At 48.2% G+C, this 231,608-nt stretch overlaps 2 protein-coding genes across 2 annotated transcripts; one reads left to right on the plus strand and one right to left on the minus strand.

Moving 5' to 3' along the window:
• Positions 1-385: 385 nt before the first annotated feature.
• Positions 386-121,634, plus strand: TMEM134 (transmembrane protein 134). Its single transcript, XM_085651649.1, has 7 exons — positions 386-2,207; positions 72,930-72,988; positions 85,645-85,734; positions 87,701-87,777; positions 93,730-93,774; positions 119,923-119,976; positions 120,994-121,634. Exons 1-7 carry the CDS (start codon positions 2,025-2,027, stop codon positions 121,074-121,076), a joined length of 591 nt encoding a protein of 196 aa, XP_085507775.1. The 5' UTR covers positions 386-2,024; the 3' UTR covers positions 121,077-121,634.
• Positions 121,635-176,625: 54,991 nt separating this feature from the next.
• On the minus strand, positions 176,626-202,035 carry LOC146839581 (solute carrier family 35 member E4-like). The gene is made up of 2 exons (XM_085651650.1): positions 199,491-202,035; positions 176,626-178,386 (listed from the first exon to the last, which is right to left on the minus strand). The coding sequence occupies exons 1-2, from the start codon at positions 200,053-200,055 to the stop codon at positions 177,968-177,970; spliced, it is 984 nt and encodes a 327-aa protein (XP_085507776.1). The 5' UTR covers positions 200,056-202,035; the 3' UTR covers positions 176,626-177,967.
• Positions 202,036-231,608: the final 29,573 nt, after the last annotated feature.

Consider the following 231,608-nt stretch of genomic DNA (forward strand, 5'->3'; position numbering starts at 1 on the left):
CCTGGATACACTACACTATTACCATGAGGAACAAGTTCAATGGGGATTTGCAGAAGGCGGGCCCCTGTCTAAGTTACAGATAAAAAACAAAAAGGATAACAAGTTAAAACCTTTTAGTCAAACTAGGACCAACAAAAGCATGGGAGACCGGACTCAGGGCTCCCAGATCCAACTCTCAAGCCAAGAATACGTTTATTTGGAGCGGTGTCACACCCCAGACAGCCTCCGATTTTGGCACGTTGAAACGCTGTAAATAGCTATTATTTCCAAGTTAATTGCCACTTTATCGACATTGGGCACATGAAAGTCTGGCTGGCCCTAGATGTCAGCAATCAGCGCCATCTTGGTAGTTCCGGTAACTTTTTATTCACTTAGAGGAGCTTCTATCCGCAGTGCGCGCTGATTGAGTACACTAACCGGGGCGTGTGTCTGTGGGGCTGGGGAGCCGATGGGACAGATGTGGCGCTGCTTCCGCCTGACCCGGGGCACTGCCTGACACACCCACCTACCCCCAGGCTCGGGGCTTCTTTTGACAAGCTGTTGTGCTTGTTCCCTGGAGAAGGCGACGAAGAGGAGGAGGAGTGAGGAGGAAGTGGACTCGCTGCCGATGACAGCACAGGGGCAACAAAGTTACAAGAGGAGGAACAATAAACAAGGAAACAGGAGGGACGGGGGGAAGCGGCTACCCCAGCTGACCCTCACACCCTCCCCGACAACAGGCCCTGAGGGGGGGCCGGCGAAGAAGGGGCGCTTGAAAGAAGAACAAACTCAACCCAAACTTCAACCCTGCCTCCCTCCCCAGCCCGACGCGCCTTGGCCGCTTCTGATTGGTTGCTCCAGAGCCTCCAGACTCTCTCTCGGCCGGGGTGGGTGGAAGGTGCCGCCTCTGCTCAGCTGTTGTCACCCCCCGCTTCCCAGGCTAGAGATGGGGCTCCCTCTTGGCTGAGGAGGGGGGAGGTGGGCAGAGGTCCTTCTTTTCCGGGGGATCTCCTCGGGAGAACTCTACCCGTGGGGACAGCATCCGGAGTGACCCCAGTGGGTTACCCAGGGAGACTGGCTTCCACTGAGATCCCTCGGGGATCCTTTTTCTGGGGGGAGATTATTCAGGGAGCTTTTTTCTGTTGGTAGATTCCTTGGAAGGTAGATCTCTCAGTAGCCTTATTTGCGTGTTAAATTCCTCAGGGACCCTTTCCTCTAGGTAGATTCTTTAAGGACTCATTCCTCTGGGTAGATTCTTTGGGGTCCCTTTTCTCTGTAGGTAGATTCCTCAGGCAGCTTTCTTCTCTAGGTAGATTCTTCAGGGAGCCCCTTTTCTCCTCTGGGTAGGGGGAAGGGGAAGGCTTCCCTGGACAGAAACCACAGTTGGGGTCTCCAGACTAGTCTTTTTTCTGCAGTGGGATTTCTCAGGGGGTCTCTCACTCTTCCTATGGGATTCCTCCATGGAGTAGTTCCTTTGAGGTGTCTTTATTATATGGGAGATTCCTCATTGGAGTCTTTCTTCTTTGGGTATATATCCTCAGGGAGTCTCTCATTGTGTCCTCCAGGAGAGTCTTTCTTCTCTAGTGAGATTTTGCGAGAAAGTCTGATTTCTTATAATTTCAAGGAGTACACTCGCCAAGCAGGGTAGTTTGAAAGGGTGTCTTTGTTCCAATAGTAGGGTGCCCAGGTTACTGTTTCTCCTGTGGTGGGGTTCTTCAGGTAGTTAATTCTCTGGGTTGATTCATCAGGAGGGTTTCATCCAGGTTGACACCTCTGTTTAGTCTTTCTTCTGCAGCGAGGTTCCCCAGTGGAGTCTTTCTTCTCTAATGGGATTCCTCAGGATGATATGAGTTATTTTGGTAGATTCATCCGTGAGTCTGCTCCGAGTAGATTTATCCAGTGTAGTCTTTCTTTTCTAGTTACATTGTCCAGTGTAGTCTTTCTTCTTTAGTTAGGTTGCTCAAAGACTAGTAGGGTCGTGCCTGGAGATTTAGGGGTGATCCTTCCTTCCTCACACCCTAACAGTGTCCCCCACACTCCCACTGATGTCTGTGAAAGGAAGACCAGAGTTCAGCATCGACGATGCCTTTGAGCTGTCTGTGGAGGAAAGGAATGAGTCGGGGGGCATTGGCACCCCACGCTTTGGCAGCCTGCACTTCGACCGGAAAGCGAACCTTGGCAAGGAGGAGTCTGAGGAGAGCGAGAAGCAGAGTCGGCTCAAGTACCAGGTACAGTTCCACCGGTGCACTCAACTCAGACACAACTCCTCAAGTTTACATCTGCAATGAGGGACGTCTAGCCTGACGCAGCATCCCTAGTTTTACATCTACAGTTTGGGCACCTGAAACCATCACTGTGCCCCAAGTTCACATGGGCCATAAGGGTGGCTCGACACATCACCCCCACTTTAAATCTGCAATAAGGAACTTCTACCTGGACACAGCACCCCCAGTTTATTTCTGACATTAAGGCAGCTCTACTCAGACATAGTACCCCTAGTTTACATCTATAGTGAGGACACTTGGACCCAATGCCGCACCCCAAATTCACATGTGCCATAGGGGCACCTTCAACCAGAAACAGCACCCCTAGTTTACATCTGCCATTAGGGCACCTCTACTCAGACATAGTACCCCTAGTTCACATCTATAGTGAGGACACTTGGACCCAATGCCGCACCCCAAGTTCACATCTGCCATTAGGGCACGCCTGCCTAGACCTAGTACCCCCAGTTTACATCGTCATTGGACCCAACACAGCACACCCGGTTAACATAAGCCATAAGGGCACCTCTATCCAGACACAGCACCTCCACTTTGTGTGCAATAAGCAACCTTTATCCAGATAGAGCACCCCTCATTTACATCGACAGGGCACCTGGACCCAACACAGCACCCCCCCAGTTTGTATCTGCCACGAGGGCACCTCTACCCAGGCACAGCACTGCCATTTTAAATCTGCAAATAAGAACCTCTACCCAGACACAGCACCCCTCATTTACAACGACAGGGCACCTGGACCCAACACAGCACCCCTAGTTTACATGAGCCATAAGGGCACCTCTAACCAGAAACAGTACCCCAAGTTTACATCCACAGTGAGGCGTCTGGACCCAACACAGCTCCCTGCCCCCTTTGCTGCACGGTGGTGGCTGCTGATAGCTCACTGACTGTGCACTGGGGCAGTTTCTAGCGTTCAGCGCCTTGTGGGGCATGCAACCTGCAGCATAGGGTCTGTCATAGTGTGTCAAGCTCTAATGCACCCACGACCAAAAGTACATTGTTACAACTCAAACATTTTCCTGTGGCTCGCTCTCTGAGCAGTATTTTACTCCAACTTCTGACATACATACACAATAATGATTACTTTATGGACAGATCTTTATATTAATGTAACTATAGGACACTTGGAGATTAGGAAAAGCGCCCCAACAATTTTGTGTATGGGTTTTACTCCAGCGTCAGGCGAAGGGCCGAGCTAGGGCCGAAACACGTCACTGTTTGCTGGAGGATGCCTGTTATTTCCCAAATTTGATCAAATCAAAGTACCGACTGTGGACCAAAACACATTTCTAGAGTGGTGATTATATTGGGACCTAAAAAACATGGTTCCAAACAGAATATGAAAAATATATATATATATATATATAATTTCTGGAAAATATGTGTCCATGATTGCAGCTCTTTGTACATATTTGACTGAATGCCATTGAGCAATATTGAATTGGATAAGTTTTTAGTCATGCTAAGATGGCCGACATGTAAATAATACTCGTATTAGTGATGTTTGGTCTTTTTATTGTTTCCATTAATGGGCGCGAACCAATGAATGCAATTTTTGTTAAGAAGCCTGGAGTTGCGGGCTATCACTGACACAGACGAAGGCCAGGTGGCTGAAACGGGTTTGTCAGTGCTTCTTCATTTTTTGAGTGGCATGGAAAAATAAATTTCTAAAAAACTACTTAGCCTGAGTGCGCAATATTGTTTTTGGACTGCTGGTGCGAGATATATATATATATATATATATATATATATATATTGGCCTAATGCCATGTAACCTAGAGCAGCCGTACTAATAAATGCATATTCACACATTGAGTACTGCAGTGTAAAGGTCAAATTTCAGTTTATTACCTTTGAAGAGGAAAACTTTCATGAGAAGCACACCATTTACTGCCTCACAGGTTGCATATTACAACTGTTTAGTACAAGGAAGGCAGCTCGTGCCTTAAGGTAACTTTAATTGGCGACCCCGCCATGCATAGTTTTCTCATCAATAAATAATTTTACAGCAAATGTTGCAGTGATATTATCAATGATGTCATAGAAGATGTCATGAGTGCTGTAATATGTGGCATATTAGCAGTGCATGGCGAGGGCATGAGTTGTTGATGCCTTAGGACATGAGTTATGGTTATTTTAGATAACTATAACTGCTGAATTTCTATGGTTTTGTGTGTGTAAAATCTGAACCGAACTATTACGACCGTGTAGCCTTTGTTTTTTTTAGTGAATTTCTAGGGTTTTTTAAAAATGTAAAGTAATATTTAATTGCTATACATAAATCAAACCGCTGCCGCTCACAGCCAACCCCCCAAATACAGTCAACCTAGGAGGTAAAACAAATTAAAATAAATCTTTTTGGGAGACCACCACCAGGCCTAGGGAGTCAGGGCATTGCTACCTTGCCGCCTTATGGGGTATATTTCTCATTTTTGTCTAGGGCCTCGGGCCAAGTTCGAGTTCCAAGATGGTTGCCAACAGTTTCTGGTTGAAGTGTTGGCAGCCAATCAGATCTCACCAAGGGATCTGTTGCATTAGCGGAGGATTCGCATCCTTCGATATCTATAAATCGTTTTTCTTTAATAACTGCAAAACTACTGAACAGATTTACACCAAATTACAAAAAGAGCTCTTTCTGGACCAAGAGTTAGCTTTTTGCCAAATTTGGTGAAATTCCGTGCAGCTGTTCGGGCTGTGTTCGTGTTCAAAATCCCTATGGGAAATTGCTTGGGGAAAACATGTTTTGGAACCCCCCCCCCCCCACCTTTTTCTCTGCCACCGCTTGACGAATCACCCTGAAACTTTTCAGACAGCATCTGAAGTGAGTTGTACACTAGTTTTGGAATTTTTGTGAAGAATCTGCAAATGGCGCCAAAGTTATAAGCACAACAAAAAATGCTATTCCTGTGGAAACTAGGTCCTAACTATAGCTAGCTACTGGCGGCCGCCAGTAGGATATATATATATTTTCAAAACACTGGTCTCTCACATGAAGACGCACCACCCCAAGATGCCAAGGGGGCCCTGCGGAGCGGATTCACCGTCCCTTAACAGGGGGCTTGTACGCAGTATTGAGGACACATGAGTATGTGGAGGTTCACTATGGACTTAAAACCGCAGTTATAAGTGCACTCGAACTTTGAATTATATCAGGGCACTACAACTCCCACAAGTCTCCACAATGCCATATTTAGGGAGGAGCCTTGAAAGCATTATGGGAGCTAGCCCGCTACAGCACGAACTTTCCCCGCAGCCCATGAAGAAGAGGACACTCGAAACGCGTCGGCGAAAGCGGAAAGCTGCATTAATTACCTGCATGCAATAACGTGTCCGTATCTGATTTGATTAAAGGCTGGTAACCTTATACGAGTTCGCGTGCGTCTTCATGTGAGCGACCAGTGTTTTGAAAAAAAATTATATATATTTATTTGCCCCCAGGTGAGCCGCACTCACAGCAGTTAAGTGAAGATTAGAGAGAGGCAGGCCGTGCTGACAGCGTCTTCAAGCAGTCCTGACGCGTTTCGAGCATGCGCTCTTTTTCAAAGGTGCCCCGCACATAACCACCAGCATTCAGGATTTCCAGATTCTTCCCGCTTTATTAACACAAACACCTGCATTCTGGCAGCAACCCACTGGGGTTTTAAATGTTAATGGACTTCCAGTCCCATAATACCTTTCATGGATGTGCTCACCTGAGCATGTTTGTGTTGTTAATAAAGCGGGAAGAATCTGGAAATCCTGAATGCTGGTGGTTATGTGCGGGGCACCTTTGAAAAAGAGCGCATGCTCGAAACGCGTCAGGACTGCTTGAAGACGCTGTCAGCACGGCCTGCCTCTCTCTAATCTTCACTTACCTGCTGTGAGTGCGGCTCACCTGGGGGCAACCTTTTCTTTCTATATATATATATATATATATATATGTCCAATAGACTACTCCCACCAGCCTTGAAGGTTCTTCAACTGCCAAAGAAGTAAGTACACAAGCCTGGAAATAGTGCAATTTTCATTTAATGCCCAGAGCGACGGCCATAACGTTTCGGCTCCGTGGAGCCTTGATCACATGACAGCGTTTAGCTCGTGATGTCACATATTTAAAGTGATATTGCAGGTCACATGGGGGAATCACATGGGTACAAGGACATGGATGGCTAGAAAAATACAATTAGCCGCTGGCAAAGGATCCGGAGTATCAAGTCACAGGCTAACAGGTTATCCATATAAGACATGTAGATGAATACTTGAGTAAGTCGTGTGTTGCAATGACGGCATAAATGCCCATACAGCCTGAAAAGATACATAATAAACATATGTAAACTCCAAGGAATTACAATTGAATTGACCAGTTAATCATAAATAACCAAGTTGCCACAAGCGGAATCAATCTGTTACAGCCAGTCCTCAAAACATAACATAACATTCCATATATAAATATATAAATATTATGATAAAAACATATTGTGTTTAAAAAGATCCAGGTTATCCCACTGACCAATGCTATCAGAAAAAGTGAATAGTGCAGTGAATATAAAAAAGTGAAAAATAAAGTAAGAAATACAATTACGGTGCCTGCGCTTAAATGTTCAGAAAAAAATATATTTCCTAAACAATGTATGTGGAGAAATGAAACTCACCCCAATGTAACACAGGGACATAGTATTCTATTTATGAAACTCATATTAGGGTAATATGGGACATAAAAGGCATAAGCACGGATTAAATAAATCCGACAAAATTAGTGTATGATCAACAAGGAAGCTTCCTCAGAGTAGGGTGTGGAGGGTTAGTAGGTGGAGGTTTTAGAGTTGAATCTCAAGAGATAAAAAGAGATAATACTAGGGGATTCATGGAGGGATTGGGATGTGCAAATACGCAAAAATCACATATATAAGTACAAATTGTCAATAATAAATAGTAACATACCAAATAAATAACCTAAAAATTTGCAAATTTCTTGAGGTTAAGACAAATGACTTAAAATGTAGAATACTGCTATGTACACATCAGGTAAAAAGTTTTCCATGGTAAAATTCCCAAGTAGACACAACCACAAGAAAAAACATTTTGTTCAAGGGGGGAAGACTAACACAGTGTGCCATCTGAGTAATGTTGACCTCAACAGGGGGTTGTAAATATAATATTTGGCTGATAGTCAAAAATATATTAAGTAACCCTGTTTGATCAAGCCAAACATGTGTGCAAGTCCTCAGTCATGTTCAATCCTGAAGGAACCTTGGTGTTAAGTTGCAGAATATATCGTGTTTCCAATTTGCGGAGATTGGACTCGCGATCACCACCCCTCCTGCTGGGCTCAATGGAATCAATGACATAGTTGCTTAACCCCTTGTTGTCACTACTATGTGTTTCTCTAAAATGGCGAGCTACGGGGTAGGTGTTGTCTTGGTTAGCGATCGCACGCAGGTGTTGTAAGATGCGTTTATGTACCGCTAGTTTCGTGCTACCCACGTACTTAAGGTTGCACGGACAGGTGAGGACATAAATGGCAAACTCAGTCTTACAAGTCAACAGTTTATTGATCCTGTGATGCCTGTTACTAAACGGATCAATAAATGTTTTAGTATTGACACCATGGGTGCAGGCTTTGCAAGTTTTACACTTGTAAAAACCACTGTTGAGTTGTAGCCATGATGTTTTGTCTATGGTTTCTGGATTGGTATTGACCAATGCTTGTCTCATAGTGGGAGCTCTGCTATGTGTAATGGTAACCTGCTGTGGGAGTAGAGGACCAATGACAGGATCGCTACGCACAATGGGCCAGTTCTTGTTAATGATTCTGCGTAGGTCTGCTTGCTGTTTGCTGAAGCCCATGATGATTCTGAAAGTATTGGGTGAATTCTTGTTGGTCACTTCTTGATTGTGTGGCAAAATGATGCTGCTAGTAACTCCACTGATGGGTTTTAACAGATCATTGCGACTATGTGCATTGGATTTAACTATAGCACTTTCAATAATACTCTCCGAGTAACCTCTCGCCCTAAATCTTAGTTTGCTAAGACCTTGTGCTGTCTTGAGGTCAGTGTCATTGCTACAGATTGTCCTCGGCCGCAACATCTCCCCATAGGGTATGCTATTGATGAGATGGGGTGGGTGTGCACTCGTAGCATGTAGGGTGGTGTTACCTGCAGTGGGTTTGCGATATAACCTAGTTTCTAGTTTACCAGCATTGATGTAGATCTCCGTATCAAGGAAGGTGACACTGGTTTGGCTACATGTAGCAGTGAATTGGAGATTGAGATTGTTCACATTCAGACTCCCAATGAACCCCTGGGCCTCTTCTAATGAACCATTCCACACTACAAATAAATCATCAATAAATCGTAGCCAAACAACTACTTTGTCATTAAGGCACTGGGCATATTCTTTCCGAAGGATCATCTCCTCCCAGTAACCCATATGGAGGCAGGCGTAGCTTGGGGAAAAACTAGCCCCCATGGCTACGCCCCTCAGTTGCCGGTACAGCAAACTATTGAACATAAAATTGTTGTTAAGGAGGCAGAATTCTAGCATCACAATCAGCATTTCATTGTGACTTACAAATTGTGATGGTTTGCGTGATAGAAAGTATTTGGTGGCTTGGATGCCATCATTATGACCAATACTAGTGTACAGAGATGTTACATCTAGGGCTATCATCCAATAGTCATCTCTCCACTGGATTCCATTGATCTTACGTAGAAAATCCCCTGTGTCCTTTACATATGAATCTAATGATCTCATGAAGTCCTGTAAAAAATAGTCAATATATTGAGACGCTTTCTCATACATGCCATCACGCGCTGAAATAATAGGTCTGCCCGGGGGTCTGACCGGATCCTTGTGTATTTTAGGAATAAAATACAACGTGGGGATGACTGGATTATCCTTTTTCAGGAAATTAAATTCAGCTTCAGTAATGAGTTTGAGTCTCTTCCAATTTGCCAATTTATTCCGGAATTCGTTATTTGAAATCTGGATGGCTGCTGCAGTGGTGCGAATGTAACAATTCCTGTCGTTTAGTTGATTGAAAGCTTCGTGGTCCTATAATTCCTTAGTTAGTAAGACGATATTGCCACCCTTGTCGCTTTGTCGTATGATGATCTTTTTGTTACTTTTAAGTTTGACGATAAGCTGATTGTATTGTTGAGTCTGCCGATTGTATCGTTGTTTCTTTGCTTGGATTTTAGTGTGTAATGTTTTGATTTCGGCTGTCACATTGTCATTAAAGATATCCAAGGCATCATGGGGCATAACCGGGTTGTAGGTAGACTTCGGTCTAAAAGATGTGATAGGCCCTTATGGGCTGGTCCCATCAAAGCAATTGGGATTAGCTTTGCCGCCTATACCCTCAGTGTCCCATAGATCCTGGATGGCATCCTGCAAAGAGATCTCATTGGCACAGTCAAGGGTATTGCGTCGATTGCTACGCATAGCAAATGATTTCTTGAGCTTAAGCTTGCGGACAGCTTTGTAGATATCAAAACGCACAGAGGCATAGTCAAAGTTGTTTTGTGGTGCAAAGGACAAGCCTAATGCAAGTATTCTCTTGTCGTCATCAGTAAGCTCTAAGGGCGTCAGATTGATGATGGTTTTGGCGTCATCACATGCTATTGGTTTTTCGCCCAATAACCCCTTCCTCTTCTCCTGTTTGGATTTGAGGTGTTTCTTCCTTGCCCTCTGCCTCTGCCGGGATTTGTAGTTAGAACGTTTCCGGTTTGATTCACCATTGCCGGCCTTGGGCGTAAGGTCTGCCTTCTCTCCTCGCATAAAAAATTCATCTCTTGTGCTGGAGTGGGTCTAGGCATCGTGCCAGCTGCCGAATTGTCTCGTAGTTCCGATTCCGAGTCACTGCCTCCCATTGAGCTGAGGTCGGACTGAGTTGTATCATTGGCACAGGTCTCTTTGTTGGGGCCCCTATTGCCAGGAACTGCCTTAGATTTTGAGATTCGCAAGGAGTCATATTTTTTCGAAAACGTGAATATCTGACCCAATTGGTAATCATTACGATCACGTTGAAATGTAAACGTTTTTCTATCCATGATTATTTTTTCCTCCTTCTTGAGTCTCTCAGTCATGTCCTTTCTTAGTTTGGTTTTTTCATCAGAATCCTCGATCTTATCAAGATCCTCATTTAAAGCATCAATCTCTTTGAGTAGTATGGCTCTATCGATATCAGCATATTTTATTAATATTAGGACCATCCTGCGTGAGGATTCCAAGTTTGTTTCTGCCCATTCACGCATGAGTTCGGGGTTGGGGCTTTCGTAGCTAGGTGCCGTCAGAATACGTAACCCACGAGGGATGCGATTTACATCAATGTAGCTCTGCAACGATTTGGACTCCCACCATTTGCTCTGTTCGCTTCTTAGTTTTTTCTCTAATGCTCTAAACTTATCCTTTAATGTACTTCCCTGTGTGGCCACATCCGTAGTAAGTCCATTACGGCTAGTTACAGGCATAGGGAGGCTGTCAGAAAACATTGATAGTGCCGCAGCCTCCCGTTCACGAACGCTGTCGGTCGTCATGCTCTAATCAGTATGTATATATATTGAGGACTTCTAATCTGTAAATTGGTCTGATTTTATTCTTTCAACTATTTAAAGAGCTCATGTGACTTCTCGGCATAACGCATGTTTCATCGTTGTTTCTAAATAATCTACATTGTTTCCTGTTCAATCGATACATTGTATCCACTCATTACTGCCTCCGATGCCAAGCACTCTGACTTCGTCTTGGCGTGGTCTGGGTAGAGAAATCTTGCTATAAATAAATGAACTAACCCCTGGGCAGGGGGCAGACCTCCTGCTCAAGCTAACGCCGAAACATGTCTTTCCTCGGTGTCGCTAGTAAGGATCAGTGTGATCACAGGCTGCGAAGGTGCCTTGAACCAGGAGGAGCAGTGTTCAAACCATGAGCTCTGGAGGGTTGAATTATCACCAGCGGTTGTGTTTACACCTCTGATTCCCGTGGTAAATTCGCCATTCTGGGCAGTTTTCCCTTAGATGCTTGAATCTGAGTGTCACGCATAATGAGATTCACAGAGGGGAGGAATCGCCTTGGTGATGTCATCGATGACATCACTAAACCAGCATTTTGTACCCAGCAAACAGCAGGTTTTGTTGCTGGGCCCTCGAAGCGCACACCATTAAAATGGCACCCGACGGTTTATTACTGTGACCGGCCGAATTGTTCTGAAAGGCCCCGGGCATGACGGGCTCCGCTTAGCCCAGCCTCCTGCTCCAAGAGCTGCACAGAACAGAAGAGAAGGGTCCAGACATGATGCCGTGCACCTTCAGTCACCGTGTGTGACACGTCCGCATAGTACCCCCAGGGGCACCCCGCTTACCCCCCTCCCCCAAATTAGGTTACCCAAAGAAGACACAAGAAACAGTTGTAGATGGGTAACAAATGCTGCAGGATTTATTACATAATTCCAGGATATGTAATAGGTGGGTTATCTTACGGGCGATCCAAGGGCAGGCGGCCATCTACTTCACCTGCCCCGCCTGATGAGCCGGGCAGCACGGGAACGACCCGCAAGTGCTGCCCCCCAAGTGATTCTTTTTTCGATCACGTGCCGTTGACATTCTACTCACGCCCCCCCTCTCGGGGCGGAGCGTCGCATAGCAAGCCCCCGGTTGTTCAGGCCCACAACCGCCCGCAGGCCTAGCGGGGCGCCGACCGGCTTCCGGGACCTCTCTGGAGGCTCCTCGTTTTGGCTCAGGCACCACGTGGTGCCGCGCAGAGGTACCCTTTGTACCGGCCTGCTTCCAGATCGCCCTGTAACTCCGCCTGCAACGAAAAGAAAACATTAAAACGTTCAGCCAAAAACCCCACCCCACCACACCACGCCGGGTAAGCGGTAGGGAGGGAAAAGGCGAGGTGGGCGACAAAGAGGTCGCCAGTGAGGGTGGGGGAAGGCTAAATAGCCTTCCCCTCACACCTGGGCCCGGAAGTGACGCGCCTTTCGCGTCACTTCCGGCCCCAGACACGGAGGGGGGCACAAACAGGATCCCTGCCCCCGCCCCCCCCCCGAAGTAGGGAGTGGGGAGGGGTGACCGGGGCCCCGGGGCCACTAAGGCGCCGACCGCCGAGTGGCCCCCTGCGGGGGCCGCGGTCAGCGGCATAGTACCCCCAGGGGCACCCCGCTTACCCCCCTCCCCCAAATTAGGTTACCCAAAGAAGACACAAGAAACAGTTGTAGATGGGTAACAAATGCTGCAGGATTTATTACATAATTCCAGGATATGTAATAGGTGGGTTATCTTACGGGCGATCCAAGGGCAGGCGGCCATCTACTTCACCTGCCCCGCCTGATGAGCCGGGCAGCACGGGAACGACCCGCAAGTGCTGCCCCCCAAGTGATTCTTTTTTCGATCACGTGCCGTTGACATTCTACTCACGCCCCCCCTCTCGGGGCGGAGCGTCGCATAGCAAGCCCCCGGTTGTTCAGGCCCACAACCGCCCGCAGGCCTAGCGGGGCGCCGACCGGCTTCCGGGACCTCTCTGGAGGCTCCTCGTTTTGGCTCAGGCACCACGTGGTGCCGCGCAGAGGTACCCTTTGTACCGGCCTGCTTCCAGATCGCCCTGTAACTCCGCCACAGCCCTGGAGGCGGCTAACCGTCGCAACCAGGGCCCCCCACCAACCTAGCTCTTTACCTGCACCCGCTATTGACCAATGCTTCGCTTAAATCCAATAAAAACAGGTCCATGCCTATTTGGGAGAGGTGTACTCCATCCAAGTCGAAGTACCCCTTTACATTCCCCCGAATCATTTCATGGCGAATAAAGCCCAAACCCCTTTGGGCTGTGAACTTACGCATTGCTCCATTAATGCGCCTCCTGGAGTGCTCTACCGCTTCTAAGGATTTAGCTCCCCGCCAGGACCTGCGGGGGATGATCTCTGACCACACGATCTCACACCCGCCCAGACGTTTGCAGATTTCCCCTAAGTCTCTTTTCATGGCTAATAACAGCAATCGTCTCCCCAGGGTAACAAGGTCGTTACCGCCCAGGTGTATCACCAACAGGTGGGGCAAGGTGGACCCGTGTGCTCTTAGTCTCTGCTCGATCTTATTCCTGAGTTCGAACCATCTCATCCCCGGCACCCCCATCCATTCCACTTTGGTCTGAGGGAAGTGTCGCATCCACTTTCGGTGCAATGCCCATTGGGCCGCCCGGGCGACAAATGAATGCCCGATCACCCACACCACTCGTCCTAATAAAAGAGGAGACATGGTGTACACACAAGTTATTTAATCAGAAAGGGTGATTTCAACGATACACACCATAAATCACAAACACTTTACTAAAAGCTGCCTCACGGGCGAACATATACCTTATAGCAATCAGATTCCCAACGCCCCGGTTTCTTCACCTGAGCAGCCTCCAATCCCGCCAGGTGAGCGGCGGTGGCAGCGCCAATGCGGAAGGAGTGGCTGGAATACCTTCTGTCCGGCCGTGCTAGCCCCGCCCTGGCTAAACTAGCCCTGATTACCTGCTCGAACTGGTATCTAGTTACAGGGGTACCATTTGAATGCAACAGGAGATAACCAGGGCCAGGCGGTCTGTGCTCCAAAAATGCCTTTACCCATTGTACTGGGCAGAACCTGGGGTCACCTAGAGGCTGGAGAACCACCCTGATCCCCCGCCCCGCCTGATCAGTCTTGGACTTGCGTAAAAGAATGGTCAGAGACCCGGAGATAGACACATCTGAAATTCCCAGCGCATCCCCTGAACAGTCGACCTTGGACCTAGCCACCAACTCACTGACTCGGAAAGCCCCGAAGAACGCTAAGCAGAATGTGGCTGAAAACAGCGTGGCTTCGTAATGAGAGTAGGTGACTGACTCGAGAGCCCCTAGCATGCCTTTCAGGATTTCAAAATCAATGGGCGCTCGATTATCAGGGGCCCTGGGCTCCTCCCTAGCCCAACCCTTCAAGGCGGCCCGGATGGGATAGGAGTTAGTAGGATCCGCCCCGCCAGACAACCTAGTGTCGTGGCTTACGGCTGCCAAGTGACTGCCCACCCATGAACGGCTCTTCCCTTGTCCCCTAGCCCACACCAGAAATGCTCGGACCTGGGACACCATCGCAGCCCCTGAAGTACCCAGTGCTACAGAAGTTGCTCTGAATGTTGCCATGTGGGCGCTGTAACGCCTCCTGGTACCTGGGGCCAGAGCTCTTTCTCCCATCGCTTTCAGGCTCAGTCCCACTGCAGGATCCTCCATAGATGGTCCGGGAATGGGGTCATCTGCGCTCTCGCCCGCGGCCAGGCCTCCCTGAATCGGAGCCACTGAAAACGAGAAAGAGCGTCAGCTGCCACATTTTGAATCCCCTCAATGTGCCTGGCTTTAAACTCCACATTGATGCGCAGGCAAGCCCGGACCAACTCCCTTAATAAGCACAGCACCAGCCGGCACCTGGCGGACTGGTTGTTAATTGCCTGAACGACCGCCATGTTGTCAGACCAGAACACCACCTTTCTGTCTGACAGTGCCGCCGGCCAGAGGTGTAATGCAACAACAATCGGGAAAAGCTCCAACACAGTAATATTTTTGGTGATCCTACGCCTGCGCCAAACATTGGGCCATCCCTGCGCGCACCATTCTTCGCCCAGGATAGCCCCAAAACCTTCCCTGCCTGAGGCATCTGTGAAAAGACACAGTTCCTGACTATCAATCCAGGGCTGCTTCCAAATAACTGTCCCGTTAAAGCAGGCGAGGAATTCGCTCCATACCACCAGATCCTGCTTCAGCCCTGTCCCCAGCTTGACCCAGTGATGTTTCTTTTTTACACCAGCAGTCGCCCTAGCTAGCCTGCGTGCAAAGACCCTCCCCATGGGTATGACCTTTAGCGCAAAATTCAGGGTCCCTAGCAGGCATTGGATTTCACCTAGAGTAGCCTTGTCCCTACCCAGTAGATCGCAGATCTCCTGACGCAGGGCCTGTACCTTATCCGCAGGGAGTCGGGACACGCCGTTTACCGTGTCCAACTCGATGCCCAAGAATACCAAAACCTGCGCCGGACCCTCGGTCTTACCAGGAGCTAAAGGTACGCCCAAGTGTCCTGCCAATTCCCTGAAACATTGCAGCGCCCGTGCACAATCTTGCGAGTCAGCTCCCCCGATGAAAAGGAAATCATCCAGGTAGTGGGTCACTCCCTCAATGCCATACCTGTTTGTTAAGGCCCACTGTAGGAAGGAGCTGAACGCCTCAAAGTACGCACAAGACACCGAGCATCCCATGGGCATACACCTATCATAAAAGACCTGGTCCCCCCACTTGAAGCCCAGAAGGTGTTGGCTGTCCGGGTGTACTGGCAGGAGCCTGAAGGCTGATTCGATATCAGACTTAGCCAACCAGGCCCCCTTCCCTGCCCTCCTGATCATGTCGACTGCCAGGTCTAGGGAGCAGTAAGACACTGAGCATTTACTTTCGTCCAACCAGGAATTCACGGAGTCCCCTTCTGGGTGTGATAGGTTGTGGATAAGTCGGAAAGCCCCCGGCTCCTTTTTTGGTACCACCCCCAGGGGAGAAATCACAAAGTGGGGCATAGGGGGTGAGGAAAATGGGCCCGCCACCCTGCCCAGAGACACCTCCTTTGCTATTTTATCCCGCACTACCTCCGGGTGTTCCCTAGCTGATTTCTGATTTTCCGCATCCCTGCTCACTAAGGGGCCTTGATAAGGAATGCGGAAACCGTCTAAGAAACCCTCGGAAATGAGGGACCCTTCCTTGCTAGTGTAACCGCGGAGTGCGCTGAGGAGGTTCTTTACGCAGATGGGAGAGGGCCCTTTCACATGATCGTGAGGGGCTAGGTCATGCGCGCTGGCAGCTGTGTACGCAGGGGGCCAAAGCGCAGAAGGGGGGGGGGAAACCCCCGGGCTACTTGCTCGATGAAGGCTTGTCGGGGGTGTCGCGCTTGGAGCATGCGGTAGCGGCATGGGGTGCCCCGCACACGCTGCAGTTGTGGGCGAAACGGCATGATTTGTCCCAGGAGCAGAACCCTGCATTGAAGAGCCTGCAAGTTCCAGAAGACCGTGCCCGAAAGCCAGGCCTGCGACCCCCCCCCACGCCCGCCCCGAAAGGACTTCCTGCTCTCCCATTTCTTTTCTTTTTTATCCTCTTTCTCCTTGCTCTTTACACCGCTCTCTGTACCTGACTTCGTCGTAGACCCCTCAGTATGCTTGCCCATGTGTTTTACCCATAAACGGACCTCCAACTGGTCCCATTCAAGATCTGGGCAGATTGCTCGCTGTCTGCGGAAGTCACAATCGTAGTGGTACCATCCCATGCCCCCACCCTTAGCAGCCTCTTCAGTAATCACGCTTGCATAGTGGAAAAGGCCAGGCCCTTCATCTGGGAATTTCTCTACTATCACCGCTGCACAAATGGCAAAGGCCTGACCCCAAGTCACAATATTTTTGGTGGGATATACATGGTACCGCACCCGCTTGTCCTCTTCCTTGTTGCCCATCCTCCTGGTATCTACCCCCTCCGCCCCATGCATCAGAAGGGTGAAGATATCAATAAATTCCCTGCGCCAAATCCCTTCTTTGGCCACTAGGGGGACCATCCAAGCGAGAGAACAGCGGCCCGAAACTAGCGGGGCCGTGGTAACTAGAGGCTTAGGTGCAACCGCTGGCGTTGGTGCCGGCGTCGGTACCACTGGGGGAACCACTACTGTAGTGTCGACCGCACTCGCCGCGCTCTCGGCCACAGCAGCAGCTGGGGGTGTGGGCCGCGGAGGAGGTTCCAACGCAGCCTGCGGCTGACACCACACCTGCGTGAAGCCCCCCGGCGCCGGGAGGACAGTCGGCGGCGGTGGGGCGGGCGGGCCAACCCCTAGGGGTGACCTGGCAAGCAGCAGACCGGATCTGACCTCAGCCATGAAGTCTTTTAGAGTGTCTGAAAGCTTACCCAAATCCTCTGCCGAGGCAAATGTCGCCTAGGGCGGGCCAGGCAGTCCGTTGTGCGCCCCCGTCCCCAAGCTAACCGTCGCCTGGGGGGGGGGCTGAGGCCCTGTGAGGAGGGGGCGCTCTATTCCGAGCCGGTGGTTGTTCGACCGGAAAGTCTTTGCTCGTGGGGCGGCGGATTCTTTTTGACCGTGACGGGCCCGCAACCTCCCCTACATCCTTATCCGTAGCCGGACCGTCCATCGCTATCCCAGAATCTGGGGGGGTACTGGCTTTCAATAGTTCCGTCGCCCAAGCTAAGCCCTTGGACCTCGTCAGTTCCAAGAAAGCGGCAATCCGAGATTCCTCCGAAGTGTCCGGCACGGACTCCTCAACCTGTGTCCCTGGTGTGAAAAGGGGGGGGGATAATCCTTGGCTGTCCATCACTTAGCAGTTGTTCTCTCTTATCTGCAATTGGGAAAGAGAGAAAGTTAACCGCCTATTCACCCCCTTTGTGTTTAGTTCTTCGCTCCTGAGTGGCACATGCTACTCCGAGAGGTACCCCCATCCCCCAACCGCCCGTACTTACTCCCGTCTGAGCCCCGAATGCGGATGATGTTTGTCTCGCGTCTCTCTGTCGCTGATTAACAAGCCTCCGGTCAGTGAAAGCAGACGAATGTACTGCAAGAGAAACCAGCATAAGCGCAAGAGAAGCATACACGAAAAAGGCGCGGCTGTACCGCCAGAAAAAAGGGGGGGGGGGGGGAGAGGACACAGGTGCTCATACACATCACGTTTAACCATGTAAAACCTGTTCGCGTCTGCCCTCATCCCCACCTTGAACCTGGCAAGCATCCCACCCCCATACTACCTTCCTTGGGGCCATTTGCCCCAACATCACAGTCTCGCGTGAACGAACCCAACCAACTCTCCGTTCATTTGGCTTTATTGTAGCGTGCCCGCAAGATTACTGACACCCTTTACATTACATATTCAGGCACGGGGCCACCACACTGTCCTCACACTAAAATTGTACAGTACCCGCGCTGCCCAAAAAAGGGGGGGGGGGGCGCGACCACAAAGCGCCGGCCACCTCCCCGGCCCAGGGTGACCATTACAAATTCCGGGGCACTACACGCAACTCCGCGATCCCCCTTCGCTGCTCAAGGGCACTCTCGGACGCCATGCATTGGCCCCCCCGGATCGGGCCCTTGCTACCAACTACCTGCCCACTCGCGGGCCAAGCGGAGGGAGGGCGGCTACCCGCTCCCTGCTGGGACACCCGAAACGGCCTACTGTGGGACCGGACCTTCGCTATGCTTGCTGGTGCCGTCCCCCCACCGCGGCCCCACCAAACAAATCAAACAGGGCAGAGCCAGGCCACAAAAGAAACACATTGCCCATTTTATGTGGCGCGAATTCGCCCCTTGTATATTCGGTGCTTACATGTGGGCACCGTATTTACATAGCACAATCAGGCACGGGGGGGTAGTCGGTGACACCCTGCACAGTCATGTCCGGGGAGATAAATAATCCAGCCCGATACCCCCGGAGCGGGCGCAACACCTTGTACGTTCTGGCCCCGCTAAATAATCCTCGTTTAGCCCCAAATTCACCGCGGCCGGCGCGACACCTCGCACATTCAAGCCCCGGGAGATAAGCCGTTGGCCCAGAGTCGCCGGTGCAGACGCGACCCAGAGGATCAAAGGTAATGATGTCCTGCCCCTAGACGGCAAACCTGCCTGTACAAAAACCCCCACCTCTCCCCTGACTCACCGCGTTACGACGCCCGCTGATCCGCGATCGGAGCGGCGACGGGCCGGGGGTCATTGACGGCTTCTACTCCTGAAAACCATGGACGGATCTCAAGCCCGGCCCCCCTGCCTAAACCCGGGGAGGAGCGCAAGCCCCTGTGACCCGTTAACACGCTGCAAGGCCGCAGTAAAGGCTTACACATATTAACTGCGGATTTGTCTATCGAAGCTATTAGAGCGCTCTAAATTCGTACCGGTGACATGTGTTCCATATTTATAAGGCGCAAGGAGCGCATAGCACCGCATTTACCTACATACATCGGCCCGGGGAGATTAAGTGATTTACCACGGATGCGCACCGCCTTTACATACCGATAGGCACTGGGGGATTAAGTGCTATACCCCGCGACACAAAAGCGACCGCGGCCCCGAGACTCGCTGACGGACCACCCATGAGACACCAAAACCCCTTTGGGGGGGAGGACCTGAGCCTCGATCCATATACTTTGCTCCTACGCATAATCCTTTCTCTAGCGCGAGGCTCGCCCCGAAGGTATCAGATTGCATCACACCGTATTCATAAACCTATAAGCACGGGGAGATTCAGTGAACAGGACGGGGCCGGACAGGGGCTCTCACTGACCCCTGCGCCGAAGGAGAAACGCTAAGCCCCACACCCAAGATGGCGGCCAGTATGCCGATGGACGCCGGGTAGCCGGCGCGGTTGCGTCCCCCTCCTGCACTAGCAAACAGTGGCAGCGGATAACGCGCCAAATACAGCATTCCTCAACGATCGCACGCGCATTAAATCGAAATCAACACGAGTTGCGTCCCGCAATCGACTCCTCGCGCCCACCCGCGCTAGCCATCGTGGCCGGGAAACAAACAAAACACAGCTTCCCCAATGATCGCACGCCCCGTTAAGCGTAAATAAACACGAGCCTTGCTCCGAGCACGGTCCCCCCCCGCCCGTGGCACTCCGACCACAGGGCCCCGTCTCCTGGTACTGCCCAGGGACAGGGCCGGGGCGAGGGGGCAATCCGGCAACTCACCGCTAATATTCGGAGTTCCCCAGCAAGGCAACGACGACGACCCCCGCGAAACGACGCTGCGTCCGATTCGTCGTCACAAAAGGCGAGGTGGGCGACAAAGAGGTCGCCAGTGAGGGTGGGGGAAGGCTAAATAGCCTTCCCCTCACACCTGGGCCCGGAAGTGACGCGCCTTTCGCGTCACTTCCGGCCCCTGACACGGAGGGGGGCACAAACAGGATCCCTGCCCCCGCCCCCCCCCCGAAGTAGGGAGTGGGGAGGGGTGACCGGGGCCCCGGGGCCACTAAGGCGCCGACCGCCGAGTGGCCCCCTGCGGGGGCCGCGGTCAGCGGCATAGATTCAGTGTTTCATTCCTTATCAGTCTTTTCCTCACGCGAAGGCTTTGGTTGAGAAGCCCTTGTGGTCACTTCACCCCTCCTTTGTCTACCCTCCGTGGAGCGGCACCTTTCCCCGGGTCTGCAGCATTAGTCCATAAACGGGGCGCTGGGGGGCAGGGCTGCCCTCGAGGGATGCCTTCAGGCTCCGAAGGGAAGGCGGCAAAATGAATCGAGAGGTTTCTTCTTTTCAGATATTACTAGGTCCCTGAGGAGAGCTTCCAAGGTGCTCTAATCTTCAAAACGCCCAGCACCCTTCCTTTCTATGAACCCAGCTCCTGTACAGAGCGCTGCAGTCTCGTTGCGTGGTTCACGCTTCCTGCGTAGCCTCAGGGCCGTCGCCGTCCTCGTCGTCTCTACAGGATCTGGCCAGGCCGTTGTCTTCCGGGGTGCTGTGATCTTCCAAACACTCAACCCCTGCCTCTCTATGAACCCAGCTCTTGTGCAGAGCTCTGCAGTCTCGTTGCGTGGTTCACGCTTCCTGCGTGGATTCCGAGCCGTCGTCGTCTCTCCAGGCTCTGGCCAGGCCGTCAGCCTCAAAGCGCATCTATTCGACCTCTAGAGGTCGCTCCTCTCACGGGGGCAGTGGTACTGGTTTTGTTTCGGGATTTGGGTCCAAAATGTAGAGCCGCGCATTTCCTTTTCTCTTCCTCCTACTGGCTTCCTCCAAATGGAAGATCCGCGCGTGCTGTGGGAGCAGACCTTGAAATATGAGATTCCAGGAGTAATCTGGGGGGTGTTTGTGAACCCCAACAGGTGTGAAACCGGCTCCATGTGGAGGGGGAAGCCCCAGAGAGTGGATTCTGTCTTTTTAAAGCAGGGCTAGGAAGTAGACATGGAAAGGCGACACTACGCCTCGTGTATGGCGGGCGCTACATTTCTTCAAACTCTTTTCAAGAGCCCGTATCACGTGTCCAAGCACAGCAGCCCCACCTTGGAATGCGCACCTTTTCCAAGACCCATGCGCTGATTCAACTGTGAGGGACGCCCAAAGCCCGTCTGCCCCCCACGCCCCCTCCAAGCCGGCCATCCTGTCTCAGGCTGGCATTGTTCAAACGTCACCCTCATCTACATCTCTCCTATTCACCCTAATAAATCACCTCTGTTCCCATCACCCTACAGCACCACAGCTGTCCTATTCACCTTGCATCACCCCTGTCCTCATCACCCTACATCCCCTCTGTCCTCACCACCCTACAGCATCACCTCTATCCACATCACCCTACAGCATTCCCCCTGTCCTCACCACCCTACCGCATCCCCTCTGTCCACATCACCCTACCGCATCCCCTCTGTCCTCACCACCCTACAGCATCCCCTCTGTCCACATCACCCCTGTTCTATTCACCCTACAACACCACAGCTGTCCTATTCACCTTGCATCACCCCTGTCCTTATCACCCTACATCCCCTCTGTCCTCACCACCCTACAGCATCCCCTCTGTCCACATCACCCTACCGCATCCCCTCTGTCCTCACCACCCTACAGCATCCCCTCTGTCCACATCACCCCTGTTCTATTCACCCTACAACACCACAGCTGTCCTATTCACCTTGCATCACCCCTGTCCTTATCACCCTACATCCCCTCTGTCCTCATCACCCTACAGCATCCCCTCTGTCCACATCACCCTACCGCATCCCCTCTGTCCTCACCACCCTACAGCATCCCCTCTGTCCTCACCACCCTACAGCATCCCCTCTGTCCACATCACCCCTGTTCTATTCACCCTACAACACCACAGCTGTCCTATTCACCTTGCATCACCCCTGTCCACATCACCCTACCGCATCCCCTCTGTCCTCACCACCCTACCGCATCCCCTCTGTCCTCACCACCCTACAGCATCCCCTCTGTCCACATCACCCTACAGCATTCCCTCTGTCCACATCACCCTACAGCATCCCCTCTGTCCACATCACCCCTGTTCTATTCACCCTACAACACCACAGCTGTCCTATTCACCTTGCATCACCCCTGTCCTCACCACCCTACAGCATCACCTCTGTCCTCATCTCTCCTGCTCCCACTACCCTACAACATCACCCATATCCTCATCACCCAACAACATCGTCTGTCCTGATCACCCTACAACCTCACATCTGTCCTGATCACCCTACAACACCACACCTGTTCTATTCACCTTACAACATCACCCCTGTTCTCATCACCCCACAGTCACTATCTAGCGACCATAAGTGCATTCACAAACCATCCTACGTGCTTTACAGAATCCTGCCCACAGACCCACCCACTCGCCCTTGAGCAGCTCAGGGGTTGAGGTTTTGGGGGTCTTGGGTCATTGTACAGCTCTGAGTCCCTGCTGGGTGCAGTGGGGTTTAAGCAGCTCTGCCCCCTGGCACCTTCTCATGCCATGCCCAGGGATGTGACGCTCCCCCGCCCTGAGCACTGCGTGTTCACTTCCTGTGTGTATATGTGTATATCTCTTGTATTGCCTCGTACCGCTTTGCCCAGTTTTGGCGGGGAGGGGGGGGGGGGGTTGCCTCCTGTCTAGCGTTGCAGAGCTGCCGTTCTGCTCTGTCATGTGCTGTGTTTTTGTCTCTTCTTAACATGTACCCTCCTTCTTTAGCATGTAAATAGGAGAAAATGTTGTCTACCCCTGTTTGCTGTTGTATTTACCCTTGCATTGCCTCTGAAGCCCCCTGCACAGGGGTCCTGCAAAGCCCTAAGTGAAATTCAAAAGCAAGGATACCTCCCAACAGGGCGTTTTACTATCATGATGTCAGCACCAGCTCTCCTGCACAGGGTGCGGGACCTTTAACGGGGCAGCACCTCTGGAGGGCGTGTATAACTGGAGCGGGTCTGCACGTCTAAGCAGGACTTGGATACTTTTAATGGGACTGTAGCAGCACGTCACGCGGCTGCTGTGCTTTTAATGCAAAAAGAGCAGATGATGGACGGAAGGCGGAACAAATCAAACATCCACCCCCTGTCCTAGGGAGCAGGGTCAAGACCGATTTGCATATGGCTGGGTCTAAACTGGAATGGTGCTTTGAGCAAAAAAACGATGGATTTAACCAGATCTCTGGCTGGCGGTGAGTGTTTGACTCATTCTGCATTCCGTCCATCACCTGTTCTTTAAGCATTTGTCGTATTAAGTGGCAAGGGCATGCCCAGGGTAGGTCCCGTGCTCTCTATGTTACCAGATTTAAGCTAGCCTGGCTGATAAGGGGTGATACCCCAAAACCGGTCCCAGGATGCTTGTATCTGGTCCAGGGAGGGCATGGTTTGGCAGTTCAGGCTGGACTGGTCCCACGGGGAGCAGGGTCGAGACTTATTTGCATATGGCTGGGTCCAAACTGGAATGGCGCATTGAGCAAAAAACCCGATGGATTTAGGCTCAGATCTGTGACTAGGGGTGAGTGTTTGACTCATTCTGCATTCCGTCCATCATCTCTTCTTTGTGCTTTTAATGGCCCTCACCAGCAGGGCTTGTATATCATTTATTGTACTGCGCCAGCACATCTCAGCAGGACGGGACGCCTTTAGTGGGAGTGTACCAGCACTTGTTCATGCAGCTGCTAATCTTTTAATGGGGCGGCAGCGGCACCTTTTGAGAGCTTATATAATATTAATTGCAGTGTGCCATCACTTCTAAGCAGGACTTGAATACTTTTAATGGGAGTTTACCTGCACTTGTTCATGTGGCGGCTGTGCTTCTAATGGTCATCAGCAGCACCTCTTGAGGACTTATACACTATAATTGGAGTGGATCAGCATGTCTCAGCAGGCCTCAGATACAATTAATGGGAGATACCAGCCATCCCAGTAGGATTTGGATACTATTAATGGGAGAGTACCAGCATCTTTCAGCAGGATTTGGATACTATTAATGGGAGAGTACCAGCATCTTTCAGCAGGATTTGGATACTATTAATGGGAGAGTACCAGCATCTCTCAGCAGGCCTTGGATGCTATTAATGGGAGAGTACCAGCATCTCTCAGTAGGCCTTGGATGCTATTAATGGGAGAGTACCAGCACGTCTCAGTAGGATTTGGATACTATTAATGGGAGAGTACCAGCATCTCTCAGCAGGCCTTGGATACTATTAATGGCAGAGTATCAGCATCTCTCAGTAGGATTTGGATACTATTAATGGGAGAGTATCAGCATCTCTCAGTAGGATTTGGATACTATTAATGGCAGAGGACCAGCATCTCTCAGTAGGATTTGGATAGTATTAATGGGAGAGTACCAGCACGTTTCAGTAGGATTTGGATAGTATTAATGGGAGAGTACCAGCATCTCTCAGTAGGATTTGGATGCTATTAATGGGAGAGTACCAGCATCTCTCAGAAGGATTTGGATACTATTAATGGGAGAGTACCATCACGTCTCAGTAGGATTTGGATAGTATTAATGGGAGAGTACCAGCACGTCTCAGTAGGATTTGGATAGTATTAATGGGAGAGTACCAGCATCTCTCAGTAGGATTTGGATGCTATTAATGGGAGAGTAACAGCATCTCTCAGCAGGATTTGGATGCTATTAATGGGAGAGTACCAGCACCTTTCAGCAGGATTTGGATACTATTAATGGGAGAGTAGCAGCATCTCTCAGTAGGCCTTGGATGCTATTAATGGGAGAGTGCTAGCATATCTCAGTAGGCCTTGGATGCTATTAATGGGAGAGTACCAGCACCTTTCAGCAGGATTTGGATACTATTAATGGGAGAGTAGCAGCATCTCTCAGTAGGCCTTGGATGCTATTAATGGGAGAGTACTAGCATCTTTTGGTAGGATTTGGATACTTGTAATGGGAGAGTACCAGCTTGTCCCAGTAGGATTTGCATACTATTAATGGGAGAGTACCCGCATCTTTCAGCAGGATTTGGATACTATTAATGGGAGAGTACCAGCATCTTTCAGCAGGATTTGGATACTAATAATGGGAGAGTACCAGCATCTCTCAGAAGGCCTTGGATACTATTAATGGGAGAGTACCAGTATCTCTCAGTAGACTTTGGATACTTTTAATGGGAGAGTACCTGCATCTCTCAGTAGGATTTGGATGCTATTAATGGGAGAGTACCAGCATCTCTCAGCAGGCCTTGGATACTATTAATGGCAGAGTATCAGCATCTCTCAGTAGGATTTGGATGATATTAATGGGAGAATACCAGCGTGTCTCAGTAGGATTTGCAAACTTTTAATGGGAGAGTACCAGCATCTCTCAGTAGGCCTTGGATGCTATTAATGGGAGAGTACCAGCATCTCTCAGTAGGCCTTGGATGCTATTAATGGGAGAGTACCAGCACCTTTCAGCAGGATTTGGATACTATTAATGGGAGAGTAGCAGCATCTCTCAGTAGGCCTTGGATGCTATTAATGGGAGAGTACTAGCATCTTTTGGTAGGATTTGGATACTTGTAATGGGAGAGTACCAGCTTGTCCCAGTAGGATTTGCATACTATTAATGGGAGAGTACCCGCATCTTTCAGCAGGATTTGGATACTATTAATGGGAGAGTACCAGCATCTTTCAGCAGGATTTGGATACTAATAATGGGAGAGTACCAGCATCTCTCAGCAGGCCTTGGATACTATTAATGGGAGAGTACCAGTATCTCTCAGTAGACTTTGGATACTTTTAATGGGAGAGTACCTGCATCTCTCAGTAGGATTTGGATACTATTAATGGGAGAGTACCAGCATCTCTCAGCAGGCCTTGGATACTATTAATGGCAGAGTATCAGCATCTCTCAGTAGGATTTGGATACTATTAATGGGAGAGTACCAACACGTCTCAGTAGGATTTGGATACTATTAATGGGAGAGTATCAGCATCTCTCAGTAGGATTTGGATACTATTAATGGGAGAGTATCAGCATCTCTCAGTAGGATTTGGATAACTATTAATGGGAGAGTACCAGCACGTCTCAGTAGGATTTGGATACTATTAATGGCAGAGTATCAGCATCTCTCAGTTGGATTTGGATGCTATTAATGGGAGAGTACCAGCACGTCTCAGTAGGATTTGGATACTATTAATGGCAGAGGACCAGCATCTCTCAGTAGGATTTGGATACTATTAATGGGAGAGTACCAGCACGTCTCAGTAGGATTTGGATAGTATTAATGGGAGAGTACCAGCACGTCTCAGTAGGATTTGGATAGTATTAATGGGAGAGTACCAGCATCTCTCAGTAGGATTTGGATGCTATTAATGGGAGAGTACCAGCATCTCTCAGTAGGATTTGGATACTATTAATGGGAGAGTACCAGCACGTTTCAGTAGCACTGCTTTTGCTTTTAATGTGACAAAGGCTGCATTAACCAGATCTGGCTTACTTTGAATGAGACTGTACCAGCTTGTCTCAGCAGGACGGCTTTGCTTTTGATAGGACATCATGTTTAATCCGACCTGGCTTGCTTTAAATAAGACTGTTGTAGCAGGTCTCAGCAGGACTGCTGTATCTTCAATGCGGCCTCATTAATACTTCCCAACAGGACTGGTATGAGAACTTCTCAGCAGGACTCCTGCATCTTCAGTGGGGCGGCACCAGTTCTTCTCTGCGGACTCCTGCATCTTCAGTGGGGCGGCACCAGTTCTTCTCGGCTGGACTCCTGCATCTTCAGTGGGGCGGCACCAGTTCTTCTCTGCTGGACTCCTGCATCTTCAGTGGGGCGGCACCAGTTCTTCTCTGCTGGACTCCTGCCTCTTCAGTGGGGCAGCACCAGTTCTTCTCTGCGGACTCCTGCATCTTCAGTGGGGCGGCACCAGTTCTTCTCTGCGGACTCCTGCATCTTCAGTGGGGCGGCACAAGTTCTTCTCGGCTGGACTCCTGCATCTTCATTGGGGCAGCACTAGTTCTTCTCTGCTGGACTCCTGCATCTTCAGTGGGGCAGCACCAGTTCTTCTCAGCAGGACTCCTGCATCTTCAGTGGGGCGGCACCAGTTCTTCTCTGCGGACTCCTGCATCTTCAGTGGGGCGGCACCAGTTCTTCTCGGCTGGACTCCTGCATCTTCAGTGGGGCGGCACCAGTTCTTCTCTGCTGGACTCCTGCATCTTCATTGGGGCAGCACTAGTTCTTCTCTGCTGGACTCCTGCATCTTCAGTGGGGCAGCACCAGTTCTTCTCAGCAGGACTCCTGCATCTTCAGAGGGACAGCACCAGTTCTTCTCTGCTGGACTCCTGCATCTTCAGTGGGGCAGCACCAGTTCTTCTCAGCAGGACTCCTGCATCTTCAGTGGGGCAGCACCAGTTCTTCTCAGCAGGACTCCTGCATCGTCAGTGGGGCAGCACCAGTTCTTATCTGCTGGACTCCTGCATCGTCAGTGGGGCAGCACCAGTTCTTCTCGGCAGGACTCCTGCATCGTCAGTGAGGCAGCACCAGTTCTTCTCAGCAGGACTCCTGCATTTCCAGTGGATGAGTCCCAGTTCTTCTCAGCAGGACTCCTGCATCTTCAGTGGGGCAGCACCAGTTCTTCTCTGCTGGACTCCTGCATCTTCAGTGGGGCAGCACCAGTTCTTCTCAGCAGGACTCCTGCATCTTCAGTGGGGCAGCACCAGTTCTTCTCTGCTGGACTCCTGCATCTTCAGTGGGGCAGCACCAGTTCTTCTCTGCTGGACTCCTGCATCTTCAGTGGGGCAGCACCAGTTCTTCTCTGCTGGACTCCTGCATCTTCAGTGGGGCAACACCAGTTCTTCTCTGCTGGACTCCTGCATCTTCAGTGGGGCAGCACCAGTTCTTCTCTGCTGGACTCCTGCATCTTCAAGGGGGAGTTAACAGCACTTCCCAGCAAGACTCTCAGTAGGACTCCTACAAGTTCAGTGGATGAGTCCCAGAGCTTCTCAGCAGGACTGCAGTGTCTTAAGTGGGGCCGTACCTGCACTTCATAACAGGGCTTCATACAGTCCGAGCCCATCTCAACCGGGCTTTTATGGTACAGGACTTCTATACTTCTAATGGGGCAGCACCGGTATTTCCCAGCAGAGTTTCCGTACTATTAGTGGGGGGCACCAGCACTTCTCTAGAGGATGGTAGACCAAAGACACAAACAGTGATGGATGGATGCTTGTAATAAGTCTAACCAGCGGCAATCGCAAGGGTAGCACCCCAACCCATTGTGCTTTTGCCCATCATGCCACCTCAAATCAGACCCTCCTCCAATCGGAGCAGCCCAACCTGCCTCGCCAAGCTTTCTCTGAACTGGAACACAAGCTCCCCAGGACCGGTTTCGCCGTGATTGGGGCTCTTTGGTTGGGTGTAGCTGGGTTCCAGTGCCCCAGTGAGCACTGGACTCATGTCTGGGAACCCCCTTGGCCACTTAAGGCTGGTTCATCAAACACACAAAACGTGATGGGAGGAATGCCCGCAGTTTGCATATCCACAGGTAGCAGCACGGGGTAACATTTCAACCCATCCTTCTTTTGGCCACCATGCACCACCAATTGGACCGCCACAGCCCAGCTCCCATTCAGGTACCTCTTTACCGGTGGTATAATAGGTCGCCATCGATGCACGCGAAAGGGAAACTTACCCGGATGGTCGACACCGGTACTGCCGATCCTCGTACAGAGAGGGTTGCGAGTTTGGGATACGGATAATACGTGCCCAATTATTATTTCTACTTTTGACATCTGTCATCTCACGATTAGGGATTATAGGGTTTCCTCCCTGAGCGCCTGTTCTTATTAATAAAGGTCCTGATGAAGCGCTATGGGATCCACTAGGGACCACGGGAAGCGCGAAACATGTTGACCACCCACCACCCACTCACCACTTTTCTTTAGTGACCCACACGGGTTGAGAGCAACAGGAGAACAATTTGCATCTCCCTACTGACACGAGCGCATGTTGCGCCCTTGTTTCCCCGTTATTTTTAACTGACCCTTAGGACCCACGAATAAATTTACCAGGATACCTACGGGCCATTTTAACCTCACTATTCACTACCCTACCCACACACCCACATGCACAACTACGGCGACTCCTTGAAAAGATCTCCGATAGAGCGTCCTTACGAGCGCCCGTGAGGGACTGCAGCGCCTCCTCCACGAGGAGCATTGCCCTATGAGGATGCTTTGCACCCGCAAGGGTGTGTGAGGGCACAACTAGCATTCGCACAAGGAGTACCATTACCTCTTTTTCATGCACACTCCTTCGCCTGGTTCTAGGGATACCTTCCCCCGGAAGCATAACCGACCCAGATTGCAACATTGGGGACCCCTTCTATCCCCGCCCCTTTCTTTAGGAACTGATACCATCCTTTTTGTTGACCTCTTTAAAGAACTCTACATCCCACCCAGAACCAGTCCACATTCAGCCTCGGAGCGCGGCCTCCCCTCCACTCACACACTGGCTGTGTCTTTGCTTTTGACCCTGCACAGCTCTTAGCTGCCTTCCGGCTAGGTTTACGCTATGTAAATAATGCACTTATGCATATTTACATGTATGCGTACAGCACTTCTCAGCATGATTGGTATTCTTTTACGGGGGTATTGTCACTGCTCACTCTACGGCTTCTGTACATATGTAGTCTGCATGTCCAGCAGTGGTCCAGGGCGATGGATCCCTGCCAGACTTTCAGGATAGCCACAGGCCAGGTAAAGATCCTCCTTTTAAATCCACTCTGCGTGAATAGATCTCACCTGGAGATCCTGAAACCCTGACCTGAATTGGGCTCTCGTGGGCCTTCCTTGGATCCCCCAGATATACAGGGGCAGTGCGGGCACTTCGGAGGCCTTGGGTACCTCAAGGAGCCGCCAGGGAGGCAGAAGATCGCTGGCGGCCATCTTCAGTACGCATCCCTCTGTCGGGGGGAGCAGAAATGTGAGCGGTGCTGCAAGGAGTCCGCAGCAGGGCAGTCTGTCCTACGGGTACCCCTCTGGGCAGATACACAGAGCCTATCACCGAGGGGGGCCTAAACTTAGTGCCCAAGTCTACAGCATCTCTACCTTCGCCTCACATCCCCTGTCCCTCCTCCATCTCAGTCACTCTCTCCCCCTGCAGGCGGCAGTGAACGGCTATCTGTTGAACTGTGCCCAGCTCATTAGCATGCGCCTAGAAGCCCGAAGAAGTCGCCTCCGTTATTAAGTGCTGCATGTTAGCAGGAGTTGGCTCCCATAAATGCAACGGGTGCAGTGGGCGTCACTATGGGAGTGCGGGGGGTGCGGACCGCACCGGGTGACACCCTCACATGGGGAGACACCCAGCAGGACGCAGGGGGAGGGCGAAGGCAGTGCGGAGCGAGGTTGCCTGCCTCAGATCACCGAGTTGTGGGCCCATCTTTTGAGCTGTCGGGAGGCCTGCGAAGACGACTTTCAGGCTGAGGCCTCTCGCCTGCTAGCCCGGCAGTTCTTCTCTTACTGAAGACAGTGGCTGCAAGACGGGGTTCTCACCAGGGCCGGACTGGGAACCAAAATCGGCCCTGGCAAAGTGCTCGGCCGGCCCCCCGGGGCTTGGGGGTGCCGCCGAGCTCTTTGCCAGGGACGGTTTTCGGCCGATTTTGTTACCGGGCCGATTTTGCAGCTATGCTGCAAAAACGGCCCTGTAACAAAAACGGCCCCCAGGAGCCCAAAACCGGCCCCCACCCGTGCGGCGCACCGGGGGATTGCCCGGTGCCCGCTACGGCCAGTCCAGGCCTGGTTCTCACTCTCTTTCCTCTCCTTTCTTTTATTAGCTTCCCTGTGAAATGGATCCTAAAAAGAAAATCACTTTTGCTGGAAAATCGATGTCGTATTTTTCTGACATTTAATTCCAAAGTGCAGCATCGGGAATAAAAGTTTAAAAATATGCAAAATAAATAACTAAATAAAGTAAGACAGAGTGGTAGCAAACTGGCGAGATTGATTTTATTCACACCCAAACACATTAGCGCCACTTTTGCAGAGTTTGCCAGTGAAGCGCTATTTTTGTTGTCTTGGCTTTGTTTGCCCTGGGCTTGGAACTAGTGCACCAGTCCTGGAGGTACTGCAATGTGTGGATTGAAGAAAAAAAATGTGTACTGCGGCTCTGCGTCCAGGGATGTGGTCTTTTTAACATACTGCTTACGTTTTGTAAGGATATAAGCAATGGTCATTGAAATGGGTCCATTCAGGGCCCTGTTGTCATGTCCTTAACTTTTCAGGCAAAAGCACTCACTGATTTCAGAACAGTGAGTGTAAAAGTGTTAAGGTGACCATGTTGTTCCTGCTTACATTTCACATGGTTTGCAAAATGTTGCATTCCCTATGAGGGTTTGCTTTTTCCAGGATGCTGTCACTTTTTTTGTAGGCCACATATTGCTCTTGCCCAGTGCGTAATTTAAATTGAGTCGCATCCAGGTGTTTATAGCTGGCAGCAATTGGGTTGTAGTTGAAGGCAGTCTGAGATTTTCTCAGTGGGGCAGTATGGTGTTCAGTGGGGGAGAGGATGTGGCACTATGGCTTCGTAAGACCTTAGAAGCCCCGGTGTCATAACACAAGCAGGTGGACCCTAGCATGACAAGTGTAGGTTAACCTTCAAGGCTTGTCCACCACTATTCATACTGAAGTTCACCTCCAGTCTTGCGGGCAGGCCTATGAAGCAGCACAGCCTAGAGCAACAGTGACCCTGTCACTGAGATCACAGGACCCTTGAGAAGACCCAGCTCTAGGGTGGTGCAACTGGTGTGACTGCACCAGGTGCTCACTTTAGGTGGAGGCATCATTTTTGCAAGTCTATTATGGTTTTAAAAGCGCTTGCTGCCTCCTTCCTGGCCTCCAGCAATTTTCGGTAACAATAAAAATGTCATGATGACTCTGGTGATTAATGTTCTTCCTAGAGAGAGATCGGCATTTTGTCTAATGGAAGATTTGACTCATGGAAAGGTAGCTCAGAGGGTTAATGTCCCTGCTGCAAAGAACATGTACCATGCAGATCACAAAGTGCACATAATGTAAATAGGCCAGTGGGCTACTGCTTTTGTGAGAGAGATCCTTTTGTTACTTGCAGTTTATAAGTTAAAATCCTAACATAGAACAGTGAGCTATTAACTGTCATCTACTCCGCAGCAACACAAGTCACATTTTTTATTAACTTTTGATACGTTTGAGCTACAATTTATTAGTTGAAATGGTCAGATCATGCTGCAGATCTTGCATTATGAGGCAAATATGGCAGAGCCATTATTATTTAGAAAACATTTGCAAACTAGGATTTTTAGCCATTCATGTTTGAACTGCTGTTGTGGAAAAGGGAGAAGTGTTGATGACAGAAACTCCATGGCTTGGAGACAAATGGCTTGTGCTTTTTATCGCATTTGGGGACATTCTGTGATTAGAAGTATATCCCACTTTGTGAATACATTTTACTGTCAATAACTCATTATAACCTTAAATAATTATGTGTATCCATTGGTTGATAAAACTGGGCAGTGAAACCAAACCAATACAAAAAATTGGGATGTTTGCGCATTCTGGCCACACCTCTGGCTCCGCCCACTGAACCAATCCTTGGGTTATTCCCGCCCTCTGATTCTCCGCCCACAGTTCCCCTACTTTTTTCCCCCCACTTCGACCACTGATATATCGTGTTGCTGGATAGTGGGAACACCACACCAGTACAAAGTACCATACCTATGATATTATAAATTTCAATAAACTGTTGACTAGCAGGTAGCCCACTGTACAACCTGATGAATAAGTCATTATCACACCGTTGTTAACAGGCACATTTTGTAAATATAGGACCTACATTTACAAACGTTACTAAGGATTCTGTATGGATGTATGACGTTACAACGCACACTTTTACAACGCATGCACTTACAACGCATTTTTTACAACGCATAATCCATTACAACGCATGACATTACAACGCATGACACTACAACGCATTTTTAAAAACTACCTTTACAACGCATTTCCATTACAACGCATACTACCTTTACAACGCATACCATTACAATGCATAATATTAAATTGCATTTAAGGTAAGTATTAGATAGTATAGGGGTAAAAGTTACTTTTCTAACTCCAGGGGGTGCAACAGTAGGGTAAGTGTTGGATAGTATAGGGGTAAAAATTACTATTCTAACTCCAGGGGGTGCAACAGTAGGGTAAGTGTTGGATAGTATAGGGGTAAAAATTACTATTCTAACTCCAGGGGGTGCAACAGTGGGGTAAGTGTTGGATAGTATAGGGGTAAAAATTACTATTCTAACTCCAGGGGGTGCATCAGTAGGGTAAGTGTTGGATAGTATAGGGGTAAAAATTACTATTCTAACTCCAGGGGGTGCAACGGTAGGGTAAGTGTTGGATAGTATAGGGGTAAAAATTACTATTCTAACTCCAGGGGGTGCAACATTAGGGTAAGTGTTGGATAGAATAGGGGTAAAAATTACTATTCTAACTCCAGGGGGTGCAACAGTAGGGTAAGTGTTGGATAGTATAGGGGTAAAAATTACTATTCTAACTCCAGGGGGTGCAACAGTAGGGTAAGTGTTGGATAGTGTAGTGTAATATTATGCGTTGTAATGGTATGCGTTGTAATGGTAGTATGCGTTGTAATGGAATGCGTTGTAAAGGTAGTTTTTAAAAATGCGTTGTAGTGTCATGCGTTGTAATGTCATGCGTTGTAATGGATTATGCGTTGTAAAAAATGCGTTGTAAAGGTAGTGCGTTGTAAAAGTTGCGTTGTAAAGGTTGTTCCCCATTCTGTATGGTCCCGTTATTTGCCAACTGTGTCCACTGGCGGACTCGGAGCGGAGGAAGTCCATGCGGTAAGTCGTGAGGGGGTGACACCATGAGTTACCCGCACCGGGTGACACCAACCCTAGTGACGCCACTGCGGCCCAGCGGTGTGAGGGACTCTGCGAACACCCTTTATTTACTGCATCTTTCCATGTCAGTCCACTCACGCCATGTCCTGTGCTGTCCTATGTCCTGTGCTGTTCTATGTCCTGTGCTGTTGTATGTCCTGTGCTGTGCCACGTCCTGTGCTGTGCCATGTCACGCCACGTCCTGTGCTGTCCCACGTCCTCTGCCATGTCACGCCATGTCCTGTGCTGTTCTATGTCCTGTGCTGTGCCACATCCCGTGCTGTCCCATGTCACGCCACGTCCTATGCTGTGCCATGTCCTATGTTGTGCCATATCTTGTGCCATGTCCTGTGCTGTACCATGTCCTGTCCCATGTCCAAGCTGTGCTCACCCTCGTCCTGTGCTGTGCCACGTCCTGTGCTGTGCCACGTCCTGTGCTGTGCCACGTCCTGTGCTGTGCCACGTCCTGTGCTGTGCCACGTCCTATGCTGTGCCACGCCCTGTGCCACGCCACGTCCTGTGTCACGTTCTGTGCTGTGCCCCGCCCTGTGCTGTGCCCCGCCCTGTGCTGTGCCCCGCCCTGTGCTGTGCCATGCCCTGTGCTGTGCCATGCCCTGTGCTGTGCCATGCCCTGTGCTGTGCCATGCCCTGTGCTGTCCCATGTGCACTTGACCTGTGTGTAGGATCGCGTACACTGCACAGTGCTCCAGACGCGCGCCCCTACTCCTAGTTTCAAAGCTCGGCTCTGTAACCCTACAAGGAGACTTTTCAGTCTGCGGATTAGGGTATCGGTGCGCCCTTTATAATCAGCCCTGATAGCGCGGCGCCGCCTGTTTGCAAAGCATGCCGGCCAGCCTCACATGTGACACAAATCCGTGACCCAGCCGCGCCGAGGGCTCGAAAACAAAGCTTGTCCCTGTGCAACCAAGGAAATAAATCTGGGACAGAAAGTCCCGCATGAATGACCTCTGACCTTGTAAGAGGACCGTAGACGTGCACTGTGGGCCTGATGTGCCTCGCATCGGAACAGCGACTTCTAAATTGCAATTTTTTGTGAATCAAAATTTGTGAATCGCTTTCTGGTATGTGCAACAGTACTCTCGTGGTTTTTGTGAATCATGAATTATTCACTCTGCTGTTTAGGTAAACACATTTTGTGATTTTCGAGTTTGGCATAGACTGGTGACCTCTCGACCAGGAAGTGTTGTTCAGTTGAAAACTGGCGAGAGCTCGCGCTGGAGACTGAGCTCCGTGCCCGACTGAAATCTTCCGAAGTTGTGCCAACCACCCTTAAAAAGTAAAAGAATGTCAAGAAAAGACACCAAAAAGGAGGCCGTCGCCAGAAAAAAGAAAGCATACATTTTCTGAAAGAGAGATGGAAATCTTGACAGAGGCGTCTGTTGGGCTCCACGGCGAGCCGTTGGCAAATCCCCCCCCCCTTACCCTGCCCGGATCCCAAGAGAAACACTTGGGCAAGCAATGCAGGCGAGAATGGACCCTCTTGGAGTGACCGAGACTCCTCGAGGAAATACAGAAGGGATGTTGTGAACTCGGGTGCAGGACAAAAGAGAAGGGGAGGCGAGGGACCCGGGAGGAGGGTTCTACTGACACCCCACCTGCAACTGAAGCACTGGTTCCAACCACTGTGGAACCTGAAGGCTTTGTGGGTTCATTCAGTTGACACCTCTGATATTCCAAGACCCTCTCAAAGTGAAGTGTACTCTTGCATCGCTATCCAAAACAATGCGCTGGTCTGGCGAGACATTTTGTGAGGGCTCCAAAAAGTGCTACCAGGCCAGCCTAGAGCTACAGTGCATGTGCGCGGGCGCGCGCGCCGCGCTTGACCCCGATTACTTTCACTTTTGCGGCCGCACGGCCGCTTTGATGTTTGATCGAGATCACTTTCGCGGCCGCAGGGCCGCTTGGCATAGCCAATAGGTCTCGCTTTTGGGACCTTATAAGTATTTAGTTATGCAACTGTTGCATGGCTAAACACTTATAAGGTCCCAAAGGCGAGACCTATTGGCTATGCCAATGCTTGTTAGGTACTGTAATCACCCATATACTTTTAAGGGTCTTGCGTCTCTAAAGAGCTTCTGTATTCAGTATAGTAGTATACCTTATCAATTTAGTGTACTTGCATAGTGCATTATGGTAGATGTAGTTTACAAAAATGAGCATTAGGTTAAGTAGAAAGAACGTATTTGTGTCAACAAAGCAAAACATTTGAGCCCATAGTTGCATACGTATAAAAAAAAAGTAATTGGTCATCCATTGTCAAACAGATATCCCTGCTCAAGGATGTGATGTTTCCGAAGGCGATGCGCACGATGAATCTCAAATGCACCTCGATGACCAGGTTGATATTGGCAGATACAACACTACACCCCAGGATGCAACTCTGAGTCTCTGAGTTACACAGCGGTCACAACACAGTCCCTTAAAGAAGGTGTCAGAGGCACACAGAGAGTTAAGCAGGAACCTACAGTGAGGCCAAGACCACTGCGGGGAAGATTCTGAGGTCGCCCTCGCGGTGTTATCAACACACAATCCAACAAACTTTGGGTAATGTGTATAGTGCAGAAAATGTGCGACTCCTTGCTGGATCGGAGGCACCAATTCTGAAGATTCAGCGCCTGCAACAAAAATAACTGGTCGATCAGAAACTGACAATCGTGGCGAAAAGCATTACATCCGGTTAAAAAAAGCTGCAAATGCTCTTGCTGAAAACCAGATATCCATGAATGACAAACTTGATAGTTTCATCGATTCAATGAAGAGATAATGCATGGAATTACATCAGGATAACATGAGTCAAAGACATAGGCAGCGGCATTACTCAGCACGTCCCGATGACTTAAGTCGGTCAGTAAATCGCTCTACACGTCGCGTCCACATTGTCACTCCGCACGGTGAGCCTACAAGTTGAAATGGGGCCTACAGTGGAGAATTAGCTCGAGGCCGCCTTCAAATGCCAAATGCTGTGGAAAGAAATCGAACATCACAAGTTGCAAGTGGCGCACAAGTAGGAGCGACTAAAGTGAGGGTCCGTCCGGTGTCCGCAGTATTTCTGCAACAGATAATGAGTCTTTGTAGAAGCAGGAGTCGCGGTGGAGTTGGGAAGAATGTAGGAGCTACAACATCTGCCGGAGGCAAACGCGAGCCTTAAGCAGCTGCGTTAAAGAAGAAATTAGTTTTTTGTTCCTGTACAAAACAAATGATACACCTTTTTACAATTGAAACCTTACGAAATGTTAAGAACTATTTACCTTTGATACATGCCCTGATTGTTGCGGATTCCTGCCTCCACGCCATTTTTTAACTTACTGCTTTCACGGGAGGGCGGGACTGCGAGGACCAGCTTCACCCGCGACCGGAGCAACATCGCCGCAGCTGGGTCCTCTTCTCGGCCCTTCCCCCTGACCGACGCAGCGACTCGCGGCCCCCGCTGCGCGGGGGCCGCTCGGAGTATAAAACTCCCACTGAAGAAGCAACTTGTGTGCCCTGATTGTTGCGGATTCCTGCCTCCACGCCATTTTTTAACTTACTGCTTTCACGGGAGGGCGGGACTGCGAGGACCAGCTTCACCCGCGGCCGGAGCAACATCGCCGCAGCTGGGTCCTCTTCTCGGCCCTTCCCCCTGACCGACGCAGCGACTCGCGGCCCCCGCTGCGCGGGCGCCGCTCGGAGTATAAAACTCCCACTGAAGAAGCAACTTGTGTGCCCTGATTGTTGCGGATTCCTGCCTCCACGCCATTTTTTAACTTACTGCTTTCACGGGAGAGCGGGACTGCGAGGACCAGCTTCACCCGCGGCCGGAGCAACATCGCCGCAGCTGGGTCCTCTTCTCGGCCACTCCCCCCGTAGTCCTTTTTCTTTTTTTCATTCATATTCCGCCTACTTCAATCGCGCTAGCGGAACGCGCGCGGAACGAAGCACGGGGTGAAGACCGGGCAAAGAGCGGGCCGTTTGAGGCCGTTCGAGGACAGGAGAGGCCGGGCCCGGGCCCTCCCCCCTGGAACTTCCGGAAATTGTGACAAATTGTGGCGAAGTGCGAGGGCTACCACTCGTGCTCACTTCCAGAAATGTCATCAAGAGAAACAAGGAGCAAAAGTGCTATGGCTCGTGAACCTACACCAAAGGGAACACTTGACAACTATTTCGTGAAAGCTGGGTCTCTGCTAATCGAGGATATAACGCTCCTTGAGAAACGAATATCCAAAGAACTGGACTGGGTGCGGAGATCGTCCATGGGCCCTCTGGCTCTGGCAAAGTCACCCGTGGTAAGCACAGAGTTCCCTATGTTGGACACAGGGGTGGATGGCTCAAAAAATCCTTCTGAGGCAACGGACATATCAATCTGCATTTCCCAGTCAAATAGGAAGGATTCTAACGATCTTGTTGATTTTAGTATGCTAACTCTCCCCCCTGCACAACCCCACCCCATGCCTATTTTAAATCCTACGCCAGATCCTGATAATGATAACTCCACAAGCCCAAAAACGACACATCGAAAGGAGATTAGAGAAGGAGCTTTGCCGAAAAAGAGAGGAGGGAACAAGAACAGGAATGCGCGAGAGTTAAATCACTCAAATCCCTCCCTGAATCCTCTGCAAAAGACTTCATGCCCAAATGCTAGGGAAACGACGCAAAAAGGCAGAGCCAAGACCCCGCGCCTTAATCTACCGGGGGGGGTAAGTAATCAAACTGATGCAAACCTCCCCGAGACTAATGAGGAGGATGCTACCCTGGCAGACATAGGCGCCCTTATAAGTAAGCTCTTAAGTCCACTGGAAGAAAGGCTTATAAAAATAGAAGCTAGGCTTGTGGTCATAGAAAAATCGTCAGTCCAACTAGCTGATAGCCTGAAAATAATGAATAATGGTGGGACTGAGGCTCCAGATAGGGCAACAAAAAGGGGACCCTCTCAGCCCGCAAATGGTACTAAAAATGCTACACATATAGTGCACCAGGTATCATCTACCCCACCCCCAAGTACTAACACTCACCCGAAGGTAAATGCCCCACAAAATCATGTAGCTCAGTTTAACCACTCCTCTCCCCCTCAAAACAGGGTAAATCAAGCGGGGCTGAGTGATTGTGCTTCAACCAATGCACTAAATAAGGGGGAGCTCTCGACGGGGGGTGTGAGCAAGAGATTAGACCCCGGACCAATACACCTTCCACCAGAAGCAGATCCTTACACTGTTATTCTGGCGGGGGTACCAGAACTGAATTCTGTTCCCAAAGAATCTACTGCTTCTCTTAAAAACAAGGTCATAAACTGGCTTTGTACACACAGACCACTTCCTGAAGGTGTATTGAGCCCTGTTCTTATGGTACGAAGGGTCTCATGGCTGGGTAACACAATTAAATCCATAAACGGTGACTATATTATAGTCAATTTTAAGGACCGCAGGACTGTCCAGCATATATGTGGATGGATCCCAGAGGAAGAAGGGACCTCTGTTCAATCTCTACCCCTCTCTTTCTTTTACCCTCCTATAGTACATGGCAGAGAGGATGAGATTTGGGAGGACCGGATACCAAGACCGCTCGGGTGGGGAGACCCCAAAAGAAGGGAAAATCACCATCACCCTCGATCCCTACAACGAGGGCACCCGGAAACCCAAGAACAATATACATATTTCGATAGATCGGATGGAGGGCTGTCAAGAGGATGGAGAGAACCACCCATGCCTCAAAGACAGGAGTTAGCCCACTATACCTCCAACCTGGATGATGAAGGATGGGAAATTTGCCGTAGGAAAGGTGGCAAGTGGGGTGCAGGTGGGCAAAACTATTATCCCCGGAGACCCCTTCAGCAATGCCAGCAATTTTATTTTCCAACCCACAATAGGTATAGCCAACTAGATATGGTAGATTGACTACCTATACCCATGGGCAGGAAGTCCAACCCTCTAGCATGGGAGGTTGTGGACGAAACTAGCTTAGAAGCAAACTCGTCCAACACCCCCAAATACCAAGAGGGCTGGAGTAATTCCATTGGTAAACTAGGATACAATCTAGCATGGGAGGCTGCGAATCGAACTAGTCTTGGAATGAAGTTCCCTGATAGTCTAGAACATCATGGGTCCTTGACCAACCCCACTGGTAGAGCAGGTCAGATTGTGGGGGACGAAATAAGCACCCCCCCCAACATGCTTAGAGATCGTGACCAGCAACAAAGAGAATGCCCACACAAATACCACCATTCTGAATGATAGGCCCCCCCATGCTAAAAATATTGTCATGGAATGTGGCGGGTTTGGGAAATAAATCTGAACACCAGGAATAGATTGAATACACCGACTCCAAAGACCTATGTATGTTCCAGGAGACCTGGGAGAGAGAGGAACATGCTAGGCAGGGATTCGCTGTATTCTCCATCCCCGCGAAATGGCGAGGAAGGGGACGCCCATCCGGTGGACTTGAAACCTGGGTTGCAGTCCACTTGGGATGTAAAGCTACGCGCTTTCCAGTGGCATCAGAAGATATACTCGTGGTTCTACTGGAATGGTCTCACAGCTGTAGACTAGCGGTGGTAAATGTATATTTGAGACCGGTTACCATCTCACAGGAGTCATCCACCATCGATGAATTAGCGGATCTTTTGTCCGAACTTCCCAAGGGCTTCCCTTTTTTAGTGGGTGGGGACTTGAATTCTCATTATGAGCCCCTGCCAGGTCTCCTAGACGGGGATCTTTTAGAGGAAGAGATAAGATGGCGAGTATCACCGTTAGTATCTATCCCGCCCAAAGCTTGGACCCCACTGGCAGTACAGATTACAGCCTTAACTCTGAGACATGGGGTTAGGGCTTGTAATGGGCGAGCCAAATCTGATACTCCGAGCAAACCCACATTCAACCGCAAATGCAGTGAATCCAGATTAGATTATATTTTAGTGCAATTATCATCATGGTCACATGTCATAGATTTCAGGGTCACCGACAGAGAAGACAGTGACCACAATGCCCTGGAATTGGATTTTCTCCTTCCTGGACTAGACCCTGGGGAAGTAGAACCACCCAAGACCAATCCCGATCTAGTCCTTGAAAGCAACAGGAGAAGAATCAAGTGGGAAAAAATTGCAGCAAGTACAACTAAGCTCCCGCAGTTTTATAAAAATTGTATTCCTATTTTAGAGAACATGGTGTTTTTAAATGATGAACCAATCAGAGGGGACACCTATAAACAAATCTGGTTGAACCACGAGGAAGTCGTAAAGACTCTGTCTATAGACCTATTTATTAATGGCTCACGGAGGGGGGGTGGAAGGAATCAGTGCACATGGTATAATGCGGCGTGCCGCAAAGCCAGGAGTGAACTATTGTTGAGCATCAAGAACCGCAAAAATAGGCTGGAAATCCGAGCTAGGAGACGCGAATATAAAAAGCTGATTGTTAATGCAAAAATAGATTGGGACCAGAATAAATGGGAAGAACTTGCCAGCTCCCTAGCGTCTATGGATTCACGGAAGTTCTGGCGAACTGTCAATTTAGGTTCCGGGGAACTTGCCCCGGCAATAGAGCCAAATATTTCTTCAAAGTCTTGGCAGGAACATTTTCAGTCTCTGTACACAGAGGAGCCAGGCCACGGGAGTTTTGAAACTATTCCGTCGCCTTACTTCGTGGAAGGGGACCCTTTCTCACTTAGAGAAGTCCGGGTTGCCATAACAGGCTTGTCAACGGGAAAGGCGCCCGGTGTGGACGGTCTTCCTGGCGATCTTTACAAACAGGAGCCGGACATATGGGCCCCTTACCTCCTGATGCTATTTAATGCGATCCTAGGGGGCATGGAGGTCCCCTGCACTTGGCTGGGCGCAGAGGTGGTTCCGATCTTTAAAAAAGGCTCGCCCCTGCTCCCATCCAACTACAGGCCCATCAGCCTAATAGACGTGTCGCAGAAACTCTTCGGGAGGCTCATTTTAGATCGCTTACAGAATTGGATAGACGAAGCTGCGGTCATGAGTCCTTATCAGGCAGGTTTCAGGAAAGGTGTTTCCACCATGGATCAAATCTTTCGCCTCAATCTTATTTATTGGAGGACAGCACTTGTCAAGGGCGGCAGCTTGTACACGGTATTCGTGGACCTGCGGGCCGCCTTCGACTTGGTGCCCAGATCCAAGCTCTGGAGTGTCCTGTGTGAGCTGGGTGTCCCACCAGATATCCTGGCTATTCTGATCAAACTGCACCAGGATAACTTTGCGAGGGTCAGATGTGGCAGGGTGGGGGGTTTAACTGAAAGATTCCCCGTTGACAGGGGGGTGAGGCAGGGATGTGTGCTTGCACCCACCCTGTTCTGCCTCTTTGTCAACGGGGTAGTCGCTCATCTGTCTAAGCTCAAAGACATTGATGCCCCCAAATTGAATGGCAGCAGGGTGCCCGCCATAATGTTTGCAGATGACACCCTGCTGCTGTCCAAATCCCCCATGGGTATCCAACGGATAGTGGACGGGTTCTTGGAATTTTGTACTGAGAGGCGCCTAGAAATCAACGCCTCCAAGACAAAGTTTATGATCTTAAACCCCACCCCCTCATCACGCCCAAACCCTCTGTTGGGTACGGTGCGATTGGAGAGGGTCTCCACATTTGAATATCTTGGGGTAACCCTGAACGAGAAGATGACATGGAGTACACACACGACTAAGGCAAACCTGAAATTAACACAGAAAGCGGGAGGCATTTCAAGAATGATGGGCAAATCTATATATCGCCCACTCGGCCCAATAATACAGATTTACAAATCTCAGGCCCGGGGTTCAGTTGTTTATGGGGCGGAACTTTGGGGCCATGTTCCTGTAAAAAATCTAACAACAGAGAATAAATTTCTCAGGCAACTAGTGGCCCTCCCCTCTAGCACCCCACTGTTTCCCCTGAGACTAGATCTAGGTTTAAGGCCAATCGCCGAGGTGTTAAGTTTGAAGCCCCTAGCTTTCTGGCGATGAATATGGAGTAGCCAGGACCTCAGCGACTATAGATGCGAGCTCCAGGAGTTCCTGGCTTTACCAAACGCCAATAACATTCCTTGGTTAAAATATATAAGGAGCACCTGTGAAGGTTTAGGCCTCCCGGAACTATGGACTGACCCTGCCAATTTCAGTAGGAAGATCTCTCGAAAGGCACTCACACAACTCTACTTTCAATTAAAGTTGACCACTGATATAGCAAATACACGTGCGGGATCTTTGACCCACACATTTATTCAACTGAAAGATTCTTATCATTTGGAAATTGTATTAGATGGTATGGGTCCTGTGTTGACAAGAAAACTTTACTTACAGTGGAGGTATGGCTCCCTACCTTTGAGGGCCTTTACTAGTTCCTGGTCCCGCATTTCAACAACAGACCAGTGCCCTGCCTGTACATATTCCCAGGAGAGTGACCTGCATGTGGTCCTTTTCTGTAAAGCCTATCGAAGAGCAAGGAGGTATTGGCTCTTACCTATCCTTAAGAACATGGGCTTTAGGAACTACCGCCCTGCATTTAGAATCCTTAAAACTGATCTGTCACCCCCGATTGTTTTTGCTGTGGCAAAGTATCTAACGGCCATGTGGCACGTTCGGTCCCGCATTCTGAAAGTGGGGGGTATTGTATGACCCTTAAGATATTGGTTTATTGATTCATGTCTTCTTTAATGTTTCACTCATGGGCTTTTTTTTGTCCAAAATTCAACTGCAAATGAAATTGTTTAGTGTATTGAAAAATTTACTTTTTAATAATTGTTATGTATTTGTATCTTTGATCGAGATGATCGAGAATAAAGATTATTGATACATTACCATACCTGAAAATAAATAAATATTATGGTTTACAAACTAGAAACCTAATTATTTCTTATTAAATGTTTCTAGCCAGAAAAATAGTGCATGGTTATGTTGGTACATCTTACTCGCCCTTGACTCATGGTGTGGTGACGGTGGTGGTGGTGGGAACTCTTCGTCCTCGTCATCAAACTGACTCTTGCATCCTTAGCTCTCATCCTTTTCTTGTCGCCATATTGCGTAGAACTGCATACGCTGCTATAACTCTGCGACAAGCTTCGGGCTGATACTGCCGGGCACCACCACTGTTATGGAAACACCTAAGTATACTTCTTAGCAGTCCAAAGATGCGTTCAATTACGCCTCTTGATCTTCTGTCGGGAAAGTTGTAACGCCGCTCACCTGGTGTAGAAGGGAACAGATATGCAGTCATTATCCATGGGGCATAGGCACTGTGACCTACAACATCAACATAGCATATTAACAAACGATGCTCAAATAACATGTTGAAAAGAGATACAATTACCTAAACAAAAAATACCCAATAAATATCCGTCCTCAAAATCGCCTCTTTGTAGTCTTGTGCAAATGCCGCTATCTCTTAAAATTAAAGAATCTTGAGCACTCCCTGGAAACCGTGAAACAATATCAGTAAATACACTTTTTAAATCATACACCACTTGCATGTTTACCAATTGAGTATTTTTACAGTTGCAAAATTAATACTCAGTGGCAGATAGGCACCGATACCATCCATACAACCAATCAGATCTGGGAAATTGGTACCTTCTGGAAGTCTAATTTAGTATTCTGTAATTCCTGTGCATTGCCAGGGACATAAATATGAATATTTATTCGCATTATCATTTCATTGAGGAATTCCTGAAAACTTTAAGACGTGGCCCTCTGTAAAACCGCACCAGCGGCAGCCATGACACCTTAGAAACCACAGAGGCCAAGAGATGCAAAGAACGTAAAACCTGCACATGGGTGGGGACTGAATTACTACGCAGAGTATTGCTCTCAAGCTGTGGACCTGAATCAGCTATCGGCTCCAAAATGACAGCACTACTTAGCCTGCACTGTACATAGATTTCTTCCTCAGTGTGTAGAAACACAGCTACTCTGTGTCTGAGAATCCTCTCCTGTCTCCTCCTCTGCAAACCTGCCAGTGTACGCATACATCTTGCCATCGCCTATAAAGCCGCCATTGAATCCAATTGGTCACACACTGCTCGACCTACCAGCGTGTTACCCCAAAGTATTGTGGTCCATGAAGTCGGCATCAGCGAGTGCGCCTCTGCCAGGGTATTGAGCAAGAATCAGTCACGTTGGCCATCCCTGGACACGTGTTTCGAGGTCATTACCTCTCGTCAGCAGGGAATAGGCATGTGTGTAGGGTTGCTGCGTAGGCTGCCAAAAATTGTTCTCAGGTCCGGTACCGCTCGTGGCACGCAGGTGCGTAACCATGAGCTCGTCATCCCCACCGGCTCAAGGGAGCCTGAATATAAACATGAATCCAATTGGTCGCACACTGCTCGTCCTACCAGCGTGTTACCCCAAAGTATTGTGGTCCATGAATTCAGCATCAGCGAGTGCGCCTCTGCCAGGGTATTGAGCAAGAATCAAAGTCGCGTTGGCCATCCCTGGACACGTGTTTCGAGGTCATTACCTCTCGTCAGCAGGGAATAGGCATGTGTGTAGGGTTGCTGCGTAGGCTGCCAAAAATTGTTCTCAGGTCCGGTACCGCTCGTGGCACGCAGGTGCGTAACCATGAGCTCGTCAGCCCCAGCGGCTCAAGGGAGCCTGAATATAAACATGAATCCAATTGGTCGCACACTGCTCGTCCTACCAGCGTGTTACCCCAAAGTATTGTGGTCCATGAAGTCCGCATCAGCGAGTGTGCCTCTGCCAGGGTATTGAGCAAGAATCAAAGTTGCGTTGGCCATCCCTGGACACGTGTTTCGAGGTCATTACCTCTCGTCAGCAGGGAATAGGCATGTGTGTAGGGTTGCTGCGTAGGCTGCCAAAAATTGTTCTCAGGTCCGGTACGCATTTGTTGGAGCTGGAGATGCATTCTGGGGCTGTTTTTATAGTTTGCACATAGTTACCATCTGCATAGAGTTGGTGGTAAATTGCATGTGTAAATGGCCATTTTGCGACAAATCACAATTTCCAACTGGCTTGATCATAAGGATAGCGAATAACACAGAATTGCTGAAAGTGAGTCGCAAAAATATAAAATCTAAAAAAAAAAATTGCATTGCACATAAAACAAGCATTTGCAATGCAATAGGTCTCGCATTACTAAAAGTTTGAGTTATTGGTGTTGCATAATTATTTGCAAATCCAATAGCTCAAACTTTCAGTAAAGTGAGACTTATTGCATTGCAAATGCTTTACCTTTGGTATAATCGCGGCACCCGCGCTTTACTTTTAATGTTCTAAGTAAAGCGCAGGCGCCGCACTTATACCAAAAGTTAAGAAAAACAAGTGGCGCGCGCGTCACGCCTGTGGCTGGGCACGATCATAGCTCCTCCCACAGCCTATTGGTGTCTATTACGCGCTTTGTGCGCGTAATAGACACCAATAGGCCATGGGAGGAGCTATGCGCGCGCCTCGGGCCAATTGCGTGCAGTCTTTTATAATAAGACGCACGCAAAGGCCAATGGGGGAGCTGAAAAGCAAACTAACACGCACGAGCGTGTGCGATTCCTAGGTCAACTTGATTTCCCCGTTTTTCACCTACTAAAGGTCTCGCGACCTGCGCGAGCACTGCTGCGGAGTGCAACGCAGGTCGCGAGACCTAAAAATTGTGTTTTTGCGAATGATAACCAGTTTGTGACTGATTATTGATTTGCAAACGCTTTGTACATCTGGCCCTTAGTACCTGAAAACTGCCATTTATATTTACATAAAAAACCCAAATGTGTCCAAATGCTTACACTGTATAGAGGGAGCCACTGGATATGTGCAATTTTGCGCCCACTGCGTTATCCACACTATGGGCAGCAAATCCTTCATGTGATGCATAATTTGCAGATAATAATAAAAAATAAAAAAATAAACATATCAAATCTTACTAAAAACACGATGACACATTGCAGTGTTGCTGCACAGGGGGAAGCCCTTCGCAAAGGTTGACTTGTTACCTTTTATTTACTTATTGCTGCATTTAAGGGTTTAACTGGTACTAACGAGGTAAAACCTTTCTCCAAAAAGTGCTAACGTGCAAAAATGCCAAAATAATGAAGCAGTACTACTATAAAATATACTGTATTATGCCACTTAATTTCCTTTAATTTCCACATAATTCAGTCATCCCTGCTGCATAAGTTGCTCTTCCTTTGCCACCTATTTCCAGTGGCCCTGTAATAAGAACAGTAACTGTACTTCATGAAAGGCTCAGGGTGTCAGAGTTAGATGGGTGGAGGTTTGATTTTTGTTTTTTTTGTTTTTTGTAATGGCGTTGTGCTGGTCTTTTGAGGTTGTTGTGGTGTATTTTTCTGTTTTGCTATTTGTGAAGAGTTGTGTGTTTGTGGTGTGATATTGTTTGTATGTTATGTTTGCGTTCTCTTTTGTGTGTATCATGTTGTTTTATTGTTTTGTGGTGTTGTTTTGCTATTGTGTTTTGGTGTTTATGCTGTTTTATATTAAGTTGGTATGTTGTTTATATTTTTGCGATGGTCTTTTGAGTGGTTTTGTCCTTTGATTTAATGTGTTGTTGAGCTGTTGGATGTTTTGTTGTGCTATTGTGCTCCTTGCTTTTGTTTTTCTGTGGCTCTACCTGAGTGTTTGATGTTAGTATTAGTTCACATTTTCCAAAGAGTGTCAATGCCACCAGGTATATAGTACAGGACTACCGACTGACACGTCAACATGAATGGACCAATCAGGAGCCAGAAACCTAAATGAGGATCTTATTCCTATCTAGTTTTGCAATGCCAATGGTAATAAACTAGATGACTCGCTTACGTCGTCACCCTTCATGAGTCCTGACCCTCCTGTCGTTCGAGATTGGTGATAAGGAGTTTATACTCTGCTCATATCTCTATCCATCGATATACATACATACACGACTCCACCAAGCTGCGCCAAACTGAACGGTGAATGCTGCAAATGGGAGGGAAGCACTCATGAAAATATTCAAAACACAAACGGCACAGAGTACTCGCGGGGACGGAACTCCTTACTTTTAAACATCAGACGCTTTTCGGCACTTACTACCTTTCTCAATGCCGGATATATTTATATGTAGCATTTCTACATCTATATGGAGAAAATTATGTAGGTCTGCTGTGACAGGGAAATAGACTATTCCATTTGAGTAAAGGTGGGTCATAGAGTTGTGATATCACTTCCTGTGATGTCAGTGCATGTCACCACTGCTTGTTTAGCCCCCTTCCTTGATTTGTTTTAGACTTGGTGTTGCTTGGGTCTTTTTCCATGTGATACCACATTAGGTGAAAGAAAGATGAGGGAGATGGAAGGAGGTACAGAGTGATGAAGATGGGGAGAGGGAAGAAGGAAATGAAAAACAAGCATTGAAAATGCAATAGGTCGCGCCTTTGATTAAGTTAAAGCCATTTGCTTTGCTAATGGTATTGTGTAGCAAAGCAAATGGTTTTAACTTAATGAAAGGCAAGACCTATTGCATTTTTAATGCTTGTTTCTTACTTCAGGTAGTCCTCTGTCTGTGTTTACCGAATTGCTCGTGTTTTGACAAATTGCTCGAAGGGTAACTGGGAATTGGTAAGAAAGAAATCAGTGGAATGATCAAAGTTTGAGCCTGACACCGAGTAATGGCTTTATTGGCATTATTTAATCAACTAAGGATGCATCTACGAAGGCTCCGCCCCTCGTTAATTTCTGTATGTGCATTATTATTATTAATACAGAAAAGCATGACCTGAACGAGTCAGCAAGACGGTAAAAATTGGGAATCACTCATGAGAACACACGTTCTACTTAGAGAGTTATTTATAATGCGATGTGGCCAGCCATGAAGCGAGGACGGAGCATATTTGAACAACCTCTTTAAACAAGTCACAATGTTACAAGCACGGCCGAAACGGACAGCGCTTGTGCAATTAAGTAAATAACATAGATCTGTTTTGCATTTTTGCCCCTCTATTCTCCTGGCTCGGCGGGGCGCCGTGCCTGGACGGCCCGTAGTTTTCGCTTCGAAACGCTGTGCCCTGACATTGCAGTGACGTCTTATAGTGCAGCCGATATTCTGTTTAAAGGCAGCTGCAGTCTCCTGACCCGCTCCCAACTTTCATTTTCTTGGTATCAATCAATCCATGTGAAGCGAGTTAAGTTGTTCTGTGCGCTGAGGAGGCGCACAGAACAACTTACCTCGCTTTATATTGATTGATACCAGGAAAATAAAAGTTGCGCCGCCGGCCCCACAGTATCCCCCACCACTACAATTTTCAGAGACACAGAAAGGGGACCGCACACAAAAGCTGACAAGCCTCTTTAACAAAACAAGCATTTGCAATGCGAGAGCTAGCGCATTGCAATTGGATCGCGGCACTCACGCTTTTGCTTTACACATCTTAAGCTAGAGCGCGGGGGCCGCCATTGGTTCAAAAGTAAAGATTTGTTTTCCTATTTCTTTACTTTTGAAGCCATTGCAGCACCCGCGCTTAACTTTAAGATGTTTAAAGCTAAATCGCGGGTGACGCCGGCATTGTGTGGCATGGGAAGGGGGTGGGCAAAGAGCATAATTAAAAAGTAATAGCGGTTTAAGTGAAAGCTTGGGGCTGCTTTATAAAAAAAAATACTTTACAATAAATACAACGAACCTGTTACACTGTAATGAAAGCGCTGCGGCCAGCCGTGGAGCGAGGAAGGAGCATATTTGAACAAGCTCTTTAAACAAGTCACAATGTTACAAGCGTGGCCGAAACGGACCGTTCTTGTGCAATTGAAGCTGACCGCGATGACAATGAAAAACAAAGAGTGGTTCTAGGCTTTTCAAGAAGACCGTGTAACTCCGCCAGTAAACCATCCAGTCCCTGCGGGCAGGGCTAAAAGTGGACAGGGTGGTAACCCGTATGGGCTAAAAAGCCTCACTTACAATCATCACACTCAGTTTAGTATACGTCATGACGCGAACCAACCAGAATAACGGGCGGAGCTGAAAGCACACTTCGGAAACTGTATCGATTCCAAGAGGCCCTCGCATGACGAGGTCAGCGCATGCGCGCTGCTAACGCCAGGCGAGTCCTAAAAACAAGGTGAGGGGAGGCTGAAAGAAAATACATTGGAGATGAGAATGACTATGAAGAAGCAAGAGAGAGAGGGGAAGAGAAGTAAGACATTAGTATACTGCAGGCAGATTTTGCTCTTAGGTGTGGGGCAATTAGGAATTTAGGTTGGAAGCACCCCCCCCCTCGATCTGCACTGGATATAAATGACCAGTAATGCCATAAGACCATCCTGAAAGCTAATGGTGTTACTGAGCATTCGTTACAGTTTCGCTACAAGGACTGCACATCACCTAATTTAATTTCCATATCCCAGTTGAATAAAGAGGAATTTGGGGATGTTTCCCTCCTGCGGGTTTTTATAGTGTACAATTGAATGCAAAGTGTAAGTGGAATCTTAATTGTGATTAGGGCTCCCGGTTGAGGGGTACTTTTGTTTATATTTCTTTCTGTAATTATCCTTATTTATTTTTTGGTCTATGAAAAAGGAAGTTGCAGCTCGTACAATGCCACATTTATTTAACGCACAACTGGTGCAATACTACTTTGGTTTTATTTAGCATGCACTAACTAGTCGTGTACAATGACAGCACACTGGCAACTACTGTGCAAGTAAGGCGCTGCTTGTTTATACGCTTCGCGGTTGCTAGCGCCACAATCCTTTTAATCTTTGAGTTGTAAGCACTGACAGACTCTATTTTAAAGTTGACGCAATAGATATTTGTTTTAATTGCTATTTTACCTCTCCGGTCTGCCGCAGGTGATCACCTGATTGTGCGGAGAGAGCGTTTCACTTCCTGTTATTCCTGCCGCACGCCACTCTTAGGCAGTTCAGCGCTCCAGCCACTGTTCTCTCTACACTTCCCGGGCAATCGTTTTAAAATGATGGAAACACCGGCGCGCAGCGGACGCGCCGAAGACAAGCCCGTCTGTGCCCGTCCACGCCTGGTCCGAGCCCAGGGCCTGAAAGCCTGGTCATTTTTCCCCAGGTTATCTCCCGAGAGAAGACATATTGGTACTGAATAAAGATAAAAGGAAACACTGCAGTATTCTAGATTGCTCTTTTTAAAAAACTAACTCAATTAGACATTGCCCTTCATGTGATCTAAGAGTAACGGCCGAACCCAGCATGCTCCAGACTGAGATCAATTTCCATCTAAACAAACGAGTAGCTACCGATGCTAGAAAAAAAAAAAGGAGCAAAATGCAGGAAAAACAGGGGAATAAAACATCAAACAAGACTGTCGATGATATAACAAACATGTTATCCTGTGTATTGTTAAATGCTAGATCCCTAATAAAACATAGCTGTGAATTCCATTTATTTATGGAAACTCACAGACCAGCGCTGGTTTTTCTGACGGAAACTTGGGGTGACGTTGCCTGTGATACAGATATACAGGGGGCGTTACCACAGGGTTTCAATATCCACAGAAGTGACAGGCGATATAAGCGTGGAGGCGGAGTTGCAGTTATTACTAGAGAAGATCTTATATCAAGCTTCAAACCCTCTTTAGCCTCCTTCGGCGAAAAGATATATTTTTCCATAGAAATTAAGAGGCGACAAGCTTTCAAGGGCATAGTGCTATATACACCTCCTAGCCCAAAAAAAGACTTTCCACAGGAAATAGCGTGTATTTTGGAAAATTTCATCTCAAAATCAAATTATACAGTTATGGGAGACTTAAATTACCATTTAGAGCTGAGCACTGCCCCAGAAAATGCCACACTTTTGCAGACTTTCACGGCGCTGGGCCTAGAATAAATGGTTCAAGAACCAACACACTTGGCAGGTCATACCTTAGACGGGATTTTCACCAATAATCCTAACCTAATTAATATAAAAACCTCTCCGATACCATGGTATGATCATAAAGCAGTCTTTTTTTTTATCCGCTTCTTCAGCCACCTAAACTCATTAGGGAAAAGCCACCATCTGAAACACTCACAAGAAACTGGCGGAATGTGCAATCGTAACATACTTGAGAATATTCCTCTAGTAGTAAGTAAAGATGTGGAGATCGCAGCAAAACAATATAACACCTGGTTGGAAACTGCATCTAATCAAGTAGCCCCTGTTAAAACTGTTAGAATAAAAAGACAAAATCCGTCTGCCCCTTGGTTCTCATTAGAACTTAGGAAATGCAAGCAAAATTGTAGGAAGCAGGAAAGAATATGGAGAATAGCCTATAAAGACGAAGAGAAAGAAAGATATAAACAGTTGCTGGCTATCTATAAAGAACTTATCTTAAAAACCAAAGCAGAATACTACACGGAGAAGATTGAGGAAGCTAATGATTCTACAAAAGAGGTATTTTGAACAATTACAGAGTTAACAAACACCTGTAGTAGAAAATCCCTGATAGCAAACCAAGCCTTCTGTGACTCATTAGCAGATTTCTTTTTAGATAAAGTAGAGTCAATCTTCAATAAATTTTCCAACTCCAATTTATCGTCCTTTATAGGATCCACCAATATAAGGAAACGGCCATTAGGGGGAAATAAATGAGTGACTGAATTTGCTGCCCCATCAGTCCAAGATATTAGGAAGCTGCTAGAAACTACTACTTTGGGCTCCCCATATGACCCATGTCCGCCAAACATAACTAAGTTAGCATCAGAAATCATTGCATCCAAATTAACATCAATCTATAAACAGAAACTGACATTTCCCCTAACATCTGGAAAAAAGCAGCACTGATACCACTTCTAAAAAAAAAAAAAGGCCTCTCTGGATGAGAATGATCCCAGTAACTATCGTCCAATCTCTCGTCTCCCACTACCAGCTAAAATAGCTGAGAAATTCTTGAATGAACAATTGATGTCCCTCATCGAAACCAATACACTACTTGACACTACACAGTTTGGTTTTCGAAAGGGGCTTAGTACAGAGCCAGCTTTGCTCAAGGCAACCGAGGAGATCCGGGAGGCTTTGGATAATGAAAAAGGGTCTGCCCTTATCTTGCAAGATCTCTCGGCAGCGTTTGACACTGTAAATCATTAATTATTGCTAAGCCGTTTAACAACTTGTGGGGTTACAGATCTGGCACGGAACTTGCTAAATCCTATTTAAAGAATAGAGAGCAGATAGTAAAGTTAGATAACTTTACTTCACACTAATTTTCCCTTCCCTGTGGAGTTCTGCAGGGCTCCTCGCTGAGTCCCACCCTTTTTAACATTTATGCCTCCCCATTGTCAGATTTGATAAGAAGCTTTGGTTTTTCACTTACCTCCTATGCCGGTGATACTCAGATTGTCGTCTCCATAGGAAAAAATGACACTGACACAGGAAGCAGGCTCCATGATTACATGATGGCAGTCCATGGCTGGATGAACAACAACCGTCTTAAATTAAATGCAGATAAGACTGAAGTCTTACTTTTCGGACCACAAGAATCTTTTTGGGGTCCATCAGTTTCTCCAGCAACTCTGGGCCCTATTCTTCTTCCAGTGGAAAAGGCCCGAAAATTCGAAGTTATTATTGACACTAAAATTAATTTTTCTTAGCATGTAAACAAACTTACTTCCTCTACATTTAATACCCTCAGAATCATTTAAAAAGTTATGCCGTTCATACCTGAAAATCTGCAAAAGACATTAGTTACTTCCCTAATCATGTCCAAGATAGATTACTGCAATAGCTTGCTGTTGACTACTCCTAAGTATAATGTCAATAAACTTCAGGTCCTACAAAACACTGCGGCCAGAACTTTGTTGAAAATTCCCAAATTTTGCTCAGTATCGAATGAGCTAAAAAATCTACACTGGCTCCCCATCAAACAAAGAATTACCTTTTTAGGCATTATGTTTAGCCTATAAGGCAGTCCATGGTGTTTGTCCGGATTTCTTGAAGCAGAGTTTTAAACAATATCTCCCTGCCAGAAATCTTCGGTCAGCAAAGGCACAATTATTAGCAGTGCCTCGATTCAAACAAGCAGAATATGGAACCTACTTCCTCTCGGTATAAAAACAGCGCCCAGCCCCCTTGCTTTTAGGAAAGCGGTAAAACCTGGTTGTTCAGGACTTAGCACATCTTTTACCCTCCTCTGATACTTGCATCAATTCTGTTATAGCGCTTAGATTCCTCAGGGTAGTAATGCGCTTTATAAGTTTAAATAACATAACACTGGCCTGTTGCATGGGAACCGGTGCTCCTGCTCAAACTTGATATGAGAGTTGTGATCCTTTATAAACTCCTCTTGCAGTCAGTGGCCACTGATACTGAACTGCTGGTCATAGCTGATAACATGGAGAGGCGCTCAAAAGAAGACCGTGTTTCTGTTTCTTATCGTTATCATCTGGGCAACAGGCAGTATTCTTTCTGTATTTAACAGTGAAAATCAGCAAAAACTGAGAACCATAATTCTAACAACCTCAAACCACCCCGTGCAATTCTTCGTGGTACGAAAGAAGCAACAGATCATTCCTCAAAAGACTTCCTCCTCCCACCAGGAAAAATGGTCAAAAAACTCTTTTTTTATTAATGCTTTTGCAAATAAAAATCTATTTTTCATCACATTGCTAAAACATGATCTAATTACTTTAAAGAGAAATGTTCAGTTTGACAGTAGGCTGCTGTTCCCTTTCCTGACGCTACCGGTCTTTCAGTGCCCTGCGCCCTCTGTGAGCATGAAGACACTCTGCACACTTGTAAAAAGCCCTTTTAACTTAACTTGATGGGAACTGATTTTGTCAATATTTTTTTTTAACACAATTACAAGAAGGAATAAGGTAAAAGATATAAGGTACCTATGCTTCAGCAGTCAATATTGTCCTGCTTATAAGCCCATAGTTTCTCTCGCTGCTCGTAGACTCCCCAAAATATACCCTTCCTGCAAATATAACATAACCTGTGTTTGTAAAGTGCACGTTCACCACGAAAGGTATCTTGGTGCTGAATAACAGATGTTTATTGTTGCCCCACTCAATGGTACGCATATCCATAATATAGGAAAACTGAGGTTAGAACAGTAACATACCTCCCCCAATCCTGAGGAGAAGAGATACTGCTACTTCCGGAAGCTACAAACGTACAGGTGAATTCATGGTTAGATCACCGGTAGGCCTCTGTGGCTTGTACTTATGCTTTTCCAGTTACAAGGGTGGGCTTCCAGGCTGTGTATGTTGATGCGTGGGGAGAGCAACCCCCCCCCCCCCCCCTCCCCAGCAGCATTTCAAACCTGTTCAGCAAAACGGAAGTCTTGATCTTCGGCAACAATACCTCCCTGTGGAACGACTCCTGGTGGACTTCCAAACTAGGACCCACACCCACTCCGACAGACCATGCCCGCAACCTTGGCATCATCCTGGACAGCACGCTCTCCATGAGACGCCATAGCAGTGCCGCCTCCTCCACCTGCTTCCTCACTCTTCGCATGCTCTGCAAGATCTTCAACTTGCTCCCAGTCAACACCAGACGAACCATCACTCTAGCCCTAGTCAACAGCCGGCTGGACTACAGCAGCACACTCTAGGTAGGAATCGCCAACCAACTCCTGAAGAGACTGCAGACCATACAGAATTCACCGGGCAGACTCATCCTTGACCTCCCCAAGCGGACCCACATCACTACCCCGCTCAAGAAGCTCCACTGGTTACCCATCCAGAAGAGATGTCAATTCAAGATGCTGATCCACACCTACAACACCCTACACAACCAAGGACCGGCAAACATCAACCACCTCCTGAACTTCCACCAGTCCTCCAGACACCTGCGTTCCGCCTCCCTCTCCCTCGCTCACAGCCCTGCATCTGCTGAAGCAACCGTGGAGGCCGCTCCTCTTCCAACCTTGCTGCAAAGTCCTAGAACGACCTCCCCCTTCACCCCTGGACCTCATCATCTCAGCTGGAATTCCGTAAAGGACTCAAGACCTGGGTATTCAAGTGACGCCCCCCGAGCAGCCTGGCTCTCAGCGCCTGGATACCCACACGGGTGATTAGCTGATTGATTGCTTTTGTAGCCGCAGTTTTCTTTGACTCCCCGTCCCGCCTGCTCTTATGTAACAACCAACTTATTTATTAATTTCAAAGTTTTATAAAGCACAAACAAGCCCCGGGGGTATCAGAGTTCTGTAGAGTACAACTTTCACATGAACAGAAGAAGAACAAGCGAATAAACACAAAGATGAAGGACAAGCTGGGTAATTGCCTGTATGAACACAGAGCAACAATGGTTGCTAGGGCGTTACAAAGGATTACATGTGGTTGTCAGCAGGTACAAGGACAAGCTAGGAATCTCCTATGAGGTTACACTTGACATTTCCTAAAACCCAGGGGAGGGGAGTTCCATGTCTTCTTCAGTCCGGCGGGGGAGATGGGGAAACGCAGTGATGGTCGAAAGCGGTGATGGGGGACAGTGGTGATGGGGGAGAGCGGTGATGGGGGACAGTGGTGATGGGGGAGAGTGATAATGGGGAGAGCGGTGATGGGGGACAGTGGTGATGGGGGAGAGCGGTGATGGGAGAGTGCAGTAGCTTATTTGCAGTTTCTCAGTAAGAAGGATTTGACTTTCCTCTTGAAGGCAGGTGGAGATGGCACTGTCCTTATCTCCACCATTAGTGAGTTCTATATTTTGGGAGCGCTGCCCGAGAAGGAGCAGCAAGGGGTTGTGTGTGTCTTCATTTTTTGAGGTTCCAGGAGTAGTGGCTGCTTCCAGTTAGTGGGCCAGGTATTCTGGGGTGCCAAAGTGAAGGGCTTTGATTATTGGGGGCTACCTAGCCTCTATCGAGAGCCACTTGAGTGAGAAGAACAGGGCTGATGTGGTCGAACCACCCTGCACCGGATGCTAGCCTAGATACTAGTCTTGCATGAACTTTGCTAAGTGGCTACTGTAGCAGGTGAGAGGGTTTGCCACCAGGAGACCGCCCATTAGGCCTGTGTGAGTTGTCAGTGGCTGTATTTTAGTTAGTTTAATTATATATATATATATATCAGTTGGGATGAACTTTAAAACATTCCCTCCCTTTCGAAGGAACCTGTAGGGTGAAATTGATGTTCTCGCCATAAAGGGTCTAAAAGACACATCGTCCTTAATGCTACCCTCACCCCTTCCCCACGTGTGTTACAGCCGCAGCTGATGCTTACTTGCTATAGCTTTGCATTCTGGGACTTGTGGTTCTTTCTTTTCCCATTCCAGGTCTGACCCCCAGGTCCCGACACCTGGAGTGGCCTGTTGACTGAAAGGAGCAATGGTTCGTTTTGGAGCGTCAAACTCTCTTATAACATGAATTCCTATTTTGGAACCTATGTCTGGAGGTGCACACACACAAGGACCTTTGAATGCCCCTTTCACGGATTACAATAATTCCCTGTATAAGCCCATTAAGAGTTTGCATTTAAATAATCCTGAATGAGCCTTCTTGGTGCTGTTTATCATCGAAAGCTGTTCCCTGAGTTTAAGATGTGTCCCCCAGTTTACTCTCCACACACCGTGCTGGCAGCGATTCCCGAAAAGCACAAAGGTGCCCCTTTTGTGGCATGCTTCATCATAGGCAACCTCACCCCACCCTGTTAAAATGGTACTACCCTGGTAACATGCCACAAAAGTGTGGGTGAGGCCCATCCATTTTATAATGCATACAGCAGGTCACCAGGGTGTCACGGCATCATTGACTAACCCTATGCACCATCCCATCCCTGTGCTTTTGAGTTATGGTTTTGCAGGATGTGAGATGGTTGAAGCTCTATCCCTCCTATGGTGATAGGAATTCATTTCACGCTTGCTGAATCCTTTAAACCCTCATTTAGAGAGAAATGCCCTCAAACTCCACATCGCCTCTATTTGCAGCAAAGTATCTGCATTAGGTGGTCCTGCTGTTTGTGTCCCCTCCCAGGTATCCCCAGATGAAGGACCCCAATAAACCTTCTAGGGGTCTCGTGATGCGATGGGGGCAGAGAGAGAGGGGGTGAGAGCTTGAAATGTAGTGAGAGACGGGTTAGGAGGGAAGGTGGACAGATGTTGAGAGGTTGGAACATGTGTGCCAGGAGAGAAGGCGAGGTGGCTTCTCTGCTCCTGTCTGGCCAAGAAAGCAGCGAAACAACCTATCTGGAATCTCAGTGGCTCTTTTCAGGCCCTTTCTCCGACCCCACCCAGTGAATGCACCTGTAATCATGTGAACCGGATGTTGTGTGATGCCCCTCTGAGCAGCTCACAATCACCGATCAATGTCCTGTGATGAGCGCACAGCTGGCTGGAACAAAAGCACATCCGGGTGTCTCTTTAGAAATCTGATTCTGCGCCGCTGTCCATCGCTGTGCACCTGTCGCTGAGCTGTAAGTGGGTTTTATAATCGCCCAGTCACCCTGGCTACCCCAGGCACTGTTTACTCAGTTGATGTGTGCAGCAAAGAATAAGTAACTTATTACCTGAGGCGAAGAGAAAGTAGAGAAAGGACAAGTGGTCATTTTGTTTACGTTTAGTGGTGGCATGTTTTCCATTTTTAGGTCTCGGCTAGCGAAGGCTGCGCTTGCGCAGTCTCGCTCGCGAGAATTAATGACTTTGAGAAGAGGGGCTTGCACCCGCCCCTCTTCTCCCCTGTTCTCCATTGGCTGGCCTCTTGAATGCTGGCCAGCCACTGGAGAAGAGGTCAGTCACTCCATTTAGGCCCCGTCCTTTTCGGATCGGGGGGCGTGTTTTTTGCGAAAAGTCTCAAGGAGGAGACAACAGCAAAACACGCCCCCGAATCCGAAAACGACGCTGCCTTTCTCCGAGGCATTTCTGTTTTGCCTCGGAGAAAGGCGGTGGTGTCTTCCGGTGCGCTAGCTTGTAAACAGACTCTGTGTCACTGAAAGCCTGTAGTGTTCTGTCCTTTTTTTAAAGATTCTACATTATACATATCCCCCATTTGAGCATTTAAAGCGTTTGGAGCTTTGGCGCCATTACATACTTCAAGGGGATTGAGGGATTCAGATGTAGCCGTCCCTCCTGCGGCATTCGATACACTGTTGCTAACAATGTTGCTAGCCATATCTGTAACTCTCTCCCCCGTTGAAGATTTACTTGGAATCTTGTCTTAACAGGCTAAACCCCTGTCTTCCGCTTACCCTTTTCACCGAAAACATCCCGGGCACCGTCTGTGTCCTAGACTTCGTAGCACCATCCGCAAGACGCCATTCGCCGCTGGTAGTTCCATTTTTACTCTCCGCCCTCTCCTGGGTAGGTGTGCGAGCAGCTTCTGATTCCTTAGGGGTAGCCTGCTTCTTAGGCGCTGTTAAGGTCTTAGCGCCGGTCGCTCCTTCCTTCAGAGCGAGTCTCCGTGGTTTCTCAGGTGCAGAGCGCCGATAACAAACACCTCCGATGCGCGTTGTAATAGTTTGTATAAATATTGCTGAAAAATCATCCGGGCTCAGGTTCAGATTTTTTTCACCACCGTGCCTCAGCTGGGCATTGGATTTCACCAAAAATTACCATAAAGCAGAGCAGCGGTCAGGGAGTGACTCTCGCACGGGTCACGCAGCCGCCGTCTTGCCGCCAGATTTTAGTTTTCAATGTTGTTTGTCCTGACTTCAGGGAGGCAGGGGAGAGGACTCCTTGATTAATTTACATAATTGGTTCATTTTAGCAAGTACGAGCATTTCTCCCCTTCATATTGACTGTTTGCATTTCGGAGAAACGTAGGATACGTTTAAGGGAAGGGAGATCGTGGATACAATTTTACTACTTCTAGAAGAAGAACTCGTGAGTTTGATGTCCAATCGAGAAACGTCCTACTTTTTCAGGGAGCTACCTGTTGCGTTTGTTTTTAAAATGTTTATTCCTCAACGCACAGCTCCTTTTGGGCGTTCATAAATTCTTCAATACCTTTATTCGTTTGGGGGAGACACCATCTTTTATAACCAAAATAATGTAAATTATTTTTGTGCGTGAGGTGCTTTGCGAAATACTCCCGTTCTGGAATTTTACAATCTGAGAGCAAACTGAAATGGCACCAGTCGACACATAGGAGCGCCAGTCCGGACAAGAGGAGTGCGGTGAATCACGCGGAGTAAACGATATCTGTTTTATCAAACACATTTGCAAGTGTTAAATACTACCTCACATTTTATTCCACGGGTTGTTTGAGATATTGAAAGCTGACAAGAAAGCATGTTACAAACTTCGAAGGGCACAAAACAGAGCCAACCTCCCTCCGCAAGGATTTAAACACGTTATGCTGGAGCAAGCACATTATCCCACCGAACTACCTTTGGCTAGAGTTATGTCGGCAAGTCTCGCAGCCGGATACGACCAACTCCGAATTCCACGCGCTGCGTCCTCTTCCAGCTTTTCCTCTCAGCCCAGCCTCTAGACTGCTGGCTTAGATCACCTGTGGAACAGCCCCCTCGCCCCCCTCCCCTGATCTACACAACTAAAGAGGAACCTCATTTTATCAGCTAATTGGCCACTTGGCTGGTGTTAAGAGGTCAACTGCTCCCCCAGGACTCTCCGCTGTGCTGAATGCACATTTCGGCCTTGCACGCTGTGTGAGAGAAAAGGAATGCAGATTTCAACGGCCACCTTCCCACAGACTGGATGTGCGGGCATTGTGGGCTGATTGGCAGCCTGCAGGGGGAGGAAATGAGAGCTCGAAGCCCCCCCTCCTCGGGCATACTCATAGCTCGAGCCAGGGAACACTGGGCCTGCCCTGGGGCATGCATCCTGGTTGCTTAGGGGTATGTTTGTTACCAATATTCTTTTAAAATAAAATGAAGCGAGTTACTAACTCGGAGGCATCGGAGCGCTGTGCTTCTTTCATTGGGAGACCAGCTAAAATCGTTTTAATCTACAGGGGAATTCACCCCATTCAGTTGCATTTCACACATTAACAATTGCATTGCCGCAAAGGGAGAATACATGATCTGCCTACGATCACACGTTTTCAGGCATGTCCTCTGACCTGGCACGCGTGTTCTCTAAATACAGCTGACTGGCTCTCACGCATGCCTTTATATAGCACCTAAGCCTTTCAGAATAAAAGCGATGTAAATGCAGGTTTATTATTCATGCAATATAATTAGTGCTAATTCTGCCCATTTCGGAGGATTACATACTTTGAACTCATAAAAATTCAGAGCCGCAGCTTGTAAATTACACACGGATCTGAACAGCCGATGGTGCTTAACCCCAAGAGCTATCCTACTCATCTTCCATATTCCCGCGCGGAGTGATCTTTGATGGTTTGGTGTGGGTTGCATCTTTGAATACTTCTACGCTGTAAAACTAACTCGGAAGCATCGGAGCGCTGTGCTTCTTTCATTGGGAGACAAGAGACCAGCTAAAATCGTTTAAATCTACAGGGGAATTCACCCCATTCAGTTGCATTTCACACATTAACAATTGCATTGACAAACAGGGAGAATACATGATCTGCCTACGATCACACGTTTTCAGGCAGTGGAGGAGCCAGGGTGCGAATCCTGGTCCTCGGGTTGTATAAGTCCGCATGTGAGCCCCTGGACCGCATGTCCTCTGACAGCCGACGCTGCACCCTGTCTTTTCACCAAAGGAAACTTACATGGAGAAGAGCGGGTTTACTCTCAGAATATCTCAATTTTAATGTCCTGTTGCCTAATCACGGCCACAGCATTGCTTCCATAATCCTGTGCAGGTTCGTACATGGAGGTGCGTATAGCTTTACCAGTCTTCACTCCACAGAGAAGTACCCTGACCATGTGTGTCAAAAGAGCCTGTGCTCCTTCGTTCAGATCATCCTTTCAAGCCCTGAGCCTCAAAGGGCTGATTCCTTGCAACGTCTGCAAATGCTATAGGCCATGTTCCACTGTATAAGACTTGTGTATATACCAAAGATTTTCCATTCCTGTTGCGTCACTGAGGGGCCATTTCTGTTTTACATTTACAAAAAAGCCCAAACTTCAACACACGGTTGATTACAGATGTACAAGGAGCAGAGTCTCCTGGTGAGAGGAGGCCACAGCAAGGATCCCAGGCATGGCCGTCCCTACGACGTTCCTACCAATGCTGCTGCTGCTGAGTGAGGTGGCTGCCGGTGAGTTAAACCATACAGTGCCGATCGCACCCTACCCGCCTGCTCTGTGTTCATATGTCACCATCCCTGCTCTGTATGCCGTTCTTATATATCGATGTACCTGTTCCTCGCTTGTCTTCTGTGTTATCTACGTTAAATCCTGCCGGCCCTCCTTGTCTCCCTTATTTTCCCGTATCTTACTTGCTAGAAGCCCTCCCTGCCTGTTCTGTGTCTGCTCCGTCTTACTCTTTTAAGTGTGCTTCTGGCCATCTCACTCGGTTTCCTTATATCTGGTTCATTTTATGTAATTATGCCCTTTCCTGCTTGCTTTATGTGCCTGCCCCCCGCCTGCTCTCTGGTCAGCTGCCATCACTGTCTAGTCACTCGATAACTCCATACCCCCGAACTTTAATTTAACACTCTATAAATAAAGACCTAGGTCCGTTCCTTTGAATCAATGGGCTTAACACAATGGAAACAATGTTTTGTTAAAGTCGATCCCAGGCTGGAGAAGTTTCGTCCAAGTGACTTGAAGCTATGACCCTAGTCCTTGTGGACTCATGCCATACCTTCCCCTCAGAGTCTGTGTCCACTGCACGCTGGAACCCTGGCTGTCTGATGTCCCTCTACCCAACTTGTCCCCTGCCAGCCATTTGAACCTTTGACCTGCCCGTCTTATATTCCAATGCACCGCCTACTGTGTTTTGTGTTATGCCTACTCTGCCCTGGCTTTCCATTGTGCATGTGCGCAACCTGCCCTGTTGGCTTCGCCCTTGTCTTGCTAGGTTCACTTGTTTTGAAGGATCCGCTGGGCCCCGCGCAGGGCATGTTGGGGGCTCCAGTTGCAGCTCAGATTCAGGGTGGTCCGGATTGACTTGTCCTTCAGATAAAGCTAAGAATGCTGCGTGTCCACGGCGAGATAACAGCCAATAAAAGCATCTAGACCGGTTTAGGAGGGAAACCCGGCTTCTGTAGCTAAACACTGAAAACGACAAGCACTAGCAACAAGCATTTACAATGCAACGGTCTCGCCATTGGTAAAGTTAGAGCTATTGGCATTGCTCATGACAATGCCGTTTCTTTAAATGTTTTAAAAACAAAAACATAAACAAAAATAATGTCATGAGCAATGCCAATAGCTCCAACTTTACCAATGCCGAGACCATTGCATTGTAAATGCTTGTTCTTTCTAGGCATATGCTTGCAGTACAGAATAAACATGTAACCCAAGGCCAGACCTATTGACTTTGCCAGTGATTGTTTGACATGCTAGCACACTCAAATGTAATGATGCTAGAAAACGTAGTGGCTCCACTGCCCTAAATGGCAAAACCTTAAGGCTTCATAATGCTCTGATGCAATATAGGGGTAATGTAAGGTTCAGACCCCATAACACCCCCAGCGTACTCCTGTCTCACACACCTCAGGCAGCAGCTGTGTTGTTAACTGTTGGGAAGGGAAACCCCCCTGCATGGCTCTGGAGGGCACGCACCCCTGCATCGAGTTAGTCGCAGCAAGCGGTAGCTTTTTAACCCCTGCCCTCCGATTGGAGCTGCGGTCCGGTTGAAGCTGACCCCAGACAGTGGCGTGACGAAACTTGAGGGAGCCCCCCTGCAAAGTACATGGAGGGGGCCTCCCCACGCCAGACCCAGTCAGAACTGAGAGGCCAGGCACCAGTGCACAGTGCCAGAGGGGGCCCACTGGAGATCAGGGCCTACCCCCGCACCCTATGAGGTGTGTGGGCTATTGTTAGTGCCAGGGCCGGACTTGGAACCAAAACCGGCCGGGCAAACTGCTCGGCCGGGCCTCCCTGGAGGTGAGGGGGGCACAGCTGAGTGGTTTGCTAGGGCCGGTTTCGGATGATTTTGTTACAGGGTGCCGATTTTTCTGACCCCCGTAACAAAAACAGCCCACAGGCCCCCACCCTGGCAGCCCATCGGGGAAACGCCCGCTGCAGCCAGTCCGGCGCTGGTTAGCGCTGCCTCCTAGATCAGAACTCCCCCAGAATGGAGCTGCCCTCCAACTGGAGCTACAAGCTGGGCTGGACTGGGAACCCAAAGCAGTCCTGTGCTTTTCTTGGACAAGTCCCTGGGGAAGCGCCGCCTGGCCCTGGTGGTGGGGGGGGGGGGGGGGGGGAGAGACGCTTGCTGTTTTTGTTACTGGGGGCCAATATTGAAACACTGCTGCAAAACCGTCCCAACTGCTGCAAAACCAGCCCCCTCTGCTGCAAAACTGGCCCCCACCCTTCCAGCCTCCCGGGGCAATGCCCGATGCCCGGTCCGGCCGGTCCGGCCCTGACTGCGAATGATGATCGTGCGTGTGCGGTGGAGGTATTTTTGTGCTGCAGATTGAGGCCCAGAGTGTGGCTTTGTGGTTTGGAGTGGCACGTCATGTGTCCTTCCTTCTACAGAGTGACTGCCTTCAGCTTGGGGGCTGTGCAGAACTGACCATGGTGGCTGGTATATTGTGTATATTTGAAAGACCGGCCTTTCTACCTGCATGTGCTTGGGAGACTCACCTGCTGGCCTCCACCACATTTATGTAAATTGTGTTTCCAACCTCTAACAACTTGGTCGTTCGACCATGTTCATACTTGGGAAATCCAGGAAGGGGGAGGGGAAGATCTCCAGCAACGGGTGAGAGTATCATGGGAGGACACACATTAGGATGTCCTGTCTCACAACCTGGTCAGTACTCTCCAGAGACCCTCCGGACAATAGACTCTTCCACTGGGGCCCAGGGACTTGAACCATTGCACCCAGAGTACCCTAGGAGGCGTAACACGAAAGCAGAAAAGGCCGCCTCCACCGTAGTTACGTAAGGGTATTAGTACTACAGGATTGTGTTGTGTGATGTGAGTAAAATACTTCATTGTTAAAGGAAGGAGCATTGCCTGGAGAGAACATTGAGTTGGTGGTTCATGGAGTTTTGACTCTGAGCCCACATCACCGCCCTGAGTACGCCTTGGCTTGCTCGATTCACTGCCCCGAGTTTCCAGTCCTGAAGGGGTTAAACTGGGGCCCCGTCTTGGGCTCAGTAGTTCGGTTAATCCCCAGAACACCAGCGGTTTGTGGTTCTAATTGACACAATCTGAGCCCAGTAACCCCTGACTGCCCCCCTCGGACCCTTGACAATGTTTGAAAGTGCTGCCCGTATAAAGTGCTTCCCGTGAGTCACAGAGTGCCCGAGCTGCGAGGGCAGTGATCTCGGTCACCAACAGTTTAATTGCACTAACCAGCACTAAATCTTCATAAATCACTTACATTTTATATTGAAATATTCTTTGGAGATGCAATCTTTTGTTCCAATATCAAATATTCATTTTCTGAACCTACATTAATTTTGCCTTAAAATGACATTTGTTTATTCTCGATAAATTAACATACTTCCCACCCCACTCAAAAGCGGATAATTTTCTGAAAATGCAGTTTTTGTCTCACACCTTCCCGACGCGCGCTCACTTGTCCCTTGGACCGTGAGCTACCCGTGTCCTTGTTGCTAATGCTAACTCCCCCTGCTACCCTCATGCTGGTCACCTCTTGTGGCTGCTGTAACTCCGTGGCCCAGTAATTACCCGTGTGTGAACCATTCACTTTACTACGGTGGTCGAAATGCGTGAAAAAGTATTGGAACTATGGTCTTGAGTACAATGGGGCAGCGGGGGGTCAGTGAGCGTGGGGGCGGGGCCAGTTAGCGTGGGGGCGGGGTGAGTCAGCGTCGGGGCGGGGTCAGTGAGCAGAATGGGGGCGTGGCCAGTGAGCGTGGGGGCGTGGTCAGTAGGCGTTGGGCGTGGTCAGTGGGCGTGGGGTGGAGATCAAATGGTGGCTTCAAATGTGTGGCTGATTCTGTGCCTATTTTGGTGGTCTTTCACCTCCAGGTAACTGCATGTAAAGTAACTTGCATCGTAAATGAAAAATAAATACAAGTTGGACTAATCAGAAGGAAATAATGTCACACACAGTGTAAGATAGGCTGCCACTGCCACAACATGCGCAAATGGATTTAGGTTTAAGATTAAAAAAAAAATGTTCCTAAATATACATTTTAATAATACACAGACTGTACCTAATACATACATTATTATAACTGTCCTTTAAAAGCGCAAAATCCACAGTTTAGCTGGTAGCCCCCTAACAATACCCTTCAAAAAGAATAAATCCGTGTCATCAGTGTGACGGTCGGCGCACTAGTGGTTATTGTGGCATGCACCGGAAAGCCCCTGCGTTCACGCCAGACGGCATGAGCGCGAGTATAAATAAATATAGGCGGAGCTGCGCAGGCAGTCTGCGCCTAACGGAGACACAGTGTGTGCATGTTTCTTGCCGCAGGATCAGACACAGGCGGGTGCCCACCCATGAATGAACACTGGTGACGAGGACGGAGCAACGCACACCTGCTTGTGCTCCCTGCTGTGCAGCGCCGCAGCATCTCATCGACCCAAGACGTCTACGCACATTAGAAGCCACGCCACAGGTGGCTGAGGCCTTCACCAGCTGTGCGTGCAGCGCCAAGGGAAAAGCAGGACACGGCAGTCCATCCCGCCCCAACTTCAGCTCGTCAGGGCGACCAGCACCGCACCGACTCGGGTGAGTCACACCCGCCGCAGATGAGGGCCGCACAAGTGCACCTTGTCCCAGGCCGACCCGCCCACGTGCTACACGGTCGTGCCACACGTGGACTGCGCAGTGCCCAGCGTCCTCCGCACCACTACCTAGCACGCCAAGACCCACCACTGGGGAGAAGCACTCTCGCTGTGGCGCCCAGTGGCACCCACTACTGCCACCATGGGAGATCAGGATAATGGCGCACAAGCCCCAGCACCTGCTACCACGCACCACCCTCCTTCAGGAGTCCTGCCTCCGTTCAGCGAGTCAGCGGAGCCCGCCACAGCAGCATGGGAGTCCTGCCTCCGTTCAGCGAGTCAGCGGAGCCCGCCACAGCAGCATGAGGTGGCAGACATGGCTTAGCCGCCTGGACAACTATTTCATTGCCTCCAGGGAGAAAGACTGGGCAGTGAAACGCTCACTACTTCTACATTATGCACGGGAGGAAATCTACCTGCTTTTCAAGCATCTCCCCAACACAGGACCCCCTGAGGACTACGCGGCGGCAGTCGCGGCCCTAAACGCACACTTTGACCCCCAGCTGAACTCCGACTTTGAACATTTCAAGCTGCGGCAAGCGAAGCAAAGAGAGGGTGAATCGGATGCTTTTCATGCACGGCTACGAGAACGTGCCGGTACTCACCTCGTGGGAGACAGAGCCGTGGAGGAGATCAGAGCCCAACTGATTCTGGCAATACGCAGCAAAGTCCTGCGTGGCCTCATACTCAGGCAGCCAAACATGCCCATGAACGACATCTTGGTACTGGCAGGTTCTCATGACTTCTCAGCGGCACGGGCAGAGGACATGGACCTTGCGCTAGTGCGGGGAGCAGAGAAAGGCGCCGTCATCAAGACAGAACAAGCTGATGCAGTCAGAACAAAAGATGAGGCCAACAGGCCATGGGATCGCCAGCCGCAAACACCGAAGAATCAATGTGGGTATTGCGGGTATGGGGAACACCCCCAACAGTCATGCCCGGCGCAAGGGAAAACGTGCACTAACTGTGGTATTGCGAACCACTTCGCCTCAGCATGCCGTAAGAAAACGCAGCGTAAGGAAGCAAACAGACCAAAACAACAGATGCGGAGGATGGTCCGCCAGCTGTCGTGTGTCTTGCTAGCGTCCCCACCAGTAGGAAAGAAGAGGGAACACACAGATTACCAGGAAAATGACTCTACATCAGAGGATGAGGAAGAGACATACCTAATCTCGTTCACCCAAGCCCTGAAGAGTCGGCGACGGCCCCAGCCCCGATGTACGATACAGATTGCAGGGTCAGAAGTCCACACGGTAATCGACACTGGCGCATCAGTGACAGTCATGGGAATCCAGCAATATAACAAGTTGAGATCAAGACCCGAGCTCAGACCGTCAAAGACAAAGATCTTCGCATACGGATGCAGCTCACCACTACCCCTCCAAGGCATAATGACCGTGCCAGTTAGGTCCAAAAACACTGAAATTACGATCAATATTCATGTTATCAACCAGGAGGCAGACACACTGCTAAGCAGCCACGCCGCGGAAGACCTGGGGCAAGTGACATTCGCCAGGAGCATACAGGATGACCAGACAAAGGAACTGCTCAGCCAGTTTGAAGACCTGTTCAAGGGACTAGGATGAATAAAGAGGGCCCCCATCAAATTACACATAGACCCGACCATCACGCTTACAGCGCTAAGACACAGGAGGATCCCTTTTCACCTCCGACCGCTAGTGGAAGCGGAGCTGCAGAAGCTCGAAGATCAAGGGGTCATAGAGAAAGCGTACGGGCCCACACCATGGGTGTCACCCATGGTGATCGCCGAGAAGCCCCGCTAACCAGGGAAGATCAGACTCTGCATCGACATGCACCTCCCCAACAAGGCCATTCGACATGAACGCCACATAACTCTGACCATGGATGATATTGTGGCCGACTTGAACGGGTCCAGGTGGTTTTCGAAGCTGGACCTGAATGCAGGTTATCATCAGCTAGTCCTTGCCAAAGACCGTTGCTACATAACCACATTCAGCACACACTTGGGACTCCGAAGGTATAAACGGCTGAATTTCGGCATATCCTCTGCCGCTGAAATATTCTAAAACACAGTCAAGGAGATCCTAGTTGGGCTACCGGGCGTGATGAACGTGAGTGACGATATCCTCATCCACTCGCAGACAGCTGAAGAACACTATCTGCACATGAGAGCCACGCTGAAAAGACTCCTGGACCATGGGGTCACCCTACATAAGGAGAAGTGCCAGCTGTTCCAGCAATGGATAGAGTTCTTTGGCTACAAGTTCACACAGGAAGGCATACAAGTAGACCCTCGGAAGTCCCAAGACATCAAGAACGCATCAGCCCCTCTCACCGTAGCTGAGGTACGCAGTTTCTTAGGGATGGCTTCATCCTAGATCTAGCCACCATCGCAGAGCCACTTTGAAACCTCACACGAGCAGATGCCATGTGGCAATGGGGTCCAGCAGAAGAGACGGCGTTTCAAGCTGTCAAGGACCCTCTCCTTGACCACACCACGCTGGTGTACTTCAACCCCGCCCGGCGGGCAGAAATACTTGTGGACGCCAGCCCCGTGGGCCTAGTAGCTGTCCTCACTCCGAACCAAGAGCCCGGACCATGGGCCGCTCTAGCATAGCAAAATCAAAGGGGATGATGGACGGAGTGTTGAACATTGCAAGCACTCCCCCCCCCCCCCCCCCCTCCCAGTCAACTGATCTGGGTTTAATCTATCATCGTTCGTTTGCTCACTCCGCCACCCCAGTTCAGACATGGCCATATGCAAATCAGCCTGACCCTGTGCCTCATGGGAACAGTCCAGCCCGAACTGCCAAGCCATATCTTCCCTGGACCGGAAACAAGCATCCTGGGACCGGTTTCTGGCTAATCAGCCGTCGTCAGCCAGGCTAGCTTGAATCCAGTGGCAAAGTGAGCAAGGGACCCACGTCTGGGCATACCCTGCCAACTTGGGGGGAACAAAGCAAAACCAAAGGGGATGATGGACGGAGTGTTAAACATTGCACACACTCACCCCCAGTCAACTGATCTGGGTTTAATCCATCATCATTCTTTAGCTCACTCCGCCACCCCGCCATCCCCTTTGGTTTTGCTGTATACCTGGGCCATCTTGTGGGTGGAGGTCAGGTTCCACCATTGCAGAGCAAAATCCAGACCATCATGGACTGGGTTGCTCCAACTACCCAGACTCAGGTAAGAGCTTTCTTGGGCCTGACTGGGTACTATAGGATGTTGGTCAAAGGTTATGGATCCATAGTGACCCCTTTGAATGACTTAACTTCCAAGTTAGCTGTCAAAAGGCATTTGATGACCTGAAGCATGCCGTGTGCACTATCCCTGACCGAGAAGCGATACGCTCATATCGAAAGGGAAACCCTGGCAATCCGCTGGGCCTGTAAATACTTCCATTTGTACATTTGTGGACACCCATTCACTGTCATCATGGATCACCAACCCTTGGTGCCGCTGTTCAAAGGATCAGCACCTCACCCACCGCCTTGTATCGAACGATGGGTCATCGGGCTCCAGCATTACTAAATGAATGTAGCCTACCGGCCCAGCGCCAATAACCCGGCTGACTTCCTTTCAAGACACCCAGACATGATGGAGGTGGGAGGTGAAGAACCAGACGCCAACACCACCGAAGCCCACCTGAACATGCTCTCTGCTCTCACATGCCCTCGAGCATTGACCCTTGAAGAGGTGGCGACAGCAGCTGAAGGAGACGCAGTAATAGCCAAAGTCCGAGACACTGTCCAAGGAAGACAGTGGTGTCAATTCTTTCACTCCGCAAATTCATGGTCGAGCCCGGAAAAGGAACGCTTGATGCACATGTGGAGTGTCAGAAACAAGCTGAGCCTCAACGAAGGAGGCTTCTTACTCAGGGGACTGCGCATCATCATCCCTGCATCCCTTCAACTACGGGCAACCCAACTTGCCCATGGAGGGTACCAAGGTGTGGAGAAAATGAAAGCCCGCATGCGAGAAAAGGTCTAGTTCCCGGGGATGGATGCATGTGTGAAAGAGACAGTCCGGAGGTGCCCATCCTGTCAGGTGACGAGTGGACCCAAGAGGCCCGCGCCCATTCACACTGAGGAACACGGGCAAAGCCCCTGGGAGAAGTTGAGCGTGGATTTCGGGAGCTTCACTGACGGTCGGGTCACACTAGCCTTAATCGACAGTTATTCAAAATACCCAGTGGTGGAAGTAGTGAACTCAACAGCTTTCCTGCATGTTGGCCCAGTTCTAGAGAAGATATTCGCCATGTTCGGATGTCCGGAGGAACTCCGAAGTGACAACGCACCCCAGTTCTAGGGGCACGAATTCCGGGAGTTCCTACAACATCACGGCATCCGGCATAGGCGCATCATCCCAGAATGGCCCCAAGCCAATGAGGAGATTGAACGTTTTATGCAGACGATCAACAAGACTCTTCGCATAGCAGTAGCGGAACAAAGTGACCTGGAACAGCAACAGCAGAAGTTCCTGCGGCACCCCTCCCTTCGATGAAGAAGGCACCCTCAGGCGAAGAGAATAGCGCAACAACACCGACAGCCAGGCCCGAAGAGTGGTATCCCATCAGATACGACAAGGAGATGCGGTCATCATGAAAATTCCGGACTTGATATGAGCATGGTTACTGGACAGTAGTCGACGCAACATCTCGTGGTTCAAACAAGTGGACAGACCCACCTTTCCCACTGACATCGCTGGCCATCCCAAAGGGCCCAATGCCAGCCAGGAAGAACCCCGAGGGGCAGAACACCACCATCCGGGGCCAGCTCCATCACCCGCAGATCCAGAGGCAACCCCTGAAGCTCCAAGTCCACCCCCTGGTACCCTGCATCCCGGTCCCTGCACCAAGCCCCCGCCGGGGCCCATCCAGGTATGTCCTGAGGGAGAACCCGCGACCGAGCGTTCGCCTGAGAGACTTTGCCTGTCAAGTAAGTGAACTGTGAGATATTTGAGATCCAGTCAAGGACTAAGTTGAGATGAGATGTGACGGTAGGCGCACTAGTGGTTATTGCCGGCACGCGGCAGAAAGTCCCTGCCCTTGCGTTCACGCCAGACGGTGTGAGCGTAAATAAATATGGGCGGAGCTGCGCAGGCAGTCCGCGCCTAACGGAGACAGTGTGTGCGTGTTTCTTGCCTCGCGCAACAAGGTCTGCTACACGCATCGGACACTGGCGGGTGGCCCCCTCCCCATGAGTGTAACAATTAGGAAGCTTCAAGTGACTGCATCAATTAAAGACAATACCGGGTTCAAGGTGCCATTTACATTTGCATATTAAGCAGTTGCACACATTTACATTTCTTTCAAGGACCAGGCACCATGGCCAGAAAGCTGGTTTCTTGTTTAGCCGTCTGCCCCTTCCTCGGCCACACAGCACTTTATTTGAGGTTTCTCAGCTGACGGAATTGCGCGTCCTGTACGGTTTTCTTTCAACAATAAGTAAAAGCTGTTTTTGTTACCTTAAAAAAACGTATGGGCACGTCATGCCCCATCATATCCCACCCACTGCGACCACTATACTCCATACTATATACCTGGCCTGTGCCCCCTTCTACTCTCTGCCTTACCCCAGCCGCAATGCTGTTAATTGCCTCCACTGCCTCCCCCCCCCCACTGGAGCCACCTCCCCCCTCCGACTAGAGCTGCCACCCCCCAGACTGGAGCTGCCTCCCCCAAGACTGGCACTACGACCCCCCCAAAACTGGTATTGCCCCCCCCCCCGCCTCCAGATTGGCGCTGCCTCCCCACCCCCTGACTGGTGCTGCCTCCCTCCAGACTAGCACTGCCTCCCCCCAGACTGGAGTTGCTTCCCCTCCAAACAAGTAACCCCAATGAGTGGTGACTTCGGTCCTGGTTAATACTAAGGAACGTTCTGATGAAGGCGTTGTGAACCATTCTGATCTGCACCGAAACGACGCATTGACAGACCTTTTATTATATTTTATATACAGTATTGTAACAAAATGAAATTATGTATTTAAATATTGTGTTAATGTATGCGATGGTTTATGAATTTGTTTTTAACATTAATAAGTGGGCTACTCTGCCTCACATCCTTCTGAGGGAAGTAAATTGAGTACCATTAAATTGGGTAATAGTAACACCTGTCATATAAAGCGCCTCGAAACAGCAGAGGCGAGGCATGAAGTGCTGCATGGCTCCGGGGTTATCATGTCCATGTCTTTAGAGCTGGGTTCGCATTTTGTAACGCCTACCCAGCCCCAGCCCCACCCCCACCCCCCACAATGTGTTGTTAATTTTGCTCTCCTTTGAATTGTAGAATCTGGAAAATGACGAAGATGGAACCCACTCTCCAAATGGGACAAACATCGACTTTAGGTGAGAATTCAGCAGGCGCGGAGGGCGAGTTAGAAACAGTTGTGGGGGGAAGGCCAGTGGGCACAGGTGTGTCAAGCCAGGGAGGGCAGGAACTGCAGAGGGAGGGACAGAAGGGCAGGGGAGGGGCAGGTTGGCATGGACCAAACCTGGACAGGAGGAACTGCTGAGGAAGGGAATAAGGGGGGGCAGATCGTCATGAACCAAACCGGGACAGCGGGAAATGGTGTAGGAAGGAAGGAGGGGCAGATAGGCATGGACCACCTTACCTGGGCTGCCAATTGTACTCCATGTGTTATTACACTAATAGTGAGTAATACACTGTTATTCACTATTATTGTCATAAAACAGTTGCCAAAAAACAAGGAGTTTGAAGCCCCAAACGATGTCCATTAGTAGGAGCTTTCCCGTGTTCCTGTTGACACCTTTGATGCCAGGGGGTGGCAAATGCAGTGCCGGGGTTGCAACGGGCAAGCTAGGAATGGCGTCCCTGTTGAAATACAAAATGATGGTTCACTAAAGCAACATTTGGTGCAGCCCCTAAACCACCACTGAATCGGGCCACTTCACAGTGGGCGGGGGCAGGGTGGTGATGTAGGCCCCCCCTGCAGAGACTGCACAGGTTCTCTTGTAGGTGACTGCAGGAAGGCGCTCAAACACCTGGAAGTCCAGTGGCCCCTCCAGGGGAGCCAGAAGAAGATGACGCTCCAAAGACCCAGGTGTTATTACAAAGGGCAGGAGGTCTCTGACAGGTCCCCTTTCTTGAGCTTAGCTGCCAAGGTTTCAGATTGCTTGTGTGTGACATTTATAGAATTTCAGTGTAATTATGAGTGGCAGTCAACGACTATGAGTGACACTTTCTCACGAACACAGTCAAGCAATGAAGACAGGAGAAACATATAAACATCAGAAATGACCCCCATTTGAGCAATGGGAAACTTTAAGATCTTAAAACTGCTGCAAAGCACCAGAAATGGAAGGGCACTTTGGGACCCGACTGTACCAAGCAGGATGTGAGAGGCCCCAGGGCGGATGATCTCAGCTGCCTGCTAATACATTTTCATAATTATTCAGAGTCACTACAGTCAGCTTGCTCGGTGACTCGGAGCGCTGCCCAACCTGCTACAGCAAGCCTCGGGAGGGTGAGAGGTTGAGGCACACAGGCTGTAATCTTTTCAAGACTTTAGCTCACCTGCTAGGTCTCTAAAATAATTGAAATCAGTTTACCGAGCTGAGCAGCCTGCCCCAGAGCATGTCACTGCCCAGCCCTGCAGCCACGTCACTAGCCGCAGCATGAGAGCACTCAGCCGTCTGCCCCAGAGCATGTCACTGCCCAGCCCTGCAGCCACGTCACTAGCCGCAGCATGAGAGCACTCAGCCGTCTGCCCCAGAGCATGTCACTGCCCAGCCCTGCAGCCACGTCACTAGCCGCAGCATGAGAGCACTCAGCCGTCTGCCCCAGAGCATGTCACTGCCCAGCCCTGCAGCCACGTCACTAGCCGCAGCATGAGAGCACTCAGCCGTCTGCCCCAGAGCATGTCACTGCCCAGCCCTGCAGCCACGTCACTAGCCGCAGCATGAGAGCAATCAGCCGTCTGCCCCAGAGCATGTCACTGCCCAGCCCTGCAGCCACGTCACTAGCCGCAGCATGAGAGCAATCAGCCGTCTGCCCCAGAGCATGTCACTGCCCAGCCCTGCAGCCACGTCACTAGCCGCAGCATGAGAGCACTCAGCCGTCTGCCCCAGAGCATGTCACTGCCCAGCCCTGCAGCCACGTCACTAGCCGCAGCATGAGAGCAATCAGCCGTCTGCCCCAGAGCATGTCACTGCCCAGCCCTGCAGCCACGTCACTAGCCGCAGCATGAGAGCACTCAGCCGTCTGCCCCAGAGCATGTCACTGCCCAGCCCTGCAGCCACGTCACTAGCCGCAGCATGAGAGCACTCAGCCGTCTGCCCCAGAGCATGTCACTGCCCAGCCCTGCAGCCACGTCACTAGCCGCAGCATGAGAGCACTCAGCCGTCTGCCCCAGAGCATGTCACTGCCCAGCCCTGCAGCCACGTCACTAGCCGCAGCATGAGAGCACTCAGCCGTCTGCCCCAGAGCATGTCACTGCCCAGCCCTGCAGCCACGTCACTAGCCGCAGCATGAGAGCACTCAGCCGTCTGCCCCAGAGCATGTCACTGCCCAGCCCTGCAGCCACGTCACTAGCCGCAGCATGAGAGCACTCAGCAGCCTGCCCCAGAGCATGTCACTGCCCAGCCCTGCAGCCACGTCACTAGCCGCAGCATGAGAGCACTCAGCCGTCTGCCCCAGAGCATGTCACTGCCCAGCCCTGCAGCCACGTCATTAGCCGTAGCATGAGAGCACTCAGCAGCCTGCCCCAGAGCATGTCACTGCCCAGCCCTGCAGCCACGTCACTAGCCGCAGCATGAGAGCACTCAGCAGCCTGCCCCAGAGCATGTCACTGCCCAGCCCTGCAGCCACGTCACTAGCCGCAGCATGAGAGCACTCAGCCGCCTGCCCCAGAGCATGTCACTGCCCAGCCCTGCAGCCACGTCACTAGCCGCAGCATGAGAGCACTCAGCAGCCTGCCCCAGAGCATGTCACTGCCCAGCCCTGCAGCCACGTCACTAGCCGCAGCATAAGAGCACTCAGCCGTCTGCCCCAGAGCATGTCACTGCCCAGCCCTGCAGCCACGTCACTAGCCGCAGCATGAGAGCACTCAGCAGCCTGCCCCAGAGCATGTCACTGCCCAGCCTGCAGCCACGTCACTAGCCGCAGCATGAGAGCACTCAGCCGTCTGCCCCAGAGCATGTCACTGCCCAGCCCTGCAGCCACGTCACTAGCCGCAGCATGAGAGCACTCAGCAGCCTGCCCCAGAGCATGTCACTGCCCAGCCCTGCAGCCACGTCACTAGCCGCAGCATGAGAGCACTCAGCCGTCTGCCCCAGAGCATGTCACTGCCCAGCCCTGCAGCCACGTCACTAGCCGCAGCATAAGAGCACTCAGCAGCCTGCCCCAGAGCATGTCACTGCCCAGCCCTGCAGCCACGTCACTAGCCGCAGCATGAGAGCACTCAGCAGCCTGCCCCAGAGCATGTCACTGCCCAGCCTGCAGCCACGTCACTAGCCGCAGCATGAGAGCACTCAGCAGCCTGCCCCAGAGCATGTCACTGCCCAGCCCTGCAGCCACGTCACTAGCCGCAGCATGAGAGCACTCAGCAGCCTGCCCCAGAGCATGTCACTGCCCAGCCCTGCAGCCACGTCACTAGCCGCAGCATGAGAGCACTCAGCAGCCAGTCACAGAGCATGTCACTGCCCAGCCCTGCAGCCACGTCACTAGCCGCAGCATGAGAGCACTCAGCAGCCTGCCCCAGAGCATGTCACTGCCCAGCCCTGCAGCCACGTCACTAGCCGCAGCATGAGAGCACTCAGCCGTCTGCCCCAGAGCATGTCACTGCCCAGCCTGCAGCCACGTCACTAGCCGCAGCATGAGAGCACTCAGCCGTCTGCCCCAGAGCATGTCACTGCCCAGCCTGCAGCCACGTCACTAGCCGCAGCATGAGAGCACTCAGCCGTCTGCCCCAGAGCATGTCACTGCCCAGCCTGCAGCCACGTCACTAGCCGCAGCATGAGAGCACTCAGCAGCCTGCCCCAGAGCATGTCACTGCCCAGCCCTGCAGCCACGTCACTAGCCGCAGCATGAGAGCACTCAGCAGCCTGCCCCAGAGCATGTCACTGCCCAGCCCTGCAGCCACGTCACTAGCCGCAGCATGAGAGCACTCAGCAGCCAGTCACAGAGCATGTCACTGCCCAGCCTGCAGCCACGTCACTAGCCGCAGCATGAGAGCACTCAGCCGTCTGCCCCAGAGCATGTCACTGCCCAGCCCTGCAGCCACGTCACTAGCCGCAGCATGAGAGCACTCAGCAGCCTGCCCCAGAGCATGTCACTGCCCAGCCTGCAGCCACGTCACTAGCCGCAGCATGAGAGCACTCAGCAGCCTGCCCCAGAGCATGTCACTGCCCAGCCCTGCAGCCACGTCACTAGCCGCAGCATGAGAGCACTCAGCCGTCTGCCCCAGAGCATGTCACTGCCCAGCCCTGCAGCCACGTCACTAGCCGCAGCATAAGAGCACTCAGCAGCCTGCCCCAGAGCATGTCACTGCCCAGCCCTGCAGCCACGTCACTAGCCGCAGCATAAGAGCACTCAGCAGCCAGTCACAGAGCATGTCACTGCCCAGCCCTGCAGCCACGTCACTAGCCGCAGCATGAGAGCACTCAGCAGCCAGTCACAGAGCATGTCACTGCCCAGCCCTGCAGCCACGTCACTAGCCGCAGCATAAGAGCACTCAGCCGTCTGCCCCAGAGCATGTCACTGCCCAGCCCTGCAGCCACGTCACTAGCCGCAGCATGAGAGCACTCAGCCGTCTGCCCCAGAGCATGTCACTGCCCAGCCCTGCAGCCACGTCACTAGCCGCAGCATGAGAGCACTCAGCCGTCTGCCCCAGAGCATGTCACTGCCCAGCCCTGCAGCCACGTCACTAGCCGCAGCATGAGAGCACTCAGCAGCCTGCCCCAGAGCATGTCACTGCCCAGCCCTGCAGCCACGTCACTAGCCGCAGCATGAGAGCACTCAGCAGCCTGCCCCAGAGCATGTCACTGCCCAGCCTGCAGCCACGTCACTAGCCGCAGCATGAGAGCACTCAGCAGCCTGCCCCAGAGCATGTCACTGCCCAGCCCTGCAGCCACGTCACTAGCCGCAGCATGAGAGCACTCAGCAGCCAGTCAGAGAAGCTTCAGGATCTGAGGCCTCCGCTGTAACTTTACTTAGGCTCATGGTGACTCACTCTAAAAGTAAATTAAATTGGGAAGGAGAAAACCAGTAGTTACACTTACTAGTCTGCGTCTAGCAGGCAAAGTCATGATGTTACGGGCCAGACTGCCACAACGATGGCTATAAGTAGCGGACGCTGACTGGTCCAGTACTTTACGACTCGCGCCACAGCATTCTTCATCATGGCTGCTGAGGCACCACAACTCTAGTCGCGGTCTCGGGTCGGGTTGCGGTTCAGTATACATCACAACGGTCACGCAGCACAACAATGCACGGTGCTAGCATCGGCGGGCTGCGCTGCCAAACTTAAACTGGTGCGCCTGGAAACAACGTCCGGAAATGAAAGATTTCCTAGCTAACGAGAAGGATAGTTTCAATTCTATTAAGGACTAGGAGACGAGGATTATGCATATATTTCTTCACTTTATTTGCATAGCAGATTAAAAGAACATTACAGACTACACACTTCAAGTGAGATTAATATCCGACTCATAAGTCGCCATAAGGGCACCCATTAAATTAATGTGTTATGTTCATTTAAAACACCGTATTTTATGGCAAAAACCACACTTCCCATGATTCCGGGGTCAGCCGTGACGACGTCTTTACGTCAACCATCACGTGCCGGATAGGACCAATCCCATCACGACCACACAAACACGGAAGTACAAAGTTACCGATGCACGATTCAACGGTACAAAACGCCGGGGATCGGGACCTACTAGGTGGACAGGCGGGGCAGAACTCTTGACGAAGTAAGTCGGGAGGGTATCTTGAACGGCTGTGAACACGGGCGCACTCCTTCCTGACGGAAATGAGAATTTTTAATACCCATGACACGATGTTCCTCACGCCGTCTTTTCCAATTTTTCCCTTTCCTTTTCTCCTTACCATTATGGGGTTCCAATGATAGGGTTTGACTATAGAGCAACCCCTGTTAGCCCTGCAATCCCCTGAGATACGGGATTCATCCGAAGTTCGGGTAAGAATGGTTGCGTGCATGTGTGTAATTTTGACATTCTTATGCACATATGTCTTCTTACAATCGCACATGGTTTCAGTTACTATGTTGATTCACAGATACGGTATGAATGTTGTATGAGAGCGAGTACTGGAGAGTTTTTTACATGGATAGTATTCACTAGCTGACATGAAGCATCAGTTAGTATGCGAGCAAAATCGCCACCGCACTATAGATCTGTCACGTTGATTAATTGTGTACAGATACAGTTATGAGTGGCACATGTTTGAATAGAGCTGTACACCACGATGTCATAGAAACACTTGGCATATGCAGGTGTCGTTCTTTGTCCTAAGCACGATTATGGGACACATCACGTTGGAACTACCACGGTAAAAACCTACAAGTATAAGTTGTTTGTTTTGTTTTCTATGTTCTCTTTTACAGATGGAATACGACGCATGACAGATTAATTGAACAGTCGCTCACACGAGGAGCAGCTATTCTGCCCTCACCCCACAAACAGGATAGGGAATTCCCTCACCTGCTATCCAGGGTGGCCTCTTTTGCCCTGAAGAAAGTCCTGGACCTTTACGGCCTTACACGGACTGAAACATGTTGGCACTAGGGTCCTAGGACCATAACACTCCTTTGAAGACCCCTTTTTTAGTAATTTTATTAACCCAGACAGACCCAAAAATAAAAGGAAACTGGGTATCTGCCTGAGGTTTTTTTATCTTTTAGCCCCCCCTGGTCTATAATATCTCCAAAGAGCTCCCAACACTGTGGTTGAACCCACCCCGACTTTTAGGCGTCGGGGTTACCCGATGATGAAGCATGACACCACTAGGGTGTGTGAGGGTACCTAAACCAAAAGGAAGTGCTTCCTTGCTCACCTATTGGTGAAGTTTAGATTTCCCCTTACCAGTTTCTTCACATCTTTCCATCTACGTGCACCGATACCGACCACTGGATGGTCTGTTAGAGTAATTTGTTGTGTAATTGATTATATTGGGACGTGTTACTCTGACTTAGAATCCTCTCCACCCTCCAGGCAATGAAATAATTTTTCAATAGCCTTTTGTGTATATACACATCCCATGAACCATAGAGGATCAGTCTCTATGGCAACCATAGTCCAATCCCGTAACAGTCCATAATATATAATCCTATGACGTCCCTTCCGCTTCCTCTTCTTCACTGGAGGATGTTAAACTGGGATTACTGCTTCATTCGAACTTTTGATAATTCCCTGCAACACAGAGATAATCCCATTATCCCATTCCTCAGTATACTGAGATTCTCACAATGTTCATGAAAAACAGGAAACTTATGCAGAAAGCAACTTTCAACAGTTCAATGACATTAATATTTCATCAACGACAATCACCTGGAAGTAAATTACTTACGTATAACGAAAAATTCCCAGGGCGGGCAGAGATTAAAAATTGATCTCGGGGTGGGATAATCCTTGCCTCCTAGTCCTTAATAGAATTGAAACTTTCCTTCTCGTAAGCTAGGAAATTTTTCATTCTATGTCAGGACGGAGGCGAGGATTATGTATGTTCAAAGCTTACTTGCGACCAGAGATGCCGCTTCCCAAATAGGTTTAAAATGAAACCTCTTAAAGGTAGATTCAGACGACCAATCAGCCGCATGCATAATATCTTCCAGTCTACCACCTACCTGAATAGCTTTTGATGCCATAGCCCCTCTTGTGGAATGTGCACCAAACTTACTCACATCCACACCTGCCTCAGACATGATCCATCATACCCACCTGGCAATGGAAGGAGAGGAAACCGCCTTGAAAGGTTTCTGCATGGTGATAAGTAATTGCCTCTCTCCGGGGGGGGGGGGGGGGGGGGCTTCCGAGATCATCTCCGCGTATGCCTTAATGCACTTCCCCACACAATACTTAGGGTGCTCTGGAAAGGAAGGATAAGATACTGACCTGGTATTGGTCTTCGTTCTGCGAGATATGGTAAAGGTGACCCCTTGCGGGGTAAAAACCCTTGCTGTGATGTCCAGAGCTCTGACATCCGAAACTCTCTTACATGAGATGAGACCCAGGAGAATGGCTATCTTAGCCTACAGCTCCTTTTGAGACAGATATTGGTTATCCTGCCAACCCAAAAGAAGTCTCAATACCTGATTGACGTCCCACAGGCCCGAATACCTGGGTTCAGGAGGATGCCTCGCATCAGCTTACAAACCCAGGGATGTTCCCCTGCCGGTCTGCCATCAATCTCACAGTGCCCTGCAGAAATGGCCGAACGAAATGAGTTAACTGTACGATAGGCCAGACCCACTTGGGATAATTCCACCAGAAAATTAAGAATGTGAGGAACCTTTGCCCCCATGGTATCCACATGTCTCTCCAGACACCAACGGTACCAGTGTCTCCAAGCCGAGCGATACCTCTTGACTGTACCTGATGTCCATGCTTGCTAGATGAGGTTTGCAGCGTCTGATGAAAGCTGTTAGTCTTTCCAGCGTCCCCTGAAATTCTCCACGCCATGAGCTGCAAATGCCCCTGAAGCACCGGAGAATGAAGGCTCCCTTGGCGGTCCTTGAGAATTGAAGGGAATGAGGGCAGCTGTATCGGACAATCCCACGACAGCTCCATCAGCGTTGGGAACCAGACTTGTGCCCTCCAGATCAGCGTGATCAACACTATGGACGCTGCTTTCCGTTGAACTTGGGATGCTACCCTGCGAATCATCATGAAAGGGGGAAACCCATAAGGTTACTCCTTCGACCAGTCTTGTAGAAAGGCGTCCACCACCGTGGCCTCCGGGTCCAGTCTCCTGCTCACAAACCGCGGAAGCTGATAGTTCAACCGAGAGGCAAAGAGTTCCAGACTGCAGGGTCCCCATCTGTCCATCAAAGCCAGGAAGAGTGCACGATCTAGTTGCCAATCACTGTAGTCGAAGAAGTTCCTGGAGTTCCAATCCACCACGTTTTTCTGTAGACCTGGAAGGTATTTCGCTGTCACTGAGATCTGTTTCTGCAGGCAATAGTGCCAAGGGCCTTTGCCAGGTTGGATAAGACCCGCGATCGTGGGCCTCCCAGGCGATTGATGTACTGTACCACCGAGATGTTGTCCATCCTCAACAGAATGCAACAAGAGACACTGTACTTGGTAAGGGATTTCACCGCAAAGGATCCCGCCAGCAACCTTAGACAGTTGATGTGATAATGTAACTCCTCTTCCGACCATCTGCCTCCCATCGAGACTTCTCCACATCGGGCTCCCCAGCCCAATCTGTTGGCGTCCCATTCTATCACCAAATCTGGGGTCGATCCAAAGATCGCCCGTCCATTCCAGGCTGCCATGTGATCGATCCATCACTGGAGTTCCGTCCTGGCTTCCTCTGTCAATAAGATGATCTCCGAGTAGGTAAGACCTCTCCGACGATGCTGAGCCTTCAATCTCTGAAGGGCCCTGTAGTGTAACGGGCCCGGGAATATGGCCTGGATCGAAGAGGAGAGAAAGCCCATTATCCTGGCCAGTTTGCGCAGCCAGATCCTGTCCCTCCTGAGAACCTGCGAGGGCTCCTTCTGTACCTTGTTCACCTTTGACACTGCCAAGCTCAGGGACGCTGGGACGGAATCTATGAGAAATCCCAGGAAGAACATCTGTTGCGCTGGGCGCAATTCTGACTTCTGTGCATTGATGACAAAACCCAGGTCCTGGAGTAATGCAATAGTCATGCTCCCGTTGCGGGAGAGATGCACCAAAGACTGATCCATAATAAGGATATCGTCCAGGTAGATAATCATTCTCACCCCCGCTCGCGGAGTATCTCCACCACCGGGCGCAACAGCTACGTGAAGCACCATGGGGCTGAAGAGAGGCCGAAGGGCAGAGCTCGAAACTCAAAAACCTGGTCCTTCCAAGTGAACTGGAGGAATCTCCTGAAAGGGGGAAAATGGGAACTATCAGGTAAGCGTCCTTCAGGTCGAGTCTGGATGGTGTATCCCCTCCATCTTGAAGTGGCGATAGACCAGCCACTCGTTGAACTCTTTTACATTGATAACGGGCCTGAAACCCTTGTCCTTTTTTTGTACTAGGAAGTGGTTGCTGAGAAAACCGTTTGGATGAAGTACCGACCTGCAAATAGCTCCTTTCCTTAGGAGTTCCGAAATTTCCGAGTCTATCAGACTTTCCTCTGGTGAAAAAACTGAGGGTCCTAGGCGTCCCACCTGAATGGGGACACCGTGGAACTCTATGTGGAAGCCCCTTACAGTCTGCAACACCCACGGGTCTGATATCTTTCCCCAATTGTGTGAGAAGAGCAGGAGCCTCACCCCTAGATCTTGAGGGAAAGAAAGGGTAATCCTTACCAGAGGGTCCTCCAGGAGCGTTGGCGCCTCCTCTGTTGTTCCATCCTTTCCCTCTTCCGGAACCTCTACTGAGATAAAAGGTTCCCTGACGGCCGTCATTCTAGCCATTATTTCGTCGTCGTTGACCTCTGTTGGAGGGGCCTTGTTGTTGAATGCGGCCGGAGGAGCGAACCCTGACTCTTCCGGCCCGCCAAAAACCCGCCCTGGAAAAATCTTTTTTATGGAGGCCTGAGCCTTATGCAGGGCTGAAAAGGTGGTAACAAATTTGTTAAGCTCCTTGACAAAAGGTTCACCAAAGAGTTTACCTTGCGCTACGGGGCCCGCTTCAGAGGTAGCTGGGTCCCCTAATTTGGGGTTGATCTTTATAAGGAGAGACCTTCTTCTCTCTGCAGCCAGGGCACAATTCGCATTGCCGAGAAGGCATATTGCCAGCTGTGCTTACCCAGCGACTATCTCCGTAGACAAAGGTGATCCAGACTCTTTTGAACATTCCGCCAGTTGGATGATTTGGGTCAAAGGACCTACCACATCCAGGAGTTTGTCCTGGCAGTTTCTCCAGGATCTGTCTATCCCTTTTTTGGGATCCCTCATATATTTTGAGAAAAAAGTACAGAGCTCCTCATCAATCTCTGGTGTGTGTGCCACTTTTCCTTTGAGCGACTGCCTGGGGCATTCTCCCCTCATCCTAGTCCTGACTTCCCTCTCTAGAGATTGACGGATTTTCGCTGCCACATATTCTGCCACTTTTGCATCATGGATCCACTCTGCCGACCTAGGGTGATAAATCTGAGTAGGCTCGAACATGTCCGAATGTCCCCCGTCCCCCTCCGGGGACTCAGAGGAGTGGGAACCTGGGCGCCAGGGGCGACCCGAGTTTTTATCCTCGTTGGAGGAGAGATCTCCCTCCGATACACCCTCCCACTCAAAGGGAAGACCGCCATCCGGGTCCGAATTAGGGACTACTGTGTCGCAATTTTCTCCGGGCTCCTCCTCCTCCCGGCAGGGTGCGTGTTTGAGCATTTGCGCACTCTTAAGGAAGGTTTCTCTGAGCTTGTCAAACCCTTCCAAGTGCCCCGCGTGACGCTTCATGGCCCTTCTATTCCCCACCTAGGAGCCACTGGGACCCGCCTCTTTGAAATCGGGATCGCTGTACAGCCCTGGGATGCTTTTTGCCAACTTATCCACCTGATCCCTAAGGGGGGCCAGCGCCCTAGAAACAGCCTGCGAGAAGGCCTGGTCCACTGAGGGTGGAAGCTGCTGGGGGAAGCCATTCCTCCTCCACCTCCTGGAAAGAGGAATAAAAGTGATCCTCTGATGAAGACATATTAATAGAGGGCAGCCCCCTCTCCGGTGCTCAACAGCTGGGCTTGCCCGAAGCTGTCAAATTCGATCTTGTGAAGGAGATATAACAGTCACCACCAGGTGGTGCTGCAATCACCAGATTGTGTGTGGGGATTCACCGCGTAGCGGTGTCAAAACGGAGAGAGTTGGTCAGGAATCGGACATGCTCAAAGCTCAGCGTCTGAATTCCTAAACGCGCATCCAAGCCGGCAGGAGCGCTCGATGGAGCTGTTGCTCTCGGCCCAGGCGCGTCTGACAGAAACCCTGCAGCTCGCGAAGCGCACACTGGGAGGTCCGTGTGTACGAGGGGAGAACGCGCTCTGGCAAAGTCTACTGCGCAAGGATTACAAACAACCAGAAGCCAAACTAGCCACAAAACGCTTACAGGAACCACTATACAACAGTAATAAATGTAAGGTAAGCGAAGTAGTGTAAAGAATGTCACTTAACTGACGAGTAGTGAAGAAAGAGGAAGCCGAAGGGACATCATAGGATTATATATTATGGACTGTTACGGGATTGGACTATGGTTGCCATGGAAACTGCTCCCCTATGGTTCATGGTACGTGTAGTCTGTAATATTTACTAATGTTTTGTTTAATGTTCTTTTAATCTGCTATGCAAATAAAGTGATGAAAGATATGTATAATCCTCGCCTCTGTCCTGACATAGAATCCGAATGCCGCGGTGCCAGTGAATGTTATGTTGTAGCCTAAGCCAGCCCAGAGCGAACTGAGCCAGCCCCCAAGCCTGCCGCAAGCAGTACCGAGCGCGCGCTGTCAGCTTTCTTAGTCAAAGGTGCCAATTGGCAGCGCTCCAGCTTGACCGCTGAGGATGCACTATAAATGCGTCACTTTGCATTTCAGTGAGGAGATGTGGATCGCCAAACTGAAATGCGTTAGTCTAAAGCATGATTCGTGGTACTTGGCAGGGCTGCTTGGGAGTTTAGAGGTCCTGAGAATGATGCTCTGTTTCTATCTCCAGTGGAAGTATTGGGTAGACCTCCATTGGTCCCCTTTCAGTGATGGTGTGTGCAGTTGGGGGTTCCCAGAACTGTGTTTGGCGGTAGGTAGTTTTTGGGTCCTGGGAGTGTACCTCTGTCTCTGGTGGTGTGTGTGTGATGGGGGGGCATTATCCAATATTGTGTGTAACATTGCCTTGTCTCCCCCACAGAGACGTGAGCCGACTCTCTACCCGCAGCTCGCAGTGGTCCTTCAGCACAATGAGCAACACCACTCAGCGCTCCTACAGGGAGTGCTTCAGGTGAGTCGCTGAGGGCAGTCTCTGGGGCACTATCAAGTGGGGATTAGGCTAGGATTCAGTGAAAGCCTCCGCGAGTGTGGAAAGACTTGGAGCGCCACTGGGAGGCAGGGCTGGGTTTAATCGGAGAGCTCACTGCAAAACAAATCCTTCCTTGAAAACTGCCTTCAAAGACCCTCCACCAAAACTAGGCTCTCTTTCATTTTCCTGCCCAGCCCTGGTTTCCTCTCTGCTACATTACAGCCCCTCTACCATCAGGGGGCGCCAACCAAACTGTGGGACTATTTGTTTCTAACCTCTACAAGAGTGGACACAGTTCAAGACCACGTAGATATACTATAGGGACACAACTCTACGTGAATGAGCATTGCGTGTCCAACCTGAGTGTGAGCTTCGAAAGCCCGTGTATCTTTCCAGTAAGAAAACTGATAAACAAAGCTGGCCGAGTGCGAGACTTAGAAGTACTATTTACCAGCTACCGAGGCAGCGGGGGAAGGTACCTGTAAAACTAGTTGGACACAGGGCGTGGAATGAGTAGAAGAATTTCGGTGGTATTGTCATTTAGTAAAAGAAATTCTTCTGACCAGAGATAGTGAATAATGTTGTTGAAGGTTCATGATATCAGTACTCTTGGTAAATAAAAACTCATATTGAACCCCAAGATGATTGCCACTGTCGTTTTGAGTTTTACACCCACATATTTGACATTAATTTTGAGTTGTGCAGTCTGGTTGGGTCCAGCTAATAAACAAGTTTTTTCTGTGTTTTACCTGTAACCTTAGAGTTGACCAAAGTATGCGTTATCAGGGGCTGGTGTTTAGACAACCACATCCCCTGCACCAAGACACCTCTTCACTTTGGCCTCCTTAAATCTACTGGAGACCTTTTTTAACTTTTGTGAACCTTCTCATATAAGCTCCTTGTATATTGAAGTTCCTGTTGGGAACCCCACTCCGCGGTCTGACCATGCTCCTCTTTCCAGAAGATTTTGTCTCTGACGTTTTCCTCCATAAATATTTAGATCTGGCGTGACATCTGTGGCTTTTCCTGTTTGGGGAAAAAATACAGAGTTGGGTTTTGGGTCTGCCCTTTCAGTCATTGCTTCATTGAAGTGGCAGGTACATTTTGGATCGGTTCATAGTACAGCATACATAGAGTGGGGCACTGGACCTGCCCCCACGAGCCATTGCTTCGTTGGGCTGCCAGTAATATTTTGGTTCAGTCCAGTTCGCAGCCCCTCGGCTATTGAAGTATCAGTCATCTTGAGTGATGCATTTGCCTCTTTACTTCTGAATCCACATTGGGGAGGGGTAAACACGGAGGCAAAAAGGAATCTGTATTTGGCTACCACCACACAGTACACCGGCCCTCTTGAGAGCGGTTGTGTGCAGCACAGTGGAGACAGCAGAGCTGCCCTGCATATGTAGGTGTCTGCAGCAGCCCTCGGCACTGAGGGTTATCTTAAGGTGCTCAGTTGTACTGAGCACCACCTGGACTGTACTTGTGTCACCGCCTGCATTAAATTCAGATGTTGTTGATTCTTCTTCCTCAGAAAACTGATGCCACCCATTTCCTGTTTGGTCATTTGACCAGCAGCGAGTCACATCTGAGCTCTGAGGGGATTTAGGGAAGAGGATTTGGAAAGATTCCCGGATGGGGTGTGGAATGGAGGAGGGAATGCTGGCAGGTTGCTTGCTGAGGCTCCTGCTGGAAATGGAGGTGCTTGACAGCTCTGGATGCACCCAAATGACTCCTCTCTCCCTTTTCTCTGAGCTGCTCCTCTTCCATGAGGGTCCTCTGGCCATCCCCAGATGGCACACGCTTGTTTGAGCCTCACCTGCAAGTCCTTCCAGTGGTATTTGTGAAGTTCCTGTCCATTGTTATCCCTCCCTTGCACCTTCTTCCCTTCTTGGACATGTTCCTTTTTAGTTGTTCTCTCCTGGGCCCTAACCCTCCTTCTTTCTTCTAGTTGGACCCGACACCCTCTGATCCAGAAGAACCGGAAAGTGGTGATTGCCTCCTTCACCTTGGTGCTGCTGGGGATCGGTGAGTGAGAATAACCCTGTCCCTGACGTCAACCCTGTCTGGTGACTGCCCCAGCCACAGGACTGTGCTGCATACTGGACCCTGACCTCAATCCTGTCCCCTGCCCTGGATGCTATCACTACCCTCAGTCCTGTTGTGGTCCCTATGTCTGCCTCCAGCCCTGTCCTGGACCCTCTCCTCACCCCCTCCAGCCCTATCCTGGACCCTCCCCTTACCCTCTCCAGGCCTGTCATGGACCCTCTCCTTACCCCCTTCAGCCCTGTCCTGGACACTCTCCTTACCCCCTTCAGCCCTGTCCTGGACACTCTCCTTACCCCCTCCTGGACGCTCTCCTTACCCCTCCAGCCTTGTCCTGGACCCTCTCCTTTCCCCCTTCAGTCCTGTCCTGGACCCTCTCCTTACCCCCTTCAGCCCTGCCCTTGACCCTCTCCTTACCCCGTACAGCCCTGTCCTAGACCCTCTCCAGGTCTGTCCCGGATCCTCTCCTTACCCGCTCCTGCCTCACCTGGAACCTATCATTACCCCCTCCAGCCCTGTCCTGGACCCTCTCCTTACCCCCTTCAGCTCTGGCATGGACATCCTCCTTACCCTCTCCAGGCCTGTCCCAGATCCTCTCTTTACCCGCTCCTGCCCTCCCCTGGACCTTATCCTTACCCCCTCCAGCCTTGTCCCGGATCCTCGCCTTACCCCCTTCAGCTCTGTCATGGACCCTCTCCTTACCCCTTCAGCCCTGTCCTGGACACTCTCATTACCCCTTCAGCCCTCCCCTGGACCCTCTCTTTATTCCCTTCCGCCCTCCCCTGGGCCGTCTCCTTACCCCCTCCAGCCTTGTCCTGGACCATTTTCTTACCCCCTTCAGCCCTGTTTTGGACCCTCTCCTTACCCCTTGAGCCTTGTCTTGGACACTCTCATTACCTCTTCAGCCCTGTCCTGAACACTCTCCTCACCCCTTCAGCCCTGTCCTGGACTCTCTCCTTACCCCCTTTAGCTCTGTCCTGGATCCTCTCCTTACCTTCTCCAGCTCTGTCCTGCACCTTCTCCTTACCCCCATCAACCCTGGTCTGGACCCTATCCTTTCCCCCTCCAGCCCTGTCCTGCACCCTATCCGTACCCCCTCCAACCCAGTACTAGACCCTATCCTTACCCCCTCCAGCCCTTTCCTGGACCCTCGTCTTACCCCCTCCAGCCCTGTCCTGGACATTCTCCTTACCCTCTCCAGGCCTGTCCTAGACGCTCTCCTTACCCCCTCCAGCCCTGTCCTGGACCCTCTTCTTACCCTCTCCAGGCCTGTCCCAGATCCTCTCTTTACCCGCTCCTGCCCTCCCCTGGACCTTATCCTTACCCCCTCCAGCCTTGTCCCGGATCCTCGCCTTACCCCCTTCAGCTCTGTCATGGACCCTCTCCTTACCCCTTCAGCCCTGTCCTGGACACTCTCATTACCCCTTCAGCCCTCCCCTGGACCCTCTCTTTATTCCCTTCCGCCCTCCCCTGGGCCGTCTCCTTACCCCCTCCAGCCTTGTCCTGGACCATTTTCTTACCCCCTTCAGCCCTGTTTTGGACCCTCTCCTTACCCCTTGAGCCTTGTCTTGGACACTCTCATTACCTCTTCAGCCCTGTCCTGAACACTCTCCTCACCCCTTCAGCCCTGTCCTGGACTCTCTCCTTACCCCCTTTAGCTCTGTCCTGGATCCTCTCCTTACCTTCTGCAGCTCTGTCCTGCACCTTCTCCTTACCCCCATCAACCCTGGTCTGGACCCTATCCTTTCCCCCTCCAGCCCTGTCCTGCACCCTATCCGTACCCCCTCCAACCCAGTACTAGACCCTATCCTTACCCCCTCCAGCCCTTTCCTGGACCCTCTCCTTACCCCCTCCAGCCCTGTCCTGGACCCTCTCCTTACCCCTCCAGCCCTGTCCTGGACCCTCTCCCTACCCTCTCTAGGCCTGTCCCGGATCCTCTCCTTACCCACTCCTGCCCTCCCCTGGACCCTATCCTTACCCCCTCAAGCCTTGTCCTGAACCCTCTCCTTACCCCCTCCAGCCGTGTCTGTACACCCTCCTTACCCTCTCCAGCCTTGTCCTGTGCACTCTCCTCACCCCCTCCAGCCATGTCCTGTATACTCTCCGTACCCCCTCCAGCCCTGTCCTGGATACTCTCCTTACCCCCTCCAACCCTCTCCTGGACCCTCTCCTAACCCCCTCCAGCCCAGTCCTTGACCCTCCCCTTACCCCCTCCAACCCTGTCTTGGACCCTCTCCTTACCCCCTTCAGCCCTGTCCTGGACACTCTCCTTACCCCCTCCAGACCCCTCCTGGACCCTCCTCCCCTTACCCCTCCAGCCTTGTCTTGGACCCTCTCCTTTCCCCCTTCAGTCCTGTCCTGGACCCTCTCCTTACCCCCTTCAGCCCTGCCCTTGACCCTCTCCTTACCCCGTTCAGCCCTGTCCTAGACCCTCTCCTTGCACCCTCCAGCCCTGTCCTGGACCCTCTCCTTGCCCTCTCCAGGTGTGTCCCGGATCCTCTCCTTACCCGCTCCTGCCTCACCTGGAACCTATCATTACCCCCTTCAGCCCTGCCCTTGACCCTCTCCTTACCCCCTTCAGCCCTGCCATTGACCCTCTCCTTACCCCCTTCAGCCCTGTCCTAGACCCTCTCCTTACCCTCTCCAGGTCTGTCCCGGATCCTCTCCTTACCCGCTCCTGCCTTCCCTGGAACCTATCATCACCTCCTCCAGCCCTGTCCTGGACCCTCTCCTTACCCCCTTCAGCTCTGGCATGGACACCCTCCTTACCCTCTCCAGGCCTGTCCTGAACCCTCTCCTTACCCCCTCCAGCCCTCCCCTTGAGCCTCTCCTTACCCCCTTCAGCCCTCCTCTGGACCCTCTCCTTACGCCCTTCAGCCCTCCCCTGGGCCGTCTCCTTACTCCCTCCAGCCTTGTCCTGGACCCTTTCCTTACCCCCTTCAGCCCTGCCTTGGACCCTCTCCTTACACCTTCCAGCCCTGTCTTGAACACTCTCCTTACCCTCTCCAGGCCTGTCCTGGACCCTCTCCTTACCCCCTCCAGCTCTGTCCTGGACCCTCTCCTTACCCCCATAAGCCCTGTTCTGGGCCCTCTCCTTACCCCCATAAGCCCTGTTCTGGACCCTCTTCTTACCCCCTCCAGCCCTGTCCTGGACACTCTCCTTACCCCCTCTAGCCTTGTCCTGGACCCTCTCCTTATCCCCTCCAGCCCTGTCGTGGACCCTCTTCTTACCCACTCCAGGCCTGTACCGGATCCTCTCCTTACCCGCTCCTGCCCTCCCCTGGACCCTCTCCTTACCCCCTCCAGCCTTGTCCTGGACCCTCTCCTTACCCCCTTCAGCTCTGTCATAGACCCTCTCCTTACCCCTTCAGCCCTGTCCTGGACACTCTCATTACCCCTTCAGCCCTCCCCTAGACCCTCTCTTTATTCCCTTCAGCCCTCCCCTGGGCCGTCTCCATACCCCCTCCAGCCTTGTCCTGGACCATTTCCTTACACCCTTCAGCCCTGTTTGGACCCTCTCCTTACCCCTTCAGCCCTGTCCTGGACACTCTCATTACCCCTTCAGCCCTGTCCTGAACACTCTCCTTACCCCCATCAACCCTGTCCTGGACCCTATCCTTACCCCCTCCAGACCTTTCCTGGACCCTCTCCTTACCCCCTTCTGCCCTGCCCTTGACCCTCTCCTTACCCCCTCCAGCCATGTCCTGGACACTCTCCTTACGTCCTCTAGCCTAGTCCTGGACCCTCTCCTTACCCCCTCCAGGTCTGTCCTGGACCCTCTCCTTACCCCTCCAGCCCTGTCCTGGACCCTCTCCCTACCCTCTGCAGGCCTGTCCCGGATCCTCTCCTTACCCACTCCTGCCCTCCCCTGGACCCTATCCTTACCCTCTTCAGCCTTGTCCTGGACCCTACCTTCCCCCTTCATCCCTGTCCTGGACCCTATCCTTACCCCCTCCAGCCCTGTCCTGGACCCTAGCCTTACCCCCTTCAGCCTTGTCCTGGACCCTATCCTTTCCCCCTTCAACCCTGCACTGGTCCCTATCCTTACCCCCCCCAGCCCTGTCCTGGACCCTCTCCTTACCTCCTGCAGCTCTGTCCACACTCTCAACCATTCCTTGTGCCCTGCATCCCATCACTGCCCTCTGAACAGTACCCATGTCCCTGCCCCAGACCAAGAGGGGCCTCCCAGGGACCATCACCCCCACATCTCAGTACTCCGTATACTCAGCAGTCACCTATCATATGTTGAGGTGACCACTGGTGCTGTCGATGACTGGTAGCTGGTATCCCGCATTCCACTGATGCAGTCCTTTAGGGCGCACTAAAGGCATTCGCTCCTCCCTGCCTTGTCTCTTGGCATTAAAGTGCATCCTATCCAAGAGCATGGGCTCCTTTGCCATTATCTAAGGCACTCTTTAATTGGTCTCAAAATATGCTTCCTCATAGGCGATGGGTCTACAAGAGGAGAGGGCTGTGGCTCTTGGCGGTTGAAAAGGGGAGGAATATGTGAATAGTAGGTGAAATCTGAAACACTCTAAAAATTATCTCATTTGTGAGGACTGGTAGGGAAGAGTGGGAATATTGATTCACTGGGTGATTTCGGGTTCAGAGCATGGCCAGCTGGGCCGTTCTCCCATTCTGCTTCTTTCCAGGTGGGCTTTCAGAGCCGGATGGGCTTCAGGATCCATCCATCACCCATGACCACAACCTAGTCATCACCTCCTGCAGTTAGGCTTGTTTGAACATTTTTGCAACGCCTGATTTTGGTTTCTAGGCTGAACCTGGTCCAGAGATGCTGATTGGAGAGTCTGCCTGTGGTCTGGGTTTGTTGTAAACCTGTTCTCACGGTGGAATTAGTGGGATGACCAGTGCCTTCAAACTTCAAGCGATGCCCATGCCCACCACTGAAGCCAGTGAATTGACACCTATGAATCTAAAGTCAATCAGGATTGTTGTTTCCCCTTCTGCCCCATGTGACGCCTAGGGGTGCTGGTTCAGCTGCAGACTGTCTTCTGCTATCTGCTGAGCATGACACTGATGAGAATGTTGAGCACAGCAAAAGTCCTGGAGGTGCTGGGAACACCCACGCGCTCTACCTGAGACATAGGCACAAGACACACCATAAAAGCCTCAGCATCGCCACGGAGGTCTCTTCTTGGCAGGGCAACATACGTGGCCTGGAAGAGGCTGAAAATACAGATCTTCAGTGATTTTCTGAGATCCATCTCTGATCTGGGAGCTTCCATGCGCACCCCAAAGGCACAGGTATCTGGACACACACAAAGTGAGACTGAGTGGCAGAAGGAGTATATATACAGGATAGAAACATGCCATTATCACTAACACTGATCTGTCTCCTGGTAGCCAGCTTAATTCCCTCCTTCTAGGTTCATCCAAGATATCAGAGGACGGAGACAGCAACTACTTTGTTTTTTTCTTTTTAAGGAAAAAGACTTATTTATTATTCAATCTCCTTATCTCTTCTCCCTTTATTTATCTCATATTCCTCTCTTCTGCTCTTCCTCTTTTTGAAAATTCTCTTTATATTTTAATATGTCATTTCATTTTTTTCATTATCTCTACACCTTTCATCGATCCTCTCATTTATCCCCCTTCCTCTCCAACCTAATTGTTTTTCTTTTTCCATGCCTAGCACGTCTCATTTTCTTTCTTCTCCTGTTTCTTCACATCTTTTCCCCTACTTGTTTTTTTCTCACTAACTCAATTTTTGTTGTTGCTGTTTAAGCATTATTTTGTTTCTGATTACTTTTCCCCTCCCTCTGTCCCCTTTCCCTCCTTTTACATCCCCTTTCCTCAATACCAGTTTTTCTCTAAACTATTTTCTCTGTCCCTCGTATCATTTTCATACATTCATCCCCCAAAACCTCCTTTTCGGTATCTCTCATTTCCTTAACACTCTCTTGCTTTTCACAGTTCTCGTCTTGACTGGCGTGGGACTGCAGGTGAATCCCTCACAAGGTGAGTTTCTGCTATGGATATGAAAATTCAAGTGGACTATAACACCCAGTCTCAGAATGTTTTGTTCTAACACCATAACTAGAAACTCTTGGGGACTGAGCCTAGTTTCATAAAAACCTATTAAGGTTTGCAAGTAGAGAGCAAGATAATTAGACCAACATCATAATTACTAATATACAAGTTAATGAAAATGTGTAGAATAAAAAGAGTTTCCCTAATAATGTTTAAAATATCTCAACATCATATGTTCAGGAAATAACCATCTCCAGGGGATTTGAGATGCTCTTCAACAGCTGGATGATGTAGGCTACAACATTTAGATGATGCTTTAAAAAAACAGTTACAGGTGACCAAAATTGTTCTAGGTTGATAGGATTTACAAATGCTCTATCAAGCCTATGATTTAAACATACACCATACCGCCATGCTTAAATGAAATGTTTGAGTTCTTTCAATTTTTAGTTACTCATTAGAAAGCAACTGCAAGAATGACATCTATAACATTAACATTTAAAGGACAACATTTCCAGGAATCAGGCTTCTAAGAACAAGTTAGCATAACCAAGTGGATATTTGCACCAAATTTAGAGATGTTCTGCTTCCACATTTATAACAGAAATCACAAGTGTGTTGACAAGTAAATATCAGAGTAATTAAGAGTACATGACCCACATAAAGGATGTAAAGTACGATTTGTTTTATTTAAGGTTGTTGTAGTTATTACACGTCTGTTAAAAAAAAAAAAGGGTTATTTTAGAACAGAAGTCTTTCTAAATTTTAATCAGACTTTTATTAAATGCATTGATTGTCCAAGAAACATTTAGGTCCTTTTCCCACTGTAGTTCAATGTCTGTTTTTGTCTTCTAATAAGAGAAGCATGAATGACTTATAACTCATAGATGTGTTTGAAGATCAATATAATAGTTGCAGTAGAGGAGTATTTTCTGTCATTTGAGCAGTTTTATTGTAACTTGTCATGTTATTGAGACCATTCAAAGTACAGATTTCACCTTCTTAGCTTGGGAAGATGGTAGATTGAAAAGGCGTTGGGTTTCTTGGAACAACATTGTAATGTTATTTAGAAACAGTTGATTTACTCATGAAAGCCCTTTTTCTTCTAAGACTCACAATAAATGTTCTTTTTTTAATTGGATTAGATTATTTTGCCATAATGATGAGTTGGAAAATTGTTACTTCTTTCTAAAGTGAGAAAAAATAATGGGTTTAGTAATCTACAGGTATTTTAAAAAATAGGAATAAGACATAGAAATCCGTTTTTGTGTGAAGGATAACAATTCTGTAAAGGAAAAGGGAAAATAATGTTTTTCTACTTCAACCCTGAGGGGACAACGGGCTTCATCTTCTTCTAATAACCACTGTGAGACTTGTCTTATGAAGCAAGCACTGGGATATGATTGAGCATCATGAAAATTGGTTTATTTAGTTTTAGTTTCAGAATGAACAAACACAATTTTTTTTAATCATCAGGATAGACTGAAATCTTGGTTTGTTTATCACCATATTGAAATCCTTGTATAATATTGATTAAAAGATAAAAAGCAGAAGGGATTATGGGTAACCCTGTTTAACTCCTCTATGCAGTTTAAAGGGCGAGGAAACAAGTTGTCAACAAAAATGCAAGATTTAGGGAATTAATATATTAATATAATTAAATTCATAATTTTTTTACCCACACCCTACCATTTAAAAGTCTGATAAGTTGCAGTTCATGTGATGAAAAGCTTACTTAGCATCAATATTTATAGCTGCTAATGGATGTTTATAACTTTTAGATTTGCTTAGAAAGTTTAAGAAAATTCTTGTATTATGCAAAATGAGTCTACCTAAAAGAATAGATTCTGTCTCAACCAAGAAACATGACCTTTGCTTTTAGCTGCCTTAATGACTTTTATCAAGTCTGTGTATTCCAAGAAGTGAATGATAAGAGCTCTGGATTTTGGTTGTGTAATATAAAGATGCCACCTGTGACCAATTCTATGGGATCTCTGAATGTTCAATGAGACTAACTGTGGCATTTCCAGAACTTTAGGGTTGAAAGTTTGAAAGAAGGAGATACAGTCAGATCCTTCCAACTCTCTACTGCAAGCCATAAATTCAGAGGTTGTTCCTTCTGATTCGACTTTTGAAGTCTTCCATCTACTTTTGCAATAAGTAGACCTCTGTTTAGAGCTGAGTAATCTTGTGAAAAGAATCGTGACAACCACAAACAAGTTGCTGCTCCTTGGTAACTCTATTGTCCAATAAAGTCAATTTTCCATCCCGATTCCAAAGCGTTTTATTTGTTTCCTCCATGTAGCTTCTAACTGCCCTTACTTCTTCGAATATTAATTCAATTGAGATAGGGGAGGAAACTTTTACCAGAGAAGGAGGGTCTTTTTTTAGCTCTCTTATTTGTTAAATTGTTAGAAGTGTTAATGGTTATGGTAATAACTTTGGAAGTCCCCATAGAGGATGAAAGTGGTAATAATGGTGATGTTGGTTAAGGGGGATCCTGTTGAGCAAAGGTTGACTTATCCGTATTGCTCGATGTTGGTGATCTATGAGGAGAATGAAAATTTGTTCTTTTACTTGGAAAAAGACAATGAGGAGGTTGTGCCTAGTTTTTAGGTCTCGGGACCATCCGGTCTGCCGAAGGCAGAACCGGAAGTCGAGAGATTTAATGACTTGGAGAAGAGGGGCTTGATCCCACCCCTCTTCTCCCCTGTTCTCCATTGGCTGGCCTCTTCGACTCCTGGCGATGGATGCCCTACGACGTCAAGGCGAACTCAGCGCTATGCCGTAACAGGACGAACCATTTTAAATCAAATGTGCATCTTGAAGAATGATAGATAGGAGGACCGCTTACATTGCTGCTTGAACGTGAAACCCTTTGGGAATAGGAAACCGTATATGAGAATTTCAGGTACCGTTCCCTTGACAATTACCGGCAGCTGTACAGATATACTATAGTGTGAGAACATATGCTCACATCCAGACCTTTTAAGAAATACCAAGTACCGCTCGCTCCAAGAAATAGTAGATTTGCAAGGCCATATACCTACATCTCAGGAGATGAATTCATAGACACCCTGACATCCTTTTTTAACATTCCTACTTGCTAATTCCGGCAGTTGGTCCTGAAGAAGGTGGTTCATCCACTGAAACGCGCGTTGACCGCAAAAAATTGCCAATATCGAAGATATTGAAAACCAGCATCTTCCCAATTTTCAGCCAACTGGAAAAATCTGACCAATTCAAAGTTTTAGCCTTCTATCTTTAGACTAATTTTCTTCACTGTTTTCTGTTTGAATGCAAGCATGATGTATGAATGGATAGTAAATGCTTTTTTATATTGTAGATGTCTAGGATGTCTTTTTTCACAATTATGCTTTCTGTAAAAATGTCTGTATTCTAAATTATGAGTGTAAAAACCGATAAGCTTCACTTTCTAAATTATGTATAAATTGTCTTGAGATGAAAAAAGAGTAAAAACAAATAAAAATTCATTTTTGTCTAAAATACTGTAGTTTAGTGGACTCTATAAAAATAATGTGGCAATACAAACCTTTAAATAGTTAGATTGGGAAATACAGAATCTATATAGATCTGCTGAAGAATCATACAGGCCGGTTTAGAGGTTCATACTAGATTTTTGGCCTCTTCAATGCTGGCCAGCCACTGGAGAAGAGGTCCCGTCACTCCGATCAGGCCCCGTCCTTTTCGGATCGGGGGGCGTGTTTTTTGCAGAAAGTCTCATTCTCTCCTCCAGCCAATGGCTGGAGGAGAGAAAAGACAAACACGCCCCCGAATCCGAAAAGGACGCTGCGTTTCTCCGAGGCATTTCTGCTCTGCCTCGGAGAAAGGCGGTGGTGTGCTTGTTCCCTCTTGTCTCTTCTCATGTTCACTCTCCTTCTTATGTCACACTCTCCTCTTCTCCTCCCTCTTGCCTTTCCACTGCCCCTGTTCTCTTCCTCCGTTGTCCCGCTGCTGATTTTCCTACCATTAGTAATCTCAGCGTCCCCTCTTGTCATCCTTCCTTCCTTTGTTTCCTTCCTTCCGCCTTTCCTCTCTCTCATCCTTCTCCTCTCTTTGCGCTCTTTCCTCCGCTGGCCCCACATCCCTTCCTCCCGCTTCCCCTTTCCTCTCCCCCTCTCCTCTTCCTCTCTCCCTCCCTCCCTCCCCGCTCGAGCGGTGACGCGCCCCCTCAGCCTGGCTGGCTCTGCCTGCTCTGTCCCTCCTCCTGCTCCAGCTCAGTGTGCTCGGCTTGGTGTTTGGGCCTCTCCCTGCTCTGTCGGGATCTCCGCTCCGAGCGTGCCTCCTCCCCAGAGCCTGGAGAGATGCGGCGCTGGAAGCCCCGTGCAGCAGGCGGAGGCAGTCCGAGCCTTGCCCCCTCCGATGGGTTTTTGGGTGGGTGGGGCCTCCCACGCTCTGCCCCAGGACGGATCCCGGTGAGAGAAAAATGAGCGAGGAGACGGCGGCTTCTACCAACGAGTGAGTGCCACATTCAGCAGGGTGTTTTGGGGGGCGGGGGTTCAGGTGGGGGCGGCGGTACATGTGGGGTGTGGGTGTAGCTCGCTGCCGCCTCCTGCCCGGGAAGCATTTTATAGCCAGAGCGTTATTTTAAGGAAGCATCAATAGTGGTGGGTTTGTTTTCTGACAGCGCCGCATGTGTGGGGTACATCCTGCCCGGAGGGCGCATGCACTGGGGCATAGAAGGGGTTAACGTTCATTCCAGAAGTCCGCATGCATGTGCTGATAACATGCTGAACTGTAGGAGACGTGCAGCGGCTGCATTCCGGGCTTTGAAGACTGCATGCATGTGCTGGTAACATCCTGCGCCGAGGCTGCCATGCAGCGCCGCATTCCTAGCTTGGAAGAATGCATACGTCCGCGGGGGCGCTAGAGGGCGCCGAACCAAGATGGCCGCACAAGAGTGAGGCTCCCGCCAGACCGGGCGCCTTCAAGATCCTTTCTGCCATCCTGACCAGGCTATCCTCTGCCTCACCTCCACGGCTGTATCCGCAGTGACCTGCGCTGCTCCCCGATACCCTCCACGTCTCTGGAGCCTGCCGGAGTGCAGAAATACTCGCTGGAGTTCCCGCGGCCGAGGGTGAGGGCTAGTCTGCGGCCGGCGCGCTGCGGGGGGCGCGCTCCACGAGAGCCCGGGGCTCCGGGGCCTTCGCGACGCTGGACGGCTCCGATTGGTGCGGCTGCAAAAGACGCCGGAGGATCGGCGGCAATCCCTACCTGGGACAGTTGCTCCGCGGCAGGCGGGCGGCGACATCTCCGAGGCTGGGCCGAACCGGGGGGCCCTTCGCCCGCTTGTCTTCCGCTGGCTGAGGCCTACACCCGAGGCTTGCGCTCGCAGGCTGCCGCTGACCCCGCTTGGATATCCGAGCACTGGCTTGGGGGCTATCCTGTCCCTCCCCCACACGCATCTTCGTGAGGAGAGACACCTACCCGGGGCCTAGCTGCCGGATCGCGCCGAGGGAGGCTTCGGAGCGTGGCCCCGATGGCGCGCGCTGTCCTGCATTGACCGGCTGCGCGGTCTGAGAGGCCGCGACGACTGCTGCCCCACTCCTCGGCGACTGTGGCTGCGGGCGTTGGGGCTTTGCGGCTCCGAGGACGGGTGCTGCTTGGAGCCCTTGACCCGCCATATACTACATACCCGCGGATTGTGGCCCACTATCTGCTATCCTGTGAGTGTGGGTCGAGGCCTGCGGGGCCCGGAGACTGCTGCCACCACCCCCCCCCGTGATTACCGGCCTCCCTGGTCGCTCGCTCGCTTGGGGGCTGCCCCTGGACTGGCCGCCTCCCTCACTTCAGCGATCCTCGTGGCGGGCTTGAGGAGCCGCACCACCCCTATCCACTCGCGGGGTTGCGGCCTGGCTTGGACAGAGCCCCCTGCCTCGCCTGGACTGCTGGCGGGGTGACCTGGGCGGGTTCGTCCGCCATGGAGCGCAACGACGCGCGACAGTCCAAGCTACCGTTTGACGCCAAGAAGGCCCCCGCGCCGGCGTCCGAGCCTGGCCCACCCGCCGCTGTCCCTCCTGACGAAGACTGGAAATCTCTCCTGCTGGGATTAAAACAAAGCCTAACAACCATAGACTCTAAAATTGACACCATCACTACCAGGCTGGATGGCGTAGTGGCCAAACTGGAGCGGCACGATACCCGCATCAAAGAGACGGAGGACAGGATCTCCACACTGGAAGACGGCGCCGCCTCTTCAGGCCGACATGTTACCCAAATGGATCGTCTCCTTAAGATAATTGCGGATAAGAATGAGGACCTAGAAGCGAGGTCTCGTCGCAACAACGTCTGCATCCTGGGCCTTGCGGAGACCACCAACACCGGGAAAATGGAGGTCTTCGTCGAGAACCTGTTGGCCGACCTGTTCGGGCGGGAATCCTTCTCCCCTCACTTCATTGTGGAGAGAGCCCACAGGTCCCTTGCTGCCCGCCCCCCCCCCTGGCGGCCAGCCCCGGCCCATAATTGCACGCTTCCTTAACTATCGAGACCGGGATGTGGTGCTCAGACGTGCGCGAGAGATGGGAACAGTGCTCTACTGCAACACTACGCTGTCCTTCTTCCCCGATTTCACTGCATCGGTGCAGGAGGCCCGTCGGAAATTTGCTGGGGTAAAAAAGAAACTGCAGGCCCGGGAGATTCCGTATGCAATGCTATACCCTGCTAAACTGAAGGTCTCACACCAGGGCAAACAATTGTTTTTTCAGCAGCCGCAGCAGGTGGAGGACTTCCTCAGGCGGCAACGTGGAGATTCGGCTGGGGGGGCTACTGGGCCGCTGCCCTCTCGGTCACCCTCGCCGATGGAGCAGCAGGACTGAACATATCGGGAGGGCTGTTCCCCCCTCTAACTCACACTGCTGTTGGGACAGCACTTGCCCGACTGGATCAACGTCACTCCTGGTGAGGTACCTCTCTTTGTTTCATGACAATATCACTTGGCTTGGTCGTTGTTATATTTTGTGCCCGGTCGCCCACCTCCGTCCCACTTTGAGGGCCTAGTGTGACTCTGGGTCCCGGTGGGTGCAAGTAGGGAGGTGGTTGGCAGGTCTGGCGCCCCTAGAGTACGATCCCCCAATGGGCGCACCCCAAAGTACCCCTTTCCTCATCAAGGCAGGGGTAGTTGCTGTATTTTTTCTGTTTGTTGGGTTGGGTTTGATAGGAGGGGGAGGGGATGGGTGGGTAATGTTTACCCGGCCAGTTGGGGTAGCCAGCGTGGGTGGTCGAATACTTCGATCCGCATCTGGGTTAGCTGTCTCCTCAGTACAAGATGCGGTAGGACGGGTGGGGGGGTAGTTCAATGGGGTTTTGTTATGGAGTTCGTTACTAAGTGCTACGAGCAATTGCAAGCTGTGATAACATGCCACTTATGCCTTTACACGGGGGAATGGGGGACTTAACTGATAAGCGCCCTGCGCAGAACTTTCAGTTGCTTTCATGGAATGTGCGCGGGTTAAACAACCCGAGGAAGAAGAGGCAAGTCCTTAGCTACCTGACTCGGCAGGGAGTATCCGTTGCCATGCTCCAGGAAACGCACGAGTTACGCGCGAGGGGTGACCATTCTAGTGAGACGGGGGATGGGGTTTACACTGGCGGGTACTGAGGTGGACTCTGGGGGTCGGTACTGCATGGCTTGGGGGACACTACACTCGCATACGATATTGTTTGCCTGTTACTACAGCCCCAACACGGATGACCCTTCTGCACTCCTCACTATGTGGGGTAAGATTCAGTCCCTAGGTATTTCCCACATTATATTGGGGGGTGACTTCAACACTGCACTCAGGCCTGGGATGGACAGGTCACACCCGCAGGCGTCGCACTACACGCACACACAGCGCGCGTTGTTGAACATAGTGGACGAGCACCGCTTAATTGATGCTTGGAGGCACTTTCACTCCACGCTCCGGCAGGGCACCCACCACTCCGCAGTACATTCCACCTGGGCGCGTATTGACTACGTATTCCTTTCATCTGGCCTCTCCCCTTGGTTGAGTGGAGCGCTCCATCTGGCTCGCACATTCTCTGACCACTCTCCGGTCCTTCTGTCCCTGCGTATTCCCCTCACGGTCTCCCCATACCTGAGTTGGCGACTGAATCCTGCACACCTCACAGACTCGGTGTTTCAAGCGGAACTTGAGCAAGACATAAAGGACTTTTTTGAGCGAAATATAGATTCCGTTTCCAGCCTTACTACAGTCTGGGAGGCGTTCAAAGTTACCGTGAGAGGTTGGTGCATAGCTAAGGGAGGTGGGGTCCTTAAGTTTCTACGCGGAGATTTATGCAGACTCGAGGCTGAACTCCGTCAGTTGGAGAACGAAATGGAGCGAAATGGGCGAGAGCCCGGCACAGCGGCGCAGATGCGAGAGAAGCTAAATGAGTACACGGAAGCCGCAGCCAAGGAGAGTAAGTTTCTGGGGAGACCCTATGTCTCCCGAGTGTATGGCGAGGGCGACAGACCTGGCAGGGCATTAGCCACCGCGACTCGTCCCCCTAGGTATAGCAACTATGTTGCTACCTTGCTGGATGAGCATGGCACCCCGCAGCGGGATCTTGCTGACCAACTCAAGGTCCTCACGGATCACTACACTAGGCTATACTCCTCCCACAGGACCGCACCGATAGTGTTGCATGATTACCTTGATGACACCGCGCTTGCATGGCTGGGCCCCACACAGCAGCAGTTCCTCCATCATACCCTGGAACTAGATGAGATAACGGACGCAATTATGTCCATGAAGTCGGGAAAGGCGCCAGGGTCGGACGGGTTACCGATCGACTTCTACAAAGCCTTCAAGCATGTGCTAGCCCCCATTCTACAGCAGGTGTACTACTCTTCATTAGAGGAGGGATCCCTGCCTGCCATGATGCGAGAGGCCCTCATAACGTCTTTGTTAAAACCTGGTAAGGCGCCGGAATATTGCGACTCCTACAGGCCCCTCTCGCTGTTAAATACAGACGTTAAAATATTAGCGAAGGTCCTGGCTACGCGCCTTAATCTCCTGATGAAGCGCCTCGTGCTCCCAGACCAAGCCGGGTTTGTTCCCAACCGTGCAACTTCTCATAATTTGCGCACTCTTCAGGCGGTGATACAGGATATTGACCCGAAGAGCGAGGCAGCCGCGGTCTTTCTCGACGCCACTAAGGCGTTCGATTCCCTTGAGTGGGATTACCTCCTGGCCTTGCTGGAACGGATGGGCATGCCCTTCAATTTCCTGGACTGGATCCGACTGTTGTACTACCGGCCTCAAGCAATGGTGCTGCTTAATGGTGCCCGCTCCCCCCCCTTCGCGATTCACAGGGGGACCCGACAGGGTTGTCCCCTCTCCCCGGTGCTGTTCGCACTTGCCATAGAGCCCTTAGCAGCCAAGCTTCGGCAGCATCATAATCACCGATCTCTTATCTACCCTGAGCGCCAACTGCTCATTGCACTATATGCCGACGACATGACTCTTTATGTGCATAAGCCGCGTGAAAACTTGAACCCTTTGCTGCGGGAAGTCACTAAATTCGGGGCCATCTCGGGGATTCAGATAAACTGGACGAAGTCTGCCTTGTTCCCCTTGACTGACAACACTACACGGTTCCCCCTGGATTATCCCCTGGTGTGGGAGCAAGAGGAGATCAAATACCTGGGCATCCAGGTGACTAGAAATCGGGAAGCCCTGATTAGAGCCAACTACGGGACTGTTGTGGATAAAATCACGGACAAAGTTTCCCAATGGATCCGTCTCCAACTGTCAATGGTGGGACGGATCTCACTGATTAAAATGGTTGTCCTCCCCAAGCTGCTGTATCTCTTTACAAACATACCATACAGTCCTGGCGCCTATTTCTTCCGCGCCCTCAACTCCCAGCTATCTCGACTTATCTGGGGAGGCAAGCAGGCCCGACTCGGGCTGCGAACCCTTATGCTACCTTACCACCAAGGGGGGTTTGATGTCCCCAATTTCCAGCGATATTATGATTGCGCACAAGGTCACTTTGCCGCTTATTGGCTTCACCCCCCCCCCCCTTTATGGCTCACTTGGCAGTCGAAGATGGGTATATGAGGCCGGAACAACCTTCTGGATATTTGTACACGTCAGCCCGAATAGAACATAGAGACCCCACCACGGTCGACTGCACTGTCAGTGCCTGGAAACGACTGGCGGACCACATGGAAGTGAAATTCCTATACTCCCCACGTATGGCCTTGGCCCACGATCCAAGGGTGAGTGTGGCCCGTGAGGAAATTGGCCGTAGAATGCTCGCAAAGCTAGCGGTTCACACCTGGGGAGATCTGTACCACCAGGGGAGTTTCCGCACGGCTACACACTTCTTCAGGGACACCACTCCTTCCGTTATGGATACCTTTCTCTACGTTCGGCTCCGGCAAAATATCAAGGCGGTCACCCCCGACTTTCCGAGCGAGCCTGATACCATGGCGCCCCTACATGCCCTGCTGCAGAAGGGGACTCCGACACATGTGGTCTCCATGTTATATACCCACGCGCAGGCTGCCCCGTCCCCCCCCACTCTCCGAGCGCGTAATGACTGGGATTGCGATCTGGGGGAACCACTGTCGGACGCCCAGTGGGAGGAGAGCTGCTCCCATACCAGCGCGGTGACCGGAAATGCCCGCCTCCGCCTGGTTCACTTTAAATTTCTGCATCGCCTCTACTTTACACCCGCTAAATTACACCGCTTCGGACTCCGGGACAACGATTGCTGCCTACGCTGCAGAAGGCCAGGGGCGGACTTCATGCATCTGGCGTGGTCCTGCCAGGCCGTTGCCGCCTATTGGGGGGGAAGTGTTTGCAGCTCTAACTGAAATGATTGGGGTAAGCATTGCTCCTTGTCCTAAGATTGCCCTGCTGGGCCACTCCAACCACGCTGTTAAGGCGCACCGGAAATTCTTCGCGATGGGCCTTCTGTTGGCAAAACGCCATGTCGCGTGCAGGTGGGGGCGAGGACGAGCGCCTAAATTCAAAACTTGGCTGGATACGATGACAACTTGGCAGGAACAACTGCACAACTATTCGGACCTTCTACCTCACAAATCACGCCCCAAGGACCTTTGGGGTCCTCTCACTGCGTATCTTCTAAAAATACAGTTCCCAGACGAGCCCACGTCAGGCGCGAGTGGGGATGTGCCAGTGGAGGGTCGGTCTACCTCGCCGGCTCCAGCACCTAATCCACTACCAGCTGACACCGATTTAGCCCCCTCCCCTCCCGCACCCCTTTAGTTCCCCATACATGCTACGCCAGCGCTCTCGCTACACCCGGCTGGGCTTCACGTGTCCCGTGGAATCGCCTAACACTCACGGGATAAGCGGGCGGAGGGAGCTGCGAGCTTATTGTGTCCCACCCCCCCCCCACTCCCCCCACCCCACTACGGCATAGCATGCACGACCTTACAGGAAGCAGCATCATGTCATGCTCTCTACTAGGGCCATTGCCATGCCCTCCCAGCTCACTAGACAGTGCCTTGGGGCGCGGGACGCCGGCACCCTGGTTGATGCCTGCGCGCCATGGCATGATACGCGACCCGCACAGCCAAGCGTCACACTGCCATGAATGCCTCGGGCTGGGTGTGCTGGATCTCTGCTGGAAGGGCACAGTTTATGTAGCACTTGTTTGGTTCCGTTATTAAAGTTGAATGAAACCTCATGTTCCTCATGCTGGATCACTTCATGCAGCTCTGATTGTCCACTACTACATGCCTACACAGTTCTAGTTCCTATGCTACGCGGCCGGCCCGTTTGGGTTGTAGGCGACATGCTGTGTAAACCAGAGATTGCTTTTCAAAATGTGTTCATCGATGCCCCCACTGCATGTTGTCGCTGCCGGCCTGATCATTCAGGATGTAGGCGTACAGCTGTGTACTGTTTCTTCATGCTCAATAAAGGTTTTTAAAAAAAAAAAAAAAGAATGCATACGTCCGCGTCTCTTTCCAGCCATAGGGCCGCTTTGATTGCCCGTATGTTTTGAATACCAGCAGTTCCAGCTGCTGCTTGCTTGGGTCTCTTAGCACTGACACTTGCATGCATTAGGCAGGGGGTTGGTTGCACACATAGGCGACTATGCTAAGCTTTCTTCTCCCAGGAAGCTCGGCCGGTTTCAACCAGTAACTCGGATAACTTGACTTGTGCAATGGGATGCAACTATCTACCCTATAAATCCCATCCGAGGAATGCATTCCTCTTATCGCCCGTGAATATGGTCGCTGCTTCGGAGCTGTGCTGTTTGCGGTCACTCGCCCTTCAAACTCTTGTGTTGACACGTTTTCTGAATTTGAGCCGGGTTTTACTGGTTAGTGTGCGACAAGCTTTGAGGGAAGAATGCCCAACCGAGCATCACTCGCACCAGCCAGTCTGTAACATGCGCCATGCATTGGACTAGGGGCGTCTGGGAAGTACACTGGACCCCAGAGATGTTCTCACGATCCCTAGTATTTAAACTCATATTTCTAAAAGTAACCACACTGGGCTCCGTACTTTTGATCAGATATGTGTCACACCTGCCCATGCATAGGAACAGGCGTGTTGAGCCAGCTGCGTGTGTTATTGGGCTGCTTAGGTGTAATGCAGATGTTGAGCCATGCACTTGTGATGTTAGATTGTTCAGAAGCACCATCTACGCAAGCGTACCCTTCTGATGGCGTGCTGCATGCAATGGGCCGAGATGTCCAGCCATGCACTCATAGCATCAGCCTTTTGTGCTCGATGGAGGAAGGATGACAAGCCAGGCATCAGTTGATGCTCTGCATACCTTGGAGCAAATGTCTGTGGAGCCACACTTGTAAACAAGCAACCTCGACACAGATTGTTAATGTGCTCCCGGTATTCAGTGTTGGTGTCCTGGAAAGCTTGTCTGCTGCCATTCAGTGAACAAACTTGAAACACTGCAGTGCCGGTGTCTACCCAAGTGTCCCGGATCCCATGCCAGGGGGCTCATGTTAAGGTAGAAGCAGATATTCAATGGCCTCTGCATCCAGTGTGTTGATGTCTCACTTAGCATTCTTGCAGCCAGTCTGTTTACAAATGTAAATACACTGCTGCTGTGCCACCCAGCTGGGATACTGTTCGGATAAAATGGTGCATGCCAGGGGGTAGTGGTATCCGGTCTATAATCTGTGAACACGGTCTGGTCATTTGGAGACTCAAGCCAAGCTCTGTGAATATTCAGTGAACACATGCATCCTTTGTCTGGGTATTCAGAATTCTAATCTAGAAGCATGCAGCTTTAATGGTGAAAGCAACCCCATCACCACTGGTTAGTTGCTGGGGAAGCTTCACCTACACATCCCTGTAAGGCCTTGCATGAACCAAGGCAGAAGCAGATTGAAATCTGCATCAGTGATCACGCAGGCCTGTGTAGCCATGCATCGGGCACGTAGCTGCACGAGTTTATTAGTTAAGAGCTGCATTAGTTACATGCGGTAGAGGGGGGATCTGGGCAGGGTCTAATGAATGAGGGGGTGCCGCAAACTTGGTGGATTTCCTTCATCGGAGTCAGCCGGCCATTTTTCTGGCACTGGAACGGAGATGGTCAACCAATGCCACCAGGCTTGCAGAGGGATTCTCCTTTACCTCTGATGAGAATCAGAGGGTAGCCGAAGTCTTTTTTGTTGGTGCTGCGACTGTGGGTTGGTTGGGCGATCATGTCCTTGCCTACCGATGCCTACTGCACACCCAGTAACTCCCCAAACACACATGCCCTTGTCAGTCAGCTAAATGCATGCAGGGAGTTCAGATTGGTTGCCCTTGGTGATTTGCATCCATGCCCAGGTTTGCATCCATGGTGTCGTCAAGAATAGGGCTGCGCAGCCATGCTGTTCCTTCTGCCAAGCGATGCATGCCTGACTATCTTTTTGTGTATGTGTATGGCAGTTGGTAGATGGGTGGTGGTCAGTTTGTGTCAGGATCCATGCAATGGCTTGCTGCACGGAATGGCATGTGCAGCTCGCAAAAGAATAGGTCTTCTTCAGACGGTGGTTAACATTTTCAAGTAGGCCTGCATTCCAGTGGCTTGTTGAACCGCTGCTGTGGCTGCACCGGACATGTTTCAATGTGACGACATTGGACGAGGTCATGCTGCGTTTGTGCTGTATTTTGAGACCGTCTCATATCATGAGCCCGGTGCGTGTTCTCGTTTAAATGTGACGTCCAGAGATGATTTCTTGAAGCAGAAGAGCGTGTTCGGAGGTCGCAACATCTCCACAAAATGCCTATTTTTTGTGCGGCTCTGTTCAAAGGTCCTTTTGAGTCTCTTATGGGTGAAATCCCACGTATCCTGCCAGGCAGCGCATGAATGTCAGTGGGCACTGTGATGTCTGTGATCTTTGGGATTTGGCGGGCTGGAAAAGCAGGCAAGGAGGCCGTATATAGTGTGCAATAGTCTACTTTATTGAGTCCAAGGTACGGTGCGCAACAGGATAGAATGCGGGTCTTCTGCAGGAGGGGGTGGAAGCGATGTGGGATCCCGTCGGTTGAGGTCGTCGTCACCGAAGGTCTTCTGCTGTCCAAGTCGCCGACGTTGGTCCCAGGAAGGGGGAAGGACGGACACCTCGGAGGGCAGTGAGACAAAACACAGAAGGAGCCGTTAGACCTGTGGACAGTCTATGTCGCCGCCGTAACCTTCACCGGGGAGTGATAAAGAGGAGGGGGTGTGAGGAGAAGGGACAAGGAGAAAGAGGGACAAGTCGAGGAAAGATGGGTGTTCGGAAAGGGGGTTGAGTGGGATACTATGTACAAAGCGTGAGGTGCTGTGCAATGGATACTGAGAGATCCTACTAGTGTGCAGGGGTGCTAACAGGAGAGAGACTATATACATCTATGTACAAAGAACCCAAGATACACACGGGTGCTTTAGAGTGCTATACTGGAGGAAAACTGGTACTCACGGGCTCCGCCGTAACTCTCATCCGAGTTACGGCCGCTCTTCAGCCTCCTCCGGGGGACTCCACCAGTCTTCCGACCACTCTTCTGGTTCGCCGCTCTCGTCCTCTCCTTTCGTCGTATCTCCTGCCGGACTCTCCTTCCACGATCCTTCGACCACCTCTGCTTCCTGTCTTCCGGCTTTTCTGTCCCCGGCGGGGAACGGGTAGGAGGGACTTCCGGCAATCAGGGGTTGTCCTTCCTGTGGGTCGCTGTTCGGGATTGGCTCCTGTAAGAGAAAGAGGGGCGGGGTTCCTGGGGTCACCGAGGCTGTGGATGAAAGCTTGGATGGACTGTCCGAACAGGGAGGATTGAGCGGAAAGGATTCTCTGGACAGGGTCAGGAAGGGGGGGCCGCCCCGAGGTAGGGGTTCTCCGTTACAATGTCCTTCTCCTGTTCCATGAGTTCTGGGTTCTATAGAACATGGAACCTAGAACTCAACTTGTACCTGTCGGGCAGTTACCCTTATGGAGCTGATGGATGGGGTGTTATAAATAAACCTCTACTGAAACCTAAACGTGTGTTCGGAAGTTGAGCGTGAGGTCAGAGAATGTCTACAATGCAAAGTTAGTGATAAGGTTCTTACTCCTCACACTGTGCCCATGATTTGTAGAAGGCTTCCCAATGGTCCTTGGGAGGACATTGCCAGTCCTCTTAATGGAGAACATCGTACTCCATATTTAATTGTTTTGATTGATCTTTATTCTAGATGGGTTGAGGTTATATGTGTTTCAGAGATCACCTCAACTTGTGTTATTTCATTTTTACAAGATGTGTTCATGAGAGAGGGTTTCCCAAAAACTCTTTTATCGGATAATGGCCCCCAGTTTTGCTCAGGACAAATGAATGATTATCTTTCATCATGTGGTATTATTCATAAGAGATGTTCGGTATATCATCTAGAAGGAAATGGGACAGTAGAAAGATTTAATAGAGTTATAAAAGAGAATATACAACTTTCTAGAAGTAATTGTTTGAATTGGAAAGATGAATTACAAAAATGTATTTTGGCACATCGTTTCACTCCTCATACCTCTACAGGTAAATCGCCTTTTGAATTATTTAAAGGCAGGGCTCCAAACACGATATTGTGTCCTGGTTGGATGTCTTGGGGTAAAGGGGTGAAAGACAATAGCATTGGTCTTTGGAGGAAAAGAGAGGAGAATCTACAGCTAAAAAATAAAATTCACTTTGATATGAGAAAAAGAGTTAAACAAGTAAAGGTAAATGTAGGCGATTGGGTACGTGTGAAGGCTCCAATTGGAACATCATCTTGGTCTAAGTTTACTCCTCCCATGAGGGTGGTAATGTGTTTAAGAAATGCTGTCAAACTTGAAAATGGGAAAATTTGGAATCTAAATCGAGTTGTAATTATAAAGCATAATTCTGAGTTGGATATGTTATGTAAAAATTCGTCCAATGGTACAGATGAGTTGTTGAAAAATGATTTGAGACGTAGTGGTCGAAAGACCTCAGTACCTGTTCACATGAAAGACTATGTTACTTAATTGTCATGATGTTTCTTGATTTTAAGTGATAATACTGTGTCTGTATTTCTCAATACATTTATTATTTATCTTGTTATTGGAAGGGAGATGTGTGATGTCCTTCTCCTGTTCCATGAGTTCTGGGTTCTATAGAACATAGAACCTAGAACTCAACTTGTACCTGTCGGGCAGTTACCCTTATGGAGCTGATGGATGGGGTGTTATAAATAAACCTCTACTGAAACCTAAACGTGTGTTCCTGGGTAAATTCATAGAACATTACAGGCACGAATGCTGCAATCGAGCGTCTGGTGGTCATTTTGTATTTGTTTTTTAAAATACATACATTTTTGTGCCCAAGCAGGTAGGGCCCATGTTTGTTTTTTTTGTGCTAAAAATGCAAATCTCGCCGTTGAGTGTCTGCTTTTGAAAAGTTGCAGGTCTATTTTTTGTGCGACCCTTTTGTGAAGTGTAACTTTTGGTAACGTCGTCTAATACCTTTTACAGCCTTTCAAGGCAAGGAAGCCATTGTTGTAAACAAACCCTGGATTTAGTAAAAGCTAAGGAGAGTGTTATACATTATGTTTGTGTACACGTGTGTTTATTAACCACAGAGTTGATGGTATTACGTTATCTGGCCATGTCTTAAAATACACACTTTCCATTTACCTCATCGTTGATTTTTTTTTGTATCATGCTTTCCAGAGAAAACAGATTTTAATTCGGCCATGTGAAAAAGTGCTTAAACTGTGTAGAATCGGTACCAAACGGGAGGCGCGAGGATATTTTATAGTTCAGGTTTATGCAGTCTCTTCTGAAATGAATGGATTTGTTGCATTATCGATTTATCCCTTTTATTTGTTTACATTTCACATAACTACCGAAGGGACGGGGTTATATAATTTTAAACAATCACCAAAGGGGAAGAAGCTATGTGTATTGATTGGTGTATCTGCATACAGATACTGAGAGGAACAAGCGACTGCAGACAGATCCGCCATGTTCTTTTTTGTGAATCGCTGCAATTTGCATGCCACAGCGTTCATTCATGAAAACACCCATAACCGAGCACACGAAAGCGGCCGGCAGACCTGGAGGGGGTAGCTTGGGAGGGTCAGCTCGCCACCGCTGGCAGTGGGCCTGGGGACCGAGCAGGCTGCAGGGAGGGGAAGGGCCGCCGCCGCCTTGTTGACACCGTTCATGTGGGAAAGGAGTACAGCAGCTCAGGGAGGCTGTGGGCGTCACGTGACCCCCCCCTCCCTCCATTCAGAAAATACCTGCCGTGTCCATTCACAACACAGTACAGTGTGTGCTCTGCAGACAAGCATTCACAACAAGCATTTACAATGGAACGGTCTCGGCATTGTTACAGTTAGAGCTATTGGCATTGCCCATGACATTATTTTAGTTTATGTTTTTGTTTTTAAAACCTGTAGAGAAACGGCATTGTTATTTACAATGTCAATAGCTTAATCAGTGTGTGTGTAGGTGGCTCTGTGTGTGGGTGCAAATGCAATAGGTCTCGCATTTGAGAGTGATGAAGCTATTGACATTGTAAATAACAATACCGTTTCTTTAAATGTTTTAAAAACAAAAACATAAACAAAAATAATGTCGTGAGCAATGCCAATAGCTCTAACTTTACCAATGCCGAGACCATTGCATTGTAAATGCTTGTTAGTGGTTGGTTCTGCCCACAAATAAAAATAAGGCAACAGTAGTAAAGCTTATCTTAATATTTATTAGCTCCATTACCATTCCAGCAATTATCAAAAAGTATTTGCCAGAAATATCAATGTAAGGATCTTGCAGCCCAAGAATTGAGATATATGCCAGAGAAGTATGAATTTATATGGAAAGTGCAAAGCACTCAGACAGGGTAAAGTTCAAAACATATTAACAGAAAATCTCTTCATAAATGTAAATCTAGGCCTACGTTGGTGTATAAAAAATATAGCTCTTCTTGTCAGCAAGTAATCTTTTAGCATAAAGCAGTTGGCGTTTTAGGTCCTGCTGTAGAGGTCTCAGTTAAATACAATTAGTGCTTCTCAAACAAATTGTGAAACGGTAAAAGCAACTTCTTAATTCAGCGTGCACTATGAAGCCACTATCCAGTTAATTGCTGTTATCACCGGAGAACGTCTTTTAGTTTACCAGGCTACAGTGTTCAGGCAGTTTGAAGTTCAAAAACACAAATGAAGGAGAATGCTTTGCACTAAGAATGAAAAGGAAGGCTTTGCCTAATGTGGAGACATGAAAATGTTCTTGTAGTTCAAAGCTCTCTGCATAGAAGAGCTGATAATTTAATATCCTCTGATGAGGACCGATATGGAATTGGGAGCACCCATCAGAGAGGTCATAAAATGATGGGCGAGAGTTCTCAGCTTAGCGCATACTTCATGGCATTCCATTACCCTTTTTTTGCCCCCAAAAATCATCCTTCAGCTTCATGTCACCAGGAGAAATCCTTCTCAAACGCATGTCTTTGTTGAGAGCTTTTTCTACCCATAGCCATCATGGAGCCAGATCAAAGGGCGGCCATCTTGTCCCGGCGTCGATCCGCGCCCCACTGGTGATTGATTGTACTCCAGGCCATTCCTGAACCGCGTGTCCTGTGTTCACTGGCATTCTATACTCGCCCATGGTATCTGAAGTGTCTTTCCATGACTTTGTAGAACCGCCACCACCAGCACACCGTAGATCCCATTCCTAAATATAAAACAAAACTACCATCTTTGTAAAACAATCTGAATATGTTCAAATAGAACATTCTTCAATAAACTTTTTTCTCCTTTATGTCGACCGGGTTCCTCTGGCACAAAGGCTGTCAGAGGTTACGGGCTCCAGTTGCATCAATTGGAGCTGTTCACCACTGGTGTACTGAGGCCGCAGTACTGCTGTACACCAAACTGGATAACCAAGTGCTCCTCTCCAGCACTTGGCTCTCTCAGGGTAGCGAGATAGAGCAGTCCAAGGCTTACTCAAGGAGCTGAGGTGGGTTAGACATTCGGAATACAGTTTACCCCGTAATGCCAGCGAATAATCTCAATGTCCGGTCAGTGCGTTACTTTATGAAAGGAAAGTACTTTAATGCATAAAACTAAGATAAACTATGAAAACCAGGAGTCTGTAAAACTCTTTGGGCCAGAGTTCTGACCCCCACCAGCATTATAGCGCCTAGATGGTAAGCGCTATAAAACAGTTAACTTTGCATTAAACAGATCACGTTGAACAGGGTTGCTCTTCAAAGCTTGATTGATGGTACCAATACTTGTAATACAATGTTAGGATTTCAGAATTTGATATGAATTCAGATGTTCCTGGTCCACCCACTGTCCCACCACCCAAAGCAGCAGGAGTGTCCACCCTTCCTTGGCCAGGACACCGCTCTGTTGGTGCCAGGGGCCTGGATAGGGGGCCTGGTGTCTTGGCACAGTATCCAGAGTCCCACTAGTCGGGTAGCCACTGGGCTAGCTGTAGGAGGGCAGAGGCTAGCCAGGGTGCCAGTCTATTCTGATACCCTCAGATGACACAATAGAGTTGGAGCCTGTACCTCAGAGCTCACTGGTCACAGTCTAGATTTTCTTAACACAGGGCACCCATAGGAATGGTGCTCTGTGCTACCAGTGCAGGGCAAGCAAGGACAAAGCTGGAGACTGTGCAGGTCCTGGGGCAGAGGGCAAGGGTTCAAGTGGTAAGTTATTCAACAGGGCACTCTTCCACCAGCTACAGATGGTAACTGGAAGCACCCACAGGATGCCACAGCTTAGGAGAGGAGTCTGGGGCGAAGCAGTCTCGCCTTCAGTGACAACATTGCTTTCCCTGTCTCCCTCGATGTTGATGTGCAGCAAGTTTTCTTAACTTGAGCAGTTGTCATAAGTCTCCTTGTTTTTGAACGATAAAAGCCCCCACAAGCCTCAGACAGACTGTCAGAAAGGCAAATTCTTTTTGCCAGTAATCCGTCAAAGAGACACCTTCTGAAGTTCAAACCCTATCCCCAGGTCTGAAAAGATGACAATACGACCCCCGGACTCCAGTCCTGGATCTCGTCATTCCCTTGGGGGTTCCTTGTTAGAAAAAAGGGAACAGCCTTTAACAACTAATTGGCTGATGAGGCCAGAATTGTATCATTCCCTTAGTGACAGGCTGATCCTATGCATCCTGAATGCCCCTACCATCATGGGGCATATTTCCTGCATGCTCACTGCGTGATCAGTCCATGTGAGGAGGGCTCTCTCAGACTCTTAGGTCCTGTCCGTCCCATCCCTCAGAGACTAATTTTACTCAACTCCAGACCAGGAGGCCCTGACCATCACCCAGCAGAAAGGGAGTGGGTTGTCCCAGCAGAAGGAGTCCTAGCTAAATATAGGTAAGAGTTAGTGCCTACCCCAACCCTCTCAGCTTCCACTAAGACTAGTGAGCGGCACAGGAGAGCTGAAATGTCCAGCAGAACAGATACCAGCTCAGCTGACATTAAGCACAATGACTCGCAATCCTCACCCAGTGAACCCACCTGCTCTCAATGCACACATCCCACACACCACAGACGAAGAAAAGCGAAGAACCCGGGTGAGGGAGACTGCACAGACGTTATCAGGAGAGAGCTGGTAGGCGGCCCCTCCTTAAGGGTACAGGTACTCTTGAGTATAGATTAATGCTACCTCCGCTTGCAATCTACCACAGCCTGGTAGAGATGGCGGTAGCCACTCTCTGTAAAAGGGGGTGAACGGTATATGTCCCTTGACCTCAGAGCCAAGCCCTAAGATTTCAATCCATTTAAATAGAAAGACCCCGAGTGGATGTGCGATTGTCTCGTTCACTGTGATAGGGATCAAGAAAGCCCACAGTGATGTGCCGGCAGATCAACAAAAGGCAGGGAAGCACGCGCTCCAGAGTCATGCAGAAGACTTCTCGTGCCAACATCGACTGTCCGTAGCAACCTCCAAGGCTCACTGGCCCTTGCTTATAGAAAACACTTCAGTGCACACTCTTCCACCCCCAAGCTTCTCCCTAAAACTCCCATTTGATACCTATGCGCTACCTTCTGCAACATGCTTCTTTTAGCATTAACTTGTTATCCCCCCCCCGCCCCCCCATCCTTATAAGTCTACACTAAGGTGTTCGTTGGACACTACTGGGGCAACTTTATAGTTATCGTGGAGTCCATTTTTATAAGACAGTTCTGACCTCTCCTCTCAAAGAGGTCTAACCTCACTTGGTATTACACATTTGCTTGGCCTTCAATTTCTAATATAGTTTAAAAAAGCTTTGCAGTGCTCTGCCATCAGTGTTACGCGGCATTTGTTCTCTTCAGCATCTGCTGTGCACCTTGAGGCACAACTGACACCGTGCACTTGTCATACTCTCCTGTGTCCTGGAGAACTGACCGGTGAAACGAGTCTGCCACAACAGTTTGTGCACCCAGAGTAGGTTGGCATTCCATCTGCATTCTTGTAATCGCTGGGGCAGCCTCACTATGATGACAAAAGCCCCTGACACTACTTCCGTTGTCAATCAAAGTTGTCACTAGGTTGGGGGTCGCTTCTAATTGTTGTTATACCATACGGACTTTCTAAAATAGTTCACTTGGCACACATAACCCAACGTCTACCTTTCAGACACAGAGTATGTTTGTATTGCAGAGGTGGGTGACCTAGAGCTAAATCTGACCCCTCCCTTTTTTAAGTATAACTCCTAATCAAGTGCATGAGATTCTGCTAGCCTTAAAAGCAGACTTGAACCATCCTTGTTCCTGAAGCAGGCTCATTCCACATTTTATCACTTGACATCCACCTACCTAGATCTTGCCTTAACATCGCTACAGCAGATACATTTGTAAATTCCAGTGTTATCGCTTTTCCTGAATCTTCTAATTCTTGTCTTTTATCTTTGACTGTAATTTACACCCATAATTCAGTCCAGTCATCTTATATAGTGTTAGCATATATCAAATGCACTTCCCCAGCCCTTGTGAGGCCAAAAGAGCCTTTGAATGGTCAAGAAAGTTCTACTCTGTTTGTTGCACCTGGTTGATGGAGAGTCAGTGGGTGCACGTAGTCTGTGTAAGAGGAATGCTTTGTCCTGCTTTAGGTTTGGCGAGAACATCGTGTTACAGCAAACTCTTAGCATCACTTATGCATGGCATGTGGCTAACATATGGACCAATAGGAGCTAAGCAAAAGTGTCTTACCATAAAAAAGGGCTGTGAGGTCCAGCCAAAGGCAATACAGAAGAGCGGAACCCCAAGGATCATCCCAGTCGCAGAGGGTTCTATAGTGTACTGCTCAGAAACGAAGGAGGCTGATCCCTAAGACACCTCAGTTAAGGGTTTGTGAGGCCCACCCACACGCAGTCAAGAAAATATAGGCACCTTAGTCGAGGATCTCTAGTGTACCTCCCAGACGCGGAAGAGGAGCAACCCACTGATACCTTAATAAAAGGTCTTGGGTGTACCACAATGGTAGGACGACCCACCGGTGTAGATAGAGAAGTCTTCTGCTTTCCATAACCAAAAGCTGGCATCCTTTAATTGTTGTTGCTCAAATCAAAATGTATTTTATAAAGTGGGAGTAACCAAATGGCATGATGAATGCTGTCAGGTGCTTGGACTCACTGTGCTAAAGTATTTTGTGTTAGGCTGGAAACAGCAGGGCACCTCTAATGTAAGATTCTGCCCTATGTTTGGTAATTGAAAGCGGTCAATCCTGGTATTTTCTTTCAGTTCTCTTAGGCCCACACATACGTGTGTCCATTGGACTGTTTTGCCAAAGCAAAGCCAACCACAGAGTAGTCTGCACTGGTTCAATAGTACTAGTAAATCCTATTCAGTCTCTTGTCTCCAGGAATATATATATCTTGTCTTCGTCAAATACGGGAAGGCATTTAAATTCTCCCATGAGGGTCTCATGTGAACAACTGACATTTTCTGGCACAAATAGGTAACCTTTTTTGCCCTTCACTCTGCCCAGCCTCTAGCACTTAATTCCTTTCTAGATGGCAATGAAAGGTTCTCAATTTCCTAGTTCTCCAATGTAAGATAACCTGCAGTTCTCCTACGACGTTCCCTTAAAGCCCTTTCCCACCTTATTTCAGGCCAATAATTTCATTCACACAATAAGCTACGACTTTTAAAAGTGGGGGATTTGAACTATTTATGCCAAAAATGAATGCTTAAGATTTTTGTAATACAGGTCCATGATTTGAAATTGGCTTCCATCCTCATAACTTGGACCATTGCACATTTAGAGAGGCTTAGGAGTTTTTGAAGACAACATCCTTCTGTCTTCTACCAATCGGTATTTGTACCTAGGCACAATACTTCTGCGCCTTACAGCTTCTGAGGAGGAACCATCACATTGTGTGCTGTCAACACTGGTTTTAAGACGTCAATCAAAGTCTCTTTAAATGTCAATAAACCTCCTAACATGGCTGACGCATGACTTTCTAAAGTGTCTGATCTAAGTGTAATTTCCATGATGGTTTACTGTCAAAGGTATCCATAAGATGTAACTTCCTCAACCACCTGCATGCCAACAGACCATGTAAAGGGTTTATTGTTTTGCACAAACACTATAAATTTTGGGGCATATGCATCAACATTGGCATTTGCGATTCCTTATTAGCGAAAAATAAGGATTCGCTAATAAGGAATAGCAAAAGGCTATGCATGTAGGAATCGCTATTCAAATAGCGATTCCTTAACTTTCCTTAATTGCTACTAGCAAATTGCGAGTAGCAATTAAGGAATGCCATCCCAATCATTCCTATGTGCCTCCAGGCCCATAGGAATGAATTGGAGATTGCATGAGCAAATAGCGAGTACCAGTAGGTTCTCGCAAATAGCTCATGCAATTTCAAGGGTGCAAGGGTGTCAAAATGACACCCTATTGCACCCCTGAAATTGATATGTGCACATATGTTGCACACACACATGCTCTAAGGGCATGTGTGTGCGCAACATGAAACTTTGAAAAATGCACAAAAGTGCATTTTTCAAACTTTTAGCAAATTACCATGCAGTTCATCTTCATGGTAATTTGCTCCCCCTATTAGCGATTTCGCTAATTTTTTAACTTTCATGCATTGCATTTAAGGAATCCCAAATTGAGATTCCTTAAATTAAGGAATCTCAATTTGGGATTCCTTAAATGCTATCGCTATTTAAGGAATCGCTATTTAAGGATTCCTTAAATAGCGATTTTTGCTTTTGGTGGATGCATTGGGATTGGGTATTTTTAACTCAATACCGGGAGCTATTAGCGATTCGGTATTTTACCGACTGGATTTTGGCTTGATGCATGAGGCTGTAAGTTTTTTCCATATTAATTACAAGAGGATTGGCCCTGCAGTAATCCCTAAATGCTTTTGGTTTCCTTTGGAGGCCTCCTTGTGTCATGTCCAATAGAACAAGTTAATCTGCATACAATAAACAGGGGGCATGCGTATCCCTCATTATCGGTGAAAAAGCCGGACCCTTCTGTAGGGTAACTGGCAGGTTCGCAAGGTGAAAGAGCGGATGTGCTAACCTGTTAATTTCAGCTTCCTTCTCAGCTCCATCACCTAAGTCCAAAACCTGCACCTTGCTGTTGAGATCTTATTATATTGTTAAATTACCATGCTCGCTCCATCTCAGTATCCATAGTCCCTTTTTTTGTTACACAGAACATACCTTTGCTTTTCCACCCTTGAACACAAGTGTAAGAGCCAGTAAATTAGGACATTAATGGATGATGCCTTATATGCTACTGGGCTGTACATAAGTCTGGTCAGCTCACAAGCCAGAACTTATACAAATTCTTCCTTTTGCAGTCTAAGTAATTGGGGCAACCCCATACTACCTACAATTTGTATCTTTACATTCCCTGTTTATACACAGAATTCATAGGATTTCTTTCTTCATCCTTTTCATCCAAAATTAAATTCCTCTGATCTCCCGCTTCTGAAGTTATTTACGCCCATTTCCATTCCTCTCTTCTTTTCCTTTCCACGTGTGTGCAAAAGCCCCACACTTACTGAGGTGTTTCACAGTGAATCAATTATGGCCTCTTCTTTATAACATCCATTTTCTTACCATTCTCCATTTTTTGTTAATCGTATTTTTCCAGTTTCCTCCCTTTGCCACAACCTCTGACATTGCTAGAGTTTCTTCTTTCCTGCCGGTTCAGCCTGACCTAGGACTGCTCGCCTCTTGAAGGGCAGGTCCATGTGTAACTCTTGGCTCTTCCTGCACTGTCTTGTCCTTAGCATGGACCTCTGCCTGATCTCAGGCAAGTGTGTCTTAAAACTCCAAATCTGCAATTGAAAGCCTGAGATTTTACTCACTCTTTTCCTCTCCGTCTTTAAAAAAATCTATGCTTTTCTGTTGACATGAATGCTTGGGGCCCATCGTGAGGGTTTAAAGCTGCTGTAGTGTCATCAGGCTCACTTGTTTCAAGAGCTCCCTCAGATTTTGGAGATTGCCGTAATATATGTCTTATCAGACCCAAAGCATGCAACTCGATAACTTGTATCCGTTGTAGGTCCTTCATTTGTGTGTGTCTGTCTGAGGGAAGCTTGCACAGCTTCTCCCTGAACGGTACCAGTTGTGTGTGAGAAGCTTGCACTTGTGCTGCCCTTGCTGTCCCATGTGTGTGTGAGCCCAAGATGCTCATTCAATACAATAATGTGATGTTCCTCTACATGCCTATATGTTCATGTGTTTTTTTCTGCTCTAGGTATCTCCAGCGCGATCTTCTTCGTACCTGGATTTTTACTTCTTATACCAGGAGGTGAGCTCATGAGATGGAATATGACTCTGCAACTCTTGAAAATAAGTGATTAGCTAAAGAAAGCCTGGAGTGGATCCCACGAGTGTAGAAGAGGGTGCGATGCAGGCGTGCATTGATCATACCGTTGCTAAATCAGTGTGTATGCATCTGTGTGAGGGAAGTATATCTGGGACTCGGTGGATATCACATCAGGGGTAAGTGGGAAGAGGGGTATTCCCCACAGGGCTGGAAACTTTTTTGGGGAAGGTGAGATTAAAGACGAGTCGTGTTTGTGAGCAGGGGTCTTTCCAGGAGTTTGAGGGCTGCATTGGTGGAGCTGGTGGGCATGGTTGTTCCTGTGTCTCTTGAATGGTAGTACATCTAGGAGAAGGCTCAGCCCTAGTTCAGGAGCTTGCTAGGGTTACATTGCTGCAACAGCCATTGGGCACGGTAGTAATCTACTCACAACATTGGGCAGGAATTCAGTAGACACAGGATACCTTTAGCTCAGTTGTTAGGCATGATTGTAACTCATTCATGGTACAGCCATTGGGCGTGGCTGTACTCCATTGATGCTGTTGCCATTGGGCAGGACTGGTGTCCATTCACCACACAATCAGTAGAGACCAGCCCTGCCCAATGGCAATACCATTTAAAGAGTCCAGATATGCCTTCAGGCAATATCACAGATGGAGTCTGGTCCTGCCCATTGACTACACTCCAATAATGATGTTGATTCTGGGCAGGGCTGGTCTCCGTGGATGGTGTAGTCATTGGGTGGGGCTGGTTTCTATTGATGTTGTAGTCATTGGGCGGGGCTGGTCTCTATTAATGGTGTAGTCATTGGCAAGGCTGGTTTCTAATGATGGTGTAGTTCTTGGGGGGCTGGTCTCCATTGATGGCACAGCCATTGAACAGAAATCGACTCAGTTGAACGGGTCGCCAAGAGACAGGCTGGATTCCATTGGCAGAGCAGTCATTTGGGGGAGCTTTACTCCTTTAATGGATGCCTCAACCCTGTCTTTGCTTTCTCCACAGTGTACCACGTAATCTTCATCTACTGTGCAGTGCGTGGTCGGAAGGGTTTCCAGTTCTTTTACTTGCCATACTTTGAGAAGTGATCTCCAGTGACCTCCACTTGATGAAGATTGCTCTACTTTCATCAATCGCCAGGCTAGGATCACATTCTACATTGCCACTGGACCACGAGAGCCTGAAAGGCAGAGAGTGGTCTCCCAACTCTCTAGAATCCTGGCCTGCACAAATGTGTGTGGGGGGGGTTCTCTCCTCTCATTGTGTTCCATCATACCCCCATGGGATATTCCACTCCATCTTGCAGTTACTCAGTGTGCCCTTGAGTGATTAAGGGAGCATGCTGCAGTCACTCCAGAGCCACTTTTGGAGGTAGTGTGCCAGTATTGCTTGTAAAACAATGCCATAAGTCGCGAGCCGTACTGGTGTTTTTGAGGACTCTTGCAGAAGTGCTCTACCTCAGACTGTGAATTTACCTGTGAATCTCTTGCCCTTCTTGCCTTTACAACACTACGAGAAAGAAACTGTGCCAAGATCTCCTCCTGTGAACAGAGACTTGTAAATTAATTTAAAACACTGACCCGGGCAGATGAATGTTTAATGTATGTCACGTTTTTAAGCCCGGAAATAAATTTGCTGACCTGAAATGATTGTAGACGAGTTGAACGTGTGTTTTGTAACTTGAGAACTGCTCTCGCCCTTTAGAGGGAAAGTTTAATTTCTGGTATATCCGTTTTAGACTTTACCAGAATTTTCACTGCAAACAAACTTTGGTGTTTCTTCTGCAGCGTCGTAAAGCAGGAAATTCAGTAAACAAAGAGGAGAAATTAGAGGAATTTAGCCTAAAAGAGGTAAATTGAATGTCTTCCTTAAATACATGTTAAAAACGTCCGTCCACCTGTATGTGATGTAGCTTCTGAGTAATCATTTATGTGTGGAAACCAGCCCTGATGAAAGCAGCATAGATAAGGTGTTGAAACGTGTCGAGCAGTGAGACATGCAGGGCTGACATACAGACCCACTTGTTTTTCTAACTTTTTGGGTAGGGAGCTATGAATAGAACTCTTACCACGGAGTATCCAACCTTTACACAGTTTGAACTATTTATGGTTTTCTTAGAACATAATTACCCCCTCACCATACAGCGTATTCACCTTACTCGACAACTTGGCTCGACTCGGGATGTTTCCCGGTCCTTGATGGGATACACGATGATGAAGCATGCAAAACTACATGGTTGAGGGTACCTCATCCCTGATTACTCATGAGATAGTGGCTTACACGTCACTGATCAGTGGACTTCATCATTTGTGCTTAAATAAAGCCCAAAGCTCCTGTGAAGTAGAAACCACTTTATATTTAGTTCACATTTAAATGAATCAAGAGCTTTTCAAACAAATTCTTTTATTTGGGTATCACGAGTACAGTATTTAAGTCCAAGCTAACGTTCATGGTAGAGATACGTAGACCCTAGTTTTGGAAAATTGTTGTGAGAATTACAGGGACAGGAATGAAGAGATAAAACTGCAACCGCTCCCAGCAGTTATGACACTTAAATTAAGGAAGTTTGAATGGAAAAGTGAGTCTGTCATGTGCATGTGTCCTAAGGACTCCAGAACAAAGAGATGGATATTAGAAAAGTCTTCATTTCTGTCAAAGAGACACTGCACCTTTGGATCCAGAGGACGTCTGCTCTAGCCAGGTATATGGGCTGGGAGCGAGAGTGACTGAGCTCAGTGCAGTTTAGACTCTGCAGGAAGGTGAACACAACACAGGACCTAAGATGGGGTGTATCTATGTAGGATCTCACCCAGGGAGGAGACAAACTGATTAGCTTTGAGGACCTTGGTGAGATGTGAGAAGCCTCTAGCCCATGGGTATGGCCCCTTTGTCCACATGTTTTTTTAATGTTTTAGTGTTGGAAATGACAGGACCCAAAAATGTGTATCGCATGATGTATATATTAAGAAGCAGATACAAGCGACGCCCCCAGCATCGTCGCAGCACTGAAACTTAATGAAACCTGGTGTGTGAGAACGGAGGCTCATCAAGTGTGAAGACCCACGAGAATTAGACAATCTCCCACGGGGACGCCTTTTGGATTAACGTTGAATTGATCTATTATTTAAGTGGTAGGAGTGAAGGATACTAAGTTATTGTGAGCAGGAGAAACACTGAGGCATGTTTAGTGAGGCAGCGCAACGAGATGCGGCTGCGGGGATCTTCTTAAAAGGGATGCTACCGGGGAACGCTGAAACAGGTTCCAGTACAAATAAACCGAAGGGCAACCTATGGAACAAGTTAAAACATTTAGAGAGACTCCATGAACGTGAAATTCGAAAGTAGTGGGAAGCCACTTTTCTACAGAGCTATTTAAATTTAAATAGTCCTGTGTGGGCTGAGAATTTACACAGTGCCCACATTTGAAAACTGTCAGGAATCCCCTCCCGCACATGGATTCCCTCCCACGATGCCACTGCCGTGAACCTGGTGCGCTTGGAGGAGAGCAGACTACAACTCCCAGAATGCCCTCCGGCAACAGTGCCTTATGCAACTCAAGAGTTCTGGTTACATAACACCAAGGGTAACGCCTAGTTTTCGTGTTATGGAACTCTAGAGTCATGGTTATACAACGCCGAGAGTACTACTTAAGGAGAAGATCACTGGGACTCGGCGTCGGATATTCTGATCTTTACCGGAGTACCTGGTTGAGGTACACGGACCCGTTGGAGAGTTGAGCGGCGGAAGGAACATTCTAAGGAGCGGAGGAGAGGTGCTGCGTGTGCTTCCTGCCCGTGTCCTGTCCCGTTCTGAGAGCCGTATTCAACGTCCTTGGGCACAGGTACCGTTGGTAGAGCCGAAGCTCCCAACGGCCTGACAATTGGAGAAAACGAGGTGGGTGCGAGCCGAAGCTCCCCACCCTCGTTACTTGGGTAAACACACGCCTAGAGCTAAGACGCTATCCAGGAGGTGTTTCCGCGTCTTAGCCATCGACACTCGTAGGAGAACTGGGATAGGTAGAGCGGCTGCTCCCATCCATTCTCTGCACCACCTTGGGTATCATCACTTAAACCCGGATACAAGACACGCACACTAGGAAGTGTTCCCAGCGTCTTTGTGTTGTGGCAGTACTCTGGGGGGTACTGGTAGAGCGGCTGTTACCAGGTGGTAGAGAGCCCGGCCGGGTGACTCCCACATGTCGCCCCCCCCCCCCCCCGAAGATTCCACAACCTTGGAACTACCCTTCACAGCGGTCGAGTGGCATTGTCGGCCACTGCTTAGCACTGTGCCCTCCGTTGGAGCATACCGGGTCCGGTGTGCATGCGGAGGACGGTTAGAAGAGCTGTGAATGGGTATCGTACTTTAACTGGTGATTCCAGTACCGGTGTTCTTTGTTGTCTGTAGTTGTTTATCTGTTTATTAAATCATCCTTAAACTCCATTTCTCTGGTCCGTCGTCTGTTGGTCCCAACCCCGAGAAAGCCAGGACGTTACATAATATCCGACTTCTTCCATAACAATCTCCTGGTTGGGCGAACAACATGGCCACGATTGAGGATGTGTTGGCCGTCTTAGCCGCGATGCAAATCGAGCTCACCGCTTCCAGACCGGAAACAGCAGACGTTAAGGCTAGACTGGACGCTCTGTAGAACGATCCGCTACAGGCAGGTGCCTCTCACACGGCCACGGCCCCTGCGGTTGTGGTAGAGATGCCCGTAGCCGTTCCTTTGGCGACACCAGAGAGGTACAGCGGAGACCCCAACACAGTGCAGGTATTCCTCACTCAAGTAGCACTGCATCTGTCCTGCAAACCAAAGGCCTTTCCTACCAGCCAAGCCAGAGTGGCCTTTCTGATCTCGTATCTTGCTGGGAACGCGGCGCAATGGGCAGTCCCACTGGTGAGCAGGGACGACCCTATCCTATGTGATTGGGGAGCCTTCCGCGAGGAATTCTTGAAGGTGTTTGATCGAAGGTCGGACTCGTATACTGCCGATCGAGAGATGTTGGAGCTGAGGCAAGGCAACCATGATCTGGTGCAGTACCTTAATGCTTTTCGAAGGTTAGTGGCCGAAACCAAGTGGCCCATAGCCAAACAAACCGCGCTGTTTCACCAGGGCTTGAGCGAAGAGCTCAAAGATGTGGTAGCACAAATCAACCCCCAACCCAAGACATGTGAGGGCTTGATCAACCTGGTGCTACGGCTGGACCATAGATTGAACGAAAGAAAGGGCGATCACAAGAGGAAAGGGAAAGCGCTGCCATCATATGTTTCGATGGGTGGCCCTGAGACCAATTCCTCCACCAGGACGGAACCCATGGACATAGGAGCTATAAGGGCGAGCCTTACAGCCACTGAAAAAGAATCACGCCGCAAGCAAGGCCTTTGCCTTTACTGCTGAAAAAGGGGGCACTATGTACGCGAGTGTCCAGCCAAGTCAAAAACCTCACGATACTGAGCGAACAAAACGGTGACAGCAGTGGTGGACGCACCGGCGGAAAACTGAGGGACTCCGTGTCTAGGCAAGGGGCATCTTGGAGTCACACCCACATCCCTTCCATGTTGAGCCCGAATCAAGGAGGGCGAAGACATTTGTTTATTACCTTACACGTAGGAGTGCAGGACCAGTGGATACCTGTGGTAGCCATGATTGATTCAGGAGCCACGGGCATGTTCATGGACTACAATGAAGCACGGAGACTGGGTCTCACTCTCCTTCCCAAACAGATACCAGAGGAGATGTATGCCGTGGATGGGAGAAGTCTGGTGACCGGACCTATCGGACAGCACACAGGAGAAGTACCGGTGAGGTTCGGCATAACGAACGTATCGATTTTAGCATTATCAGAGCCCCACAGTACGGGGTCATATTGGGCCTACCCTGGATCCAAAAACATAACCCAACGGTGGATTGGCCTACGCATCACATTGAGATGACTTCCCCGTTTTGTGAACAATGGTGCGGCATGCGGCAGGACCCCCACGAAGGCGAGGTAGGCGAAGGTCACACGGTCGCCACGGCCGCAGAAAAGGCCGTAAAGCTGCCCAGAGTGTATCACGGTTTCGGGGACTTCTTCGATGAAATCCGAGTGGAGGTGCTCCCTCCACATAGTCCGTTCGACTGCCAAATCGACCTGGTTCCGGGGGCTAGCGTTCCCAGCGGCAGACTATATGCGCTCACAGAACCCGAAAACGTACATCTACGGGGATATTTGGATAAGTTACTAGGGCTGGGGTTCATCAGGCCGTCGAAATCCCCTGCCGCATCGCCTCTCTTTTTCATCCCGAAAGCGAATGGCGAATTGAGGGCCTGCGTGGACTTTAGGGCTTTGAACGCGATAACCATAAAAAACCGGTACCCCCTGCCTCTCATAAGCGTCCTCCTGGAACAGGTAAAAAATGCCCAAATATACACAAAGCTTGATCTCAAGGGGGCATACCATCTTGTGTGCATGAGGGACGGCGACGAATGGAAAACCGCCTTTAAGACCAGGTTCGGGCTCTTTGAGTACCTCGTCATGCCGTTCGGACTATGCAATGCCCCTGCCACCTTCCAATACTTCCTCAATGAGGTGTTCCGGGAGGTATTAGATATTTACGTGGTCGTTTACATGGACGACATACTCATCTACTCCGAGTCAGAGGAAGAACACGTGCAGCACGTATCCGCGGTTCTCAACAAACCGAGGGAAAACATGCTATACTGCAAACTCAGCAAATGTGACTTCCACGTCACATCAGTGGAATTCCTTGGGGTGATGCTGAGCCCCAACGGACAGGAGATGGCGGAACGCAAGATCAGTGCGGTGGAGGAATGGCCGGTGCCCCGAGGAGTAAAGGAAGTCCAGAGCTTCATAGGCTTCGCCAACTTTTATAGGCGTTTTATTGAGGTGTTTTCTGGCTTGGTTGCCCCGATCACGCAACTACTAAGGAAGTCTCAGGAGTTCGTGTGGGGACCGGAAGCACAAAAAGCATTTGTGGCCCTCAAGAAGGCCTTCAGCACTGCCCAGGTGCTAGCTCACTCGAATCCGGAATTACCCTATGTGGTAGAAGCGGACGCCTCTGATGTGGCGCTGGGTGCCATTCTATCTCAGAGGAATGAGGTGTCGGGGTTGCTCCATCCTGTGGCGTACATGTCTCGTAAATTGAACGACGCGGAACGCAATTACCATATTGCGGAGAAGGAACTACTCGCGATAAAGTACGCATTTGCTGAGTGGAGGCATTTGTTAATGGGGGCCAGACACGTGGTTACAGTATATACGGACCACAGAAACCTCCAGTTTCTGACGGCGGCGCGGCACTTGTCTCCCCGTCAAATGAGGTGGATGCTCTTTTTCTCCGGTTTCAATTTCCACATCACATACCGACCCGGTACGGAGAACAGGAAAGCGGACGCGCTTTCGAGGCAATCGAATGCCAGGGATCCGCAGCCGGTTGCCGAACATTCCATCATCCCTCCAGGAGTTGTGATAGGGGCGATTCAACCACAGACGTTCCTCAGGGGGGTTCAGAAGGGGACCCATACCTTCATGTGGCGGAGGTGGCTTCACAGTCACAAGGAGTGGCAGATGAAGGACGGGATTCCGGTGATAGGACGATGTATGTTGTTACCCACGCCTAGGCTTCGAAAACAGGCCTTCACCTGGTGCCACGTGTCTCCCTGTGCCGGCCATCTGGGTGTCGAAAAGACGGTAGCGAGCCTAGGACGGCAGTTCTGGCGGCCTGCCATGAGAACAGACGTCCGGAATTGGTGTTCATCATGTACCGTTTGCGCATCCATGAAATCGGACCACAGAAGATCGCAAGGACTCCTCCAACCCCTTCCTACACCGACCAAACCCTGGGAAAACATATCCTTAGACTTCATTGTCGGGCTACCAAAGGATCAAGGAAAGACGGCCATACTGGTGGTGGTGGACTATCTCACGAAGATGGGGCACTTCCTCGCTTGCAATCAGGTACCTTCGGCAGGAGAGCTGGCGTCGTTGTTATTGAGGAATGTAGTGAGACTACATGGCCTACCCAACGTGATCGTGTCGGACAGGGGGTCTCAGTTCACGTCGCACTTCTGGAAAACTTGGTGTTCGGCGTTGCACGTCAAGTCTGCCATGTCCACGAGTTATCACCCGCAGACGGACGGCCAGACGGAGCGCCTGAACCAGTCGCTCAAACAATATCTACGTTGTTTTGTAGAGCAAGGGAAGGATGAGTGGGTGGACCTCCTTTGGATCGCGGAAATCGCGTACAACAACGCCACACATTGTTCCACCAAGGCCTCACCTTTCTATTGTAACTACGGCCATCATCCCCGGTTCTTGCCGTTTCTGCACCCGGTCAGGGAAGACAGATTGCCGACAACAGCCAATCGGGTGGCCCGCATCAAGGAGGCCTTGCTGAGTTCTCGAGTTGCCCTGGAGGGGGCTAAAGCCTCGTATAAAGCCTATTCTGATAGGAGGAGAAGGCCTGGACTGGTCTACAAACCTGGGGATTACGTCTGGGTCTCTACACGGCACATGAGATTCAAGAAAAGTAGCGTGTTCCATCCCCGCTTCATGGGCCCATATAGGATCCTTCGATGCATCAGCCCGGTGAACGTGAAATTGTGCTTGCCCCAGTCCCTGCGGATCCATCCCGTGTTCCACGTTTCCCTCTTGAAACCCGCGAACGCGGTGAGGCCTCGTGCGCCGGTGTCGGTGAATGTGGATTCGGAGGTGGAGTACGAGGTGGCTGGTATCTTGGATTCCACGTGACGCAGGGGCAAACTATGGTATCTGGTGGCATGGAAGGGGTACGGACCTGAGGAGCAGTCATGGGAACCTGCGACGGGGGTTCACGCTCCTCGTCTGGTGTCGTCGTTCCATCGTCTATTTCCTTCCTGTGCTGGTCCTGATGGGGGGCTCTGATGGGAGGGGGATGTACTGTCAGGAATCCCCTCCCGCACATGGATTCCCTCCCACGATGCCACTGCCGTGAACCTGGTGCGCTTGGAGGAGAGCGGACTACAACTCCCAGAATGCCCTCCGGCAGCAGTGCCTTATGCAACTCAAGAGTTCTGGTTACATAACACCAAGGGTAACGCCTAGTTTTCGTGTTATGGAACTCTAGAGTCATGGTTATGCAACGCCGAGAGTACTACTTAAGGAGAAGATCATTGGGACTCGGCGTCGGATATTCTGATCTTTACCGGAGTACCTGGTTGAGGTACACGGACCCGTTGGAGAGTTGAGCGGCGGAAGGAACATTCTAAGGAGCGGAGGAGAGGTGCTGCGTGTGCTTCCTGCCCGTGTCCTGTCCCGTTCTGAGAGCCGTATTCAACGTCATTGGGCACAGGTACCGTTGGTAGAGCCGAAGCTCCCAACGGCCTGACAATTGGAGAAAACGAGGTGGGTGCGAGCCGAAGCTCCCCACCCTCGTTACTTGGGTAAACACACGCCTAGAGCTAAGACGCTATCCAGGAGGTGTTTCCGCGTCTTAGCCATCGACACTCGTAGGAGAACTGGGATAGGTAGAGCGGCTGCTCCCATCCATTCTCTGCACCACCTTGGGTATCATCACTTAAACCCGGATACAAGAGACGCACACTAGGAAGTGTTCCCAGCGTCTTTGTGTTGTGGCAGTACTCTGGGGGATACTGGTAGAGCGGCTGTTCCCAGGTGATAGAGAGCCCCGCCGGGTGACTCCCACGTGACACCCCCCCCCCCCCGAAGATTCCACAACCTTGGAACTACCCTTCACAGCGGTCGAGTGGCATTGTCGGCCACTGCTTAGCACTGTGCCCTCCGTTGGAGCATACCGGGTCCGGTGTGCATGTGGAGGACGGTTAGAAGAGCTGTGAATGGGTATCGTACTTTAACTGGTGATTCCAGTACCGGTATTCTTTGTTGTCTGTAGTTGTTTATCTGTTTATTAAATCATCCTTAAACTCCATTTCTCTGGTCCGTCGTCTGTTGGTCCCAACCCCGAGAAAGCCAGGACGTTACAAAAACCCAGATCCTTTACATTTGGTGAGTGGGCTGAACAGACAGCAGCGTCCTCAAAGGAATGCTAACAATTTTGGTGAAATTTGCATGGAGCGATAGGAAGAAGGTATTAAAGGAAATCCTTGTCCTGGAAGATGAGCTATCAAAAGATGACAACAAAAATAGACAAGAAGAGTGTGAAGGAGGAATGAAGAAGACGCCTCTCTTTTGAAGAAACTATCAAACGGAGAAAACAAAGTACATTTTAGAGCGATACCAGAGATTATGAACTTGGGCGTGTTCTAATGTTTGGAAAAAAAGTTTGAAGCACCAAGAAGAGAACTTCAGAAAACTAAACATCTAGTGGCGTTTGAATGAATGGACACCTCCAAATTGGAAGCAGGTACGAACGCAGAACAATCAAGAGAAGAACAATTGGATGGCACTACATCAAAACAAACACAGGGCCCTTTTCACAAGGAATATCGTCTATTCAGAGAAACATGGCAAAAGCCTTCAAGAAACAGACAGCCAGATCCAAAGTAGTCAGAAAAACAAGCCGGGCCAATACAATCAGTGGAAGCAATGCCCCCCAAAGATTAATCCAAAGCAAACAGGGAGGGAAGTGGAAGGAGGCCCCAACTATTGTGAATCTAACTAAAGTTTCGACTAAGACTGAGGAATCAGTGTTGAGACAAGGATTGACCTTTTGTCAAACTCAGAAATTCAACAGTGCGCAAACATGCATAGGTGTCTTTAAATATTTACGGAAGCTCAATGTGTACAAATTCTTTAAAGTGAAAGGTGACGCCTGGAAGGGGAGAGACCCTACCAACAATAAAGCTATGGACATATTGACTGGAAGAGATTTGCTAGCCTTGGCAGATCTAGACACCTCGGCAAATGAACAATCAACACACGAGGAGGGACAGATAAATTTGGAGCTATTGGAAAGAATGGAGATTCAACAAATTGGGACACAAAGCAACCTCAAACCTAAATTTACCAGTAATACCCCACCTTCCAACAGATGCTATTGATATCTTTCATGACCTAATCACCAAAGAGTTTGTTTTGAGAGTAAAAAAACATAATAAGAAGCAGTCCAATATCTTACAAGAACAATAGGCAGCCTTGGTGAGTTTAAAAAATGAATATCAAATCGTGATCAAACCCTCGGAAAAGGGGGGCAACATTGTCCTCCTCACAAGAGACTTTTACTGTGAAGAAGCACTCAAACAATAAAATGACAAATCATGTTACCTTCCTGTTCCAAGAGATGAATATTTCAAAAGTATTATTGACTTTCATAAGATGTTCCAAGAATGGTATGATAGAGGGATGTTGGATACCGAAGAGTATCAATACTTGAGATGCCTCTGTCCACAGATCCAAACGTTTTTCATTTGCCAAAGATTCATAAAGATAAGACTAATCCTCTGGGATGACCAAAAATCTCTTCCAAATAAAGTTTATTGGAAACTACATCAACATATATTGACACATTTTTCTTTCCATTCGTGAAGACTTAATCATCGTGTACCAGGGATATTAAAGATTTCTTACCACACATTGAGAACATTGTCTGGGAGCAAAACTATCTAATGATTACCCTAGATATAGCTAGTCTTTATACTAGCATAGGCCATGAGGACGGTCCAAAGGCCATTCACTATTTCCTGATTTGCAGATCCTTAAAATATCAGGACCATAACCATATGTTAATTGATTTTATAAAATTTTGTTTGACTAATAACATCTTTGTATTTTCAGGACAATATTCCCAGTAAATACATGGAATGGCGATGGGTACCTACTTTGCCCCCAGCTACGCAAATGTATTCGTAGGCTGGTGAAAGAAGCAGGTAGCCTGGTCTAAGGAAAATGACCCTTGGGTGGAAAAGATCATCAGTTGGAATCATTATATAGATGACCTCTTCAATATTTGGAGAGTATCAAAACAATCTCCATTTTGAATACTAACAATGTGAATTTGAGGTTTACACGTGATATCAGTGCTGAATGTGTCACTTTTCTTGATTTTAAGGTTTTTGTGGCAGAGGGGAGCATTTGCATGTCCCTCCATAGAAAACCAACTGCAGGGAATTCCAGGAACACCAGGAGCAACCACCCAAGGAAACGGAAGGGGGGCATTCACTATGAGGAATTGCTTTGTACTATGAGAAACAGTACCCAAATGCAAGAATTTGATAATGCTGCAAAGGATGTCATTAAGAGGTTCAAGGCCAGGGGGTATCCTAATCAAGTCTTAAAAAGAGCAGAGGAAAGGGTACTCTAACACAAAAGGCAAGATCTACTGATGGATAAACCAAAGGCAGTTGATGAAACAAAATTTAGATTAATCACAGATTTCCCAGAGCATGTACCAGTCATTCATAGGATACTTTTTAAGAACTGGCATGTTCTACAGGCAGATCTAAGTTTAGGACCAGATTTACCAGATTACCCTCTAGTATCCTATAGAGGAAGCAAATCACTCAAAGATTTGTTGGTACAAAGCCATTTTAGCAACAATCCCAAGGGATTAAATCTAGAAGGGATAAAAGGCTTCTTACCCTGCTCGAAGTGCAAAGCTTTCAAAAATAGCTGTAATATCTTAACTTACCAGGTACCCGGGCAGAAGACGCCTAAAACAATTTGATTCCTAATGAACTGTAACACAAGCTTTACCATCTATTGCCTAGTATGTCCTTGCTAAAAAAAAGTATATTGGGCGTGTGGCACACCCGACGAAGAAATGTGTATTGAAACACATGCGTGCCTTTTGTAATAGAGACCTCTCCTATCCTGTAGCTAGGCATTTCAAAGAATATCATCAACGTGATAGGACCAAGTTAAAGTTCTTCTGTCTTGACCATGTACCCCAAGGAAAGAGAGAGGGTGACAGGGTCCTGAACTTAGAAAATTGGAATCCTGCTACATTCTAGACCTCAAGACTAATATACCTAACGGGCTGAACAGTGACGAAGAATTAGCGTCACACCTGGATGATTGAAGCACATCAGATTGAAAGTCCATCCCATGCCTTAAGTTTTAAGTTGAACCTGTTAGGTAACTGAACATATCCCATAAGTTCATGGTGTATAGATTAGTTAGGGATCATTGTTCCCTTTTACCCGCCCTCTCTTGCCACCTAATGGGCTCTGTATGGTCCTATGTCATCAATAGATAGACACTACATATAATACTGTGCACATAGCGCTTCCTGGCTTTTGCCCACATAGGGCTTAATAATTGTTGCCTAATAGAATGTTGTAATTTGCAGATCATGTGTTGATGTTGTTTCAAACTGTCTGCCCATTTAGGGCTTAATCATGTTTTACTGAGTGCACAGTGATATTTTATTCCAAAGGATTGAAATTTTTAGGAGATATTAATATGAGCGTACTATTTATTGATTTACTCTTGAATCTAGCCCATTTAGGGCATAATTGGTTAGAAGATAATACATTTGTAAGCACCAATATCCATGGGTATGTACAATTTTAATGAGGAAGGAACACTGGATTGCGACTCCGACCACTCAGACCTGGATATTTCTTACCAGTCCCAGTCTCAGTTGTTAAGAGATGTATGGTCTGAATTCCATCAGTTAATATGTAAGTGTACACTAGTAAAGTCTAAAGTGATATGTGAATTATGTGATGATGAATTAATAATACATAGGACTTGTGTACTATGTATTTTAACAGTACTAAGATAGCCGCTTTGAAATAGGAGAGGTGCTTATGTTTAGAAAGTCCGTCTTTGATTTCATGTTAGATGAGGTTATCCAATGAAATGTTGCTGAAAAATCTATGATTGTTTGCCTTAAACTGAACGTGCCGACATTGACAAAGGAGCTTAGACGAAACACGTCTGTTCGTGAGTTCTTAATTAAATAACCCTATAGTATCCCGTGAGTGCCGATTGTTTCTTTCTTCGAGCTTGCATTAATTCCCGGGAGTCCACTTGAGATCGAGCACCCATCCATGAGTGCAGGTAATCTTGATGTTTTGGATATATATATCTATATATATATATATAGAGATATATATCCACCCATCTCGTTTGTGAATGCCACTGGGTAGTTATAGTTAGGATTGCCTTTCCATAGACAAGTAATTTTTTGTTTTGCTGCTAACTTTTGCACCATTTGACAAATCGTCATGAAATAAAAAAAAAAGGAAATTCACTTCAGCTCCTTCCTCAAAAATTTCGGGGTGATCCACCAAGAGGGTCCAGAAAAAAGGGGGAGCAAAACTTCCTCATGCATTTTACATAGACTTATCTAAACAGCACTACCACAAACATTGCTGAACGGAATCACACCAAATTTGGCAGGAAACTAGGTTAGGTGCGCAGATTGTGTTTTTTGTGATTTGGCTTAAAGCCATTCAGTTGTTTTTGAGAAATTAAGGTTTAAAAATATTTGTATATCAGGACAGTTGGGAGCTCCAATTTAAGACTGGGGCATTCTGATTGGCCCAAGGAGCTTTTTCCAGTGTCAGTGAGCACTCTGATTGGCTGCAAGCAACATCAGAAAAATGTTGCTGGCAGCCATTCAAGTTGCAAAAAGAACAATTGATGGACAGAATGCAAAACAATACATACATACATTCAACCCAGTACAGAGATCCGGGCCTAAATCCATCGTTTTTTTGCTCACCATGTCATTCCAGTTTGGACCCAGCCATATGCAAATCAGTCTTGCGCCCAATGGGAACAGTCCAGCCTGAACTACCAGGCCATGTCCTCCCTGGACTGGAAACAAGCATCATAGGACCGGTTTTAGGCTTTCAGCCCATATCAGCCAGGATGCTTGACTCCAGTGGCATGGAAAGCTTGGGACCCACGTCTGGGCATACCCGTCCCACTCAGGGTGACAAATGCAAAAATAACAATTGATGGACAGAATGCAGAACAATGTCATACATTCACACCAGTACAGAGATCTGAGCCTAAACCCATCGTTTTTTTGCTCACCATGCCATTCTAGTTTGGACCCAGCCATATGTCAATCAGTCTTGACCCTGCGCCCAATGGGGACAGTCCAGCCTGAACTGCCAGGCCAGGTCCTCCCTGGACTGGAAACAAGCATCCTCGGACCGGTTTAGGGCTTTCAGCCCTCATCAGCCAGTATAGCTTGACTCCAGTGGCATGGAAAGCATGGGACCCACGTCTGGGCATACCCGTCCCACTCAGGGTGACCAATGCAAACAGAACTATTGATGGACAAAATGCAGAACAATGTCATACATTCAGCCCAGTACAGAGATCTGGGCCTAAATCCATTGTGTTTTTGCTCACCATGCCATTCCAGTTTGGACCCAGCCATATGCAAATCAGTCTTGACCCTGTGCCTCATGGGAACAGTCCAGCCCGAACTGCCAAGCCAGGTCCTCCCTGGACCGGAAACAAGCATCCTAGGACCGGTTTCGAGGTTTCACCCCTCTTCAGCCAGGATAGCTTGATTCCAGTAACATGGAGTGCGGAACTCACGTCTGAGCATACCCGTCCCACTCGGGGTGACAAATGAAAAAACAACAGTTGATGGACAGAATGTTTGTGGTATAGTGGTCGAGCAGTAAGGCAGTATCAGAGGACAGCGTTAAGCATTTGTTGTACACACTCAGTCAGCAAATGAATTCACACACTCGAAGACTGAACTTCAGACCAATTGTTTTTGTATAAAAATATTCTTTTAGGTATTTTATTTCTAGAACCTAGCGAGCCTGGCACAGGTAAGCAATAAATACTTTGCAGTAATAAATGCTGAATGTTATACAGTTGTATTGCAATTTTAAATGTACTTTGGTTTGACTTACAGTATTGTTTCAGGGAAATGCAATCACTTGTAAATACAGTACATAGACTTAAATGGGATTTTCAGTCAAATAGCAGGTAAGTTACTTTTGGATTACTTTTCTTACTCAGTGCTGTATGCCTGGATGCAGCACTGGGACATTCCTGTAAACAGGTGAGTAAAAGCGTTTTGGTTAAATCGTACAATTTTGAAGCATTTCTTGAGTTTTTAAAACTCCACACTTAAAAACTTTTTCAGGAAAAAGTGTCAATGTTATCCTATGGAGGAAAAACAGGTTATCGGTTCTTAGGTAAGTATTCGACTGTGGGAGTTAAGGTTCTGGGGTTAGACTCAGGGGTCCCCCAGGGACAGTGATGCACTGTTGTTGCACCCTCAGCGGCACTAGGGCGGCCGGGTGCAGAGTGTTGAGGCCCAATGTTATCCTATGGAGGATATGGGGTCTCCGGTTGGTGGCTGCTGGCAAGCAGGCCACGGGGTTGTAGGAGCGAAGCTCCTGGACTTTAGCTCAGGGCAGATGGGGAAACAAGTAGGCACAAAAAGTGCACTCTCAGCGGCACTGGGCGGCTAGGTGCAGAGTGCTGTTTCAACGTCAGGTGCCCTGTTTTTTTCTATGGAGAACCTCCGGTTTGAAGAAACACTGCAGGCTCGGGGACGAGGTGCTTCTGGGTACGACCACCACTTCGAGGGGTAAGTTGGAATGTCTTGGGGTGGTTAGGCACTGTTGGTTAGGGCACACAAGGCCGTTGGGTGTCGGGTGCAGGGGTGCCTTTTAGGGTTGGATTTTCTTGCCTGCTCTGGTTGCGGTAGAGGGGATCATCTGGATTGAGGCTGCAGGCGTCATCTGGAGGCTTGAGGCAGGTCAGGAGTCACCGGATCTCGGGTCAGGATCGCTGGGGTGACCTCCTCGTGGTGTTTTTCCACTCGAGCTCGGGCCGGGTTCGGCGGGTGCAGAGTAGGCTGGATTCGCTGTATGTGGCCGGAGCCAGAAGCTGCAGTTTTTACAAGTCCTGTGTTCACGGTAGATTCAGTCTTTGAAGTGAAGGCAGGCAGGTACTCCAGGGTTTTTGAGGTTGCAGGCTGCAGGACACACTGGGATTTCGTAGGAGCAGGTTCGAGTGGAGACAGGCATGTAGGGCTGGGGCCAAGTCAGTGGGCGTTGTCGTCTTGTTAGCTCGGCACGGCTCTTCGGTCCTTCTTCTTATCTTCTTTTCTTGTAGTTTCTGGATCTGAGCTCTTGGTTCAGGGCTGCCCCCTAAATACTGTATTTAGGAGGTGTTTTAGGGGTCTTGAGGTCAGTAGCCAATGGGCCAAGGCAAGGCAGTGTGTGTGTGAAAAGGTACAGGGCCTCTAAGGGTGGCACAATAAGTGCTGCAGCCCTCAGAGGTCTTCCCTGGTCACAGTGCCCTGGGCACCTGTGGTTCCATTTACCAGGGGCTGACCTGTGGCTAGAGTTGCCAATTGGGTTAGTTTTGGTGAGAGAACACAGGCCCTGGGAACCTGATTGCAGGGACCCAGGGCACATCCAGTCAAAGTGCATCAGTAGTCTGTCAAGAAGTGGGGGGGGGGGGGGTTACTGCAGCAGAAACCCACTTTCCTACACACTCCACCCAGCTGTCTAAGACAGCTGAGGAGAGAGGTTTAAAATGCTCATGCCAGGCTGGCCCTCGCAAGACAGCCGGCCAAAGTGACATGCGCAGTTTAAACTGGAGCAACCAGCAACACTGCTCCCTGCTGCCAGTCAGCAGCAATGGCCCCACCCAGCACTGCCACTCGGCTCAACTGAACTGAACTGAAAACTTAAATGGTAATGAAATCTCTTCATTACCATTTTATTGTTCTTACTTGCTGCACTGTTAGCGGGTAGCAATGCTCCTCCACCCCAGGGTAGGAACCGGCACTGCTGGGGCAGCTCTCCTTCCCACTGGGGTTGGTGCCTGGCTGATTAGAAGGACAATGGGAGAGGCAGGCCAAGGTGTGAGCTACATCTGCCTGTGACAGGGGAGCTCCATTTGAAGTGTACCAGGTGACAGTTGAATATTTACAGAAGGGCCTCCAGAGACTGTAAGCAGGTTAAAGGTAACTTTTCTACAGTACCTTTCCTGCAATAGTTAGACAAAATTCAGCTTTACTATCACAGTGGATTTTGTTTAACTATTAAAAAGAGTCCTTGAAATATTTTGATATCTTTTCCCTATGGGGAGATAACATTTATTAAACTTAATATTAAGCTTTCTATGGAACAGCGACCCCGGCTACAGTCAGTGAAAATAGCTTTAAGTTAATAGTCACTGTAAGGACATGATTACCAATAACATTTGCATTTCCTTCATTTAAATATCATGCGCCCTGTCTTAATGGTCATTAAAGCTTACTTATGGGTGACTTCTAAATATGTTAAAGGTGTGTTTCAGGCCTATCAAAAGGGGTTATTTTTACAGGGTAAATTTGAAGCTAAACCCTGCTCCACTCTGCTACACAGGCAGGCCAGCAGTCATGTTGGTCCGGTCATTGCAGTGGTGGTACAATGTGTGCTGTCGCCCACTGGTGACTTTTAACTTCCAGGCCATGGACACACTTTATAGCATATTTTAGGGTCTTCTAGGCAGGTGAAGTGAGCCAATCCAGTTTATCACAATCTTGCTATGTTTGAAAGCAGGAGCAAAATCACTTTACCATGGTTAGCAGGGGTGAAGGGCACAGAGTTCTATAGCCAGCGCAAACTGTGTTCAGAAACAAGCCCGAACAAATTGAGGGTGAATTGCAGAATGGGCAAATTGAATTTAAGATCCGCTGTTAGCAAACAATTGCGCTTCCTACTCAGTAAGTTCATTGAAAAGGGGTGTGTCCTAAACTTTCAAAAATACAGTAATAATCCTGCTCTTAAAAAAGCAAGAAGACCCAAATATTTTGACAGCCTATATCAATAGGTTTTTACCCCATGCTCAGCACAGACTCCGTCATTGTACCTGCAGTCGATGACTTAAGATGGGACTATGACCAGCGATTACTTTCAGCGCTGGTGCTGCTGGTCCTGTCTGCTGCCTTTGATACGATCGACCATATATTTCCGTGTGGAAGAGGCCTCGTTATCGGTGTCTTCTTTGAGTTCTTTTATTTCTGGACACTTTCAAGCAGTTTTGTTAGCTAACCAGGCAGTTAAATCAGTCAGCTTAGACCATGGAGTCCCCCAGGGATCACCCTATCCCACCCATCTTTAATACGTATATGCCAAGTCATTAATACCGGATCTAGACGTAGGATATAGACTTTATTACTATGCTGATGATGCACAACTCTTACTTCGCTTGGTTAGAACGTCTGCAATCCAACTCAAATTTCTTAGACGCCATGTGCTTTAGTGCCAACTGAATGAGCTGTAATCACCTAAATGAAATACAAACAAAACAGAAATCGTTATTCACAATAACAATATTTCAGTCCTGGAACCAGTCGTATTGGCCCTCAGAACTAGGACCAGCACCTCAACCTTATGGAACGACAAGAAGCCGAGGTGTCCTCCTAGATTTCAATCTCACCTTAAAACTGCAGATAGTAATGGAAGTTTCCAAATGTATGTTTACTATGAAAATACTTTGGAAAACTCTACCTATTTTCCCTTTAGAAGCGCATAAACGTGTCATAATGGCAGTTATTACCTCAAGGCTGGACTCTACCTAGGTTTGCCTAAGAATGATGTTTGCAGGCCTCAAACCATACAGAATGAAGTGACCAGGCCAATATTTCTACTTCGAAGACACAATCCAGTCACTGCATTGACCCACACTGGCTCCCTATGCATCGGCGTATTCAGTTTATCGCTTGCTGTCTAGCGTTGAACAACACACACAACTCTCCTCCTGGTTATGAAGATAAAAAGGTGCATACCAAACTGAAACCTGAGATCAGCTCATTCAAATTGCTTAGTTATCTCCAGATATCGGAAGAGTAAAGCGGGAGGAAGCAGCTTTGCGGTGAAGGCTGCTGCAGCTTGGAACTCGCTCCCGGATCACATCCGCCGTGAACCAGATCTTTCGGGGGAAAAAAACTTAAACCAGGCTCTTCAAACAAGCATTGCTATCTTAATCAGACTCCTAAGCTCTGCTTCTGTCTGGTACCAGTTAGTGCCAAGAAACCTATGGTGAACGAGCGCTTAATAAATTATATTAACATAACAATGACCCTTGGAGAAGCCCAGTGAGAAAGCAGTGGAAGGGGAAGACTGAGAACGAACTGTTGGGCTGCCAAGGCAAGCACCGTTCCTTGGCCGCACCTGCACTCTAAAGAGAAGCAGAAGGGGGGCTTGTCAGCTTTGAGTAGTAGGTATGGAAGGATAAAGGGTTGTGGTTACGGTTGGCTAAGTTGAGATAGTTAAGAGATTTGTAAGAGAGTTATCTGAGTTGCGACGACTGCCCAGAAATGGACTGTGGGGATCGATAGAGTATTGTTGGCGAAGCAGTTACAAAGCTTATCGAGCACAGAATCTGATAATGTTTGAGAGGGTGAGCTGGGGGACATGTTGGAAGTTGAAAAGAAAAGTCTCTTTGGTATTTGGGATGATCAGATCTATACATGGTCCGGTGAGATTCCTGAGCCTTTAGAGGCACCTGTTTCTGATCTAACGTAGTTGGCTTTTGCTTCCCCAATAGGTTTTTTGTATTCTTTGAGTTTGTAGCGTACAGTTACTAGGTACAATTTTGAGGGAATTTTGTAATTGGTAATAAGATACAAATTAAACTCATATTTAGAAATGAACTTCTTTGAGAACATATTGAGCAGCATTCTATGCCAGAGCTGTGAACAAAGACAACCATTGGAGTGGTGGAGCTCCGGGCTTCTATCGGCCATTATAAGCCCGGAGCCCTCCATTGTTTTCAATGGAGCTTCCAACATTCCAATGTTCTAATGAGCTTTAAAAATCAATTTTCAAATGAGAGCTGGGGTGTATTGTAACCTTTATGATGAGATCCGACCTCGTGTCCATGTGAACAGCAAGTCAGTGTAAATTATTGGTGCGTGCAAAGCTTGCCTAAGAGCGTTTTATGCATTCCTTTGGCTAAACTAGGTTGGTTTATTTGCAGTTGTGAATTTTAAATGAATATTTTGTGATGTTTGGATGGTGATTCTTGTGTGTTAAGCGATCAGATGTTTACTCCCTGTTCTAATTTGCATCTGTGCTGAATTTTTGTCACCACCAAGGCTGGTAAGATTGGTGTTACAGGAAAAGCCCTGGCCTGGGTCGGTTCCTTTTTTAAAGGGGCATACAGTTCAGGTTTTTGACAAGGGCATCCAATACTTCGCATGTCGCCTGTGAGGTCCCACAGCGGTTCTCACTCAGCCCCACATTACTTAACATCTACCTGCTACCATTAGTGGGCATTGTTGCTCCTTTTGGGATGTCTATAGCCTCCTACGCAGATGACACCCAGCTGGTGTTCTCATTTGTGCCTGGTTCTCATTCGTCCTCAGTCAATCGTGGACTCTGCTGTGAGCAGATAGCCTGCTGGATGAATCAATCCCGTCTTAAGCTAAATGGAGCTAAAACCGAATTAATGATTCTCTGGAATACGTCCCAGCACAACACAATCTGGACTGGCCAACACCCATGGGTCCTCCCCCTGCTAATAAGTCAATTATAAACAAAATCTAGGGATGTGGATTGATGACTTACTGATGATGGTAGCCCAGGCCACTAAAACATCAGCTTGCTGATGTGGCCTGCTGCAGATGATGCAGAAGATTCTGCCGCTGCTCCCCCAGACCTCGAGGCGGATGGTAGTACAGGCTTTAATTCTTTCCCGCCTGGACTACGGCAACTGTGGATTCCTGGGTTCCCTCAAAGTAGGCATTCAGAAACTTCAAGTAGTACAAAATGCGGCTGCACCCCTGCTCCTGGGCATTCCCAGGTGCCAATCAGCCTGGCAGGGGTTGAGGGAGTTGCATCGGCTCCCCATTGCTCAAAGAATTGAATTTAAGTCTGCGTGCATTGCCCGTAGAGTCCTCTATGGGAAAGGCCTCCGATCCTTCAGCAGCTCGTTACCCATTATGTCCCCAATAGGGCACTCCACTCCTCTAACCTACGCCTGGTCATTGTCCCTACAGTTAAAAGAGCCAGAAAAGGAGGAGGCTCCTTTAGCTTTAATGTCGCAAATCTCTGGAATTCTCTCCAGTTAGCCGTCAGGTGTCTGGATTGCAAGCTGTGCTTTTGCAAAGCCATTAAAACTTGGCTCTTACAGCCTTGCCTTGTCGTATGCTTGATCTTGCCCAATCTCTGTTTTGCTCTGCATCCTCTTCCTCTTTGCGCTGAGATGCTCGGGTCGCCATGCCCTCTACAAATCCAATAGCATAGCATCCCATAGCAATACTGGATCAGCCAGTAGCTCCAGTGAGCAGATCTCTCTATAGCTCCATTCTTTGCAGTTCGTACATTAGCAGCATGTTGCCAGAAAGCGGGGGGATCCAGACTGTCAGCCCCAGTACTCCCTTCCAGCTCTTAATATTGTTAAGGGTTTTAAGGAGCATGGCAACTTACGCTTGTCCGTGCAATACTCCGATGCGTCTTGTCGCCTGATCCAGGGCAAACCTTTGTCCAGTTCGATGATGGGCAGGCGGACATCCTCCTTGTTGCTGAAACGCGCCTGAGAAGCCTGGTGACTACCTAGGCTATCCCACTCTGTTTCACCATCACCGAACTTCACCTTGATTCCCTCACTCTGCGGAGGGGAGGACACACTTCAGTCACCAGGAGCTCAATTAATCTAAATTCACAGTACAATATGCATGAACGTACAAATGAGCAGGAAGTCTAGACGAATCGAGAGAAAAATAGGTAATCACAACATATTCCCACCAGGACAATCCGTATACCTACCGTGGTCAACCAACAGTTGCCGCTAAATGGCAGAATTGAGTATTCAAGGGATGTATGAAAATAGAAACCTCTCTCAGACAGTGACGGTAATAAATGATAACGAAAACGTATGAATCATGCGGTCAGATCAGAAAGGAGTTCCGCAATGTGTTGTTGATGTATCAACAGATGGATTATGCGTTTATGCGTTGCAGTTGTTGTCATATCTTGCAGGCAGTTCTTGTGAGTTGGGGGAGAAGATTGCCTCCATTGTCGGAGGATACCCACTCTGGCTCCTGCAGTAGCTGTATCCATCCAGCTCTTCGGGCGGTGAGTCGAGCCAGATTTCCAGACGTATCATAAAGCAGAGCAGGCTTCGGAGCAAAGCCGGAGGCTATTTTACTGTTGGCAGCCATTGACCTTGCAACCATATTCCATAAATACTCGGGGTGGGGCAAGATGTTGCATGTCTAAGCCTGGTCCTCACAGCGCCAACAATCCGATGAAGAAGTCATGTCGGCTAACTGAAGCTTCTGAGGCGACCAATGCCAACCGAGCCATAGTTGGAGGAAACTAAGTTGTAGTCTGGCTTCTCGCAGTCCGCAGCCACGCGCAGCCAGGCGAGAGGACCAATCTTCATCAGAGTCTGCAGGGGTCAATGGAAGGGTTGGCCATCTCTCGTTTAGTGTCCCCAGTAGGTTTTGAGTGAATTTCAAATATTAGCGTGGCGTACAATCCAGATATAACTCACTTGAAAGAGCTACAAAGTTTGAAGGACAAATGTATCGAAGAATCAGATATTGGTGTTGTAAAGAATTCGATTTCTGACGCAGACTGTTTCAATTGCATATATTTTCATATTTCTGTCATATTGTTTGCCTTCCAGTGAGCAGTGCCGAAGTGCTCCAGATCTGTGCTTGTCCATGTAAGAAGCTGTTCAGTCGTGCATACTGTAGTGTCTTGTGGATATGTACAGCCGGACCCTACTGGTCCCTGATGGACTCCTTAGGAGAATGACCTAATCAGTTGGGTGTGTCCTGGTGCGATTAATAAAGTTCATGACGCGGTGCGTACAGTTAACGGTTGCTCTGAAGAATACGGTTGTGCACTACAGAGCTCTGTGTGTGGCGTGGTCATTTGCATGCTACCGGGCTGGGGAGGAGGCTACGCGTACCAACTCATACACATTGGGTTTCTTTAAGCAGGGGAGTCCGAGGATTCAGAGAAGGGACGTTGTAGTGCACACCTACGCTGCGCCCTGGGTGTTAGCTTTCCAAGGCCTCCAGAAGCTGCCTGCTTCTTTGTTCAGTTCGTTTATATGCTGAAATGTAGATTTTGGGATGAACAGCGGTACCTAACTGAAAATATCAATCAATCAATCATTTGTAAAGCGCACTACATACCCACGAGGGTCTCTCTATTCATTCTTGGCGCCTTCCCCATTTTTGTTGTTTGAACCTTATCCAAAAGTCATTGGTGGTTTTGTCAATCAAATGTGGAATGATTTTAAGAACAATAGCTGTATTGCTTTCCCACCGCCGTTTCTTTTTTACTTGGAACTACTCATCCTTCGCCCATTATTCCCTCTCCCCATATCCTCCTCTGCTCCTCCTATCCCTGCCTCCCCCTTCATTTGTCCCACTCCCCACACACCCCCTTTCAATTTTATATTTTATCATTTTATAAAGCTCTACGTTTTATTCTGTCTTACCTTGTTCCATCGCGGACCTTGCCCAGGACATGAAGTGCGTTACTTTTGCGTCTTGTGGGCTTTGCCAGATACATGTATGTTTGAGTGTGCGGCTTTCCGCCCCGTGTAAAGTCAATATCCTGGCGTGTTCACTGCGCTTCATCATGCTGTGTTATTTCTTGTATATACATTGTAAAACCAAATAACGTTCATTAAAACAAAGGACAAGCAGCTGTGAAGGTGTCTGGGGGCAACAGACGCCAGGGATCTAATAAGGCGTGATCCTCTAGCGAGTCATCCAGGAGTCTGATATCTGAAGTCCTACCAGACCTGGGGGCTTCTCTGTCCATGAGTGCGTCATGAATAATGTTCATGTCCGCTCCTTGTTACCGCCTTGGCACTTCTATGTTCAATCAATAGCACATTTAGATCTAAGAGGAAGTCTGCTTTACTACAATTGGGGGCATAATTAGCGCCAGGTCTCAGGAGGAAGGGTTTTACAGTTTTGCAAAATATAAACAGTGTGAATCTGACCATGACTTCTGGATTCTTCTAGGTAGGTTCTTGTGCACTAGGATGGCTTCGCCTCCCTTTTGATGATGTCTTCCAGTTGTGTACATCACCTCTCTGGCCCAGTCTCTCCACAATTTGAGTGTTTTCTGAAGGAGCTCTGTATCTGTGTTTGTTTGTTGCCCAGTAAGCAGGGACATTCAACCAGAAGAGGGCAGGGCTCCTCATGGTATATACACTGCCAACACTGAGCAAGGAGCCCAACATTTGGTGGCCTTAGTTTTGTGCAATAACTTAAATGAATGTGAGTGTTCAAGTAAGAATTTGGGATCTATTATATTTCCAAGTAGTCAGAAGAGCAACAGCAGAAAATCAAGAAAGAAGTCCAAATGATCCTATTTAACCGATTCTTTCCATAAGATCTAATGTGGGGATCAGACCTAAGCAATCGGTCACGGGAGAGCCAGGAAAGGGTCCGCTACCGAAGCTACACACGCTATATACAGATCACTAGAGAAACTCAAGCCCTGTCTTCTCACCAAACGTAGTGTGGGTCAAACTACAGACAGATTCTTTTTCTATTGATCTTACGTTTCAAATTGTTATCAGTCTTGTAACTAGAAAGGGGGGGGGGTTCTCTCACTATGTACAGTGCTCTGATATATATTTGCACGCAGATACGGTCGAGGTGGATACTAAAATAAGGAAAATATTTTAACTCTGAACACTGTGCCTACTCTGAGCTCGTTAGGTCTCCCGACATATGCCGATATTGAGCCAGACGACTTTGTCCTGAAGAGACCCTCTTAGTAAAAAGGGGTCGAAACGTCGGCATACACCTCCTTCGGTTCCTTGATTATTTGTAATCTGCATTGCGCTCTGTTAGAACAACTTGACTCAAGAATCCAGGATGATTTATTGTGTCTTTGTATATATTTTGATGCTTATGCACATAATTTAGCACTATTATTTGCATTTATATTGGAGAATACACAACAGCAACAGCAACATTTCCAGCCTCATTGTCTGTTTTATGCAACCCAAATGAGAAGTTTCCATAAGGCTGCCTAAATAATAAATTCAGTGTCGTTTTCCCATGGTTTATACAAGAGGATTCCATTTCGACACAAAGAGCCCCAGGAAGTAAAGAGGAGAAATAGAGTCGACACACCATTTTGGCGCAAACCCACCATGTTTACTGTCTTTAGTTAATATGGGTTTGCATGAAAATACATGGGCAGACGCACAGAAACGCTCATGCTCCACCCACGTAACACCTCCCCGACGCAAGGCAGCAAAAGGCGTTTCATTGAGTGTCCTTTGGTATAAAATCCCTTGTAAAGCCCAACAAACCTTAAATTGCCTGGCTTGGGCTGTTGCTATTCCGCCCTGTAGACCTTCCGCAAGGTCCGGGCTCTGCGGAGTTGCATGCGGCTCCTCATTCAGCTCTACGCTCCTCTGCCTCTACGTGGCTGCTCTGGTGGGGCGGAGTAGGCAATACCATCTGTCTTGCAAGTCTTAGGCAGATGACACTCAAATGCTCCTTAGGCTGGATGGCAGCAGCGGTGCGGCACGCAGGGCCTTCGCTCTGAGTTGAGTGCTGTGGATGGATTGCAAGAAACCTTCTGAAGCTCAAGTCGCATAAAGCCGAGGTGATGGTGCCAGGTGGTTCTCTTAGTAACTGGTCCTTGGGATGGCGGCCGGAACCCCTGGGCATTTGTCTGTTCATAATGTTAAAAACCTCAGGGTTGTGTTGAGTGGTTAAATTTCTTTAAAGACACATGGTCATCTTATCTTGTTTTCCTCATCTGTAGTTTCTCTTCAAGAACCTTCCATCCTTACCAGATTACCCTCACTACTCCATTTTGCAGGCTGTGGTGGGTTAGTGGCTGGATTACACGAAGGTCCCGTATTTAAATTATCCGCCCTACACCATCTGCAGTTGGTACAGAATACAGCTGTGCAGTTGTTGCTTAAACTCCCACGACTGTAGCCCATTCCTCAACATTTGTATCTGCTTCGTTGGCTCCCAATTCACAAACACATTTCATTTAAACGCCTCTGTCTTTTCTTTAAGGCCTTTCATGATTCAGGGCCTTTCTTTATTCACCAACTCTTCTCTTGGTGCACCCCCCAATAGGTCTCAAAATCCAGTTCTTCTTCCTTTCTACATATCCCGAAGATCCGGAAAGTCCACCAGGGAGGGCAGATCATTCCCCTTTCTGTGTGCAAAGACCTGGAATTCAGTCCCAGATGTACTAAGCCTTTGTGTTGTCCTCCCATCACCATAATGCAAATGCTTAAGTAAGATTTAAAAAGTCGCACGAGGGGTGATATGCACCCCCTTGCATGTTTGTTACAACACAGCTGCTTGTGCTGCGTTGTGTTACATTTCGTAGTGGTAGGCATTCCATAGGTCAAGCATGAGTGTTCCCATGCATCCACACCTGGAATTTGACGCAAGCCCAGACTTACTGAAATTAGGAAACCTGGGATTGTGCCAAAATGGTACACCGCTCCAACCATGGTGTTAAGAGAAGAAGTATGTTTATTTCTCCTCATTACTTCCTCTTTGCGAGAGTGATGCATTCTGCATCACAAATAGGCAGAGGAAATTACCTCTTAGGGTGATTTTGTACAGGAAAGTATCCCTCCAGCACAAAAACAATCCTGCCCGTAACGCAAGCATCTTTGCACCATGGTACAAGGGTGCCTGCGTTGGTGCTAGGGAGCCTCAGGTGCACCAGCACAGGGAGAAAGCTGAACAGCATAATACCTTAGTAGACCGTTCTGCTCTCTCGCAGCGCTGGTGCACTTTTGGCTGCCTAGCGACAACGCGGGCCTCCTTGCGCCACGATACAAGGGTGCTTGTGCAGTGATCACAACAGTTTTTGTGCAGAAAGGGATACCTTCCCGCACAGAAACTATTCTTAAAAGCGTATTCCTCTTTGCATGCGCGCTGCAGAATGCAACACATATACAAAGAGGTAGTATCGAGGAGAAATAAAGATAATTCTCCTTCTTACTCCACCTTCGGGTAGGCACACCATTTTGGTGCAAGCCCATGTTTATTGACTTTAGAAAGCCCATGCTCCACCTATGCAGCACCCCGATGCAAGGCAACTTATGGCGAACAAAGCGGTACAAAAGGGGGTGGTGATGGACGGAGCATCAGAACCAATCAAACACTCACACCCAGTCAACAGATCCGGGTTTGATCCATCACCGTTCTTTAGCCCACTCTGCCACCCCAGTTCAGACATGGCCATATGCAAATCAGTCTGACCCTGTGCCACATGGGAACAGTCCAGCCCGAACTGCCAAGCCATGCCTTCCCTGGACCGGAAACAAGCTTCCTAGGACCGGTTTCTGGCATTTCAGCCGTCTTCAGTATATTGATCATGTTTATAGAGAGAAAATTGCGGCAGCGTATAAGGCTAATAGAGGGCTTCAATATGAGTATGGGGAGCAGATTGGGACAGTTTTGGCACATAAGGTGGCGAAAGGAGGCACTGGAATAGGATTATTTCTATATTCCTGGGCATATTACTTTTAAATTGCGCTGCTTGTAATCGCGCTGTTGTTTTCCTTGCCTAATCATCAGGCGCTTGTCAGTACAGCAACTAGGGGCATAGTTAGGCTTACCTGCATAATAATTGTGTCCTCACTCGCATTTTGCGGGACTTAGGTAGTAGGGTCGTGGTGCTCCGTCCGCCATCTTGGGTGGGTGTTGACGCTTGGGCCACTCTCAGGCGCCATATTTGTCGGGTCTAGAGGCTCTAGCAGCCGGAAGCCCGCGCATTGGAGAGCTTATTTAAGCTGCTCTCTCAACACGCTTTACAGACCTTTCTTTCATCGCGCGCATTGCTGGACAGATTTTAATCCTATTTGTATATTCCTGGGCATATTACTTTTAAATTGCGCTGCTTGTAATCGCGCTGTTGTTTGCCTTGCCTAATCATCAGGCGCTTGTCAGTACAGCAACTAGGAGCATAGTTAGGCTTACCTGCATAATAATTGTGTCCTCACTCGCATTTTGCGGGACTTAGGTAGTAGGGTCGTGGTGCTCCGTCCGCCATCTTGGGTGGGTGTTGACGCTTGGGCCACTCTCAGGCGCCATATTGGTCGGGTCTAGAGGCTCTAGCAGCCGGAAGCCAGCGCATTGGAGAGCTTATTTAAGCTGCTCTCTCAACACGCTTTACAGACCTTTCTTTCATCGCGCGCATTGCTGGAAAGATTTTAATCCTATTTGTATATTCCTGGGCATATTACTTTTAAATTGCGCTGCTTGTAATCGCGCTGTTGTTTTCCTTGCCTAATCATCAGGCGCTTGTCAGTACAGCAACTAGGGGCATAGTTAGGCTTACCTGCATAATAATTGTGTCCTCACTCGCATTTTGCGGTACTTAGGTAGTAGGGTCGTGGTGCTCCGTCCGCCATCTTGGGTGGGTGTTGACGCTTGGGCCACTCTCAGGCGCCATATTGGTCGGGTCTAGAGGCTCTAGCAGCCGGAAGCCCGCGCGGCGTTCTACTATAAATAGATATGGGCGAGCAGGCGCGCAGCGGATGCGCGCAGCGGACGCGTGCAGCTGACGCGCCGTAGACGCGCCGGAGGTGCGCCAGAGGTAAGCCCGTTTGCGCCCGTTCGCGTCCCGGGTGCTCCCGGAGTGCTTGCTACCTCTCATTTGGCAGATACTCGTGAGGATTCTTACGATTCATCGTGCCTTATTGCGGCTGGTATTCAATGTTTGTCTATCCCATCTTCTCATAGGACTCTTTCCTGTGGCCTGCTGAATGTTCGCTCTCTCGTTAAGCATTATGCTGAGATTGCTCTTCTAATAGAATCTTTACATCTGGACATATTATTCGTGACCGAAACTTGGGCTTCGGCAGACTGTGGGATGGAACTCGGTTGGGCTTGCCCACCGGGCTACCTCATAAGACACACTCCCCGAGCTTCTGGTAGGGGGGCTGGAGTAGGTTACATTTTCAGAGACTCAATCTCCCTTTCGGAACTGGTGGTAAAAGAGGTGTTAGGGTTCGAGCTCATGGGCTTCTCTATTACGGCCCAGGGCGGTACCTTGATAGCAGGCCTTTTATGCTACAGACCTCCCTCTTCGACCACAACAGCCCTTCGGTTATTGGTCGATTTGATCTATGACCTCTCAAACTCCCATGCTAAATTCTTAGTACTGGGTGATTTTAATCTCTGGCCCTCTGGCCCTCAAGATCTGGCCTATAGGGAACTTTGCCAAGCGTGTAGCAATATTCAACTTGCACAGCTGGTCTTGTCACCCACTCATGTCAAGGGGCACACTTTAGACCTGGTATTTGCTGAGAAGGAATTGGTTGTAGTGAAAGAGGTCGCGGATCAGTGTTGGACCGATCATTCACTGATCAATATGTCTATTGTTTTGCCTGCTCCGTTAAAATCAAGTAACCCGGGCGGCACTAAGTTTAATCGACAATGGTCTCGCCTTTTCAGGGAGCCGATTCGACCCACTCTATTGCCTAGGACTTTTCTGGTGGAGGATAGTGTGGACAAGAGCTATGCTGTCCTTTGCCAGCAAATTTTGACATCTCTGGACGAGTTGGCCCCTTTGCGAAGGGTGAGGGACAGACCTGGAGGAGCCAATGCATGGTTCACTGATGATCTTGGACAGCACAAGCTCCGTTGCAAACAGGCGGAGCGTACCTGGAGGAGAGGGTATAAGGAGCTGGATAGAGCAGCATATAAAGCGGCCCTGCAGGTATACAAGACCCAGCTAAGAAGCGCTAAAGCAAAGTTCTTAGAAGATACCTTGGCGAAGGCCTCTAATAAATCGCAGACTCTATTCAAGCTGGTTAACAACCTATCTAACCCGTCTTGTACAGTACCAGCCATTCCGGCTTCCCAGGAACTTTGTGATTCTTTGGCCCTCGCGTTCGAGGAGAAAATTAGGACCATTCTGAATGGACTTTCAGTACCCGGACAGTCTGTGCCGTCTTTATCCCTCCCATTGGAATCCCCCTGCCATTCGGTACCCGCATGGGATAACAACAAGGTAGACTCCTCTCAGATGTCTTGTTTTCCTATTCCCTCGCTAGAGGAATTCTGTGTCTCGGCCAATGGCGTATCCTCAGGTTCACCACTTGATCCAATGCCTCATAAGATCTGGAAGGCATTCCAAGATGAGTTGTTTCCTCCACTCTATTCCATCTGCTGCCAGTCATTGACTACAGCGCTAGTCCCAGACAGTTGGAAGTTGGCAATAGTAACTCCACTGCTAAAAAAGGCTTCTCTAGACCCTCTATGCTCGGCCAACTATAGACCCATCTTGCTTTTACCATTTGCGATAAAAATTCTCGAGAGGTGGGTCACGAGAGCCTCGTCCAACTTCCTGGAAACAAATTCCTGTCTGGATGCAGCCCAATTTGGCTTCAGACCGGCCCACGGCACTGAGACCGCATTGGTTACCGTGTTGGACGATCTACGAACGTGTGTCGACAGGGGTAAGTCAGCATTCTTAGTGCTGCTTGACATGTCTGCCGCGTTCGACACGGTGGACCATGAGGTTCTTCTGGGCCGTCTTCAAAGCGTGGGAGTAAACGGTCTGGCTCTAAGTTGGCTAACATCTTATCTCTGCAACAGACAGCAAGCTGTGGCGTTACCACCATTTCGATCAGCCACACGACAGGTGAACCATGGTGTCCCCCAAAGGTCGGCGGTCAGCCCGATCCTTTTTAACTTATATCTCCGACCCCTGGTAGACCTGAACAAGTCATTTGGCATATCAGTCATCAATTATGCCGATGACACTCAATTGATGTTTTCATTTGAGGGCACTGAGATAGTTTCGAGGGACACCTTTCACCGCTGTATGTCGGCTACAGCAGAATGGCTGCAAGCTAACTCACTCCAATTTAATTGGTCGAAAACGGAAGTACTCCATTGCTCCCTAGACCGTCTCCCTCGCGTGCTACCGGATGACTTTTGGCCAACCTCTATTCCGGGCTCGGTGGAAGCCGCAGAATCTGCTCGTAATTTAGGAGTTTGGTTTGAACCCAATTTACAGCTGGATGCCTCTGTAAATAGGACTGCAGCGACCTGTATGGGCCTGCTTTGTGCCCTACGTAAGATCCTACCAATACTCCCCCGGGGAGCCAGAGCAGAGGTAGTGCGAAGTTCTATCCTCAGTAGGCTAGACTACTGCAACGCACTACTTCTGGGAGCCCCTAAGATCCTGATCCTAAAGTTGCAGAGGATCCAAAACATGGCTGCTAAATTGGCTCTATCTCGGCCACGTTCTGCTTCTTCATCTGCAGCACTAGCCGGTCTGCACTGGCTATCGGTCCAGCAGAGGATTGCCTTCAAGGCTTCATGCCTTGTATTCAGAGCTCTGCATGGACTAGGACCAATACCACTCCAAAATCTTTTTTCTTGGTATCAAGCTGCCAGACCTCTGAGATCCTCCTCGGCGTTCCTGGTGTGGATTCCCAGGATTAATAGAGTGAGGATGGGCGGCCGCGCTTTTAGTTTCACGGCCGCCACATTATGGAATACTTTACCTCTGGCATTGAGGAGTAGCCAAGATCTGCCCTTTTTCAAGAGGGATCTTAAGACCTACCTGTTCCCAAGAGCAATGTAATACACCTCACCTGATGGTTAGATACGGTCTCAGCGCCAGGATACCCTTTCGGGTGACAGTTGCGCTTAATAAGCATTAAATACATACATACATACATACATTAAGTCTTTTAGGGATAAAGATGGGAAACGCCACTATGACTCGTGAACTATACGGTATCAGTATAGAGATTTTTACAAGGACATATATGGCTGTGCAGTAGTTCCACAGCGGAATGAGGAAGATGATTACTTGCAGAGGGCAGGAATATCCCGTTTGGGTCTGCACAAATGCAGTGCTTGGAGGAAGATATTACTTTGTTAGAAGTAGAGAAGGCTATTAGGTCTCTAACATCAGGAAGAGTGGCTGGCGACGAGGCTGTACCCTGTTTCTTGCATCGACCAGGTTGGCGATATACCAGAATCTTGGAATTATACTAATATTCTAGTCATTTAAAGAAAGAGAAGCTGCCTGAAGAATGGGGGTCATACAGACCCATTCCCTTAATCAACACCCATGCTAAAGTATATGGAAAGATTTTGCTTCCTGGCTTGCTGCAGACATACAATTTCCGAAACACGTTTTTGCACGACGTCAAAACGCAGTAAACTGAAGTTGTCATCATCTATGACAAACTTGATGCCACAAAGAGGAGCAAACTCGTTTCACCGGTCTTCAAATGTGAAATTGTACAGTTTAGGCAAATACAATCGGTTTCATTTACTGTTCTTTAAGTGTCAAACGTAGCGCAAAACGAATTTGCTCAATTTCCCTTTTTTCCCAAATCATGTTGAAAAAAAATAAGTTTTCTTTGTTTAAACCGTTTTTGGCAAGTAAAATGATACATTACTATCAGAGGCCATAATATATGTTTTAAGTATGGTCTAAAATATGTTGCCTGCACTGTTACCAAAAACAATTGGGTAATTTATATGGCCACTCAACACAAATAGTGTAAATGCTTTTGTCCCGTTTTTTTCAGCTAGACTAGCGCTAGTGTCTCGAAATCCGGAGTCAGGGTTATGATACCGCTCTCCTCACACGAAAAAATAGTGTATTCCTGAACAGACCCCTTTATGTCCCGTTTTACCTTATTCACCATAGCTGACCAAAGGGCGAGCGCCTAGACTGGAGAAGGCACGGGCTGACTAGGGCGCGCCGCCATTATGGCGGTCGCACCAGTCCCCGGCCTCCCCGAAGGGTGGGGGGGATAGCCGCGTCAGCAAGTGACGCGGCTCACCTCCCCCCCACCTGCATCAGCCAATAGGGTTTCAGGTTTGTTTGTGCACCGGAAGCACTCCAGTGCTTCCGGGGCAGAAACGTAGGGCTAGCGTCCAGGCTGACCGGTCTCAGCCGGTCGGCCTGGGGGCTACCTTTAAAAGAGGTGGTGGGGAGCAGAACAGTCTCTTGTTCTTGCTCCCCACAGAGAGGATCCCCGGGCCGGCTGCGGGCCCGTAACGTTTCTTTCTTTTTTCCCACCCACCATCCCCTCAGATAGGTACTGTTTGAAGGTTGGTTTTCCGGTTGGGTATTGTGTCCGAGTATTTTGCCCCCTTTTTCCCAAAGTATTGGCAGGGAACAAAAGCAAGGGTATCAGCGTTTCTGTAGTAAAGTATAAATAAAGCACAACTTCGAATTTCTCTTTTAATTAGATATTGTCGTATTTAGAGTGTCTCTGGTCAGGCGGTAAGGTCATGATGGGTAAGCATAGTCTTCGGTCCTCAGCGGTCAGCACCATATAACTCCAGGGGGTAGGCTGTCAGGGTGCGGGGCCGGGGGAGTCATCCTTCCCAGTGGGCCTGGGGCCACCCCCACACGCGCATGCGCATTAAGGCGCCACTATGCAGAAGTCTGCAGCCCCCACGTAATAGAATGTAAGGCACAGGGCGTAGGGGGGGCCCGGGGGAAAGTATCCATCCGATAAGCTGTAATCCCCTGCGCAACCTTATCAGTACATGGGGACGGGGGAGTTGCCAGTCATTGACTTTACCGTAGGCTCTAGAGGGGACACGCAGAAAGTAAATAACATGTATGGATAGATTTACGGCAGGAGTGTCTTGTGTATTAGACTGTGTTAAGGTTAGCCGTGGAATATCTGACTGTCAAAATGTATCTGTAAATATATCTGTACTTTCTGCATAAAGTTTCTGTATATAATGTTTTTTAATTTGTTTTGTTAAATGTTAATAAATACGGCCGGGGGGGGGGGTTACTCCCCCCTAATCCAAAAAGTAAAACTATCTGTGTGGTCTCACAAGTGTTACACTGAGGGTGAGGGAAATGTTAATGTTATCCACAATAACAGGGTTGGTCATTGTAGAGTAGGGGACATGGGTAAGTACCAGACCATATAGAATGCAGCAATAAGCGCTGCGCATGTTAAAAAACCACACTCTCTTTTTCACCTAGACGTGCCACTAGGAGGTTTACTTCGCTGGGGAGCGTCCTAAAACACACCCTCCTCACTTGCCCTGTAAACCAAAATGCGAGTTCCAGAATTCTGTCTAGGCGCTAAATTGTATTCAGCGCTGCTATCAACACAACATGCGTGGCTCAGAGATGCCTCATCGAGTATTCTTGGTGGCGCACGTCACTACACGCCCCACAGCTCCTCCCCCACCCCCATTACATACTGCCGCCCACCCGGCAGTGCGATATATCCTGCTGTTGATTGCACTTGAGATCTGCTGGGATGCGGGGGTACAGCTGCGCCCGTGCCAGCTGTATGGCTACCCCACCACTCTACATACACCAGGGTCACAAGTAACAAAGTTAGAATCAAGGGCTGAGGGGCTTAACTGTGCGAGCCAGACTAGAGCAGGTAACTGCAACTTTAGAACTGGAGAACCAGGTTTGAGTCCTGGCATCGCTCAACATCCTGTGATTCTGGGCACATCACTTATTTTTCCCCTGTTTAACAAATACATGAATCCGAACTTGTGTAATGTGACTAGTGCTCATTTAAAGCGCTACGATGCCTTTAGACCGAGTTCGCGCTATTAATCATGCAAAAAAGTTACCCCCTCGCCTCCGAACCCGCAATAAAATATTGTACCCGTCTGTACCGCGCCCACCAGAAGCACGTCACACAAGATAAAAACGCAATAAATAACCAGTCCCACAATACAACTGGAAGTTTACCGGGAGCAGTTTAGTCGAGTTCCAAACCCAGTGGATATTGAAATCAGATGAAACCGCATGTAACTTATCCACGGAACCAGGCGGTGGTTCTTTAATGAGACTGGGTCTTGGCTACCGTGATGCCCTGACCCTCTACAGTTTGGGGTGCAGAGCACAACGTGGATTGAGGTTTTGAATATAGTAGCGTTAGGTTAGAAGTTCAGCAGAGCCCACATCCCTTCTATTGCTTTATTTAGTATTTCAAGCTGGAGGGCCTATAGAGCCCACCACACGCTATCCACTTGTGACATAAATCTGTGAATTCTGGTCACTTAATCCCCGTTGATTACATTTCCATCAGGGGTGGTAGGGAGTCTTCTTGTTTGGTTACTACAATAATTTCAAATGTTTAAATAGGAAAAAATTGCTCCCGACGAAGTACAATGGGGAAGAAAAAGCCCTGAACCAATCACAATGAATTCTGCGGATCTGAATACAAACAATGTTTAAGGGAAACAAAGTACGTTTCTGAACAAATGGATGCTTCATTGGAAAGAGACCTTCAGCTGATACAATCACATTCTGCTGCAGAACGCTCTCACAAAACGGGGAAGATCACGAGGGTTTGAAGCCTAAGCATTGCGCTTTTTTTACTCCAAACTTGCTGCTAATACATTTTTTAAATTGTTGTGTGTCAGGAGACCTTCGTTTTTAATAATTCTTCATAGTTTGCACAGTCCGCTTACCTGCACCTTAAAATAACCAACCCACTCGCGCTTAGCGAGATTCCACCGATTAGTCCAATTAACAGGCGCCATCTTTGTCTGCGCTCTAGTGGTTGGGGCTATTTAAACAGGGGAATGCAAGCCCGCAGCGCGCGCGCGCCGTTGGTGCGCCGGAGGCGCGCCAGAGGCAAGCCCGTCTGCGCCCGTCCGTGCTCTGGCCGCGCCAAGCGCCATAAACACTGCCCGATCTGACTCAGCTCGTCTACACTACTCCAGGGACGCCCTACTTAATATTGGCAAAGGGAAGTCAGGGGCTTCTTTGCAGGCTCTGACCTGTGGGTTGGTCAACAGCAGATCAATGATAAAACATCATCAGGAGATCCATGACCTTCTGGAGGACCGAGATCTGGACCTACTATTCATTACGGAAACCTGGATTACCCCTGACTCCTCAGTGGAGCTGGGACTTGCGTGCCCAGCAGGATACAAAATTCTTCTAAAGCCACACCTGACTGGGAGAGGAGGTGGGGTAGGGATAATTTTTAAAGACAAATGGGACTGTGTCCCTCTGACGATAAATGATATAGTAGGGTATGAACTCCTGGGTTTCTCCCTACAGGAGTCCAAGGGGAAAATGTTGTCGGGCATGGTCCCCGGGTATGGATGGTCATCATCAGGTCCTACTGGACACCATTACCACCTTGGCTCCTTCACACTCCAGACTGCTGCTCCTCGGAGATTTCAATCTGTGGGACACAGGGATCTTAGGGAGCCACCTGAAGGCCCTGAGCCAAACCTGTGAGAACTGTGGCCTGCAGCAGCTTATTCATAAGCCGACTCACAAGGGAGGAAATACGCTTGACTTAGTTTTCGCCAAGCAATCTGAAACAGAGGTACTCAGTATAGTCCCGATGAACTGGACTGATCACTTTTTGATTCAGTTCAGGATAACTTTGCCAAGTAGCAAGCTGACGGGAAGACTGGGCGAAACTCTCTAAACTCAGCCCATCCCCCCCTATCTCATTGTCAGATCATACTTAAACCTGGGGAGGCAGTTGAGGAAAGTTACATGAGATACAGTAACTCTATCAACACTGTTCTGGAAGAACATATCCCTAGGAAAAAGCTTAAGATCAGAAGTACACCCTCGGCCCCATGGTTCAATGAGGAGCTGAGAGGGCTACGTTCAGCCCGCTGGCAGTGTGAGAGAAGATGGCGCAGGGCCTACCTAGATTCTGATAAAATAGCCTTAAAATCAATTCAAGTTCAATATAAGCTGGCTATTAAGGAGGCCAAGTCACAATTCTATGCAAGTTCCATCCTGCAGGCACCCAATGGCTACAAGGCTCTCTTCAACTTTGTAAGAGATCTAGGTAACCCTGGCTGCCTGGCTAACAGAATCCAGCCATCGCAAAACCTGTTTAATGAGGTCGCCACTTTTTTTATTGACAAGGTCACTAGAATTGTAGGCGGAATTGATCGCAGTATAACGGAAATGTCATCCACCAGTGAGGCTGTCAGGAAGGACACTTCCATGAACTGCTTCTCACCCCCCCCAGAGGAGGCCTTTAGTATTATAGCTCGGCAAATTTCATCTGGCTCGCCTCTTGACCCCCTTCCTCATAAAATCTGGAAGGAGTTTGGCCTCAATCTATTTCCCGACCTTTGGCTTATTTGCTGCCAATCCTTGAACGGGGGAATAGTACCAGACTGTTGGAAAAAAGCGATAGTCACCCCCCTGTTGAAAAAGCCTTCTCTAGACCCTACGCTACCTGTCAACTTCCGCCCCATATCTCTACTGCCTTTTCCAATCAAAATTCTGGAAAAAGTGGTCAGCAAATCCCTGTCAAACTATTTGGAAGTGAATCAGCTGCTGGACAGGGACCAGTTTGGATCCGGCCGGGGCATGGAACGGAAACTGCCTTGACAACAGTACTGGACGAACTTCGCATGCGTGCCGACAAAGGAAAGTCCTCTGTACTAGTGTTACTGGACATGTCGGCCGCGTTCGACACGGTCAGCCATGCCGTACTGTTGTCAAGACTGAAAGATCTAGGGGTCAAGGGATGCGCTCTGGAATGGATACACTCCTATTTAGCGGGCCGGCAACAGGCAGTCATGATGACACCCTTCACCTCCCCCTGGTCCCCTGTTCGCTACGGTGTACCTCAGGGCTCCGCAATTAGCCCAATGCTTTTTAATGTATACGTAGGCCCACTGATCCCCATCATAAAATCCTTCGGGATCGAAGTGGTCAACTATGCGGACGACATTCAACTGCTGTTCTCCCTTGAAGGTGAAGATGCGGTACCCATAAGCTCCTTTCAGGAATGTATGGGGCTGGTCACAGACTGGCTGAAGACTAATTCCCTGCAGGTGAACGCAGATAAAACTGAGTTGCTGCTATGTCATGCTGCTAGAATACCTAACCTTCTTCTGGGTGAGTTTAGGCTCCGACCAGAGGATGCCCCTATAGAAGCTTCTAAAACGGTCCGCAATCTGGGGGTCATGGTAGATGAGAACCTCCAGATGCAAACTCAGGCCAACAAAACAATCAGCACCTGCCTCTCCCTGCTGAGAGCTCTCCGCCAAATTCTTCCACTCTTACCAAGTGAGGCGAGGCCTCTAGTGGTCCAGAGTGTAATTCTGAGTAGACTGGATTACTGTAACTCCTTGTATCTGGGTGCTCCCCAATACATTGTGCAGGGGCTGCAACAAATCCAGTCTACGGCAGCCAAACTGGCACTGAATCGACCACGTGATTCCTCTGTGCAACAGGCACTGAGGGATTTACACTGGCTATCTGTAAAAGACAGAATTACTTTTAAATCCCTGGTCTTGGTCTACAGAGCCTTACACAATACAGGGCCGTTACCTCTGCGAGAGCGCTTCTCATGGTATGAACCTAAAAGACTTCTTCGATCATCCAGTCAAGGCCTAGTCTCCGTCGCTAAAATCAAACTAGCAAGGATGGGAGGCAGGGCCTTCAGCACGGCAGCCGCCTGTCTCTGGAATAACATCCCCCAAGAACTGAGACTGGCCGGATCCTTGATGGGGTTTAGAAGAGGCCTCAAGACGTGGCTATTCGCCAATAACAGACAGTAACTTCCTGTCTAGCTGAATTGAACGTTTAACATGTTCTAACCATCTTTGTCTCTAAGCGCCAGGATACCCGTTGGGTGACAGTCGCGCTATACAAAAGCACTATACAATACAATACAATACAATACAATACAGTGATTAGACATGGCTCAGAGATGACTAATGAGCCTCCTTCTATGCGCCTGTGCTAGAGACATTAGAGAACATTTCTTTGCCAGGTCTGACATGCTAGGTGGGCTTCATTGTATGACGTCCCGAGGAGGCTGGAGGGAGGATGGGAGGGGGCATCTCACACTGCACACGTGCACACCTGATTTCACTCAATGCATAAACCAACACATCTGTAGAAGGCACCGTGCTGCATTCGGCAGTGGTTTTCAAGCTGAGAAGTGCCTCCATGTTATTGGTAGAAGCTACATTCTATCTTTTAACTTAATGCACATCATAATATGGGCTTGTGTTTAGGTTTCTGCCCCTTCCCCCTTCCCAGGGTGATTCTGAAGGTGCATTAGTAAACAAGCATTTGCAATGCAATAGGTCTTGCATTTGCCAGAGTTTAAGCTATTGACAATGCCTTTTATTTATGTTTAAAAACCAACACATAAATAAAAGGCATTGTCATTTACAATGCCAACACCTCAAACTCTCAAAATGCGAGACCTACTGCATTGCAAATGCTTGTTATATCTGGCATCTATGTTGTCCCTGTCAACAGTTAAGAATGTTTTTATTCTGTGTCGGATCACGAGGAAATTGACATAATGTACAGTGGTAATAAAATCTACTCTGTGACCATATAAATAAAATGTATAACAATATGTTTGGAACTGTTGTACACATAACCTGCATGGGTTGGTTTCCTACATTGCCCAGGAGCATACATGACTGCTAGCAGTTCATCAGGCCCTAGGGTTACCCTGAGCGGTGCCTGAATGTCGGTATGTTGGTGAATGCAGGATGCGGGTGAAGGCTATCCATGCAGATCTACTGTTCACCCCCCACCTCTTCCTCTCCTGGCTTTTTTATTCCATGACCTGTCTGGGGAAGTATCCAGGGTTTGTTGCCTGAGCAACCTCCTGGGGTTGTGCATTGCCAGCTGCATGTAAGCGGTGGAGAGCACAACACGGGAAGGCGAAGAGAAGGGTGTGCCATGCCCTGAAACCTAGTTGGTTGAATTTTGGAACATCAGGGAATACAAAATCTCTGCATGGCAGTGCCTGTCTGCCCAACTAATGGACTTAGGCTGGAGCTTGTCTCCACCTTGTTGAAAGCATCTAGCGACAGGCACCAGCATTGACCTTGTGGCTGTTCAAGGTCACTGCTTTCCATCTTATCACTGTCAACAAGCCCAGAGGTCCTGCCGGGGCTCTGCCGGCTCGCTGCTGCAGACCTTGCTTTGTTGAAGCCCCCCACCAACTTTAAGAGTCCAAAAACAAAGCGCCTAGAAACCATCGCCACTCCTCAACAGAGGTCTGAGGAGGGTTTCCTAAAGAACCAACTACTTGGTGAGAAGATTGCCGATTGTCCATAAAAGGCCATCCCTTTCCTGAACTTTTATGGTTTATTCTTAGCGGACCATGCTTTTTGTGTCAAGATCCTGGACATGAGTGACCGGGGTGCTATCCAGATCGAAAGGGACCAGACCTGCACGACTACCCATATCCGTGAATCAGACCGCGTTCTGATACCTTCACCAACAAGCTTTGCATCCTTGAGTAAGGACCCGCGGCCTCTGTGGCACCTACATTGTGAGTTACCCCTTTTAAAGTGGCTGCCACCACCAGAGGCTAAGCCAGGAGATGGGTTTATTCAATCTGAACCACATTAACTCACTTCCTAAACTACAAAACTCTTCACATTTCATGTGCAAGTGCTTTTCTTCTCTCCAGTCGGGGGGATTGTTGTGCATGCAGGAATATACGCAGCAAGTCCCTAGGGCGCGCGCGGGTGTGTATATATAAACATAATATGCTCTACTTGACAGGGATCCTTGAAATATGGAAAATATTAAATGTTTCTTTTTGCATTATAGTCTTCATCATCATAATGACAGCCCCCAAAACACTCTGCAGAGCTGCACCATTGTCAGGACTGGTGGGATTACACAGGAAGTTTATCTAAATTATGCAGAAAAAATAAAATTATGCAGCACATTCTCTAGCAGTATTATATCCAACCATTTGAGCCTTTTTTGTGAAGTCTGCAAGCTATGCAAATGATGTGGCAAATGCCGTACAGCCATAGTTATGCGGGAAATGCTGCAACAGCCACAGAATCCCATATACCCACTAGCTTTCATTATCTATTGTTTTAGCAACACTTTGTTCTGGAAAGGAAATAAATCCTAAACATTCTTATTCCATTCAGTGCCCATTGTTGCCTATACTTGAAAACACACGTTTTCTTAAAGCTGACCACCCCCAAATAAAAATGCAATGTTGAAAATTCACAACAGGTGCCTTCTGTAGCATGGTCATATTTTGCCATCTCAGTATTCTGGTGATAGTTCAGAAGCACTTTGCCTTCGGTAGTTTATGATGTCACGAGAGCCCTCCCATGGTTATATTGTGCATATTCCACACTTACCAGTTGTATACGTTTCTTCTTTTCTATCCGTGAAGCCATTCGACCCCCACTTCGAGCTGCAGCGTTCATCCTTGAGCCCTAGAGCCAGTGCTCTGTGTTTACCACTCCATCGGGGGGCGGGGGGGGGGTGCGTCTGGCTCAAAGCACTTTAGAGATTTAGATTAAATTAATATTCCACTTAATGACTTGGAGGCATTTTGTCCTATTTCCATTCTTTGGTGAGTTTTAATGTTTTTATCATAGGGCCTTCTCAACATTATTGACAATGTTTTTCATTATGTTCCATATTGTATTTTATGACATTTTTAAGATTGAAAGTAATTCGTTTGGGTCTCTAAGTTCTTCATATTTTATATGCGCGGCTCTGCGGGGAGCTGCTTTGCAGGGACCGTGCCCGCCTTCTCTGGTGAAAGCCCAGCTTGATCCAAGCTGTGATGGATGGCGAGTGGTATTCCTTAATACAAGCAGCTTAGCTTTGTGCCAATCAGTCAAGCAGACTTATAAAGCGCAGCTAGTTCCCGTGAGGGTATCCAGGCGCTGTGTGGCCCTACGGGAGCTCAGTCACAGCTGATGTCTGGACTGGGATGCCCATGTCCCCAGCCTAGCTCTACGATTCCCTACAACGCGCATGTATTGGAGACCCTTCTGGTGTGCTTGTGCAACGCTGCGAGTATGGCTATGATTGACCGAAGAGGTCTTAGTGCAGGTGACGGGGTAATCTTGGTATACGCAGAGGTATGCAGTTCCTATGGAAAGGGAAGGTAAAGGGGACGCGGGTCGGAAATGCCTGATGAATCAAGTCAGGGGATCTGATCCATCAGGAGCAAGAGCCCTCACATCCCAGGTGTGTCATGCTTCATCATCGGGCAGCTCCTCGTTGGGCCGGCGCTGCAATGCCCAGCGGGCCACACAGGGGGGCTCTTTGCCGAAGTTCTTTTTAAGCTGCCGACGTAAATTGTGAGGTGCTATGTGAAAGTGCTGTGAGTGAGTAGAATGGTGAGTATTGAGTTTAAAGATACCTTGAGGGAATCCAAGGCGATAATTTAACGTACGGATCCCTCGGTTATACTAAAAGCAGGTATAGGCTAAAAGGTGGATACCACGGTCCAAGTTGGCTCTAAATACAGGTGGAGGTCCACATGTTTCTCGCCATTTATGCGTCACAAAAAGGATCGCGGCAATTTGTGAGGACCATGAAAGGTGCAAACTAAACTACTCAAGGGTAGGTCAGCCTGTAGTACATATGTTTCCAAAATCCGTACCTTACCCCAGCTCTTTAACAGTAAATAGTATACCTTGAGTCAATCGATATCTGAACCGACCTGGAGGGTAAAAAAAAAGGGAAAAAACAAAGTGAAAAATAACATCAAGCGACAATTCTTAGATGGTGTATCCGTATACGCATGCACTGCGTATGTCTAGCCACATGCAGAGAGTAGTCCCTCGTAAATATAGTGACAACAGTAGTGAAAGGTACGTCAACTGGCAGGCCATGCGAGCGTAATCTCATGTAAGTAACCACATCTAACCACTAGGTGAAGCCCAGAGTATTTAATAAAATCTATAGGCTCCCTTATGTGCAGTTCTGGGATACAATATAGGTTGGTTTCATGGGTATTCTAAGTAATCATGCGCTCTTACGGCTTACAAAGTGGGCTGTAGCTCCACAGTTAGTAGCGGAGTCAAACTTAAAAGTTCCGTTCCACCTGGGGGAGAAAAGCATAAATCTAATCTACCGGCCACCTGGCCCTGATAACAGCTTCAGGGAAGACTTCCTGAGCAAAGTTGAGGTATACGCAAGTAGGGCTTCGAATTTTACCATCTTAGGGGATCTCAATTTCCATCTTGAGAATTATGAGAAAGCCGAGATTTCTAGTTTTTTGGCTGACTTGGAGGCCTTCCAGTTGGTGCAATGTGCCCTTGAGGATACGCATGTGGCAGGCCATCTACCGGATCCTATATTCTCTAACTCTAAAAGTTCTTCCGTCGGTCCCGCAGGTCTGGACTGACCATTTTTTGGTCTCATTCTCGCTGAAACTGCAGGGAAAAGCCGTCCTCTCCCGCCCAGCCTCCCGCCCAGCCCCAGTTTCAAAACGTCCCTGGCATAAACTGGACTTGGGTCTGCTCTCTGCTTGCCTGTCTAGCCATAGGCCCCAGTTACCTTTAGACATGGATCTAGCGATCTCACGATTCCATGAATGCGTGTCACTGGGTTTGGATACCTGTATTCCAGCTAGATTGGGAGCGAAGAGTCGAGGGCCATCCAATCCCTGGTTTAATAATTCATTAATTGCAGCTAAAAAGGGTTGCAAGCAGCTTGAACGAGTTTGGAGACGCTCATATGATGCCACAGCAAAAGTGGAATATCGGGCAGCCATTAAGCAGTATCATAGGCTTATTCGGAGATCACGAGCAGAGTATGTGGCCAATAAAATCTTGGCTAGCACTAATCCTGCCAAGACAATTTTTTCCCTGCTCAAGGGCATGAAAAGTGCGGGCATATCTGCGGTCTCCCCGATTTCTTCGAATCACCAGTGTAATGAGTTGGCTCATCACTTCGTGAACAAAGTTGAACGGATCTACCTCAATCTGCCTGCGGGGGATCTGCTTGTTGAGGTGGAGGCACCGTGGCCCATGGGTCCTACGCCGGGTTAACAGCTTGCCATCCTTTCCTCCCTTGTCACCCATGGAATTTGAGGCGCTTTGCCTGAAAATCAAGTCGGGCTCTCCGGCGGATCCTCTGACCCCTGCCATGTTTCGCCAGCTTCACTCTTTGATCTCTCCATGGGATATTGACCTGGTTAACCTGTCCCTGGCATCTGCAGCCGTACCTAGGGCATGGAAACATGCTAAAGTCATCCCGTTACTCAAAAAACCTTCCTTGGATCCTGCGGATCCAGGCAATTATCAGCCGATTTCCCAGCTGCCTTTTTTGGCAAAGTTGGCGGAATCGCACATCAATTCCGTTCTTTCCGAGTTCATCGAACAGAATGCCATTCTGGATCCATCTCAGCATGGCTTCCCCGTTCGTCATGGTACCGAATCCGCATTACTGGCAGTGACGGAAGCTATCAGAGGCAGCTTGGACGGCGGCGATTCAGCGGCCTTGGTCCTTCTGGACCTAAGTGCCACGTCTGATACCATCTCCCATGCGATCTTACTAACACGCCTTCAGGAAATTGGTATCAGGGATGTGGCCCTGGGCTGGTATCGCTCTTTTTTGGAGGGGAGGTCCTTTCAAGTGTCTGTGCCACCATTCCACTCACAGGAGTTTGCTCTGCATCAGGGGGTACCGCAGGGCTCAGTATTGAGCCCTCTTCTGTTTAACATCTATGTTCGCCCCCTGGCTGCAGTAGCAAAAGCTAGGGGGCTGTCACTGGTGTCGTACGCCGACGACACCCAATTGGTGATCACTTTTTCTAAGAATTGTGGCGACAATCTGGTTAAGTTTAAAGGGGACCTTTTAGCGGTGGCAGGGTGGATGGCGGCCAACTGCTTACAGATGAACGCTAGCAAGTCTGAGATCTTACTGTTTGGGAAGGACCGCGAGCTGTGGTAGGAACAGTGTTGGTCGGAGCATCTGAAACCCGCCCCCATACCCAAGGAGGTTGTGAAGAACTTGGGGGTGTGGCTCGATCAGGGTTTGACCTTCGACTCTCAATCCAAAGCAGTGGCAGGGGTGTGTTTTGGGCTTTTGCGGTGTTTAAAACCACTGTTGGGCTTCTTCCCTCCCAAGGTGCGACAAACCATCGTCCAGGCATCAATTCTGTCCAGATTGGACTATGGGAACGCCCTTTATTTGGGTGCTAACAAGGCCAGTATCAAGCGCCTGCAAAGGGTCCAGAACGCTGCAGCGCGTTTGCTAGTAGCACTCCCAAAGTCCTGTTCAGTTGCTCACATACGCCCTAAGCTGCACTGGCTGCCTGTCGAAAAACGCATTCAGTTTAAGGCGCTCTGTGTGTCGCATAAGATCTTGAGCAATCAGGCCCCCCTGGGGCTGTCCAACTTGCTTGAGTTTTACGTACCTCGGCGCCCATTGAGAGCGGCTGACCGTGCGCTGGTTTGTATTCCCCGTGTTTTGAAGGCCAGAGCAGGCAGTCGCTCCTTCCGCAGTCTGGCGGCAAAACTCTGGAATTCGCTTCCTGTTCCCATCAGAGCAATCCAGAACCATCTGGCCTTTCGTAAAGCCATAAAAACCTGGCTCTTCCCCGGCCTTCTGGGTTAACATTTTATTTCTATCTCTTTTGCTTATGTCTTGGGTTTGGGCTGCGCTGGGACGCCCCGTCGCTGGGGCAGCCATGCGCAATACAAATCTGACTAATAATAATAATAATAATAAATAAGTGGAGACGTTAATAACCGGGTGCCTGGATGGTGACTGCCAGCCAAACACAGGATGAATAGTAAGGTCAGGTTAAGCGTATACTCATGGCCAGTTGTCGCCGCATGAGGCGTGCGACCTACCCCGGGTTCGGTTACTGCTCCAGTGTGGTCGGGGCTGATCAGGGACGGTAAGGAAATCCGTCGTTGCATGCACCATCACTGGCGCAACCGTGACTCTAGACCGCTTCCCAACTCCTGTTGAGTCAACATCGTTCATTGTGCTGTGATGACGCTGCCAAGTTCTAAGGGGCTCGAAGTCCCAGGATCCTTCGTGACACTCCCACCCCCCTCACCTGTGCCGGGGGCTACATCAGGACCTCGCCGCTCCCGCCGCGCGGGACGCACGCGGGCCGAAGCCCGGGCCAAGGGCGGGCCCGTCTGCGGCCGTCTGCGGCCGAAGGAGGTCGGGTCGGGCCACCCCCTTAACGTTTCCATATTGCCTTGGTGGTGTCCTTTCCTGTGGAAAGCTACCTCTCTGCACTGTGTTATACTAGCTTAGTCGTAGCTTTTTAATAATGAATAGGAGGGATAACAAAAAGACTGCTACGGTTACTGGGGGAGGGGTGGTGGGCACCCTTGATCAATTCATAATAAGAGCAGCCTCAGTGCTGGAAAAAGAGATTGCCAACACGGAGCGACGGTTATCTTTAGAACCCCTGTTGAATAAAAGATCTTCCCTGGGTTCTTTAGCCGCAACCCGTTCCCCTGTTCAAGCCTCCTCCTTGGTCCTGCAGATGATGGCTACCGAGTCACCGGGCTCTCAACTTCTTAGCATTAGTGATGAAGTTGTTAATTCCACCATTTCTTCTCCTCCCGCGCAAGTAGCTGCTCGAAGTAAAAAGAAAAGAGCCGCTACTAGAGCCGCTGTGGTAAATAGGACCAAGCCCCCCGCTGCCACATCTGATTCTACCACCAAAAGGAAAAGGGGTGGTGAGCCGCAAAGACCATCTGCCGCCAAAGTGCCGAGGCTTAACATCCAAGCTAAGGCGGCGATAACTAACCAGGGTAACGGACCGGCCCTCCCCCCCAGCCCAACACCTGTCCCGACTTTCCAAGATACTGCTGATTTTAGCCTTCGAGGTGGTGAAGATATGTGGCGCAGATTAGAGAATCTTATGTCCACTCTATTAACTCCCATTACTTACAGATTGAATAAAATAGAGGAAAATCTAACCAAGCTTTTTAAGATAGGCAATTCTGTAAACTAGGATCTTTCTGCTAATGAAGGTCAACAGGCCCCATTACAGCCTTCTACTAATCCTAGTGATACCAGGCTTGATAGCATTTCCCCACCCCAGTCCACAGTAGACCCCTTAAGACCTCTTATTAGGGATTCAAATATAAGGGGGAAGGGTACTGTTAAATCTCCAATTCTAACTAGCAGGATACCCTCACATTCTGAGAACTTGGGTGATTTGGATAATACGCCGGGAGAATTTACTCAAACACCTCTGTGCTCCCCTTTGGAGCGTAAAACGATCCCAGGTAGCAAGACCAATGGTCTCCCATATGTCAGTAGTAGTGGTATACACAGGGCCCGATTCACAGAACTAACTTAAGACAAAATCCTAAACTTACTACCATTTTGGTATTCAGAGAAGGCACTTACTCATTTTGGTATTCACAGAAGGCACTTACTCATTTTGGTATTCACAGAAGTTAGGAGTCCTAACTTTAGGACTCCTAAATGCCTTCTGTGAATACCGAAAGCCTTAAAATTAGGATTTTTCTCAATTTAGTAGTCCTAAGTCTAAATTTAGGACTACTAAATTGAGAAAAATCCTAATTTTAAGACTTTCGGTATTCACAGAAGGCATTTAGGAGTCCTAAAGTTAGGAGTCCTAACTATACTACTACTAAACTGAGAAAAATCCTAATTTTAAGGCTTTCGGTATTCACAGAAGGCATTTAGGAGTCCTAAAGTTAGGAGTCCTAAATTTAGGACTACTAAATTGAGAAAAATCCTAATTTTAAGACTTTCGGTATTCACAGAAGGCATTTAGGAGTCCTAAAGTTAGGAGTCCTAACTATACTACTACTAAACTGAGAAAAATCCTAATTTTAAGACTTTCGGTATTCACAGAAGGCATTTAGGAGTCCTAAAGTTAGGACTCCTAACTTCTGTGAATACCGAACTGAGTAAGTGCCTTCTGTGAATACCACAATGAGTAAGTGCCTTCTGTGAATACCAAAATGGTAGTAAGTTTAGGATTTTGTCTTAAGTTAGTTCTGTGAATCGGGCCCACAGTAATTATCCACACAGGGTAAGAACCCCCCCACATACTCATATGGAAGGCGATAAGGGTATGCAAAGATCCAGGCTGAACAGCGGTTCCCTCCATCTCCCGCCGGAAGCTGCACCCTTAGTGGTCATTCTGAGCGATGTGCCTCAAAGCCAGAGCAGACGTCCTGAATCCACATGGCAACTCTTGCTTAAAACAAGACACTGGCTCAATGTTAAACTTAAGGGAGTAGGTTACTGGTATGAGGATATCCTTAATCATATGATCATGGCTAGACGCAGTTCATGGGTCGGCCCTCGAAAGAAGGAACTGAAGGGCGACAGTGTGATAGTTAATTTTGATAACACCCAGTCTCCCAGGGTGATACTTGATATTCTGGGCGGGCCCTTAAGGTTCAAAGCTGATTCAATTGTGGTTCTACCATTGGGGTTCTTCTATGAGCAAGGTTTATACTTATCCTGCCCCCGGAACCCTACCAAGGGATCTGGTCCACCGAGAGCAAGCTCGAGACCCGACCCCAGACTTTCTGAGGCTCCTGTACAAAATAGGTTTCCTCCATTATCCGACTTAGAGGATTGTGATTGACCGTTATTAAGTACTCTGTCGCGAAGGGATTCTACAGAGGAGCGTGGAAAACGCCCTAGCCATTTGCCTTTCCCCTTACTAGCCCCAACACCAGCTCAAGGTCTCCATCTATCAAGTGTGAAACTGACTCTTCCTGCTATGGATTATCAGGACCCTTGCGAGAATTCTCTAAGTGTAAACTCTTCTTCCTTGATGTCTTGGAATGTTGCTGGTCTATCCTCCAAACTCTCTTCAATCGAATGGTCGGATTTGGTGGATAGCCATGATTTTGTTGCGCTACAAGAGACCTGGTCGATGACTACAATTCATCGCCCGGGTTATCTGGCTTTTGGGAAAGTTGCTACTACCAAAGGGAAAGGACGTCCTAGTGGAGGGTTATTAATATGGGCCAGGCAGAATTCATCCATTCACATCAGAGAAATGTTCTCGGATGATGGAGATATCTTGGCCTTAAAAATCTTGAGGGAAGGTACGTTGGTGTTCATTTTAATTAACATTTACTCGTGAGGGCAAGTGAGGGGTAGATTATCCCCTACCATTCAGCACCTGGACTCCTTTATTGATGATTTAGAATGTCGCAAATCATTGGTGATAATGGGTGATTTCAATTGCACCTTTGAGCCCTTAGGTTTCGAAGATGGTAATTTAAGTGGAGAAGAGGATTCTATCTGGGGTGTTCCATCTCTGTCCCTAGTCCCTATTAAAAAGTGGACTGAGGCGGCCCTCCAACTTAAAGGATTTTCTTTGGGACGGGGTCTGAGAGCTGTAAATGGGAGAACCCCATCAGATCTTAATGGTAGTAATACCTTCTCCAACGGGAAGAGTGGTAGCAGGATTGATTATATCTTTGTTAGTTTGGACCTATGGTCTATTGTTCTGGATATGGCTGTGATTAACAGATCTGAAAGTGACCATGATCCCCTTTCCATGAGGTTGGCTCTAAAGCCACCAGTGAGCAACAGTCTCCAGCGGGAAATGTTGGCAGGAGATATCGCAGTATCAAACGATTTTCGTCGTTTGAAGTGGGTTTTTATATCCGAAAACATAAGTATCCAAAGACAACTCCGTAAGTCCATTGAGGAAACACTTTCAACTCTTTCAGTTTTTAACTTTCTAGATGAACCTCCTCAGTGCTTAATGAGTGAACATGAGGCTCTTTTTGGTAAGATGAAATCATTACTAACCATCAAAAGAAAGGAAAGCAAGGTACATTCTTATTTTGCTAAATGCTCTGGTTCGGGGCGCACCTTTGCCTGTCTCTTGGCTAGGTGCGGAAATTGTCCCGATTTTTTAAAAAGGAGATCGTTCCTGTCCCTGCAATTATAGACCTATTAGTCTAATTGATTCACTCCAAAAAATAGTGGCTAGGACTATATTAGGTAGGGTCCACAAATGGATAGATGAGTGTCAGGTGTTATCTATCTACCAAGCTGGCTTTCGGTCACACGTAAGCACAATTGACCAGGTATTTAGGTTTACAATGATCTACTGGCGTACTGTTATTTTATCGGGGGGGGACTTTGTTCGCAGCCTTCGTTGATCTAAAATCTGCTTTTGATCTAGTCTCCCGCAGTAAGCTGAGAGATTCCCTCAAGGAAGCCGGTATGCCGTTGGCGCTCCTATCTTTTATTGTTAAACTCCATACTTCTAATTTTGCACAAGTTCGATGGGGTCCATAGGGCGAGATAACTGATAAATTCCCTGTAAATAGGGGCGTTAGGCAGGGGTGCGTTTTAGCTCCAACTTTGCTCTCCCTTTACATAAATAGGGTCATCTCCTATTATACTAACTATCCAACCGACGCCCCTTCATTAGATGGTTCCAAGGTCCCACTTCTCATGTTTGCAGACGACACGCTCATTCTGTCAAAAACACAATCTGGTCTGCAGCGGGCCCTGGATCGATTTATGGTCTTCTGTAATGACCACGACCTGGTAATCAATGTCGATAAGACCAAGTACATGGTGATGCACAAACATAACACAGTCAAGAGCAAAGTGTCATTGAACGGTAATTTTCTAGAACAGACTGACACATTTACATATTTGGGCATCACCATGAGTAGAAAGTTGACCTGGAAGCCACAAGTAGATTTACTCGTACTTAAACACAATCCGCTAGCTGGAGCTATATTGAAAGAATTCGGAGCCTCCTACACAAAATCAGTGGGACCTGCAATTGCTTTGTATAAAGGGAGAGTTAGAGCATCAACCATATATGGGGCGGAGATATGGGGCTATGACAACTTATCGCCCCTAGTCAAAGCCCAAAATAAGTTTCTGCGCTCATTGGCCGCCCTCCCCCAGTCAACACCCATTCAGCCTTTAATGCTAGACTTGGGGTGTAGGGCGTTTGATGTTGACGCCGGATATATACCCCTCTCCTATTGGAGAAGATTGTGGACTACTCCTGAACTACTATCTTACGCCAATGCAATTTGCTATATTAAGGACCTAGACACACAAAGGAGAATAGTCTGGCTCCAATATATCAAAAATGGCCTGTCCGATATGGGGCTGGGCCATTTGTGGTTGGATCCCAGGGGCAATCAATTCCCCAGTAAACTAGATTATAAAGCCCTATATTGGGAATCCAGGTCACGGAAATTATGGTCTGAGATAAATAGCAGCTCACTAACTGGCCTCTTTATGGACCATAAGTACCTAAGTAGCTTTGAACCTTACTGGAACTTCATCTCCAGAGTAGAGGACCGCAAACTATCATCAGTTTAGAGTGGGGTCTCTCCCTCTTAATTCCTTTAGTCACAAGTGGAAGGGTGGAGCTGATAGATACTGCTCCACTTGTACAACACAGGTAGAGTCTACCGCTCATGTTTTGTTTGCGTGCCCAGCTTTTGCTCTTCCTAGGCAAATATGGCTCAAGCCGATTTGCTCAAACTTAGGCACTAGATCGCATAAAACAGCTATGCGTATTTTGAGAACTAATACCCGAGAGGATATAGTTATTGCTCTGGCCAAATTTCTTAGTTGGTCCTGGGCGATACGTAGAGTTCAGGAGAATAGGAACAACCCTTCAGTTCTCCAAGTTTTAGAAGCTTAAATGTACTTATGCCCTGTCATCCTTAGTTTTATCCTTTTTATTTAAATTGGAAGATTGCTATGCTGTGTTATTTTGGTTTTAGTATTGACCTCTAGGGCAGGACCCGTTTTGAGGTTTTTTCGCTTTTGTTCTCATACATACTGTTTTATTATTTTTATTGTAGTGTATCTTTCATGATGTAACAATCGAATAAAGATTTGTTGATGATGATGATGATGATGATGGTTGAGTCAACAAATCAGCGCTATATTGGAGCAGAGTAGATATCAGTAAAAACACTGGATTCAACCGTAAATCAGTATGGTGTTATTGAGCAGATTCAGTGTTGGTGCAAAGCACTGCTATGTTTCTAAGTGTGTACAGGACTAAGTAATAGCAGTATGCAAGGGATCCGGTTTACCTTAAATTGGGTAATTGAACCCCTAGACGGGCAATATTGACCGGAAAACATTATACATGAGGAACACGATCACTGCTAGAGCTCGAAGGCTCTCAGATATGCAAGGATACTGGTAGGAGCGTATAAATGCTCGGGTCTATTTCTGATAAAATGACAGGGTGCTAAATTCCAAAACTGCGCAGGAGATCACATGCATCACTCTTTAGTCTAGGTAATCACGTGACCGGTGGCAAGGGTCAATGTAGGGAACGGGTAATGGTAGTCCTATTGGAGTACCGTACTATCCAGGTGTGGATAGTGCGAGAGGAGTGAATACCCCAAAAATCCCAGGTTGTGGTCACCCATGGTCAGGTTGTGGTCAACCATTGGGTCTCAGCAGGCATATGCCACAGACGACAGGGGGAGTGAAAGACAGCATGTCTATGGGTGGAGGATCAGTTACATATCTCACCCCATGGTATGTCATCGTTAAGGCCTGTCACATGTGTGGACAAGCGAAAAATCCCCCTCTGTTCCTTGTGGAACAGATTGGCTTTAGTTACGTTTGGGTGTGTGCGGTAGTGTGTGCTCATTCTGGTGGAAGTCTTCCACAAGAATGAGCACACACTACCTTGAGATGCATCATTCCCCTGACGATGGATGGTGCTCGAGACACTTCTCAACGTAACTAAATGAATCAGATCCCCTGACTCGATTCATCAGGCACCTCCGACCCTTCGTGCCCTTTACCTTCCCTTTCCATAGGTATTCACCCCCCGCATATACCAGTACCTCTTGGGGCTTATGTGCTGGGCCTTCATCTGCCCCTTGTCCCTCCTTTTGTAGGTTTGACTGGGAAATCTTGGCCATATCGGAGATGGGAATCCAGAGGCCTGAGCCAAGGTCCAAGCTCTGCTGGAACTATAAGAAACATGGGAATGCCAAATTGCTTGGTTCAAAACTACCAGGGGGGCTGGTTACTTTCCAGCAAGTAGCAATGGTATTCTCTTGACTGAGAGTAAAGTAGCACTCGCCCCTCTGGCTTTCTTCATCCATCAAGTCAGCGATGTGTCGGCCCAAAGGGCCACTCACTAGTGGCCTTCAACAGTAACTTACAAAAGCGCAGACCACACAACCCGAAATCCTCCATTTTTACAGCCAACTTTTGGGAGGCTATAAGGTGTGTCTGACCCCAGTCCAGATTCCAGCCAGATTTTACGAAGAACCGCTGACTATGAAATTTAATTTACATTTGTTTGCCTTACGGGGACATCTTGGAAATCTGGCATGGATCTTGCTCTTCAGGACTTACTAGTAAATCCCTGCTCCTCGAAGCATGGCAAGCATAGACCTCCTCCACAGCCACATCTTCTGTTCCTTGAACCTGGTTTTGACCGTCCTGCCTCTTACACTTCAGCCCAGAGAGATGGCAAGCTCTAAACTCTGGTCGGTAAATGTGGATTTGTTAGTCCCTCAAACTAGATTGTGGATTTAAGGAAGAGCTGAGGACTCTGGGGCATATGTACAAGCCCCTATCGCCACCACAACGTCACTTTTACGGACGTTGTGGTGGCTATAGGGGCTGCGCCTTATGTACAGGGCAGCGTTAAGCCACTTAACGTGGCTTAACGCTGTCTTGTACATAACGCACCCTTTCACGCTATGATTAGCGTGCAGTGAGTGTTGTGTTGGGCGTTCGGCCGCAACACCCATTGTATTTGATGCTGCCCCCTATGTACAAGGGTGGCGTACACAGGAGGCAGCGCCAAAATTAAGACCAGGAAAACCCTGGTCTTAAGCTAGCGAAATGAGGAGAAATGCATTATTTCTCCTCGTTTTTGCTTTTTCCATGTGTGCTGCCTTAGCACACACGGAAAAAGCAAAATGCCATGGTTTGTTTATGTACAGGAAGGTCTCCCTTCCTGCATAACAGGTCTGAGAGAGAACAGACAGACTGAAGTAAACATTGGTCTACCCTTCTACACAGATCTACGGTCTACACATTCCAGTCTATGCCTCAGTGTCTGTATACCCTCTTACGCAGGTCTCTGGGCCTACACATTCCAGTATACTCATCAGCGTCTGTATACCCTTCTTCACAGGTCGAGGTGTTTACACATTCCAGTGTACTCATCAGTGTCTGTATACCCTCTTGCGCAGGTCTACAGGTCTACACATTACAGTGTACTCATCAGTGTTTGTATACCCTCTCACGCAGGTCTATGGGCCTACACATCCCAGTGTACTCATCAGTGTTTGTATACCCTCTTGCGCAGGTCTACAGGTCTACACATTCCAGTGTACTCATCAGTGTTTGTATACCCTCTTGTGCAGGTCTACAGGTCTACACATTCCAGTGTACTCATCAGTGTTTGTATACCCTCTTGCGCAGGTCTACAGGTCTACACATTCCAGTGTACTCATCAGTGTCTGTATAACCTCTTATGCAGATCTACGGGTATACACATTCCAGTGTACTCATCAGTGCCTGAATAGCCTCTCAAGCGGGTCTACAAATTCCAGAACACTCAGCAGTGTCTGTATACCCTCTTATGCAGGTCTGCACATTCCAAAATACTCATGAGTGTCTGTATACTCTTTTTCAAAGGTCTATGGGTCTAAATACAATGGTCTCCACATTAGTGCTGTTTAACCCTTCTACAGGGATCTGTGGGTCAACACATTGGTGCCTGTACACCCTCTAAACAATGCCTTATTGAGATCATAGCCTGGTTCAAAACCATCCTGTTTCAACGATCACCCGGGTCCAATCCCTGTTTCTATTTACAAAAGTTTAGTTCCTATCTCATTCCTGCTTTATGTCTACCTGTAACCTAGCCACACTGGAATACACATGCTTCACGTTCAGCTAAACCCTACTCCAGTTCTAAGCAAACCCTCTTGATAACATGCTCAACCTCAAATACTTTTCAATTCCAATTCTACACTTTCAGTCATATTCCAGCTCCATTTCAGGTCAAACAACAATCCCATCCTAGCCCCAAACCCACTACAACCTGAATCTCATTCCAAATGAAATGCCATCCGAGCCCCAAACCCATTCCAACCCCAATCTCATTTCAAATGAAATCCCATCCTAGCCCCAAACCCACTCCAACCCCAATCTCATTCCAAATGAAATGCCATCCGAGCCCCAAACCCACTCCAACCCCAATCCCATTCCAATCCCAATGCCATCCTAGTCCCAATCCTCCCTCAACCCCGCAATCCTATTCTGACCACAGTTCTGATATAACCCCAATCCCAGTCCAATCCCACTCTTATGCCAACCCCGTCTCATTCCAAACCCATTACCCTCCTAATACCATTTCAATTTAAACAAGATTTATATGTGACTCTTACTCTAGACTCACTTTTGTTCAAAATCACTTCCATATCATGATCGCTCCCATTCAAACCTCTCTCCAGTTCCAATCCCGCTGTTGTTCTAAACCCGATCCTATTCCAATTGCAATGCAACCTCAATCCCTCTCTACTCCCATTACAATTCACACCTGAATCCCATTCAGGCTCTTATACCTAGTTCCGCTCCTTTTCCTTATACATCATAATTTACAATCATCCATTAAACCTTAATATTTTTCAACATTCAAATGTTCTCCAGTTCCCACCCCACTCCTAACTCACCCCTCACCCCAATAACAACCCAGTTCCTTTCCGCATTCCACTTAAATCTGTTCTCACTTAAAGTCGAAGCCTATTGAACTGAATTTGAAGTCCAAACCATGCTTCAGTCTTAAGTCCACTCATATTTAAAGACTGACACCCCGCTTTGAACCCATCTCAATCTTTTTTGCACCCGTTCCAAATGACCTTTTCTAGTATACCACCTCTGTTCAAACTTTATACCCGCCCAAACTGTTCTCCCTTTCACATTCCACTCCGGCTCCTATCCAACTCTTCTTCCAATGAGTAATGTTTCTTTCTCGATGGCCCCATATTGTCTCAGTGATCTTTGTGTCTATAATCCACAAAAAAGGACTGACACACAAATTATCAAGACCCGAGCAGTGGTAGGAAGCCCACTCTCAGCTGCTTTTATTGCACATCCACAACAGACTGCAGCCTTGGGGCCTCCACCTTTAGTCCTGGTAGTCCAGTACATCACACTTCTACAGCCTGATCTTTTGTGCTATTGATTTCAAGAACAGATTTGTGCTTGGAGCAATTTCCCGAACCCATGTGGTGAAGGTATCTCCATTTATCATTCAAAGATTAAATCCGCGCATCCCACCATTTATTTCTCAGTGAGTCGAGGATTCCCTCCAAACTTACTACTGTTACCACTTCAATTCAAACTTCACTACAACTTCTTTCAAGTTCATCTTTGTTTCCATTTCCCTTACCCCTTCCATTAGGGCATCTCTTGACTTGCCCAGTGTTATTCACTCTGTTTCTTGTTCCACGAGGAACCCTTTTACCCTGCCAGTGTCAATAACTCAATTTGTCATCCAATGATGGATTCCTCTCAGCCCATCGGTGTTGGTGCCTCCATTTCTCATTCCAGGAGGACTTCCTCTTACCCCCATGTCACCATCTGCCTTTCTCCTTCCACACTTGATGGCCTGACAGCCTCGCATGATCCTGCCTTTCTTTCTCATTACACCAGGTATTGCCTCACTCCACCAGTTTCATGTTTTTAGTTTCTTGTTCCATGAGTGATTGCTTGCAGTCCACCGCAGTTACTGCGTCTATGTCTTCTCTGGTGTCACTGAATCTTGTTCTAAGAGAGAATCTCACCCACATCGGTGCCAACGCTTATTGCTTCCTTTCAATTACTATTACCGTGCCTGCTTCCATGAGCGATTTGTTTTTTCTTTACTGGCGTCACTGATTCACCTTCTAAAAGGGATTTCTGTATTGACTGGTGTCACAGACGGATTTCTTCCATTCCATCGCATTTCCATCTCTAAGTCCATGAGGAATTCTTGTGTCCTGACCAGGGTCACTGAACCCTGATCTGTGAGGGATTCTGGTCCCCACTGGTGTTACTGTTTCTTGTTCCATCTTGGAGTATTTCCATTCTGTAACCATCTTCCCTTCATACTCTGTTTTATTAGGCATTGTTCTAATCCCAGCATTGAGACAGTCTCAATTTCTCAGTCCAAAAGTTAATTGTCTCATTCGATCAGCATCACTCTCTCTGGTTTCATGAGCGATAGCTCTGATTCCCCCACTTTTTTTACTGCTGTCCATTTATTATTTTTTTAAGAAGGAATCCTTGACCACATCAGTGACACAGGTTGTGTTTCTCGTTTCACGAAGGACTCTCTTGATAAATCAAGTCACCGTTCCATTTCTCATTTCAAGGAGAATTTGTTGATCCTGGTGTTTGTCACCGGTTCCGCCTCTCCTTCCAGGAAGCCACGAGTGAAGCCACAGAGGCAGAATTTTGGTAGAGGAGGACACCGGACAGTGTCAGGGTTGTGCCAGCCACACCCAGCAGGCTTACCGGACCCCCGAAGAGGGCCTGAGAGGCCACCACGTTCCCCAGAACCACCAGGTTCCCCAGCAGGTGGAGAGTGACGGCCGAGGTCTGCTTGACCACAAAGAAGCTGGAGAGATTGTAGAGGACAGAGCTGGCACAGCTGAGCAACAGGGAGACCCAGAGGCGGGGACTGCCCCGGGCAAGGAGCTCCCATAGCGCCCCACTCTCGAACAGCAGGGTACCGCAGGACAGCAGGAAGAAGCTGGACAGCGACATGACGTAGAGGAGCAGGATGGTGTCAATGTTCTCCTCCTGCAGCAGAACTCCTGCAAAGAGAATATGAGACTGTTAGAGGACAGGACTCTAAACACCCTGAGGCGTGCTCATTTCTGGCATTCACCCTCTTCTCTCATCCATCCATCCATCTCCCAATGGGTCTGGCTGCATGATGGCTCCGCGGCACAAGGCACAAGGATGTGTAGCTCCAGGTCATGCAAGATGAAGTGGGATCATGCATCTCTGGCTGTGCACATCCTGCTCTCTCTCATGGTTCTGCTTTAACACTCCCAGTCCCCTGTCCCTCACAGTTCTCTATTAACACTCCCAGTCCCCTGTCCCTCACAGTTCTCTTTTAACACTCCCAGCCCCCTGTCCCTCACAGTTCTCTATTAACACTCCCAGTCCCCTGTCCCTCACGGTTCTCTATTAACACTCCCAGTCCCCTGTCCCTCATGGTTCTCTTTTAACACTCCCAGTCCCCTGTCCCTCACGGTTCTCTATTAACACTCCAAGCCCCCTGTCCCTCACAGTTCTCTATTAACACTCCCAGTCCCCTGTCCCTCACAGTTCTCTATTAACACTCCCAGTCCCCTGTCACTCACAGTTCTCTATTAAAACTCCCAGTCCCCTGTCCCTCACATTTCTCTATTAACACTCCCAGTTCCCTGTCCCTCACGGTTCTCTATTAACACTCCCAGTCCCTTGTCCCTCACAGTTCTCTATTAACACTCCCAGTCCCCTGTCCTTCACAGTTCTCTATTAACACTCCCAGCCCCCTGTCCCTCACGGTTCTCTATTAACACTCCAAGCCCCCTGTCCCTCACAGTTCTCTATTAACACTCCCAGCCCCCTGTCCCTCACAGTTCTCTATTAACACTCCCAGTCCCCTATCCCTCACGGTTCTCTATTAACACTACCAGTCCCCTGTCGCTCATGGTTCTCTATTAACACTCCCAGTCCCCTGTCTTTTAACACTCCCAGTCCCCTGTCCCTCATGGTTCTCTTTTAACACTCCCAGTCCCCAGTCCCCTGTCCCTCATAGTTCTCTATTAACACTCCCCGTCCCCTGTCCCTCACGGTTCTCTATTAACACTCCCAGTCCCCTGTCCCTCACATTTCTCTATTAACACTCCCAGTCCCCTGTCCCTCACGGTTCTCTATTAACACTCCCAGTCCCCTGTCCCTCACGGTTCTCTATTAACACTCCCAGTCCCCTGTCCCTCACAGTTCTCTATTAACACTCCCAGTCCCCTGTCCCTCACAGTTCTCTATTAACACTCCCAGTCCCCTGTCCCTCACAGTTCTCTATTAACACTCCCAGTCCCCTGTCCCTCACAGTTCTCTATTAACACTCCCAGTCCCCTGTCCCTCACAGTTCTCTATTAACACTCCCAGTCCCCTGTCGCTCACGGTTCTCTTTTAACACTCCCAGTCCCCTGTCCCTCACACTTCTCTATTAACACTCCCAGTCCCCTGTCCCTCACGGTTCTCTATTAACACTCCCAGTCCCCTGTCCCTCACAGTTCTCTATTAACACTCCCAGTCCCCTGTCCCTCACAGTTCTCTATTAACACTCCCAGTCCCCTGTCATTCACAGTTCTCTATTAACACTCCCAGTCCCCTGTCCCTCATGGTTCTCTTTTAACACTCCCAGTCCCCTGTCCCTCACAGTTCTCTATTAACACTCCCAGTCCCCTGTCACTCACACTTCTCTATTAACACTCCCAGTCCCCTGTCTCTCACAGTTCTCTATTAACACTCCCAGTCCCCTGTCCCTCATGGTTCTCTTTTAACACTCCCAGTCCCCTGTCACTCACAGTTCTCTATTAACACTCCCAGTCCCCTGTCCCTCATGGTTCTCTTTTAACACTCCCAGGCCCCTGTCCCTCACGGTTCTCTATTAACACTCCAAGCCCCCTGTCCCTCACGGTTCTCTATTAACACTCCCAGTCCCCTGTCCCTCACGGTTCTCTATTAACACTCCCAGCCCCCTGTCCCTCACGGTTCTCTATTAACACTCCAAGCCCCCTGTCCCTCACAGTTCTCTATTAACACTCCCAGCCCCCTGTCCCTCACAGTTCTCTATTAACACTCCCAGTCCCCTATCCCTCACAGTTCTCTATTAACACTCCCAGTCCCCTGTCCCTCACATATCTCTATTAACACTCCCAGTCCCCTGTCCCTCACAGTTCTCTATTAACACTCTCAGTCCCCTGTCATTCACGGTTCTCTATTAACACTCCCAGTCCCCTGTCATTCACAGTTCTCTATTAACACTCCCAGCCCCCTGTCCCTCACGGTTCTCTATTAACACTCCAAGCTCCCTGTCCCTCACAGTTCTCTATTAACACTCCCAGCCCCCTGTCCCTCACAGTTCTCTATTAACACTCCCAGTCCCCTGTCCCTCACGGTTCTCTATTAACACTCCCAGTCCCCTGTCCCTCACGGTTCTCTTTTAACACTCCCAGTCCCCTGTCCCTCACGGTTCTCTATTAACACTCCCAGTCCCCTGTCCCTCACGGTTCTCTTTTAACACTCCCAGTCCCCTGTCCCTCACGGTTCTCTATTAACACTCCCAGTCCCCTGTCCCTCACAGTTCTCTATTAACACTCCCAGTCCCCTGTCCCTCATGGTTCACTTTTAACACTCCCAGTCCCCTATCCCTCACAGTTCTCTTTTAACACTCCCAGTCCCCTGTCCCTCACGGTTCTCTATTAACACTCCCAGTCCCCTGTCCCTCACAGTTCTCTATTAACACTCCCAGTCCCCTGTCCCTCATGGTTCACTTTTAACACTCCCAGTCCCCTATCCCTCACAGTTCTCTATTAACACTCCCAGTCCCCTGTCCCTCACAGTTCTCTATTAACACTCCAAGCTCCCTGTCCTTCACAGTTCTCTATTAACACTCCCAGTCCCCTATCCCTCACAGTTCTCTATTAACACTCCCAGTCCCCTGTCCCTCACAGTTCTCTATTAACACTCCCAGTCCCCTGTCATTCACAGTTCTCTATTAACACTCCCAGCCCCCTGTCCCTCACGGTTCTCTATTAACACTCCCAGCCCCCTGTCCCTCACAGTTCTCTATTAACACTCCCAGTCCCCTGTCCCTCACAGTTCTCTATTAACACTCCCAGTCCCCTGTCCCTCACAGTTCTCTATTAACACTCCCAGTCCCCTGTCGCTCACGGTTCTCTTTTAACACTCCCAGCCCCCTGTCCCTCACGGTTCTCTATTAACACTCCCAGTTCCCTGTCCCTCACGGTTCTCTATTAACACTCCCAGTCCCCTGTCCCTCACAGTTCTCTATTAACACTCCCAGTTCCCTGTCCTTCACAGTTCTCTATTAACACTCCCAGCCCCCTGTCCCTCACGGTTCTCTATTAACACTCCAAGCCCCCTGTCCCTCACAGTTCTCTATTAACACTCCCAGCCCCCTGTCCCTCACAGTTCTCTATTAACACTCCCAGTCCCCTATCCCTCACGGTTCTCTATTAACACTACCAGTCCCCTGTCGCTCATGGTTCTCTATTAACACTCCCAGTCCCCTGTCTTTTAACACTCCCAGTCCCCTGTCCCTCATGGTTCTCTTTTAACACTCCCAGTCCCCAGTCCCCTGTCCCTCATAGTTCTCTATTAACACTCCCCGTCCCCTGTCCCTCACGGTTCTCTATTAACACTCCCAGTCCCCTGTCCCTCACATTTCTCTATTAACACTCCCAGTCCCCTGTCCCTCACGATTCTCTATTAACACTCCCAGTCCCCTGTCCCTCACGGTTCTCTATTAACACTCCCAGTCCCCTGTCCCTCACAGTTCTCTATTAACACTCCCAGTCCCATGTCCCTCACAGTTCTCTATTAACACTCCCAGTCCCCTGTCCCTCACAGTTCTCTATTAACACTCCCAGTCCCCTGTCCCTCACAGTTCTCTATTAACACTCCCAGTCCCCTGTCGCTCACGGTTCTCTTTTAACACTCCCAGTCCCCTGTCCCTCACACTGCTCTATTAACACTCCCAGTCCCCTGTCCCTCACGGTTCTCTATTAACACTCCCAGTCCCCTGTCCCTCACAGTTCTCTATTAACACTCCCAGTCCCCTGTCCCTCACAGTTCTCTATTAACACTCCCAGTCCCCTGTCATTCACAGTTCTCTATTAACACTCCCAGTCCCCTGTCCCTCATGGTTCTCTTTTAACACTCCCAGTCCCCTGTCCCTCACAGTTCTCTATTAACACTCCCAGTCCCCTGTCACTCACACTTCTCTATTAACACTCCAAGTCCCCTGTCTCTCACAGTTCTCTATTAACACTCCCAGTCCCCTGTCCCTCATGGTTCTCTTTTAACACTCCCAGTCCCCTGTCACTCACAGTTCTCTTTTAACACTCCCAGTCCCCTGTCTTTTAACACTCCCAGTCCCCTGTCCCTCACGGTTCTCTATTAACACTCCCAGTCCCCTGTCCCTCATGGTTCTCTTTTAACACTCCCAGTCCCCTGTCACTCACAGTTCTCCATTAACACTCCCAGTCCCCTGTCCCTCATGGTTCTCTTTTAACACTCCCAGGCCCCTGTCCCTCACGGTTCTCTATTAACACTCCCAGTCCCCTGTCCCTCACGGTTCTCTATTAACACTCCCAGCCCCCTGTCCCTCACGGTTCTCTATTAACACTCCAAGCCCCCTGTCCCTCACAGTTCTCTATTAACACTCCCAGCCCCCTGTCCCTCACAGTTCTCTATTAACACTCCCAGTCCCCTGTCCCTCACAGTTCTCTATTAACACTCCCAGTCCCCTGTCCCTCACATATCTCTATTAACACTCCCAGTCCCCTGTCCCTCACAGTTCTCTATTAACACTCTCGGTCCCCTGTCATTCACGGTTCTCTATTAACACTCCCAGTCCCCTGTCATTCACAGTTCTCTATTAACACTCCCAGCCCCCTGTCCCTCACGGTTCTCTATTAACACTCCAAGCTCCCTGTCCCTCACAGTTCTCTATTAACACTCCCAGCCCCCTGTCCCTCACAGTTCTCTATTAACACTCCCAGTCCCCTGTCCCTCACGGTTCTCTATTAACACTCCCAGTCCCCTATCCCTCACGGTTCTCTTTTAACACTCCCAGTCCCCTGTCCCTCACGGTTCTCTATTAACACTCCCAGTCCCCTGTCCCTCACGGTTCTCTTTTAACACTCCCAGTCCCCTGTCCCTCACGGTTCTCTATTAACACTCCCAGTCCCCTGTCCCTCACAGTTCTCTATTAACACTCCCAGTCCCCTGTCCCTCCCAGTTCTCTATTAACACTCCCAGTCCCCTGTCCCTCACAGTTCTCTATTAACACTCTCGGTCCCCTGTCATTCACAGTTCTCTATTAACACTCCCAGCCCCCTGTCCCTCACGGTTCTCTATTAACACTCCAAGCTCCCTGTCCCTCACAGTTCTCTATTAACACTCCCAGCCCCCTGTCCCTCACAGTTCTCTATTAACACTCCCAGTCCCCTGTCCCTTACAGTTCTCTATTAACACTCCCAGTCCCCTGTCCCTCACGGTTCTCTTTTAACACTCCCAGTCCCCTGTCCCTCACGGTTCTCTATTAACACTCCCAGTCCCCTGTCCCTCACGGTTCTCTTTTAACACTCCCAGTCCCCTGTCCCTCACAGTTCTCTATTAACACTCCCAGTCCCCTGTCCCTCATGGTTCTCTTTTAACACTCCCAGTCTCCTATCCCTCACAGTTCTCTATTAACACTCACAGTCCCCTGTCCCTCACAGTTCTCTATTAACACTCCCAGTCCCCTGTCCCTCACAGTTCTCTATTAACACTCCCAGTCCCCTGTCCCTCACGGTTCTCTTTTAACACTCCCAGTCCCTCACAGTTCTCTTTTAACACTCCCAGTCCCCTGTCCCTCACGGTTCTCTATTAACACTCCCAGCCCCCTGTCCCTCACAGTTCTCTATTAACACTCCCAGTCCCCTGTCCCTCACGGTTCTCTATTAACACTCCCAGTCCCCTGTCCCTCACGGTTCTCTTTTAACACTCCCAGTCCCCTGTCCCTCACGGTTCTCTATTAACACTCCCAGTCCCCTGTCCCTCACGGTTCTCTTTTAACACTCCCAGTCCCCTGTCCCTCACGGTTCTCTATTAACACTCCCAGTCCCCTGTCCCTCACAGTTCTCTATTAACACTCCCAGCCCCCTGTCCCTCACGGTTCTCTATTAACACTCCCAGCCCCCTGTCCCTCACAGTTCTCTTTTAACACTCCCAGTCCCCTGTCCCTCACGGTTCTCTATTAACACTCCCAGTCCCCTGTCCCTCACGGTTCTCTATTAACACTCCCAGCCCCCTGTCCCTCACATGTCTCCATTGACACTGATTGAGCCAAAGCCCCCTCAGGTGGGTGACCTGTGGCCGCGCCTGGTATGCCGGTGTTGTTCGTTCTCGGGTGCTATGAGAGAGCTGCCCCAACTCCTGGTACTCAATGAAAGATAAACAGCCCTCTTCAGGACTGGGGACCGTCCACCCACGCCCACTAGGTACATGGAACGCCTTTCGCCGTATTTTACTCATACAAAATCATATGATTCATACATAAATAAATTCACTTTTGGAAATTAAAGAATGTTTGGAAGAAGTCTTTGCACAGCTTTGTCTATACAAGCAACTGACGGATAATCACACCACACCACAAATGAATGAATAAGAACTTAAACTGCACAAAATGTTTATTTGGGATTTACTTTCAATTGTACTCACTAATGCGCCTCCTGGTTTCCCAAAGTAGCCTTCACGGGGAAGTTACACACAGAACGGGACTGAGCACCCATGTTCACAGACACAGGGCTATGGAGCTGGGCCGGAAGTGACGTCATAACACCGGTCCAAAAATATGAAGGTGAGTTCTCCAGGACTGTCCAAGAGCTCGGAGAGAAAAACATGGTGCGAGCCACAGCAGATGCGTGACAGCGCTGGAGGGGGTCTCCGGAACCATCCAAGAGCTCAGAGGGAGAGTAGGAAGAAACCGTCTGAGAAGGGAAAAGTGTGCAGCATCCTTGCGGGACGCGTGGACACGGCAGCGGTCGCTGGCTGCGCCCAGACATCAAGCTATAGTATATCTAAGTGTATTCACGTACACACGTCATCGCGGTGCCATCCATTGCGCAAGATCCTCTGGCGCTCGCAAGCGCTTACTTGAGCTCTTGTTTGCGTGAAGCGCATTTACACACGCATTGACTACACCAGCAGCTAACCTGGCAGGCGTCTCACAAACCTGCAAGCACGAGGCTCTCCAGATTCACTCAGCACCAGCTTACAGACAGATCTTTGGTGGTGGTGGTTTTGCGGCTGCTTCCTGGAACTGCAAGTCTTTCGTAATACAGTTTGCGAATCACGATTTGCTGTTCCTTGCTAACTGATCACTTTTGGCAGTGCAAGCTTTCCAAATCCTCAATGTCAGTTTTATACCTGCAAGGTCCAGCGTTTGCCCAGCAATGGAAGCAAAGTGAGCTCTGCCCTCACTGGAAATCGTTGTTCAGCTTCTGAGGTTCATTTTCAGTTTTTTTGCGACCACTGGGGAGATGTTTCAAGGCTCGAAGAGCACGTGGCTGATGCCTAAAGTGAAATGTTGGGAGACAGGGACCCCAGGCTGCACAGAGTGGCAGACACATACTGTGAATGCCAGAATGCTGTGAGCTTCTGCTGCGCCTAACTGCGCAATGAGAAAAAAGAACAAATGATGGACAGAATGCTGAACAATGGCAAACATTCACCCCAGTACAGAGATCGGGGCCTAAAGCTATTGTTTGTTTGCTCACCACGCCATTCCAGTTTGGATCCAGTCATATGCAAATCAGTCTTGGCCCTGATCCAATAGGAATGGTCCAGCCAAACTGCCAGGCCGGGTCCTCCCTGGACCGGAAACAAGCATCCTGGGACCAGTTTCAGGGTATCACCCCTCATCAGCCAGGACAGCTTGACTACAGTGGGAAGGTGAGCACGGGACCCTCGTCTCAGCACACCATCCCACTTAGGGCGCCAAATGCATGAAGAACAAACGATGGAAGGAATGCGAAACAATGTCAAACACTCAATCCAATACAGAAATCTAGGCCTAATTCTAGCACAATGAGTGCGTGATACAGAGGCTTGGTCCCGGAGTCTTGATGCCTCCATCTTCTTCTCCTTCTGGTCTAGGATGGACTGTTGTCAAGGCACCTCCGGGGGTGCATTTGGATATCTGGCACAGTCGGACACATGGCACAGAATGGGACCGTGTGTGCCCTCTACTTTGGCACCAGAGAGTGATGCAAGTGCGACCGGGTGTGGAAGATGCCCCGCCCCCTAGCTTAGGTCTGTTAAAAGCATGTGTTGCAGAAGCCGTCTGGTGTGTGGGACAAAGAAGGTGGCCTGGCTCTGTGTTATGGGAAGGGGCAGTCTGAACACCAGGGGTGGGCTTGGTTTCACACCTCGAGTGGTGTCTTGTGGAGTTGAAAGGTGCGAGACTCTAGAGAGGAGACCAGCCCGAGCACAAGCATCAGTGGGTAGCACTTCTGGAGAGAGAGGCTTCCACAGGTTCTGCTGTGACCGGCTGAGGGGAGATTGAGAGTCCAGGTGCCTACGAGCGAGAAGTCACCCGCTTCCATCATTGTCCATCTTCCCTCTCTCTGCAGCAGGACCAGGAGAACTGACCTGCTGTAAGAAGACAACAGCTTTTAAAGATTTAACTAATGTGGCTACCACTGCTGCACTCCACCTTTGCCCAAATGTCTTTAGCTCAGACTGAGAAGAAAGTTGAGCTACATTACTTGGAATTATAGTCTATGTTAATTGTTTTATGGAATCTTGCCTAGAAGCCAGACATAGTCTCTGATGAACATCGCGAGGTTCCTAGAGGTCGTCTGAAGGTCAGAAGATCCCCAGTGCACCTGGCTGAAGGAAGGAGGGTGTTTGAGAGCTTGACCACCACTGGGTGGAAGCGCGTTTTCCACCTTTTGTCAGAATCTAGGCACGCTCAGGCCCAAGGGTCTGCAGAGAGGGGCGGGCCAACTTGGGATAATATTAGCCATTGGGCCTTTCTGTTTAAAGTCTCGACAGATGATAATGATTTGGTATTGCATTCTCTCTGCTCTTATTATTATTATTATTATTGTTATTTGGGGGTTTATATAGCACAGCAGCTCCTCAATGAGTGTCCCGGTGCTTACAGTAAAATCTAACTAGGCAAATAAAAGGAACTAAAAGTGGCACTGCTGGCATCATCCAGCCCTGAGATGGGCAGTGCCATGATCTCTGTTTATATGGGTAGTGGAGAAGTGTGGCTCAATGGTTAGAGCGGCAGACCCTGATGCAGAGTTCTGGTCTGGGACCAGAGTTCAATCCCCCGCCTCGGCGGGTCTTGGATTCAATTTCCTCGGACCTGATCATTCTCGCCTCGGTGCCTATTCTAATCATGGGTCCCATGCTGCAACTCTGGGCAATAGCTTGCTTAATCTCCACAACGGCCCCAGCAGCGCTAGGATGCCTGGCTTCACCATGGGGGTGCCCAGGAGTGGACATTTCACAGGGAAAGGCCAGGAAGGGTTCCACAGCGGTATGAGTAAAAGCGCCAGGATACCCCTGTTGGGGGTGGCAGTGCGCTTATACAAGTACATACACATTTACATTTACATTTACAATATTAGTTCTGCCCATGCAGTGTTTGATGGCTCCCATCAGGACTAGAAGTGATGTCTTCCCTTTGAAGAACCTGGCGCTATCTTTGGTGTACACAGAGCGTCATCACGAGGAGGGGTTGAACAGATAAGGATTGTGAATGTATGCAAGAATGGTACAGAGAGGGTTGTAACTGCGGAAATAAACCCAGGAGCTGGGCTCCATCTCCAAAGGGAGTGCCCAAGTTAACGGTTTCCAACAGAGGACCGAGAGAGCTGAAACCATGCCATATTTTCAGGACAGACTCCTAGGATACACTGACAAACAATTGATCTAAAAAACATGCCACAAGGGCAGGGTTCACAAACTGTGATTTGAGTACGTTTAGTGGTACTTCAGTACGACTGCTAGTGAAGTACTACAAAATGCAATTCATAAACCTATGTGCAGAGACCCCCACCAGCGCCTCCCCATCCCTTCTATACATGCATATGATTACAATTACTACTTTTACTACTTAAGGGCCGATTACAATGTCGTTAGGTAGGGCTCCGGATGGGATTCAGTATTGTCGAATCCGATTTGGAACCCTTGTTTCCTACCGAATCGTACAGTTTTCCCAACGACCGATTATGATGCCCGTAACACGTTCGAGCAGACCAAATCGGTTCCGAAAGGCATCTGGACAGCCCGAGTCCTTTAGAGCCGATTCGTACAGCTCTATGGACCCGGATTCCGGACAAGCGATCACGATGACCGATTCGGACAGCCGTTCCGATTCGGTTTGCGCAAGTCAAAATGGCTTTCAGAATCGTTCTTTGGGGGCCCGTTGCGGTTCCCCCATCACCCAGAGGTGTCCGAGTGTGGCCCGTGTACTCAAGGGACCCTTCTTCCCAACCATGCACAATGTGACAGGCACCATGGGGTGCCCGCAACAGAGTGCAAGGTTATCCCCACCCACCCCTTTTCTCAATGGGAGCCTGTGTTAGCGTACGGAACACAGGCTCCCATAGAAGTCAATGCGAGTCCGACCGGACGGTGTTGGTAAGCATCGTAATTGGTCATCCGGACTCACAGGACCCGATTAGTTTGGAAACTATTCCGGAACCGATTAGTTCGGGGCAGTTTCCAAATAACATCGTAATCGGCCCCTTAGTAGTATTGCTGAGTTGGAAGATAAGTAATACCTACTACTGAATGGGAAGGTTTTAGAGAGGAGTAAGGGGGGGTTCATGGAGGGACATGAAAATGCAAACACCCACCCACACAAGCTTCAGCTTATTGTGATTCTTCAACTTCACTTCTAAAGTTACGACAACCACAAAAGTAAAAAAATGTCCTCCAGATCCAACCTTGGGAGAAGTCTAGCACCACACATTACCACTCGCAGGCACTGCAACAAACGCCATAGAAATGATAAAAAATAATAAATTATTGAAATATATAAAGTAAACTATAAATACAAATTTTAATTGTGTTAAATAAACACATAACTTTTAATCACCTTGATTACATAATATTTAATTATTAAAATGCTAGTGAGAATGTTTTTTTTTATTTTAAGAATTATTTCTAAAGGTACCACTTTATTTTATTAGGCCTAGGTTAATAATACTTATTTTAAATTAATCTATATCTTTATTTTACAATAATAGATATATTTGTTTTTGTTTCATAAGCATTATTTTCTCTATACTTTACCAGAGGGAGATGTGGTATTCTTAACATAGTATGTAGAGCCTTTGCTGTTGCAGGTTCTTTATTCTTTCTAGAAGTTCCCTGTGTGGACTGTAATGATTCAAATGGTAAAAGGGGTTGAGAAAGAGAGGAACCGAAGAGAGGAGGCTGGGGTGAAAGAAGCTGCTTAAGTAAACCTCCTTCCCTTTGAAGATATGGTGTGTGTGCAGCTTTACATTGGTGAAGAGCAGAAAATAACTCATCACCCCAACTCTTCCCTACTATCCTTGAAGTTGTTCTTCACGGCGCTTCGTACGGATCACGTTTTTGCCCTTGGAATCTTTCAAGCGGACCTGCGAGTGATTTTTCAAGCACGCCTGCATGGACTGCCTAGGTGAGACCTTTCCTGTATTTACTTTGCTGGTGCAGTGTTTTACGAGGCAGTGGATCGGTGACTGTCTTATAGAAGAGACAGTGACGGCAAGTGTTTTCCACATTCTTTGCAGAGAGAGACTATGACTGTGTGAAACAAGTGTATTGTGTGCAGGCTAAGTACTTCGGAGCCTGATGCTTGTTAAAATGGTTTTATTAAAAGGGTTGCTGTCTGTCCCTTCCTGCTCATGACTAAACGGTACTCCTTTGTGTCTCAAGCGAAGAGAGTGGTGTGCATGCACATTCCAGCTCGTGCGCAGTGCACTTGGTGCATATACCAGCTGGGAAGGCAAATGCGTCATATCTCTATTATGTGCAGCGTTCCCAACGTGCTGAAGGGTGCTATCTCTGGTGGCGGCCATTTTGGCATGGGTTTGGATGGCATTGATGCACAGACTGAATATTAGAGTGCGTTGTTTCCTTCAGGCATGTATTGGGCTGCAGCGAGCCAACTTCACTAGCCCGGCTCTTCCGGCACAATGTGCACAGCACCTCAAGCTTGCGGTGTCACGTTGATGTGCACAGATAATAATTCTGTTATCTGTTGTGACAGTGCACTATCGCATTTCCTGGTGTTTCACACAGATGTGCACAGCTTGTAGAAGGTATGTTGGACACATCTGGGGAAACAGTAGTATTTCTGTTATTAGGTTTTGATATTTTCACTGTGGTGTGTGGTAGCATAGTTTAGTGTACAGTTTACATTAGAAATTTTAATTTCTAGAGTGTAATATTTACTCTTTACAGTATATATATGCTATCATTGTATATTTGCTCAGTTTGTGGCTAAACTGTTGTTATAATGCACAACATTGTTCCCCCTCCTTTTTAGGTCGAGCCTAAAGTCAGCATGCATGGGGTGCTCTACGAGGCATGCTGTATTCCCTCTATGAGGTTTAAACACGCCCACTGCTTTTTTATTGGTTGCTTGGCCTGCCTTTACGAATTCCATTGCTTTTGCTGGTGAATAGTGTGTGTTTGTCCCAACTTGTGGCTGTTTTGTTGCCACCCTGGCTACTATCCCTGCTACATGAATCCTTTCATTAGTGGCCATATGTTTTGTTTGAGAGCAATACTTTTTCTTTCCCCCTCTCCTTGCTGCTCACCGGTGTGCAATGCTGCTTCCAGTTCACTTACTCTCCCCATGCCTCACTCCCCCCCAACACCTCCCACCCCTCACAGCTTTTTTGGTTAATGTCACGCAAACAAAACTCAGGTAGCTCGTCTTTCTTTATTTACTAGATTGCCTTTTCAAATTTGGTATTTACTGAGATTAAACACAGCTATTTATACACTTGTTTGGTTTAGAAATGCCTGATCTCTGTTCAATCATTTAAATAAAATTCACTGTTTTATGGCCATTTCAACACGGACAGTTAATGAAGACTTACTCATATGGCTGTCAGTGTGTTTTTCTTTTTTAATTTTTGTTTAGATAGATATGCACCTTTAACATCTAGTGTACAGAGAGTTAATTACTTGCAAAACCTTTTCCATTTCATGCTACGTGATCACGTTGACCACGTTTATAAGGCAGATGTCATTTGCCATTCAAACCTTTACTTTCCTAAAACGAGGTACAAGCTTACAGCACGCCACTGCGGACCCGGTTAGTGGTTTTGGGATAAATATATCTTTGCCATGCGCCAACTACATGACGTGTGATCTCATAGCTTGAGAGTTTGTCATGATTGTTCATTCCCACTTGAAGCGTGTTTTGCTGTGACCTTTTAAATTCAGACAGGGAATCGTGTTAATATTTTCTGTGTTTTCGCAGTTTTAAACTTTTTTCATTAAGTATAGGACACTCACACCTTATACCGACACTTCCTGTATTTCTAGAGTTGTATTTTTCCATTCTCCTATGGCTATAAATATATTTTTTAACCAATCAATAATAAGCACAGTCCTCAAGAGAACTTCCCACATCATTTTCTTTGTTTACATCATATGCTCAATTATCTTAGCCTAACCATTTTCATGTTCACCTTCAATGCCAACTTTACAATGTCTGGGCTCCTGGTATACTGGCCGCCTGGCCTCTCTAAAGAGTTCAGGGTTGCACTGATTGGTGCAGCAGGCACACTAACTATTAGATCGGCCAATTTCAACATCATTGGTGGCCTGAATTTGCATTTGGATACCAAACACGATTGTGAGATAGGCAATTTCCTAGCAGATCTTGCCGCCCTCCAGCTTTCACAACGTGTCCTAGGCTGTACCCACTCTGCTAGACACCTACTAGATCCTGTTTTCTCCAATCTATCCACCCTCACGGTCAACCGGCCCATCCCGATGAGTTGGTCTGACCACTACCTAGTACCCATGGCACTTCATGGAGTAGGGCCCCTTCAGGAGGTAGCTCGGAAATCGGTCCTAAAACGCCTTTGGCATAAACTTGATTTCGAACAGTTCCATGCCCTCCTCCTCATGCATGCACCCAGCATGCCGGATGACCCAGATGCGTCCGAAAGTACCCTATCAGACTGGATTTTGCATTACCTTGATACTCTTATTCCTGCTAGGTGGTCACAGGGCCGTAACAGCCAATCCAGCCCATGGTATAATAGTAATCTGGCCACGGCCCGGAAAGCTTACAAAAGCATGGAACGGGCATGTAGATTGGACTACAAAGACTATCACAGGGCCATCCAGATGTAAAGGGCGGCCTATTGTGCGGATGAGATTAGAAATAGCAGTAACCCTGCTAAATGCATCTTTGCGATGCTTAAAGATCTCAAATTCTCGGGGCAACCTAAAGCTCCCCTATCTCTTCTAACCAGCAATGTGAAGACATTGCCGCCTTCTTCATCAAGAAGGTCGTGAACATCTACAGGACCTTCTCTCACACCGCGATCAAAACAGGCCCTGCATGTAGGCTCCACATTACCCCCACACTCTCTGTCTTCCCATCACTCTCACAAGAGGAGATGCACACGATCTGCAAGAAAATTAAATCAGGCTCTCCTACAGACACTCTTAAACCGGAGCAATTCCTTAAATCTTTGCCTCAGCTTCTTTCACCCTTTTGTTAGCTGATCAATATGTCCCTGTCCACGGTGGTAGTTCCCAGGGCCTGGAAACGGGCCATGGTGGTTCCCTTACTAAAGAAACCCACACTGGATGCCTCTAAACCAGAGAGCTTCCACCCCATCTCTCTCCCCAGCAGTGGGTTTCTAAGATCGCCGAAGCCTTTATCAATTCCATTCTCACGAGATTCATAGAAAATAACAATCTGCTCGACCCTTCTCAGAATGGTTTTCGCCCAGGTCATAGCACAGAGACTGCCCTCTTAGCTGTAACCGAACATCTGAGGGTTGCACTGGATGCTGGGCGAATGTCAGTTCTGATACTATTGGATCTGAGCGCGGCGTTCGACACAGTGTCCCACCAGATTCTGCACACGTTACCCAACAAGGGGTCCCATAGGGCTAAGCTTTGATCCCAACTTTATTCAACATATACATTCAGCCATTACCTGCAGTATCCAGGAGTAGAGGACTAACTGTGGTATCTTATGCAGATGATACCCAGTTAGTAGTGGCACTATCAGACGACTCCGCGCAAGACGTGCTTAAGTTCAGGGACGATTTAACAGCTATAGCAGATTGGATGACTGCCAACTGCCTCCAACTGAATGCAAGCAAATCCGAGATCTTGCTAGTGGGGGAAGACACTGAGCTGTGGAGTGAGCGCTGGTGGCCATCGACTCTGGGCTGTCCGCCCGTCCCTAAACAGGCCGTCAAAAACCTGGGAGTATGGGTTGACTCCGCCTTTACCTTTCAGGCCCAAACTAAAATGGTAGCTGGGACCTGTTTCAGACTCCTGAGCAGGCTCAAACCACTGTTGTTGTGTTTTTTACCCCACAGTCCGTCAGGTTATCAACCAGGCCACCATTTTATCAAGGCTGGATTACGCCAGCTCACTTTAACTAGGGGCAAATAAAGCAGAGATCCTCCGTCTACAAAGGGCACAAAATGCAGCTGCCCGAACACTACTCGGCCTCCCGAGAGCCTGTCCCACAACTAATGCCATCCGCAGACTACACTGGCTCAAGTCTCTCTGTATCACCTACAGAATCCTGAAAATCCACTCCCCAGATATTTTGGGAAATCTCCTTTCACCCTACATGCCCACCCGCCAACTACGATCAATGGGCCAACACCTGGCCGTTGTCCCACGGGTGAGGAAAGTGCGAGCGGGAGGGCGCTCTTTTCACATCCTCGCTCCGAAGCTCTGGAACTCTCTTCCTGTCTACATCAGAAGTATCAAAAATCATGCTCTATTTCGCAAAGCCATTAAAACTCATCTCTTTCCTGTCTAATAGGTTCCAGTGTCTCTCCCACAGTGCTTTCTAACAGTCTGCAGTCTCAGGGCTGGGACGCCCCTTAGCTGGGGCAGCTGTGCGCCTAACAAAACATATAACATAACATAACATTTGCAGGCCACTCTGAATAAATGGAATGAGTGCACATTGAGGAAGCAGGGAAGCAACTTCTCTTTTCAGAAAATAATGTTTTTCTGTGCCACACTCCTTAAAAAACAAAAAAAATATCCCTTGTTCACAGAGCGCATCTACATATATTGAAATTCTGCTATATTTGAAATGGTAAATGGTTAATGTGCTGCATGGCAAAACACTTATAAGGTCCCAAAGGCGAGACCTATTGGCTATGCCAATGTTTGTTTTCTGCTGGGGCTAGGGGAACCACCAATACAATGAAAAAAATGGGAAAATGTGTTTGCGCATTATGAGTGAGTGTGAGGTACCGCTTTAACAGTTGAGCGTAAATCTTCACTACTACTCCAATGTCTAGGCTCAGAGGGCCAAGAAGTCCTCAAACGTCTTCCCAATCTGACAACTGAGCAAGCGGATGGTTTGAATGACTTTGAAGTGTGTATAAAAATACTTGATTTCCACTACTTGTCTAAGATCTCAACAGTTCTGGAGGGATACCATTTTAGTAGGCGTGTGCAGAGAAAAAGAGAGAATGTCAAAGAATTTATAACTGTTCTGAGGAAGTTGGCCTCCACATGCAACCAGAAATTGTGAGGAACACTTAAGAGACCAGTTCATGCTGGGATACAGCATTGACAAAGTCAAGGAGTCATGTTGGCAAAAGGATGATCCCTCCTTGTCTGAAGTCCTAACTATTGAAAAAACATGTGAGCATAGTCAGGCATGTGTGGAGCAACTAAAAGTCGAAGTCTGTAAGGAAGAGTTTCTGCACATCATACAGACAACGATGAGAAAGGGAAGACAGGCTTTTTCCAACAAAGGAATGGCAAAGATTCTTCCAGCAACTAATTTGATAAAAATTATTCAGGGCACTTGTTACAGATGTGGAAATATAGCCATGTGGCCATCTACAAAGAATGTGTTGGTTGGAAGGCTAAATGTAAGGGCCATGTCTCCAAGTGCTGCAGGAGTGGTCGAGCGAAACAAAATGTTGTTGAAGTAACGTATGGTGCAGAAGATGATGGAGAGGAGGTGAATATTTTACAGGTTTCGGACCTTGGTGACAATGGTCCAATTGAAACGGTTCTTGTTGAAGGTGTGTCAGTACGTATGCTCTTTGATTCAGGAGCTAAGATCACCCTCATCCCTAGTGAGGTGTATTGTAAAAGCTTGAATGGTAAAGTTGTGTTGCACAATCAGAACATTCGTCCAAAGGGGTACAGTGGGGAGCCAATAAAATTAGCAGGTTATTTTGAATATCGTATCAACTTCAAGGATAGATGTATGTGTAGGGAAGTTTATGTCTCTGAGAGGGGAGACATCCTGATGAGTTGGATGCATCAGAACGATGTTAATGTCTATTTGAATCCTAATGAGACACCTGCTGTGCGGCTTAGAGACTTGAGTTGTGAAGGTAACAGTGAACTCTCACGCCAAGTTGTTTCACAGACGCCCAACTATGAAGCAGAATTTCTTATAGTCTTTGGTGAATGCTTAGGGTGTCTAAAAGGGTATGCACACAAGATCCAACTTATTTTTAAATGCAGTTCCGGTGGTTAGTAAAGTCAGAGGGGTTCCCATCAGGGTGAGAGAGAAAATGTTGGAGGAACTGGAGAAGTTGAAATCTGGGGGCACCATTGAAGAAGTGGATGCCACAGAACAGTTGCTCTAGTAGTCATGGCACATAAGGCCTATGAGGAAGGCAGGATGTGCATAGATTTGAGGGAACTCGATAGTGTGTAATAGTGGACCACTATCTGTTGCCAAACATCTCAAAAATGCTTGCTTTGCTGGGTGGCGCCAAATATTTGTCATCAATTGATCTAACGTCTGCCTATCATCAGGTGAGATTACATCCTAAGTCGCAGAATTTCACAGATTTATTACCCATTATGGTACTTTTAAATTGTTGAGGATACCATTTGGGCTCATTCCGGCAGCTTTGGTCTTACAGAGGATGATGGAGAGTATGTTTGATGGTATGAATGGAGTGAGAATTTATCAGGATGACACCTTAGTTTTCAGTGAAAGTATGGAGGAGCATAATGGGCGTTTGAAAAAAGGAACTGGAGAAGCTGAGGCAGTATAGTCTTACGTTGAAGCCAAAGAAATTTAAATTCGACTTGACAGAGATTGACTATTTGGGGCCTAGAATTACAGCTTCTGGCATTTATCCCTGGAATGAGCTAGTTCATGCTATTGTCAAGATGTCTACACCAAAAAGTAAGGATGATGTAGTGAAATTTCAAGCAATGTCAAGAGTTTTATTGCAAATGTATTTCTAAGTTTGCAGATAAAACATATAATATGCGGCAATTATTTTAAAAAAGTAACAAGTTTCATTTGGAATGAGGAGTGTGGCCTTATTCCAAATTATGTTTTGCTGTGCTGAAACATCATGTATCTCATGCAGCTTCTTTGAAAGGTTTTGAGCCTGGCCAAGGCACCATCATTATGGCTGAGGCAAGTTCCACAGGGTTGAGTACTTTTCTCTTGCAAAGGCAGAGAGATGAAGAGAAAATCATCTTATTTATCTCGAGATGTCTTGGGGGAGCTGATCTCAACTATTCCGTGGTGGAAATGGAAGCGTTGGACATTTTCTGGGCGATAAGGAAGTTAAGGAAATTTGTGTTGGTAGGTGAGTTTCTGGTTAAAACAGATCACACGCCTCTTAGGGAGAGTCTAGTGAGGAAGGGTTGGGCTAAATTCTCCTCTAGGATATGAAAATGGGTGGTAGCTTTGCAGGAATTAAATTTCCATGTGGAGTATGTACCGTGTGCTAGCAATAATTTTTCTGATTGTTATTCAGGCCTCGTAGACAGAAGTATGTTAGGTATACAAGGTAAAGATTATGAGGATCTCTGTGAGGAGGATAACTATGTGGTGTATCTCATCAGGGATGGAGTAATCAAAGAGGGTAAGTGGTCTGAGGAGTTGGCCAATGATGATACCTAACAGGTAGTGAGGAAGGGTGTGACATTTGGTTGGGGTAAGAATGCCAAAACTGAAGAACCATTGAAAATAGGATCTGAACTTGCGGTACGTGATCGGTTGCTGTTTCGTGGTACCAGGCTTGTTTCACCCAGCAATCTGAGAGAACGCTTGGTAGAATTTGCTCAGGATGGACATCCTAAGATTTGCAAGACTAAAGAAATTCTGAGGCAGGCATACTGGTGGCCAGGTATGGATATTTATATTGAGCGTGTGGCTAGAGAGTGTGTGGAGTGAAGCAGAAGGCTGGGAGGAGGTGGCCATTGACATACTGGGTCCCTTCAAAGTGTTGAGTGTTGATAAATATGTCATTGTACTAGATATGTATTCTAGGGAGAAAGAGATAGAAGTTACAAATTCCAGTGAGATTAGGGATGTTATAGAATTCTTGGAAAAGATTTTTGCGAGAGGGCTTACCATCGACCATCTTGTCTGATAATGGTGTTCAATTTGTCTCTAAGGAGATGGAGATGTATCTGTGTGAGAGAGGCATCACACATAGAAGGACGGCTCTTTCACCCTGAGGCCAATGGAATGGTTGAAAGGTTCAACCATGCCCTAAAGGAACCATTCAGAAAGTGTTGGCCAATCAGAAGTGTTGGAAGACTGAAATTTCTAATGTGGTCAAAAACTTTAGGTTTACCCCTCACACTATGACGTGGAAGACCCCATTTGAACTGTTTAGGAAAAGGAAAGCTGGTACCCTTTTTGTCTCTTTAGGAATTGGACAAGACCCAAAGTTTGGAATGTGAGAGGGATGATGTGAAAAAGAATGGGGTGGAGATGAAGAAAATGGTGTGGACTGGTTGGATTTGCACAAGGCTGTCAAGACACTGGGAGATTCGGTAAAGACAAAGTCTCCTCGCAAAGGGTTTTCTTCGCATGGTTCTAAATTTTTACAGCCTCTGAGAGTGATCAAAGTTTTTAGGAATGCAGTAAAGACATAGTACCATAGGTCATGGAGCCTTTATCGGATGGAAACCTATGCATGGCATGAGGAAGGATGAAGACATTTGTAAATCCAATATCAAGGCTTGTTTTGAGTGAAGGTAAAATGAGAAGAAGTGTTAGATATACTATTGAAGCCAAGTACTTAGATGATTATGTGTAATGGAAGTGTTTTTTGTTAGTTATCATTTTGTAGTTCGCTGTTAGACCCAGGCACTTAATTGTACAGCTGTACATAGTTAATTTTTGTACATTGTTATCGGGAGGGAGATGTGTGGCATTGTTAACATTGTATATAGAACCTTTGCTGTTGCATGTTCTTTATTCTATCTAGAAGTTCCCTGCGCTGAATGGAATGATTCAGATGGTAAAAGGGGTTGAGAAGGGGAGGAGCTGAAGAGAGGAGGCTGGGGTGAAAGAAGCTGCTTAAATAAACCATCTTCCCTTTGAAGATACGGTGTATGTGTATCTTTACAGGAGACTTCTGCCCCGGTGGAAGAGAGTTGCACTTATTGGTGGAAAGTTACTGATAGCAGCTTAACACCTGTAAATTCTGCCTTAGATGTCTCGACTGCCTGGCTTCAGGTGGTGGAGCCACAGTCCGCACTTAGGTGTAAATGCACACTCTTAAATGGTGAATAGCAAAAGAGTGTACTCTTACACCTAGGTGCAGCAGTAGATTGACACGTGCACATTTATCTTTGTGAATCAGGCCCAAATGTTTATCCAGAAAATCTGGTATGGATCTAAGCTGGACACCCGACTTGGTCTGAGAGTTATAGAAATCACACATTCAGAGAGCACGTGCGTGAGGTTGTGGTAGTGTTCGGTTCGTGGTGACATTCACCTGTGCAGTAACAGGGCATGCAGTGACAAACATGTGAGGTCACGTGGTTAAAGAGACACAACAGCAGAACACACAGCAACAAAGCAGCAGAAACACGATGCCTCGCCCACAGAAGGGGGCACATGCAGAGAGGCCCGGATTTTAGTTTGCGGCACACTCACCCTGCTGGATGGACTTGACTCCCCTCAGGACCATGGTGATGCAGATGTACAGGCAGCCAGTGGGGTCAAAGTGCACTTCTCCCAGGACACTGAGGGAGGCTCCCAGGCAGACGGGCAGCATGGCAGCGTACTCCACCGCCCCGTACCCTGGGCCCCGCAACAGGGCATGGGACAGCCCCATGGTGACCAGCGGGCTGGCAGCGTACAGCATCTGGGCAAAGGCCAGCTCCGCGTGCCGCAGCGCCAGGTTGCCACAGGCCACGCTGGCACAGAAGGTCAGGCTGAGCAGAAAGACGCGGGGGGCAGCGGACCCTGGCAGTCGGGCCGGTGGCTCCCCGGGGCGTGAGCAGGTCAGCCCCAGCCGCAACAGGGCCGCGTTGAAGAAGGCCGAGGTCAGCATGTGAAGTGCGGACAGGAAGAGGGGGTACGGGTAGGCGCATCCCAGGAACACCCACTTGTTGAGGCAGGAGATGCCCACCCCGCTGAGTACCAGTGAGGTGGCAGAGCAGAGCACCGGGAGCAGCGGCCTGCGGTGGGCAGGGGGTATGGGTGACAGGGTGTCCATGGCCCCCCTCTTGGCATTGTGCTCCTTCCGATGCTGCCAGTGATACTTAGAGCAAAGAGCGCCTGGCACTCAAACAGTGAATCAGGATTCGTAAAGCACAGCAAAGCACTTGTGAGGGTCTCAAGGCGCTGGAGAACTAGTGGGCACCAATGGGGTGCCACTACCCGCTAAGGGTATGAGTCTACCCCGTCTCTCCAAGGCTCAGCTTAGCACCATTTTGGAATCAGGGCGCTACAAGAGGTTTGCCCTGCTCTTCTGGCTAGACAATGCAGTTAAGCTCCCTTGCGTCTGATCTTAATGATGCCAGGAGACAATGCCAAGCATGCCACAGTTCTGCATGCAGGCAGAAACTTTCACGTCGAGTTATTAAAGATGAAAAGAAGCGGTGGTAATACTCTTTGATGTGCAGGGAAAGATTTGCCTGAGGTCGGTTCACCTAGGGCATGGGGCAGTGGCCACTGCTTTGTGTTCGGCAGTATAGGCAGTGGGCTCCACCTGTGCCCCAAGGGACCCGAGGCTGGCCTCAGCTCGGTGGGACCTGAGGTGAAACTTGGCAAGAAGTTTTTCTGAGAGCCATGGTAGGTAGCTGGTGCCCTTGGGCAGAGGATGGCAGGAGACAGTGATGGTGGGTGCCCCTAGGCAGAGGATAGCAGGTGCCAGTGATGGTGAGTGCCCCTGGGCAGAGGATGGCAGGTGCCAGTGACGGTGGGTGTCCCGGGGCAGAGGAAGGCAGGTGCCAGTGATGGTGGGTGCCTCTGGGGCAGAGGATGGCAGATACCAGGGATGGTGGGTGTCCCTGGGCAGAGGAAGGCAGGTGCCAGTGATGGTAGGTGTCCCTGGGCAAAGGATGGCAGGTGCCAATGATGGTGGGTGCCTCTGGGGCAGAGGATGGCAGGTGCCAGCGAAGGTGGGTGCCCCTGGGTAGAGGATGGCAGGTGCCAGTGATGGTGGGTGCCTCTGGGCAGAGTATGGCAGGTGCCAGTGATGGTGGGTGTCCCTGACACAGGAAGGCAGGTGCCAGTGATGGTTGGTGTCCCTGGGCAGAGGAAGGCAGGTGCCAGTGATGGTGGGTGCCTCTGGGGCAGTGGTCAGAGATGACACTTGCGTCTGGGCATAGGGTTCTAGTGGGGTTTCAGGAAATAAATGCTTCTAGCGGGGTATGTGATGGGAGTTCTCCTGGGCGTCCTCCTGTGGTAAGTGATGGCAGGTGCCGCTGACAGGGACTCTTGATGGGGACAGGTGCTAGAAGATGCCCATGGGATGTATGCAGTTGAGGTAGGTGATGGAGGCAGTACCAGACAGGGCATCCGGGGGGCGCTATGCCCTGGAGGTGGGTCTCTGTGATGTCAAGTCTCCAGGCAGTTTCTGTCCTCTGTCCCTCCACCTCGTTTACCCCCACCCCTTTCTGTGTGCTACCCGCTGTCTCTGCCGCCCTTCACCTCCTTCCTGCCCTCAGCTCACAGGGATGGGCCCCGGGGATGCCCTTCGGACTGTTGCAGCCGTGTGACCTTGTGCCCGGGGTGAAGGAAGCCTGACGAAGGCTGCATGGGTCCGGGCCTCCGGGGGTCCAGGGTTCGGCTCGGTCTTCGGCGCTCCCACCCCTTCACCGGGCTCTCTCCAGGCACCCGTCTCTCGCGCTTGGCCCGTCTCTTTCATCCCAGCCCTCCCCATCGCCCTCTGTTGTGCCTGCTGGCTGATGACGTCACGCTGGCTGAGGCTAACCAATGAGACGAGAGGGACCAGGGAGACAGGAAGAGATGATGGGTTGAAGAGGGAGTCAGAGAGAAGAAAACTCTGGCAAAGAAGAGGGAGAGAGCAGAAAGAGGGGAGCAGCAGAGAGTAAAGACAGATGGGCTCGAGGAGGAGGGGAAGCGGGATGAAACAAGTGACATAACTAGAAAGGAAGAGAAAAAGAAAACTACTGAGCGAGGAGAGACAGAACGAAAGAGAGAATGAGAAACAGAGAGACAGGAGCAGTGCTTTAAATGGAAAAAAATAAGTGCAGGAGCAGTGGGCGGAGTTTAGGGCGGGCACAAGGGCGGTGCTAAGGCGGAACAAGGGGCGGGGTTAGCTTTTTAACCGTGCCAAGGTTGTATGCAAGAAATCTGCATGCATTGTTTGAATGTGGGATGTATCTGTCCATTAGTTATCTCACACATAACTATATATCTGGCACTTACTAATAAGTGTTTATAACTATCCAAAGAAAATTTTCTATTTTTTAGCAACTTTAAAGTAAGACAATATTGAGGAAAAAACAGCGAGTTCTAAATATATGCCTTCTTGTGTGCAGTCAGGTCCTTGGTGCAGGTTCATAACTCACTAAGCTATAATACAGGGATGTTAACCTTTGACCTGCAGGTAACACAAGACTCTATGCAACAAAAACAGTAATTGACTAAGCTATCTACATAAAACAACTGATCTGTGATTTACATGTTGCATGCTGGGCTTTCCAGCAGACACATTGATCCTCTATGCAATATTATGGCAAGTTGAACCTTTGATTAGAATGTAAACAGATCTTTTAAGCAAAATCATTTACCTCCTGAGTTATCCACTTTATTGTTACTTATGATGCCCCAAGCTCACTTACGTATGCTTTCTGGTTCTCATGATTGGTGAAGGCGCAGCTGCAAAAAGCGAGGAATTCATCAGGCAGTCTTTTCATTCACGCCACTAGTGGGTGTTTCTGTCTAGCCTGGAAACCAGAGTTGCTTTCGAAGAGACATAGTTTGTATAACTTTAGTGAGCATAATATGCTCTCTCTCTCTCTCTCTCTGCCACTGGATGAGAAATGTGGACACACAGACAATAGCGATATTGGTACTCTCTTCATTCTCGAAAAAGTGCCGTTACTCAAGGGGAGGAAATGAAAAATTGCCGGTACTCAGTACCGGTGAGTACTGGCCCATTTAAAGCACTGATTTAGCTAGATTAATAGTTATTCTTTCATCGTTTCTGACAACCCCTCAACCGTTCTTGCCTTGGACATCCATCCCAAATTATCTTTACTAAGAGGTGTCCTACTTCTCATCAAGGTTAATGGGGTCTGTTCTGTACTTTCATACGGTGTGATCCAATAGGCCCTAATCCTTTGTATATCTCGTCTGCACGAGCACGTGCTCGCACTCTCGCTTGCGAGACCCTTGTGCTTTATAATGGGCTCGGAACCCACCCGTTGCTTCCCATTACTTTGCAGCCTCGTCACTCTTCTTTGCTGCCTTCTAAATAGGGAGCGTTTGCCATGCGTCAATTCCTTTTGTTTCAGTAGCAGATGAAGCAAACGCAGATGAACTTTAAATAGTGTTCATCCGCTACTCGCGCTATGATTCAAGTGCTATTTCTTATTTATTTTTTTTACGATATAATGCCGTGAACATTGGCCGCTTCATGGCGCTTCTTAACCTTCCCCCGCCCTCCTCCATCTTGTTTCTTCTCCCCTCCACCTCTCCCTATCCGGTTTCTTCTACCGCCTGCCTCTGCTATTCCTTCCATGTTTCTCCTGGCCGCTTCATAAAGCTTCTTTTTAACTGTCCCATTACAAGACCTATTGGCTTTGCCAATGCTTGTCTTACTTCTTTCTCTCAATTCAGTTTATTTGTGTTTTTTGCCAACTCAATAACCCCTTTATCTTCACTGTTAAACTGTTGCACACTCCAATTTCCTTCAGGGTGGTAGACAGATTTACCCACTCCTCCTCATGTACTGTTAGAAGGTTTCAGCTTTAAATTGCCTCCACTGTCACTTACTATGACTTTCAGTAAACCTTCCTTTCTGAATATAGCATCCACAAAGTTCACTTCAGCAAATATTTCCCATTTGCTTTGATTTTGTAATCTGTACATAAAAGTAGTACTTTTTAAACGGAACCACTCGCGCTTGCAAACAGTTTGAAATAAAGTTTGTAATGCGAAGCTTTCCAAAGAAATGAGGACAGTTTATGTATCAAACCTCAAGGTCTGAATACTAATGAGGCCATTGCATAACGGATTTATCGATAATATAACTAAAACGCATTAATTTTATCAACCGCCTAAGGGTGACATGCTGCTTCAGCCTGCCTTAAATCGAACCGGTGGCCTACAGCACACTGAGCCAGCTGTCTAGTACACAAGTCTCTCCTGAAACATTTGCAGACTTGAGTTAGGGCCAGGGCTGACAACGTCTGTACTGGGGAACCAGGTGCCAATCTCCACATTTTTCATTGGACTTACAGTCAGTCCAAGGTCGATAAAATAGGAATCAGCGAGTTTGGTAACAGGATCCCTAATTATTTACACCTGCAAGAAGGCAATTTAGATGCGTGGCGACAGTAAAAGCATTAACAAACGTTCTTTTGTTATGTCCTGAATAGTGCCCCCCACTGCCACCCATCAGGTTTTACAGCCCCCTCTCAGTCCCACTGTGACATATCAATGGATAAGCTAATGACTCTGCAGACACACCCCATCTCTGATGACTTACAAAGCAGCTCACGTTGTGTCCTGGTGACGAGCTCCTGCGATTGATTCCGTGCAGTGCTTGATAAAGGTGCTGCTGTGGTATTAGTTGAGGGGTGAAGGGAGCGCTGCCTCGGTTAAAGTCAGGTCCCTACGAGTACTGGTACTCTCTTCATTCTAGAAAAAGTGCCGGTACTCAAGGGGAGAAAATGAATAAGTGCCGGTACTCAGTACCGGCCCATTTAAAGCACTGGACAGGAGGATAATTCCAGAGCAGGAGACAGTGAAAAAGAGGGCGAGACTCAGAAGGACATAAGGTAAAGAGAAAAGTGTGAGAGTTAGAGGAAGAGAAAGGAAAAGACACTTAGAGACCAAAGAATACTAGGCAGAAAGAGCAACAGAGAGGTAGTCGGAGAGGGAGCGAGGGGTAGGGTGAAAAGGAATAGAGAGCGAAAAGGGCGAGGCGGGTCGATAGCATGTGCCCTGAGGGTGACCCTCTAGGCCCCTGGTAGGGTGACCGCCTCGCTTGGAGGCAAATTCAGGACAGTGACTGTAAAAATTCAGGACAAAGAGTCAAAATTCAGGACACGATGCACATTTTATGAGAAGGTTGCGCAATTATAAAATAGATGGTTGACACACATAGAAATCAAAATAGCAGTAGCAGCTGCTTTGAAGAAAAAAAGGGGGGTGCAGCGCGGGGAAGAAAAATAATAATTAAAAAAAGCACTTACCTCCTGGCCGGTGCCTCGGTTCTCTTCTGCTCCTCTTGGCTCCCGCCAGACTTCCAGACTCCCTACACCAATCCAGACACTGCTCATGCTGGTAATACCTAGCATGAGAGCAGTGCAAGGATTGGTCTGAGTGACACTCAGTCAGGGCCCGGGAGTCTGTGTCTGTCTCCACCCGGCAATGCAACACAGCTCGGGTGGAGAGATCTAAATGCATATGTCCTCCTCCCTGTTGCTGTAATGTAATGTGTAATGTAATGTAAGGTGGAACTTTTGTAGCGCGGCTGCCACCCAACGGGTATCCTGGCGCTGGGATTACCAGAGAAAGACACTGTGTGTAACGAGATTAAAAAGCAGCTAGGAGTTAATCTCTAGGGAAGAGTCTAGTTTTCAGCTCCTTCCTAAAGCTTGCCAAAGGGTTCATTTGTCTCAGCTCAATTGGTAGAGAGTGCCAGAGACGGGATGCGGCAAAGCTAAAGGATCTGCCGCCCATTCTGGCTCTGTTAACACGAGCACTACATACCAAATTGGCTGAGCAGGAGCGTAAGCTTTTGAGTGGAGAATACCATTGAAATTTCTTCTGTAGAGCTTTAGGCCCTATAGACGATACACAGCGACTTAAATTGTATTCTCTGCACCACGGGCAGCCAGTGAAGATCTTGTAAAGCAAGTGAAGCAGAAGCACTACGTTGTCTAATTAGCGCAAGCTTGGCTGCCATATTCTGTATTCTTTGTAATTTTTTCAGCAGATAAGCTGGGGCTCCTAGGAGTGCGGCATTGCAGTAATCCAGTCTGCTTATGATAATAACCACTTGGGATCTAGCTGAGGCGGGTAAAAAAGGGAGCAGTTTTCGGAGGGCTCGAAGCAGGGATAGACAATTGCTCACCGTTTAATTCACATAGGAGTCAAGTTGCAAATCACTATCAAGTAGCACTCCCAAATTGAGTGCTCTCTTAACAGGCAATGGAGGGTTATTAGCAGGGGTTGGCCAAAAATCTGCTGGTAGGGAGCGAGGGACTCTACTAGCAGCACAGCAGAGTACCTCCGTCTTATCACCGTTAAATTGCAACGAGTTGTCTCTAAGCCAGTCAGCTGTCCTTCGCACACAGTTATGGAATTTCTCCAGAGGGATTGCATTATTACCCTCAAAGGAGAAGACAAGCTGAGTATCGTGTGCATAGTTTATGACATCAATGCCGAAAGATTTTATAAGAGAAATGAGAGGGCACAGGTATAGGTTAAACAAAATTGGGCTAATCGCTGAACCCTGTGGAACCCCGTGTTTTACGAGGTTATCTTTAGAGAAAAATGGCCACAGGGACACTGCCTGCTGTCTATAAGAAAGATAGGACTGCACCCAGTTCAGTGCCCTGCCCACAATGCCAGTCTCCTCAAGCCTCCTAATCAGGATCTGATGGCTGACATGTCCAATAGCACTAAAATGGTCATTTGGCCATTCTCAGGCCTCATTCTCAGCTCGTCCAGAACTGTCACCAATGCGGTTTCGGTGCCATGTCCTGGCCGAAAACCAAATTGTACCTCGTCCAAAAAGTTATTTTCCTCCAAATGTTTCGATAGGGATTTGCTCACTACTCTCTCTAAGATCTTAATTGGATAAGGCAACAGGAAGATTGGTCTGTAATTAGACGGGCAGTGAGGGTCCAGTGTTGCTTTCTTTAATAGGGGAGATACCACTGCTTTTTTTCCATCAATTAGGTACTGTGCCATTATTTAGCGATTGACAACAGATTTGGTAGAGATATGGGAAGAGCTCATTGCCAAATACCTTCCACATCTTATGTGGGATCGGGTCCAGAGGAGAGCCTGAGGAAATACTAGCAGCGATCACATTAAACTCTTCTTGTGAGGAGATATAAAAACAATCTAGGGGTGGCGTATCGTCTCTAATGGAGGTTACGTCCAGAGATCCGTTGCTTGGTGATGGGTGTGTATCCACTTCTCTATTCAGTTCTGTGACACTAGGAGAATTTAACCCAGTTAAGATTTTGGTAATTTTCTCCTCAAAAGATGCTGCTAGGTTATCACAAAGAGTTTATGATGCTGGGATCTTAGTCTTTGGACATTCTGGATTAGACATATCTCTTACTAAGCTAAAGAGAGTTTTAGACTTATTAGAAGATGATAAGATAGTCTCCTCCAGATATTTTGCTTTAGCCTCACCTATAATTTCTTTGTACCTATATAATAACTTTTTCAAAGATATCTTGTCTCCCTCCTGGTATTTTCTCCTCCATCTCCTTTCTGCTTGTTTACAAGCGGTTTTCAATATTTTCAATTCCTCATTGTACCAAGGGGCAGACAATTTCTTGGTAGCTTTGACTTTCTTTAATGGAATCATCCGATCTAGTGAGCTCGTAATCTGGTCGCATAAATTCAGATAGTTGACATCCGCTGAATTGTTCTAATCAAAACTATTACTATCAACAAGTCTTGGGAGTTCTCCTAGTTTTAAGATTTTAGTCAACGAGGATGGCTCAGCCTCGCCCGCCCTGCACTTGGATCAGCAGGGAAAAATAAAATCATAATAACCTGTTTTATTATCATTTTCTTTTTCTTTCTTTTACTGCTGAGAGCAGTGGGGCGACACTTCTCTGCCTTAATGGAGGAGTTGCAGCTGTAAAATAGGTTTATGTTCTTTGGATTGTTTTATGTACATCAAGCACTCATATGGACTGGCCTTAATTAAGATTTAGAAAACTAGGCAGCATTTGAACACTAAACAGAATTTCACAACCGACATCGGAGACCGCTCGTAATTCTACCACCATACCACATTTGCCCTGTTAATGGAGAGATCTGTGAAGCTCCGGAAACAAGGTGTTGGGGTAGCTCAGCATTTTGATACGGTAAGATAAGGCAGTAGCCACCACACAATAGAATTGAATAACTACAAATGGCCAGAAACATGTCCGACAGGCACAATTCAAACCTAGGGAATGTATGCACACCGACTTACCATACAGTATAGTATATCTCAGACAAATATTCCCCATGGGGAACAACTATTAAAACTCTATGTTTAGCCATAGCATATGCTGAAATGTGACCACACCATAGTTTTATCACCCTAAACCTCTATCACCATGATGCTTATCTATCAATAACCTAGCTTTCCTATGACCTCGATTCACAAATCAATCAACACCGCTTCTGACTTCACTTGCCACAAAAAATGAAGAAATATGTCCCCACTTGCTCTTTGTGCTCCTCAACATCTTTTCTTCTAGCTGAACCGTTCAGTAAAACATTTTCTTAAGCTGGGAAACCATTCTCTATATAGGGCCCCCAGCACTGGGACTCTCTTCCTCGATGTCTGAAATTGACTTCCTAGCCCGGTATGTCCAGGATAAAACTTTCCTCATCTCTTGATTTCTTTGTATCACTGGTCAAGATTCCAGTTTATGACCAAGAGACCTTATGGTGTCGATGCACTTTAGAAACTCACATTGAAATAACATACCGTAACCAGCACATTAATCACCAATCGGATAGATGGTCGAACGACCCAATATTCAAAATCTCTAGTTGACATCCTCTGGGATCCCTGCCCACAGGAATGGGAAATCAAGTATCAAAGACACCGCAGAGAGTCAGAACTGATGGAGTAAGGGCAGCAATCAGGCCTAGTCACATTGCCAGTAGGCCCTTGTCTTTTGGTGTGAGTTTAGCGGTTACATTCCACATGAAAAAGGTTGCATCCTTTCAGGAAGAGCGACACGCTTGCAACTAAAGAGAACAGTTCAGCCAGGACTACATGCGCTCTGCTGCTGACATTGATTTCTGCTACTTTATTTTACTTTATTATAGAAATTCTAGCTGAGGTACAATCTTTTAAATCAAAAAAGCATTATTTGGACTGTTTCACTTCAGCACATTAGATTGTATTAGCACACTGAAAGGCCTTTTTAGGTCATAGCCTACCAGACAGCACAAGCTGTCTGGTTTGCTTACGACTTCTTGTGGGCATTCTGAAAGCTTCCCTGGGAATGCATTTAGTTCATTGCTTACCATTGGCTTTGTGGATTGTAACTCACATTTGCTTGTTTTCTATTTTCTGGCTTTATTTGTTTTAGGGTGCCCAGCTTGATTTAGTCCCTCTCGTGAACATCCCTTTTTTACTGTATCCGTCAGAGTACACGCTTTCTATAAGCAGGCCTTTAAATCTTGTTTTTATCTTGTCACATTTGCTAAACATTCAGCAACAGATCAAATGTCAGGTTCTGTCTTCCGAGGGAGCTTGGTGTTTACTTTTCTTTCACTGACTTCAAAGTGAGAGAATTTACGTGACAATCCATCCTGCTGAGTACCCATGTGAGATGAAAGGCAGAAGGATGTTATTTTTTCTAGCACACAACAAAAATGAACTGTGCTAATATTTCAGAATACATTTGAATTAGGAAATTGGAAATTACACACTTTTTTTGTAGTTCTGAAGTGTGGTGGAAACAAATATGTGAATGCAATCAAAACGCATCAATACAGTAGGTGATGACATTTCTACACATATCATTTGTGCTCAGTAAAACTGCATGTCTGTGCAAATGTAATGATCATTTCACGTGTTGTCTGTAAAGGCACTGTGCTACCACACATGAATACTCCACCCTAGGCCACTCCACTTTACACTACTCCTCTGTACAACACTATACTCTGCACCACTCCACTCTACAACACTATAATTCACTGTATGCCCTTCCACTCCAGGTCATGCCACTCCATGCTACAACACCCCACTCCAATCCACGACATGCCACTTCACTTTACACCACTCCATTCTAAGACACTCTATGACACGTCATGTCACGCCACTCCACGCCACGCCACTCCACTGTATGCCCCTCCACTATACACCCTTCAACACCATTTACCCCACTCCACTCCATTTCCCTAAAATCTATCACAATATATTCCACTCTAATATACTCCACTCCAAACTACCCCACTCCACTCAATTTACTCCATTCTACCTTATTCCACTGCAATCTACCACTCGGCTCCCTACCCCACTCCACTCCAATTTACACCACTCCACTCAAATCTACCACATCCACTACAATCTACCCCACTCTATTTCACTCCAATCTACCCCACTCTACTCCTCTGGAATCTACCCCAAGCTATCCCACTCCAGTCTACCTCACTCTACCCCAATCCACCCCACTACAATCTACTGCACTCTACCCCACTCCACTCTGCCCCAACCTACCTCATTCCACGCTATCCCAATCTAGCCTACTCCAATCTACCCCACACTACTAACCTTTAGCCGTGCTGAACAGCAGCCACACCGGCGTACAACATGGCTAAAACACATTGCCAAAGCCAATAGCTCTCGCAGAGGCGAGACATATGGTCTTTGCCAGAGCTTATTTAGAATTAATAAACCAGGCCCATTCTGCCCTGATCATTTTGTCAATGACTCAAGGGAAATCCAGTTTTCTGGTGCCGTCTATAAAAGCTTTTTATGTTACAAATGGAGTCACAATCTCTTAAACCATACAGAAGAGGATTTTGTGTACAGTGTGCATCCTAAACTGAATTATTTGAAGGCGATTGAAAATATTATGATCACAGTCAAGCAGGCAAAATGAAGAAAAACTATTGTGTAGGATCACACAGTTTGCTCAGGTCGCCCAGCATAACTAGGCTATCACAAAAAAATCTAAGAAAGGGCGTTTAAATCTGATGTGAATCAGTAGCCCCACACTAAAAAACTCTCTAAAGTTCTAACCTGCTAGACTGGTTCCAGTGGACTCAACCACTCCCAGAGACTCGGTCTACATGAAACGCTACTGAGACCGGCAATGCTCCCACTGTGCAACGCTTTCCGGCCTGCACTTAATCGTATTGCCTTAGAGGAGAAGTTGTCACCCACCCAGATGTCACTGTGGACACATCTAATCTACTGTGGCGCGGGCACCACGGAGACAAGGAGATTCTAGCAGGAAACTCCACTGGCACCTCTACCTGGGCTCCACCATCCTGAGACGTGTCACCTGCCAGTGTGGCCAAGAAGGCTTAGGACCCCTTGCAGCAATGAGGAAATAGGGCAAGACGTAAACCACCAGCATCCTTATGAGCACACTGAGACATCACACTGCCCAGGCATGTGCCCAATTCAAGTATATTCTCCTGCCTTCCCGCACCCAAGCTGCCACCCTGCTGGCTACCGTGCTGACTGCTCCAGAGCACAGGCTGGTACAATCACCCGCTTCTCATACCATGGGAGGTGCCAGACCTGTGCCAGGTTACATGGAGACCAACGCAGAAAGGGATGGATCTGTGGAGCAGGAAGTAACTGTAAAGAAGATGCAAGTGAGGAGGGTCTGAAACATTGGGCATGGCGCCTGTGCACGACATTGGTCACCTGGATAAAGAAGGAGCCAAGGACTGCCCTCTCGCTGATGCCCAGAAAGAGAAAGGTGTGTGGATGCGCCCAAGCCAGTTGCCAAAACACTGCCACCTGCTGAGGATGATCAGGGATGAAAGAAAGAGTCGCAAGAGGGTAAGAGAGCCATTGGTTTCTGCTTCCCTTGGTTCAGAGCAAATACACTGCAGGGCTGCACCTCCAGTCCCACTTGGGGCCAAAGGGAGTTGGCGGATAGCACTGTCAGCGTGCGGATGAGGCGATCCAACTCAAAGTGGACCAGAGGAACTGTGGGCATTCAACTGTTTACAAGATTCTTGGGGCATGTGGATTTCAAGCAGAGGGCTGTGAGGCGTAGCTTCCTGAACACACTTGAGTTTCAGAACCATGAAGATGATATTTAGTGATCCGTAAATTGCAGCAAATACTGAATTGGAAATTAGGAATCACTAAATATGATTTACGTAACTTTCCTTTCGGCAAATAGCAATCTGTAAGCATTTGCAATTTCAACTACCAAATTGTAAATTGCAAATCGTTAAGAGACGCAAACAGCGACTGTCGAACCAGCAGTGAGTGGTGACCTCACCAATTTCAGAAAGTACCTTCATTTCAGCTGCACAGCAGAAAGAGAATGTATCTCCCATCACAGGAGGCATGGAAAGCATCATGTCCAGCAAGGGGCCACAAGAAGAGGTTGGCAGGAAGGGGAGAGCAGATTTGTCTCGACTTACGATGTTTGTAAAATCTCAAAGAATATGTTCCCAACTTTCGTAAACCCATGATGCGGTCTTCCTCTTCAAAAGGCCATATTTCCGCCCCCCCCCCACCCCCCCCTCCCACACCGCCACAACTTTTCCTGACGAATAAGGTGTTTACACTAACTTTGGCCCTCTTCACAATCCAGTTGGTAAGACAGCTGAAAGTCCCGAGAGATTTTAAAGTTATTGCAAGATTTCGGTGAGATTTCGCCAAAATGGCCGTCTATCTTAGACTTGGGGGGCAATATAAGCCACGCCCTTGCACTTCCACGCGCCAGTCACTTACCTTTCCTATTGCTTTGTGTAAGGAAGGTTCGGAGAAAACTCCCCCGTTTCCCAAGCAGGGAACGTTCGCTTCTGCAAACAAGACACCCACCTTCCCCAGTCAAGTCGACACTCTGAAAAGAGACCAAGAACTCAAAAGATGAGTGCATCGATACTGTTGTACAACAAGAATAAAGTTCAATAGAACGAGACTGGCAAGCCATGAAATACATGCAACACAACTGTGATTAAGAGATATATATTTTAACTATGACAGGGATGCAATGGACAAGTGATATAAACCAAAACTCATGTTTAACATCAAAACTTCAGAATTGTTAAGAAAGCACTTTAGGAATTCAAGGCCAATAACATGAGACTTAAAGTAATCACCTGGAGAAAATCAAGAATTCTGAATATTTTGAGAACTTTCCTGTCATAGAGAATGCATTTAGAGAATCTCCCTTCTACTGAGAAGAGTCGAGTGATTTTCATCAAAATAAAATTGTGCAGCGATAACCATATAAAATACGAATTGTAAGTAATGGGTGATCAGACTGGGAATAAGGTTCTTGCAACTTACCGTGATCTGCCAATCACATAACATAGAAGTGAAACTAATCTTGATTACCTTGTCATGCGGGAGACATTCATGAGTGGTCAAAGAGGCCTCCGCTATTCAAAATCCGGATGTGGAGAGGAATCGATCCATTGCGTTGTGTAGGCCTGCATTGTACAGGGTCAAAATTGTTAATTAAATTAAGAATGATCTCTTTGTATCCTTCATCCAAAAATAATGATCTCTTCGTTAAAGCGATACCTAAAATAAACCTCCTCATGTTTGGTAAAATAGATCCACCCTCTGGTTGGAACTGCTCTCTCTTCTTCTCCATTTCTTCTGTTGGGCTCCAAGAATGGCATCTTCTTTACTATAGGGTTGAGTGCATACATTGTGAAAGTTTACAGTGCATTTTGGGCAGCCTTCTATAGTTTGCACCTAGTTCCCACCTGCTTCGAATTGATGGTATTTTGCACATGCAATTTGCTACGCTTTGACAAATTTCCTATTTGCGATGGCTTTGTTAATACATCTATATAGCGATGCACTATTTGGCAATCAGCAAGTCAATATTTTCTGTTGCAAAAATGAAAAAATTCTAATTATTCGGTAGGTGTGCAATTTTGGGAGATACACTATTACAACAGTACCACCCTATTCAGCGGTTGCAAACGAGTTTGCAACGTGTTTGTGATTTGCTGTTTTTTCACACATTTGGCCACAGATTCGTTCCTGGGTTCATTCTTTGTTTACCTATCTCTTTTCAAACCCTCAACGTATCTGCTTCGCCCATAGCTCTATAGCACCAGCATTATAGAGATCGGGTTCATTTTTCTTTCATTTTATGTGTTGCCCATTTGCTGGACACCAGTTTCACTGCTGTGACCAGAGACAAAGAACACTTGTTGTCAACAAGAGGAAGCCCTGGCCTGTTGCCCATTTTCATGGATCCAAGAAGCAAACAGAAAAAGCCTGAGACAGGGTGCCATGCTTTCTTTTCGTACCCAAGAGGGGCTTCATATGTTTCTTGTTTACTTCCTCAAAGCTTGGTGTGTGATTGCCATTTCTTCACTGTGACAGATGGGAGATTGCACACTGCCTGGTTTATTTGTTTCTGTCACCTGACTCTGCAGGTTGAGTGTCTGAAACTAGTATTTCACTGGGCAGTTGCTAGGTTGGAGAGATTGTGGATACAGCTTGAGAAGGAGGCCCTTCCCACAGCCCCAGGTGGGGTTTCCTGGTTGTAGGAGCAAACGTCGTGATGTATTAAAGGACAAGAGGAAGAGAGTTGTTGTAAAGTCTGATGTGATGGTTGGCATACTCCGGAGCAAGGATCCTTGAGCGTGTGGCATACGGATCCACCAATGGTTTCCTGGTCACGAGATGCTGACTGTCCATGAGGTATGCAGTGACACTCCCTTAGATCAAGGGGCGCCTGAGCTTCAGGGCGCTTACTCACTCACTCTGACTTAGCATATTGAAAGGATCTTGGAATTTGATGGCGATTCGTGTCTATATTCCAATCATGTGGTGATACTGCTTCTATGACACAATAGTTAGATGGTAACAGCTATCCCTGAATACATCACTTACCATGGAAGCAGTGCCACAGCGTGGGTCGAATACAATCAAGTTTCAAGTTTCAAAAAGACTTTATTTCGGTCAAAATGGCCTAAAAAGTGCAACAATACAATCATAAAACGCCATTTCAATCAATCGGCTTAAATCAGCTTAACTGGCATCATTAGCCTTACAAGAGGATGAGAAATGACATTTAAAATAGGCAAAATGATACAATAATAATGGAATGACAGAGTAAAAAAGGTGGCCTCTTAAATAGGCGAAACGTGTCAGCACGCTATGGATTATCAATCTAAAGGATAACTGTGAATTATGAAACTAATTAAATAAATGCACTAATGCTCTGCTTTCTCCATTATTTCATTATTATTAGTATGGCTCTTTCAATGTGAAATGAATAGAATTATCACTGGGACAGTGAACTCACCATGTAACTTGCAGCCGGGGATGTGAGCCTGAGGTCCAGCAGACGGTGCAGGCTGGTGTGGAGCTTCACGGTATCATGCCGTCTCTGCTCAGTGCGTGTACTGAGCTTGTGCTTGGTCCCTTTTTCTTCAAATTTGTTGTCTTCCCTGGTTTGCTATTTTGTTTTGCTCTGGTTGTAGAGCCAGGACCTGTGAAACTCCTGTTGTTGCATCCCTTTAAGCAGAAGTGCCTTCCTTCTTCTATTGTACAGTAGTGGGATTATACTGCGACAAGCGACAGGTTGCAACACTCACGGCTCGGATTCTAGACAGACCCCTGGACAGTTAATCTAAAATTGCTATTTATTCAGTCCTCTCCAAGTTGCTTTCTGTTCTGCTTCAGAAATTGTTTTGTTCTGTCCAACCACTATTTTCTTAAACACATATTACTGGATAAAATCACCTGAGACCGCAGGCCACAATTTATAATTAATATTATTGGAAATCCCTATGCAGCTCTTTGGGCATTGAGCATGCTTAGCTTCAAGATTGCATCCTTAAAACAAGTGGCAATACAAAAGAGTAAATCAGACCCTAAAATAGCACCTGCATTGCTATACAAATGCCATCAAAACTACAGAGGAGCCAATTTAACCTTCTGCTAGCTTTCATATAATATGCTACCATTTATTCGGTCGAAGGGTTTAACTCTTTTTTTTCCCTTTAACCGGCATATGTTTTCGAATGTACCTAAGAAACAGCAGTGAAAAATGGTGATCTTATATTACAGAACTGCAAGACACAGGCTATTGAAAACCTCGATAAAAATGAACATTTGACCAAGGGAAGAGGCCCTCTATAGAATTAGGGATTTGGATAAGATGCCTTTTCAGGATTTGCTTTTAGTTTTGGTTCTTTGTCAACTAGTTCCAAAATGTTATGGTCCTTTTCCCACACTCATATCGCTTACAGCCCCTGCTTCAAGGCAGGCATGCCTAATGCACCTTTGTTTCCTAAGCCCCTTCCAGATTAGGTTTTACCTCCGCTCTACGAGTTTATCTTAAAAATAAGTTAGACTTGGAAGACGCCAAAATATAAATTAGCATTTGGTGGGGCTATTGGTTTTTCTTATTGGCCAGAAGATAATAACGGTTTTTGGCCATCACTCGGATGATGGTCTTCAAAGTTCATACTGCAAAATGTATTCATCTGTTTCTATGCTGTGCATGTGCTGAGCACAGAATCTACCCAGCGGTGGAGGAATGATAATGTGGTGCTGCCAATCTGCAAGAGGCTCTTTGGTCTGAGGCATGAGATAGCATCCTTTTCAGAATTTGTCAGACAGACCTTTATAGCCACATAAATACACGTAGGAGTTTGTGGCAGTTGATTGGTGAGTCTGTGGGCGAAAGGTACCCTGGTCTCATTGATCGCTGGAATGGGTGGGTGCTAAAAGACGGCGAGCACTACAGCTGGATCTGTGACAGGTGGATCACTGGAAGTCAACATGGCACCTTCTTGGTCTTTGTTGTGGCTGAGTCCCCAATCCAAGATGATGGTGTGTGAGTCAAGAACTGCAGTTTCTCCTAACACTCCTGGTAACAAGACAACTCAAAGTCATACAGTCTGTGCCTTTAAAGGTCCTTCAGGTTTACATAATTTCTTTGCTGAGAAAGTTGTTTGAAATTTGTGTCAGTCCACCATGTAGGAGAGTAGGATCTGCTTCACATGTATACCCCCAGTTTTGGCTGGTGTTTCACTGTTTTTCAACTTTAGTCTGGCTGGGACCCTGCTATTCAGGGCCCCAGCCTAGCTGCGTCCTCTCTAAAATGATTCCATGTACTTTAGGTACATTACAGATTGGATCTGAGGTGCCCTTATAAGTCCCTAGTATATTGTATACTATGTACCCAGGGCATAGGTACCCCAGAGGCATACCAGGGGCTGCAGCATGTATTATGCCACCCCTGGAAAGCCACCCAAAATGACACCACAGGTCTGCTACTGCAGCCTGTGTAAGGTGGTGCATGCACCCCTTACTGGGATATAGGTTAACTATATCACTATATGCACACACATATAAACCTGTAAGTCACTCCTATGGCAGGCCTTATCAATCCTGAAGGCAGAGTGCTTGGTTCTTATGTGAGAGGGTGCCCCTGCATGAGCAGAGTCCCTCTGCAGCGTTCAGAGACCCTTCTCTGATGCTGTTTGTAGTGAAGTCTGACCATATACTCTTAAATGCATTATAACCCAAGGGTAAATGCTAACTTTGGACTGGCTGCACAGAAACATTTCGTGTTTGGTGTCAAACACCTTGGAATCATACCCCCACACCAATAACAGGTGTGGGAGTATGATCCCACCCTTTTAGAGGGAGAGACATGGCAGTACTGGGTTACCCGGTAGAAACTTAACGAAGCCCTGGCATCACAAAACGGATACTGCAGCCACAGACACGGGTCTGGCCTCCTGCTGCTGACCGAAACTCCAACAGGGGTGGCCTGAACAATAGGGTTCCTGTCACAGGGAGGTGTAACCACCTCCCAGACAGGTTTATGTGTATTAGGGCTGGGTGGGAGCACTCTCTGAGTGCTTTGAAGTCCTGCACTGGGGGCACATTTGGTGTCCCTGTGCATAGTCCAGCTCAAACCGGTCCAGGGGCTTCCAACCCCTGCTCTGGTGCGAAACTGGACAAAGGAAATGGGTGTAGCCACCCCTCTTTCCAAACCCTCCCATAGGTGGGTCCCCAGAGCTAGTCCAACCCCTTCCTTAGGTATAAGTAAGGAACCTCTGTAACCAGAACTTTAGATTACCCTGGACGAAACTCTGAAGCCGAATCTTGGACTTTCGATACTCTGCTAAAGACCAGAGGACTGAAGAAATCTCCCTTGGGGTCAAGGAGTGACTCCCCTGCTTGGCAGGCACCAACGAAGCATTTTGCCAGTCTGCATTATCGAAGCTCCTGCCGGACTCTGAAGTATTTGCAGCCCAGGAAGAGGATATCCAGACATCTCAGAGGCCGACCCGAGTCCCCAGCAAAGCTGAGACCCGCAGCCCTCGTGAGTAGTGTGGATCTGTAACTCCTGGTCACCGTGCATTTCTGCAAGTGCATTGACTTCTTGACGTTTCTTGAAGTCGTGCTTGGGCTTACCTGTAGCCCCCACCTCGAGTCCTAAATCCACCGAAGATTGTTGGCCTAGTCACTCCGAGTGACCCGTGGGCTGCCATTCTGTGTTTCGTCTCAAGGTCCCTTCGCGATCCCTGGTCCGTTGACTGGTGAGTCCCTGAGGGGGTAACATTGAATTTCCTTGGACTTCCCTGGTTGCTCCAGACGTGCCCCGACTCCCCTCCAAGTGATGAGCCCCTCAGACCTTGCTGGTCTGCACCAAAGCATTTCTTCTCTTTCTGCGTGGGTTGCTGTTGCCAAGGCTTGTTGTGTCCAATACGGGCACCGATGCTGCAGCACTCGACATCCTTCGTGGGACAGCTCAAATCCAGCTCCTGGTTGTCCTCGACGCCTCCTGGTCCTCGTGGCTGAAGAGTCAAGCTTCACCTTCTTCACCTGAAATCACCCGAGATCGGTGGGCATCTGTCCATCGCCTTCCTGGTCACTGGCTAGTGACCAAGACTCTTTCCCCTCTGCTTTCAGGTTCTTCTCATCTTCGATCCAGGCATGGATCTCTTCGGACACTTTGCATCTTCACGGCAGCAGCACTTCTTCGCCAGCTCCCATTGAAATCGACGATGCGACCCGACACCAAAAGAAACCTATGCACCCGGCTTCCCTGGGTGAGGTAACACGAGTACTCCTAAGTCCATAAGGGTTTGGTCCTGACTCATTTTTAAGTGTCCTTAATCTTAAAAATCTAACTGCGACTTTCCCCATGGAAGCTAACGGGAGCTCGCGGCTGTGTTCATACACTGCACACGGCCCCTGTGGGTCTCTTGTGTCACTACCTTGGGTGGTTCCTTGGGGTCCCAGCGATTCTACAGGCTCTAGGCCTTGTGTCTAGTTAAATTGTGGTTCTTATACCACTATTTTAGTATATGGTTTGGCTCGCCCCTAGGGCCTGACGTGTATTTGTGCTATTTTACTGTGATTATTGAAGTGTAACTTATGTGTTTTGACCTCTAGTCTCATAAAGAGACCAGGAGGGTGTGTTTAGTAATAAATACATATATTTTATATATATACCTGGTGTGGATATCTTTCATTTAGTGACTCAAGAGATTAGAGACTGGTAAAACAAGTTGCTTTACATTCCTTCAAGACATAGCCTGAAGGCTGCTCTCCATAGCTACCACTAGGATAACTTTCAATAAAGGTTGTCTTTACCCTTTAACCAATAAGGGGTTGTTTAGACTGATACAGGGTGCCCACCATAACTAGTGGACAGCATATACCAGACCAACTTCTCACACACCAGATTTATGGTGCCTTTTGAATTGCCTACCATGCACTGAAAGACTTGCCATTTTTTCTTTCTCCTGTGTTCTGGATCATTTACTCTGCTCCTGAAAATGTGGGTTTTTCCTTTTTTGTTTCTGAAAACTAAGTTCTGTTATTCTGAAGCTTTCCCATTGGCTTTGTCCAAGAGGAGCGCGTTCTTCCACCTATCGAACATAGGGAGAGGCATGCATCCAGTTTTGTTTTCCTAACACTACTGCATTTTTTCCTACTTTTGCCTAGCAAACATTCTGTGTGTTGGGATGTATTTATAAGTATTTGTTCAAATGGGTTTTTGAGATTCAAGGCTGATAGGGAGTTTAGTAAACATTTGTTAATTATTCTAAAAATATATTTTACTTTGGGTTAGATTTTAATTTAGGTAGTTTAATTTTGGTCTGAAAGCATTTTAGTGTACATTTTTTCCAACTTTTGGTACATAGTATTTATGAATGCTTTATAATTAAGTTTTTAAAATATTTGATGGTATATAAGGGTTGTTAGGTACATTTTGTGGTGGAAGGTGTAGTTCTACATTGAGTAATAAAATGTTTTTTTTTTACAATGGTGCTGTAATTGTAACTGTATGTTATGCAGAGTTGGCAGGTTTGTAGCGCACACTATCACCCTAAAGGTTGTCCTGGGTATTACGTTTTAATTTTTATAATGTGTCATATTTTGTGGTGTTATGGATTCATGTTAAATCTCACCTCTTTATTTAGGTAATGCACCTCCTTGCTTGCTAGACTGGAAACAGAATAGTATGCCCTGATCACGAGTCAAATAAGTGAAATTACTGCATGGTTTAATGCATTAATTTTCTTCTGTCCAATTACAAGTTATATTGTGGGGCAAAATCACTTGTTTAGTAGTGAAGAAAGTGTTCCAGCATGAGACTTTTACCATCTGCTGTGGGGGAGTAGTACATTTATGTGCTAATTCATCATGGCCCGTCGCTGCTTCATCTTGCACTCCGACCCTTTCAACTCGCTTCCCCACCCTTTCATCTCGCTCACCCCCCACCTCCGCCAACCAGTCCATGCCGGCCGTTGTTTCATTCTTCCTTTTAGGACTACTACGTTCTTACTATATGATCCCTTCAGGGATTTTTAGCACTTGCCGTTTTTTTGTTCGCTGTGAAAATTTTTGAGTTTCAGTTCACTCGTCACTAGTTGATGGGGTGTGGAGCAATGCATGAATACATGATTGTGGCATCTCTGTGGGGCAGCGTGTACTGGCAGCGGAGATGTGATTCATTTGTGGATGGATGTGGATTATAAGTTAATTGTACACCCAGATTCAATTATACAACATATATTTTAGCCTTCGATATGCCATGGCTTTAAACATCATTCTAAGGATGGCGGCAGTAAAACTAAGTTTGTCAGCCCATTCTTGTATGGGAGCTGTTTTGTATCAGGAAGAGAACTACATGACAAATCGTTTTAGAGGTTGGTCTGTTTTCCATTTTTAGGTTTTGCCTGTACAGCGCTTGAGAAATCTATTGTTTTTAATACAAACTTAAAAGGGACTTATATCCTGCCTCCACTCTTTCCTGACTTCTCATTGTTTCCTGTGCATGCCACTTACCTTTCCTCCATTTCTATTGGCTGTAACATATGTTCCTGCATTTACCAAAGCTTGTTCCTGGTCTACTTCTCTTATCAGTTTCCCATTGCTGAAATACTGTTAACATTCGTTTTGGTGGGACTATATTTCCATAAAGTTTTGTCTTTTACTCTTGCAGCATATGTATATCACAATTTAACAACTGGAGAGATTAAATGATTTGCATAGAATCACAGGATGTAGCGGGCACCGCTGAGACTTGAACCGGGATCTCCAGCTCTCGAGTCAGTAGCTCTGGCCCCTGGGCAACATCCTCTTTATTCCTTCCATAGGCGAAACCCACGCATTACCAATGCTTGTTATAGGTCACGTGATTGCATGGCGAAACGCTTAAATCACTCGTGGTGCCTGCATTCAGCATTTGGCAAATACAGGATGCATGCAATTATTTACTGTGCCCGTACAGTAAGACTGCATTGTTTTTATACTAAAGAAGTTGCTTTTTTGTTCAACTGGGCATATGTAGATAACAAGAGATGCTATTTCAAACTGCTTTGGCTATCACTTACTGACATGAGTAAGATCAGGATGGCTCATGATATCGAGTTGACTCTTTCTCTCAGGATGATTTACTTTTACCATACTGAGCCATTTGTTCTTTCCGATGGGGCTTTTGAGATTTTATTGCTTATAAGGGCTAAGATGTATATATATCTTAGTATGCAGTAAGTCGACACATCATTTCTCAAGACGTGTCATTTTGTCTAATACCACAATGGTTTGTGGAGTGCGTTTTAACCTGTTCAGACAGGACACACATGCTTCAGAATTAATACGGGAAAATATGTTTTCAAAGAAAGGGGACATATGTTTTGTTTAACAGGACTCTTTTTTGCGACATACTAAATGTTATATAGGAATTATTTTGTCAACTATAGAGACTTGTGGGTGTGGGCAACAGTATAAACTAGGACACAGATGTTTTTAAGTAAGGCATATTTCTCACGCTTTTGTTAGTTTGAAATGACCCGATTATTAACCCCTTCAGTGCCCCGCCCCTTCCCCTTCCTGTGCCGGGCGTTACATTAGCGGGCGGGGTCCATGACGAGATAGTCTCGTCATGGGCACAGCGCAACCGCGCTCCATGACGAGACTATCTCGTCATGGGCATAGAAGAGGTTAACAGGGTAATATTCTGCATTTAATAACATTTATAAGGCCCCAAAGGTAAGGCCTTTTGGCTATGCCAATGCTTGTTTTTATTGCCTGCTGTTTTGGAGTAGTAAAGATATAGAAAGATTAATCCTAACAGTTGCGGAAGAAATTCGAAAACTTCATTGGCTGCCAGTGGCACAATGTATTAAGTTCAAAGCACTCTGCTTAGCCTATAAAGCCCTGAATAACATAGGACTGGTATCTCTGAAAAGCATTTTCTTATGGTACCCCCCGGGTAGACAGTTAAGGTCTTCTAACGCCAGGCTGATGTTAGTACCTAGGATTCGAATCTCGAGCTGGGGAGGTCGAAGCATAGGCCATGGCACGGCTAAAATATGGAATACGCTTAGAAAGAGCCTGAAAACGTGGCTATTTCTAAATTAAGATACTTTCTAACAGGGCCTGCGTCTCAGTTCAGCACCAAGACACCTCCGGGTAATCGTGCGCTCTAGAAGTTATAATAACATCACATAACAATCCTCGTCCCCATGTCCTTAATAGAATCTAAAGTTCTTGTCGCATATTTTAGAACATGTTCTACTCTTTGTCTAAAGTCCGATAAAAGTGTGTGATTTCTCCATGTTGTTAGGATTCTCTTGTCTCACCTTTTTGCAGGCGAAACTTTGAAGGTTCGCTGGAGTCCTTGAGCTCTTTGATTACTAATTATTGATGTATAGATTAATTAATGCTATTGATTGAGGGCCCAGCTTATGCATTTCTGTAACAGATCTTCAAACTTTAGACCCTATCTGTCGTCTAATCAGAAATGTTTTCCGGTCTATGATGTGAAATTTAAGAAATTATATAACGTCCTGTTCCGCCGAATTGAAATGCGGAAACCACAGGCACGGACCTCCCAACTCCTTAATGAAGAAAATGACGGACTCCCACACCGGATTAGTGGGTAATGCAGTGCAGTTTATTTCAGCATAGATGAGTGCTAGGACCAGTGTCCTCCATGACGCGTTTCGCTCCTCTTGGGAGCTTGATCACATGATGTGTCTCCAATTACTGACTAATTTAAAGTGATATATGTGCACAATCAGCTATAAAAAAACAGGCTAACTGTTTGTCAGTGAACAACAATGATAATAGACTGTAGCACTTAAAATGGTCATTAATACATAAAATACACACGCTGAAAATCTCATAGTTCAAAAAGAGATAAAAAAAGAGATAAAATGTGAATGTACAATCTAGCAGCTGGCAACATGTCTGCATAGTGCAGTTTTTAATAATGTGTGAAGTCAACAAGAATTGGTAATATCTTATCGGCTCATGGTCAATAATATATATATATATATATATATATATATATATATATATATATATTTTGTTAGACCTGGCACCAATGGCGTGAGTCTCCCTTCCATTTTTTCGCTGTGCCTCCTCTGTTTTTTCTGGTGATAGATGCTCTGGGCACTGCGCCACTGCCATTCAGTGCCGCAGCACGGATGCTCCCTGTGTAAAGATGAGATATGAATTGATGTATCCCTGATTGGCTTATTTGGTCTACCTGTTAGTCTCTAGTAATGTGGCCTGTCTGTGACCAGGGCTGGTAAACCAAATGCTGCTGGTGGGCCTGCAGCGCTGGTTTGCGCCACCCACAAAAGCAGCTTGTAAAGTGTGTCTCAGACCTGCCACTGCAGTGTCTGTGTGCAGTCTAGAACTGCCATCTTGGCTGTGAAGTGCACCCACTTCCCAGCCCCTGAACCTTCCCTTGGCATCATGTAAGCCACCCCTATGGTAGGGTGCCTTGTATGTGTAAAGTAAGAGATGCTCTGATGTGTGTAGCATATCCTGGTAGTGAATTACACCCAATTACGTTTTTCACTACTGTAAGGCTACCTGTTCTCCATAGGCCAGAATGGGAGGTTTGGCTATTATATTCTATAGTCCTAACTGACCCATAGAACATGGTAGACAAGCATTTACAATGCAATGGTCTCGGCATTGTCAAAGTTAGAGCTATTGGCATTGCTCATGACATTATTTTTGTTTATATTTTTGTTTTTAAAACATTTAAAGAAACGGCATTGTTATTTTCAATGTCACTAGCTGAATCACTCTCAAATGCGAGACCTATTGCATTTGCACCCACACACACAAAGCCACCCACACACACAGAGCCAACCACAGAGCCACTCACACAGAGCAACCCACCTACACACACACACACACACACACACACGCAGTAGCCCACTGACCTATTTACATTATGTGCACTTTGTGATCTGCAGGGTACATGTTATTTGCTGCAGGCACATTAACCCTATGTGCTACCTTTCCAGTAGTGAAAACTTCCACTAGACAAAACTTCGATCTCTCTCTAGGAATAACATTAATCACCATAGTCATTGTGACATTTTTATTGTTGCCCAAATTGCTGGAGGCCAGGAAGGAGGCAGCAAGCGCTTGTAAAACCTTAATTTACTAGCAAACATAATGTCTCCACCCAAAGTCAGCACCCGGTCTCACCGGTTGCACTGCCCTAGAGCTGCCCATTCTCAAGGGTGCTGTGACCTAAGTGACAGAGTCACTGTTGTTCTTGGCTATGCTGCTTCATAGGGCCGCTGATCATTGGAGATCAGCTTGATTCGAAGCTCTACTACATTTTGGCAGGTTGGGAAATCAAAACACATGCATGTAGAGCGATCTGATCCGCTTTATGTTTTGCAAGCAACAACACAAACAGCTGGTGACGGCCCTTACACACTGGTTGAAAACAGTAAACAGGTTAACATGATCTGAAACCTTACTTTACATGTCTGAAACATTGTGAAAGTTGTGCCAGTTCTAGGGAGTACATTTATACTATATGAAGCATTGTCTAAAAGCAGCATTCGCGAGTCACAAAGCAATGGGGGGCATGGGAAGGTAGGGAAGACTCAAGGAAACAGGGGGCGAAACCAGACTAGAAACGTATAGGCAACAACGTGAGTGGCATAAGGAACTGGGTTATAAGAGGACGGAAGCAAGACAGGGGCCTGAAGAAGCCAAGAGGCAAGGTGGGACAACATGACAGTGAAACGAGATAAGGTGCAATAAGGAGGAAGGCACAAAAGGAAGTTGGAAAAACAGCAGAGGGCATAAAAGGAAGGATCCAAAATCCCAAAGGACCCAGGGCATGAGAGAAGGAAGTAAAATAGTCATTTGAGATATTAAACCAGCCGGGTATTTATCCAGAGAGCACACGTGGGAGGTTGTCTGTGTCTCACGAGCATAGCGTTTTACTGCCCTGATAAAGGAAAATCAAAGCTGAAGCAAATTGGGCAGTAGAAAATGTAGGGCGTGCCAAATATGATGGTGGGGCAGAGTGAAATGTCGACTGTATAGTACCGGGATAAGGCCCAAAATGCAATCTTTCTCCACACTGTCACCTCACAACAGCTAGCGCTCCGCTACTGCTCCTCTCAGCAGCCATCAGTGGCAGTATGATAGCAGCTGCTGAGACATAGCATACCTCATTTCCTTGGAGAAAAAAAAAAGCTCCACTGCCCTTCCTCGAAATAGAAAATGAAGACCATACATACTGCTGACAAAACAGAACACACAAACATCAGAGTGGCCAGGCTGGAATGCAAAACGTAACACGATGCAAATGACAGGGTTGCAAACCACCTACACCACAATGCAGAAATCCACAGGCTCATTGACCAAATTCGTTTTCCAAGGTTTACATTAACAGAAGGAAAATGCCGGCTCGCTGATTGCGTTTGGTTAGGTTTTTCAACAACCCAAGATTTTGAGCAGAACGCGTTCCACTGAAACATCATTTCACATGAGATTGTGATTACTAAGGGTGGGTGGGGAAAAGCTTAGAGGAGAAACGACATTTCTCAGCGATAACCTCATACTAGACCACGAGAAAAGGTAGCAATTAAATACCATATCTGATTTCACATTGGCTAGCAGTAGTACTATTCGAGAAAATGCTGCATGTTTTTCTGTTCGACATTTCAACTGCTCTTGAGCAAAGACGTCATCGACACTATGAACTCCCTTGAGAGTAAGAGATGCTTTACGTTGATATACTTTAAAAAACCGGATATGCATCCCTCGTTTATTTGAAAATTATTTCACCCCTCCTCCCCAGTTGGTGAATTTCCAGCTGGCTTGTTAAAAGTGACCTCAAATTGCTGACATATTTGTGTACACCGAATGACAAAATGCCTATACAAAGAAAACAGCTGATCTTGGGACTTGCTTTTGTCATCTACCAGTGTCTGGTGATTTATTTTGGTATTTTTCTAGCCAACAGAAGGACTTTTCTTTTTTTCAGCTGTACATATATAGCCCAAAGTCCAAAAATCCATACGCCGCAGCTGAATACGACAGAAACAATTTCTAGCTAATTGGAATTTCCACCAGGCATACGTCTTGCAGATTATGAAAAGCCTAGTAGGGAACGAACACTGCACACTGGCATTCAGAGAAATGTACAGAAAGAATAAAAATGTATAAGCAAATGTAGACTGGTATCTAGACAGACACATTTTAAAATCGTGTGCAGTGTATCTAACGTACGGTACATTTCTTCAAGTCTCACGAGAAATGTGTCCTCTGGAAAGGACCGCACCAAGAGATGGGCAAAATTATAATGCTTAGCTTTTCATCAGGACATCATGGAGGCAGATGAAACAAAACAAAAGAAATCATCATTTCTGTTTACAGAGCAATCAACGAGTGGTGACACGGGAGGAAAGCGGCTAGGCCTGTGGTGAGAGACACTTGAGAACCATGTGCACCTTTCACCTTCAGAAATCCTGACTGTAAAGAAAGAGACCGTGCACACTGCACCCAGACAAACGGCAGCTGGCAGTAGAAATTGAGCATGCAACAAACCGGGCATCAGCAGGAAGGGCTGGCGTGTCACCAGCTGAACACACACAGACACACTGCCTCCCGTGCAGGCCTGGCTGGCATGGTGGGCTTTAAATATATCGGATTCATCAGCCCTGGTTAGAAGGCTTTCTGAGGTGGTTCAAAATGGAGGCGGTGCGCTCATTTAGTCCGGCGGTTCTCGATCCCAGACAATAGCCCTGCTCGCAGCCCCGGCGCAATAGGCCCCGCACAACCCTGGAGGAAATTACTACCTTTCACCTTCATAAACCCTGCCTGTAAAGAAAGAGACCGTGCACACTGCACCCAGACAAACGTCAGCTGGCAGTAGAAATTGAGCATGCAACAAACCGGGCATCAGCAGGAAGGGCTGGCGTGTCACCAGCTGAACACACACAGACACACTGCCTCCCGTGCAGGCCTGGCTGGCACGGTGGGCTTTAAATATATCGGATTCATCAGCCCTGGTTAGAAGGCTTTCTGAGGTGGTTCAAAATGGAGGCGGTGCGCTCATTTAGTCCGGCGGTTCTCGATCCCAGACAATAGCCCTGCTCGCAGCCCCGGCGCAATAGGCCCCGCACAACCCTGGAGGAAATTACTACCTTTCACCTTCATAAACCCTGCCTGTAAAGAAAGAGACCGTGCACACTGCACCCAGACAAACGGCAGCTGGCAGTAGAAATTGAGCATGCAACAAACCGGGCATCAGCAGGAAGGGCTGGCGTGTCACCAGCTGAACACACACAGACACACTGCCTCCCGTGCAGGCCTGGCTGGCACGGTGGGCTTTAAATATATCGGATTCATCAGCCCTGGTTAGAAGGCTTTCTGAGGTGGTTCAAAATGGAGGCGGTGCACTCATTTAGTCCGGCGGTTCTCGATCCCAGACAATAGCCCTGCTCGCAGCCCCGGCGCAATAGGCCCCGCACAACCCTGGAGGAAATTACTACACAATCCAAATGGTGCTTCCGATCCGAGCCCGTGGATGCAGGAGATGGAGAGCACAGGCCGCCCCGGTGCACCGCCGCCTTTCTCCAAGGCAGAGAAAAAATGCCTCGGAGAAACGCCACGTCGTTTTCGGATTCGGGGGCGTGTTTTGCTGTTGTCTCCTCCCTGAGACTTCTCGCAAAAAACACGCCCCCCGATCCGAAAAGGACGGGGCATAATCGGAGTGACTGGACCTCTTCTCCAGTGGCTGGCCAGCATTTAAGAGGCCAGCCAATGGAGAACAGGAGAGAAGAGGGGCGGGTGCAAGCCCCTCTTCTCAAAGTCACTCCAACTCATTAAATCTCGGAGCGAGACTGCGCAAGCGCAGCCTTTCGCAGCCGAGACCTAAAAAACGAATTTAGTATGCCTGAGCTCAGAATATTAAAATACATCTTTTAGTGAAGTTTATTTTTATATTCTGTGTTTGAAAATACCACTTTTAGAAAGTAGGTATTTTCTTGCCTAAGCCTTCCAGTGTGCTCTGCTGTTATGTGTATTGGCTGTCTGGTTTTGGAGGGACAGGGCAGGCTGAGTCAGACCTGGGTTGAATAGAGAGATCTGCATTGGAGTATGGGGAGGGGTAGCTCCTAGACCTGAATAGGGCTGTGCCTGGCAAGGTGAATGCTGGCTCCACCTCCCACTGTGCGTCTGATGGCAGACCCCCTCTTTCTGAAAGCATGGTTGCAGCCTGGAAAACAAAGTGCTCCAGGGCTGGGCAGAACTGGTTCTGGCTGGGTTCAGTGTCTTGTAGCTTCTGAGAACAAAGACTTTTGAGGTATAAATATCTGTGCTGAAACCCCTACAATTTGTATTGCCCCTGGATCTCAAGACCAACCTCTGTCTGTGGAACTGAAGGAAAACTGCAGGAGAGGACTGTCCTTGTGCTGTGTGCTGTTCCCTGGATTGGCCTGCAGTCATTGGACTGGAAAGAAGTGGGAAAGGGAGCTGTAAGAGAACTTTTTCATCTTGAACCTGCAATCACCCAAGGACTAGAGAGAGAGCTAGCCTCCTGACTGAAATCTCAGGCCCAGTAGACTTCATTTCATCGCTATCGCCCATTTGCGAGCCGCCACAGCCGAGTAACGTCAAGAAATCCGCCGCACGGCTGCCGCTGAGTGCTCGCTGACCAAATCATCACCCCGCACGTTTGCGGGCCTCGAAATCATCGCTATCGCCCGTTTGCGAGCCGCCACAGCCGAGGAGCATCAAGAAATCCACCGCACTACTGCCGCTGAGTGCCCGCTGACCTGATCATTGCCCCGCACGTTTGCGGGCCTCGAAACCATCGCTAAGGTCCGTTTGCGAGCCGCCACGACCAAGAGCATGAGGAAAAACATCGCTATCACGCCACAGAGGCATTTTGTGGATTATTGACACCAACATCAAGGAACTGTGAGTAAAAGGGTCGCAGAGACCACTGTCCTAAACTGAACTTTGCATTCCCCATTTGAACTATTTTTGCAGTATCAAGAGAGTATTATTTTTGTACAGTATTGTAGCTTCCTCGTTATTTGGTCTTGTGATAAGCCTTTATATAAAGATAACTATGTTTGATAACTACCTGTGTTGTGTCCCTTTGTAGTGTTCCTCACTGTATTACTGTGTATCGTCATAGATGCTTAACACACTGCCTCTGAGATTAGCCTAACTGCTCATGCTATGTTACCACAGGGTGGAGCAGGGGTTGTCAAAGTGGTGCAGCCCTTCACTCTGACTTAGAAAGAAGGGTCCCTGCTTGGACAGTGGCCATCCCCTGCCAACCAGAGACCCCCATTTCTAAATATATATATATATATATCCACACGAGATTTCTACACCCTAAGGAAAGAGATCAGAGGGATACAATGGGGAGCCAGGAAGATTCGTTTTATTCAGCAAAGACGGCATGACCGGTTTCGGCTTGTTTGCCTTAATCATATGCCTGTACCACTAACTCTCACCAATCGCTTTTCAAATGTCAATTTTTTTCCCCATTGATGGAAACCCAGCTCAGTTGATTGGTTCCTGAAAACACATGATCGCAGTCTTCTCCAGCAGACTACGATTCCCAGAGAGCACCATCTTGGCTGACGGGGTAAGTGTTTTTGCGTCGACTGATAAAACCCCAAGTGAGTGCTGGTGCTCCTCACTGTATTACTGTGTATCGTCATAGATGCTTAACACACTGCCTTTGAGATTAGCCTAACTGCTCGTGCTATCTAACCACAGGGTGGAGCAGGGGTTGTCACAGGGGTGCAGCCCTTCACTCTGACTTAGAAAGAAGGGTCCCTGCTTGGACAGTGGCCATCCCCTGCCAACCAGAGACCCCCATTTCTAAAAATATATATATATATATATATATATATATATATATATATATATATCTACCATAGTTCCTTGGGGCAACTTGCTGGTAAGACGAGCAGTGTGCGGCCAACTGGATTTGTTATATAAAGGCTCCCTTGAGCCATTTGGGCTGACGAGCCCTGGACCAGCACCTGCGCGCCATGAGAGGTACTTTACCTGTTAATACGTTATTGGCAGTCTACGCGGCACCCCCTTACACTTACCTACTCCCTGCTGACGAGAGACAACTACCTCGAAACATGTGTCCAGGGATGGCTAATGCGACACTTACTTGCTTTCAACACTGTGGCACAGGCGTACTCGCCGTCGCCACTACATCGACCATAGTTCCTTGGGGCAACTTGCTGGTAAGACGAGCAGTGTGCGGCCAACTGGATTTGTTATATAAAGGTGCCCTTGAGCCATTTGGGCTGGCGAGCCCTGGACCAGCACCTGCGCGCCATGAGAGGTACTTTACCTGTTAATACGTTATTGGCAGTCTACGCGGCACCCCCTTACACTTAACTACTCCCTGCTGACGAGAGGCAACTACCTCGAAACACGTGTCCAGGGATGGCTAATGTGACACTTGCTTTCAACACTGTGGCACAGGCGTACTCGCCGTCGCCACTACATCGACCATAGTTCCTTGGGGCAACTTGCTGGTAAGACGAGCAGTGTGCGGCCAACTGGATTTGTTATATAGAGGCTCCCTTGAGCCATTTGGACTGACGAGCCATGGACCAGCACCAGCGCGCCATGAGAGGTACTTTACCTGTTAATACGTTATTGGCAGTCTACGCGGCACCCCCTTACACTTACCTACTCCCTGCTGACGAGAGACAACTACCTCGAAACATGTGTCCAGGGATGGCTAATGCGACACTTACTTGCTTTCAACACTGTGGCACAGGCGTACTCGCCGTCGCCACTACATCGACCATAGTTCCTTGGGGCAACTTGCTGGTAAGACGAGCAGTGTGCGGCCAACTGGATTTGTTATATAAAGGCGCCCTTGAGCCATTTGGGCTGGC

The sequence above is a fragment of the Triturus cristatus genome, chromosome 4_1 (genome assembly GCF_964204655.1).
Source record: "Triturus cristatus chromosome 4_1, aTriCri1.1, whole genome shotgun sequence".
In the NCBI taxonomy this organism is placed as follows: domain Eukaryota; kingdom Metazoa; phylum Chordata; class Amphibia; order Caudata; family Salamandridae; genus Triturus; species Triturus cristatus.

Excerpts from the sequence above, each read along its gene's own strand:
- TMEM134 (XM_085651649.1), top strand. The coding sequence starts at position 2,025 with ATGTCTGTGAAAGGAAGACCAGAGTTCAGCATCGACGATGCCTTTGAG. Across the intron at positions 85,735-87,700 it reads TCCTACAGGGAGTGCTTCAG|TTGGACCCGACACCCTCTGA; the intron begins GTGAGTCGCTGA and ends TCTTTCTTCTAG. Across the intron at positions 93,775-119,922 it reads GCAGGTGAATCCCTCACAAG|GTATCTCCAGCGCGATCTTC; the intron begins GTGAGTTTCTGC and ends TTTCTGCTCTAG.
- LOC146839581 (XM_085651650.1), bottom strand. The coding sequence starts at position 200,055 with ATGGACACCCTGTCACCCATACCCCCTGCCCACCGCAGGCCGCTGCTC. Across the intron at positions 178,387-199,490 it reads AGTCAAGTCCATCCAGCAGG|GAGTTCTGCTGCAGGAGGAG; the intron begins GTGAGTGTGCCG and ends TTCTCTTTGCAG.